The sequence below is a fragment of the Cherax quadricarinatus genome, chromosome 4 (assembly GCF_038502225.1).
Source record: "Cherax quadricarinatus isolate ZL_2023a chromosome 4, ASM3850222v1, whole genome shotgun sequence".
Lineage (NCBI taxonomy): Eukaryota > Metazoa > Arthropoda > Malacostraca > Decapoda > Parastacidae > Cherax > Cherax quadricarinatus.
In genome coordinates, this window is record NC_091295.1 from 27,464,071 (window position 1) to 27,718,873 (window position 254,803).

The 254,803-nt window shown below is 39.9% G+C and overlaps 1 protein-coding gene across 7 annotated transcripts; it reads left to right on the plus strand.

The window, feature by feature from the left end:
• Positions 1–25,333: 25,333 nt before the first annotated feature.
• Positions 25,334–240,090, plus strand: LOC128684148 (coronin-1A). 7 transcript variants are annotated; one of them, XM_070095434.1, is made up of 13 exons: positions 25,334–25,387; positions 32,917–32,976; positions 44,565–44,762; positions 45,116–45,382; positions 45,497–45,661; positions 78,063–78,287; positions 78,811–78,897; positions 94,656–94,778; positions 115,335–115,452; positions 132,888–133,018; positions 137,555–137,659; positions 145,178–145,363; positions 229,916–240,090. In XM_070095434.1, the coding sequence occupies exons 2-13, from the start codon at positions 32,947–32,949 to the stop codon at positions 230,039–230,041; spliced, it is 1,761 nt and encodes a 586-aa protein (XP_069951535.1). In that variant the 5' UTR covers positions 25,334–25,387; positions 32,917–32,946; the 3' UTR covers positions 230,042–240,090. The 7 variants fall into 7 exon arrangements, with proteins under 7 accessions (XP_069951535.1, XP_053626235.2, XP_069951526.1 ...); XM_053770260.2 differs by lacking the exon at positions 32,917–32,976 and adding an exon at positions 179,859–179,898 and having other exon boundaries at positions 25,340–25,387; positions 229,916–230,049; XM_070095435.1 differs by having other exon boundaries at positions 25,352–25,387; positions 132,888–133,012.
• The last annotated feature ends 14,713 nt before the right edge of the window (positions 240,091–254,803 follow it).

The following is a 254,803-nucleotide window of genomic DNA, read 5'->3' on the forward strand; positions in this document are numbered from 1 at the left end:
TTCTTTTAAAAATTTTAAAAAATTCTGAATTTTAATAGGTGTTGTAGTTGAAGTTTTGGCGATAGAGACTGAGTCTTTGTGTTGGTATACAAGCCTCCGGATGCAACTTCCCAGCAATTCCAGGAGCAGCTTGTGAAAATTGACCACTGTCTGGAAAATCTCCCAACTCCTGCCCCAAACATCTTACTACTAGGAGATTTCAACCTGAGACACCTAAAATGGAGGAGTATAGCAAACAATGTTTTAGCAGAGATAAGATAAGATAAGATAAGATTTCGTTCGGATTTTTAACCCCGGAGGGTTAGCCACCCAGGATAACCCAAGAAAGTCAGTGCGTCATCGAGGACTGTCTAACTTATTTCCATTGGGGTCCTTAATCTTGTCCCCCAGGATGCGACCCACACCAGTCGACTAACACCCAGGTACCTATTTGCTGCTAGGTGAACAGGACAATAGGTGTAAGGAAACGTGTCGGAATTTCCACCCGCCGGGAATCGAACCCGGGCCCTCCGTGTGTGAAGCGGGAGCTTTAGCCACCAGACCACCGGGCCCAGGAGGCAGCTCAGATGAAAATTCACACACACACACAAACTATTAAATCTCTGCAACAAATTCGCCTTAAACCAGCAAATAGTAGAGCCTAAAAGACTATAAAATACGCTGGACCTCATCTTCACTAACAAAGACGATCTGGTGTGTAATATAACCGTATCAAAGACAGTACACTCAGATCTCAACATAATAGAGGTACAAACATGTATGTACAGGGCGCCTGACCAACAAAATGTGAGCAGTTATGAAGGTCTCTTCACGAAAGTCAATTTCTATAACAAAAACATACAATGGGATCAAGAAAACCATGTCCTAAATGAAACAAGCTGGGAAGATATCCTAAACAACACGGACCCGAACATTTGCCTCGAAAAAATGAATTCTGTGGTTCTTGAGATCTGCTCAAGACACATTCCACTAAGAAAAAGAGAGAGATGTAAAATAGAAAGAGAGAGACGCTCCCTATACAGAAGAAGGCAAAGAGTCACAGAGCTGCTGAGTGGGGCCAATATATCTGAAATACAAAGGGAGGCACTGGTCAATGAAATTGCAAATATCGAACTTAAGTTGAAGGAATCTTACAGGAGACAAGAATAACAGGAAGAACTAAAATCCATACCTGGAGAGAGTTCCTGGAGTTTACCTGGAGAGAGTTCCGGGGGTCAACGCCCCCGCGGCCCGGTCTGTGACCAGGCCTCCTGGTGGATCAGAGCCTGATCAACCAGGCTGTTGCTGCTGGCTGCACGCAAACCAACGTACGAGCCACAGCCCGGCTGATCAGGAACTGACTTTAGGTGCTTGTCCAGTGCCAGCTTGAAGACTGCCAGGGGTCTGTTGGTAATCCTCCTTATGTGTGCTGGGAGGCAGCTGAACAGTCTCGGGCCCATGACACTTATTGTATGGTCTCTTAACGTGCTAGTGACACCCCTGCTTTTCATTGGGGGGATGGTGCATCGTCTGCCAAGTCTTTTGCTTTCGTAGTGAGTGATTTTCGTGTGCAAGTTCGGTACTAGTCCCTCTAGGATTTTCCAGGTGTATATAATCATGTATCTCTCCCTCCTGCGTTCCAGGGAACACAGGTTTAGGAACCTCAAGCGCTCCCAATAATTGAGGTGTTTTATCTCCGTTATGCGCGCCGTGAAAGTTCTCTGTACATTTTCTAGGTCGGCAATTTCACCTGCCTTGAAAGGTGCTGTTAGTGTGCAGCAATATTCCAGCCTAGATAGAACAAGTGACCTGAAGAGTGTCATCATGGGCTTGGCCTCCCTAGTTTTGAAGGTTCTCATTATCCATCCTGTCATTTTTCTAGCAGATGCGATTGATACAATGTTATGGTCCTTGAAGGTGAGATCCTCCGACATGATCACTCCCAGGTCTTTGACGTTGGTGTTTCGCTCTATTTTGTGGCCAGAATTTGTTTTGTACTCTGATGAAGATTTAATTTCCTCATGTTTACCATATCTGAGTAATTGAAATTTCTCATCGTTGAACTTCATATTGTTTTCTGCAGCCCACTGAAAGATTTGGTTGATGTCCGCCTGGAGCTTTGCAGTGTCTGCAATGGAAGACACTGTCATGCAGATTCGGGTATCATCTGCAAAGGAAGACACGGTGCTGTGGCTGACATCCTTGTCTATGTCGGATATGAGGATGAGGAACAAGATGGGAGCGAGTACTGTGCCTTGTGGAACAGAGCTTTTCACCGTAGCTGCCTCGGACTTTACTCTGTTGACGACTACTCTCTGTGTTCTGTTAGTGAGGAAATTATAGATCCATCGACCGACTTTTCCTGTTATTCCTTTAGCACGCATTTTGTGCGCTATTACGCCATGGTCACACTTGTCGAAGGCTTTTGCAAAGTCTGTATATATTACATCTGCATTCTTTTTGTCTTCTAGTGCATTTAGGACCTTGTCGTAGTGATCCAATAGTTGAGACAGACAGGAGCGACCTGTTCTAAACCCATGTTGCCCTGGGTTGTGTAACTGATGGGTTTCTAGATGGGTGGTGATCTTGCTTCTTAGGACCCTTTCAAAGATTTTTATGATATGGGATGTTAGTGCTATTGGTCTGTAGTTCTTTGCTGTTGCTTTACTGCCCCCTTTGTGGAGTGGGGCTATGTCTGTTGTTTTTAGTAACTGTGGGACGACCCCCGTGTCCATGCTCCCTCTCCATAGGATGGAAAAGGCTCGTGATAGGGGCTTCTTGCAGTTCTTGGTGAACACAGAGTTCCATGAGTCTGGCCCTGGGGCAGAGTGCATGGGCATGTCATTTATCGCCTGTTCGAAGTCATTTGGCGTCAGGATAACATCGGATAGGCTTGTGTTAATCAAATTTTGTGGCTCTCTCATAAAAAATTCATTTTGATCTTCGACTCTCAGTCTGGTTAGCGGCTTGCTAAAAACTGAGTCATATTGGGACTTGAGTAGCTCACTCATTTCCTTGCTGTCATCTGTGTAGGACCCATCTTGTTTAAGTAGGGGCCCAATACTGGACGTTGTTCTCGATTTTGATTTGGCATAGGAGAAGAAATACTTTGGGTTTCTTTCGATTTCATTTATGGCTTTTAGTTCTTCCCGCGATTCCTGACTCCTAAAGGATTCTTTTAGCTTAAGTTCGATGCTTGCTATTTCTCTGACCAGTGTCTCCCTACGCATTTCAGATATATTGACCTCTTTTAGCCGCTCTGTTATTCTTTTCCGTTGCCTGTAAAGGGAGCGCCTGTCTCTTTCTGTTTTACATCTACTCCTCCTTTTTCTTAGAGGAATAAGCCTTGTGCATACATCGAGTGCCACCGAGTTAATCTGTTCTAGGCATAAGTTGGGGTCTGTGTTGCTTAGTATATCTTCCCAGCTTATATCGGTTAGGACTTGGTTTACTTGGTCCCACTTTATGTTTTTGTTATTGAAGTTGAATTTGGTGAATGCTCCCTTGTGACTAATCTCATTATGTCAGTCTGGGGCTCCGCGCATACATGACTGAACCTCAATTATGTTGTGATCTGAGTATATTGTTTTTGATATGGTGACATTTCTTATCAGATCATCATTGTTAGTGAAGATGAGGTCTAGTGTATTCTCCAGTCTAGTAGGCTCTATTATTTGCTGGTTTAAATTGAATTTTGTGCAGAGATTTAAAAGCTCGCGTGAGTGAGCTTTTAAATCTCTGCACAAAATTGAAAAAACAAACGAAATACTTCTTCTCTTATGCCAAATCTAAGGGAAAAAACAACATCCGGTATGGGGCCCCTGCTTAGGCGGGATGGGACATACACAGATGACAGCCAAGAAATGAGTGAGATACTAAAGTTCCAATATGACTGTGTTCAGTGAGCCGCTGCCCACTCGAAGGGTCGACAATCCAAATGAATTCTTTATGAACGAAACCCAAAATTTGGTCATTTCAAAAATCTCGGACATTATCCTAACTCCACAAGACATTGAAGAGGCAATAAATGACATGCCCATGCACTCTGCCGCAGGCCCAGACTCGTGGAACTCCGTGTTCATCAAGAATTGCAAGAAGTCCTTATCGCGTGCGTTCAGCATTTTATGGAGAGGGAGCATGGACACAGGGGTCATCCCACACACACTAAAAACAACAGACGTAGCCCCACTCCACAACGGTGGCAGTAAGGCAATTGCAAAGAACTACAGACCGATAATGACAGACCATAATGACCAACAACAGCTATCTGACTCTGTTGTAGTTAATAGTGTTACGACTTAATCTTCACCGTAACAATAGGGGCACAAATAACTCCATTTTTTTGTTAGTTTTATTTTATTACCAATCATTTAGCTTCATTGGTATTTGGTTAGTGAATTAAAATAACCACAAGCAATTATAAATGAAACACTATACAGCAAGAAACCCAATCTTACGTTCAAATTCCCATTAACAGAGTATGATACAATAATTTCAATTAATAATCTACTAATCTCACCATTTAACTCTTTTAGAAAGGTCTAGGGTAACGAAATAGTTATCTTTCATAAGTGACATGAATTACCAGACTAATGGCAAAGGCAAGACAATAGACGTGGTATCAAGTTTTAGTTTAAGCTAGGAGCTTTGGGTTGAAGACCCGTACCGAGTCAGAGCTAGGAGCTGACTGATTCACTCAACTACTTCATAGTATGACTTCAGCTCGGCCAGAAGGCGACGCGTGGCGTCAATTCTAGAACCACCAATTGGTCACTACAGTAGTGGTTACACATTCGTAATACCTAACCTAATAATAATATAATATAATATTATAGTTATAATAATCATGGGGAAAGATATAATATAATACAATATAATACAAAGAGAGTACTTTTGATGATTCATACTGTACCCGATAATAATATATAGTCGAACCTGCTTTATCTAGCTAGTAATAAAGTGGTTCGCGATATATTATTACAGAACTTATTTTAACCAGGCCTTTTATTTTTGTATATAATGGAGTGAAGTAGGGGCGCGTAACAATAGCAAACATCTTCCACGTACAGTCACCCAGGAGACATGCATGGGGGCCACCCTACACCTTATCAAGGACCACCTTCGCCTAAACATATGTAGTGTTTAACTAAAAGATTGCAAACTGATGGGCTACCATGCGGGTAAAAAAAAAGTGTTATTAAAATTAAAAACCAGCCTACAAAGAAATAACGTCAGTGAGTGCCTTACCAAAACAAGACAAAACATTTCTTTATCGACTAAGAAAATTACGCCATACCCAAAAAATCCATCAGTGCTTTGTGAGGGGCGGAAAAATCGCAGTTAGGAAACAGTCCACTGGGAAGAGATACTTCATCTCTAAGGAATACGACCTAAAAACATTCCTGAGTGAGGCTGGGTTAACAGTATCAGAATAAAGTGCAGATTATACCCACCGTCCACGATTAGTGTTATGAATCGCCCTGTAACAGTTATATACTACCATAAAATTTGTTCCCTAAAACTCTAATACCCCAATTACTTTCGAATGTCACTTTTGTATTCAATTACCATTCTACCTCATAGTCTTAATTGTGTTTAATATCTACAGAATCTATCTCTCTCTTTATTATTATTTTTATTTTATTACTTCTATTTTATCAAATATTTGCAACTTACCACGTCATTGCTCTATTTTATTTTAATTGTAACTTACCATAGCATTGTCCTATTTAACTATTACTACCCTATTTTATTTTATACTTTATTGCCCAATTTTATTTTATACTTTTCTTAACCTATTGTTGCCAAATATCCAAGTTTGTATATTCAACTCCGACTTTTTTATTATCTTGTGTACCATCTTACTATTATATTACAACCATATCAGTGCCATTTTTTTATTTTATACTTTTTTGTAACACTGTATTATATTTTTTTTATATATAAAAACCAGTTTGCAAATATTCCAACTTTCAAATTATCGATATAAGTTGTTTACCATTATACAACCATATCATTGCTAAACTACACTTAATCTTTAATTTAAAACTGTGCACATTTTATCCTACTATTGTAAACATTGGCCTTAGTGCAATTACAAGTGATAGTCTGGTGCTACTTTAATTTGTAATTTTTTCTTATTAGTTTATACCTAGTTGTACTTTAGTTCATTCTAGCTCAATACATAGTCAACACCAAATTCATTATGTTTATTAGTTACTACACTCTATTTGATCAATGTACATTAGCTATATACTTGTCCAAACATCCCACTACTACAGATATCAGTACTAGAACTCACCACACTATACGTGATATGAATGATCACGTTGACTCTGATTTAAACCTACATAATCTAACACCCAATCAAAATTTATTGGAAAGTAACTGCCTTTATTACACAGCATGACAAGCCAGCATTGTCCTAAATACTGGTAAATGTCTAACAGTTCTTAACTACAACATCAGGTCCTTAAGCAAACATTATGATCACCTCCTGGCACTCCTTGATTCCCTAAAGACAACCTTCTCCTGTATTATTCTTAGTGAAACGTGGCTTAAGGAGGGCACAATAGATATCTACCCTCTACCAGGATACACAACAATCCACAACTGTAGACCATACCAAGTTGGGGGTGGTATTGCAATCTATTACTCTTATCAACTACCTTGTATTAGCACCACTTGCTATAATGATGAATATGGAGAATATATTTTTGCTAATTTTACTGTAAAAAACCTTAAGACTCCTATAACAGTCGGTGCCATTTACCGGATACCTGACACAAACATCCCAAATTTCAGTGAGAAATTAAAGATCATCTCGCCTTCAAAGACCACAACAGTGTATCTACCTCATCTGCTAGGAAAATGATAGGATGGATAATGAGAACCGTCAAAACTAGGGACACCAAACCCATGATGATTCTCTTCAAATCGCTTGTGCTCTCTAGGCTGGAATACTGCCTCCCAGCATACATAAGGTGGATTACCAATAGACCCCTGGCTGTCTTCAAGCAGGCACTGGACAAGCACCTAAGGTCGGTACCTGACCAGCCGGGCTGTGGCTCGTACGTTGGATTGCGTGCAGCCAGCGGTAACAGCCTAGTTGATCAGGCTCTGATCCACCATGAGGGCTGGTCACAGACCAGGCCGCGGGGGCGTTGACCCCTGGAACTCTCTTCAAGTAAACTCCAGGTAACGGCCCCCTTCAAGGCTGGCGATATTGCAAACCTGGAGAGTGTACAAAGAACTTTCACGGCACACATAAGTGCGATAAGGCACCTAAACTACTGGGAACGGTTGAAGGTCCTTGATCTGTATTCCCTCGAACGCAGGCGAGAGAGATACATGATAATATACACTTGGAAGGTCCTGGAGGGATTGGTACCAAACCTGCACACGAAAATCACTCCCTATGAAAGCAAAAGACTCGGCAGGAGATGCAAATACACTGAGAGACAACACAATAAGTGTCCGGGGCCCAAGACTGTTCAACGGCCTCCCAGCATACATAAAGGGGATTACCAATAGACCCCTGGCTGTCTTCAAGAAGGCACTGGACAGGCACCTAAAGTCAGTACCTCACCAACCGGGCTGTGGTTCGTACGTCAGCTTGCGTGCGGCCAGCAGTAACAGCCTGGTTGGTCAGACCCTGATCCACCATGAGGCCTGGTCTCAGACCGGGCCGCGGGGGCGTTGACCCCCGAAACCCTCCCCAGGTAAACTACAGGTAGCTACTGACCTTTGACACAGACTTCCTCTTGGACTTTTTGTCAGCAACAGCTTTATTACAGCTTTATTCGGGGGTCAGCGCCCCCGCGGCTCGGTCTGTGATCAGGACTCATGGTGGATCAGGGCCTGAACAACCAGGCTGCTAGTGTTGGCCGCACACAACCCGACGTACGAACCACAGCCCGGCTGGTCAGGTACAAACTTTTGGTGCCTGTCCAGCGCCTTTTTGAAGACAGCCAGGAGTCTATTGGTAATCCCCTTTATGTAAGCTGGGAGGCAGTTGAACAGTCTTGGGCCCCTGACACTTATTGTCTTGTCTCTCATCGTGCTAGTGACACCCCTGCTTTTCATTGGGGGGATGTTGCATCGTCTGCCGAGTCTTGCTTTCACAGTGAGTGATTTTCGTGTACTAGTTTGGTACTAATCCCTTTAGGATTTTCCAAGTGTATATAATCATGTATCTCTCTCACCTGCGTTCTAGGGAGTGCACGTTGAGAAACTTAAAGCGCTCCCAGTAATTGAGGTGTTTTATCGCAGTTATGTGTGCCGTGAAGGTTCTCTGTACATTTTCTAGGTCAGCAATTTCACCTGCCTTGAAAGGTGCTGTTAGTGTGCAGCAATATTCTAGCCTAGATAGAACAAGTGACTTGAAGAGTGTCATCATGGGCTTGGCATCCCTAGTTTTGAAGGTTCTCATTATCCATCCTGTCATTTTTCTAGCAGATGCGATTGATACACTGTTATGGTCTTTGAAGGTGAGATTCTCCGACATTATCACTCCCACGGTAAGAGACAAGACAATAAGTATCCGGGGCCCAAGACTGTTCAACTGCCTCCCAGCATACATAAGGGGGATTACCAATAGACTCCTGGCTGTCTTCAATAAGGCGCTGGACAGGCACTTCAAGTTAGTACCTGACCAGTCGGGCTGTGGTTCATACGTCAGGTTGTGTGCGGCCAACAGTAACAGCCTGGTTGATCAGGCCCTGATCCATCATGAATCCTGGTCACAGACGGGGCCGCGGGGGCGTTGACCCCCGGAACCCTCTCAAGGTATACTTCAGGTATCATGTGGGCCACTACAACACAATTATTAGCATTATTATAATTATTATTAGTAGTAGTATTATTATTATACAAATAGTAGTGGTGGTATAAAAAATGCTAAACCCGTATGGGTTATTCAATGCTCTCACAAATAAATAGCGAACAATGTATTTTTTAACTGATTTGTACCCACTACCCGGGGTGCATGTATGTGGGCCATGTCATGGTTATGTCGTTGAATTTCAGGTTTGTTCCACGTATATTTGGCATCACTTCTGTTCATAAGTGTATTGTATGAGCAACGGTAAAGGAATGTTATTCAGAAGAAGCTTCATGTTTGCTATGTAAATTTATTCAAGGCTGGGGACATCGGGACTGTGAAGTGTTCATATCACGACTCTTGTATCATCTTATATCATGAAGAACAGTCTTTTACTGGGACTACATTTCATTCAGGGTTCAGCTTAATCATATCATGATTTTATAAAGCTATACACAGAGTGAAACATACTCATAATAAAAGACTGTTCTACATTATACGCATCTCTACGCAGTCACTTAAAGCAACGATGGTCATGGACTGTCTAGGAGAGGGTTGTCTTAGAAAAGGTGAAAAAAGCACCGAGAGACTTCATCTCTGTACATATTGATAGTTAATGTGTTGAAAAAATATGAGGTAATGGTGGCCTGTGGCTTGGTTGATAGTGTGCTCAGCTCACACACCTGTGTCTGTGGTTCGATCCCTGGCACAGGTGGAACGTTAGTTTAGTTTAATATCTTCATTATGCACCCCATACCCATCCTGTGGGCGGTAGTCAAAAGATTACAGAGGTACATGATGCGTCTAGGGACGTTAAGCATGTTTACACTTCCTCTCCCTGTTCACCTAGCAATAAGTAGGCACCTGGGTTTAGTCGACTGTTGTGGGTAGCATCCTGGAGGAAGATTAAAGGACCCTAATGGAAATAATAGTCCTCGATGACGCACTGATTTTATTGGGTTATCATGGGTGGTTAACCCACTAGGTTGAAAATCCAAACAAACTCTTGTCTCACGCATCGATTACACACGCTAACCTGAACCTACCTGGTGGTCTACCGGGAGTCAGTTTCTGGGGTCACCGCCCCCTTGGTCCGGTCCCACATCGTCTGAATCTGGCATGAACGACCAAGTTGGTGCCAGCCGCGTGCAGCCCAGTATATGAACAGGAATTGACCTGCGAAACTTAAAAAGTTACCATTTGAAGACAGTTTAGTTTAATATTTTCATTATGCACCCCATACCCATCCTGTGGGCGGTAGTCAATAGATTACAGAGGTACATAATGGGTCTAGGGACTGGACTCCAAAGTTATGATAGCTGAGCAAGTTACAAAGGTAATGAACTCCAGGTAGATCTGGTCACAATCATGACAAGTTACACAGGTCATGAACTCCAGGTAGATCTGGTCACAATCATGACAAGTTGCACAGGTAATGAACTCCAGGTAGATCTGGTCACAATCATGACAAGTAACAAAGGTATTTACAAATTACAGAGGTACATAAAGCGTCCAGGGAATGGGCCCCAAAGTTTTCATAGCTGAATAAGGTACAAAGGTAATGAGTCATGTAAGTAAATTTACCTACTTACGTTTATACCTGGCTACAATCATGAACAAATTATAAAGTAATAAACAATTCACACTTCCACACCCGGTCACAACTGTAATGAGTTATTGGTGCAAATATTCAATGTTGGGTCACACAGTTTCAGAGATGTGACACAGCAACAAGGGGTCACAACCGGAAGTTGAAAACTCACATGAGTCACAAAGATGTTAGGAATTACTTCTTCAATTATAGAGTTGTCAGGAAGTGGAACAATCTTGAAAGTGATGTAGTGGAGACAGGATCCATACATAGCTTTAGGTATGATAAAACTCATGGAGCAAGGAGAGTGGATCTAGTAGTGACCAGTGAAGAGGCGGGGCCAGGAGCTATGAATCGACCCATGCAACCAAAACTAGGTGAGTACACACATAAATACATACATACACACACACACACACACACACACACACACACACACACACACACACACACACACACGCACACACACAGAGGTAAGATAAAGCTCACGGTTCAGGGAGAGTGACCTAGTAGCGACCAGTGAAGAAGCGGGGCCAGGAGCTTGGAATCGACCCCTGCAACCTCAACTAGGTGAGTACAACTGAGTACACACACACACACACACTACAGACCTGTGTCACTAACGTGTATAGTATGCAAAGTCATGGAGAAGATCATCAGGAGGAGAGTGGTGGATCACCTGGAAAGAAACAAGTGTATAATCGACAACCAGCACGGTTTCAGAGAAGGAAAATCCTGTGTCACAAACCTACTGGAGTTTTATGACAAGGTGACAGAAGTAAGACAAGAGAGAGAGGGGTGGATCGACTGTATTTTCTTGGACTGCAAGAGGGCCCTCGACACAGTTCCTCATAAGAGGTTACTGCAAAAGCTAGAGAATCAGGCACACATAACAGGAAAGGCACTGCAATGGATCAGAGAATACCTGACAGGGAGGCAACAACGAGTCATGGTACGTGACGAGGTGTCAGAGTGGGCGCCTGTGACAAGCGGGGTTCCACAGGGGTCAGTCCTAGGACCTGTGCTGTTTTTGGTATATGTGAATGACATAACGGAAGGGATAGACTCAGAAGTGTCCTTGTTTGCAGATGATGTGAAGTTAACGAGAAGAATCAAATCGGTCGAGGATCAGGAAGGACTACAAAGACACCTGGACAGGCTACAAGCCTGGTCCAGCAACTGGCTCCTTGAGTTTAACCCCGCCAAATGCAAAGTCATGAAGATTGGGGAAGGGCAAAGAAGACCGCAGACACAGTATAGTCTAGATGGTCAAAGACTGCAAACCTCACTCAAGGAAAAAGATCTGGGGGTGAGTATAACACCGAGCACATCTCCTGAGGCGCGCATCAATCAGATAACTGCTGCAGCATACGGGCGTCTGGCAAACCTAAGGATAGCGTTCCGATACCTCAGTAAGGAATCGTTCAAAACTCTGTACACCATTTACGTTAGGCCCATACTGGAGTATGCAGCACCAGTTTGGAATCCACACCTGGTCAAGCACGTCAAGAAATTAGAGAAAGTGCAAAGGTTTGCAACAAGACTAGTTCCAGAGCTAAGGAGATTGTCCTACGAAGAAAGGTTGAGGGAAATCGGCCTGACGATACTGGAGGACAGGAGGGTCAGGGGAGACATGATAACGACATATAAAATACTGCGCAGAATAAACAAGGTGGACAAAGACGGGATATTCCAGGGATGGGACACAGAAACAAGAGGTCACAATTGGAAGTTGAAGACTCAGATGAACCAAAGGGATGTTAGGAAGTATTTCTTCAGTCATAGAGTAGTCAGGCAGTGGAATAACCTAGAAAGTGACGTAGTGAAGGCGGGAACCATACATAGTTTTAAGACGAGGTTTAATAGAGCTCATGGAGCAGGGAGAGAGAAGACCTAGTAGGAATCAGTGAAAAGGCGGGGCCAGGAGCTATGACTCGACCCCTGCAACCACAAATATATGAGTACAAATAGGTGAATACACACACACACACACACACACACACACACACACACACACACACACGGAAATCGACCTGACGACACTGGAAGACAGGAGAGATAGGAGGGATATGAAAACGACATATAAAATACTGAGAGATATAGACAAGGTGGACAGAGACAGGATGTTCCAGAAATGGGACAGAGCAACAAGGGGTCACAGTTGGAAGTTGAAGACTCAGATTTACCACAGGAATGTTAGGAAGTATTTCTTCAATCACAGAGTTGTCAGGAAGTGCAATAGCCTGGGTAGTGATGTAATGGAGGCAGGATCCATACATAGCTTTAAGAAGAGGTATGATAAAGCTCACGGAGCGGGAAGAGTGACTGAGTAGCGGCCAGTTGAAGAGGTGGGGCCAGGAGCTGTGACTCGACCCCCGCAACCACAGCTGAGTACATACACACACACCAATAGGTGAATACACACACATACACACACAAATAGGTGACTACACACACACGAGCATACATACACACACGAGCATACATACACACACGAGCACACGCACTCACACATATACGAGTACACAAATATACACCTGACCAGCCGGGCTGTGGCTCCTACCTTGGTTTGCGTGCAGCCAGCAGTAACAGCCTGGTTGATCAGGCTCTGATCCACCAGGAGGCCTGGTCACAGACCGGGCCGCGGGGGCGTTGACCCCCGGAACTCTCTCCAGGTCCAGATAAACACACACACACACACACACACACACACAGTCTCCAGAATTTCTCGGGTGTAAATTATGATGTATCTTTCTTGCCTACCTCCCAAGGAGTATAGTACCAAGGACATCAAGCATTCCCAGTAGTTCACATATTGATTGAATATATACGGGCAGTGAAGGTTCTTTACGAATTCTAGTTTTGCATTTTCTCCTGCCTTGAATGGAGCCGCTAGTATACAGCTATATTCCAGCCTGGGAAGAACAAGTGACTTAAAGAGCATCAACACTGGCTCGGCATCTCTTATTATGAATCTTCTGGTTATCCTGTATGCCACATTCTTTGCAGTTGAGTTAATAACTTTGATGGGATCCTTGAATATGAGAGCCTCTTGACATTATCACTATTGAATGATTTGAGTTTCTCTTGTAATCCGTTCTAGTCATAAATTCCTCTTTTTTTTTTAATAGTACAGTAACAAACTTGTCTTCGTTGAACATCATAATGTTGTCGATGACCCAATAGAAGGCTTGGTTTATATCTGCTTGAAGGTGGTTCGTTGTATCCTCGATGGACTTCACTTTTATATAGATTCTATTATCATCTGCAAAGGATACAGTGCTACGATTTATGCCCTTGTCTATGTCGGATATAAATATGGGAAAGAAAAGTGGGACAGCCCCCGATTTCACCCTACTATTATGATACTCTGGATTTTGTGAAAAGCTCTGTTCCACAAGGCACAGCACTCGCCCCCATCCTATTCCTTATCCTCAAATCTGACATAGACAGAGATGTAAGCCACAGCACCGTGTCTTTCTTTGCGAATGACACCCGAATTTGCTGGACAGTGTCATACATCGATGACACTGAAAGACTCCAAGCGGACATCAACCAAATCTTTACATGGGCCGCGGAAAACAGTATGAAGTTCAGTGAAGAGAAATTTCGTTTACTTCGATATGGAAAACTCGAGAAATTAAACATATATCGGAGTATAAAACAAATTCCAATCACACAATAGAGCGAAAAACTAATGTGAAGGACCCGAGAGTGATAATGTCAGAGGATCTCACTTTCAAAGACCACAACAATGTATCTACCACATCTGCTAGGAAAATGATAAGATGGATAATGAGAATCTTCAGAACTAGGGATGCCAAGCACATGATTCTCTTCAAATCGCTTGTTCTCTCTAGGCTGGAATATTGCTGCACACTAACGGCCCCTTTCAAAGCAGGCGAAATTAAAGACTTGGAAGATGTACAGAGAACTTTTACAGCACGTATAAGTACGATAAGATACCTAGATTACTGGGAACTGTTGAAATCCCTTGATTTTTTACTCCCTAGAATGCAGGCGAGAAAGATACATGATAATATACACTTGGAAACTCCTAGAGGGACTAGTCCCAAACCTGCACACGAAAATCGCTCCCTACGAAAGCAAAAGACTGGGAAGGAGATGCAATGTTCCCACAATAAACTTACGCTTAACACTGACAAAATCTACTATATTATGTTTGGTAGCAGAGCAGGAGTTGCGCAAATTAACATTGAGATCGACAACACTCTAATTGCCAGACATAATGAGGGCAAATTCCTAGGCCTATACCTCGACAACAACCTGAATTTCAGCACCCATATCCAACACATAACTAAAAAAGTGTGGCCCAGTGGCCTGGTGGCTAAAGCTCCCGCTTCACACACGGAGGGCCCGGGTTCGATTCCCGGCGGGTGGAAACATTTCGACACGTTTCCTTACACCTGTTGTCCTGTTCACCTAGCAGCAAATAGGTACCTGGGTGTTAGTCGACTGGTGTGGGTCGCATCCTGGGGGACAAGACTAAGGACCCCAATGGAAATAAGTTAGACAGTCCTCGATGACGCACTGACTTTCTTGGGTTATCCTGGGTGGCTAACCCTCCGGGGTTAAAAATCCGAACGAAATCTTAAGTATCCAAAACGGTTGGGATCCTCTCCAAGATACGATACTACGTGCCGCAAAACGCCCCTCTCACACTATGCCACTCACTTATTTATCCATACCTCACCTATGCTATTCGTGCTTGGGGATCAACTGCAGCAACACACCTAAAGCCAATAATAACCCAACGAAAAGCCGCAGTAAGAATAATCACTAAATCCTATCCCTGGCAACACCCCCCCCCACTCTTCATAGATCTAAACTTACTCCCTGTTCAGTACATCCACACTTACTACTGTGCAATCTACATCTACAGGACCTTAAATTCCAATATTAATCTTGACCTAAAACGCTTTCTTGATAGTTGTGACAGAACCCACAGGCATAACACCAGACACAAACATCTCTATGACATTCCCCGTGTCCGACTAAACCTTTACAAAAATTCAATGTATGTCAAAGGCCCTAAAATCTGGAACACCCTACCTGATAACTCTAGAACTACAGACACATTCATCACCTTCAAAACTACCATTAGAAAACATCTTATCTCCCTGATACACCCCGTCAACTAATTACACGAATACCACCTGGTGGTTCACACTTTCACTCACCCATTTGACCATAAACAGAAATATCAATCTCAATCTTAAAATAATGAATCCTAACTAGTCATAAGTTGGCCTGTGATACTCCAATACTGAAACTATGTATTGTGCCAAAACAAAAGCATTCACATTGCTAAACTCACAAACTAGTATTTAGTCACTTAGCCATAATACCAACTTACCTCATAATTTGTAATATTTTAAAGTTAAGAATTAATCTAAGTCTGCCCGAAATGCCTAGCCATGCTAGGTGTTCCAGTGGCCCCCTCTGTAATTAGTATTTTACTACATGTAAACCACACAATAACCAAATTCTTTAAACTCAGCATTGTAATCCTTATAGAGAATAAACTTTGAATTTGAATTGAATTTGAATGAAAAGCAGGGGCGCCACGAGTACACTAAGAGACAACACAAGTGCCAGGGGCCCAAGAGTGTTCAGCTCCCTCCCAGCATACACAAGAGGGATTACAAATAGACCCCTGGCTGTCTTCCTTGAAAGGGGGCAGTTAGTGTACAGCAGTATTCCTGCTTAGAGAGAACAAGCTATTTGAAGAGAATCATCATGGGCTTGGAGTCTCTAGTTTCGAAGGTTCTCATTATCCATCCTATCATTTTTCTAGCAGATGCGATAGATACATTGTTGTGGTCTTTGAAGGAGAGATCCTCTGACATTATCACTCACAGGTCCTTCACATTATTTTTCTCTCTATTGTATGGTTAGAATTTGTTGTATACCCTGATACAGTTTTAATTTCCTCAAGTTTTCCATATCTGAGTAGTTGAAATTTCTCTTCATTGAACTTCATATTGTTTTGAGTGGCCCATTTGAAGATTTAGTCGATGTCCGCTTGATCAGTACCTGACCAGCCGGGTTGTGGTTCGTACGTCGGTTTGAGTGTGGCCAACAGTAGCAGCCTGGTTGATCAGGCTCTGATCTGCCAAGAGGCCTGATCGCAGACCGGGTCGCGGAGGCATTGATCCCCGAAACCCTCTCCAGGTATACTCCAGGTTATTCCTTTTGAACGTATTTTGCACTGTTACACCATGAACACACTTGTCGAAGGTTTTTGCAAAGTCTATGTACGCTATGTCGACATTTTATTTATCTTCTAGTGCATCCGAGATTATATCGAAGGGGTCCAGCAATTGTGAAGATAGAAGAGAAACTTGCTTTAAACTCTTGCTGCGCTGAGTTGTGCAGTTGCTGAGATTCCATGACAAATTGTGTTGGTATGTTCTTCCATGAAAGCAGTGTCCATTCGTTCGAGGTTTTGAAGACTCAGGAAGAAATCTGAATAAACTCCTTTTGGTTATATTATAGATTCCGAAAACTGTAAATTCATTTTAGATAAACAGGTAAAGTATTTTATCCACAATGGTATATTACAGACCATTCTGGAGAAATACCCCGACTTTGCTCCCTGTAAATAAAGCATTACCACGTGTGTGTGTGTGTGTGTGTGTGTGTGTGTGTGTGTGTGTGTGTGTGTGTGTGTGTACTCACCTATTTGTGGTTGCAGGGGTCGATTCACAGCTCCTGTGTGTGTGTGTGTGTGTGTGACTCAACAATCAGTATTTGCACCAATAACTCATTACAGTTGTGACCGGGTGTGGAAGTGTGAATTGCTCATTACTCTATAATTTGTTCATGATTGTAGCCATGTATAAACGTAAGCAACCATTCTTACAGGATTCATTACCTTTGTACCTAGTTCAGCTATCAAAATTTTGGGGGCCCAGTCCCTGGACCCATTACGTACCTCTGTAATCTGTAAATACCTTTGTAACTTGTCATGATTGTGACCAGACCTACCTGGAGTTCATTATCTTTGTAAATTGTGAGTTCATTACCTTTGTAATTGTGGGTTCATTACCTCTGTAACTTGCTCAGCTATCAAAACTTTGGAGTCCAGTCCCTGGACCATTTATATTCCTCTGTAATCTTTTGACTACTGCCCACAGGATGGGTATGGGGTGCATAATAAACATACTAAACTAACTATAAACAGGTTATATATCAAAGAGTGACTGGAATCATATCTTACTGCATCAGTTCCAAATACTACCAAAATGACAGCATAATTTTTTCACCATAAGCCACACCAGTACCATGTACAGTTTAAAGTACTCCATGACAAAATCTTGAGATGGACGAGTTCGTTCGCTCCTTCCTTCCTTCGTTCCCTCCGTCCGTCCGTCTCTCTATCTCTCTCTCTCTCTCTCTCTCTCTCTCTCTCTCTCTCTCTCTCTCTCTCTCTCTCTCTCTCTCTCTCTCTCTCTCTCTCTCTCTCTCTGTCTCCAATTCAAGTTTATTCTCTATAAGGGTTACAATGTGGAGTTTACAGGTTTTGGGTATTGTGTGGTTTACATGTTATAAAATACTAATTACAGAGGGGGCCACTAGACATTTATTAACTTAGGATAAGAAAGAGTAAGTTGCACTGGTGTTAATTAGTAAGCGTGACAGTTGCAGGAGATGAAGATGAGGAAGATGTACCTTGACGGGTCTCTACAAAATCCAATAATCCTATCAGTCTACATTTATCTAGTGTGTGTGAGCTGTATGACCCTAGTAGGTGGCCCGGTGGCCTGGTGGCTAAAGCTCCCGCTTCACACACGGAGGGCCCGGGTTCGATTCCCGGCGGGTGGAAACATTTCGACACGTTTCCTTACACCTATTGTCCTGTTCACCTAGCAGCAAATAGGTACCTGGGTGTTAGTCGACTGGTGTGGGTCGCATCCTGGGGGACAAGATTAAGGACCCCAATGGAAATAAGTTAGACAGTCCTCGATGACGCACTGACTTTCTTGGGTTATCCTGGGTGGCTAACCCTCCGGGGTTAAAAATCCGAACGAAATCTTATCTTATCTTATCTAGCGCATTGTTTTGATAATAATAATCTGGTGTGTGTATCTGTTCTGTTCGCTACATTTAAAGTCTCCTTGAAATGTGCGTAAATATTGACTTCAAAGAATTTTTAGTGGTGTTTGCGTGGCTCGACGCTCAGCTCCTGGCCCCCACCTTTTAACTCATAAGCTGGCCAGCATTTACTGATTCTTGGTCTACTGATTCATTGATTATACCTAGTCATGAAATTGTATACAGTGTTTACCTCTATCATGTACCTCATCCAGTTCATTCCAACTAAGTACCAACTGTACCCTCACCCCTATGTACTTCTCATTCCAGTTTGTACCTGCCTGAACTGTCCAGTCCTCCGAGTATCTTGCACATTGTTATCACATCTCCTTTAGTTCTTCTCTCTTCCGTGGTGTTTATAAGTTTACCCAGTTATAACAAATGCAAAGCAGCCTTATTTATATATTTATAAATACTTTTCGGGGTTTCAGTATTTCTAAAACACTTCCATTATACATGCAAGTTAGAACGTGTTTGGTGTGTAATATAGCAAATACGCTGAAACCTAATGAATTTCGACAGCTTGAAAGAACAGTGACAGACATTCAAGTGATATGTATTTTACCGTAAATAAGGTTACAATCACGAGACGTTGTGACATCGAGTTCTGGACAATTTTTTTTTTCTTCAAGTGAAGGGATCAAGAGGCGCTATATGTATTGAGCTTTCTGGATAGTTTCATCAGTTTGACAGTTGATCTCTTGTGTCAATGTCGTATTATAGAATAGAATTTCGTAGTTAATGGAACTGTAAAACAAATAATTTCCTAGATACAATTTCTACATTCTGGAAGAATGACTGTTTTAAGACTGGAAGTTTGCTGTGAATCATGAAAAGTTTTCTGTTCATTTATGTCTTTAAATATGTCTATATTGTAAATTATTTTACTCGGGGCAGCGGCAGCGGCAGCAACGGTATCCTACCAACTCTTTTCTCAAAAAAACATCGCCCATCAAAACTTGTGATGGCCTAAGTGAAAGTTCAACTACATGAACCCACGTAGACCACAACATGACCCAAGAATACTAAGAATGTAACCCAAATCTTGACAAAATTAGAAGATCTAAGGAAGACAGCCCTGCTAACCCAAACACTGCCTCCGCTGCCAGACAACCACTTAACCCAAGCTCCGAGAAAACAAGCCTTCTCCTCCATTGCTACACAGTATCTACTTCAGTGATACTATGAAAGGATATCGCAGAAGACACAACACCAGTAATAAAAGAATAACAGCAAGGACCCTAGAACTCAACTTGTCTACCCAGCAGGACGCCAGTGTATCATCAACCCCTCTCTCCGCCGCCACCCAAGGAACAACAACAACAACAACAAACATGGCTGACTCCCCCTCCAACTCCACTCCCTTCAAAGGATTCATCCATGATAACTCAGGTACGATTATTCCTGACAATATCAAGGACTACATCGTTGCTCTAGAAAATGAAATCAAAGATATCAAAGCAGCACTCGAGCGACGAGATTCCAAGATAACCAACCTCGAGAATAAGATCCAAAACCTTGAAGAGAAGATTACATCGGGAAGTGTTGATACAGAAAATACTCTAAAAGCAGCTATAGCCAGTCACACTGAACAAATAACAACAATAAATATGAAGGTTGAAGAAGCAATCAAGGACTGGAATCTGAACATGCACACTCGACTAAATGAATACCTTGATTTCCAAGACGACAAAACTGAACAAGATAAGTTGTCTGATGCAGTTATAATAAACAGTCCACACATTCCTAGTGACATAACACAAGCACAGTGCAAAGAAACTGCTATCAGGATAATACAGAACCACGTACAAGTCATCGTGCAAAACAATGAAATCAAAGAAACACGTTTGTTAGGAAAACCAGGAAGTAAACACAGTATAATGATCCGACTTCATTCATACGATAAAAGAAAGGACCTAATTAAATCAGCAATTACAATGAAAAATGGAGTGTACATAAATGAGTGTCTAACAAAAAAACGTCAAAACCTTCTGTTCAGGCTGAGAAAACTTAAACAGGAAAACAAAATACATCAGTGTTTCACGCGAGATGGGAAAATACTAGTAAGGAAAACATCAACAGGACAACAATATACCATCTCAAACGAACATGATTTCTCTACCTTCCTTAGAAAAGCTGACATTTCTGTAACAGATTAAATAAGTGCCCTTAATACATATATACGTGTGGTGCATATAGTGTACGTTACTATCATATTGTACATTATTATTTTTATTATTTTTCATCACTAGCTAATGCCAACTACCTCCAATACTCTATAACTTTCTTACTGCTATTAATTGCTCATAATTTTAAATTAAAAGTCAAATCTTACTCCAAATTAATAATATTCATTTTTTCTTACCTGTCCATTTAATTTTGTTTATCACTACTTGTTTTTTTAGTCACTTTACATTGTATATTCAATTAGTGTATATTCCAATTACTTTTTTGCAAGTACCAAAACTATCTTTTGCTAGCTAGTACCAACTACCTCATTTTTTTTACTTTTATTGTGCAATAAACTGCTCAATTTATCTAATATTACAAATCAGATCTTACTCCTAAACCAATATTATTTCATAGTGACCATCTGTCCATTTAACTTTGTTTACCATTACTTAATTTTAGTCCCTTATATATTTTCTCCTTTATTTTAGCTTTATATAACTACCCTAGCTTATACATTCACAATTGTTAAAATAATCAAGGTGCTATTCTCAGGTGCTAAAGTAGAACAAGTTCACAATTTTGCATTATATTCCAAAGCTCATTTATTTTATAGTACTACCTACTATCATATTCCCAAGCTCCATTATTTGATCATCACTTTATTTGTACTAGTCCCTTTTATATTGTCTCCTTTATTTTAGCTTAAAAAAAAAAAAAAAAAAAAAAAAAAAAAAACTACCTTAGCTCATTATTTTACATTTGTTAAATAATTCAGGTGCTATTTTTTAGCTTAAGACTATTTACTTTGTTTTATACTTAATTCTAACTATAGATTCACTACAAATCTTATGATTACAAGCATTGATCCAGATACCAACCTCTTATTTAATGACTTAAATGAATCAAACAGTTACTGTAATTACTACACTGCAGAACAATCAAAGGCACTTCTCAGTGCCAACAACAACATAACTATCTTTAACTACAATATCAGATCTTTAAGCAAGCATTACGATGACCTCATAGCATTACTAAATTCCTTACATGCCAATATGTCCATCATTACACTAACTGAAACCTGGCTAAAGCCTGATACTACAGATGTCTATACCATTCCTGGTTACACAGCCATACACAACTGTAGGCCAGACCAACAAGGGGGTGGCACAGCCATATACTACTCAGACCAACTAGAATGTATCACTAATACTTGCACAAGAGATGAACATGGGGAATATATAATAGCCAAATTCAAATCCAAATACCTACAAAAACCTCTCACATTGATAAACATCTACAGAGTTCCACAGTCAAACATTAGCCAATTTAGTCAAAACCTAGGAAGTATGATAACTGATGCACGCATGAACAAAGATCACTTACTACTCTCAGGTGACTTCAATATAAATCTCCTGCAAGACCAGGACCCACACGTTACTGAATTCACAAACACAATGAGTAACTGTATGTTGCTACCAACAGTAACAAAACCTACAAGAGTTACAGAGACTAGTGTTTCCCTACTTGACCACATCTGGACCAACACCATATCCCCTTTAAAATCAGGCATAATTACAGATAATACCACAGACCACTACCCTACTTTCCTCATAACAACTCTTGGTAAATTACCCCAAGACACTACTAAAGTCACCTTCAGACTTCACAATGAGGCAGCCATTAATAACTTCACAACAGCATTAGCAAACATTGATTGGCACACTGAGCTAGAAATCAATACAGATATTGACGAATGTATTAATAATTTTCTAAAAAAGACTCAATACCTCTATAACAAGCACTGCCCTAAAAAAACTAAGCAGATGACAGCTAAGAGACTGAACAGTCCCTGGCTAACACCCAGCATTCTCAAATCCATAAATACAAAACACCAATATGAAAAACAGTACAGAATGGGTCACATAACCAGAGACCAAACAAAACGTTACTCGTCAATCCTAACCAGCCTGATAAGAAGGGCAAAAAAATTGTATTATGAGAACAGATTATCCAACTTACGAGGTGATATAAAAAAGACCTGGAAAACCCTATCAGAAATTCTGGGAACAAAAAAGATATCACGAAATAGCGAAATAAAATTAGCAAAATCAGATGAACCCCAACTCCCACCAACAGAAACAGCAAACAGACTCAATGATTTCTTCTCCACTATAGGACAAAACCTTGCCAATAAAATCCCAAGCTCAGATACCCCACCAAATGACTACCTCACCGGCAACTACCCGAACACACTGTTCCTAGCTCCGACTAACCCACACGAAGTCTCCCTTATTATCAACGCACTAAAAAACAAGGCAGGAGATTTAAATACCTTACCACCCTTTATATACAAAAAAGTGTCACAAGTGCTATCACCAATCATTGCAACACTCTTTAACAAATCCATTGAATCCTCCACCTTCCCTACAGTACTCAAAATAGCAAGGGTCACCCCGATCCACAAAGGAGGAGACCAAACAGAGTTGAATAACTATAGGCCAATATCCAACTTACACCCTCTCTCAAAAATCTTCGAAAAATTAATTCATAAACGAATCTACTCCTACCTTATCTCCCAAAACATACTCAACCCCTGCCAATTTGGATTCAGGCCTAATAAAAATACTAATGATGCTATTATACACATGCTAGAACATATATACACTGCAATAGAGAAAAAAGAAGTCCCACTGGGGATCTTCATTGACTTACGTAAAGCTTTTGATACAGTTGACCATGACTTGCTCCACGTAAAATTATCACACTATGGTATAAGAGGGCACTCCCTCAACTACCTCAAGTCATACCTCAGCAACAGAAGCCAATATGTGTATGCAAATGGGGCAAACTCTTCTGCACAACCAATTACAGTTGGTGTCCCACAGGGAAGTGTCCTTGGCCCTCTTCTCTTTCTCCTATACATAAATGACCTACCAAATGCTTCTCAATTACTCAAACCCACACTATTTGCTGATGACACAACATACGTCTTCTCCCACCCGAGCCCAGTCACGCTAGCCAATACTGTAAATACCGAATTACAGAAAATATCTACCTGGATGAGTACTAACAAACTTACACTAAACATTGACAAAACCTACTTCATTCAGTTTGGTAACAGAGCTACAGATGTCCCTCTTAACATAATGATAAACGGATCACCTATCACAAAGCTAACAGAGGGAAAATTCTTAGGAATCCACCTTGATAATAGACTCAAATTTCATACACATATACAACAAATTTCTAAGAAAATTTCCAAGACTGTAGGCATACTATCGAAGATACGGTACTATGCTCCACAGTCAGCCCTCCTGGCCCTATATCACTCTCTTATTTACCCCTATCTCACCTATGGAATTTGTGCATGGGGCTCAACAACAAGTAACCATCTCAGACCACTAATTACCCAACAAAAGGCTGCAGTTAGAATGATAACAAATTCTCACTACAGGCAGCACACTCCACCAATATTCAATACACTCAACCTACTCACCATACAAAACATCCATACTTATTACTGCACCTATTACATACATAGAACACTCAACTCTGATATTAACCCTCCCCTCAAACATCTCCTTGCCAACCTCAACAGAACACATGACCATAACACAAGGCACAGATCACTCTTTGATATTCCTCGTGTCCATCTCACGCTATGCAAAAACTCAATGCACATAAAAGGCCCTAAAATCTGGAATTCATTACCTGTAAATATAAAAGAAACACTACCTGTTTATAAATTCAAGTCTCTTCTCAAAGATCACTTACTCACCCAAAACCAAATAAATACTGAATAACTGAACCTTATAAATTGTATATCTTAAATGTTTCTCACAATTATATCACATAAATGTTAAACCTAAAACCCAATCTAACTTTATTATTTTTAAATTCACTACCTAACAGAATACTCCATTCTACTGAATTTACAACAATGCATGCAACCATATGACCTGTCTTTGTAATACTCACTTGTGCTTTATAGTAATCAGTTTACATTAATGTTTTTCACTGATTTCATCATTGCTTAGTTAATCTTAAGTTAATTTTAAGCCAGCCCGTAATGCTATGCATAGTATAAGTGGCTTTGGCATGCTGCTCTTATCTGTATTTTTTTTTTGTACCTCTGTAAGTGTGCTCAAATTATAAATAAATAAATAAATAAATAAATAAATAAATGTTCCACATTTTATATTCAGCAGTTCAGCAACAGTGGTCACCGCCCTTTCATTGATTGCTCACAGAAAACGGAGTTAATGACAATGTGTGGCAGATGCACGATAATACAGCTGAACATCGCAACAGTTTGATTCTGCGCTATCAGATAAGACTATTATATGTATATATGACATTACCGTGCCTTCTCAGAAAGATACATATAGGGTGTGTTCGATATCTTATGTGTAACTACTACGGTTCATTCCCAGGAATGTTATGTATTAATTATACAGTTCTATTCACTTCTAAATGTCTAGGAGGGTGTTTGTTACATCTGCTGTGTTTAACATAGTCATATCTTCATTTAATTTGTTTCATAAGGACAAGAAAGTCTGGTTTGCATGGTCCCGGTTGATATAATTACTAAACGATAGTTTATGTTAGTTTTGTACGATGTGAGCAGAAACCGAGTGAATGATGACGTCACAGGTAGTGTAAACAAGATGGTGGACACAAGAGCATGTCAGAAGCCTTCCTCCAGGGTTTGTCCTTTAACAGTCTCTTCTTAGACTTGATTTATACTTAAAACTTAAATTAAATAATATTGAACTGTAGAAGATTATTAATATACCCATACATTGCTACGAAGTGCCTGTAAAGAAAGGAAAAGAGCGGCATGAGTATGCGTGGTGTTATGATGTGGAGGAGAGAAGTAAAGGTGATGCTAGTGGCTCACGTATCACTCCTTCTACACTTGTTAGTGACGAACTTTAAACTCTGAGTGGTAATGTAGTCCTCTCATTACCAGTCAAGACTGAAGCTTGTGTGCTCACTCAAGCGGTTTCTGCACAGGATCACCACTGATGAACCTGACTCGTCGAGTGATACTTTCATCTGTACTTGAATATTTTATTCTGACTAATTTAAACTAACCCTGAAGGTTAGTTTAGTAATTCAGAATAACCCAACAAATCCATGTCATTAGACAGACATATTCCTATTGGGGTCCTTCAGTCCTCTTCCCCATATATATATCTTTTATCTACCCCCACTAGTGGGGGTACCCACTTTGGTAGTAGGTGGGCAGGGGCAGCAAGTGTAATGAAACGTCCAATGTTTCCGTTAGTCTGGGAATTAAACCCAGGTCCTTCTGTGTGCGAGTTGAGTTCGCTACCAATCGAGTCATGGTCACCCACAGCCATGGTCACCCACAGCCATGGTCACCCACAGCCATGGTCACCCACAGCCATGGTCACCCACAGCCATGGTCACCCACAGTCATGGTCACCCACAGCCATGGTCACCCACAGCCATGGTCACCCACAGCCATGGTCACCCACAGCCATGGTCACCCACAGCCATGGTCACCCACAGCCATGGTCACCCACAGCCATGGTCACCCACAGTCATGGTCACCCACAGTCATGGTCACCCACAGTCATGGTCACCCACAGTCATGGTCACCCACAGCCATGGTCACCCACAGCCATGGTCACCCACAGCCATGGTCACCCACAGTCATGGTCACCCACAGCCATGGTCACCCACAGTCATGGTCACCCACAGCCATGGTCACCCACAGCCATGGTCACCCACAGCCATGGTCACCCACAGCCATGGTCACCCACAGTCATGGTCACCCACAGCCATGGTCACCCACAGCCATGGTCACCCACAGTCATGGTCACCCACAGCCATGGTCACCCACAGCCATGGTCACTCACAGCAAATGAAGTATTGTATGTAATGTATAAGAAATAAGCTCAAAGGTTATTCTACTGTTCTGGTCTCCATATTGCAGAATGGATATAAATGCATTGGAGAGCATAGAGGATGATAAAATTAAACCAGGGTATATAAAGAATCTTACATACAAAGATTGATTGATCATAGAATTACGGAGGTCTGTAAGTAGAAGACAAGTATAAATAAGATATAAATAATGGCTGAGAGTATCTAACCAATAAAGAACTAAAAACAATGGATTCAAGTGGATAAATTCTTATTTAGAGTTGAAAATGATTGGTGCAAACTACCAGGTAGAGTGATTGAAGCTAGCACCTTGGGTTGCTTCAAAAATGGGATGGACAGATATACAAGGGAGAAGGGTTATGTTCAAGAAAGACCTGCAAAGTATTGGCCATTTGGCTTACTACATTGCTCCTCTAAAATGTTATGACACATCCTTGGTAGGCAGTGCTCTTGCCTCACACACTGAATGTCCATGATTCAATTCCTGGTTGGGTGGAAAAGTTGGGCATGTTTCCTAACACCTGGTGTCCTTGTTCACCTAGCAGTAAGTGGATACCTGGGTATTAGTCAGCTGGTCGTTCAATGTTGTACCCCCTCAAAGGAGGTTCCTTGACACTGGCAAGGGGCTCTCTATCTAGGGAATTGTATCTTTGCTCCGGTTCCCTGAATTGAGCCTGAATGCCTTCCATTCCCCCCCCCCCATCCACATGTGTATAATCCTATGGGTTTAGTGCTCCCCCATGATTATAATTATAAAATTCAGTCTTGTCCCCTCTGGGGAGACAAGGCTGAAGGACCTCAATGGAAATAAGACAGACAGTCCTCAATGATGCACTAAGGGTTATCCTGGGTGGCCAATCCTCTGGGTTAATAATCTGTACAAAGCAAAGCTTATCTTAATGTTCTTTTGATAAACTTTGTTACAAACTTTATAGAATAAATTATGGTAGAAAGAATCTACAAATTATTATCCAAGAGTGTTAGTAACCCAGGATAGCCAAACACAGCCACTTGGTCTGATAACTTCCATTGGAGTCCTTTGATCCTCTTTCCCAGGATGAGACATTTAACAGTCAATTAACACCCAGGTAACTACTTACTGCCAGGTGAACAATGGCACCAAGTGTAAAGAAACAATGTGTACATATACAGTCATGGAGGAAATGTTCTTCAAAGAATCATGATGCGAGTCCATCTTGGTCCAGTTTTCATTATCAACTAGAAAATCTTGTTCCAGTTTCAGGTTGTGGAATGTGAACAGGCCAAACTGACAAGGTTGGCAAGTAACGTTGTGTTGCCGATTTTTACGGAAAATTTTGGTTTAACATAAGCTGTGCAAAATTGCTTTGTTGGTACAGTATGTACTGTGACTTTCCAAGCTGTTTTTATGGCAAATAGGCTGCTGGACCTCATTTATCTCTCCCAGGCATGATTTCAGTGAAGTGTGTAAGGGATACCACTTTGCAAGTTAGGTAACAAAGTTACTTTTCAGTGCTGAGATGGCACTCCACAACACAACAGGATTGACCTCATCATTAGCAAATAAAGAGTCTTGTATAGTAGTTAATTATTCCAGGGAGTGTTGCTGGCCTTTGAGCATCCTCTCCAAGATACGTTACCGTGTACCTCAAACAGCACCACTTAGATTGTGCTGCTCTCTCATCTATCCTTACCTCACCTATGGTATTTGTGATTGGGGATCTACTATGTCAAATTGCCAAAAGCAATAACTCAAAAAGCTACTGTGTGAATGACTACTCACTCCAGTGCCAGACAATACACTCCTCCACTCTTCAAAAGCTTAAACTTACTTAATATACACTCATACTACTGTGCCTACTAAACATATACTACAGTGGAACCCTGGATTTCGGCTGTAATCTGTTCCAGAAGGTCAGCCTAAATCCGAAAAGGCCGAGAACCGAAGTAATATTTCCCATAAAAATTAATGTAAATACAATTAATCCGTTCCAGACACCCAAAATTATTAACAAAAAATAAGTTTTTTAAAGATTAACTATAGTTTTACTTACACAAAACAATGAGAACTAAATAAAATGACTAATGAAATGGATAAATGAACATTTAACATCACATTTACCTTTACTGAAGATTCTTGTTGGCGTCTGGAAGACAGGGAGGAGGAGAGAGGGAGGACTAATTATTGTTTGGAAGGGGAATCCCCCTTCATAAGGACTTCAGGTATCAAGTCCCTATCCAGGGTTACTTCCCTTCTTTGTCTTTTACTGGCACTAGGACCAGCTTGAGAGTCACTGCACCCCTGTCTCACAAAAAAACTGTCCAGAGAGGTCTGTTTCTGGTGTCTCTTTAAAGATTTGCCTGAAGTGGGACAAGGTTTTGTCACTGAACATGTTGCAGATATGGCTTGTTTCAGCTTGGTCAGGGTGATATTTCTCCACAAAACTTTGCATCTCATTCCACTTTGTACATATGTCCTTAATTGCTGAAGAAGACACCTTCTTTCTTCTCTCTTCCTCCACCTCTGAACCAGTTTCCTCAGCTGTGGTCTGTTGCTGTTATTATTATTTTTATTAGCACACTGGCTGATTCCCACCAAGGCAGGGTGCTTTACACTACAGTTTTTAAACTGCAACATTAGCACCCCTCCTTCAGAGTGCAGGCACTGTACTTCCCATCTCCAGGACTCAAGTCCTGGAGATGGGAAGTACAGTGCCTGCTGTTACAGATGAAAATCTTGCAGCTCTTCAGTGGTTAGCTCTTGGGCCCATGGTGGCTTATTTTGCAGTCACACTCAATAAACAACCACAAAAAACAATGGATTATAACGAAATGTTTGGATGAATGCACGGAGTGTTGCTTGCTCACCGAGAGACACAGGCAGACTGACTCACGCACGTGGCGTGGTGGGCAGACGTGCCCAATACGGCCGATTTCCGAGTTGCCGGCCATAATCCAGGATAGAATTAATGCCAGAAAAGCGACCGATATCTGCACCGGCCTATATCTGGGGTTCCATTGTATAGGACAGTAAATTCCAATATATGTATACTCTTCTCTAAACTTTTCCTTGAAAGCTGCAATAGAACACACAGGCATATCACAGGACAAAAACCTCTTTGACATCTTGTGCATCCGACTCAACCTGTGTAAAAACAAAGTGTCATAAGATCTGGAACTTCATGCCTGAAGTATTGAAAGGTCCCCTATCTGCCAATCGATTCAGAGCTCTTGTTGAAAAGCACCTCATCTTAATGTAATCCAAACAACAATATGCTGAGTCAGACAAAACCAGCTTTCATCCAATTCTGTTCCTGTTCTTCTAACCTTTCTTCAACTCCCATACAGATCAAAAGCAAAGAACTCTGCTTGGAGGAATTTGTGGCCAGAAGCAGTGGCTGAAAGGGACTTTGAGGGCTTTGAAACTGTGTCTGTAGTGGAGGATATTGTCTCTCTGGGCATGTCCATGGGTCTGGTTGTGAGTGACAGTGATGAGGAGGAGTTAGTGAAGGGGCACAGGGAAGAACTGACCACTGAGGAGCTGCAAGAACTTGAGGAGGAGGAGCACAAGACTAAGATGGAGGCACTCTCTTCAGGCAGAGGAGGAGATAGAGGAACCCCATACTTCATTAATCAAGGAAATCTTTGCCAAATGGATGGATGTCAAAAACCAGGCAGAAAAGTACCACCCCAACAAAGCCCAAACAAGCCATAATAGCATTGTGTGGAATGACCAGACAATGTCACATTTCCGAAACATCCTGAGGAGAAGGCAGAAGCAAAGTTCTTTGGACAGATTTTTAGTAAAAGTCAAACCTGGTGAGCTTCAACCAGGTTCAAATAGGAAAAGAGACAGAAAAGAGAAGGGGACTCTCCTTCCAAACAATAACATTTCTTCCTCCTCCCTTCTCAGCACTATCCTAGTAGGCACTCGACTCTTTTCAGCAAAGTAAAGTGAGGTTCAATTTGCATTTGTTTCATCTAATTCTTTTGTATTTATGTATGTATTTTAGTATTAAGCACTGTTTAAATTACATAGTATTAATCTGTGTTTAAATTATTTTATACAATCCCATCAATGTATAATATGCAATTAACAATAGGATTTTTTTCATGGGAACGGATTAATCGTCTTCCCCATACAGTGGACCCCCGGTATTCGATATTAATCCGTTCCTGAGAGCTCATCGAATACCGAAAATATCGAAAAGCGAATCAATTTTCCTCATAAGAAATAATGGAAATCAAATTAATCCGTGCAAGACACCCAAAAGTATGAAAAAAAAATTTTTACTACATGAAATATTAAGTTTAATGCAATAGAATAATTACAATAACAATAAAATAATTGACACTTACCTTTAATGAAGATCTGGTGGTGATTGATGGGATGGGAGGAGGAGAGAGGTGTTAGTGTTTAGAAGGGGAATCCCCTTCCATTAGGACTTGAGGTAGCAAGTCCTTTACCAGGGTTACTTCCCTTCTTCTTTTAATGCCACTAGGACCAGCTTGAGAGTCACTGGATTTCTGTCGCACAACATATCTGTCCATAGTGGCCTGTATCTCCCGTTCCTTTAAGATTTGTCTAAAATGGGCCACAACATTGTCATTGTAATAGTCACCAGCACGGCTTGCAATAGCTGTGTTAGGGTGATTTTCATCCATAAAGGTTTGCAGTTCAACCCACTTTGCACACATTTCCTTAATCTTTGAAGTAGGCACAATGGATTCTACAACTGGCATAGGCTTCTCAGGGTTAGTCCCAAACCCTTCAAAATCTTTCTTAATTTCCATACTAATTCTCGCCCTTTTTACCACAGGGTTGGCACTAGAAGCTTTCTTGGGGCCCATGGTGACTTATTTTGCAGGAACAAGCACCAAAAACAGTGATAATATGGATAATATGGAATGTACAGAATGTATCCTTAGATGCGCGCACACTGGCTGGCTTGTAAACACTGGCACACACGGGGCAGTTCAGGCCACACGTGGACACGTCTCGTACGAATCGTATCGAATACTGGGTTTTCGATCGGATACCGAGGCAAAATTTTTGCGATATAATGGACCGAATACCGAATTTATCGAATACCGATGCCATCGAATACCGGGGGTCCACTGTATTTCTTATGAGAAAATTCGTTTGGTATACGTCCTGTTTGGTATAAGTCCAAGGTCTTGGAACGAATTAAGGACGTATACCAAGGTACCACTACTTTCATTACATGCTATATCATATCTTGTATTATGTTTATATCTTGTACTATACAAATAGGTGCAGTAATTATGCTTTGCCATTAACAAACACAGCTTGGACAGCCCAGTCCAAAATATGTACCAGCATATCAGTAAAAAATTTTACCAGCTGTCTAATAAAAGTAGTAACTCAGAAATATAATACAACACTACACTATATGTATGTTCTTATTACCAGGCTGGGGTGGCATCCTGGGGGAGGGGGAGCCAAAATTCCCTGGTCTTTGAGGAATAAAATGGCTACAGTAATCATTTCTTTAAATGCAGAAAATGTCAAGAGGTGCACTTCATAACATCTGTAGTCTATAGACTAGCATAGAATGAATAAGACCTCCAGAATATGATGCCAGGAAAAGTTTTAAGTACAGTACATATTGTGCAAAGTAAACAAATGCCAAAACTGTAGTCTGACATTGATTTGCTTTCTGAAATTGTAAAAAAATGGAAAAAGATGTAGGCAAAATAAATTGTGCTAATGTATAGTAATGTATTGGGAAGTCTGAAGGAGGAAACCAAGAATGAAGTAGTAAAACGGGAACTTTACAGTTTTACAAAATTAGGCATACCTAGATGAGGCATTGTTTGCTAGTGGAACTTTATTGATTTTTTTCATCTACAGTAATGTATAAACAACTTGACAGTACCTTGGATGAATACCTTAAATGATGATGATAGTGAGGGGCTCTTGTTCCAGTGAACTGGACTTATCTTTTCCTTCCTTAGAGTGAACCTGAATTCCTCCCATTCCCCAGGTGTTGTATGACCACTAGAGGTTTAACACTTCTCCTTGATTAAAAAATTAACTAACTGTAGTATACAGTTAACTAAGGACATAATTATTGCTGTTAACTTTGAATAATTATAGTATTTGGAACTGTGAAAGCTAATACAGATGTGAAGACGGGCAGTGTATATGAATGGTCAGCTTGATATACGTACAGTAGACAAAAGAATGTAATTATGAGAGCAACACCTTTTACTTTCTTACCGATCATTTTTGCTGTCTGACACATGCATGTTGTGTAAAAGACTCGTTAGATTGTTCATTTAAGTATACTTTGATTTTTATTATTTCTTTTTGCAGTTCTGAGTGGTCCACTCTTGATCAGTTCCAATGCATATCCAAAAAATGCCTGCACAGTCGGTACGTTAAATGGCTTTTTATTTAAGCCATAGGGGAAGGACAAATAACCATAGCCATAAGTGGATAACCTCATTTAGTTGTGCACTAACTGAAATTTGTTTGGTAAACATTTTAATCAGCTAAAATGTACTAACTACTACTAAAAGGAGTAACTAAAAATTACACTTAAATTATGCAGTATCAATTTTTTTAGGTTGCCACGATAATGAGCTGTGTATAAAAGCAAATGAAAATATGATACATGACAAAACATTTACCACAGTATGTTAGTGACTTATTATTATTTTTTTTTTTTTTGCATGGCCTGTTTGTTTTTCCTTTCCCTCTTATTGGTACATTATGTTAATTTTGTTTCCATTATAATTGTTATGCCTGTACCATAGCTTTTGTAAGATACCCTAATTTTAATTATTTAGTGGAGTTCACCATTTGTTCTCTTAATAACTTGTAATATATTAATACCTTACAGTACTGTATAAATACTATGTCATTTGTAATTTTGCACTTATATTTTCTAAACTACAGTATACATTTGCAATTTGTTTATATTTTCCCTAACAGTTTTAATGATTTGCATTCTGGTATGTAAGTCAAGTACCAGTTGTATAATTTGTAATACTGCATGTAAATTTTGATTATCATGTATTGACTTGTATTTACAATATATTACAGTACTCATTTCATTCTTTTGCGACTCATTTCATCAGTAATGAATTTAAATTTAATTTATTTTTTTTTTCAACACGTCGGCCGTCTCCCACCGAGGCAGGGTGACCCCCAAAAAAAGAAAGAAAATCCCCAAAAAGAAAAACTTTCATCATCATTCAACACTTTCACCACACTCACACATTATCACTGTTTTTGCAGAGGTGCTCAGAATACAACAGTTTAGAAGCATACACATATAAAGATACACAACATATCCCTCCAAACTGCCAATATCCCAAACCCCTCCTTTAAGGTGCAGGCATTGTACTTCCCATTTCCAGGACTCAAGTCCGACTATATGAAAATAACCGGTTTCCCTGAATCCCTTTACTAAATGTTACCCTGCTCACACTCCAACAGATCGTCAGGTCCCAAGTACCATTCGTCTCCATTCACTCCTATCTAACACGCTCACGCACGCTTGCTGGAAGTCCAAGCCCTTTGCCCACAAAACCTCCTTTACCCCCTCTCTCCAACCCTTTCGAGGATAACCCCTACCCCGCCTTCCTTCCCCTATAGATTTATATGCTTTCCATGTCATTCTACTTTGATCCATTCTCTCTAAATTACCAAACCACCTCAACAACCCCTCTTCTGCCCTCTGACTAATACTTTTATTAACTCCACACCTTTTCCTAATTTCCACACTCCGAATTTTCTGCATAATATTTACACCACACATTGCCCTTAAACAGAACATCTCCACTGCCTCCAACCATCTCCTCGCTGCTGCATTTACAACCCAAGCTTCACACCCATATAAGAGTGTTGGTACTACTATACTTTCATACATTCCCTTCTTTGCCTCCATAGATAACGTTTTTTGACTCCACATATACCTCAACGCGCCACTCACCTTTTTTCCCTCATCAATTCTATGATTAACCTCATCCTTCATAAATCCATCCGCCGACACGTCAACTCCCAAGTATCTGAAAACATTCACTTCCATACTCCTCCTCCCCAATTTGATATCCAATTTTTCTTTATCTAAATCATTTGATACCCTCATCACCTTACTCTTTTCTATGTTCACTTTCAACTTTCTACCTTTACACACATTCCCAAACTCATCCACTGACCTTTGCAATTTTTCTTTAGAATCTCCCATAAGCACAGTATCATCAGCAAAAAGTAACTGTGTCAATTCCCATTTTGAATTTGATTCCCCAAAATTTAATCCCACCCCTCTCCCGAACACCCTAGCATTTACTTCCTTTACAACCCCATCTATAAATATATTAAACAACCATGGTGACATTACACATCCCTGTCTAAGACCTACTTTTACCGGGAGTAGTCTCCCTCTCTTCTACACACCCTAACCTGAGCCTCACTATCCTCATAAAAACTCTTTACAGCATTTAATAACTTACCACCTATTCCATATACTTGCAACATCTGCCACATTGCTCCTCTATCCACTTTATCACATGCCTTTTCTAAATCCATAAATGCAATAAAAACTTCCCTACCTTTTCTAAATACTGTTCACATATATGCTTCAATGTAAACACCCTACCCACTCTGAAACCTCCTTGCTCATCCGCACTCCTACATTCTGTCTTACCTCTAATTCTTTCAATTATAACTCTACCGTACACTTTTCCTGGTATACTCAGTAAACTTATTCCTCTATAATTTTTACAGTCTCTTTTGTCCCCTTTCCCTTTATATAAAGGGACTATACATGCTCTCCGCCAATCCCTAGGTACCTTCCCCTCTTTCATACATTTATTAAACAAAAGTACCAACCACTCCAACACTATATCCCCCCCTGCTTTTAACATTTCTGTCATGATCCCATCAGTTCCAGCTGCTTTACCCCCTTTCATTCTACGTAATGCCTCACGTACCTTCCCCGCACTTACATTCTGCTCTTCTTCACTCCTAAAAGATGGTATACCTCCCTGACCAGTGCATGAAATTACTGCCTCTCTTTCTTCCTTAACATTTAAAAGTTCCTCAAAATATTCTCGCCATCTACCTAATACCTCCATCTCCCCGTCTACTAACTCCCCTACTCTGTTTTTAACTGACAAATCCATACTTTCCCTAGGCTTTCTTAACTTGTTTAACTCACTCCAAAATTTTTTCTTATTTTCATTAAAATTTCTTGACAGTTCCTCTCCCACTCTATCATCTGCTCTCCTTTTGCACTCTCTCACCACTCTCTCTACCTTTTTTTTTGCTCTCCATATACTCTGCTCTTCTTATAGCACTTTTGCTTTGTAAAAACCTCTCATAAGCTACCTTTTTCTCTTTTATCACACCCTTAACTTCATCATTCCACCAATCACTCCTCTTTCCTCCTGCCCCCACCCTCCTATAACCACAAACTTCTGCCCCACATTCTAATACTGCATTTTTAAAACTATTCCAACCCTCTTCAACCCCCCCACTACTCATCTTTGCACTAGCCCACCTTTATGCCAATAGTCGCTTATATCTCACCAGAACTTCCTCCTCCCTTAGTTTATACACTTTCACCTCCCTCTTGCTTCTTGTTGCCACCTTCCTCTTTTCCCATCTACCTCTTACTCTAACTGTAGCTACAACTAAATAATGATCCGATATATCAGTTGCCCCTCTATAAACATGTACATCCTGGAGCCTACCCATCAACCTTTTATCCACCAATATATAATCTAATAAACTACTTTCATTACGTGCTACATCATACCTTGTATATTTATTTATCCTCTTTTTCATAAAATATGTATTACTTATTACCAAATATCTTTCTACACATAGCTCAATTAAAGGCTCCCCATTTACATTTACCCCTGGCACCCCAAATTTACCTATTACTCCCTCTATAACATTTTTACCCACTTTAGCATTGAAATCCCCAACCACCATTACTCTCACACTTGATTCAAAACTCCCCACGCATTCACTCAACATTTCCCAAAATCTCTCTCTCTCCTCTACAGGTGCATACACGCTTATTATAACCTACTTTTCACATCCAATCTTTATTTTACTCCACATAATCCTTGAAATAATACATTTATAGTCCCTCTTTTCCTGCCATAGCTTATCCTTCAAATTATTGCTACTCCTTCTTTAGCTCTAACTCTATTTGAAACCCCTGACCTAATCCCATTTATTCCTCTCCATTGAAACTCTCCCACCCCCTTCAGCTTTGTTTCACTTAAAGCCAGGACATCCAGCTTCTTCTCATTCATAACATCCACAATCATCTCTTTCTTATCATTTGCACAACATCCACGCACATTCAGACTTCCCACTTTGACAATTTTCTTCTTATTCTTTTTAGTAATCTTTACAGGAAAAGGGGTTACTAGCCCATTGTTCCCGGCATTTTAGTTGACTTTTACAACACGCATGGCTTACGGAGGAAAGATTCTTATTCCACTTCCCCATGGATATAAAAGGAAAAGTAATAAGACCAAGAACTATTAAGATAAAATCAAAGAAAACTCAGATGAGTGTGTATAAATAAATGTGTACATGTATGTGTAGTGTGACTTAAGTGTAAATAGAAGTAGCAAGGCATACCTGTAATCTTGCATGTTTATGAGACAGACAAAAGACATCAGCAATCCTACCATCATGTAAAACAATTACAGGCTTTCATTTTACACTCACTTGGCAGGACGGTAGTACCTCCCTGGGTGGTTGCTGTCTACCAACCTACTACATACATAAATTTAAATAATTGATCATTTTTTTACTGCATATAATATAGTGATAAGAAAAACATTAAAATCTTTTAAATTCCATCAAAGAGCCTACCACACCATTTTTTTTTTTAGTTATTCTGTATATCTTGTATGTATACAGTACCTGAATAAAATACCTGTATTCATTATTTGTTAAGTTTTTCCTTGCATTATTTATAACTCTGGCTTCATGACCTTAAGGCACACACTTCTTTAGTAATGTAGTACACTGTACTTAGTGTGCACATTACTTGTAGTAATGCTCTACACCAGGGGTCCCCAACCTGTGGCCCTTCTAGGAAATGGGTGTGGCCTTTGCATGGAATTATGAGTTCACTTTTGTGTAGGTTCCACACTGCACAATCTCAACAGTTACAAAATATTGTGGTTATTATTCATAAAGATTACAAACTGTGGCCCTGGCAATATAAACACAAATGCAGTATAATGTGATCCTTTATTGACTACGTTTCGCCCACACAGTGGGCTTTTTCAAGTCACAAACAGAAACTACCTGGGGTGGAAGGAACGCGAGTATTTATAGTCCGGCTGAGGTCAGGTGAAGAATGCTGCATCTGATGATGTACCGAGTTGGGTTGTAGAGTCTAAAAACTTGGGTAGCTTGGAAAGGAGACTGGACAAGTTTGTGAGCAGACCTTCTACAGTGTTCTTATGTGGGATAGCGATGAAGAAGTTTCTTGGCAAGTGGTTCAGCTATGTTATAGAAGCCACTATTCTGGTTGAAGTTGTCGGATATAGAAATAAGTGATGATTCCAGGATTCTTCGGTATTGAGTGTTGTCTTCTGTGGCGATAAGTCTTGAGTTTCTGTAGTTTATCAAGTGGTTGTGTGAATTACGGTGTTGTACGCAGGCATTCCTTGTGTCGTCAGACCTGCTTGCGTATTGGTGTTCTGAAATACGTGTTTGGAGGTCCCTTGATGTTTCGCCCACGTATAACTTGTTGCAGTCATTACAAGGGATTATGTATACCCCTGCAGAGGATGGAGGCTTGTCCTGCCTACTACTGGTGATGTCCTTGATGGTCGTGGTTGTGGAGGTAGATACTTGGAATGATGTTTTGGCAAAGATGTTGGAAACATGTTTGGCAATGGAGTTGGTGGGAAGGACTATGTATCTCTTCTCGGCAGTGTCTTCTCTGGGTGTGTTGAAGATGTTTAGTGCTCGCCGTCTGCAGTCTCTGATGAAGTGACGAGGATAGTGGAGTTTGGAAAATACCTGTTCAATTATAGTGCATTCTTCCTCAAGGAACTCGTTGCTGCAGATTCTGAGTGCACGCAGGAAGAAGCCTATAATTACACCACGTTTGGTTTTGGTGTCGTGGTGAGAGTAGAAGTGGAGAAGATCGTTTTGGTTGGTGGGTTTTCGATAGACTTTAAAACGAAGTTCGTGGTCAGCTTTGCAGAGTAGAACATCAAGGAAAGGAAGAGTGTTGTCGACCTCTTCTTCAAGTGTGAACTGGATTGAAGGCTCGACCTGGTTGAGCTTGTCTTGGAGAGCTTGAACGTTGAAGCGTTTAGGAGTTATGAGGAGAATGTCGTCAACATAACGGAGCCAGGTGACAGACGAAGGAATAATGGTGGAGAAACGTTCGGCTTCTAGATGTTCCATGTATAGGTTCGCTAGGACTGCACTGAGTGGCGAACCCATGGGTAGTCCAAAAGTCTGCTGAAAGAGGTGATTTTCAAAAGAGAAACACGTAAAGCCAACACATAGTTCAACCAGGTCGATGAAGTCGCTGGCTGGAATGGGAAGATCAAGTGAATCGTCAATTTTCTTGCGCAAGAGATCGATGGCTTGTTAAGTAGGTACTTTAGTGAATAGGGAAGTCACGTCAAGGCTGGAAAGTTTCTTGTTCCTGATGTTGATGTTGCGAATGCGATTGAGAAGATCACCTGAGTGTTTGAGATGTGCTGGACTGATAGTGCCCAAGAGTTTCGAGAGGTGTTTGGCGAGAATTCCTGAGAGCTTGTGGGGAGCACTGCCTATTCCCGAGGATATGGGCCTCAGTGGGATACCAGGCTTGTGAGTCTTTGGCAGGCCGTACATTCTGGCAGGTCTGGGGTTGCTGGGCATGGTGTGCAGAAGTTTCTTCCCTTGTTCTGAGCTCCTCAGAATGCGGCGAGTCCTTTGAAGAAAAGTTTTAGTAAGGTTGTCCACTTGGTTAGTTGTGAGAGGTTTGTAGGTATCTGGGTCATTAAGTAGATTGAGCATTTTGTTCCTGTAATCATCAGTGTTCATGATAACAACACCACCTCCTTTATCAGCGGTGGTGACCCTGATGGTCGTGTCTTCTGCTAAACCTTTGAGTGCAAGCAGGTCTGACGACACAAGGAATGCCTGCGTACAACACCGTAATTCACACAACCACTTGATAAACTACAGAAACTCAAGACTTATCGCCACAGAAGACAACACTCAATATCGAAGAATCCTGGAATCATCACTTATTTCTATATCCGACAACTTCAACCAGAATAGTGGCTTCTATAACATAGCTGAACCACTTGCCAAGAAACTTCTTCATCGCTATCCCACATAAGAACACTGTAGAAGGTCTGCTCACAAACTTGTCCAGTCTCCTTTCCAAGCTACCCAAGTTTTTAGACTCTACAACCCAACTCGGTACATCATCAGATGCAGCATTCTTCACCTGACCTCAGCCGGACTATAAATACTCGCGTTCCTTCCACCCCAGGTAGTTCTGTTTGTGACTTGAAAAAGCCCACTGTGTGGGCGAAACGTAGTCAATAAAGGATCACATTATACTGCATTTGTGTTTATATTGCCATTGTGTCGGTATTTTATACCATTTATTTCCAAACTGTGGCCCTCCTTTAAATTTGGCTTATGAAACTGGCCGCTTTCCTACTAAAAGGTTGGGGACTACAGCTCTACACCATGTGTGAAATGGAAAATACGAGTTGACTAAAAAAATTAATACGACTAATGATTTTTTTTTTTCCTGAGGAAGGGTAGGAGCCCCCAACCTTCTCAGTCTGTTTCGAGGGTTTTAGGTATGCTTCAGTTATTGGAATGACCTAAACCATGACTAAGCATTCTTGGTTATATTAGTCATGACAGGAAAAAGCTTTAATTTTTTGTGTGATGATGGATTAAAAATGGAGGGCAAACATATAGGAGAGACTTCAAGACATGATGAATGAGCAGAGGAAGGGTTGCTTTAGTTCCTGGAATGCCTACAGTGTTTATTTTTATGATTGGAATTTGTTGAATTTTGTGTAAAATTGGCTAAATTTTCAACTTCTGTGCACTTTATAGGGTAGTTTTGAAAGTTGAATGAGCAGTTTCTTTGTGCTCATTTGATAGAGAGTAAGGCATATTAGCAAAAGAGCCAAGAATTTGGTTGATTTGAGCAATGGAATTGACTTGAAATATGCCTCAAAGCAGACACAAAGACAAAATTTGCTGTGTAAATTGCACCCAGAGTGCTAACATTGTGCCCGAGTTATTCCATAAGTTTTCCATCCAATTTCCCATTTTTGATGTCTTAACCTTCAGAAAAAGATTCTCACCCATTTTAGAAGATAATTTTTTCTTGAAAAATTGCTAAACTAATAGCACTTTTTAACTTTGGGGTCGCAGCAGTGAAAGAGTTAAGTAAGATATGTTTGAAAAGACAGTGTAGAAATACCTAATCTGGAGTATTATGAAGCTGAGTAAGAGAAAAAGAGTAGAAAGTTAGAAATTAGGTCAGGTTAAACTAACAGCTTGCATGGAGGAAACAGTGCAGAATATACATAGGTATGTTGGACTGGTGTTTTGAAGGATTGAAGTTGTCCTTCCTTCTATTAACCCTTTGACTGTTTTGGTCATATATATACGTCTTACAAGCCAGTGTTTCGGACGTATATATACTCAAAAATTCTAACGGCTTCAAATCAAGCAGGAGAAAGCGGGTAGGTCCATATGTGAGAGAATGGGTCTGTGTGGTCAGTGTGCACTGTATAACAAAAATCCTGCAGCACTCATGAGAAAAAAACTCCGACCGTGTTTTTGGATTAAAACGCCGCCTTTGAGGTGTATTTTCATATAGTATTTATGGTTGTATTCTCATTTTGTTGGTCTCATTTGATAGAATGGAAAACATATTACAGAAATAGGGATGATTTTGATTAGTTTCACGATGAAAACGAACTTAAAATTGAGCTCAAAGTAGCAGAAATGTTTGATTTTACCAATGTTCAAGAGTAAGCAAATCACACCACACTTCCAATACACGTCAACTGGGGAGTCTAATATTCTTTCACTAGTGCACTGATATTATTTATACCATTTTTACAATAATGCAGTAGTCTGCATAACAGTAAATCTTCTATTTTTTGTGTGAATAAAAAATCAAAATAGAAAGCAAGGGTAATATAAGAGGGGCCTGGAGACGTGACTAATGAACAGAGGATGTGTTATTTTAGTGCCAAGAATGTCTGCATTGTTTATTCTGGACCCTATTTTGAAATTGGCATCTTTTTTAATTTGCATGAAACTGGCCAAATTGCCAATTTCTGACCACTTTATTGGGTAGTTGAAATCAGTAAATGGGAGGTTTTTTGTACTCAGTTGGTAGAAAAAATGGAGTTCTAAAGAAATGGCTATGAGTTTGGTCGACTGGAACAATGGAATTGGCTGATAATAGGGCTCAAAGTCGGCGAAATCACCGATGCGTGTATATCTCCGAGATTGCTAACTTACGAGAAGGGGTTACTAACCCCTTCTCCCAGCATTTTAGCTGCCTATGATATGCATGGCTTATGGAAGAAGGATTCTTCTCCATGTCCCCATGTAAATGTAAATGTTTAGTAATTAATTTTCATTGTAAAATGGGGGAAATTGGCTCACCAGTAGGAGGGTTTTTACAAGATTTATCTGACAACCCTGATGGAAATTATTGTGCCACCACATGCTTCTAACAACACATTATACTTGAGATGAGTGTACACTGGTACCTTGAGTTATGAACTTAATTCGTTCCAGAAGGCTGTTTGAGTGCCAATACCGACTAATCTAATTTACATTATTCCCATAAGGAATAATGTAAATTAGATTAGTCTGTTTCAGACCCCCAAAAATACACTTACAAAAGCACTTACAAAAATACACTTACATAATTGAGTTGGGAGCTGTTTGAAACTCGAGGTACCACTGTACTTTCACACTGGCAGGACATCTTCCCTCAACAACAAGCAGTATGATCCCCCAGAGTCCCTAAATGTAGTGACTGTCATTGGAATACTGTGTCTCATTAATTGTAAACTAAGTTTTAAGAATTTAATGGCGAGTGATATATTATGAGAAGACTTAAGAAATGGCACCCATTGCAGACAAGGATGTTTAAAAGGAAATATTGTGTAAATAGCATGTGAGATGGGCATGATAGGCATGTAATAAAAAGAACAAGCTGGCTGTTGATAGATTAAGTTCAAACAGGGGATCAATGTGGTAGATATTAATAGCACATTTAAGGAATAGGTAGTATGTTATTAATGGCAGTAGGGAGCTTTCATGAGAATGAGGCTCAAGTTAGGATATGTAGGGAAAAAGTGACCATTTTCCAGTAAAAGTAGGCCTTGGGTAGGGTTGTGTGATATCACCATGGTTATTTAATATATATAGATGGGGTAGTGAAAGAAGTAAATGTGAAGGTGTTTGGAAGAAGCGTGGGAATTTGCTAATGACAACAATTCTCTTGTAAAATTCTGAAGAGAAGTTGCAAAATTTGGTGGATAAGTTTAGGTGAATGTGTAAAGGAAGGGAATTAAATTAGGAAAGGGTAAAGTAATGAGAGTAACAATATTTAGGTGATGAAAAATTGGATACCAGATGGGGAGGAGAGAGTATGTGTGCATGAAAAGGTGAATCTTAAACTAGGTAGGTGGTTTGATGAGGAATCTGTGGAAAGATGTTTAGCTATGGAGACAGAAAGGGATTGTACCAGAGTATAGCAGTATTAACACTTTTATATGGATGTGAGACATAGGTTTCAAACACTGCAGTGCAGTGGAGGCTGGAGGCAGTGATGATGTCATGTTGGAATGCAGTGTGTGGTGTGAATATTGTGCAGAGAATTTAGAGCAAAGAAATTATGACATGTGGTATTATGAAATGTGTAATTTGGAGGGTGGAGTTGTTGTAATGGTTTGAATATTTAGGAGAATGGAGCACACTAAGATGACCAAAAGGGTGTATAAATTCAGGGTGCAAGGAAAGAGGGGTGGTCATCCCAGAAAAGGTTGAAGGAAGTGTGTGAAAGAGGTTTTTAATCCAATCTAACAGATGTGTTAGATTGGATTAGAGACTAGTGGTTTTTAGGCCTTGAAGTGCTGTCTAAGTTTGAGCAAGTAATGTTTATGGAGGGATTCATGGAAACCAGCTAGCAGGACGTGAGTCATAGAGGTAGGAAGAATGATGCCTGAACATGACTCAGGAAATCGAAATGACACGATTACAAACAAACCATACCATGGGCGGGGATAGAACCCGCGATCAGAGATTTCATGAGTCATGTTAACGGCTTTGAGGGGACTTGAGCTAGAGTTTGTCACGGCCACGCTAGCTGGAGATTCGTCTGTAAAAACTTGCATTTGTGGTCACAGTGGTGCCTATGCTAACCTTCCTATGGTGTAGAAATATACCTAGTTGGATGAATCATATTGTGGCTAGTTGGTCTAGTGGCTAACACGACGGTCTGGAGTTTTGAGACTCTCTGATCGTGGGTTCTATCCCCACCTGTGGTATGGTTTGATGCCTGAACCCTGGAAGAGGGGTGAGAATGTTGCATTTCATAGGATTATGTGAATTGTGATGTCTGTGCAGCTAATGAATGAATGATGGTGAATATTAACTTTTTTTTTTTTTCCACTCTACCTTGGTGGGAGATAGCCTGTAAGGTTAAAAAAATAAAGAGTGCTAGTTGAGAAATGAATGTTATATTTAACTTAAGTATGGTTTTAAGTGTGAGTGTTAATCTTTAGTAGGGCTGATTATTCATGTGGAAGACTTACCAAGATGTATTTAACACTATTTTACTGGAAATAATGCAATATAATTCCATTAGTAATAAATTAGAGCAATAATATACACTGTACTCAAATGCCTGAAGAAAGCTATTCTTACACTTGGGTTAATACTTTTTCCTTATACTGCTACCTAAACAGAACACATTCAGAGGAATACGGTCTTCCAAATTTCGCCATGTTTATGGAAAAGGCACCAGGAAGGAGAGCTGCTACGAGAATGTCCTCATCACACAGAAGGCCCATGATACAGCAGCTTGTGCTGCCAACCCAAAATTTGTTGCCATTGCAGTGGAGGTTGCTGGTGGTGGGGCCTTCATTGTGCTCCCCTTGGACAAGGTTAGGTTTGCTATTTTAACCAATCCTCAGAAAATATACTGTACATATTGAGAATTATTCTAAATAAAATTAGAATTGGAAAGTCGCTTTCTATGCTGCAAGATTTGTTTACTGTCAAATGTTTGAGGATTTCTTTTATGAATTAGCTTAATGATTGCTGTGATGAACTACTGTGTAATCCATTTACAATGTAATTACATATAATGGAAGATTTTATTAATAAGTTTATCTTTGTGCATTATTACCATTGTTTTTTAAAGATTTCTTGCATTGTTGGAAAGTTTTCATGATGCTGAATTGCAATATTTCTTGCCAGGGGTTCGTTAAATTATGCAATACTTTATTCCTGACAGACGGGTCGTATTGACGTGAATACTCCGAAAGTGACTGGCCATGCTGGACCAGTTTTAGATCTCAAGTGGTGCCCCTTCAATGATAACCTTATAGCTTCGGGTGCTGATGACTGCACCATAAAGTTATGGCATATTCCTGATGGGGGACTGAAGGTTAACCTTACTGAACCATTGGCTGATCTACAGGGCCACCAGAGACGTGTGTCTATAGTGGAATGGCATCCAACAGCGGAAAATGTATTGTTTTCAGGTGGCTATGATTACCAGGTAGGTAGCTAATATAAGTTATTAATTTTTTCAGCAGATTTTAAATTTCTGACTTTAAGATATTAAATTTGTTTTTTCTTTAAATGCAGTACATTTGTTTGTGGTTCATTACAGATTCTTGTTTGGGACACTAGACGAGCTGCTCTTATGCAAACGATTGACCTTCACTCAGATGTAATTTATAGTCTCTCCTTAAACCGTGATGGGTCACGACTGGCCACTACTAGCAGAGATAAACGTCTGCGAATTATTGACCCTCGTTCTGGCAAGCTTTTGCAGGTGAGAAAATTATCTTTTCATTCTTCTCTTTTTGGATTCCCTCTGTCATCAGTGACGTGGTTTTTGGTGATTTAACCCGTAAACGGTCCAAACATACATATACGTTCACTACCCCAGTGCCCCGAATAATTTGAAAAATAAAAAAATCTTTTTATTTTTAATGAAAATAAAGAGCACATTCTTCTAAGTGTTATAGGATAAGAAAAAAAATCAGGGTCAGTACTTACAGAGATATGAGGCCAAGAAGTTGACACTGGATGCTCACGTGACAGCAACATCAAGTCCTGCTGCTTGCAGAAATGTTGCCGATATACCTTTTCTTCCATTTTTTATATTATTTTATATAATTTTTATGTTCTGATAATTACAATTTATAGTGGTTCTTGTCATTTCATAACCAATCTTTGTTCTGACACTAGTATTAGGTACTGAAATTGTACTCAAATTGTCACAAACACACTGACAGGTGGACATTTACACCTGCCTTGGCCATTTACTATTGTCTTGGAATACAGTGGACCCCCGGTTAACGATATTTTTTCACTCCAGAAGTATGTTCAGGTGCCAGTACTGACCGAATTTGTTCCCATAAGGAATATTGTGAAGTAGATTAGTCCATTTCAGACCCCCAAACATACACGTACAAACGCACTTACATAAATACACTTACATAATTGGTCGCATTCGGAGGTGATCGTTATGCGGGGTCCACTGTATAGACAAAGTATTTATAGGTCCCAGCAATATTTTGGATGTGTGGAAGTATATAATAATAAAATAATAATAATAATAATCATATAGTCGGACTTGAGTCCTGGAAATGGGAAGTACAGTGCCTGCACTTTAAAGGAGGGGTTTGGGATATTGACAGTTTGGAGGGATATGTTGTGTATCTTTATACGTATATGCTTCTAAGCTGTTGTATTCTGAGCACCTCTGCAAAAACAGTGATAATGTGTGAGTGTGGTGAAAGTGTTGAATGATGATGAAAGTATTTTCTTTTTGGGGATTTTCTTTCTTTTTTGGGTCACCCTGCCTCGGTGGGAGACGGCCGACTTGTTGAAAAAAAAAAATAACAATAATAATACATAATAATAAGTTCCCTTGAAGCATGAAAAACAAGCCTCAGTCGACCCCTGACAGTGACATGATAAGATGAGATAACATTAGATAAGAGCTGACATTTGATGAGCATACACGAGGGTGCGATGATAAGACTTGATAAGAAAAGATTAGGGTGACATTTGATGAGCATTGCCCTGTGTACCTGTTAGACAGAGATAGACAAAGACAGAGAGAGACAAAGACAAAGACAGAGACACAGAAATAGAGACAGAGATAGACAAACGAACGGAGCCAGGCCACCAGCAGCTGGCCAGCCATGCAGCTAGCCAGCCAGCCAGCCAGCCAACTAGCCAATCAGCCAGTCAGCCTGCTGAACAAGTATTAACATTCCAGAATTGTTTCTCTTTACTTAGGGCATAGGTTATAAGACATTCTGAAAGGGTGTTGCACATGGGTTATTACCGAGGTTTTTTGATATTTAGTCAAACACTTATGGCCACATCCACCTCAAAGTCACTAAACTCGGGGTCAACATAACTTTCCTCTTAAAATGGTAGTGTTAATACTACATGAAATTAGTGAATCCCAGGTGTTTACCACAATGTTTGCTCTAGCTGGCGCTCATTTAAACTGGTGCTCCCACAAGGTACTAAGTGGTCCCAGATTTTTTAATACAGTGCACACTGAGTGTTATGACCCATTCTGTGCAGACAAGGCATCTCAGGCCAGTCGTGCCATATTTGAAGGCAGGAAAAGTAAAACGTTTTTATACGTTTGGGGCACTAGGGGTAAGAACATATATATATATATATGTTTGGACTGTTTATGGGTTAATAATCTCCAGTTTAGCACAATACAGTACTGTATATAGTTTTAACAAGTTTTAAAATAACCACAGGTGTTAATTTAGCATCCAGAAGAAATTATTTCTAAGATTTACAATATTCCCAGAGGAACCTTATGTTGTTTCTGGCTGTCCTGGACCACTGGCAAGTCACAACTGAGGTGAGAAATGAGGGGAGGCCAGAAAACAGGTTGGATGAGGGAAAGGGGGTGGGGAGATAGGTTCTACTGCTGCTGTTGTAGTGGTGGCATCATCATTGTTGTTTTTGTGTGAGTTGTAGAATTAGCAACAGTGGTTGTAGTGCCACTACAACTTCTACTACTACATACTTCCTTCTTCCTTTCCCCTTCCTGATCTGTCTTCTGGCCTCATTTATGACTGACAGTGGTCCTGCACAGACCAAAATGTTGTCCAAAGTTCATCTAAGTGCTGGTTATTTGTGAATCATTTCGGCTGTAGAACTGTGTATTTTTATTCATTAAAAAACAAATATTATCTACAACTGTCTTTGATAAGTAATTGCGAAGTAAAGCATTACTAGAGGATACTACTAGCAGTGGCACATTTCTTATATGTTAACTACATACAGCTGGGTGATATGGAGTAATAGGAGAGATTGAGGGAGGTAATTAGAGAGAGTAAAGTAAAGGCAATGTCCCATGATTACAGTGCATTATGAATTTCATAATCTATCTCCAAAAGTAATAGGAAGTAGGTATGGAATATTATTGTCCTGTAATTTGTTTAGTGTATTTTTATGCTTAGCAAATCCTCTGCCTGGCCCCTATCCAGAATGCTAAGAAGAGTTGAATGTTCAAATACATGTAATACAGGTTACAATATTTCTTAATTAAAATTTTAGTGTTTCACAGTTACACTTAATATAGCTGCTTTATTTCATTCCATTTTTAATTTAATCATATCATGGCATTATTATTATAAAAATATAAATTATAAATTTTTTATAATTATTTAAGGTAGGGATGTGCCAAAGTATTAGTATCAGCGAGTGTCTGCTTATTTTAACTGTTAACTGTCCAAAGGTAGATATACGTTTTCACTACCAGCGCTCTGAATGTTTTGATTTTTTTTTAATTAACCCTTTCACTTTTGAGACCCTCTACTCACGAACTTGCTCTCAATGTTGAGGAATTTAAAAAAAAAAAAAATTTTTTCTTATGAAGTGATAGAGAATCTTTTCCCGATGGTAATGACACCAAAAGTACAAAATTTGATGGAAAACTTACTGAATTACGCTCTTGCAGATTTAGCGGTCTCAGCAATATATATGCTTCGGCAATTTCGCCCATTTTGAGCCCTAGTTTTGGTGATTTCCATTGTTCCAGTCTACCAAACTCATAGCTATTTCACTAGAACTCCATTTGTTCCATCAGTTGATTACAAGAAATCACCCATTTACTGATTTCAACTACCCAATAAAGTGGTCAGAAATTGGCAGTTGGGCCAATTTCACACAAATATCAAGAGATGCCAATTTCAAAATAGGCTCCAGAATAAACAGTGCAGACATTCTTGTTCATTAGTCATGTCTCCAGGCCCCTCTTATATTACTCTTGCTTTCCATTTTGAATTTTTATTAACACAAAAAAATAGAAGATTTACTGTTATGCAGACTACTACATTATTGTAATAATTGTATAAATAATGTCAAACCATTTGTGACTGCGTATTAGACTGGAGAGTTAGACATGTATTGGACAGTGACGTCATTTGTTTACTCAAATTCAAATTCAAATATTTATTTCTTTGCAAAGATTACAACGTGTGACTGTCATGCTATAAGTAGTCTATTTCCCTGCCTAATTTACAATGTGTGAAGAGAGTGGTGAGAGAGTGCAAAAGGAGAGCAGATGATAGAGTGGGAGAGGAACTGTCAAGAAATTTTAATGAAAATAAGAAAAAATTTTGGAGTTAAACAAGTTAAGAAAGCCTAGGGAACAAATGAATTTGTCAGTTAAAAACAGAGTAGGGGAGTTAGTAGATGGGGAGATGGAGGTTTTGGGTAGATGGCGAGAATATTTTGAGGAACTTTTAAATGTCGACAAAGAAAGGGAGGCGGTAATTTCATGCACTGGACAGGGAGGTATACCATCTTTTAGGAGTGAAGAACAGGATGTGAGTGTGGGGGAGGTGCGTGAGGCATTACGTAGAATGAAAGGGGGTAAAGCAGCTGGAACTGATATGATCATGACAGAAATGTTAAAAGCAGGGGGGATATAGTGTTGGAGCGGTTGGTATTTTTGTTTAATAAATGTATGAAAGAGGGGAAGGTACCTAGAGATTGGCAGAGAGCATGTATAGTCCCTTTATATAAAGGGAAGGGGGAGTGTGAGCAAAGTAACATTTATGAAGGGATTCAGGGAAACCGGCAGGCCGGACTTGAGTCCTGGAGATGGGAAGTACAGTGCCTGCACTCTGAAGGAGGGGTGTTAATGTTGCAGTTTAAAAACTGTAGTGTAAAGCACCCTTCTGGCAAGACAGTGATGGAATGAATGATGGTGAAAGTTTTTCTTTTTCAGGCCACCCTGCCCTGGTGGGAATTGGCCAGTGTGTTAATAAAAAAAATAATAAGGGGGACAAAAGAGATTGTAATAATTATAGAGGAATAAGTTTACTGAGTATACCAGGAAAAGTGTACGGTAGGGTTATAATTGAAAGAATAGAGGTAAGACAGAATGTAGGATTGCGGATGAGCAAGGAGGTTTTAGAGTGGGTAGGGGATTTGTAGATCAAGTGTTTACATTGAAGCATATATGTGAACAGTATTTAGATAAAGGTAGGGAAGTTTTTATTGCATTTATGGATTTAGAAAAGGCATAAGATTGAGTGGATAGGGGAGCAATGTGGCAGATGTTGCAAGTATATGGAATAGGTGGTAAGTTACTAAATGCTGTAAAGAGTTTTTATGAAGATAGTGAGGCTCAGGTTAGGGTGTGTAGAAGAGAGGGAGACTACTTCCCAGTTAAAGTAGGTCTCAGACAGGGATGTGTAATGTCACCATGGTTGTTTAATATATTTATAGATGGGGTTGTAAAAGAAGTAAATGCTAGGGTGTTCGGTAGAGGGGTGGGATTAAATTATGGGGAATCGAATACAAAATGGGAATTGACACAGTTACTTTTTGCTGATGATACTGTGCTTATGGGAGATTCTAAAGAAAAATTGCAAAGGTTAGTGGACGAGTTTGGGAGTGTGTGTAAAGGTAGAAAGTTGAAAGTGAACATAGAAAAGAGTAAGGTGATGAGAGTATCAAATGATTTAGATAAAGAAAAATTGGGTATCAAATTGGGGAGGAGGAGTATGGAAGAAGTGAATGTTTTCAGATACTTGGGAGTTGACGTGTCGGCAGATGGATTTATGAAAGATGAGGTGAATCATAGAATTGATGAGGAAAAAAAGGTGAGTGGTGCATTGAGGTATATGTGAAGACAAAAAACATTATCTATGGACACAAGGAAGGGAATGTATGAAAGTATAGTAGTACCAACACTCTTATATGGGTGTGAAGCTTGGGTTGTGAATGCAGCAGCGAGGAGGCGGTTCTAGGCAGTGCGATGTCCTGTCTAAGGGCAATGTGTAGTGTAAATATTATGCAGAAAATTCAGTGTGGAAATTAGGAGAAGGTGTGGAGTTAATAAAAGTATTAGTCAGAGGGCTGAAGAGGGGTTGTTGAGGTGGTTTGGTCATTTAGAGAGAATGGATCAAAGTAGAATGACATGGAGAGCATTTAAATCTGTAGGGGAAGGAAGGTGGGGTAGGGGTTGTCCTCGAAAAGGTTGGAAGGAAAGGGCAAGGGAGGTTTTCTGGGCGAGGGGCTTGGACTTCCAGCAGGCATGCGTGAGCGTGTTCGATAGGAGTGAATGGAGACAAATGGTATTTGGGACCTGACGATCTGTTGGAGTGTGAGCAGGGTAATATTTAGTGAAGGGATTCAGGGAAACCGGTTATTTTTATATAGCCGGACCTGAGTCCTGGAAATGGGAAGTACATGTACAATGCCTGCACTCTAAAGGAGGGGTTCGGGATATTGACGGTTTGGAGGGATATGTTGTGTATCTTTATACGTATATGCTTCTAAGCTGTTGTGTTCTGAGCACCTCTGCAAAAACAGTGATAATGTGTGAGTGAGGTGAAAGAGTTGAATGATGAGAGTATTTTCTTTTTGGGGATTTTCTTTCTTTTTGGGTCACCCTGCCTCGGTGGGAGACGGCTTACTTGTTTAAAAAAAAAAAAACATTAATTTGCAAGTACAAAAAAAGTCACTATCATGCTGAGGCATTTTGGGCAGACTAAACCAAATACGTTACAGACTATACTTAATACTAGATATATATGTCATACTTGGTTCGAATTGAACATTGATTTTTTATATATCAGCTGAGGTAGTTACAGTATTATATTTTAGCACATGGCAAACTTAATATTAACTTATGATTAGTTAGGCAATAACAGATAATTATATGGACCTTTTTTGAGTTCTGGTGAGTACAGTAATTGAAGGTTTAAAGTTAGTTTATAAAAATTACATTATTACAAACACTGGTACAGTTTGAGTTATTTTGCAGTGTGGAAATATTACAATGGAACAATTTAAAAATAATTACAATATGAAATTATTACAATTTGGTGCATTTAGAAAAATTGAATTAAGCTTAAATCGAGTATTCTTAAATTATTTAGAAGTTTTTTTGTGTGGCTTTTAAGTAACTCGTAGACATTGAGTATGGTTTGTCTGTTTAATCTTGGGTGATGAGGTGATTTCTAAGTAGAGCCTTAAATTGATTTCCAGGCAGGGGTCCTTTAGTGTGTTCTGGCATTGAATTCCAGATCTTAGGGCCCTTTATGTGCATAGCATTTTTCGTAGGGAGAGATAAACACGAGGGATATCAAAGAGTCATTTGTGTCTTGTTACGGCTGTGTGTTCTGTTATACACCTACCAACCGACTTACGACCTGCTCGACTTAAGACCACTCGACTTACGACCGTGTTTTTTATGCCAAATTTCTGGGAAATAAACAACTATTTGTGTTGTACACAGTGTTTATCCTAAACCTTACAGTATAAAATACAGTACTAACAACATAAAAAGTAAAGTAAAACATGAAATACCAAAATAAAACAATAAAATAGTCATTACAAAAATGTTTTGTTGATATTCAGTAGTAAAGTTCGACTTACGACCATTTCGACTTACGACCAGTTTCTCGGAACCGAACTTGGTCGTAAGTTGGATGGTAGGTGTAGTTATTAACCCTTAAACTGTCCAAACAAATTTACGTAGTGCTCCAAAAGTAGATCTACATTTTTTTACATATTTTCGAATATAACAAAAAAAAAAAAAAGATCAAAGTTTTTTTACACGTTTTCAAATGTAAAAAAAAAAAAAAAGATCTATTTTTTTTACATATTTTCAAATGTTGAAAAAACGTAGATCTACGTTTGGACAGTTTAAGGGTTAAGGAGGAGTTTGAGAGGAGGGTTTATATTTGAGAGTAGTGCTCTGTGTATGTAGTAGGCACAATAATAAGTGTGGATGTTTTATATATAAAGCAAGTTAAGACTCTTGAAAAGCAGTAGAGTATGCTGTCTAGTGCTTTAGTTAGTAATCTATTGGACTGCAGCTTTTTGTTGGGTTATTAAAGGTTTGAAGTGATTTGCTGTGGTTGAGCCCCATACACAAATACCATAGGTAAGGTAAAGGTAAATGAGAGAGGGGTACAGAGCAAGAAGATCTGATTGGGGTACATAGCACCATATCTTTGAAAGGATACCTACTGTTTTGGAGGTTTTCTTGGATATTTGCTGTATGTGTGTCTGGAATTTGAGACCACTGTCTAGGTGGAGACCTAGAAATTTGCCCTCTCTGTATGTAGAAATGGGTGAACCATTTATCATTATGTTTAGCTGTACATTTGAAGCTCTGTTTCCAAATTGCATGAAATAGGTTTTGTCTGTATTGAGAGTAAGTTTGTTGGTAGTCATCCAAGTAGATATTTTTAGTAATTTGGCATTTACAGTGTCTGTTAGTATGGTTGGATTTGGGTGAGAGAAGACATAAGTAGTGTCATCTGCAAATAATATGGGTTTAAGGAGTTTGGATGCATTTGGTAGGCCATTGATTTAAATGAGAAAGAGAAGTGAACATCAGCAAAAGTCGAACATTTCTGCTACCTTGAGCTCAATCTCAAGGTAGTTTTCATCATGAAACCAATCAAAGTCATCTTTATTTCTGTAATATATCTTCCATTCTGTCAGTTGCAACCAAGAAAACGAGAATACAGTGGTCCCTCGTTTTTCGTAATTAATCCGTTCCTGGAGCCGTTACTATAAACGAAATTTACGATTTACGAATCAATTTTCCCCATAAGAAATAATGTAAATACAATTAATCCGTTCCTGATACCCAGAAGTATTAAAACAAAAAAATTTTTTACATGAAATATACATGTAGTACATAAACAATACAATGGGAAATGATGAATGAAACATTAACAGCATAACACTTACCTTTATTGGAGATTCTTCTTAGTGTATGGGAGACTGGAGGAGGAGAGAGAGTGGATTGTTTATAGTTTGGAAGGAGAATCCCCTTCCATCAACACCTCAGGTACCAATTGCTTTTCTGGGGTTGCTTGTCTTCTCTGTTTCTTAATGCCACTAAAATGGCCCAAGACTTTGTCACTGTACATGTTGCCAATATGTCTTGCAACAACCTTGTTAGGGTGATGTTTCTCCATAAATCTTTCCATCTTACCCCACATAGTAAAAATCTCTTTAATTTCTGAAGAAGGCACCTTCTTCCATCTCTCTTCCTCCTCCTCTGCAGCAAGATTCTGAGCTGCGATGTGTTGCTCTTCCTGCTGAAGCTCTTGCAGCTCCTCAGTGGTGAGCTCTTCATTGTGGTCTTCCACCAATTCTTCCACATCCTCCAAACTCACATCCAACCCCATGGAACTCCCCAGTGCCACAATTGATTTTACAACCGACATAGGCTCATCAGGGTCAGTCCCAAACCCTTCAAAATCCCTCTTGTCGACACAATCTGGCCACAATTTTCTCCAGGCAGAGTTCAAAGTCCTGGTAGTCACTCCCTCCCAAGCCATACCTATAAAGGTTATGCAATGGAGGATGCTGAAGTGTTCTCTCCAAAATTCCCCTAGGGTCAAGTGAGTGTCTGTGGTCACAGTCAAGCACCTGTGAAACATTGCTTTTGTGTAGAGTTTTTTAAAGTTTGCAATGACCTGCTGGTCCATGGGCTGGAGGAGAGGAGTGGTATTTGGGGGCAAGAACTTTACTGTGGTGAACTCAAACTCCTCGAAAATTAGGTCATCCAAGTTTGGAGGATGAGAAGGTGGATTGTCCATTACTAGCAGGCACTTGAGATCCAATTTCTTTTCTAGGAGATACTCCTTCACACTAGGGCCAAACACTTCATTGAACCACTCGACAAAAATTTCCCTCATGACCCATGCCTTACTATTAGATTTCCAAAACACACACAATTTACTCTTCATAACATTGTTTTTCCTGAACACTCTGGGATTTTCTGAATGGTACACTAGTAATGGCTTCACTTTGAAATCCCTACTAGCATTAGCACAGAACATTAGCGTCAGCCTGTCTTTCATAGGCTTGTGTCCTGGCATTGCCTTTTCCTCCTGTGTAATGAAGGTCCTCTTTGGCATTTTCTTCCAGAAGAGGCCTGTTTCGTCACAATTGAACACTTGTTCAGGTTTCAGTCCTTCAGCCTCTGTGTACTCCTGGAATTCATGCGCATATTTTTCAGCCGTCTTGTGATCCAAACTGGCAGCCTCACCATGCCTTACCACACTGTGTATGCCAGTACGGTTCTTAAATCTCTCAAACCAGCCTTTGCTGACCTTAAATTCAGTCACATCACCACTATTTGCAGGCAATTTCTTTACCAAATCTTCATGCAACTGCCTAGCCTTTTCACAAATAAACGAAGTCATAAGAGTATCTCCTGCTAATTGTTTCTCATTTATCCACACCAATAATAACTTCTCAACCTCTTCCAGTACTGGTGATCTCATTTTTGTCCCTTATTATCAACGCACTGAAAAACAAGGAAGGAGATTTAAATACCTTACCACCCTTTATATACAAAAAAGCGTCACAAGTACTATCACCAATCATTGCAACACTCTTTAACAAATCCATTGAATTCTCCACCTTCCCTACAGTTCTCAAAATAGCAAGGGTCACCCCGATCCATAAAGGAGGAGACCAAACAGAGTTGAATAACTATAGGCCAATATCCAATTTACACCCTCTCTCAAAAATCTTCGAAAAATTAATTCATAAACGAATCTACTCCTACCTCATCTCCCAAAACATTCTCAACCCCTGCCAATTTGGATTCAGGCCTAATAAAAATACTAATGATGCTGTTATACACATGCTAGAACATATATACACTGCAATAGAGAAAAAAGAAGTCCCACTGGGGATCTTCATTGACTTACGTAAAGCTTTTGATACAGTTGACCATGACTTGCTCCACGTAAAATTGTCACACTATGGTATTAGAGGGCACTCCCTCAACTACCTCAAGTCTTACCTCAGCAACAGAAGCCAATATGTGTACGCAAATGGGGCAAGCTCTTCCACACAACCAATTACAGTTGGTGTCCCACAGGGAAGTGTCCTTGGCCCTCTTCTCTTTCTCCTATACATAAATGACCTACCAAATGCTTCGCAATTACTCAAACCCACACTTTTTGCAGATGACACTACATACGTCTTCTCTCACCCGAGCCCAGTCACGCTAGCCAATTCTGTAAACACCGAATTACAGAAAATATCTACCTGGATGAGGACTAACAAACTTACACTAAACATTGACAAAACCTACTTCATTCAGTTTGGTAACAGAGCTACAGATGTACCTCTTAACATAACAATAAACGGATCACCTATCACAAAGCTAACAGAGGGAAAATTCCTAGGAATCCACCTCGATAATAGACTCAAATTTCATACACATATACAACAAATTTCTAAGAAAATTTTCAAGACTGTAGGCATACTATCGAAGATACGGTACTATGTTCCACAGTCAGCCCTCCTGGCCCTTTATCACTCTCTTATTTACCCCTATCTCACCTATGGAATTTGTGCATGGGGCTCAACAACAATTAACCATCTCAGACCACTAATTACCCAACAAAAGGCTGCAGTTAGAATGATAACAAATTCTCACTACAGGCAACACACTCCACCAATATTCAAAACACTCAACCTACTCACCATACAAAACATCCATACTTATTATTGCACCTATTACATACATAGAACACTTAACTCTGATATTAACCCTCTCCCTCAAACATCTCCTTGCCAACCTCAACAGAACACATGACCATAACACAAGGCACAGATCACTCTTTGATGTTCCTCGTGTCCATCTCACGCTATGCAAAAACTCAATGCACATAAAAGGCCCTAAAATCTGGAATTCATTACCTGTAAATATAAAAGAAACACTACCTGTTTATAAATTCAAGTCTCTTCTCAAAGATCACTTACTCACTCAAAACCAAATAAATACTGAATAACTGAACCTTATAAATTGTATATCCTATATGTTACTCACAATTATATCACACAAATGTTAAACCTAGGACCCAATCTAACTTTATTATTTTTTTAAATACACTACCTAACAGAATACTCCATTCGACTGAATGTACAGCAATGCAAGTAACCATATGACCTGTCTTTGTAATACTCATTTGTGCTTTATAGTTATCTGTTTACAATAATGTTTTATCACTGATTTCATCATTGCTTAGTTAATCTTAAGTTAATTTTAAGCCAGCCCGTAATGCTATGCATATAAGTGGCTTTGGCATGCTGCTCTTACCTGTATTTTTTGTACCTCTGTATGTATGCTTAAATTACTAAATAAATAAATAAAAAATAAATAAATAGTTACTCCCTTTGCAACAACAGCATCCTTGATTTTCTTTTTCTTGGCCACTATGGAACATACGGTTGTGTAGGGTTTCTTATACATCCTGGACAGTTCGGCCACACTTGTACCACTTTCATATTGTTCAGTGATGGTTTTCTTAAATTCAATCGTATTTCTCACCTTCTTTACCACAGGCTTGGCACTAGGAGCTTTCTTTGGAGCCATGGTAGCTTATTTAGTACTTGCAAGCACTAAAATAAATGGAATATTATGAAATATTTCGCTGGAGCACATGAGGGGACCTTCGCTCACTGGTAAACAATGTCAGACTGGCTGCCGCCACGGCTCACGCCGTGGGTACACGTCCCGGACGAACTACGACTCGCAAGTCAACCTATGAAAAGCGAGTCCATGTTTATACGAAAATACCCCTATGATTGGCGAATTCTACGATTGCCGAGAACTACGAAAAGCGAGGGACCACTGTACAACCATAAATACCATATGAAAATACAACTCAAATTCGGTATTTTAAACCAAAAACGCGATTGGAGTTTTTTTTTTTCTCGTGCACTGCTTGCTGTAGGATTTTTTTATACTGCACCAACTGACCATGCAGACCCATTCTCTCACTTGTAGGTCTACCAGCTTTCTCCCTCTAGATTTGAAGCTGCTAGAGTGTCTCTCTGTGTCGCAAAATACACCTACCATCCGACTTGCTTGACATACGACCACTTGACTTATGACCGTGTTTTGTTTGCCAAATTTCTGGGAAATAAACAACAGTTTGTATTGTACACAGTGTTTATCCTAAACCTTACAGTATAAAATACAGTACTAACAGCATAAAAAGTAAAGTAAAAAATGAAATATCAAAATAAAACAATAAAATAAAGTCATTACAAAAATGTGATGTTGATATTCAGTAGTAAGGTTCAACTTACATCCATTTTGACTTACAACCGGTTGGTTGGAACCAAGCTCGGTCATAAGTCAGGTGGTACTTGTATTTGAAAAAAAAAAAATATTTCCAATGGTAATGACACCAAAAGTACGAAATTTGATGGAAAACTTACAGAATCATGCTGTTGCGATGTTAGCGATCTCGGCTATAGTTTCACATCAGCGCTTTCACCCACTTTGAGCCCTATTTTCGGCCAATTCCATTGTTCCAGTTGACCAAACTCATATCTATTTCTTTAGAACTCTATCTGTTCTTTCGATTGAATACAAGAAACCGCCCATTTAACGATTTCAGCTACCCAGTAAAGTGGTCAGAAATTTTCATTTTGGCCAATTTCATGCATATTAAAAAATATGCCAGTTTCAAAATAGGGTCCATAATGAACAATGCAGACATTCCTTGCTCTAAAATAACATTTTCTCTGTTCATCAGTCACATCTCCAGGCCCCTCTTATATTACTCTTGCTTTCTATTTTGAATTTTTATTCACACATAAAATAGAAGATTTACTGTTCTGCAGACTACTGCATTATTGTAATAATTGTATAAATAATATCAACTCATTTGTGACTGAGTATTAGAATGGCTAGTTGGACATTATTGGACAATGATGTCACTTGTTGTTACTCATGAACATTGGCAAAAAATTGAACATTTCCACTGCTTTGAACTCCATTTCAAGGTCCTTTTCATAGTGAAACCAATCAGAATGATCTCTATTTCTATAATAAAGGTCTCCCTCAACATTCGCGTTTTCAACTTTCGCGGGCTTCACACATTTGCGAATTCCCAGCCGCCAAATCATATTTAAGTTTCCCGCCACCTGTGAGTCCCTACTACCCTCCCTCCGACCCCCGCAACTGGCAGCCAGCCCTCCCACCAGTGTGGTAAGTGTTTTGTTTGTTCATTATTTGCTATTAAACTACAGTATGAATAATGTAAACCCATTCATGACTGCATATTGGAATGGCTATTCGGACAGGTATTGGACGGTGACATCATGTGTTTACTCTTGAGCACAGCAAAGAATCAAACATTTCTGCTACTGCTAATAATAACAATAGTAATAATAATAATAAATACGATAGGATTGAAGAAGGAAATTGTACCAAAATACGAGGGAGTGGTTGACACATCGTCAGTGTGGCTTTGTTTATGCTGGAGTGAGCATTAGTCTCCGTGCTCTTCCAAACATTTCACAATAATTCATTGTGTTTGGTGCTTGTAGATTGAGTGCGACTGGAGTGGTAGAGGAAGCAGTTGAGGCAGTGGGTGAGGCAGCGGTAGAGGCAGCGGTTGAGGCAGTGGGCGAGGCAGTGGGTGAGGCAGTGGGTGAGGCGGTGGGTGAGGCAGCGGTTGAGGCAGTGGGTGAGGCAGCGGGTGAGGCAGTGGTAGAGGCAGCGGTAGAGGCAGCGGTAGAGGCAGCGGTTGAGGCAGTGGGTGAAGCAGTGGTTGAGGCAGTGGTTGAGGCAGTGGGTGAGGCAGTGGGTGAGGCAGCGGTAGAGGCAGCGGTAGAGGCAGCGGTAGAGGCAGCAGTAGAGGCAGCGGTAGAGGCAGCGGTAGAGGCAGTGGTAGAGGCAGCGGTAGAGGCAGCGGTTGAGACAGTGGATGAGGCAGTGGTTGAGGCAGCGGTTGAGGCAGCGGTTGAGGCAGTGGATGAGGCAGGGGTTGAGGCAGTGGGTGGGGCAGCAGTTGAGGTAGTGGGTGAGGCAGTGGTTGAGGCAGTGGTATTTAATAACATACATGTTATTAATAATAATAATAATAATAATAATAATAATAATACATATTAATAATATGCATTATTATTATTTATAACATATATATTATTAAATACCACTGCCTCAACTGCTCCCTCTACCATTGCCTCAACCACTGCCTAAACCGCTGCCTCTACCATTGCCTGAACTGCTGCCTCACCCACTGCCTCACCCACTGCCTCAACTGCTGCCTTAACCGCTTCCTCAACCACTGCCTCTACCACTCCAGTCGCACTCAATCTACAAGCACCAAACACAATGAATTATTGTGAAATGTTTGGAAGAGCACGGAGACTAATACTCACTCCAGCATAAACAAAGCCACACTGACTGACGATGCCTCAACCACTCTCTCGTATTTTTGTACAATTTCCTTCTTCACTTTTATCGTATTTATTATTATTATTATTATTATTATTATTATTATTATTATTATTATTATTATTATTATTAGCAGTAGCAGAAATGTTTGATTCTTTGCTGTGTTCAAGAGTAAACATGATGTCACCGTCCAATACCTGTCCGAATAGCCATTCCAATATGCAGTCATGAATATTTATACTGTAGTTTAATAGCAAATAATGAACAAACAAAACACTCACCACACTGGTGGGAGGGCTGGCTGCCAGTTGTGGGGGTCGGAGGGAGGGTAGTACGGACTCGCAGTGGTTGAGGAAGTGGTGGAGGCATTGGTATTTAATAACATACATGCTATTAAACCATGACATGTATGTATTTAGTACAATTTACGATATTTTCATGTATTTTATGATTGTTCATGGTTCAACAAGTTAAGGAAGCAGTATTGTATTATATTTCCCTACAATATATTGGGGCACCAAACATTCGCGAGGCTCTTGATCCCTTAACCCTCATGAATGTTGAGGGAGACCTGTACGTCTTCCATTCTATCAAATGAGACCAAGAAAACGAGAATAAACCATAAATACTATATGAAAATACACCTTAAAGTCGGCATTTTAATAATAAAACATGGTTGGAGTTATTTTTTTCTCATTATGCACTGTGTGCTGCAGGATTTTTTATATACTGCACACACTGACCACACAGACCCATTCTCTCACATGCGAGCCTACCAGCTTTCTCCCACTTGATTTGAAGTGGCTAAAATTTTTGAGTACATATACAAAAAAAACACATTGGCTCATGAGATGTATATATATGACTGAAACAGTCAAAGGGTTAACCCTTTGACTGTTTCCGACGTATAAATATGTCTTACGAGCCAATGTTTCTGACGTATTTATACGCACAAATTCTAGCGGCTTCAAATCGAGCGCCAAAGGCCTGGTAGGCCTACACGGGAGAGAATGGGTCTCAGTGGTCGGTGTGCACCCTGTGAAAAAAAATCTGGGACCTAGCGGTGCATTGTGGGAACGCCATGTTGTCAGTCCATTTTCACCATGCCTCTCTGTAAGAAGTTCCTCACTCCTCGGCGGATTGGAGGTCTTTTGTTCCCAAGTGATAGCTCTAACAGCGATGAAAGTGTCAGTGACAGTGAATTCAAGGGTTTTCAAGTGAGTGTTACCGAAAAAAGTGCCCAGGATAACGTAAATAGTGACGAAAACCCAGATGACCCACAACCTTCGACCTCTGGTGCTGTGCCGGCTTGTTCACGTTCACGTTCGCCTGTACCAGGACGAAAGAGGAAACTATTTGGTCGTGTACAACACCCTGATGATAGCAGTGATAGTGATAGTGATTTCAAGGTCATTGAAAGCAGTTCTAGTGACAGTGAGAGTGAATATTCCCCAGTGAAGCGCCAGTATGTACGACGTAGCATGCGGTCTGGTAGTGTTTCATATGTTGTTCCAAGGGGAAGGAGAAACTCTGGGAGCACATCCCGTGGCCCAACACCACGACCTGATAGTGAAGATGACGATATTGTAACGATGGGTATGAATGGTGACAGTGAGGGAGGAGGCAGTGGTGGTGATAGTGAGGGTGGCACGGCCCATGTGGCACCATCACCGGGCCACGCTACTAGCCACGCGGCTGACTCAGCAGAACAACCAGCCTCACCCTACCCCACACTGCCACAACCTGCACCACCACAACCTGCACAGCCACAACCACGGTACAATATCCAGACCCCACCAGCAGACCGCATCTGGGATTGGCAGGACGGTGACGAGTTTGTTCCCAGTCCCCATGACTTTGATGAAACACAAAGTGGAATAAAGCCATCTTGTCCACTTGGGAACAATGCCAGTGAACTGGACTGCTTTGAGTTATTTTTCGATGAACCCCTGATGGACATCATTGTCAGGGAAACAAATACATACTGTGATTACACCATGGCAAATACAATTCTCTCACCAAAATCACGGCTACACAAGTGGAAGGAGACAACTGTGGCAGAGATGTACCTGTTTTTTGCCACAATAATGCTTATGCCACATGTGTATAAGCACACTGTCACCACATACTGGACAACAGATCGCCTGATTTCAACTCCAGGTTTTAGTGACATTATAGGTGTCAATCGTTTCCTGATACTGTTGCGTATGTTACACTTTTCAGACAAAACCAGGCCTGACAGAAGCGACAGGTTATATAAGATAAGAAATGTGTTTATGTACCTGAAACAAAAGTGCTGCATGTATTTTTATCCCTTCAGGAAGCTTGTTATTGATGAGTCCTTGATTTTATTCAAAGGAAGACTCTCATTCAAGCAATATATACCAAGCAAGAGGAAACGCTTTGGTATAAAGCTATTTGTACTGTGTGATTGCAGAAGTGGTCTTGTTTTAGATATTATTGTGTACACTGGCAGTAATACTTTGAGAGATACCATGAAGTTATTGGGTATCTCTGGTGATGTGGTTCGAACAATGATGGAACCATATCTTGGTAAGGGGCATATGTTATTTACTGATAACTGGTACACAAGCCCCTTACTCAGTGATTTCTTGCGAGTGAACTTGACAGACGTGTGTGGCACAGTGCGTGGTAATCGCAAACATATGCCAAGGTTCGACGCTGGCACTCGCAGAGGTGAGGTGCAAGCCTTTGCTGCCAATGACATCATGGCATTTCGGTGGCATGACAAATGTGATGTCACATTGTTGACATCAGTTCACACAAACGAAATGGTACCCAGTGGCAGGGACAACAGAGAGACCAATGAACCCATTCTAAAGCCTGCAGCTGTCATGGACTACAACCTCAATATGCGCTTAGTGGACAAATGTGACATGCAGATTGGGTTTGCAGACTGTGTACGCAAGAGTTATAAGTGGTATATCAAACTTTTTTTCCATCTTGTTGATATCTCTATGCTAAATGCTTATAACATATACAAGTTGAAGACCAACAAAACACCAAAATATGGTGAATTTTGCCTGTCAGTAATCAGACAAATAATTGCAAAGTACAAAGGAGCAACTCCTGCAATAGACCAGCGCCCACAGACGTCATCTCGTATGAGGCCTGGTGATCACTACCCCATACAACTGCCTCCTACTACTGCCAAGAAAAATGCTCAGAAGAGGTGTTATGTATGTATGCATACCACAAAATGCCCACAAACACGCAGAGACACTCGTTTTATGTGTGAGGAGTGTGAAGTGCCCCTCTGCATATACCCATGTTTCAAAGAGTTCCACAAGCTGCAGCAGTTCTAGGAACGTGGTTAGTGACTGTATATATATTATGGAACAATAGTAATAAACATTGTTTTGTATTGTTTGTTTGTGTAAACAAAGTGTATACACAAACTAATAATGATAAAGTTTGTTCTGTTATTGTGTTGTAAATAATGAGTGTATATTTGAACAATGCACCTTACATTGGTCTCACAGGCCACATAAGTTACCTGGAAAAGAAAAATATTGAAAAATGCAAGAAACCTTTGAATTAGAGTAAATAAAAGAATACCGGGTGGGCGGCAGTCGCCGCTGTTGCCGTACGCACGTCAATTTCTGCAAACTTTGCGGCTCTATATCTCGGTAAGTACTGATGGCAAAAATTTTTTTTTAGGCTTAAAACACTAGTAAAAATATTCCTAACATTTTCATAAGAAAAAATAATTTTTTTTTTTTTCGAATATTTGGCGACATAGAATGACAGTTTCAGAGAGGGCCCTGAAACAGTCAAAGGGTTAATATGGCACCAATGTCAGGGGACAGTAACTGTTAGGTGAATCACTCGCTAACTGTTACGTGATTCACTGCTGCCTTGCTAGCTGTGACATAATGAGTCACCCTTTGAAAGTGTGTCCTCGGGCACTGCCCTCAGTTGTAACCAAGATATAGTAGAGTGAGGTCAAGGCTCTGAGTGCTCTCCCTTATTATCTTAATATATGCTACCAAGACATCCTACATGTGTATTACAGTGGACCCTCAGTTAACGCCTTTAATCCGCTCCCAGTAATTGGAGCGCTTGAGGTTCCTAAACCTGTATTCCCTGGAATGCAGGAGGGAGAGATACATGATTATATACACCTGGAAAATCCTAGAGGGACTAGTACCGAACTTGCACACGAAAATCACTCACTACGAAAGCAAAAGACTTGGCAGACGATGCACCATCCCCCCAATGAAAAGCAGGGGTGTCACTAGCACGTTAAGAGACCATACAATAAGTGTCAGGGGCCCGAGACTGTTCAACTGCCTCCCAGCACACATAAGGGGGATTACCAACAGACCCCTGGCAGTCTTCAAGCTGGCACTGGACAAGCTCCTAAAGTCAGTTCCTGATCAGCCGGGCTGTGGCTCGTACGTTGGTTTGCGTGCAGCCAGCAGCAACAGCCTGGTTGATCAGGCTCTGATCCACCAGGAGGCCTGGTCACAGACCGGGCCGCGGGGGTGTTGACCCCCGGAACTCTCTCCAGGTAAACTCCAGGTAAACAGCGGCCTGAGAGGACCCGGCCACTCACTCCGTGTGCCGACATGTTCGGGACGAAAGCTCCTAACCACGTTTTAAGGTGTTATCCGAGCCAATTTTTTTCATGCCAAAGTGAGGCGTTATCCGATTTTGGCGCTGTTCGATCCAGGCATTAACCGAGGGTCCACTATTACTCCAGATCCATCAACAAACCTCCCATGACACCAACACTGGCTTGTAAGCCATACTAACATGACACCGACAGTGAAAGGGTTAACCCTTTCAGGGTTTCCAATGTACTAGTATGGCTTATGCACCAGAGTTATTGACGTACTAGTATGCCTAAATTCTAGCGCCTTTAAATCTAGTGAGAAAGCTGGTAGGCCTACATATGAAAGAATGGGTCTGTGTGGTCAGTGTGCATAGTATAAAAAAATCCTGCAGCACACAGTGCATAATGAGAAAAAAAAAAACTCTGACCATGTTTTTGGTTTAACCCTTTCAGGGTCCAAAGGCAAAATCTGAAGGGGTGCCCCAGTGTCCAAGAAATTTTGAAAAAAAAAAAAAAAAATTATTTTTTCTTACAGAATTAAAGATTATATTTTTGTGAACGTAATAAAAGAAAAAAAAAATTCTGATCAGTACTTGCCGAGATACAGAGGCGAGAAGTTGACCCAAAATGACCGGGTAGCGGCAACATCAGCGATTTCCACAAACTCGCATTTCTTTATTTTATGTTTTTTATACTTTTTTTTCTTTTCTTTTCTAATTTTTTTCTTTTTCTAGTAACATTTGTGGCCTGTGAGACCAATACTGTATATAATGTATATGTATTCACTCACTGTATTGAACACAATAACCGCACTAAAGTTATTATTATAATATTGTTTACCACTTTTGTTTATTACAGTAAACATGCACAAATCTTGTATAATACTAATGTTGTATTATATATTTACATGTGTACAATCACTGGACATGTTTTTAGAACTGCTGCAGCTTGTGGAACTCCTTGAAACAAGGTATCATGCACAGAGGGACCTTACATTCCTCACACATAAACCAAGTGTCTTTGCGTCTTTGTTGCCGTCATTTTGTTTATGCACAGACAACACATCTCTTCTGAGCAAATTTCTTCTTAGTTGCAGGAAGCTGTATTATGAAGTGATCGCCTTCCCTCCTCAAACACTTGGGTATTTCCTGAGGAGTTCGAGGACGGTTTTGTATAGCAGGTGTTGTTACCTGGTACTTCATTACGAGTTGTCTGACAACAGACAAACAAAATTCTCCATATGGTGGTCTGTTGCCAGTCTTCATATGGTACATATTATATGCATTGAGCATTGAAATGTCCATGAGATGGAAGAAAAGTTTCATGTACCACTTGTAACTCTTACGAACACAGTCAACAAAGCCAATCTGCATGTCACGTTTGTCAACCAAGTGCATGTTTTGTGTGTAATCAATCACTGTCACTGGTTTTTGAATACGTTCATTAGTCACTCTATCAATTTTGGAACTGTCTTGCATTTCGTTATGGTGAATGCTTGTCAACAATGTGACATCTTGTTTGTCATGCCACCATAATGCCATGATGTCATTGGCAGTAAACACCTGCACCTCACCACTACGAGTGCCTGCGTTGAACCTGGGTATATGTTTATGATTAGAATGCACTGTGCCACACACATCTGTCATGTTCGCTCGCAAGAAATCACTGAGTAAAGGGCTTGTGTATCAGTTATCAGTATATAATGTGTGCCCCTTACCAAGATAATGTGCCATCATGCTTCTCACGTCACCTGAGATACCCAATAACATCTTGGTATTTTTCGTTGTTTTACTTCCCGTGTATACAACAATATCCAATACCAGGCCACTGTCACAGTCACAGAGTATAAACAGTTTTATACCAAAGATAAACCTGTTCACTGGGATGATATCACTGAAGGCCGGGGTACAAATTAGCCGATCTGTGGACCAGTATGATTTTATATTATGCTTATAGACATGAGGCGTAAGCATTATTGTTGCAAAAAGCAAATACATTTCTGCAACAGTTGTCTCTTTCCACTGGTGTAGTCTTGACTGTGGTGATATGATCGTATTTGCCATGGTGTACTCAAAATACTTGTTACATTCCCTGACAATAGTTTCCATCAAGGGCTGGTCAAAGAATAGTTCAAAGAATTCCAGCTCATTTGCAGTGTTTCCAAGGGGACAAGCAGGTAGAATTCCACTTTGAGAGTCATCAAACTGGTGGGGCTTGGGAACAAAATTGGGATTTTGCTGCCAATCCCAGATATGGGTTGCTGGTGGATACTGGACATCATAAGCTGGTTGTGCTGGTAGTTGTGGTTGTGGTGAGCTGGTGGCTGATGCTCCGCTTTGTCCTTGAGCTGAGGAGTCAGTGGCATGGGTCCCAGCCTGGGCTGGTGAGTCATGCATGGCCATGGCACTACCATCACCACTCCCACCACCTACTGATGCCTGTGATCTATCCATGCCAAGTGCAGCCACATCATCCTCACTTTCACTGTCTACTCCTGGTGTAGGGCTACAGGATGTACTCTAGGATGTACTCCGTCCCCTGGGCACTGCATAGGGAACACTACCCGAGCGCATGCGGCAGCATATATTCCAACGCTTCACTGGTGAATATGATTCCTCACTATCACTACTCGAATGATCGTCAAGAGCAATAAAATCACAATCCACGTCACTATCATCATCATTACTGAAGTCAGAGGCCTGGCCACGTGAATATATTAGTTTTCTCTTGCGACGAGGTACAACTGAATGTGACTGAGACATGCCCACACCAAAGGTAGAAGGTTGAGGATCGTCAGGATTTTCTGCACTATTATCGATATCCTGGTCATTCCTTTCGGTCACTAACTGATCAGAGCCATAGAATTCTTCTTCATTTCCACTTCCATCAGAGTCAGAACTATCAGATAGGAAGAAGAGAGTCCCAATTCGCCTTTGAGCGAGAGCTGCTTTGTGATGAGGCATGGTGAACAAAGGTAACCGAGCCGGCGTTCCCACAATGCTATGCGGGTGCCTAGAATTTTTCTTCACAGCACACACACACCACGCAGACCCATTCTCTCACATGTAGGCCTACCAGCCTTCTCGCGCTAAATTTGATGCCGCTAGAATTTTGGCATAGATCTACAGTTTTGACCCTCAACGTATAACCGTAGACCTACTGCACGGACCCTCAAGAGGTTAAAACAGTGACTTTGCACTGTATTTCCGTATGCTATTTATGGTTGTGTTCTAGTTTTCCTGGTCTCATTTTATAGAATGGAAGACATATTACAGAAATTGAGATGATTTTGATTGGTTTCATAATGAAAAGTACCTTGAAAATGAGCTCAAAGTAGCAGAAATGTTCGATTTTTACCAAAGTTCAAAGGTAAACAAATCATGCCAAGCGTCCAATACATGTCAACTGGTGAGTCTGATATTCTTTCACAAGTATGTTGATATTATTTATACCATTTCTACACCAATGCAGTAGACTGCATAACAGTAAATCTTCTATTTTTTGTGAGAATAAAAATTCAAAGTGGAAAGCAAAAGAGATGTAAGAGGGGCCTGGGGACATGACTAATGAACAGAGAAAATGTTATTTTAGTGCCAGGAATGTTTGTCTAGTTTATTCTGGACCCTGTTTGGAAATTGTCATCTTCTTAAATTTGTGAAATTGGCAAAATTGCCAATTTCTGACCACTTTATTGGATAGTTGAAATTGGTAAATAGGTGGTTTCTTGTACTCATTCGATAGAAAAAAAATGAAGTCCTAGCGAAATAGATATGATTTTTGTCGACTAGTACACTGGAATTGGCCGAAAATAGGGCTCAAGGTGAGTGAAATCACTGATGCGTAAACATCGTTGAGACCGCTAACTTCGCGAGAGCATAATTCCATGAGTTTTCCATCAAATTTCATACTTTTGGTGTCATTATAATTGGGAAAAGCTACTCTATCATTTCATAAGAATTTTTTTTTTCCCCCCGAAAAATTTCCAACCCTGAGAATGAGTTATGGAGAGGGCCTCTTGACCCTGAAAGGGTTAAAGATGGCAATTTTCTGTGCGTAATAAGACGAAAACAAAAATTTCAGGTTCAGTAGTTACTGAGATATAAGACCACTCAGTTGACACTGGATGCTCACCTGACAGGAACATTGAGTCCTGCCACTTGCAGAAATGTTGCCAATGCACCTTTTTTTCTCTCTTTTTATTTACGTACAGTGGAACCTCGACTTAACCCTTTCAGGGTCCCCAGGCCCTCTCCGAGACTTGTTCTCAGGGTCCCCAAATTTAAAAAAGAAAATTATTTTTTCTTATGAAAAGATAGAGAATCTTTTCTCGATCATAATGACACCAAAAGTATGAAATTTGATGGAAAACTTACGGAATTATGCTCTCGCGAAGTTAGCGGTCTCGACGATGTTTACACATTGGCGATTTTGCCCACTTTGAGCCCTATTTTCGGCCAATTCCAGTGTACTAGTCGACAAATCATAACTATTTCGCTAGAACTCCATTTTTTCTATCGAATGAGTACAAGAAACCACCCATTTACCAATTTCAACTATCCAATAAAGTGGTCAGAATTTAGCAATTTTGCCAATTTCACACAAATTTTAAAAGATGCCAATTTCCGAATAGGGTCCAGAATAAACAAGGAAGACATTCCTGGCACTAAAATGACAAGTTCTCTATTTGTTAGTTACATCCCCAGGCCCCTCTTATATTTCTTTGGCTTTCCACTTTGAATTTTTATTCTTACAAAAAATAGAAGATTTACTGTTATGCAGACTACTGCATTAGTGTAGAAATGGTATAAATAATATCAGTTCACTTGTGAAAGAATATTAGACTCACCAGTTGACGTGTATTGGACGCTTGGCATGATTTGTTTACTTTTGAACTTTGGTAAAAATCGAACATTTCTGTTACTTTGAGCTCAATTTCAAGGTACTTTTCATTGTAAAACCAGTCAAAATCATCTCAATTTCTGTAATATATCTTCCATTCTATAAAATGAGACTAGGAAAACTAGAATACAAAAATAAATACCATATGAAAATACAATGCAAAGTCGCTGTTTTAATCTAAAACCACGGTCAAAGTTTTTTTTTTCTCATTATGCACTGTGTACTGCAGGATTTTTTTTATACTGCGCACACTGACATAGAGACCCATTCTTTCATACGTAGGCCTACCAGCTTTCACTAGATTTGAGGGCGCTAGTATTTAGGCATACTAGTACGTCAAAAACCCTGGGGCATAAGCCGTACTAGTACGGCTGAAACCCTGAAAGGGTTAAAAGTTTAATCCGTTCCATGAGCTAGCTCGTAACCCAATTTACTTGTATATCAAATTAATTTTCCCCATTTAACCCTTTGGGGGTTTCGAACGTACTAGTACTTCTTACAATCCAGAGTTTTTGATGTACAGTGGACCCCCGGTATTCGATATTAATCCGTTCCTGAAAGCTCATTGAATACCGATAATATCGAAAACCGAATCAATTTTCCTCATAAGAAATAATGGAAATCAAATTAATCCATGCAAGACACCCAAAAGTATGAAAAAATGAAAAAAAATTTTTTTTACTACATGAAATATTAAGTTTAATGCAATAGAATAATTACAATAACAAAATAATTGATGCTTAACTTTAATGAAGATCTGGTGATGATTGATGGGATGGGAGGAGGGGAGAGGTGTTAGTGTTTAGAAGGGAAATCCCCTTCCATTAGGACTTGAGGTAGCAAGTCCTTTTCCGGGGTTACTTCCCTTCTTCTTTTAATGCCACTAGGACCAGCTTGAGAGTCACTGGATTTCTGTCGCACAACATATCTGTCCATAGTGGCCTGTACCTCCCGTTCCTTTATGACATTCCTAAAATGTTTCACAGCATTGCTAGTGTAATAGTCACCAGCATGGCTTGCAATACCAGTGTTAGGGTGATTGTCATCAAAAAAGGTTTGCACTTTAAGCCACATTGCACACATTTCCTTAATCTTTGAAGTAAGCAACTTCTTCAATTTCTCTATCCCCTCCTCCGAAGCAGTTTCCTCAAGTGTGGCCTCTTGCTGTTGAAGATGATCTATCAGCTCATCAGTGGTTAGTTCTTCACTGTCCTCCTCCACCAACTCTTCCACATCCTCCCCACTAACCTCCAACCCCAAGGACTTCCCCAATGCCATAATGGATTCCTCAACTGGCATAGGATTCTCAGGGTTAGCCTCAAATCCTTCAAAATCCCTTTTGTCTACACATTCTGGCCATATTTTTTTCCAAGCAGAGTTCAAGGTCCTCTTAGTCAACTCCCTCCCAAGCTGTACCTCTAAGGTTTATACAATTGAGGATATTAAAGTATGATGACCAGGGGCATTGTCTAATACCAGGAGGCACTTAAGGTCTAATTTCTTTTCAGTTAGGCAATTTTTCAGAGTGGGGGCAAATGCTTGGTGTAACCAGTCATAGAAAAAGTCCCTAGTGACCCATGCATTACTGTTTGCCCTCCACAGCACACACAAATTAGCCTTGAGGACATTGTTTTTCCTGAACACTCTGGGAGTTTCAGAGTGATACACCAATAAAGGCTTCACTTTGCAATCACCACTAGCATTGGCACACACGAGAAGAGTAAGCCTGTCTTTCATAGGCTTATGTCCTGGGAGTGCCTTTTCCTCCTGAGTAATGTAGGTCCTGCTTGGCATTTTCTTCCAAAACAGGCCTGTTTCATCGCAATTAAACACTTGTTCAGATTTCAGTCCTTCACTGTCTATGTAATCCTTGAATTCCTTCACATATTTTTCAGCTGCTTTTTGGTCCGAACTGGCAGCCTCACCATGCCTAATCACACTATGTATGCCACTACGATTCTTAAATCTTTCAAACCAACCTTTGCTGGCCTTAAATTCACTCACATCACCACTAGTTGCAGGCAATTTCTTTACCAAATCTTCATGCAACTGCCTAGCCTTTTCACAAATGATCGCTTGAGAGGTGCTATCTCCTGCTATCTGTTTTTCATTTATCCACACCAATAACAATCTCTCAGCATTTTCTAGCACTTGTGGTCGCTGTTTCATAATCACAGTTGCACCTTTTGCAAGAACAGCTTCCTTGATTGCCGTTTTCCTGGTCACTATAGTAGAGATGGTTGATTGGGGTTTATTATACAACCTAACCAGCTCCGACACACTCACTCCACTTTCATACTTTGCAATTATCTCTTTCTTCGTTTCATAAGTCATTAGCGACTTTTTTCTCAAAGGGTTGGCACTAGAAGCTTTCTTGGGGCCCATGGTGACTTATTTTGCAGAAACAAGCACCAAACACAGCGATAATATGGATAATATGGAATGTACCGAATGTATCCTTAGATGCGCACGCACTGGCTGACTTGTAAACACTGGCACACACGGGGCAGTTCAGGCCACACGTGGACACGTCTCGTACGAATCGTATCGAATACCGAGGAAAATTTTTTGCGATATACAGTGGACCCCCGCATAACGATGGCATCGCATAGCGATTTTTCCGCATAACGATTACTTTTATCGCAAAATTTTTGCCCCGCATACCGATTAAAAACCCGCATACCGATTTTCGTCCGAGACGCGTCCAATGTGCCCTCACATGTGCCGGCCGTCCCATTGTTTACCAGCCAGCCTCCGCGGTAACATCCAAGCATACACTCGGAATATTTCGTATTATTACAGTGTTTTCGGTGGTGTTTCTGGAAAATAAGTGACCATGGGCCCCAAGAAAGCTTCTAGTGCCAACCCTGTGGTAAAAAGGGTGAGAATTAGTATGGAAATTAAGAAAGATTTTGAAGGGTTTGGGGCTAACCCTGAGAAGCCTATGCCAGTTGTGGAATCCATTGTGCCTACTTCAAAGATTAAGGAAATGTGTGCAGAGTGGTTTGAACTGCAAACCTTTATAGATGAAAATCACCCTGACACAGCTGTTGCAAGCCGTGCTTGTGACTATTTCAATGACAATGTTATGGCCCATTTTAGGAAAGTCTTGAAGAGAAAGAGCTGGTAGAGGTCCAGTATGTATGTAAGAACCCCAGAAAAGGTCTATGTCCTAATGGTCCCCTTCTAGTAAGTGCGCAGTATGTCATGTAAAAAAAAATCCATGTGGTAAAAAAAATTTTTTTTCATACTTTTGCAGCACACAGTGCATAATGAGCCCTCTTGCACGGAAAAAAAACTGTATTGCATCGAATGCTTTGACCGATGCCATCAAATACCGGGGGTTTTTATGCCTAAATTCTAGATTAAAAAAGCAGCGACTTATGTGGTCACTGTACTACTTTTTTTGGATTAAAACAGCGACTTTGCACTGTACTATTTTCGTATGGTATTTATTGTTGTATTCTAGTTTTCTTGGTCTCCTTTTATAGAATGGAAGACATATTACAGAAATTCAGATGATTTTGACTGGTTTTACAATGAAAAGTACCTTGAAATTGAGCTCAAAGTAGCAGAAATGTTCGATTTTTACCAAAGTTCAAAAGTAAACAAATCATGCCAAGCGTCCAATACACATCAACTGGTGAGTCTAATATTCTTTTACAAGTGCGCTGATATTATTTATACCATTTCTACACTAATGCAGTACTCTGCATAACAGTAAATTTTTTTGTTTTGTAAGAATAAAAATTCAAAGTGGAATGCCAAAGAAATATAAGAGGGGCCTGCGGATGTGACTAACGAACAGAGAACTTGTTATTTTAGTGCCAGGAATGTCTTTCTTGTTTATTCTGGACCCTATTTGGAAATTGGCATCTTTTGAAATTTGTGTGAAATTGGCAAAATTGCTAAATTCTGACCACTTTATTGGATAGTTGAAATTGGTAAATGGGTGGTTTCTTGTACTCATTGATAGAAAAAATGGAATTCTAGCGAAATAGTCATGATTTTTGTCGACTAGTGGAATTGGCCGAAAATAGGGCTCAAAGTGGGCAAAATCACCGATGCGTAAACATGGTTGAGACCGCTAACTTCGCGAGAGCATAATTCAGTAAGTTTTCCATCAAATTTCATACTTTTGGTGTCATTATGATTGGGAAAAGATTCTCCATCTTTTCATAAGAATTTTTTTTTTTTTTTTTTTTGAAATTTGGCCGACGCTGAGAACAAGTCTCTGAGAGGACCTGTCGACCCCCAAAGGGTTAAATTAATTGAAAAGCCATTAATCCATTCCTGCACTCTGAAGAGAAGTGCAGAGAGAGCAAAATAAGAGCAGATGATAGTGGGAGAGGCACTGTCAAGAAATTTTGCTGAAAATAAGAAAAAAATTTGGAGTGAGGTAAACAAGTTAAGAAAGCCTAGGGAATGAATGGATTTGTTAGTTAAAAACAGATTAGGGGGATTAGTTGATGGGGAACTGAAGGTATTGCGTAGATGGCGAGAATATTTTGAGGAACTTTTGAATGTCGAAGAAAGGGAGGCGGTAATTTCATGCACTGGCCAGGGAGGTATAACATCTTTTAGGAGTGAAGAAGAGCAGGGTGTGAGTGTGGGAGAGGTGTATGAGGCATTACGTAGAATAACAGGGTAAAGTAGCTGGAACTGACGGGATCATGACAGAAATGTTAAAAGCAGGGGGGGATATATTTTTGGGAAGGGGACAAAAGAGATTGTAAAAATTATAGGGGAATAAGTTTACTAAGTATACCAGGTAAAGTGTATGGTATCGTTATTATTGAAAGATTTAAAGGTAAGACAGAGTAGGATTGCAAATGAGCAAGGAGGCTTTGGAGTGGGTAGGGGATGTGTAGACCAAGTGTTTACATTGAAGCATATATGTGAACAGTATTTAAATAAAGGTAGGGAAGTTTTCATTGCATTTATGGATTTAGAAATGGCATGTGATAAAGTGGATATGGGAGCAATGTGGCATGTTACTAGTGTATGGAATAGGTAGTAAGTTACTAAATGCTGTAAAGAGTTTGTATGAGGATAAGGAGGCACCGGTTAGGGTGTGTAGGAGAGAGGGAGATTACTTCCCTGTAAAAGTAGGTCTTAGACAGGGATGTTTAATGTCACCATGGTTTAATATATTTATAGATGGGGCTGTAAAAGAAGTAAATGCTAGGGTGTTGGAGAGAGGGGTGGGATTAAATTATGGGGAATCAAATACAAATTGGGAGTTGACACATTTATTCTTTGCTGATGATACTGTGCTTATGGGAGATTCTAAAGAAAAGTTGCAAAGGTTAGTGGACGAGTTTGGGAGTATGTGTAAAGGTAGAAAGTTGAAAGTGAACATACGTAAGAGTAAGGTGATGAGGGTATCAAATAATTTAGATAAAGAAAAATTGAATATCACATTGGAGAGAGGGCGTATGGAAGAAGTAAATGTTTTTTTTAATACTTGACGTGCAGTGTGAGCAAAGTAACATTTATGAAGATGGGAAGTACAGTGCCTGCACTCTGAAGGAGGGGTGTTAATGTTGCATTTGGGAGTTGACTTGTCAGCGGATGGGTTTATGAAGGATGAGGTTAACCATGGAATTGATGAAGGAAAAAACGTGAGTGGTGTGCTGAGGTATCTGTGGAGACAAAAAATGTTATCCATGGAGGCAAAGAAGGGAATGTATGAAAGTATAGTGATACCAACACTCTTATATGAGTTGAAGCTTGAGCTGCAGCGAGGAGGCGGCTGGAGGTAGAGATGTCTTGTTTAAGGGCAATGTATGGTGTAAATTTTATGCAGAGAATTTGGAGTGTGGAAATTAGGAGAAGGTGTGGAGTTAATAAAAGTATTAGTCAGAGGGGTTGTTGAGGTGGTTTGGTCATTTAGAGAGAATGGATCAAAGTAGAATGACTTGGAGAGCATATAAATCTGTAGGGGAAGGAAGGCAGGGTAGGGGTCGTCCTCGAAAAGGTTGGGGGGAGAGGGTAAGGGAGGTTTTGTGGGCGAGGGGCTTGGACTTCCAGCAAGCATGTGTGAGCATGTTAGATAGGATTAAATGGAGATGAATGGTTTTTGGAACCTGATGAGCTGTTGGAGTGTGAGCAGGGTAATATTTTGTGAAGGGATTCAGGGAAAGCAGTTAGACAGACTTGAGTCCTGGAAATGGAAAGTACAATGCCTGCACTTTAAAGGAGGGGTTTGGGATATTGGCAGTTTGGAGGGATTTCTGAACTGTTGTATCTCAGTGTCTCTGCAAATACAGTGGACCCCCGGTTAACGATATTTTTTCACTCCAGAAGTATGTTCAGGTGCCAGTACTGACCGAATTTGTTCCCATAAGAAATATTGTGAAGTAGATTAGTCCATTTCAGACCCCCAAACATACACGTACAAACGCACTTACATAAATACACTTACATAATTGGTCACATTCGGAGGTAATCGTTATGCGGGGGTCCACTGTACAGTGATTATGTATAAGGTGAAAGTGTTGAATGATGATGAAAGTATTTTCTTTTTGGGGATTTTCTTTCTTTTTGGGTCATGCTGTCTCAGTGGGAGATGACCGACGTGTTAAATTTTTTTTTTTTTTTTTTTTTTTTTAAATTTATGAATATTTTTTTAATATTTTTCACAGTCTGTGATTAATATTTCTGCACCGTAAGTTGTTTATTTCTGTCCTTATTTATTGGTTATATAATGTTGCTGAGAACCTGTAAAGACATTGTGCTAGCTCAAGTCAAGGTCATGACATTTTCTAAGCTAAAATATGCTGACAGCCTTAAGTTATTTGTTGCGTATAATTAAGGTTGGGGCCGTGGGGCTGGAATCCTCATTGATTGTTGCTATTCTTAGTGTGTTGCCTTGTGTTTTACTGCTCTCATGCTGAAACTTTGGGGTATCTTAATGCTGGTAAAAGGCTTGTGATCTAAGGCATTAGAGCTGTTATCTTCCTTGGATCAAACCTCTTTGCCTCCCATTCCTCAGACAGTGTATGACCCTTATAGGTTTAGCATTACCCCATGAATACAATCATTTTATACTAATTACAGTCATGGTTTGTACTGCATACTATATGTTACATATCTGCACTTTATTAAAACAAGCCTCTAGAAGAATATTTTTATATGTTTTAGCAGTTTAATCTATATCTTTTCTGGGTAAATTATTCAGTGCACATATCCATTTGCAAGATTTTATCAAGAAGCTACTGTACCTCCAACTTCACAGTACATTAATATTAATCCTTGATGCTAACTCACTTCTTGTCAACTACATTGTAATTTTTTTGGGGGAAAACAGACCTACCAATTCATATAAATCATTGCAATCACCAAACTTTAGTTTTTCACAACTAATTTATTGCTTATAAATTTATTTGCAGTGAATGTGGTAAGTTGGGTGTCTCACTGAACCAGCCATTCAGCACATGCCTCAGACTAAAGGCTTCATTCGTTATTTACTGAGATGTGTTATTTCAGAAAGTACTTTGTTTTTGTATTTTTCATCCAAATTAGTTAATTTATTTTTTAATTTCTAATGTTATTAATTTTTTTTAGCATTTGGATATTCTTCTATACATACAGTATTTTGAATAGTAAGAGATATCACTAATGTTTTATTCATGAGTAGCTTGTTGTCTTTTGTGAATCATGCTTACTCCTAGATAAAATATTGTTCTTCTTTAACATTTGTACTGAGGTTTCTTTTCCTTCTTTTTTTTCCTACTGATATTATGATGCAAATGCTCTCCTGTGTCAAATTTTAATATTCCACTTGTCTGCATCTATTTGAGGTCTACTTGAATGTTGATAGTGCACAACACTTTAAACTCAACCTAGCGGCAAGTCTCTGGAGCTTCCTTCCAAAAAGAGGATATCTAGCTACATTTGACCTTTTTATTAGATTCTTGGTAGATAGGCATCTACAGGTCTGTGGTTTATATCTTGCTTTCCATTTGCTATGATGCAATAAAAAAAAAGCCAATTTTCAATTTTCAGGAAGGTGTGTGTCATGAGGGTTCTAAAGCATGCAAGGCAGTATACTGTGGAGACACTGGTCTAGTGTTCACCACAGGGTTCAGCCGCTTTAGCGACCGACAGTATGGAGTGTGGGATGAAAAAAGTCTAAACACACCTCTTCGACTAGATACCATTGATTCATCTTCAGGCGTCCTCACACCATTTTACGACCATGATACAAGAGTTGTTTTTGTGGCTGGGAAGGTGGGTTATATGTTCATCTTTTGTTTATTAATAATCATCATAATTACTATGTGAGAGATGGTGAGAGTGTTGAACGATGACAGTTTTTTCCTTCTTTTTGGGGTCACCCTGCCTTGGTGGGAGGCGGCCAGTGTGTCAAAAAAAAATTATATTTATCTGGGCACATCTGCAAAGACAGTGATTATGTGTGAATGTTGTTGAATGATAGTAAAAGTGTTTCTTTCTTTTTTGGGTCACCCTGCATTGGTAGGAGACAGCTGATTGTTAACCCTTTATCTTCAGGAGGGATGTCTTGATGTTGGTGAAGGGCTCTTGATCAAAGAAATTGGAGCTAGCCGGCCCTTTCTAGGATCAAACTTGATTAACTCCTATTCTCCCAGGCATTGTATGAGCCTTTATGGATTTAGTGTTTCCCCATGAATGTAAGGTAATAGTCTCCCTGCCCTGGCGAGAAATGGCTGTTGAGTTAAAATAATATTATCAGTGAATGTATTTTTGTTTTAAATTACTGTTTTTGTTTCAGGGTGATGGAAATATTCGCTATTATGAAATCACTGACAGCCCTCCTTACTGCCACTTTCTCAGTCAGTACATATCAGGTGAACCTCAGGTAAGATATCAGAGCTAGATATGGCAACTATTTCTGTCACTTTTCCCTTCTGTAAGGAAAAGGGGAAATGAGAATATAAGAATTACAAAGAGATAAACCTGTAGTGTGTTACAGAATGCAACATCTATTAAGTGAAAATATCTCCAGAGAATAATAGCAGATAAACTTACTGATCCCCCTCTAGCATCTAGCCTGTTTCTGGTTTTATAACAGTTTGTCATAGTATATTCTAGTCCATTTATCCTGTAAATTATGTGGCTTCTCAATAGTGCTTTTTGGATTGAATCTGGATGAATACAAATCAACCAAATAAAAGTTGAGATCTTTAATAACAAAGGTGTCTAGGTGGTAAGAATTAGTTAATTTAACTTGAATAATTAAGGAGATAAGCTCCTACACAAATCTCAGAGTATTACTTATTATATGTATAGACTTAATCTGTACACATAAGCTTATGGTGTTATGGGCACATTTGATAAGATAAAGTACACTATACTGTACTGCTATTATGAATACGTACCATCTGGTACTTTGCTATAATGAGATGTACTCATAAATGCAAGAGTAATATAGGTGTGTGTGTGTGTGCTCAGTATACACTCGGTACGTGCTCAATTGGACCCGACTTAGAATGTGACTGACAGCAACAAGTCCATACATAAGCTAACTTCTGGATCATTGAAGCAATCAAACAGCTAGCTTAAACAGTATGATAACCCATTCATCAAACTGGAGCAGTGGTGAACAACACAGCATTAGGTAAGGAATCAAGGAGGTGAAAATGACCCTAAATGTGGACTTTCAGCAGATCCTCCACAAAAGAATAAATCTCCCTTTGAGCGGCGGTGGGTGAAGAAGTCTCGCGTGTTTAAGCTCAGTCAAAATTGCATTTCTCTGACAGTCCCAGAGGGGCCTTAGTGCGGAAAATAGACGTGTGCAAAACTTAAGGTGCACATACTCTTTTAAACCCACATAAAGGAAATACCAGTGATCACTGAAGAGAAATAATATAGATTATAGTGTCAAATATAGAGTGCCAGGCCTCAGAATAACGACTGTTACGGGAGGGTGCCATGCAGGAAATGTGATTAGCAGTGAGCATAGATCAGTGAGAGAGAACTAAGAAAGATCAGGGATTAGCATAAATTCAAAGAGCAGAAAAGCTAAGAAACGAAAAAGGACTATTGTTAAAACTGCAGGAAAATATAAGATACAGTGGAACCCAGGTTATAGGCCATCACAGAAATCGGCCGATTCAGAAATCGAGCACTTTTAGTGGCAAAATTTTGTCCCGGATATCAGCTATGCTCTTGGAAATAGGCCATATGAGACGCATCACTGCCGACTGGCGACGCTCTTCCTCATGTGTATCACACTCAATCTGCACGTCTCTCTTGTTGGATAAGGAATACTTCGTGGCTTCATCCATTGTTTCTGGTGTTTTTTTGTTGATTGCAACTGTGAAATAAACGATTATGGTGCCAAGAAATTTCAGAGTGCCAGCCCTTTGGTAAAGAAGGTGAGAAACACGATAGAATTCAAGAAAGAACTCGTAAGAAACAGTGGAAATAAGTCACTCTGACTTTTTTGGGTTATCGTAGGTTCTCTACACATATGCTGCTATGTATGATAATCTATGTAGCTATGTAACTGCTATGTATAATGATCTATGTAAAATAATTACTGCTCTGAACATGTCTTCCCATTTTTACCCCGAGGTCCTGGGATAATAGAAAACAGAGTGTTTGTGAGGCTAACTCCACTAGATCACTAGTTTTATACAGGAACACTGAAAAAAAAAAACAATTTCTTCAGTGATTAAAGATGAAGATGTTTGTTTTGACAAATTACATGGTTGTACAGATGAATATAATAGTTGGGTGTACATGCCAAAAGCCCCTTTGTATGCAGAGCATTTCGGTCAAACTTAGAGATTAACTTAAGATTAGTAAGGCAATAAAACATAGTTCATATGGTCATTAGATGAGTTACAGTGAGTACAGTAGAATTGTATATTCTATCAGGTAATGGTACATGGTTTTGACAAGTTTAGTACAGACTTATTACACTATTGAATTAGTTAATGAAGATTACAGTATTACAATGTAACAATTTTAAACAATTTACAATATGAGTTATTACAGTTTAGTTCTATTTAACCCTTTCAGGGTCCAGAGGCCAAATTTCAAAGTGTGCACCAGGGTCCAAGAATTTTCCAAAAAAATTTTTATTTTTTCTTATGAAATGGTAGAGAATCTTTTTCTGAAGGTAATAAAACAAGTACGAAATTTGATGGAAAATTGACGAAATTATGCTCTCACGAATTTTGATGTGTCAGCGATATTTACAAATCGGCGATTTTGCCGACTTTGACTCCCATTTTAGGCCAATTACATTATTCCAGTTGACCAAATTCTTAGCTATTTCACTAGTATTACTTCTATTCTATCGATTGAGCACAATAAATCGCCCAGTCAACTGTTTCAACTACAAAATAAAGTGATCGGAAATTGGTAATTTGGCCAATTTAACACAAAGTTCAAGATATTCCAATTTCAAAATAGGGTTCAGAATAAACAATGCATTCCTGGCACTAAACTAACCTTTCCTCTGTTCATTAGTTACGTTTTGAGGCTTTACAAATTAATTCCATTTTGATTTTTTATTCACAATGAATTTTTATTCAAACCAAAAAATAGAAGATTTACTGTTATGCAATATTGTAATAATTGTATAAATATCACCACGTTTGTGAATGTAACAATGGAATTAGCCGAAAATAGGGCTCAAAGTGGGCGAAATTGTCGATTTGTAAATATTGCCGAGGTTGCTAACTTCTTGAGAGCGTAATTCCATAAGTTTTCCATCAAATTTCGTTCTTTTGGTGTCATTACCATCGGGAAAAGATTCTCTATCATTTCATAAGATTTTTTTTTTTTTTTTTTCAAAAAATTTTTCGACACCAGGAGACACCTCAGGATTTGGGGTTGCGACAGTCAAAGGGTTAATAAGGAATCGTTCAGGACCTTGTACACTGTGTATGTTAGGCCTATACTGGAGTATGCAGCACCAGTTTGGAACCCACACCTAGCCAAGCACGTCAGGAAGCTAGAGAAAGTGTAAAGGTTTGCAACAAGACTAGTCCCGGAGCTATGGGGAATGTCTTATGAGAAGAGGTTAAGGGAAATCGACCTGATGACACTGGAGGACAGGAGAGATATGATAATGACATAGAAAATGCTGAGAGGAATTGACAAGGTGAACAGAGATAGGATGTTCCAGAGATGGGACACAGCAACAAGGGGTCACAGTTGGAAGTTGAAGACTCGGATGAATCACAGGGATGTTAGGAAGTATTTCTTCAGTCACAGAGTTGTCAGGAAGTGGAATAGTCTGGGAAGTGATGTAGTGGAGGCAGGATCCATACATAGCTTTAAGAAGTGGTATGATAAAGCTCATGGAGTGGGAAGAGTGACTTAGTAGCGACCAGTGAAGAGGCTGGGCCAGGAACTGATTCTCAACCCTTGCAACCACAATTAGGTGAGCACACGCATGAGGCACTAAACTATAGACCAGTTTTACTGACATATATAGTGTGCAAAGTCATGGAAAAGATTATCATGAGGAGAGTGGTGGAGCACCTAGAACAGAACAAGCTTATGAATTTTAACCAGCATGGATTCAGGAAAGGCAAATCCTGTGTCACAAACCTACTGGAGTTTTATGACAAGGTAACGGAAGTATGACATGAGAGAGAGGGGTGGGTAGCTTGCATTTTCTTGGACTGCAAGAATGCCTTCGACACAGTTCCTCACAAGAGATTAGTGCAAAAGCTAGAGGATCAGGCATGTATAACAGGAAGGGCACTGCAGTGGATCAGAGAATACCTGACAGGGAGGCAACACTGAGTCATGGTACTTGACAAGGGATCAGAATGGGCGCCTGTGACAAGTGAGGTCCTACAGGTCAATCCTAGGACCAGTGCTATTTGTGTTATATGTGAATGACATGACAGAAGGGATAGACTCAGAAGTGTTCCTGTTTGCAGATGATATGAAGCTAATGAGGAGAATTAAATCAGATGAGGATCAGGCAGGACAACTAAGAGACCTGGATAGGTTGGAAGCTTGGTCCAGCAACTGGCTCCTCGAATTTAACCCCCCCCCCCCAAATGTAAAGCCATGGGAAGGGCAAAGAAGACCACAAACAGAGTATAGGCTAGGTGGCCAAGGACTGCAAACCTCACTCAAGGAAAAGGATCTTGGGGTGAGTATAATACCGAAATCATCTCCTAAGGCTCACATCAACCAGATAACTGCTGTAGCATATGGGTGCCTGGCAAACCTGAGAATAGCATTCTGATACATCAGTAAGGAATTGTTCAAGACTCTGTACACCATGTATGTCAGGCCCATACTGGTGTATGCAGCAGCAGTTTGGAACCCATCCCTGGTCAAGCATGTCAAGAAATTAGAGAAAGTGCAAACTTTTGCAACAAGGCTAGTTCCAGAGCTAAGGGGAATGTCCTACGGAGAAAGGTTAAGGGAAATCGGCCTGATGACATTGGAGGACAGGAGGGTTAGGGGAGATATGATAACTACATACAAAATACTGCATGGAATAGACAAGGTGGACAGACAGGATGTTCCAGAGAGGGGACACAGAAACAAGGGGTCACAATTGAAAGTTAAAGACCCAGATGAGTCAAAGGGATGTTAGGAAGTACATGTATTTCTTCAGTCATAGAGAAGTCAGGAAGTGGAATAGCCCAGCAAGTGAGGTAGTGGAGGTAGGAACGATACATAGCTTCAAGATGAGGTATGATAAAGCTCATGGAGCAGGGAGAGAGAGGACCTAGCAGCACTCAGTGAAGAGGCAGGGCCAGGAGCTGAGTCTCGACTCCTGCAACCACAATTAGGTGAGTACACACACACACAAATAAAGAAAGAATGAGAGAGAGAGAGAGGGGGGGGGGGGCTGGCTGGCCATCCGTCCATCCAGACAAGTTGAGCCCAAGATTGCTGAGATGTGCAGACCAGCTAGCAGCACCTCTAACTCGCATCTTTCAGCACTGCCTTGTACAGTGTAAATGGCCCTCTCTATGGAAAGAGGCAAATGTAGTTAGTCCCTGTTCACAAAAAGAAGAGCAGAGCAGAAATCAGCAGCTACAGACCAGTGTCACACCTGTCAGTCACTGGTAAGATCCTTGAGACAATAATCTCAAGACAAATGACGGAGTTTTTTGACTACCACTCACTACTTCGTGATCGTCAATATGGCTTCAGGAAAGGATACTCTGCTGCTGATCTGTTGTTAAACCTCTCCACTAAGTGGCACCAGTCACTGGATGAATCCAAAGTCAGCTGTGTGGTAGCACTGGACATTGCTGGTGCTTTCGACCGGGTGTGGCACCAGGGCCTCTTAGCAAAACTTCAAGCACTGGGAATTGCAGGCTCTACGCTATGTCTCCTCAGTGATTACCCTCATGGTAGATCTCTAAGTGTAGTTCTCAATGGAACGGAATCAGCAAGACATCCTATTGGGGCAAGTGTTCCACAAGGAAGCGTGCTGGGACCATTGTTATGGAATGTCTACTTCAACGACCTTCTTCATCTCAATCTAGAATCACATGCATATGCAGACGACTGTACACTGACATTCACTTATCCAAGAGAAGAAATGCCAGCTGCTCTAAGCTACATCAATCACCAGCTGAGAGCTATATCAGCTTGGGGAAATAGATGGCAAGTAACATTTGCACCTGAGAAAATGCAAATGATGATCGTCTCTAGGCACCATGATGGTAATGCTGGTGCAGTAATAAGTAAGGATGAATGGGAGGGTGTTGGCACCTGGAGAAGAAGTTGATATCCTTGGGGTGAAATTTGACTCCAAACTATGAAGAACCATGTTGTAAATCTTGCAAACAAGGCAGCCAGGAAGCTTACAGCACTTCACCGTATCTCGCATCTGCTTGACAGTAGGGGTTGCAAGATTCTGTACGAGGCACAAGTACGCTCACACCTTGAGTATGCTCCACTTTCTTGGTTTGCCTGCCCCCCCCCCCCTCTCATCTGCGACTGCTTGACAGAGTAGATGTTACAAAAAACGCGATTCTAAAAGCTTAGAGATCTCCAGTGAACACTAGAAAGGACTGCCCTTCTAGCATCCAGCCTGTTACTGGGTTTTCGTAACAAGTAGTCAGTATCCTTGTCCAATTATCCATTAAAATTCAGTATGGTTCAATAGTGCTTTAGGATTACAACTGGTAGGCTACTAACTAGAGAAATTAAAATTTAATAAATTTATTAAGTAGTAAGTTGTCTAGAGGTATATTATCAAATTAAATTAATTACAGCAATCAAAATAAAATCAATCTCTCGAGTTCAATATTATTGTGCTGAAAGCACATATCACATTTATAATTCTTAAGTACCGTCAGGTACATTAACATTTAATAAGATATTACAAATATGTACAAGTAAGTGTGTATGCGTGTAAGTGCTCTTAAGTAGTTAGCTATGTCTCAAGACTCGAATAAGACTTAAACAAGTGACTGACAAAGTCCTCAAATAAACTAACTTCTTGACCGACTGGCAACCCGAACAGTCTGCTTGAACAACAAAGAATGCTAAGCCCAATAGCAATGCAATATCAAGCGACTGCGACACGGAATCAGGAACAAGGAGATAATATAACGACACTAAGTAGGGACCATCTGCAGATCCTCCACAAAAGTTACAAAACTCCCATAATACTGAATCTAAGTTCAGCATAGGAAACACCCGACTGTGACAATACACAGGAACCAGTACAAAATTAGGTCAGAAGCTATAGCTAAGGACCTGAGATACTCAGAGTGTCTATGTGACACACAACCTCAGTACAACGTCGAAAATCACTAAGTCTTTACAATGTTCTGTGAACAAAGTTCTACAGAACTAACAAGAATGATGAGACAGACAATCTGTCCAACCACCAAGCGAGTCTCCAGCAGACTCAGACAGACAATGTCCAACCAGCAAGCGAGTCTCTAGCAGACTCAGACAGACAAGCTGTCCAACCAGCAAGCGAGTCTCCAGCAGACTGTCAGGGTTGCCAGTCGGTCAAGAAGTTAGTTTATTTGAGGACTTTGTCAGTCACTTGTTTAAGTCTTATTCGAGTCTTGAGACATAGCTAACTACTTATGCATAGGATTATAGTTTCCCATGATCACTCTCTCGTAGTACAATTATTTTCGTGATGTATGCCAAAGTGAAACAGTTAATTGATACTCTGACTTTGTCTGAGTTAAGTACATTAAAACTTCAGACGTGTTGGCGAGTAGCCAAATATCTCGGTGTGACGTATAACAGGAATTACACTGCAGAAACTGTCAGAGCATTAATCAAAGATATATTGTTTCCTGCTCATACAGAGATGTCTGATTATGATTCAGATTCAGAAAGTCTTGTGTCACAATTGGGAAGTATGACTCTATTTGATGAAGATGAAAGAGCAACTAGAGCAGAAGTGAGCCTAGTGTCTGAGCCTAGTGTAGCTCAGTTCTCGCTCACGCCTTCCCTCAGTGACACTATAGTACAGAGTATAGCTGTTAGTATGACACAGCCTAATACTAGTACAGTGTATGATACACCTGTATTTACTTATCCTAGACCAGATCTAGACACTAGAGACGGCTGGACCAAGTGTCCGACCTAAGGACCGTCCAGACCATGTTAATTTCCCTACTCCTCCATTACCCACTGGTCCTATCTCTCAGGAACAGTTTGAGAGGTTTGAACGTTTCCTTATGTTGCAGACTGCACAAATAGAGGTACAGAGGAGATTGAACGAAGAAGATTTCCAAAGAGAAAATGTTCGTCTGTTAAGACAACAGACTGATGTATCACAGGACACATTTAATGTGCAGAAAGCTGCATCTATGGTTCCTAAGTTTTTTGAAAGTGACTTAGACACATATTTTGATGTGTTTGAGAACCAGGCTCGTGCTATGAACTGGCCACGTAAGCACTGGGCAACATTGCTTCATACTGCTTTGACGGGAAGAGCTCAAACTTGTACGGCTGCCTTACCATTTGCTAAGTACATTAGTTATGACGCTGTCAAACAAACTATTCTAGAGACATATAACTTGTTACCTGTAAGTTATCAAAGAGCATTTCGTACGTTACAACGACGACAAGATCAAACTTGTGTAGAGTTTGCTCGTGAGAAAAAAGTTGCATTTGAGAGGTGGTGTAGAGCTGCCAAGTGTAACAGCTACAACAGCCTTGTTCAGTTGTTACTACATGAAGAGTTTAACAACTGTATGTCTGCTGACATACAAGAATATCTGATCGATCATACTACCTCAGATATTCTGGAAACTGCAGCATTAGCCGACAATTACGAGATTTCTCACAAACTTGTACGTACTAAAACACAAAGAAACAAGGTAACTAAAAATTGTCCTAGAAGTTGGCAAACTAAATCAGCTGCTCATTGCCGGCCTGATGTACCTGCTACTGTAACTTCTCGTACCTTTACCAGGAAAACTCACAATCCTGAATCTGTCTCTGTGGCTAGACAGAAATGTGGTATCGAGAAGAAGAAAGTTAAATGTACCTATTGTAACAGAAAAGGACATACTAGAGAGTATTGCTATAAGTTAGAAAGAGATACGAGAAACAGTCGTGCGGCTGGCGCCCCCACTCAAGTCGTATCCTCTTCCGTGCAACAAAGGCACCAAAATCCTAGCAATTCCTCTGATCCTACTGTTTTAGATAATGTTACTCAGGATAGATGACTAGCGTCAGAAAGTGTATCTGACGAAAAGATTCGTTCAGCGATGAGTCCTTACTTTTCGAGAGATAAAGTAGGATTTGACGAATCACATCTAACTGAGATAATTTCTTTCAGAGACACTGGCAGTTATCTCACGTTATTAAGAGAAGATGTACTGCCCATAACTGACGATACCTATTGCAGGATAGATGTATTGTTAGAAGCCTATGGAGGGGCTGTTATAAAAGTGCCTCTGCACAAAGTTTATATTGAAACAAGCTATTATACTGGTTATATTTCAGTGGGTATATCCAGTGGTGTATTTCCCATCAGGTCAGTGGACTTGTTGATAGGGAACGATATCCTTCATGCTGGTATATGTAAAGAACCACTTGTGATTGATAACAACACTAATGATAATTATGCCATTGAAGCTTGTAGAGAAAAACCTATTTTATTTCCTCTCAGCGCAATTACTAGAGCTATGTCAAAGATACAACAAAAATCCTTGTCTCCTGTTGAGTTAGTTGATGACAATGATTTGGGGTTGAATATGTTGTTTAGTGACGCTCTGCGCCCCGGATCATTAACACTAACTCCCCCTGGTCATCAACCTAGTCAGGATACAACTGACATTAAATTTCTAACTCATGATGATTTAATCAAGGATCAGTTTGTTGATCAGTCACTGGAAAGACTGAGAGATATAGCAGTTACTGAGAGTGAAGCCAAGGATCTCGATAATTGTTACTATTATAGTAACGGTGTACTGATGGAGAAAAATACTTGTAAGTTGTCAGCTGATAGTGTTTCCACCACAGTCAAGAATCTAGTAGTGTTACCAGTTACATTTCGTGAACAAGCCATTGATTTTGCTCACAATAGTCCCATAGGAGGACATTTGGGTGTCAAGAAGACACTCGGTAAACTGGCAAAACATTTTACTTGGCCAAAGATGAAGGAAACAGTAGCTGATCATGTGCGACGTTGCCACGTGTGTCAAGTGACAGGCAAGCCAGCGCACACACCTCCACCTGCGCCTCTCATTCCTATCACCGTGCATGGTGAACCATTCTCACGTCTTATTATTGATTGTGTTGGTCCTTTGCCTAGAACCAAACTAGGAAACCAATACTTATTTACTATTATGGACGCTGCAACACGCTATCCCGAAGCTATTCCTATGAGAAAAATTAATGCTCGTGCTATTGTGAGAGCGTTGATGAAATTTTTCTCCCAGGTTGGATTGCCACGAGAGATACAGTCAGATCAGGGATCTAACTTCACTTCTAAGATCTTTCGAGAAGCATTATCCCACCTAGGAATAAAGTCTGTACTTTCAACCAGTTATCATCCACAGTCACAAGGGGCTCTAGAGAGATTTCATCAGACACTGAAGTCCATGATGAGAGCTTATTGTGAACATTTTTCTAGAGACTGGGATGAGGGTATACCTTTTCTTCTGTTCGCTATGAGAGAAAGTGAGCAAGAAAGTCTCGGGTTTAGTCCGTTTGAACTAATATTCGGACACCAAGTGCGTGGTCCTCTCGCAGTGTTAAAAGACGTGTGGACAGGAAAATCAAATCCATCATTGAGTACTTCACCTTCATTAATGCAGCAACATTTGACAGCCGCTAGAGAGCTAGCTTTGAAAAACCTAGTTTCAGCCCAAGCTAGAATGAAGCAGCATTATGACAAGCGTGCTGTCTCTCGTTCTTTTAAAGCAGGAGATAAGGTGATGGCTCGGAAATTAGTACCAGGTCATGCTCTACAAGCCAGGTATGATGGTCCCCTGGAAGTAGTGAAAAAGCTTAGCGACGTAAATTATTTGATACGTATGCCTGGGAAAAAGAAATCTAATCATGTGTACCATGTTAACCAGCTTAAGGCATACTACGCTAGTCCTCTACCTACTACTTCTATTCTTCCTAGGACAGAGGAAGAAAACGTCAGTCTACCTGACATCTCTAGAGGTATAGAGGTGCGTTTAGAAAATTCTGTGACTCTACAGTCACTAGACGATTTTCTTAGTAACCTTGGGATTGTTAAAGCTGGTGATATTAAAAACATGATTTTGAATTTCCCTGAATTATTCGGTGATGTTCCTAAACGTTGTACTCTGGGTGTACATGACGTTGATGTACAGGGAGCATCACCCATTAAGCAATCACCATATAGGATGAGTCCAACAAAGCATAAAGCATTGAGAGAAGAGGTTGATTTTCTGTTATCTCACGGACTTATTGAACGCAGTAAAAGTCCATGGGCATCTCCCTGTATTTTAGTGCCTAAACCTGACGGTAGTTTCAGGATGTGCACTGATTACAGGAAAGTGAACTCTGTCACCTTGCCTGATGGTTATCCTCTACCTCGCATTGACGACCTTATTGACCGTGTGTCAGGAGCCCAGTTTGTCAGCCGTTTAGATCTCTTAAGAGGCTATTATCAAGTCCCGCTTACTGAACGTGCTCAAGAAATATCTGCTTTTACTGTTCAAGATGGATTGTTTAACTACCTCGTCACCCCCTTCGGCCTATGTAACGCAGCTTCTTCATTCCAGTGTATAATGAACGAGTTGACCCACAACTTAGAAGGAGTAGAAGCCTACCTTGACGACTTAGTGGTGTATAGTGACGAGTGGGAACAGCACTTGACGCGTCTCAGAGCATTGTTTGAGAGACTGGCGCACTACAACTTCACTGTTAACTTAGCTAAATGTAGTTTTGGTCAAGCCAAGATTACCTATCTAGGCTTTTGTATCGGCCAAGGTGAGGTTGCTCCTATTGAGGCTAAGGTTCGTGCAATTTCTGAATTTCCAGTGCCACAGGATAGGAAAGGAGTACAGAGATTCCTGGGTATGGCAGGATATTATCGCAGGTTCTGTCCAAACTTTTCTCAGATTGCAGCTCCTCTCACTGAGCTTACTAGTAGCAAAGTTCAGTTCACCTGGACTAGAGATTGTTCAGACTCGTTCAAAAGGTTGAAGCGCTTGCTATCCTCTGCTCCTGTGCTGAAGAGTCCTAATTTCAATCTTCCCTTCTTTTTACATATAGATGCGAGTAGTTATGCAGTGGGTGCTGTGCTGCTCCAACAGTCAACATCCACTGACATTCTCCTTCCTATATGTTACTATTCATCTAAGCTTTTAGAATCGCGTTTTTTGTAACAGTAGAGAACAGAGCAAGACGTCTCATCTCTCACCTGGACCCATCCTGGATAGATCTGTCATTTCAGCAGAGCCTTCAACACAGAAGGGATGTGGGTGGCCTTACTGTTATGTACAAGGCCAATATTGTCAAAGTACCACACTTGGATCCACTTTGAGGACAGCGTGAAACAAGCTTTTATGCCACAAGACGGGGAGAAAGCAGCAACTTCACTCTGGCTGTACCCTTCTCCAGAACATCACTCCATCTGAGATCATATATACCCAGGATGACTCAAGTATGAAACACATTCGTACAGCATAATGATGTCAACGAGGTAGTCAGTTGATCAAATGAAAATGCTGGCCCACAGATGGCTCCAATTTCTTCCTGTTCCCTACTTGTATGTCTGATAACAATAAAAATGCTTTCAAATGAGCTGATGTAGGTAACAGCTCTTAACTTGCCAATTAAGTTAGGAATCCTTAACCTGTAAATAGCTTGTCAATAGAGCTAGGGATCCTTAACCTTGTCAAACCCTGTGTAAAAAAAAAAAAAACAGACAGACACACGCACACACACACAGGCACACACACACAGACACACACACACACACAGACACACACAGACACACACAGACACACACAGACACACACACAGACAGACACACACACACACACACACACACACACACACACACACACACACACACACACACACACACACACGAGACAGGAGAAAGGGTCTACATAGTAGTACACTTCAGTTTGGGGAGCACAAGGTGGTCATTGCAGTGATGTATAATCCACCACAGAACTGCAGGAGGCCAAGAGAGGAATATGAAGAGAGCAACAGAGCAATGGTGGACACACTTGCTGAGGTGGCAAGAAGAGCTCACTCCAGAAGAGCAAAGTTGCTGGTTATAGGGGATTTCAACCACAGGGAGATTGACTGGGAAAACCTGGAGCCACATGGAGAGCCAAGATGTTGGATGTAGTGCTGGAAAACCTCATGCACCAACATGTTAAGGACACTACCAGAGTGAGAGGGGAGGATGAACCAGCAAGATTGGACCTTGTGTTCACCCTGGGCAGTTCAGACATTGAGGACATCACATATGAGAGTCCCCTAGGAGCTAGTGACCACATGGTTCTGTGCTTTGAATACATAGTAGAGTTGCAAGTGGAGAGAGTAACAGGAGTTGAATGGGAAAAGCCCGACTATAAAAGAGGGGACTACATAGGGTTGAGGAACTTCCTGCAGGAGGTTCCGTGGGACAGAGAACTGGCAGGAAAGCCAGTAAATGAAATGATGGAATATGTAACAACAAAATGCAAGGAGGCAGTGGAAAGGTTTATTCTCAAGGGCAACAGAAACAATGGGAAGACCAGAACGAGCCCCTGGTTTACCTGATGGTGTAAGGAGGCAAAAACAAAGTGCAATAGAGAATGGAAAAAGTACAGAAGACAGAGAACACATGAAAATAGGGAGATCAGTCGCAGAGCCAGGAACGAGTATGCACAGGTAAGGAGGGAATCCCAGCGACAGTATGAAAATAACATAGCATCGAAAATCAAGACTGACCCGAAACTGTTGTATAGCCACATCAGGAGGAAGACAACAGTCAAAGACCAGGTGATGAGACTGAGGACAGAAGGTGGAGAACTCACAAGAAATGATCAGGAGGTATGTGAGGAGCTAAGCAGGTGATTTAAGGAAGTTTTTGCAGTAGAGACAGGAAGGGCTCTGGGAAGACAGCACAGAAGGGAACATCAAGAGGGAATACACCAACAAGTGTTGGATGACATACAAACAACTGAGGAGGAGGTGCAGAAGCTGCTAAGTGACCTTGATACCTCAAAACATCTCCCCATGGGTCCTTAGAGAAGGAGCAGAGATGCTGTGCGTGCCCCTAACCACAATCTTCAACACATCCCTTGAAACTGGGCAACTACCTGAGAAATGGAAGACAGCAAATGTAGTCCCCATATTTAAGAAAGGAAACAGAAATGAGGCTCTAAACTACAGACCTGTGTCTCTGACATGTATTGTGTGCAAAGTCATGAAGAAGATTATCAGGAGGAGAGTGGTGGAACACCTGGAACGGAGCAAGATTATAAATGAAAACCAGCATGGGTTCATGGAAGGCAAATCCTGTGTCGCAAACCTTCTGGAGTTTATGACAAGGTAACAGAAGTAAGACACGAGAGAGAGGGGTGGGTTGATTGAGTTTTCCTAGACTGCAGGAAGGCCTTTGACACAGTTCCCCACAAGAGATTAGTGCAGAAGCTGGAGGATCAGACACATATAACAGGGAGGGCACTGCAGTGGATCAGGGAATACCTGACAGGGAGGCAACAACGAGTCATGGTACGTGAAGAGGTATCACAGTGGGTGCCTGTGACGAGCGGGGTCCCACAGGGGTCAGTTCTAGGACCAGTGCTATTTTTGATATATGCGAACGACATGATGGAAGGAATAGACTCTGAAGTGTCCCTATTCGCAGATGATGTGAAGTTGATGAGAAGAATTAAATCGGATGAGGATGAGGCAGGACTGCAAAGAGACCTGGACAGGCTGGACATGTGGTCCAGAAACTGGCTCCTCGAATTCAACCCTGCCAAATGTAAAGTCATGAAGATTGGGGAGGGGCAAAGAAGACCGCAGACAGAGTATAGGCTAGGTGGACAAAGACTACAGACCTCACTCAGGGAGAAAGACCTTGGGGTGACCATAACATCGAACACGTCACCGGAGGCACACATCAACCAAATAACTGCTGCAGCATACGGGCGCCTGGCAAACCTGAGAATAGCGTTCCGATACCTTAATAAGGAATTGTTCAAGACACTGTACACTGTGTATGTTAGGCCCATACTGGAGTATGCAGCACCAGTCTGGAACCCACACCTATTCAAGCACGTCAAGAAGTTAGAGAAAGTACAAAGGTTTGCAACAAGGCTAGTCCCAGAGCTCAGGGGAATGTCGTACGAGGAAAGGTTGAGGGAAATCGGACTGACAACACTGGAGGACAGAAGGGTCAGGGGAGACATGATAATGACATACAAGATACTGCAGGGAATAGACAAGGTGGACAGAGATAGGATGTTCCAGAGAGGGGACACAACCGGAAACTGAAGACTCAGACGAGTGACAGGGACGTTAGGAAGTATTTCTTCAGTCATAGAGCAGTCAGGAAGTGGAATAGCCTAGCAAGTGAAGTAGTGGAGGCAGGAACCATACATAGTTTTAAGAAGAGGTATGACAAAGCTCAGGAAGCAGAGAGGGAGAGGACCTAGTAGCGATCAGTGAAGAGGCGGGGCCAGGAGCTGAGTCTCGACCCCTGCAACCACAATTAGGTGAGTACACACACACACACAGAGAGACAGACAGACAGACAGACAGACACACACACACACACACACACACACACACACACACACACACACACACACACACACACACACACACACACACACACACACACACACAGACAATACAAATATATAGTTTGTGCAATTATTTTGCAATACATTCAGAATAATTCCCAGGATATTGACTTTGATTGATAGCTGTATAACATGATTTTTAGAACTAAAGCTCTGAAAAGCTATTTTTAGGGACTGTTTTTATATTTAAGTGTTGTGTATTGTGCAACTCTTGTAATGTCCCATATATTTTGCAGTAATGACATAGTGAGTTGGTAAGCCCTTCCCTGAATTTTTTAATTTCTTTAGTACTACAGTTCATAGTGCTCTCTTAATTCTTAGACTGATGATTATGTACTAACAAGTGCCAATATATGAAGGGATTGTAATAATCTTTCTTGGATTATATCTATTATAGCGTGGTTTTGGGGTAATGCCCAAGAGGGGCTGCAAAGTGTCACAATGCGAGATATTCCGCTTCTACAAGCTGTATGCCACCAAGGCCATCTGTGAACCTATCTCTATGATTGTACCCAGGAAGGTGTGTATAGTACTGTATAATGTATTTACTCCTATGAAATCTCTGAATATTTAATATAGACCTTAGTAGCAATATCTTTTGTCATCTGCTTTGTGATTTAGAATAAGGAATTATAAGGTAAACAGTAACACAGAAAGTAGATATGAAGAAATGTATAGAATTTGTTGTAAACTTCATATTGTTTATTATCAAACTTAAAATTATTTTGTAGTTGCAGACATTTCAATTGTACAATAGCTATGAAGGCTTTTAGTGGTAGGACCTATAGCATAGAGCAGGCATGTGTGAGTGTGTTAGAGTGGAGACGAATGGTTTTTAGCATTGGATGAGCTGTTGGAGTGTGAGGAAAGTAACATTTATAAAGGGATCTAAGGAAGCTGGTTAGCTGGACTTTAGTCCTGGACGTTGGAAGTACAATAGACCCACGATATAACGAACCAGTGGGGGAGGGGTGTCTGTTAGATCAGTAAACAAGTGCAGTAAAGTTCTCTACTGTATACCTAATATAGTACTGTACACAGTTTATATTAGGGCCACACTTATTCTGCAGGTTAGGTTCCAAGCTACTGCCGGACAGCAGACTTCACTGGAAAGCAGAGCTCCATTTTTTCCATTTATAAATGCATATAAATACCAGATAACAAGTTTACACTAACATATATTAAGTTAGCAATAGAACTAGGCATTAAAAAGTGAAATACACACAGTACACTCATTATTTCCCTGAAAATATTTGTAGTCTTAATGTAAGGTAAAAGGTGAGCAGTATTTACTCTAAGAAGTCAGGTGTGGTAGCCCTCATGGCCACCCCACCCACACATACTATACTACGATGGTTAAAGCTCCCTAGAGCGATAAAATGCATATACAGTACACGTATTACTTACCTTGAAATATTTGTAGTCTTAATGGTCTTAATGCAGGGTGAGAGGTGAAAAGTATTTATTTGTAGAAAGTCGTGTGGGAGGTATGGCATCCTGCCGGGCCACTTATACCTACTACGACATTAAGCTCCCTAGAGCGATAAAAAGCATATATAGTACACTTATTAATTACCTTAAAATATTTGTAGTCTTAATGTAGGGCGGGAGGTGAGTTTTATTTGTATGAAGTCAGGTTGGGAAATATGGGTAGCCATGAAGGGCAGCCCTCACCACCCCACCCACACATAATGTAAACAAACGAGATGAATGCGTCTGGTTTCGTCACTTTACATTGTGTACAAGTTGTCTCCATGTTGATACAGTAGAACAAATAAAGAGAAACACTCCCATTCTCATGTAACACCATTTTTAAAAGAAATGTGACCCTGAGTGAAGGCATACGAAAGGAATAATTATCTAGTTACCCCCAGTAATATTGTAGTGACACATTTTCTCTGATGTTGGACTACAAGTTGCATGGCTACCACAAGTCCTACAAGTTGCCTGGCTACCACAAGTCTTACAAGTCGCCTGGCTACCACATCTCATATTTATGTTAATTTATTCTGCTGTGGGGTGTATTTAGATGGATTAAGCAAAATGTCTATATTAACCCTTTCAGGGTCCGTCCCGTAGATCTACGGCTGGTCGGTGAGTGTCCAAACCGTAGATCTACGCCAAAATTCTAGCGCCGTCAAATTTAGCGCGAAAGCGCTCATAGGCCTACATATGAGAGAACGGGTCTGCGCCGTGGGTGTGCGCTGTAAACAAAAAATCTAGGCGCCTGCATAGCATTGTGGGAACGCCGGCTCAGTCACCCTTGTTCACCATGTCTCGTCGCAAGTCAGCTCTCACTCCCCGGAAAATTGGGACTCTCCTCTTCCTGTCTGATAGTTCTGACACTGATGGAAGTGGAAATGAAGACGAATTCTACGGCTTTGATAAGTTAGTGACCGAAAATAATGACCAGGATATCGATAATAGTGCAGAAAACCCCGATGATCCTCGACCTTCTACCTCTGGTGTGGGCACTCGTGACTCACGGTCGGGTGTTCCTAAACGTAAGAGAAAACTAATATTTTCCCGTGGCCTGGCCTCTGACTTCAGTAATGACGATGATTCTGACGTGGATTGTGATTTTATTGCGCTCGACGATCGTTCGAGTAGTGATAGTGAGGAAACATATTCACCAGTGAAGCGTCGGTATGTTCGCCGCCGCATGCGCTCGGGTAGTGTACCCTATGCTGTGCCCAGGGGACGGAGTACATCCCGTAGTACATCCCGGAGTACATCCCGTGGCCCTACACCCGTTTTAGGTAGTGATAGTGAGGATGATGTGGCTACACTTGGCATGGATGGGCCACAGACATCAGTGGATGGTGTTAGTGGGGCTGGTGGTGGTAGTGGCACCGCCATGCGTGACTCGCTGTGCCACGCGGGAACCCACGCTGCTGACTCGTCAGTTCAAGGACAAAGCGGAGCGTCACCCACCAGCCCGCCACAACCACCCGTACAACCAGCCTATGATGTCCAGTATCCACCAGCAAACCGTATCTGGGATTGGCAGCAAAATCCCAATTTTGTTCCCAGCCCTCACCACTTTGATGACTCACAAAGTGGAATTCTACCTACCTGTCCCCTTGGAACCACGGCCAATGAACTGGAATTCTTTGAATTATTCTTTGACCAGCCATTGATGGAAACTATTGTCAGGGAAAGTAACAAGTATTTTCAGTACACCATGGCAAATACGATCTTATCACCACAGTCAAGACTACACAGGTGGAAAGAGACGACTGTTGCAGAAATGTATTTGCTTTTTGCAACAATAATGCTTATGCCTCACGTCTATAAGCATAATATAAAAGCATACTGGTCCACAGATCGGCTAATTTGTACCCCATCCTTCAGTGAAATAATACCAGTGAACAGGTTTATCTTACTGTTACGTATGTTGCACTTCTCTGACAAAACCAGGCCTGACAGAAGTGACAGGTTATACAAGATTAGAAATGTTTTCATGTATCTCAAACAAAAGTTCAGGATATACTTTTATCCATTCAAGAATCTTGTAATTGACGAGTCTTTGATTTTGTTCAAAGGTAGACTGTCATTCAAGCAGTATATACCGAGCAAGAGGAACCGCTTTGGTATAAAATTGTTTGTACTCTGTGATTGTGACAGTGGCCTGGTGTTGGATATTGTTGTATACACGGGTAGTAAAACATTGAAAGATACCAAGATGTTATTGGGTATATCAGGTGACGTAGTGAGAAACATGATGGCACCTTATCTTGGTAAGGGCCATACATTATATACCGATAACTGGTACACAAGCCCATTACTCAGTGATTTCATGCGAGTGAACAAGACAGATGTATGTGGCACAGTGCGTTCTAATCGTAAACATATGCCCAGGCTCAACGCAGGTGTTCGTGGTGATGACGTGCAGGTGTTTACTGCCAATGACATCATGGCATTACGGTGGCATGACAAACGAGATGTCACATTGTTGACAACCATTCACCGTAATGAAATGCAAGACAGTGGCAAAGTTGATCGAGTGACTAATGAACCTATTCGAAAACCAGTGACAGTGATTGATTATACACAAAACATGCGCTTGGTTGACAAGTGTGACATGCAGATTGGTTTTGTTGACTGTGTTCGTAAGAGTTACAAGTGGTACATGAAACTTTTCTTCCATCTCATGGACATTTCAATGCTGAATGCATATAATATGTACCAAATAAAGACTGGTAACAGACCACCGTATGGTGAATTTTGTTTGTCTGTTGTCAGACAACTCATAATGAAGTACCAGGTAACAACACCTGCAATACAACATGGTCCTCGAATTCATCACAATATACCCAAGCGTTTGAGAAGAGAAGGTGATCATTTCATAATACAGCTTCCTTCAACTCAAAAGAAATTTGCTCAGAAGAGATGCATTGTCTGTGCACAAACAAAACGACGGCAACAAAGACGCAAAGACACTCGGTTTATGTGTGTGAGGAATGTAAGGTGCCTCTGTGCATGGTGCCTTGTTTCAAGGAGTTCCACAAGCTCCAGCAGTTCTAAAACCATGTCCAGTGATTGTAAATATGTAAATATATGATAGAACATTAGTATTATACAATATTTGTGCATGTTTATTGTAATAAACAACAGTGGTAAACAATAATATGATAATAACTTTAGTGCGGTTATTGTGTTCAATACAGTGAGTTTATATATATAAATTATATACAGTATTGGTCTCTCAGGCCCCAAATGTTAGTAGGAATAGAAAAAAATTGGAAAAGAAAAGAAAAAACAACTAAAACAACAAAATAATATAATACGCGTATGTGGAATTCGTCGATGTTGCCGCCACCACATCATTTTCTACAAACTTCTTGGCACTGTATCTCGGTAAGTACTGATCAGATTCTAATTTTTTTTGTTTTATTACCTTCACAAAAATATGCTCTTTAATTCTGTAAGAAAAAATAATTTTTTTTTTTTCAAAATTTCTTGGACACTGGTGCGTGACTTCAGATTTTGGCCTTGGACCCTGAAAGGGTTAAAGCAAAAATCTCCTTGTACTTGGCTTGGCAAACTGATGAATACGAGAACCAGTTATATGTTTCTCGAATCATGAAGTCCAAGTTTCTAGGTAGATACGGGGTTGCAGCATGAGATACAGCAAATTGAAGGGAATGACACACATGTCTAACTAATATCGGATGAGGAATTTCAGATTTTAATTTTGCATACACTCTATTGTTCACACTGGTCATAACAAAAGCATTATCAGTGCCTAGAAAAATTAGTTATTGTAATATTGTTGACACCGGGCATAACAGAAACATTATCAGTGCCTAGAGAAATAAGTTATTGTAGTATTGTTGACACTACATAACAGAAGCATTATCAGTGCCTAGAGCGGTAAGTTTTTGTAACTCAGATCCATTACTTTTCAAGTATTCCTTTAAAGCCTTGTATATTGCCTCAGCATAGCAGTTGCATAGTTCAGCTAGGTCTAAATAAGTAACTACAATTTGTTTCTTTCTCTCAGAATAATACCTAATAGCTATACCTAATAGTTTAGCTAGATCTTTCGTCTATTAATAAGCTGAATTTAGTATTTCCAATATAAGATTTCAAGTCATCATTAAAATATACCTAATAGCTATACAGTAGGGCCCCACTTATACGGCAGGTTAGGTTCCAGGCTACTGCCGTAAAGCGGAAACCGCCGTAAAGTGGAACACCCTTTTTTTTTCCTTGTAAATGCATACAAACACTAGATAACAAGTTTACACTAACATATATTAAGTTAGCAATAGAACCAGGCATCAAAAAACAATAAAAAAGTACAATACACACATAGTGCACTCATTACTTACCTTAAAATATTTATAGTCTTAATCTAGGGTGAGACAAGTAGTATTTATTTTAAGAAATCAAGTGTGGTATGTATGGTAGTCAACCAGGCTACCATACCAGGCCACCCCACCCACACATACTATTCTATGATATTTAAGCATCCCAGAGCGATAAAATGTATATACAGTTCACTCATTACTTACCTTAAAATATAGGGTGAGATGAACCATACCCCCGGCCGGGATTGAACCCGCGGTCGGGGGTATGGTTTATTTGCAATCGTGTCATTACGATTTCTTAAGTCATAGGGTGAGATGAGTAGTATTTATTGTAAAAAATCAAGTGTGGTATGTATGGTAGTCAGCCGGGCTACCATACCAGGCCAACCCACCCACACATACTATTCTATGATATTTAAGCATCCCAGAGTGATAAAATGTATATACAGTCCACTCATTACTTACCTTAAAATATTTGTAGTCTTAATGTAGGGCCAGGAGTAAGTAAATGAGATAAAACGAATAAATGAGAGAGAGAAAGAATGAGTACATGAGAGAGGACAGGCACAGAGTTATGTAAACAAACCAGGGAAGGTAAGTTTTGTAAACAGACAAAGTGTACACGTCTGGTTTGTGTACAAGTTACATTGTGTACAGGTTGTCTCTACATTGATACGGTAGAATAAATAAAGAAGAACACTCCCATTCTCATGTAGCATCATTTTGAGAAGAAATGATGCTCTGAGTGAAGGCAATGGAAATAAGTCACTCTGACTTTTTTGGGTTATTCCAGGTTCTCTACACATGTGTTGTTATGTATGATAATCTATGTAACTGTATTTGTGTATACCTGAATAAACTTACTTACATACATACGAAAGGAATAATTTTCTACAGTTACCCCCAGTAACACATTTTCTCTTATGTTAGATTAGAGAAAATGTAATTCTTGCCGTCACTTGTACAAGTTATCTGGCTACCACATCTCATATTTATGTTTATTTATTCTATTGTGGGGCGTATTTATCATCTTTTTATGTTATGTATCGTGTTTGTTATATAATTTTGAAAAAAATATCATGGATGGATTAATGAAAATGTGTATATTAACGTAATATACGACATTTAATGAGACTCAGTGATTATTATCATTTCTAATATGGCGTCACTTGTGCAAGTCGTCTGCTACCACATCTCACATTTATGTTTATTTATTCTACTGTGGGGTGTATTTATCTTATTTATATGTTATGCATTGTGTTTATTATATAAATTTGAAAAAATATCATAGATGGATTAATGAAAATGTGTATATTAACGTAATATACGACATTTAAATGAGACTCGATGATTATTATTATCATGACTAATATGATGTCTGGAGACAAGACACTCTTACTGATTTTAATGTGTACCTGCATGCCAGCACAGTGTGTAAGTTTATTTAGGTACAGGTATACATAAGTATAATTATCAGAGTATATATAAATATGAAATAACTTTTAAAAACACTTGAAATTTTGGAGTTTCCAGATAAAATGGAGAGACTTAGTGCTTATTGAGCTCACAGAGAATGTAAACATACAGGGTGGGGCACGGTGACCGTATTAGAAAGTCAGGTGGGGGGAGCCATATAGCGAGTTTTGGTCATAATTTGGAATGACCGTATTAGCGGAACGCTGTAAAGTGAAACACCGTAAAGCGGGGCCCTACTGTACCTAATAGTTTAGCTAGATCTTTCGTCAATTAACCCTTTGAGGGTCAACAGGCCCTCTCTGAAACTCGTTCTCAGGGTCGGCCAAATTCCAAAAAAAAAAAAAAAAATCTTATGAAAAAATAGTTTTTTTTTTTCTAAATATTATATTCTAAACAAAAAAATTTTTACTGTCAATACTTACCGAGATATGGAGGCGTGAAGTTTGCCAAAATTGAACAACATCTGGTAACATCTCCGACTGCCGTCACCTGGTATTTTTTTATTTACCTTTTTATGTACTATTTTCAATTATTTTTCAATTTTTCTTTTTCTGAGTAACTTTTATGGCCTCTGAGGCCAACATGATCAGTATTTTGTAAGTTATTTCTTTTTCAATACTACACAATAAGGGCGTAAACACTGTTGTCATTATTTTGTTTATAGAAAATATTTACACAAACAAACGATATGAAATGTTGCTTATTACTATTTTTCTATATTTTATATACACATATACAGTCACAGGGAATGTTTCTAGAAGTTCTGCAGCCTGTGGAAGTCTTTGAAACATGGTGTCATGCACAGTGGTGTTTTACATTCCTCACACATAAAACGAGTGTCTCTGCGTTGTTGTGGGCGTTTTTTTGTATGTGCACAGACATAACACCTCTTCTGAGCCTTTTTCTTGAAAGCAGTAGCAGGCAGTTTTACCAGGAAGTGATCACCATGCTTCAGACGAGCAGGTAGTTGTTGATAATTTGGTGGGCAGTCAACTGCAGGTGCTGTTCCTTGGTACTTGAATACTATTTGTCTGATGACAGACAAACAGAATTCGCCATACTGTGGTTTGTTTCTGGTCCTCATCTTATACATATTATAAGCTTTGAGCATGGAAATGTCCAGAAGATGGAAAAACAGTTTGATGTACCACTTATAACTCTTGCGAACACAATCAGCAAACCCAATCTGCATGTCACATTTGTCCACTGAACGCATGTTGAAGGTGTAATCAATCACAGCTGCAGGTTTTAGAATGGGTTCATTGCTCTCTCTATGCTGCCTGCCACTGTCTGCCATTTCATTAGGGTGAACTGATGACAACAGTGTGACATCTCGTTTGTCATGCCACCGAAATGCCATGATGTCATTGGCAGCAAACGCCTGCACCTCACCTCTACGAGTGCCAGCGTCAAACCTGGGCATATGTTTCCAATTTGCATGCACTGTGCCACACACATCTGTCATGTTCACTCGCAAAAAATCACTGAGTGAGGGGCTTGTGTACCAGTTATCTGTATATAATATATGCCCCTTACCAAGGTATGGTTCTATCATTGTTCTAACCACATCACCTGAGATGCCCAATAACTTCCTGGTATTTTGCAATGTATAACTTCCAGTGTACACAATAATATCCAATACCAGACCACTGTAACAATCACAAAGCACAAACAACTTTATACCAAAGCGTTTCCTCTTGCTTGGTATGTACTGCTTGAAAGAGAGTCTTCCTTTGAACAGAATCAAAGACTCGTCAATTACAAGCTTCCTGAAGGGATAAAAATGTATACTGAATTTCTCTTTCAGATACACAAACACATTCCTAATCTTATATAACCTGTCAGTTCTGTCAGGCCTGGTTTTGTCTGAGAAGTGAAGCATACGTAACATTAGCACAAATCGATTCACTGGCATTATATCACTGAAACCTGGGCTTGCAATCAGGCGGTCTGTTGACCAGTATGATTTCACTTTGTGCTTATACACATGTGGCATAAGCATTATTGTGGCAAAGAAAAGATACATCTCAGCCACAGTTGCCTCCTTCCACTGGTGTAGACGTGATTTTGGTGAAAGTAATGTTTATAGAGGGGCCACAGATATATCAGATCACTTTCTAGTTGTAGCTACACTGAGAGTAAAAGGTAGATGGGATACAAGGAGAATAGAAGCATCAGGGAAGAGAGAGGTGAAGGTTTATAAACTAAAAGAGGAGGCAGTTAGGGTAAGATATAAACAGCTATTGGAGGATAGATGGGCTAATGAGAGCATAGGCAATGGGGTCAAAGAGGTATGGGGTAGGTTTAAAAATGTAGTGTTAGAGTGTTCAGCAGAAGTTTGTGGTTACAGGAAAGTGGGTGCAGGAGGGAAGAGGAGCGATTGGTGGAATGATGATGTAAAGAGGGTAGTAAGGGAGAAAAAGTTAGCATATGAGAAGTTTTTACAAAGTAGAAGTGATGCAAGGAGGGAAGAGTATATGGAGAAAAAGAGAGAGGTTAAGAGAGTGGTGAAGCAATGTAAAAAGAGAGCAAATGAGAGTGGGTGAGATGTTATCAACAAATTTTGTTGAAAATAAGAAAAAGTTTTGGAGTGAGATTAACAAGTTAAGAAAGCCTAGAGAACAAATGGATTTGTCAGTTAAAAATAGGAGAGGAGAGTTATTAAATGGAGAGTTAGAGGTATTGGGAAGATGGAGGGAAAATTTTGAGGAATTGTTAAATGTTGATGAAGATAGGGAAGCTGTGATTTCGTGTATAGGGCAAGGAGGAATAACATCTTGTAGGAGTGAGGAAGAGCCAGTTGTGAGTGTGGGGGAAGTTCGTGAGGCAGTAGGTAAAATGAAAGGGGGTAAGGCAGCTGGGATTGATGGGATAAAGATAGAAATGTTAAAAGCAGGTGGGGATATAGTTTTGGAGTGGTTGGTGCAATTATTTAATAAATGTATGGAAGAGGGTAAGGTACCTAGGGATTGGCAGAGAGCATGCATAGTTCCTTTGTATAAAGGCAAAGGGGATAAAAGAGAGTGCAAAAATTATAGGGGGATAAGTCTGTTGAGTATACCTGGTAAAGTGTATGGTAGAGTTATAATTGAAAGAATTAAGAGTAAGACGGAAAATAGGATAGCAGATGAACAAGGAGGCTTTAGGAAAGGTAGGGGGTGTGTGGACCAGGTGTTTACAGTGAAACATATAAGTGAACAGTATTTAGATAAGGCTAAAGAGGTCTTTGTGGCATTTATGGATTTGGAAAAGGCGTATGACAGGGTGGATAGGGGGGCAATGTGGCAGATGTTGCAAGTGTATGGTGTAGGAGGTAGGTTACTGAAAGCAGTGAAGAGTTTTTACGAGGATAGTGAGGCTCAAGTTAGAGTATGTAGGAAAGAGGGAAATTTTTTCCCAGTAAAAGTAGGCCTTAGACAAGGATGTGTGATGTCACCGTGGTTGTTTAATATATTTATAGATGGGGTTGTAAGAGAAGTAAATGCGAGGGTCTTGGCAAGAGGCGTGGAGTTAAAAGATAAAGAATCACACACAAAGTGGGAGTTGTCACAGCTGCTCTTTGCTGATGACACTGTGCTCTTGGGAGATTCTGAAGAGAAGTTGCAGAGATTGGTGGATGAATTTGGTAGGGTGTGCAAAAGAAGAAAATTAAAGGTGAATACAGAAAAGAGTAAGGTTATGAGGATAACAAAAAGATTAGGTGATGAAAGATTGAATATCAGATTGGAGGGAGAGAGTATGGAGGAGGTGAACGTATTCAGATATTTGGGAGTGGACGTGTCAGCAGATGGGTTTATGAAAGATGAGGTGAATCATAGAATTGATGAGGGAAAAAGAGTGAGTGGTGCACTTAGGAGTCTGTGGAGACAAAGAACTTTGTCCTTGGAGGCAAAGAAGGGAATGTATGAGAGTATAGTTTTACCAACGCTCTTATATGGGTGTGAAGCATGGGTGATGAATGTTGCAGCGAGGAGAAGGCTGGAGGCAGTGGAGATGTCATGTCTGAGGGCAATGTGTGGTGTGAATATAATGCAGAGAATTCGTAGTTTGGAAGTTAGGAGGAGGTGCGGGATTACCAAAACTGTTGTCCACAGGGCTGAGGAAGGGTTGTTGAGGTGGTTCGGACATGTAGAGAGAATGGAGCGAAACAGAATGACTTCAAGAGTGTATCAGTCTGTAGTGGAAGGAAGGCGGGGTAGGGGTCGGCCTAGGAAAGGTTGGAGGGAGGGGGTAAAGGAGGTTTTGTGTGCGAGGGGCTTGGACTTCCAGCAGGCATGCGTGAGCGTGTTTGATAGGAGTGAATGGAGACAAATGGTTTTTAATACTTGATGTGCTGTTGGAGTGTGAGCAAAGTAACATTTATGAAGGGATTCAGGGAAACCGGCAGGCCGGACTTGAGTCCTGGAGATGGGAAGTACAGTGCCTGCACTCTGAAGGAGGGGTGTTAATATTGCAGTTTAAAAACTGTAGTGTAAAGCACCCTTCTGGCAAGACAGTGATGGAGTGAATGATGGTGAAGTTTTTCTTTTTCGGGCCACCCTGCCTTGGTGGGAATCGGCCAGTGTGATAATAAAAAAAAATAATAATGTGTTTGCCATGGTGTACTCGTAGTATGTGTTGCTTTCCATGACAATACTTTCCACCAGTGGTTCGTCAAAGAATAACTCGAAACATTGCAGTTCAGTGGCATTGTTCCCAAGTGTACAAGATGGCCGTATTCCACTTTGGCTGTCATCAAACTGGTGGGCATTTGGAACAAAATTGACAGCTTCCTGCCAATCCCAGGTGCGGTCTGCTGGTGAGTACTGGACAATGACAGGTGGTTGTGGTTGTGGAGGTTGTGGTTGTGGAGGCTGGTGTGGTGGGTGGGTGGGGGATGGTGGCCTTTGTTGTAGATCAGCTGAGGCAGCGGCGTGGGTGGCAGCATAGCCCACTGCTGGTGCCTCACCGCCGGCACCACTACCACCACGCACATTTTCCATCCCAATTGCAACAGTATCATCGTCATTTTCACTCTCTGTTCCTGTTGTACAGCCACGGAATGTACTCCTAGATGCACTCCTTCCCCTTGGAATAGCATATGGCACACTACCAGAGCGCATATATCGTCGTATATACTGACGCTTCACTGGGGAATATTGCACTTCACTATCACTACTGGAACTAGTTTGAAGAGCTTGTAGTTCATATTCACTATCACTATCATCACCCATGCTCTCATCTGAGTCTGGGATTTGGGAAAATAGAAGTTTCCTCTTGGATTCTGGTACAACTGAACGTGAACAAGACGGTCCAGCACCAGAGGTGGAAGGCTGAGGGTCGTCTGGGTTTTCCTCACTATTACTGATATTATGGTCATTAGTTTCGGTCAAAACCTCACCAAAACCTTGAAACTCATCTTCACTGGCACTTCCATCTGTATTAGAACTGTCACTGGGGAACAAAAGTGTCCCAATTCGCCGAGGAGTGAGGAGCTTCTTACCGCAAGGCATGGTGGATATTGTTTACTAAGATGGCGTTCCCACAATGCACCACTGGGTCCCAGATTTTTTTTCTACCGTGCACACCGACCACACAGACCCATTGTCTTACATGTAGGCGTACCAGCCTTTTCCCGCGAGATTTGACGGTGCTAGAATTTGTGCGTACTAGTACGTCAAAAAACCCTGCGCGTAAGACGTACTAGTACGTCCGAAACCATCAAAGGGTTAATAAGCTGAATTTATTATTTACAATATCAGATTTCAAGTCATCATTAAAATATGGTACAAGTACATTGTAAACAACTGCACTACATTTTGTCCTCCTGGGCTTAAGGTTCTTACATCCAGAACTGTCGGCAATATACAGTGGACCCCCGCATAGCGACTTTAATCCGTGCAAGAGGGCTCATTGTTATGCGAAATGATCGGTATGCGAATGAATTTTCCCCATAAGAAATAATGGAAATCAAATTAATCCGTGCAAGACACCCAAAAGTATGAAAAAAATTTTTTTACCACATGAAATATACATTTTCCTACACACAAAGAGAAGGATACATGCACAATAGTAGAGTAGTACATGCACAATATATATTGTGCATGTACTACTCTACTAAATGAAGAATAAATGACACTTACCTTTATTGAAGATGCAGCAATGACTGATGAGACACTGTGTCCTGGGAGTGCCTTTTCCTCCTGAGTACTGTAGGTCCTGTTTGGCATTTTCTTCCAGAACAGGCCTTATCACACTGTGTATGCCACTACGATTCTTAAATCTCTCAAACCAACCTTTGCTGGCTTTAAATTCACCAATATGAGCACTAGTTCCAGGCATTTTTCCCTGTTCACCTGGGTGTTAGTCGACTGGTGTGGGTTGCATCCTGGGAGACAAGATTAAGGACCCCAATGGAAATAAGTTAGACAGTCTTCGATGACACTCACTTTTTTGGGTTATCCTGGGTGGCAAATCCTCTGGGGTTAATTGTTTCTTGGTATTCTCAATAAGCCACACCAACAACGGTGCTACAGCAGCAGCTGACAGTGCTACAGCAGCAGCAGACGGTACTACAGCAGCAGCAGACGGTGGTACAGCAGCAGCAGCAGCTGACAGTGCTACAGCAGCAGCAGACGATGCTACAGCAGCAGCAGACGGTACTACAGCAGCAGCAGATGGTGGTACAGCAGCAGCAGCAGCTGACAGTGCTACAGCAGCAGCAGACGATGCTACAGCAGCAGCAGACGGTACTACAGCAGCAGCAGACGGTGGTACAGCAGCAGCAGCAGCTGACAGTGCTACAGCAGCAGCAGACGATGCTACAGCAGCAGCAGACGGTACTACAGCAGCAGCAGATGGTGGTACAGCAGCAGCAGCAGCTGACAGTGCTACAGCAGCAGCAGACGATGCTACAGCAGCAGCAGACGGTACTACAGCAGCAGCAGACGGTACTACAGCAGCAGCAGACGGTACTACAGCAGCAGCAGCAGCAGCTGATGGTGGTACAACAGCAGCAGCAGCTGACAGAGCAGCAGCAGCAGCAGCAGCAGCTGACAGAGCAGCAGCAGCAGCTGACGGTGGTACAGCAGCAGCAGCAGCTGTACCACCAATAGTAGCGATGGTTGATTGGGGTTTATTATACAACCTGGCCAGCTCGGAGACACGCACTCCACTTTCATACTTATCAATGATCTTTTTCTTCATCTCTATAGTAATTCTCACCCTTATTGCTGTAGGGTTGGCACTAGAAGCTTTCTTGGGGCCCATGGTCACTTATTTTGCAGATAAAATCACCAAAAACACTGTAATAATACGAAATGTTCCGATTGTATGCTTGGATGTTACCGCGGAGGCTGGCTGGTAAATAATGCCACCGGCGGCACATGTGAGGCTGGCTAAGGGCGCACATTGGACGCGTCTCAGACGAAGAGCGGTGAGCGGGTTTTTGAGCGGTATGCGAGGTAAAATTTTTGCGATAAAAGCGAGCGGTATGCGGATTGTACGTTATGTGATGGCGACGGTATGCGGGGATCCACTGTATTCTTCGCAGAGTTCACTTGAATGATCAGGTACTTGTAATGAACAACGTTCAGCAATGAACAATGACATTCATATATTTCCCTCTGTTCTTCTTGCATCATCGCTTAGTTTTTCAAATTAAAGCACTGTTTGTCTTTGTGTATTGAATGGTTCTTCAGTTTTCATGTGCTTGGCAGTATTTTTGTGCCTTTCAATATCATTTAATTTAGCTGTAAATTGGGAATTTGCAGTACAGTAGACCGTTGTATTACACGGTAGTTATGTTCCTGAAATGCGCCATGTTAGATAAATCCATGTCAGATAAACTGAAGAACTTATGAGAAAAATAGAATTATGTTCCTGGGAGCCCCCCAAAAAAGCCAAACAACTTTTCTTTAGACCTCCTGATCTTACAAAACTAAAAGTGAATATGTAATTGTAGTTCATTGTCATGTTGTATTATGTTGTTTTTACTGCTTAAGACTACAAATGCAACAGAAATACTAGTACAGTAGTCCCTCAATAATCGTCCAGTTCGATAGTCATCCTTTTCGGAAATTGTCGCGTTATTTTCGTCCAAACATTGGCTCGCAAATGGTCGGTTGACTCGCTAATCTTCCTTCGTCCGGAACATGCCCTCCCTTCCCAGCCAGTGTGCCATTGTTTACCAGTGAGCGACGGTACCCTCACTTGTTCATATGAAATATTTCATAATATTCCATTCATTTTAGTCCTTGCAAGTGCTAAATAAGCTACCATGGCTCCTAAGAAAGCTAGTGCCAAGCCTTTGGTAAAGAAGATGAGAAATACGATTGAATTTAAGAAAAACATCATTGAACAATATGAAAGTGGTGTACGTGTGGCCGAACTGGCCAGGATGTATAACAAATCCCATACAACCATATCTTCCATCGTGGCCAAGAAAAAGGAAATCAAGGAAGCTGTTGTTGCAAAGGGGGTAAATATGCTGACAAAAATGAGATCACCAGTGCTTGAAGATGTTGAGAAGTTATTATTGGTGTGGATAAATGAGAAACAATTAGCAGGAGATAGTCTTATGACGCCGATTATTTGTGAAATGGCTAGGCAGTTGCATGATGATCTGGTAAAGAAATTGCTTGATAATTGTGAATTTAAGGCCAGCAAAGGTTGGTTTGAGAGATTTAAGATGTGTAGTGGCATACACTGTGTGATAAGGCATGGTGAAATGTGGGGTAGGATGGAAAGATTTATGGAGAAACATCACCCTGAGAAGGATGTTGCAAGCCATTTGGGCAACTTGTACAGTGACAGAGTCTTGGCCCATTTTAGGGAAGTTTTAAAGAGGCACCAGAAACAGAGCTCTCTGGACACTTTTTTTTTGTGAGACAAGACTCCAGTGACTCTCAAGCTGGTCCTAGTGGCATTAAGAAACAGAGAAGAGAAGTAACCCTAGAAAAGGACTTGGTACCTGAGGTGTTGATGGAAGGGGATTCCCCTTCCAAACAGTAACTAATCCAATCTCTCCTCCTCCAGTCTTCCATACACTAAGAAGAATCGCCAATAAAGGTAAGTGTTATGCTGTTAATATTTCATTCATCATGTCCCATTGTATTGTTTATGTACTACATCTATATTTCACGTAAAAAAAAATTTTGTTTTAATACTTCTGGGTGTCAGGAATGGATTAATTGTATTTACATTATTTCTTATGGGGAAAATTGATTTGAAAATCTTCTTTTTTGATAATCATCACACTTCCAGGAATGGATTAGCGACGATAAAATGAGGGACCACTGTATTTCTTACCTTAAAGTGTGGGTGCTGGTGTTTGTGGATGATTGTGAAGAGAGTGGAGAGTTATGCTGTGGCCCTACTGGGCTGAGGTGGATGGTAGAGGCTCTGGTACTGAAGCTGATGGCTGTACTGGAGTGTGAATAAATTCTGTAATGGATTTCTGTTCTATTTTATCCCACAGTACATTATACAACTGACGGTAAGGCATCAGCTGCTCTAGACACCGTTTCAGGGTCCTCTACAGTGAAAAAGTCTAACTTTAAGTCAATCAGTCAGTAAATCTGTTAAGACAGTAAGTCAGTCAGTCAGATCACTAAGTCAGTCAGTAAAGTACGTTAGTCAAGTAAGTCAGTCAGTCAAATAAATCAGTCAGTCATCACACAAACTCATATATTTACCTCATTCTTTTTAATTGCACAAAGTGATAGGATGTCTCTTGTCTAATATCTCTGTTTTCTTCGTTAACTCTAAGACTTACACGCTTATTCCTTTTATTTGCCACTTTCAGCAACACTGGTATGCCTACTGGGTACCATGATTGCTTGGCAGATACAAGATTAAAAGATCAAAACACAAATCACAAACACAACTAGCTCCTAGGCCAGAATGAAACTGGGCACGTATTCATGAAGGCTGGGATGGTGGTGGCGGGAGTGTTGGGGGGTGGCAGGGGAAGTCTTCCCCACTGACCCACAACAAAGCAGCAACTTGAGCTGGGGGAATTTTTTCTGTGCCTGCAGACGGAACTGTGTAAAGTTAATTTTACGAATTGTATAAAATTGTGCCACAGTTTTTCAGTAGTGCAATAATCAAAACGTGGCAAATACAGTGGACCCTCGACCAACGATATTAATCCTTTCCAGAGAGCTTGTCCTTAGCTGAATTTTTTGTTAGCTGAATTAATTTTCCCCATAAGAAATAAGAGAAATCCAATTAATCTATTCCAGACAGCCAAAAGTATTAAAAAAAATCTTTTTCATGAAATATACATTTCCCTACAAAGAAAACAATGAGACATACACAATAACTACATAAATAAATGCTAAAGTGACTCTTAGCTTTATTGAAGAGTATTGATGAGTGATGAGACACTGTTTTTCTTGAACACTCTGGGATTTTCAGAGTGATACATGAGTAAAGGCTTCACTTTGCAATCCCCACTAGCATTACAACAAAACATGAGAAATAGCCTGTCTTTCATAGGCTTGTATCCTGGGAGTGCCTTTTCCTCCTGAGTAATGTAGGTCCTGTTTGGCATTTTCTTCCAGAACAGGCCTGTTTCGTCACAATTGAACACTTGTTGGGGTTGGAATCTTTCAGCTTCGCCATGCCTTATTGCACTGTGTATGCCACTACAATTCTTAAATCTCTCATACCAACGTTTGCTGGTCTTAAATTCACCAGTGTGAGCATTAGTTCCAGGCATTTTTTCCTGTTCACCTGGGTGTTAGTCGACTGGTGTGGGTCGCATCCTGGGGGACAAGATTAACCCTTTCAGGGTCCGTCCCGTAGATCTACGGCTTTATGTTCAGGGTCCAAACCGTAGATCTACGCCATGAGCTCAGCTCACTCTGATAAACTGTGAGTGGTACATTTGGGCCTAGATATGAGAGAATACATCTATGTGGTATGTGTGCACCACATAAAACAGATCCTGCAGCACACTGTGTATAATGAGAGAAAAAAAATGAAATCATGATTTTTCGATTAAAACAGCAACTTTGCAGTGTTTTTTCGTATGTTTTTTATAGTTGTATTTGCGATTTCTTGGTCTCATTTGATAGAATGGAAGACATATTACAGAAATAGAGATGATTTTGATTGGTTTTAGCATTGGAAATGGCTTGAAACTGAGCTCAAAATAGCGGAAATGTTAAATTTTTGCCGATATTCAAGAGTAAACAAGCGACCTCACACGTCTAATACACGTCAGCTGGTGGGTCTAATATACATTCACAAATATGGTGATGATATTTATACAATTATTACAGTATTGCATAACAGTAAATCTTCTATTTTTTGGTGTGAATAAAAATTCATTATGTGAATAAAAAATCAAAATGGAATTTATTTGTAAAGCCTCAAAACATAACTAATGAACAGAGGAAATGTTAGTTTAGTGCCAGGAATGCCTACATTGTTCATTCTGGACCCTATTTTGAAATTGGAATATTTTGAACTTTGTGTTAAATTGGCCAAATTAACAATTTCCGATCACTTTATTTTGTAGTTGAAACAGTTGACTTGGCGATTTCTTGTGCTCAATCGATAGAATAGAAGTAATACTAGTGAAATAGCTAAGAATTTGGTTGATTGGAATAATGTAATTGGCCTAAAATGGGAGTCAAAGTTGGCAAAATCGCCGATTCGTAAATATCGCTGACACATCAAAATTAGCTAGAGCATAATTTCGTCAATTTTCCACCAAATTTCGTACTTTTTGTTTTATTACCTTCACAAAAAGATTCTCTACGATTTCATAAGAAAAAATAATTTTTTTTTTTTTAAATTCTTGGACACTGGTGCGTGACTCCAGATTTGGGCTTTGGACCCTGAAAAGGTTAAGGACCCCAATGGAAATAAGTTAGACAGTCCTTGATGATGCACTGACTTTCTTGGGTTATCCTGGGTGGCTAACCCTCTGGGGTTAATTGTTTCTCAGTAATTGTTTCTCGTTAAGCCACACCAACAACACTTTCTCCACATCTTCGAGTAGTACAGCTGACGGTGGTACAGCAGCAGCTGACAGTGGCACAGCAGCAGCTGACGGTGGTACAGCAGCAGCTGACCGTGGTACAGCAGCTGCTGACGGTGGTACAGCAGCAGCTGACGGTGGTACAGCAACAGCTGACCATGGTACAATAGTATTTCGATAGTATTTCTCACCCTTTTTACCACAGGGTTGGCACTAGAAGCTTTCTTTGGGCCCATGGTGGCTTATTTAGCAGTTACTAAAAACAATGGAATAATACAAAATATATCGCATGTATGTGTGAAACCGTCCTCCCTGGCTTGTAAACAATGGCACACTAGCTGAAGGCAGGGTAGCTGAGGCGCTCAGGCTGGATGGTGGAAGGCGCACGTGTTCAGGACGAGTGTTCTTAACCTGAGTTTTTCACCATTGGTTGAGCCAATATTTTTACGCAGAAATGCATCGTTGGGTGATTTTATCGTTAGACGATGCCAGAAAGATTGAATATCAGATTGGAGGGAGAGAGTATGGAGGAGGTGAACGTATTCAGATATTTGGGAGTGGACGTGTCAGCGGATGGGTCTATGAAAGATGAGGTGAATCATAGAATTGATGAGGGAAAAAGAGTGAGTGGTGCACTTAGGAGTCTGTGGAGACAAAGAACTTTGTCCTTGGAGGCAAAGAGGGGAATGTATGAGAGTATAGTTTTACCAACGCTCTTATATGGGTGTGAAGCGTGGGTGATGAATGTTGCAGCGAGGAGAAGGCTGGAGGCAGTGGAGATGTCATGTCTGAGGGCAATGTGTGGTGTAAATATAATGCAGAGAATTCGTAGTTTGGAAGTTAGGAGGAGGTGCGGGATTACCAAAACTGTTGTCCAGAGGGCTGAGGAAGGGTTGTTGAGGTGGTTCGGACATGTAGAGAGAATGGAGCGAAACAGAATGACTTCAAGAGTGTATCAGTCTGTAGTGGAAGGAAGGCGGGGTAGGGGTCGGCATTGGTCAAGGGTCCACTGTAAATCTGTAATACTGAATAACAGTTTACTGTACTTACAAAAACATTTTGTGTCATCTCCTACTTTCCTTATTAACCATTTTTGGTATCTCAAGTCACTGGACTCTGAAATGCTGAGTATATTTCTTGCTCATGAAGAATAGTCAGAGCAAATAGTTCAACAATAATAGTAAGGGTAATGGATACACAAGTGAGGGTAGAAACAAAAGCAGAACTGGTGTGATGGATATTTTACACAGTTTGTTACAGGCTCATAGCCCAGGACACTATCACTCATGCGAGTCACATTCAGTACATGATTTAGACCTGTCTAACCAGAACTTCGGAAGGCTGCCTTGTGAATTTCATTATTAAGCTTAGTTTTTATTGTTTCTCTCTACTTTTATTTAGGTTCTTGTTTATTACATATATACTTAGCTTGGTTTTGAAAAGTATTATATTGCAGAAATGCACTAGATTTTGCACTGAATCAACTCATAAAATGCTAAAAAGTGCATCCTCACAATTTCATAAAACTGCACGTTAGATAAATTTGAGAAACTAAATCTAACGTGGAAAGCTCTTAGTTGGCAGTCCTGAGTGGAATGAGTTGAGCAATAACACTGTGAAGGCAGACGTTATAAAGGAGCTCACAAACAGAACAATGCTAAGTTGTAGTCATAAGCAGTTGATAATTATAATAGGAATTACTTAACCCCCCTCCCTAAAACAAACACACACACACACACACACAAAAAAAAAAAAAAAAAAAAAAAAGTCAGTCAGAATTATTTTCTTGTATCTTGCTTGATTTTTTTTCCAGAGCGATCAGTTTCAGCCAGACTTGTTTCCTGACACGGCTTCCCCAACACCAGCACTAACTGCTGAAGAATGGTTTGCAGGCACTACAAAAGGGCCAGTTTTAATGTCCATGAAAACAGGTAAGTTAAGGGTAGATTAACCATTTCAGGGTTGGTGCTGTACTAGTACGGCTTGCACGCCAGGTTTGGTGCCGTACTAGTACGCATAAATTCTAGTGCCTTCAAATGTAGCGAGAGAAAGCTGGTAGGCCTACATATGAAAGAATGGGTCTATGTGGTCAGTGTGCGCAGTATAAAAAAATTCCTGCGGCACACTGTGCATAATGAGAAAAAAAGCTCCAACCGTGTTTTTGGTTTAAAACAGTGACTTTGCAGTGTATTTTTGTACGCTATTTATGGTTGTATTCTAGTTTTCCTGGTCTCATTTAATAGAATGGAAGATGTATTACAGAAATTGAGATGATTTCGATTGGTTTCACAATGAATAGTACCTTGAAATTGAGCTCAAAATAGCAGAAATGTTCAATTTTTGCCAAAGTTCATAAGCAAACAAATCATGCCATGTATCCAATACACAACTGGTGAGTCTAATATTCTTTCACAAGTGTGCTGATATTATTTATACCATTTCTACACCATTTCAGCACTAATGCAGTAGTCTGCATAACAGTAAATCTTATATTTTTTGTGAGAATAAAACTTCAAAGTGGAAAGCGAAAGATATGTAACAGAGGCTTGGGATGTGATTAATAAAGAGAGGAAATGTTATTTTAGTGCCAGGAATGTCTGTCTTGTTTATTCTGCACCCTGATACAATTCTGGACCCTATTTGGAAATTTGTGTGAAATTGGCAAAATTGCCAATTTTGGACCACTTTATTGGATAGCTGAAATTGGTATATGGGTGGTTTCTTGTATTCATTCGATAGAAAAAATGGAGTTCTAGTGAAATAGTTATGATTTTTGTCGATTGATACATTGGAATTGGACAAAAATAGGGCTCAAATCGGGCGAAATCGCCGATGCGTAAACATCGTTGAGACTGCTAGCTTCGCAAGAGCATAATTCTGTAAGTTTTCCATCAGATTTCATACTTATGGTGTCATTATGATCAAGAAAAGATTCTCTTATCATTTCATAAGAAAAAATTTTTTTTTTTTTTTTTTAAATTTTTGACCCTGAGAACAAATTTAGGAGAGGGCCTGCCAACCCTGAAAGGGTTACTACTTCATGCAGTAATAGTTAACAGTCCACTTTTTCCCAGTGATATGAACCAAACAAACAGTAAAGAAATTACTCTGCAGATCATAAAGGACCAAACAAGTGTTATTGTACCAGAGTCTGAAATAAAAGAAGCCAGGTTACTAGGATCCCATGGTAGAAAAAGTGTTATGCTTAGATTCCACTCACATGACAGGAAAAAAGACTTAATTATTGCATCTATTAAAGTAAAGAAAGAGGTATACATAAACGAGTGTCTTACCAAAAAACGTCAGAACCTCCTGTATAGAGTCAGAAAACTTAAGCGGGAGAATAATGACACAATACACCAATGCTTCACACGGGATGGGAAAATTCTTGTTAGGAAAACAAATGTAGGTCAACTGTACACAATCACGAACGAGAATGATCTATCACGATTTCTCAGGGATACTAATCTTACAGAGAATAACTAAACAATGTCCAACTTAAAAGCCTACGTAGTGTAGTGTATGTTTTGCTCCATTATTGTTCAAATTTCATTGTGCAATCTCTTAGTAATTAAATAATCAACTACCTCATTTTGTGATTTTACTAGTAAGCATAAGTCACCTTATGTGATTTTGTTATTTACTATTGTTCGCTTAAACATTAGCTGAATTGATACTTTCTCTGTCCATATTACTACCTCATATTTTTTTAAATACTATCAATTGATATTACTTACTAAAATTAATAATTATCATTTTTACTAAAATTTCAATTTACTGTTAACATTTTTGACATTTAATAACCATTACTTGTCTAATTACCTTTACCTGTTTTAATACCACATTTACTATCTGTCTACCATCTTACAACCAAGACATTACCATTGTTATTTTTTTACTATTATTCTTTTGGTACTTTAATTGTGAATTTTATTTTGTCAATTTAAATCTAGTTATAATCTTGATCTTGTCAACAACCTATACCAGACTCTAGTGCAATTGCAAGTACCATTTCAAATTGTATTTTTATAAGTTTATATTATAATTCCTACCATCTGTCCATTTAACTTTGTTTACCATTACTTAATTTTAGTCCCTTATATATTTTCTCCTTTATTTTAGCTTTATATAACTACCCTAGTTTATATATTCACAATTGTTAAAATAATCAAGGTGCTATTCTCAGGTGCTAAAGTAGAATAAGTTCACAATTTTGCCATTATATTCCAAAGCTCATTTATTTGATTACCACTTTATTGTTCACCACAACCTATATTAGTCCCTTTTATATTATAATTTTATACTATAATTCTAACTTTAAAAAATTACCTTTATAGTACTACCTACTATCATATTCCCAAGCTCCATTATTTGATCATCACTTTATTTGTATTAGTCCCTTTTATATAGTCTCCATTATTTTAGCTTAAAAAAAAAAAAAACTACCTTAGCTCATTATTTTACATTTGTTAAATAATTCAGGTGCTATTTTTTAGCTTAAGACTATTTACTTTGTTTTATACTTAATTCTAACTATAGATTCACTACAAATCTTATGATTACAAGCATTGATCCTGATACCAACCTCTTATTTAATGACTTAAATGAATCAAAAAGTTACTGTAATTACTACACTGCAGAACAATCAAAGGCACTTCTCAGTGCCAACAACAACATAACTATCTTTAACTACAATATCAGATCTTTAAGCAAGCATTACGATGACCTCATAGCATTACTAAATTCCTTACATGCCAATATGTCCATTATTACACTAACTGAAACCCGGCTAAAGCCTGATAGTACAGATGTCTATGCCATTCCTGGTTACACAGCCATACACAACTGTAGGCCAGACCAACAAGGGGGTGGCACAGCCATATACTACTCAGACCAACTAGAATGTATCACTAATACTTGCACAAGGGATGAACATGGGGAATATATAATAGCTAAATTCAAATCCAAATACCTACAAAAACCTCTCACATTGATAAACATCTACAGAGTTCCACAGTCAAACATTAGCCAATTTAGTCAAAACCTAGGAAGTATGATAACTGATGCATGCATGAACAAAGATCACTTACTACTCTCAGGTGACTTCAATATAAATCTCCTGCAAGACCAGGACCCACACGTTACTGAATTCACAAACACAATGAGTAACTGTATGCTACTACCAACAGTAACAAAACCTACAAGAGTTACAGAGAATAGTGTTTCCCTACTTGACCACATCTGGACCAACACCATATCCCCTTTAAAATGAGGCATAATTACAGATAATACCACAGACCACTACCCTACTTTCCTCATAACAACTCTTGGTAAACTACCCCAAGACACTACTAAAGTCACCTTCAGACTTCACAATGAGGCAGCCATTAATAACTTCACAACAGCAGTAGCAAACATTGATTGGCACACTGAGCTAGAAATCTATACAGATATTGACGAATGTATTAATAATTTTCTAAAAAAGACCCAATACCTCTATAACAAGCACTGCCCTAAAAAAACTAAACAGATGACAGCTAAGAGACTGAACAGTCCCTGGCTAACACCCAGCATTCTCAAATCCATAAATACAAAACACCAATATGAAAAACAGTACAGAATGGGTCACATAACCAGAGACCAAACAAAACATTACTCGTCAATCCTAACCAGCCTGATAAGAAGGGCAAAAAAATTGTATTATGAGAACAGATTATCCAACTTACAAGGTGATATAAAAAAGACCTGGAAAACCCTATCAGAAATTCTGGGAACAAAAAAGATATCGCGAAATAGCGAAATAAAATTAGCAAAATCAGATGAACCCCAACTCCCACCAACAGAAACAGCAAACAGACTCAATGATTTCTTCTCCACTATAGGACAAAACCTTGCCAATAAAACTCCAAGCTCAGATACCCCACCAAATGACTACCTCACCGGCAACTACCCGAACACACTGTTCCTAGCTCCGACTAACCCATACGAAGTCTCCCTTATTATCAACACACTAAAAAACAAGGCAGGAGATTTAAATACCTTACCACCCTTTATATACAAAAAAGTGTCACAAGTGCTATCACCAATCATTGCAACACTCTTTAACAAATCCATTGAATCCTCCACCTTCCCTACAGTACTCAAAATAGCAAGGGTCACCCTGATCCACAAAGGAGGAGACCAAACAGAGTTGAATAACTATAGGCCAATATCCAACTTACACCCTCTCTCAAAAATCTTCGAAAAATTAATTCATAAACGAATCTACTCCTACCTTATCTCCCAAAACATACTCAACCCCTGCCAATTTGGATTCAGGCCTAATAAAAATACTAATGATGCTATTATACACATGCTAGAACATATATACACTGTAATAGAGAAAAAAGAAGTCCCACTGGGGATCTTCATTGACTTACGTAAAGCTTTTGATACAGTTGACCATGACTTGCTCCACGTAAAATTGTCACACTATGGTATAAGAGGGCACTCCCTCAACTACCTCAAGTCATACCTCAGCAACAGAAGCCAATATGTGTACGCAAATGGGGCAAACTCTTCTGCGCAACCAATTACAGTTGGTGTCCCACAGGGAAGTGTCCTTGGCCCTCTTCTCTTTCTCCTATACATAAATGACCTTCCAAATGCTTCGCAATTACTCAAACCCACACTATTTGCAGATGACACTACATACATCTTCTCTCACCCGAGCCCAGTCACGCTAGCCAATACTGTAAATACCGAATTACAGAAAATATCTACCTGGATGAGGACTAACAAACTTACACTAAACATTGACAAAACCTACTTCATTCAGTTTGGTAACAGAGCTACAGATGTCCCTCTTAACATAATGATAAACGGATCACCTATCACAAAGCTAACAGAGGGAAAATTCTTAGGAATCCACCTTGATAATAGACTCAAATTTCATACACATATACAACAAATTTCTAAGAAAATTTCCAAGACTGTAGGCATACTGTCGAAGATACGGTACTATGTTCCACAGTCAGCCCTCCTGGCCCTATATCACTCTCTTATTTACCCCTATCTCACCTATGGAATTTGTGCATGGGGCTCAACAACAATTAACCATCTCAGACCACTAATTACCCAACAAAAGGCTGCAGTTAGAATGATAACAAATTCTCACTACAGGCAGCACACTCCACCAATATTCAATACACTAAACCTACTCACCATACAAAACATCCATACTTATTACTGCACCTATTACATACATAGAACACTTAACTCTGATATTAACCCTCCCCTCAAACATCTCCTTGCCAACCTCAACAGAACACATGACCATAACACAAGGCACAGATCACTCTTTGATGTTCCTCGTGTCCATCTCACACTATGCAAAAACTCAATGCACATAAAAGGCCCTAAAATCTGGAATTCATTACCTGTAAATATAAAAGAAACACTACCTGTTTATAAATTCAAGTCTCTTCTCAAAGATCACTTACTCACCCAAAACCAAATAAATACTGAATAACTGAACCTTATAAATTGTACATCTTAAATGTTTCTCACAATTATATCACATAAATGTTAAACCTAAAACCCAATCTAACTTTATTATTTTTTAAATACACTCCCTAACAGAATACTCCATACGACTGAATGTACAACAATGCATGCAACCATATGACCTGTCTTTGTAATACTCATTTGTGCTTTATAGTTATCTGTTTACAATAATGTATTATCACTGATTTCATCATTGCTTAGTTAATTTTAAGCCAGCCCGTAATGCTATGCATAGTATAAGTGGCTTTGGCATGCTGCTCTTATCTGTATTTTTTTGTACCTCTTTATGTATGCTCAAATTGTAAATAAAAATAAAAAAAAAAATATAAAATACTGTTGTATAATTATAATTTATCTTATCATTAAATACTAACCACCGTTCATGCAATGTTGAAATTTTTCAGTAAAATTTTACCGAACTGGTTAGAAGTAGAATTACATGTTTCTAAAAAAGTGATTATATCTTAGTGATGAATTTCTGTTTGGTACAATTTGGTAAGTAAATGTGATTTTTATTGTCACTGGGACATTAACTCCTGAAAGTGACTTTAACCCTTTCAGGGTCGGCAGGCCCTCTCCTAAACTTGTTCTCAGGGTCAGAAATTTAAAAAAAAAAAAAAATTATTTTTTCTTGTGAAATGATAGAGAATCTTTTCCCAATCATAATGACACCAAAAGTATGAAATTTGATGGAAAACTTACGGAATTATGCTCTTGCGAAGTTAGTGGTCTCGAGAATGTTTACGCATCGGCGAATTCACCCACTTTGACCCCTATTTTCAGCCAATTCCAATGTACCAGTCGACAAAAATCATAACTATTTCATTAGAAGTCCATTTTTTCTATTGAATGAGTACAAGAAACCACCCATTTACCGATTTCACTATCCAATAAAGTGGTCAGAATTTAGCAATTTTGCCAATTTCACACAAAAATCAAAAGATGCCAGTTTCAAAATAGGGTTCAGAATAAACAAGACAGACATTCCTGGCACTAAAATAACATTTTCTCTGTTCATTAGTCATGTCCCCAGGCCCCTCTTACTTTGAATTTTTATTCTCACAAAAAGTAGAAGATTTACTGCTATGCAGACTACTGCATTAGTGTAGAAATGGTATAAGTTATATCAGCGCACTTGTGAAAGAATATTAGACTCGCATGGCACGATTTATTTACTTTTGAACTTTGGCAAAAATCGAATATTTCTGCTACTTTGAGCTCAATTTCAAGGTACTTTTCATTGTGAAACCAATCAAAGTAATCTCAGTTTCTGTAATATGTCTTCCATTCTATAAAATGAGACCAGGAAAACTAGAATACAACCATAAATACCATACGAAAATACAGTGCAAAGTCGCTGTTTTAAACCAAAAACATGGTCAAAGATTTTTTTTTCTCATTATGCACTATGTGCTGCAGGATTTTTTTTATACTGTGCACACTGACCACATGGACCCATTCTTTCATATGTAGGCCTACCAGCTTTCTCTCGCTAGATTTGAAGGTGCTAGAATTTATGCGTACTAGTATGTCAATAACCCTGGTGCGTAAGACGTACTAGTACGTCGGAAACCTTGAAAGGGTTAAATAGGAGCTAGGTTATTGAAAGCAGTGAAGAGTTTTTATGAAGAAAGTGAGGCTCAGGTTAGAGTATGGAGGAGAGAGGGAGATCATTTCCCAGTAAAAGTAGGCCTTAGACAGGAATGTGTGATGTCACCATGGTTATACCGTATATTTATACATGGGGTTGTAATAGAAGTGAATGCTTGGGTGTTGGCAAGAGGTGTGGGATTAAAAGATAAAGCATCTAACACAAAGTGGGAGTTGTCACAGTTGCTTTTTGCTAAGGACACTGTCCTTTTGGGAGGTTCTGAAAAGTTATAGAAGTTGGTGGAGGAATTTGGTAGGGTATGTAAAAGAAGGAAATTAAAAGTGACATCAACCAAATCTTCAAATGGGTCACTCAGAATCATATGAAGTTCAATGAAGAGAAATTTCAACTTCTCAGATATGGAAAACTTGAGGAAATTAAAACTGTATCAGGGTATACAACAAATTCTAACCATACAATAGAGCGAAAAAGTAATGTGAAGGACCTGGGAGTGATAATGTCAGAGGATCTCGCCTTCCAAGACCACAACAATGCATCTATCACATTTGCAAGGAAAATGATCGTGTGGTTAATGAGAACCTTTAAAACTAGGGATGCCAAGCCCATGATGATTCTCTTCAAATTGCTTGTTCTCTCTAGGCTGGAATACTGCTGTACACTAATGGCCCCCTTCAAGGCAGGCGAAATTGCTAACCTGGAGAGTCTACAAAGAACTTTCACGGCACACATAAGTATGATAAGGCACCTAAATTACTGGGAATGGTTGAAGTCCCTTCCTTGATTTGTATTCCCTGGAATGCAGGCGAGAGAGATTATAATATACACTTGTCAAATTCAAGAGTAATTAGTACCAAACTTGCACATGAAAATCACTCCCTATGAAAGCGACTCAGCAGGAGATGCAACATTCCCCCAATGAAAAGCAAGGGCGCCACGATTACACTGAGAGACAACACAGCAAGTGTCCGGGGCCCAAGACTGTTCAACTGCCTCCCAGCATACATAAGGGGGATTACCAATAGACTCCTGGTTGTCTTTGAGAAGGCATTAGACAGGCACCTAAAGTTAGTACCTGACCAGTCGGGCTGTGGTTTGTATGTCGGTTTGCGTGTGGCCAGCAGTAACAGCCTGATTGATCAGACCCTAATCCACCATGAGGCCTGGTCTCAGACTGAGCCACAGGGGTTTTGACCCCCAAAACCCTCTCCAGGTATAGGAAAGAGTAAGATGATGAGGATAACAAAAAACTTAGGTAATGAAAGATTGGATATCAGATAGGAGGGAGGGAGTATGGAGGAAGTGGAACCTTGAGTTATGAGTTTAATCTGTTTCATGACCTAGCTCGTAACTCAATTTGCTCATATATCGAATCTATTTTCCTCATTTAAATTAATTGAAATGCTATTAATCCTCTCCAGTGGAATTCCTGCTCTTGGGAGGCAGGAAAAAATACTTCAGTATGATGCTGATATCAGCTCTACAGCTTATTTATCTATCACAATTCATCCAGTATGACATACTAAACAATATAAATAACATAGAAACATGATATATACTCTAGAATGAATAAAATATGTCATTATGTGATGAGTGGTGGTGGCAGCCATTGCTGCTTCCGCACTGACTATATCTTCCCATTTTTTCCCTTCTGAAAACAGTGTATTTGTAGGCTAACTACACTACATCACTAGTTTCAAAAGGAAAACACTGAAACAGTGTATTTATAAATAAGAAATATTGTATAAAAACATAATAAAACATAAGAGTGAATATAAAGAAATAAACTGGTTTTATAAATTGTATGTAAATATTTACCTGGGAGAAGAGATGGAGGGTGGAAGATAGACAGAGCGATGTATGCTGTCAGTGGCCCTCAACTCACAACCCGCACACCTCCACCTCGTTTGTGTTTATCTATGATTTCATGCTTTAATTCAATGGACACCATCTTTTTCTTCTCAGCACTGTTCTTTGCACTTACTGTACTTTTACTTTTTTAAGACCCATGGTTAGAAAAAAGAAATTTGGCAAAATAGCTGTACAAAATGCAAGCAAAGCATGAGAGAAATGCTTCCACTGCTCACCGGATGTTTTGGAATTGTTTTCGGAATTGGATCTATGCTCCATTTCCCTAAATTAATAATAATAATAATTATTATTATTATTATTATAAAAAAATAATGAGCGAGCTTCGGTTTCCTAAATTAATAATAATAATGATAATAATATTAGTAATAACAATAATAGTATAGTGGTACCAACACTTTTATATGGGTGTGAAGCTTGGGTTGTAAATGCTGCAGCGAGGAGATGGTTGGAGGCAGTGGAGATGACTTGTCTAAGGGCAATGTGTGGTGTAAATATTAAGCAGAAAACTCGGAGTGTGGAAATTAGGCAGAGGTGTGGAGCTAATAAAAGTATTAGTCAGAGAGCTGAAGAGGGGTTGTTGAGGTGGTTTGGTCATTTAGAGAGAATGGATCAAAGTAGAATGACATGGAGAGCATATAAATCTGTAGGGGAAGGAAGGCGGGGTAGGGGTCGTCCTCGAAATGGTTGGAGGGAGGGGGTAAAGGAGGTTTTGTGGGCGAGGGGCTTGGACTTCCAGCAAGCTTGCATGAGCGTGTTAGATAGGAGTGAATGGAGATGAATGGTATTTGGGACCTGACGAGCTGTTGAAGTGTGAGCAGGGCAATATTTAGCGAAGGGATTCAGGGAAACCTGCTATTTTTATATAGCTGGACTTGAGTCCTGGATATGAGAAGTACAATGCCTGCACTTTAACCCTTTCAGGGTTTCAGACTTACTAGTACGGCTTATGCACCAGGGTTTTTGACGAACTAGTATACCTAAATTCTAGCGCCCTCAAATCTAGTGAGAGAAAACTGGTAGGCCTACATATGAAATAATGGGTCTATGTGGTCAGTGTGTGCAGTATAAAAAAAAATCCTGCAGCATACAGTACATAATGAGGAAAAAAAAAAAACTTTGACCGTGTTTTTGGATTAAAACAGCGACTTTGCACTGCATTTTTGTATGACATTTATTGTTGTATTCTACTTTTCCTGGTCTCATTCTATAGAATGGAAGACATATTACAGAAATTGAGATGATTTTGACTGGTTTTACAAAGAAAAGTACCTTGAAATTGAGCTCAAAGTAGCAGAAATGTTTGATTTTTACCAAAGTTCAAAAGTTAACAAATCATGCTTTGTGTCCAATACACGTCAACTGGTGAGTCGAATATTCTTTCACAAGTGCACCGATATTATTTATACCATTTCTACACTAATGCAGTAGTCTGCATAACAGTAAATTTTTTGTGAGAATAAAAATTCAAAGTGGAAAGCAAAAGAATGTAAGAGGGGCGTGGGGACGTGACTAATGAACAGAGGAAATGTTATTTTAGTGCCAGGAATGTCTTTCTTGTTTATTCTGGACCCTATTCGAAAATTGGCATCTTTTGAAATTTGTGTGAAATTGGCAAAATTCCCTAATTCTGACCACTGTATTGGATAGCTGAAATCAGTAAATGAGTGGTTTCTTGTACTCATTTGATAGAAAAAATGGAGTTCTAGCGAAATAGTTATAATTTTTGTCGACTAGTGGAATTGGCTGAAAATAGGGCTCAAAGTGGGCAAAATGGCCGATATGTAAACATCGTCGAGACCGCTAACTTCGCAAGAACATAATTTCCTAAGTTTTCCATCAAATTTCATACTTTTGGTGTCATTATGATCGGGAAAAAAATATCTTTTCATAAGAAAAAAATAATTTTTTTTTTTTTGAAATTTGGGCGACCCTGAGAACAACCCTGAAAGGGTTAAAGGAGGGGTTTGGGATATTGGCAGTTTGGAGGGATATGTTGTGTATCTTTATATGTATATGCTTCTAAGCTGTTGTGTTCTGAGCACCTCTGCAAAAACAGTGATTATGTGTGAGTGAGGCAAGTGTTGAATGATGATGAAAGTATTTTCTTTTTGGGGATTTTCTTTCTTTTTGGGTCACCCTGCCTCGGTGGGAGACGGCCAACTTGTTAAAAAAAAAAAAATAATAACGAGCTTCAGAACTAAATGGCCCAGCGAATGCAAAACATCCGCTGAGCACTGGAAGCATTTCTCTCATGCTTTCCTTGAATTTTGTACAGTTATTTTGCCAAATTTCTTTTCTCTAATCATGGTCCTAAGAAAATAAGTGCAAAGGACAGTGCTGAGAAGAAAAATAAGATAATGTCCATGAAATTAAAGCATGAACTCATAGATAAACACAAGCGAGGTGGAGGTGTGCGGGTTGTGGGTTGAGAGGGAAGCTCGCTCGTAACTCGGATTTTGGCTCATAACTCAGAGCAAAAAATTGGCCAAGCGACAGCTCGTATCTTGAAAAACTCATATGCTGGGGCACTCCTAAGTCAAGGTTCCACTGTATTTGGAAGAGGACTTGCCAGTGGATGGGTCTATGAAAGACGAGGTGGAATCGGAGAATTGACCAGGGGAGAAAAGTTGAGTGATGCAATGATGAGTCCGTGGAGACGAAGAACATTATCCATGGAAGCATAGAGGGGGAATGTATTAGAGTATAGTTATACCAATGCTCTTATATGGGTGTGAAGCATGGGTAATGAATGTTGCAACAAGCAGAAGGTTGGAGGCAGTTGACATGTCATGTCTGAGGGCAACATGTGGTGCAAATATGATGCAGAGAATCTGTAGTTAGGAAATTAGGAGGAGGTGTGGGGTTACTAAAATTTTGTATTATCCAGAGGACTGAGGAGGGGTTGTTGAGGTGGTTCAGACATTTAGAGAGGATGGAATGAAATAGAATGACTTGGAGAGCGGATAAAACTGTAGTGGAACGAAGGAAGGGTAGGGGTCAACCTAGGAAAGGTTGGAGGGAGGGGTAAAGGAGGTTTTGTGTGGAAGAGACCTGGACTTCCAGCAGGCATGCACGAGCATGTTAGATAGGAGCGATTGGAGGCAAATGGTTTTTGGCTTGACGCGCTGTTGGAATGTGAGCAATGGAACTGAACTTCTCCAGGCCGAGGGACTGACAACCTCAAATTCTACGACTTTAAGGGTGATGGACTGATTACATCGTCTTCACATCTCTACTGTTCCTGCCTACTTTCTGTATTCGACTGAAGAAGCCTACTGTGTAGGCGAAACGTTTCGGAATAAAGTTGTCTAACTGTTGCATATGTGTCTTACCTAACAACCTGTCGGTATTGTATACCATTTTGATGGGATTCAGGGAAATTGGCAAGCCGGACTTGAGTCCTGGAGGTGGGAAGTACAATGCCTGCACTCTGAAGGAGGGGTGTTGATGTTGCAGATTTTTAACTCTAGTGTAGGCACGCTTCTGACAAAAGATTGAGTGAATGATAATGAAAGTGTTTCTTCTTTCTCGGGTCACTTTGCCTTGGTGGGAAATGGCCGATGTTAATAAAAAGAAAGTATGGTAGGACCCCCATATCCACAGAGGATACATTCCAAGAACCTGCTATGGATACAGAAACCATGGATAGTAGCAAACCCTACATGTAAGTCCTATACATAACCTATTATAAAGTTTAATTGATAAATTATGCACAACAAGTGGAGAATTATCACTTTTTCACTGATGGGAAACACTTCATGGCTTCTCTTAGGTTTTGAAGAACTGCCAGCTTTTCTACTTTTGCACTTTGGGGCCATTACTATGCAAAATTAAGAGGTATTTTTGGGTCACAGTAAACCGTGGATACTGAAACCACATACACCGAATCAGTGGATATGGGGGGTTCTACTGCAATAATATATTTTTACATACAATGGATGTTTGAGGCTCCCCTTCATCTGGGGAGGCTGGGGTAACTGCCTGTTTTGCCCTTATATGTTAATCCACCCATACCTGAAGCCCCCACTTTAACCCTTTCAGGGTCGGTGTCGTACTAGTACGGCTTGCACACCAGGGTTGGTGCCGTATTAGTACACGTAAATTCTAGCACCTTCAAATCTAGCAAAAGAAAGCTGGTAGGCCTATATATGAAAAAATGGGTCTGCATGGTCAGTGTGCACAGTATAAAAAAAATCCTGCAACACATAGTACATAATGAGAAAAAAAAAATTCTGACCGTGGTTTTTGTTTAACCCTTAAATGGTCCAAATGTATATATACGTTCACTCGCGTAGCGCCCCCAAAAAAGATTTTTTTTAATAGGAAAAAAGAGCATATGGTACCCAGACATCCCCAATTATTTTAATATGGTGCACAGTGAGTGCGCACACCCATTCTCTCATGTCTAGGTGACTCAGGCTTATCGTGGCAATGTTGAATGAATGACAAAGAAAACGTATTTATACGTTTGGGGCGCTACGCGCATGATATACGTTTGGACCGTTTAAGGGTTAAAACAGTGATTTTGCAGTGTATTTTCGTATGTACAGTGGACCCCCGCATAACGATTTTAATCCGTGCAAGAGGGGTAATTGTTATGCGAAATAATCGGTATGTGAATGAATTTTCCCCATAAGAAATAATGGAAATAAAATTAATCCGTGCAAGACACCCAAAAGTATGAAAAAAAAAATTTTTTACCACATGAAATGTTAATTTTAATACACACAAACTGAAAAAGGCATGCACACTTACATGACACTTACTTTTATTGAAGATCTGGTGATGATTGATGGGATGGGAGGAGGGGAGAGAGAGTGTTAGTGTTTAGAAGGGGAATCCCCTTCCATTAAGACTTGAGGTGTCGAGTCCTTTTCTGGGGTTACTTCCCTTCTTCTTTTAATGCCACTAGGACCAGCTTCAGAGTCACTGGACTTCTTTCGCACAACATATCTGTCCATAGTGGCCTGTACCTCTCGTTCCTTTATGACATCCCTAAAGTGTTTCACAACATTGTCAGTGTACAGGTTGCCAACACGGCTTGCAATAGCTGTGTGAGGGTGATTTTCATCCATGAAGGTTTGCACTTCAAGCCACTTTGCACAGATTTCTTTAATCTTTGTAGTAGGCAACTTCTTCAATTTCTCTCTCCCCTCCTCTGAACCAGTTTCCTCAGGTCTGGCCTCTTGCTCTTGAAGTTGATCTATCAGCTCATCAGTGGTTAGTTCTTCATTGTCCTCCTCCACCAACTCTTCCACATCCTCCCCACTAACCTCCAACCCCAAGGACTTTCCCAATGCCACAATGGATTCCTCAAGTGGCATAATCCTCTCAGGGTTAGCCTCAAACCCTTCAAAATCCCTTTTGTCTACACATTCTGGCCACAGTTTCTTCCAAGCAGAGTTCAAGGTCTTCTTAGTCACTCCCTCCCAAGCCTTACCTATAAGGTTTACACAATTGAGGATATTAAAGTGCTCTCTCCAAAACTCTCTTAGAGTCAGTTGAGTTTCTGAGGTCACTACAAAGCACCTTTCAAACAGAGCTTTTGTGTACAGTTTTTTGAAGTTTGCAATAACCTGCTGGTCCATGGGCTGCAGGAGAGGAGTGGTATTAGGAGGCAAAAACTTCACCTTAATGAAGCTCATGTCCCCATAAAGTCGCTCTGCCACGTCTGTAGGATGACCATGGGCATTGTCTAACACCAGGAGGCACTTAAGTTCTAATTTCTTTTCAGTTAGGTAATCTTTCACATTGGGGGCAAATGCATGGTGTAACCAGTTATAGAAAAAGTCCCTAGTGACCCATGCCTTACTGTTTGCCCTCCACAGCACACACAAATTATCCTTGAGGACATTCTTTTGCCTGAACGCTCTGGGAGTTTCAGAGTGATACACTAATAAAGGCTTAACTTTGCAATCACCACTAGCATTGGCACACATCAACAAAGTAAGCCTGTCTTTCATAGGCTTATGTCCTGGGAGTGCCTTTTCCTCCTGAGTAATGTAGGTCCTGCTTGGCATTTTCTTCCAAAACAGGCATGTTTCATCACAATTAATCACTTGTTCAGGTTTCAGTCCTTCACTGTCTATGTACTCCTTGAATTCATGCACATATTTTTCAGCCGCTTTGTGGTCCGAACTGGCAGCCTCACCATGCCTTATCACACTATGAATGCCACTACGCTTCTTAAATCTCTCAAACCAACCTTTGCTGGCCTTAAATTCACTCACATCATCACTAGTTGCAGGCATTTTTTTAATTAAATCCTCATGCAACTTCCTAGCCTTTTCACATATGATCGCTTGAGAGACGCTATCTCCTGCTAGCTGTTTTTCATTTATCCACACCAATAAGAGTCTCTCAACATCTTCCATCACTTGCGATCTTTGTTTCGAAAACACAGTTAAACCTTTGGCAAGAACAGCTTCCTTGATTGCCTTTCTGGTGCCCACAATAGTAGCGATGGTTGATTGGGGTTTCTTGTACAACCTGACCAGGTCGGCGATACGCACTCCACTTTCATACTTATCAATGATCTCTTTCTTCATTTCTATTGGAATTCTCACCCTTATTGGTGTACGGTTGGCACTAGAAGCTTTCTTGGGGCCCATGGTCACTTATTTTCCAGAAACAGCACCGAAAACACTGTAATAATACGAAATATTCCGATTGTATGCTTGGATGTTACCGCGGAGGCTGGCTGGTAAACAATGGCACGGGTGGCACATGTGAGGCTGGCTGAGGGCGCACATTGGACGCGTCTCGGACGAAAATCGGTGAGCGGGTTTTTAATCGGTATGCGCGGCAAAATTTTTGCGATTAAAGCAAGCGGTATGCGGATTAATCGCTATGTGATGCCATCGTTATGCGGGGGTCCACTGTAATTGTGGTTGTATTCTCATTTTCTTGGTGTCATTTTATAGAATGAAGACATATTACAGAAACTGAGGTGATTTTGATTGGTTTCAAAATGAAAAATACGTGGAAATTGAGCTCAAATTAGCAGAAATGTTTGATTTTTGCCAAAGTTCAAAAGTAAACAAATCATGCCTGGCATCCAATACACATCACCTGGCGAGTCTAATATTCTTTCACAAGTGCGATGATATTATTTATACCATTTTTACACTAATGCAGTAGTCTGCATAACAGTAAATCTTCTATTTTTTTGTGAGAATAAAAGGTCAAAGTGGAAAGCAAAAGAAGTGTAAGAGGGGCTTGGGGACGTGACTAATGAACAGAGAAAATGTCATTTTAGTGCCAGGAATGTCTGTCTTATTTATTCTGGACCCTATTTTGAAATTGGCATCTTTTGAAATTTGTGTGAAATTGGCAAAATTGCCAATTTCTGACCACTTTATTGGATAGTTGAAATCGGTAATTGGCTGGTTTCTTGTACTCATTTGATAGACCAAATGGAGTTCTAATGAAATAGCTATGATTTTTTGTCGACTGGTGCATTGGAATTGGCTGAAAATAGGGCTCAAAGTGGGTGAAATCACCGATGTGTAAACATCATTGAGACTGCTAACTTCACAAGAGCATAATTCCGTAAGTTTTCCATCAAATTTCATACTTTTGGTGTCATTATGACTGGGAAAAGATTCTCTATCTTTTCATGAGAAAAAGTAATTTTTTTTTTTTTCGAAAAATTTTCGATCCTGAGAACAAGTTTAGGAGAGGTCCTCTTGATCCTGGAAGGGTTAAAAATTGGCTAAAAAATTTGTTTGCAATGTCATATGGAAGACTTGCTTGGGAACTGACATTAAAATGTATGCCACTAGCTTCTGAATTTTGAACATGTTCTCGACAAATAATATTTTAAGCACATTAGCAACCATTAATATCAAGTGCACTAACCTAATATAATAAATATTACCAGTTCCAATACATTTTGTTCATACTAAAGGAGTGCTCTTTCCAGTGTTCTCCATGTGCCCCTCAAGGGGTTTATCTTGATGTTGAAAGGCTCTTGATCAAAGGAAATAGAGCTACCCTCTCCTTTCTTGGCTCAAATTTGATTCCCCTCCCCCTTTCTCAGGCACTGTATGACTCATTAGGGGGTTTAGGACTGCCCCCATGAATCTAATAATCTTCATCTGCATAATCATTTTCCGATACGATTAACAAACTAACTGTCTATTCCTGCATCATGTTAAAAATCTGGCTAGAAGTCATTTTCTACAAAATCACATATCTACTCATTGAGAGGGATTTCCTTATCTATTCATTGTCTTTTATCAGTTTTCCATAATTTTGTAGAATAAGGATGACTCTTAAAGTTACATGTGGATTATTGTATTTTTAGTATACTGTATGTTGTATTCTGTGTTTTTGTAGGTATGACAATTAAGACACATCGCCCTCTTCCTCTGCGGCCAACTGAGTCATCCTCTGATAAAAATGCAGACAAGAAATATGCTTTTCTCTCTATGGAGACACGTGCTGACTACCGACCTTTGGAGGTGGGTGTAAGTAGCCACTATTTTAAGCATTTAAGGTTACAAAAGTGGAGGTATACATATATAATTGAATTCTGGAATTTGCTTACTTCATAAACTGTGTGATTTGATTATGCAATACTTTTACTGAAGGACATTTTGCAGATAGCTTCTATCATTCTTAAACATGAATTACCTAGTTATATTATTATTATCGTAATAAAGTTGGTAGAATTACCGACAATATGTAAAGTAAAAGGACACAAGTGCAACTAATGTGACATTTTATTGTGGCAACGTTTCGCTCTCCAGGAGCTTTATCAAGCCATTACAAACAATACATGGACACAGAGGGTATATATAGGCCCAGAGTGAGGTGCAACACTAGTGGTAGTAGTAGTAGTAATACAATATGGTAGAGCAATTAGTTCGTACATGAGTAAAAGGATACAAAAGCTATTACTTGGGTAACATAAAAATAGGTTGGACAAATATAGACTGGATAGAGGCAGCCTGTTTCAGTGTTCACTCTCTGTAATGTGCTTTGTGTAGTATAACAGGAGAGACTATGTGATGGCAGGGTTTACTGTTTTCAGGAGGATTCTTGCTAAGACTTCAGAGATGATGAAGCTACCGTTGTTTTGTTTAATTGTATTCGAAACGGCAATCAATGCTGATTCGAGGCACTTGCGTCTGCGGAAATTAGTTTCTTTGATCACTAATTGGGCGTCTCTGAATTTCATGAGATGATTGGTGGAATTTCGGTGTTGTACACAGGCGTTGTTCAAGTTATTGTTCCTACATGCGTAAATGTGTTCATTGAGGCGGGTGTCGAGGTTTCTTGCTGTTTCACCTACGTAAATCTTGTCACAGCCTCCACAGGATATAGTGTAAACTCCTGCATTGACTGGTTCGTGGTGCTTTGATTTTGTCCTGGTTAGACGCCCAATTAGTGATCAAAGAAACTAATTTCCGCAAACGCAAGTGCCTCGAATCAGCACTGATCGCTGTTTCGAATACAATTAAACAAAACAACGGCAGCTTCATTATCTCTGAAGTCTTAACAAGAATCCTCCTGAAAACAGTAAACCCTGCCATCACAGTCTCTCCTGTTATACTACACAAAGCACATTACAGAGAGTGAACACTGAAACAGGCTGCCTCTATCCAGTCTATATTTGTCCAACCTATTTTTATGATTCCCAAGTAATAGCTTTTATATCCTTTTACTCATGTACGAATTAATTGCTCTACCATATTGTATTACTACTACTACTTCAACTTTTGTCACTACTACTACTACCACTAGTGCTGCACCTCACTCAGAGCCTATATATACCCTCTGTGTCCATGTATTGTTTGTAATGGCTTGATAAAGCTCCTGGAGAGCGAAACGTTGCCACAATAAAATGTCACATTAGTTGCACTTGTGCCCTTTTACTTTACATTATTATTATTATCATTATTCTTGGATCATACAGTAATATATTGCAGCCATTAAATATATTGTTATGATGTTAAGTAGACCACCTTTCGCATCTCCAGGTACAGTCTTTCTGTCTGTTTGCAATTCATTGTTTGTATCTGTTACCACCTTTTGCTCCGATGATCGCCGGCTTTTGTGGTGGTTCTACCCATTTCCATCTTGTACTCCAACATGGCCAGTCTTCACCACCGCACAGGCAGGCCAGTTTCTCTCCAACGCATCTCGGGCCTCTTTCATTTGCTGCTGTGCGCTAATTCAATAGGTGCCTAAATGCTGACCCATGCTTATTTATTGTTCAAAGAATCCCTGTGCCTTAAAATAAAAAAAAACAAAACCACTTTGCCTGTTATTTGGCAGTCAAACCAGTCAACATGGATGACAGAGGAATTATTTGTCGACTGGTTCAGGCGTTGTTTTATTCCTGGAATCGTGTTTTATCTGCACTGCAAGACCCTAGCATTAAAGTTGATACTGTCTCTTCATGTATGTGTAAGTCTTCATTTTGTATACAGTAGGGCCCCGCTTTATGGCGTTCCATTAATACAGCGATGTCAAATTATGACCAAAATTTGCTATACGGCAAGCGGTCTTTCAAATACGGTGAGCCCCACCCAGTTTCTTTACATTCTCCGTGACCACATCTATTATGTCAGGAAACTTTCCAAAATTTCAAGTGTTTTAAAGTTACTGCATATTTTATGTGTACCTGTACCTAAATATACTTACACACTGTGCTGGTACACATTAAAATCGCTAAGAGTCCCTCTACTCATGACGCCAATACTATGTAATAATAATCACTCTTGGGAACACTGTCTTATTTTACATTAATATAGGCATTTTCATTAATCCATCTATGATATTTTCCTCAAAATTATATATGAAACCCATTACATAGCATATAAACATGATACATACACTCACAGAATAAAAATTGACTTAAATATGAGATTTGTTTATGAAGCAGCTGTGGGGGTAGTGTCGGAAGAATTACGTTTTCTCTAGTCAAACTGGGGGATAACTGTAGAAAAATATTCTTTTCGTATGCCTTCACTCTATATATAGTAATTCATGACCCTTGTGGGTTTAGTGCTTTTTATTATGATAATATTAATAGTAATAATATCTTCATTCACTCTAAAAATGGTGTGTTGCTGTTTGTTTATTCTGTACTAACTTGTACACAATGTAAGAGTATTTGTATTGTGAGGTAATTATTATAATAAAAAAATATTGAGGTAAATGTGTTACAAACGTACGTGAATGAACTAAAAGTACACACATATTAAAACGCATTTATTTTGCCTGACCAAGTGATCACCCACTACCTGTTCAGTTTGTATTCTTACATTGTCTCAACTCTGTATCTCATTCTCTCTCCCGTTAACTAGTTGGCTCTCATTGACGATGGCGTCTAAGCTTAGCTGTGATAAAAAGAGGAGTCATAAGACTTGCTTTAAGTGCCAGGTTAGAGGATGATGGTGTGCCATTCTGATTTTATTCAATAAACACCCTGCCACTTTCCTCTCACACATTAATATTAATATTTTAAGGTAAGTAATAAGTGTACTCTATGTGTAGCTTACCTTTTATTGTGTTTTTAATGCCTATTTCTATTGCTAACTTAATAGAAGTTAGTGTAAACTTGTTGTCTGGCATTTATTGCATATTTTATATGTGCTCTGATAATACTTGTGGTCCTGTGTGGTAGCCGTGCAGAGGGACAACATTACATTTTCTCTGCTCAGCCATCAGAGAAAACATGTATGAATCTGCATTTGGCCCAGCCACTCCGCTTTTGTTTACAATTTTCGGCATGAATTATTCATTACTTCTCCCTTCGTTTATGATGGCATCTAAAGGTAGTTGTTAGAAATGATTAAATTCAGTGAACAAGGTATGTCGATGTTAATATGGCTCTGGGCCACAGTGTAGGTAGCTGGTAGGTGTAGCCCAGGCAGGCTACACCTACCGGCTACCTACACTGACTTCCTACAAATAAATACTACTCACCTCTCTTCCTATATTAAGACTACACATATTTTAAGGTAAATAATTTGTGTACTGTATGTGTATTTTAACTCTGGGATGTTTTAAATATCGAATATTAAGTATGAGACGGGGAGGCAGGGCTACCTACACCTGGGCTACCTGCACCTGACTTCCTGTAAGTACTGCTCACCTCTCTCCCTACATTAAGCTTACAAACACTTTAAGATAAGCAATGAATATACTGTGAACGTATTTTACCTTGTGTGTTTTTAATGCCTAGTTCTATTACTAACTTAATATAATTTAGTGTAAACTTGTTGTCTGGCATTTATAAATGGAAAAAAAATGGCGTTCTGTTTTCCGGCGACAGCCTGGAACCTAACCCGTCGTATAAGTGGGGCCCTACTGTACTTGTGTTCCCTGGTGTTACCCCAAGCATCTAAGTCTCTCCCACATGGAGTTGTTGCACCCCCATGTGGGAAGGTATAGATACCAGTGTTACTTTCTTTGTGGGGGTTTTCTTGGTAATTAAATTCCTGATTGTGTTGGATGGAATGTTGGCCCACAAATCATGACCTATTACACTTGCTGTTACACCATGATGCAAGGACAGAGGAAGGTGTCACCATAAGATTCTCTTAAGGTCATATATATAGGATCTCGAGCACTGTCTTCCTTGAAGATGAATACATCTACACACACCTTAATACCAAACACACTAAAGTAGTCAGAAAATCTGTAGCTATGATGGTGTGCTTCCTTGGAGGAACTCTCAATTCTTCAAGAGGTGATCACACATAGAATCTAACCACAGTATCTCTTATACCTTAAAGCACGCACAAAATTATTTAAGGAGCATCTGAAATATTTTTCAAAAAAATTCCTCGTTATGTTTTAGCAAATGTACAAGTGAAGAAGCTGCTGCTGCTAGCTTGCACTGAGTTAGAGAGTGAAAAAAAGAATGATGACTGTACTTGGTAGGTATGTGTAAATGAGAAAGTAGAAGTACTGTACATGTTTTGTTTTTGGTATAAAATCCAGTAAGCAAGTTTGTCCTGAGGTTGTATAAAAAAAAATTTGTGTTACAGGTGAAGACTTCCAGTAGCACTGACAAAGACCTCAAGACATCTACAAACTTGGACACCAAATTTCAGGCACTTCAGAAACTCTGGGGTTGTAATGTGAAGAATTTGGTGAGAAATGACTTCTGCTTATTATTGTCAAATACACACACATTTTTCTTTTTTGTTTCACAGTGCCTTAGTGAGAAATTACTAATGAAAGAAAAATTATAGTAAAAATGGAATTTTATCCACGTTTTTGCTTATTTTTGTACCTTAAGGAAAGTTTTCAATCACTGTGATCAGTATGCGTTTGGTAAATGCAGCATAACTTTATTTATTTTATTATAAAGTAAGGCTAGCCTGTCTCAACATACTTTCTGAAAGTACAGCACTCCAGTCCTGTCACAACCTTATATGGCTTGTCCTTCCTTTTTCAATTCTAGATTCTTGCTTTTCCAGCATCCTATTTCTTTAGCTTCATTATTATACTATTTCCTGTTTATAGTAAAATCTCTTTACACAATCAGAGTACCTTTTTAGTAAAGGTAGTCTGATTTTCAACTTGTCAGTCATTTCCCACTAAGGCAGAGTGACGAAGCAGAAAAAGTCGTTTCCTTCTTTGACTTCTTTTGATTAATTACAAGGGTAGAAGTAAACAGGTTTTTTTTTGTTTGTTTATTTCCTAATGTTCCCATGACTCGTCTGGATGTTCATCTTTCATCTATGCCCTTTTGACCTACAATCTGTCCTTGAATATCTTGTTTCATGATCATCCTTTCCCCATCCTACACGTTCAGTAGCTATGAGGTTCAGTTCCATTGGATTTTCCTCACAGCTTGTATCCCTCAGTTCCAGAACCGGTCTGGTGGCACACCTCTGAACTTGCTAAAGCTCTCTGTGCTAGTCTAGGTTCAGGCTCCATGCTGGTGTGGGATACTTTGTGAACAGTATCTTGAAAGATTTTCTTCGTGTTTATTAACCCTTTCAGGGTCCGTCCCGTAGATCTACGGCTTCACGTTGAGTGTCCAAACCGTAGATCTACACCAAAATTCTAGCGCCGTCAAATTTAGCACGAAAGCGCTCATAGGCCTACATGTGAGAGAACAGGTCTGCGTGGTGGGTGTGCGCCATGAACAAAAAAATCTAGGCGCCCGCATAGCATTGTGGGAACGCCGGCTCAGTTACCCTTGTTCACCATGCCTCGTCGCAAGTCAGCTCTCACTCCCCGGAAAATTGGGACTCTCCTCTTCCTGATAGTTCTGACACTGATGGAAGTGGAAATGAAGACAAATTCTATGGCTTTGATCAGTTAGTGACCGAAAGGAATGGCCAGGATATCGATAATAGTGCAGAAAACCCTGACGATCCTCAACCTTCTACCTCTGGTGTGGGCACTCGTGACTCACGGTCGGTTGTGCCTCAACGCAAGAGAAAACTAATATTTTTGCGTGGCCAGGCCTCTGACTTCAGTAATGATGATGATAGTGACGTGGATTGTGATTTTATTGCGCTTGACGATCATTCGATTAGTGATAGTGAGGAATCATATTCACCAGTGAAGCGTCGGTATGTTCGCTGCTGCATGCGCTCGGGTAGTGTACCCTATGTGTGCCCAGGGTATGGAGTACATCCCGTGGCCCTACACCAGGTTTAGATAGTGATAGTGAGGATGATGTGGCTACACTCAGCATGGATAGACCACAGGCATCAGTAGATGGTGGTAGTGGTGATGGTAGTGGCACCGCCATGCGTGACCCACCAGCCCAGGCTGGGACCCACGCTGCTGACTCGTCAGTTCAAGGACAAAGCGGAGCGTCAGCCACCAGCCCACCACAACCACCCTATGATGTCCAGTATCCACCAGCAAACCGTATCTGGGATTGGCAGCAAAATCCCAATTTTGTTCCCAAGCCCCACCACTTTGACGACTCTCAAAGTGGAATTCTACCTACTTGTCCCCTTGGAACCACGGCCAATGAACTGGAATTCTTTGACCAGCCATTGATGGAAACTAATAAGTATTTTGAGTACACCATGGCAAATACGATCTTATCACCACAGTCAAGACTACACAGGTGGAAAGAGACGACTGTTGCAGAAATGTATTTGCTTTTTGCAACAATAACGCTTATGCCTCATGTCTATAAGCATAATATAAAAGCATACTGGTCCACAGATCGGCTAATTTCTACCCCGGTCTTCAGTGAAATCATCCCATTGAACAGGTTTATCCTACTGTTACTTATGTTGCACTTCTCTGACAAAACCAGGCCTGACAGAAATGACAGGTTATACAAGATTAGAAATGTTTTCATGTATCTCAAACAAAAGTTCATCATGTACTTTTATCCATTCAAGAATCTTGTAATTGACGAGTCTTTGATTTTGTTCAAAGGTAGACTGTCATTCAAGCAGTATATACCGAGCAAGAGGAAACGCTTTGGTATAAAACTGTACTCTGTGACTGTGACAGTGGCCTGGTGTTGGATATTGTTGTATACACGGGAAGTAAAACATTGAAAGATACCAAGATGTTATTGGGTATCTCAGGTGACGTAGTGAGAAACATGATGACACCTTATCTTCGAAGGGGCATACATTATATATCGATAACTGGTACACAAGCCCATTACTCAGTGATTTCATGCGAGTGAACAAGACAGATGTGTGTGGCACAGTGCGTTCTAATCGTAAACATATGCCCAGGCTCAACGCAGGTGCTCGTGGTGATGACGTGCAGGTGTTGACTGCCAATGACATCATGGCATTACGGTGGCATGACAAACGAGATGTCACATTGTTGACAACCATTCACCGTAATGAAATGCAAGACAGTGGCAAAGTTGATCGAGTGACTAATGAACCTATTCGAAAACCAGTGACAGTGATTGATTATACACAAAACATGCGCTTGGTTGACAAATGTGACATGCAGATTGGTTTTGTTGATTGTGTTCGTAAGAGTTACAAGTGGTACATGAAACTTTTCTTCCATCTCATGGACATTTCAATGCTCAATGCATATAATATGTACCAAATAAAGACTGGCAACAGACCACCATATGGTGAATTTTGTTTGTCTGTTGTCAGACAACTCATAATGAAGTACCAGGTAAGAACACCTGCTATACAACAAGGTCCTCGAATTACTCAGGATATACCCAAGCGTTTGAGGAGGGAAGGTGATCATTTCATAATACAACTTCCTTCAACTCGGAAGAGATGCATCGTCTGTGCACAAACAAAACAACGGCAACAAAGACACTCGGTTTATGTGTGAGGAATGTAAGGTGCCTCTGTGCATGGTGCCTTGTTTCAAGGAGTTCCACAAGCTCCAGCAGTTCTAAAACCATGTCCGGTGATTGTAAATATGTAAATATATGATAGAACATTAGTATTATACAAGATTTGTGCATGTTTATTGTAATAAACAACAGTGGTAAACAATAATATGATAATAACTTTAGTGCGGTTATTGTGTTCAATACAGTGAGTTAATATATATACATTATATACAGTATTGGTCTCTCAGGCCCCAAATGTTAGTAGGAAAAGAAAAAAATTGGAAAAGAAAAGAAAAAACAATAAAAACCGCTAAATAAAGTAATGTGCGTATGTGGAATTCGTCGATGTTGCCGCCACCACATCATTTTGGACAAACTTCTTGGCACTGTATCTCGGTAAGTACTGATCAGAAATTTTTTTTTGTCTTATTACCTTCACAAAAATATGCTCTTTAGTTCTGTTCGAGTTTTTTTTTTTTTTTTTTTTTTTTTTTTTTTTTTTTTTTTTCAAAATTTCTTGGACACTGGAGCACCACTTCAGATTTTGGCCTTGGACCCTGAAGGGGTTAAAAGCAGTGCTTGCACTTGCAAATTATGTGCAAGCCAAGAATGTTGTCCAATTTGTGCATTCACCTCAGGAGAGTGGTTAGGTGTGACATTCACATTCATGTTCTTTTCTTTGGCTGATATCTCGAATTGCCATACTTCTAGTAATATACTGTTTCTCCTAACTTCTTTTGTTTTTTTTCCAACAAGTCGGCCGTCTCCCACCAAGGCAGGGTGACCCAAAAAGAAAATACTTTCATCACTCAACACTTTCACCTCACTCACACATAATCACTGTTTTTGCAGAGGTGCTCAGAATACAACAGTTTAGAAGTATATACGTATAAAAATAGACAATATATCCCTCCAAACTGGCAATATCCCAAACCCTTCCTTTAGAGTGCAGGCATTGTACTTCCCATTTCCAGGACTCAAATCTGGTTATATAAAATAACCGGTTTCCCTGAATCCCTTCACTAAATATTACCCTGCTCACACTCCAACACTCCTAACTTCTTATTTTTATTTATTCTCATGCTTCATCTCTTACCATGGCTGTTCAATCAACATATTTTAGATGCTCTTAAAACCAATGAAACACTTTCCTGTCATCCCAGTTTATATCTTTAGTTTGTGGATCAGTCTCATGTGAGGCACAGTATCAAAATCCTAACAGTCTGAATAAGAATATGCAGTCTGCCTGATTTCTAGCTTTCTTGGAATTATAATTCATTTATGGGGTGTGCATCATAATTTTCAGTTGACTATGTAAAAAAAAAAAACTTTTTTTTTTTAACATGTCGGCCATGTACCACTGAGGGTGACCCAAAAAGAAAAATACTTTCATCATCATTCAACACCTTCACCATCACTCATACATAATCACTGTCTTTGCAGAGGCACTCAGATACAACAGTTTAGAAGTCCTTCAAACTGCCAATATCCCAAACCCCTCCTTTAAAGTGCAGGCATTGTACTTCCCATTTCCATTACTCAAGTCCGGCTAACCGGTTTCCCTGAATCCCTTCACAAAATATTACCCTGTTCACACTCCAACAGCTCGTCAGGTCCCAAATACCATTCGTCTCCATTCACTCCTATCTAACACACTCACGCCTGCTTGCTGAAAGCCCAAGCCCCTAGCCCACAAAACATTTACCCCCCTCCCTCCAACTTTTTTGAGGACGACCCCTACCCCCGCCGTCCTTCCTTTACAGATTTACAAGCTCTCCAAGTCATTCTACTTTGTTCCATTGTCTCTCAATGATCAGACCACCTCAACAACCCCTCTGACTAATACTTTTAGTAACTCCACACCTCTTAATTTCCACACTATGAATTCTCTGCATAATATTTACACCACACATTGCCCTTAGACAGGACATCTCCACTGCCTCCTCGCTGCAGCATTTACAACCCAAGCTTTACACTTATATAAGAGTGTTGGTACCACTACACTTTCGTACATTCCCTCCTTTGCCTCCATTGATAACGTTCTTTGTCTCCACAGATACCTCAATGCACCACTCACCTTTTTTCTTTCATCAATTCTACGGTTAATCTCATCATCCATAAACCCATCCACTGACAAGTCAACTCCCAAATATCAGAAAACATTCACTTCTTCCATACTCCCTCTCTCCAATGTGATATCTAATTTTTCTTTATCTAAATCATTTGATACCCTTATTGCCTTACTCTTATCAATGTTCATTTTCAACTTTCTACCTTTACACACACACACTCAGACTCGTCCACTAACCTTTGCAACTTTTCTTTAGAATCTCCCATAAGCACAGTATCATCAGCAAAAAGTAACTGTGTCAATTCCCATTCTGTATTTGATTCCCCATAATTTAATCCCACCCCTCTCCCCAACACCCTAGCATTTACTTCTTTTATAACCCCATCTATAAATATATTAAACAACCATGGTGACATTACACATCCCTGTCTAAGACCCACCTTTAACGGGAAGTAGTATCCCTCTCTTCTACACACCCTAACCTGAGCCTCACTATCCTCATAAAAACTCTTTACAGCGTTTAGTAACTTACTACTTATTCCATATACTTGCAACATCTGCCACGTTGCTCTCCTATCCACTCTATCATGTGCCTTTCCTAAATCCATAAATGCAATGAAAACTTCCCTACCTTTATCTAAATACTGTTCACTGATCTACACATCCCCTACCCACTCTAAAACTTCCTTGCTCATCCGCAATCCTACATTCTGTCTTGCCTCTAATTCATTCAATAACCCTACCATACACTTTTCCTGGTATACTCAGTAACCTCATTGTAATAATGTTGGTAGAATTACCGACCAGTAAAAGTGTCCTTTTACTTTACAGTAAACTTATTCCTCTATAATTTTTACAATCTCTTTTGTCCCCCTTCCCTTTATATAAAGGAATTATACATGCTCTCTGCCAATCCCTAGGTACCTTCCCCTCTTTCATACATTTATTAAACAAAAATGCCAACCACTCCAACACTATATCCCCCTGCTTTTAACATTTCTGTCATGATCCTGTCAGTTCCAGCTGCTTTACCCCCTTTCATTCTACGTAATGCCTCACGCACCTTCCCCACACTCACATCCTGTCCTTCTTCACTCCTAAAAGATGGTATTCCTTCCTGGCCAGTGCATGAAATTACTGCCTCCCTTTCTTCTTCGACATTTAAAAGTTCCTCAAAATATTCCCACCATCTACCCAGTACCTCCATCTCCCCATCTACTAACTCCCCTACTCTGATTTTAAGTGACAAATGCATTTGTTCCCTAGGCTTTCTTAACTTGTTTATCTCACTCCAAATTTTTTTTCTTATTTTCATCCAAATTTCTTGACAGTGCCTCTCCCACTCTATCATCTTCTCTCCTTTTACACTCTCTCACCACTCTCTTCACCTTTCTTTTACTCTCAGTATACTCTGCTCTTACAACACTTCTGCTTTGTAAAAACCTCTCATAAGCTACCTTTTTCTCTTTTATCGCACCCTTTACATCACTGCACCAATCTCTCCTCCTGCACCCACCCTCGTATAGCCATGAACTTTTGCTCCACATTATAATACTGCATTTTTAAAACTATCCCAACCCTCTTCAACCCCCCCCCCCCCCCAACTACTCATACTTGCACTAGCCCAGCTTTCTGCCAATAGTTGCTTATATTTCACCCGAACTTCTTCCTCCCTTAGTTTATACACTTTCACCTCTCTCTTACTTGTTGTTGCAGTCTTCCTTTTGTCTCATCTGCCTCTTACTCTAACTGTAGCTACAACTAAATAATGATCCGATACATCAGTTGCCCCTCTATAAACATATATAAGCATATGTTCTTTCAACACACTGGCCGTATCCCACCGAGGCATGGTGGCCCAAAAGGAGAAATGAAAGTTTCTCCTTGTACATTTAGTAATATATACAGGAGAAGGGGTTACTAGCCCCTTATAAGCATATGTATTTCTTGTATTTAAGAATGTTAAATATACTGTACACAGTACCAGAATTTGAATATACAGTGGATCCCCGGTTTACGATCAACTCCCAATGCGACCAATTATGTAAGTGTATTTATGTATGTGCATTTGTGTGTGTATGTTTGGGGGTCTGAAATGGACTAATCTAATTCACAATATTCCTTATGGGAACAAATTCGGTCAGTACTGGCACCTGAACATACTTCTGGAATGAAATAATATCGTAAACCGGGGGTCCACTGTAATTTATTTTTAACACTCAGCATGGGAAACAATACTTCATAAATGATTTTTGGATGGAAGCTCTTATTAATAATGTCCTTAAATATTAGGGTGACAACAAGGAACAGTGTTCCACCAGCAGCAGTGGAATAGAATGTGAGAAAATTTCCACAAAAAATACAATAAATAAAATGAATATCAAGACTGGAGACTCGCCCAATAAATTGGCAAGTTTGTGCATGCAAGAAAAGGAAATTCAGATATTGGATAAGCCTTCTCCAAAAACAGAATCTGAGGTATGACAACAGACAATATTTTCTAAATGTAGTTGATTTTGTGATAGGCTTAGAAATATTTGGGCTGAGATGCACTTCGATATAGATGGAAATGATTTTTTCATTAAGATCCTCAGCAACGTCCTTCAGAATTAGAAGTTTAGAAGGCAACATGCAGCTCCTTAATTCTAAGTCTCTTACAGTGATATACCTATAATGACTTCTTTGGGTTTAGTCACCAAAAAGTACCATTTATAAATTTTGGATAACATTTATTAACCCATGTTATTACGTGTACAACTAATGTTTTACAGTTATTTATTTGGAACAGTAACATTTTCCACTTACCCAACTACCCAGAGTTATCATGCTTGTAATTACTATTTGTTTGCCTTTTGAGTCATTTTTGCATGTGCTGCTTGGTTTGATTATTAAGTAGCAACTTGGCATTGATTATGGTGAATGGCTTCTTTGAGATTTTGAATTTAAATAGGCAGCACTTTTGAGTTTAGGTTAGAACCTGTATAATGTATGTGAACATCAGTAAGTTGAACATGGCCTCTACTGTGGCTTCTTAAGTTTAAATACTGAGGTTCCACTATGGGTTATATATTGCAAAAACAAACTATGGTATTAATTTTGATATACACCTAGAAATATTTCTGAAATTTATATTTTCTGTTGTAATATAATTTTTGCAGTTATATTTTACACCATAACATTACACTTTGTAAATGCAAGCATAAATATTATTTTGTAAATGTCCCCCTGCCCTTTTTTTTTTTTTTTTTTTTTTTTGCATGGTTGCAAATTTCTTAAGTTTTTTTAAGATTCGATGCACAAAATGTATTTTTTTACATACAGTACTTGTTTGTATGGTATGTTAATTACTTAGTTTGATTTTTAATGATAATTTAATATACATAATAATATTAATTTTATTTCATATAATTGACTAGATATTTGATGAACCATAAGTGATGTTCCATGTAGTAGTATATTTTTTATGTAACGAGATAATTTTTTTAAGAAGTGCATATTGATAGAAAGTGGGCACAGATTAGTCCAGTATCACATTCAGTGTCCAAATTTCAAATTTTATCAGTACTTGCAGTAGGCCAGAAGTGTATTGATATGTTTAAAGTATGAATAGAGAACTCAAGTGACAATAATTTGTATACATAGTTTTGATATCTTATCAGCAGTTGAGTCGCATCATTTGAACATGTTTCTTAATAACGACTAACTAGTAACAAAATATCATGTATTCATTATTCCATTTGATATTTTATAGTTATTTAAGCTTAGAAGCAGTATTTTGCATCACAAAATTTTTACGATCATGAAGGCTTTAAAGGCTAATAGCTATGGCTCACAGTGTATTTTTTATAGTAAAAATTACTTTATTTACTTATTAAAAAACATCCTTAAAGACAAGACACATTTTCTGAGTAAAAAAATAAAAAAAAAAAATGGCAAACACAGTGAAAGATGCATTCGATTGGATGTGATTGAATAAGTGACAGTGAAAGGTGGGTCACCCTACCTTAGTGGGAGATGCTCCAAGTTTAAAAATTGGATTATAGATGGTGATTATAATGTGGAACACATTGAGCACGACTATGGATATTACTATATATACCAAAGTATAACCCGACTCCGCGTATAGAATAGAGCACTGTAGTAGGCCTATGTTTTGTAAACATACTGAGGGAGGAGGCCAGCATGAATTACTGTTTATTTAACCCTTTAATTGTCAAACTGTTGATCTACATTTTACTGCTAGCACTCCAAAGATTTTGAGTTTTTTTTTTTTTTTATAACAGAGGGCAATTTTTTGTGATAGGACCCCCAAAAAAAAAAATTCAGGGCCAGTATTTATCGAGATAAAAGGCAGCGAGGTTGGTACTAGATGCTCATGTGATTGCAAAATGGAGTCCTGCTATTTGCAGAAATGTTGCTGACACACACAGGCAGACAGAAAGACATATGTTCATGTGTAACAGTGAAAACAAATAAAGCCAGGGTTCCTTGGAACAATGCACATTCATCAAGTGTCACTCCACTGCTGCACCGTCAGCAGTTTAGTGACACTCGTCTTTACACCATGCTTCAAGGAGTTTCATATATAATCCAGCATGTCTAAAACATTGCTGAGACCTATAAATACTTTGTCATTTACTATTGTCTAGAAATATATACAAAGGCAGGAGAAAATGTTCACCTGTTAGAGTATGTGTTTGTGACTGAGCACTATTTCAGTACCTAATATTAGTGTCAAAACAAAGATTGGCTATGAAATCACAAGAACTATTATAAATTGTAATTATCAGAACATAAAAATTATGTAAATTAAAATAAAAACAAGAAAAAAGGTATATCGGCAACACTTCTACAAGCGGCAGGGCTCTATGTTGCCGTCAAGTGAGCATCCAGCGCTAATTTTGCAGTAAGTACTGGTCCTAAAAACTTTTTTTTTTTTTGTCTTATTACACTCAAAAAATTGCTCTCTTTAGGAAAATTTTTTTTTTTCAAAATATTTGGAACTCTGGCAGTGAAAACGTAGATCTACGTTTGGACAGTTTAACCCCTTCAGGGTCCAAGGCCCAAATCTGAAGTGGTGCCCCAGTGTCCAAGAATTAAAAAAAAAAAAAAAATTGTTATTTTTTCTTACGAAATGGTAGAGTATCTTTTTGTGAAGGTAATAAAACAAAAAGTACGAAATTTGATGGAAAATTGACGAAATTATGCTCTCGCGAATTTTGATGTGTCAGCGATATTTACGAATCGGCGATTTTGCCGACTTTGACTCCCGTTTTAGGCCAATTACATTATTCCAGTCAAGCAAATTCTTAGCTATTTCACTAGTATTACTTCTATTCTATCGATAGAGCACAAGAAATCAGCAAGTCAACTGTTTCAACTACAAATTAAAGTGATCGGAAATTGTTAATTTGGCCAATTTAACACAAAGTTCAAAATATTCCAATTTCAAAATAGGGTCCAGAATAAACAATGTAGGTATTCCTGGAACTAAACTAACATTTCCTCTGTTCATTAGTTACGTTTTGAGGCTTTACAAATAAATTCCATTTTGATTTTTTATTCACATAATGAATTTTTATTCACACCAAAAAATAGAAGATTTACTGTTATGCAATACTGTAATAATTGTATAAATATCATCACCATATTTGTGAATGCATATTAGACCCACCAGCTGGCGTGTATTAGATGTGTGAGGTCGTTTGTTTACTCTTGAATATCGGCAAAAATTTAACATTTCTGCTACTTTGAGCTCAGTTTCAAGCCATTTCCAGTGCTAAAACCAATCAAAATCATCTCTATTTCTGTAATATGTCTTCCATTCTATCAATTGAGACCAAGAAATCGCAAATACAACTATAAAAAACATACGAAAAAACACTGCAAAGTCGCTGTTTTAATCGAAAAATCATGATTTCAGTTTTTTTTCTCTCATTATACACAGTGTGCTGCAGGATCTGTTTTATGTGGTGCACACATACCACATAGATGTATTCTCTCATATCTAGGCCCAAATGTACCACTCACAGTATCAGAGTGAGCTGAGCTCATGACGTAGATCTACGGTTTGGACCCTGAACGTAAAGCCGTAGATCTACGGGACGGACCCTGAAAGGGTTAAGGGTTAAATGCTAATGTAACATACTTAGATAAAGGTTTGGATTTATTTTGGGCTGTGTAGGTGCCAGTCTGCTAATTATGCTCAAGAAATGGAGAAAATTTGTTAATGTCTTATTCAGTCTGCTTCAAGCTTTCAACCCTGATAATTTGATCAAGCCTTCAGTCCTGATGAAGTCTTCAACCCTGATGAAGTCTTCAACCCTGATAACTTGAAAAAGTAACTTCCAAACAGCTTTAAACTTAGTGGTGTATTTTGGGATAATGGTTTCTGTGAGATAACTAGAGAATGCTTCTTCTGCAGTCAGAACTTTAGAAGCTGGTGTATCCTTAGTGGAAGGTTTGAATTGGCTTTCGCCTGTGCCGGAGCCAGTTTACTGTTTTTGAAGAAATTGGGATATTAGTTTTCAAGCATTATGTTATGACTGCCTCTTCTGATTGGCTTCAAATCTTTAATACTGATATGTTACTGCATTAGAAATTTATGCCTCATTATGCACCATTTTGTTTTGTGTGCAGTGAGGTAGAGGATCTAAGCTTACGGGATATGAGGACACCTTTCTTGTCTCTCACAGCAACAGAAACACACCTACAAGTAGTTATAAATATTTTATAAAATAAATTCCATGCATTGCTTGATCATTAACAATTCGAAAATTACCGCACTGTAGTGGTAGAAGCCGGAAGCATGGTTAAAGAAGTGCTGAGGTCAGTTGTAGCAAAGGAGTTGAGCGGAACCTCGGTACCTGGAGTGGGTGACAAAACGGGACCAGCAGGAGGTACATGGGCATGAGAAATGTCTGAACAGTGGTCAGATAATGAGGTAGGGTCAGAACAAGGTGCAGTAGCAGAAAGGGGCTTGGGGGGAAGGGGGGGGGGGGCTGTTTTGTGGACTTGGGACTCGATGGTTGTCGCTTCTTTCTTTTTGCTTTTTAGAATGAAAAAAGGGGGGAACATTGAGGGATAGCTCTTAGGAGGAATGAAAGGGCCATCAATCCCCCTCTGTGCCCAAGAGGACCCCAGCACCACAAGTAGTGCAGATGCAGCATGAAACCTGTGCCATACCCTATCCTTCATGCCAGTAAACCAGCAGTCTGGAATAACAACCTCTCATATACTGAGCCACCTTGGTGGACAGAAGAGAGGGTGGCCGGATACCCTCCACAAAGCATACCTCCTTTGGCCACCACCCCCCGGAATTCAAAAGGCAGCTTCCAGAGATACACCCGTCACCCGAAAGACACCCAAAGTCACACCCCCCCCCCAGGAGACCGGAAAGGGAGTGGGACATCCCCAGGTGATCCAGATTCCACAGCACACTACACCACCACCACGGACCTCAACAGAATGGGATGGACCATGGTGCCCGTCCCCCTACCCTGTGGAAAAGAATCCCAAAGGCAGAAAACAGGAAGGTGATAGGGAAGGGATGGGGAAAGGAGGAGGGAAAGAAAAAGGGGGATGGGATAGGGAAGAGGGGATTGGGTGGTAATTAGGTTCAGTCTGAGGAAGGAGACCAAAAGGTCTAATTCCTCAGACCAAGAGCCTCTTCACCGTGCCAAGAAGCCCCCCTTGAAGAGGAGGAAATTATAATAAATCACAAAGTCATTACACATGGAATCCAGAGCCTCAAGACTGATTCCTAGGCTAGATGAGACATACTGTAGGGCCCCACTTATACGGAAGGTTAGGTTCCAAGTTACTGCCGGAAAGCAGACATCGCCGGAAAGCACAATGCCATTGTTTTCCACTTAAAAATGCATATAAATACCAGATAACAAATTTACACTAACATATATTAAGTTAGCAATAGAACTAGGCATTAAAAAAAAAATACACACACAGTACACTCATTATTTACCTCAAAATATTTGTAGCCTTAATGTAAGGCAAAAGCCGAGTAATATTTACTGTAAGAAGTCAGGTGTGGGTAGCCCTCCTGGCCACCCCACCCACACATAATATACTACGACACTTGAAGCACCCTAGAGAGATAAAATGCATATACGTACAGTACACTCATTACTTACCTTAAAATATTTGTGGTCTTAATGTAGGGTGAGAAGTGAAAAGTATTTATTTGTAGAAAATCATGTGGGAGGTAGGGTATTGCATCCCGCCTAGCCACCACCACCTACTACGACATTTCCTCTTCAAGGGGGGCTCCTTGGCATGGTGAAGAGGCTCTTGGTCTGAGGAATTAGACCTGTCGGTCTACTTCCTCAGACCGAACCTAATTACCCCCCAATCCCCCGTTCCCTATCCCATCCTCCCCTTTTTCCTTTCCTCCTCCTCCTCCTCCTCCCCATCCTCCCCTTTTTCCTTTCCTTTTTGGCCTTTGGTTTTTTTTTTTTTCCCCACAGGCACGCTAGTTCCTAGGTAGGGGAAAGGGTACCGGGGTCCATCCCATTCCGTTGAGGTTCTTGGCGGTGCCGTAGTTTGCCGTGGACTCTGGATTGCCTGGGGATGTCCTGATCCCTCTCCGGTATCCCGGAGGGTGGCTTTGGGTGTCTCTCGGGCGACGGGTGTAACTCTGGAAGCCACCTTTCGGATTCCGGGGGTGGTGGCCGAAGGAGGTATGCTTTGTGGCGGATTTCCGGCCGCCCTCTCTTTTGTCCACCGAGGTAGCTCGGCAGATGTGAGGTTGTTATCCCGGATTGCCGGTTTACTGGCATGATGGGTAGGGTATGGCATGGGTTCCATGCTGCATCTGCGCTACTTGCGGTGCTGAGGTCCTCTTGGGCACGGAGGGAGATTTCTGGCCCTTTCATTCCTCCTAGGAACTATCCCTCCCCGGTCCCCCCTTTTTTTTTATTCTTTTTTTATTTTTATTTTCTTTTCTTCTTTCTTTTTTTTTCGTAAAAACAAAAAGAAAGAAGTAACCTAACCATGGCAGCCCTAGTCCATGAACCTGCTACCCCCGGGCCCCTTCTTGATACCGCACCCCGTTCTGACCCCGCCTCGTCTTTGGACCACTCTTCAGACACTCCTCATGCCTCTGTACCTCTTGCCGGTGCTGTTTCCTCACCCGCTTCAGGTACTGAGGCCTCGACTGACTCCTTCGATTTATCTGACCTTCGCTCTCCTCTGACTATGCTTCCGGCCTTTCCCTCTACGGTGCGGCAATTTTCAAATCGCCGGCCCGTTCCACGTCGGACCAACTCTGGTCCCACTCCTAAACGACAACGACAATTACCTGCTGATGATACTTCTCATTCTTCTCAGAAAAGATCGACACGTCCTTCACTACCTTTCCACGCTCAGTTTCAGACTGCACAATGGACTAAATTCTTCACTTTACGACCGACTTCCTCTACTGCCTATCTTTCTGACCACAGTATTGGCAAGGCACTCCTACGCCATGTTGGTAAAGATATTTCTTTTCATGCTCTTAAGAGCGGTACGCGCATCGTCACCGTACAGAATGCTACCCAGGCTCATGAGCTTTCTTGTCTTTCCCATATCAATACTGTTCCTGTAACTATTGAAAAGCATCATTCCCTCAATTCTTGTAGTGGTACCGTCATTCTGCCCCATACCATAGTTCAACAAAATTTCCAGACATGTGGCACTGACATTCTTGAACAGCTGGAACTCCAAGATCTCCCAATCCTCAAGGTAGACACTTACGTTCTTCCTGCCCACAGGCGGAGACGATACCCTAGCAATGTGGCTCGTTTAACTTTTGACAGCCGTGAACTCCCATCCTCAGTTTATGTAGCAGGACATCGGTTACAAGTTCGAAAGGTGATCCCTACACCGCAACAGTGTAGAAATTGCTGGCGATTTGGCCATCCAGCGAAATATTGCAGATCTATCGCCGAATGCCCAGTCTGTGGTGCCGATGACCATTCTAATACTTCTTGCAATCGACCTCCCTCTTGCCTTAATTGTCATGAGGCTCACCCTTCGTACTCTCGCCGTTGTCAAGTCTACTTAAACGAGCGGGAAATCCGTTACCTCAAAGAGGCAGAAGGTCTCCCTTATGCCATGGCAGTTTCTCATCTCCGCCTCCAAGGGAGACTACCTCGTGTTTCTTATTCCCGTGTTTCAAAACGTCCCCCCACTTCTGGTATCCCATCTTCTGCACCCACCTCTGTGTTACCTCTCCCATAGTCACTCCTGTAGCTAATTCTTTTGCTGTCCTCGGCTCAGACGTCCCTACTTCAACGTCTCAGTCTGATCTTGCTTCTTCGTGTTCTCTCTCACAAGCCTCAGTAGCGACGAGATCTCGTATGACACCTCCTCCCAATCGTCCCTCTACTTCTCAAAAGTCAACAAAAAGGTCCGTTAACACCTCCTACCCATCTTCCACCTCCTCATTTTCCCTTCCCTGTCTCTGTACCTGGTTCTCCCCCTCTCACTGGCTCTGTTACAAGTGTAGAGGTTCACCCTCCTCCTCGTACTGTACCTTCCTCCCCTGTTCCCTCCCAAGTTTCTTCCTCTTCTGCCACCTCCCAGGTTTCTGCCTCTTCTGTCCCCTTCCACGCTTCTCCAGTTCCCTCCACCCTTCCGTCCCCCCCTACCTTGGTACAGTCCATTACAGTTCCAATCTTTACTCATCCTCCCCCTACCATTTCCAATATTGTCTCCCATACGACGTCTCTGAATTCTGAAACACTTGAAGCAATCTCTGATTATATTGCAGAGACCAAACCATCAATGGACACTGATCCACCCTCCGCTCCTTCTCTCTCCTCTACTCCATCTGCGCAACTCCTTTCTTCACAGCGCACCGTTCCTTCGCTGCTTGAACGTTTTCCACTGCCTCCGCATGTGGACTTTTCTAACCCCTCTAGTCCGTAGGAACCCTTACCTGCAGATTTCAGGTATCTTTATCATGGCCTATTTACAGTGGAATATACGCGGCCTCAGGGGTAATCGGGGCGAGCTTCAGATGTTATTCTCCCGGTTTTCCCCTGTTGGTGTTTGCTTACAGGAACCAAAATTACACTCTGCTGTTATCTCTCCCATCTCAGGCTATAATTTATTGTATTCTTCAGATCCTTTTCCTGATGGGACCTTTAATGAAAGTGCCCTTCTTCTACGCACTGATATTCCGTACCATCAGCTATTTGTTCGTACTTCGCTGCATTACACAGCAGCCCGTATCCACTTACATAGGTGGTATACGCTCTGTTCTTTATATCTCTCTCCTTCTTGGGCATTATCTATTCCGGATATTGCCTTTCTTGTTTCGTCATTACCACCACCGATTCTGTTACTTGGTGATTTTAATGCCCACCATTTCCTCGGGGGGGGGGGGGGGGGGTCTCACTGTGATTCCCGTGGCATTCAGTTAGAGGCTTTTCTTGCCACCCACCCCCTCCATGTTTTAAATACAGGTACTCACACCCATTTTGATCCTCGGACTCACACTCTCTCTTGCATCGATCTCTCAGTCTGCTCTTCCTCCGCCGCATTAGACTTCACTTGGTCTGTTCTTCCGGACTTACATGACAGCGATCATTTCCCAATCATTCTTACTTCCCCTTCATATTCACCACCTCTTCGCATCCCACGCTGGCAATTTGATCAGGCAAATTGGAACCTTTACTCACACCTAACTGTTTTTAGAGAGGTTCCTTCTTCGTCCTCCATTGATGAGCTTTTACACCTCTTCTCGTCCTCCGTTTTAACAGCAGCTTCTCATTCTATACCCCAAACTTCGGGCAGGCATTCTCAGAATGCGTGCCTTGGTGGTCTCCTGCTTGTGCTTGTGCAGTACGTTTGAAACGCACTGCATGGGGCAGGTACCGGTACAATAGAACCACAGAGAGACTTCTTGAATTTAAGCAGAAGCGTGCGATCGCTCGCCGTGTCATCCGTGACGCTAAACGCACTTGCTGGCGAGATTATGTCTCCACCATCACCTCAGCTTCCTCTATGAGTGCAGTCTGGAAAAAAGTACGAAAACTGAGTGGTAAATATTCTCCTGACCCGGCTCCTGTTCTGCGGGTTGCCGGTGTTGATATAGCAAACCCACTAGATGTTGCCAATGAAATTGGCAATCATCTGGTCTGTATTTCTCAGGGACTCCATCTATGCCCCTCATTTCTTTCCTCAAGGTCTGCCAGAGAGTTAGCACCCTTGGACTTTTCTTCTCTCAGAGAAGAACAGTATAATGTGCCTTTTACACTTCACGAACTGGAGGCAACACTCTCAGCTTGCCGATCATCAGCAGCTGGGCCAGACGACATTCATATTCGTATGCTACAACATTTACATCAGTCAGCCCTTGCATTCCTATTATGCCTTTACAATCTTATTTGGTCACAAGGATTTCTTCCACAGCTGTGGAAATCCGCCATTGTTCTCCCTTTCCGCAAACCAGGCACTACGGGACATGAAACCTCCCACTATCGTCCCATTGCTCTTACCAGTGCAGTTTGCAAAGTGATGGAACGCCTAGTAAATAGACGTTTAGTGTGGTATTTAGAGACACACAACAGTCTCTCCACTCGTCAATATGGCTTTCGTAAGGGACGTTCTACCATAGACCCCTTACTACGCTTGGATACGTATGTTTGTAATGCCTTTGCGAATAACCACTCAGTTATTGCCATATTTTTTGACCTTGAGAAGGCATATGACAACTTGGAGGTATAATATTTTAGCCCAAGCCCACTCCTTAGGCCTTCGAGGCAATCTACCATCCTTCCTTAAGAACTTTTTAACTGACAGGCATTTCCGTGTTCGGGTTAATAATGTGCTCTCCCCGGACTTTATCCAAGCTGAAGGTGTCCCCCAGGGATGTGTTCTGAGCACAACACTTTTTCTCCTTGCTATTAATGATTTGGCCTCTAGTCTTCCATCAAATATTTGGTCATCACTCTGACTGTCACCTTATTACAGTTTCTCTCCAGCATGCAGTCGACCGTGTTTCCAATTGGGCTACCACACGTGGGTTTAAATTTTCCAGCACTAAAACCCACCAAATTACTTTCACTAGATGCTCTGTCATCTCCGATCATCCTTTGTACCTCTATGGCTCCCGTATCCCTGAATGTGATACAGTCAAGTTTCTGGGCCTCCTCTTTGATCCTGGAAACCTCACATTACCTCTCTGAAGGCAACTTGCCACAGCCGGCTGAACCTTCTTAAAACCCTTGCTCATCTTTCATGGGGAGCTGATCGTCGAACCCTCCTTCGCCTACATTCCACCCTTATCTTATCAAAACTTGATTGTGGTGACCAGATCTATTCAGCGGCATCTCCTGCTACTCTCTCTAGCCTTAACCCCATTCATCACCAAGGATTACGTTTATGCCTTGGTGCTTTTCGCTTTTCCCCTGTCGAGAGCCTCTATGCAGAAGCGAACGTTCCATCCTTATCCGATCGCCATGATGCCCATTGCCTTCGCTACTATGTACGCTCTCATGATCTCCGCAATCCTTCCATTTATAGAATGGTCACTGATATTAGTAGACATTCTTTATTTGTTCACCGCCCCTGTTTACTCCGTCCCTTCTCTCTTCGCCTTCATTCGCTCTTGTCTTCTCTTCAATTACCACCTTTCTATGTACATGTAGCATCTCACTTTTCCCTACCCCCCTGGGAAGTTCCAGCTGTTCGAGTCTGTTCTTTCTCCCTCCCTTGCTCGAAAGCCCAACTGTCTACGGTCGCTTCCCGCTCTCTTTTTCTTGACCACTTTCACTCTCATTCTCATGCCATTGCTGTGTACACAGATGGCTCTAAGTCTTCTGACACCGTAGGATTCGCAGCAATGTTTCCGGACAGCGTCGTACAAGGGCATTTACTATCTTCGGCTAGTATTTTTACTGCTGAATTGTATGCCATCCTTACAGCACTTATCCGTATTGCATCTATGCCTGTGTCATCATTTGTGGTTGTCTCAGACTCCCTTAGTGCTTTACAGGCTATACAGAAATTTGATACACCTCACCCCTTAGTCCTCCGTATCCAACTTTGGCTACGCCGCATCTTTACCAAGCATAAAGGTATTGTTTTTCGTTGGGTCCCTGGTCATGTTGATGTACAGGGCAATGAACAGGCAGACACTGCTGTGCGGTCAGCAGTACATGACCTACCAGTTTCATGTAGAGGTATTCCATTTACGGACTATTTTGCTGCAATATCTTCCCAACTTCACACCCGTTGGCAACAACGTTGGTCTACTATGCTCGGCAACAAACTTCAATCTATTAAACCGAGTATAGGCTATTGGCCGTCTTCTTATCACCAGTGTCGAGGTTGGGAGACTACTCTCTCCCGTCTTCGCATTGGCCATACTCGTCTTAGTCATGGATATCTCATGGAGAGGCGCCCTGCTCCTCTCTGTGAGAATTGCCAAGTTCCATTATCAGTCAGCCACATTCTGTTGGACTGCCCACTTTATCAACGAGCACGCAGAATTTACCTCTGTCATCGTCTTCGCTCTGCTGCTCTCTCTACCTTCCCTTCTCGCTGATGGACCCACCTTTCATCCAGACTCTCTCATTGACTTTTTGACAACAACTGACTTACTTCACAAATTCTGATACCTTCAGCCCTTTCTACTTCAATCTCTTGCTACCCTCTACCCCTGTACTATCCCCTGCCCCGCTGTTTTCTGTAACCTACTGATCATCCCTCCTCCCTTCTGCCATCCAATACCCTCGCTTTCTTCCCTACCCTGCAGCGTTGTATAGCCCTTGTGGCTTAGCGCTTCTTTTTGATTATAATAATAATAATACTACGACATTTAAAGTGCCCTAGAACGATAAAATGCACATACAGTACACTTCTTACTTACCTTAAAATATTTGTAGTCTTAATGTAAACGAGAGAGAGAACGAGTAAGATGGCAGAGCTGCAGAGTGAGTACTTATGTAAACAAACCGTCTGGTTATGGTTGATACATGTTCATACAAACACCTTTCATTGTGTACAAGTTGTCTCTGCAGTGGTGCAGTAGAATAAATAAAGACCAACACTTCCATTCTCATGTAATTTTTAGAAGGAATGATGCTCTGACAAATTATTATTACAAGTTATTATTACAAATTATTATTACAAATTATTATAATCATAATAAAAAAGAAGTGCTAAACCCACAAGGGTCGTGAATAGCTATAGATACAGTGAAGGCATACAAAAGGAATAAATTTCTAGTTAAGTTACTGGTGTTTGACTAGAGAAAAGGCAATTCTTCCGACCCTCCCTCCAACCACTTCGTAAACAAATATACATGTCAATTTTTATACTGTGTGTGTATGTATTGTGTTTATATATTATGTAGCATGTTTATTATATAATTTTGAAAAAAAATATCATAATAGATTAATGGAAATGTCTATATTAATGTAATATACAGTAGGGCCCCACTTACACGGCAGGTTAGGTTCCAGGCTACTGCCGTAAAGCAGAAATCGCCGTAAAGTGGAACACCCTTTTTTTTCCCTTATAAATGCATACAAATACTAGATAACAAGTTTACACTAACATATATCAAGTTAGCAATAGAACCAGGCATCAAAAAAACAATAAAAAAGTAAAATACATAATGCACTCATTACTTACCTTAAAATAGGGTGAGGCAAGACGTATTTATTGTAAGAAATGAAGTGTGGTGTGTATGGTAGTCAGCCGGGCTACCATACCAGGCCACATAATATTCTATTACATTTAAGCATCCCAGAGCGATAAAATGCATATACAGTTCGCTCATTACTTACCTTAAAATATTTGTAGTCTTAATCTAGGGTGAGATGAGTAGTATTTATTGTAAGAAATCAAGTGTGGTGTGTATGGTAGCCAGCCAGGCTACCATACCAGGCCACCCCACCCACACATAATATTCTATGATATTTAAGCATACCAGAGTGATAAAATGCACATTCAGTTCACTCATTACTTACCTTAACCCTTTGAGGGTCGACAGGCCCTCTCCGAAACTCGTTCTCAGGGTCGGCCAAATTTAAAAAAAAAAAAAAATTATTTTCTCTTATGAAAAGATAGAGAATCTTTTCCCGATCATAAAGACACCAAAAGTTTGAAATTTGATAGAAAACTTACGGAATTATGCTCTCGCAAAGTTAGCGGTCTCGGCGATGTTTACGCATCGGCGATTTTGCCCACTTTGAGCCCCATTTTCGGCCAATTTCACTGTACTAGTCGACAAAAAACATGAATATTTCGATAGAACTCCATTTTTTCTATCGAATGGGTGCAAGAAACCACTCATTTATGAAATTCTACTATCCAGTACAGTGGTCAGAATTTAGCAATTTTGCCAATTTCACACAAATTTCAAAAGATGCCAATTTCCGAATAGGGTCCAGAATAAACAAGAAAGACATTCCTGGCACTAAAATGACATTTCCTCTAGTCATTAGTCATGTCTCAAGGCCCCTCTTATATTCTTTTGCTTTCCACTTTGAATTTTTATTTTCACAAAAAATATAAGATTTACTGTTATGCAGACTACTGCATTAGTGTAAAAAATGGTATAAATATTATTGGTGCACTTGTGAAAGAATATTAGACTCACCAGTTGACGTGTATTGCACGCTTGGCACGATTTGTTTACTTTTGAAGTTTGGTAAAAATCGAACATTTCTGCTACTTTGAGCTCAATTTCAAGGCACCTTTCTTTGTAAAACCAGTCAAAATCATCTCAATTTCTGTAATATGTCTTCCATTCTATAAAATGAGACCAAGAAAACTAGAATACAACAATAAATACCATACGAAAATACACTGCAAAGTCGCTGATTTATTAAAAAAAAATGGTCAAAGTTTTTTTTTTCTCATTATGCACTGTGTGCTGCAGGATTTTTTTTAGACTGTGCACACTGACCACATAGACCCATTCTTTCATATGAAGGCCTACCAGCTTTCTCCCACTAGATTTGAGGCCGCTAGAATTTATGAGTACTAGTACGTCAAAAACCCCTACGCGTAAGACGTACTAGTACGACGAAAACCCTCAAAGGGTTAAAATATCTGTAGTCTTACTGTAGGGTCATCATTCAATACTTTCACCTCACTCGCACATAATCACTGTTTTTGCAGAGGTGCTCAGAACACAACAGTTTAGAAGCATATACATATGAAGATACACAACATATCCCTCCAAACTGCTAATATCCTGAAACCCCTCCTTTAGAGTGCAGGCATTGTACTTCCCATTTCCAGGACTCAAGTCCGGCTATATAAGAATAACTGGTTTCCCTGAATCCCTTCACTAAATATTACCCTGCTCACACTCCAACAGATCATCAGGTCCCAAATACCATTTGTCTCCATTCACTCCTAACGAACATGCTCATGCATGCCTGCTGATACGGTAGAATAAATAAAGAACACTCCCATTCTCATGTAACACCATTTTTAGAAGAAATGATGCTCTGAGTGAAGACAATGGAAATAAGTCTCACTGACTTTTTTGGGTTATCCTAGGTTCTCTACACATATGCTGTTATGTATGATAATCTATGTAACTGTATTTGTGTATACCTGAATAAACTTACATACAAAAGGAATAATTTTTTACAGTTACCCCCAGTAACGCATTTTCTCTGATGTTGGATTAGAGAAAATGTTAATTCTTGCTGTCACTCATAAAAGTCTGGCTCCCACATCTCATATTTATGTTTATTTATTCTATTGTGGGGTGTATTTATCATCTTTATATATTATATATCATGTTTATTATATAATTTTGAAAAAAAGTCATGGATGGATTAATGAAGATGTGTGTATTAACGTAATATACGACATTTAATGAGACTCGGTGATTATTATTATCATTACTAATGTGACATCTCAAGACATAAGACACTCTTACTGATTTTAATATGTACCTACATGCCAGCACAGTGTGTAGTTTATTTAGGTACAGGTATACTTAAGTATAATTATCAGAGTATTTATAAAATATAAAATAACTTTTAAAAACACTTGAAATTTTGGAGTTTACAGATACGTATAATGGAGAGACTTAGTGCTTACGGATCTCACAGAGAATGTAAACAAACCGGGTGGGGCATGGTGACCATATTAGGTCAGGTGGGGGGAGCCGTAGAGAGAGTTTTGGTCATAATTTGAAATGACCGTATTAGCGGAACGTTGTAAAGAGAAGTGCCATAAAGTGGGGCCCTACTGTACGACATTTAATGCACCCAAAAGATTATATGGCATCAAGAGTAGAGAGACTCTTAGTGCTTTTAATGTGTACCTGCCCGCGAGCACAGTAAGTATATTTAGGTACAGGTACACATATGTATAATTTTCAGAGTACAGTATATATAAAATACCTACTTACCTACTGAAAGCAGTGAAGAGTTTTTACGAGGATAGTGAGGCTCAGGTTATAGTATGTAAGAAAGAGGGAGATTTTTTCCTAGTAAAAGTAGGCCTTAAACAAGGATGTGTGATGTCAACGTGCTTGTTCAATATATTTATAGATGGGGTTGTAAGAGAAGTGAATGTGAGGGTCTTGGCAAGAGGTGTGGAGTTATAAGATAAAGAATCAAACACAAAGTGGGAGTTGTCACAGTTGCTTTTTTCTGATGACTGCTTTTGGGAGATTCTGAAGAGAAGTTGCAGAGGTTAGTGGATAAATTTGGTAGGGTATGTAAAAGAAGAAAATTAAAAGTGAATATAGAAAAGAGTAAGGTTATGAGGATAACAAAAAGATTAGGTGATGAAAGATTGGATATCAGATTGCAGGGAGAGAGTATGGAGGAGGTGAATGTATTCAGATATTTGGGAGTGGACGTGTCAGCGGATGGGTCTGTGAAAGATGAGGTGAATCGTAGAATTGATTAGGGGAAAAGGGTGAGCGGTGCACTTTAGGAGTCTGTGGAGACAAAGAACTTTGTCCTTGGAAGCAAAGAGGGGAATGTATGAGAGTATAGTTTTACCAATGCTCTTATATGGGTGTGAAGCATGGGTGATGAATGTTGCAGCAAGGAGAAGGCTGGAGGCAGTGGAGATGTTATGTCTGAGGGCAATGTGTGGTGTGAATATAAAGCAGAGAATTCGTAGTTTGTAAGTTAGGAGGAGGTAAGGGATTGCCAAAACTGATGTCCAGAGGGATGAGGAAGGGTTGTTGAGGTGGTTTGGACATGTAGAAAGAATGGAACAAAATGGAATGTCTTCAAGTGTATAAATCTGTAGTGGAGGGAAAGTAGGGTAGGGGTCAGCCTAGAAAAGGTTGTAGGGAGGGAGTAAAGGAGGTTTTGTGTGCTAGGGGCTTGGACTTCCAGCAACTATGCATGAGTGTATTTGATATGAGTGAATGGAGATGAATGGAGTGTGAGCAAAGTAACATTTATGAAGGGATTCAGGGAAACCGGCAGGCCGGACTTGAGTCCTGGAGATGGGAAGTACAGTGTCTGCATTCTGAAGGAGGGGTGTTAATGTTGCAGTTTTATAAACTGTAGTGTAAAGCACCCCTCTGGCAAGACAGTGATGGAGTGAATGATGATGAAAGTTTTTCTCTTTCGGGCCACCCTGCCTTGGTGGGAATCAGCCGATGTGTTAATAAAATAAAAAATATAACATACACAATAATTTTAAAACACTTGAAATTTTGGAAAATGTCCAGACATAATAGAGATGTGCTCATGGAGAGTGTAAACAAACCGGGTGGGGTGCACCATTTTTGAAAGACTACTCGCCTTATAGCAGATTTTGGTCATAATTTGAAATTGCTGTATTAGCGGAATGCCGTAAGGTGAAATGCCGTAAAGCGGGGCCCTACTGTACTGGCAAGTGTCTCTACACTTGCTGCCTCTATTTTCCAGGCAGTAAAGTAATAGCCTGTTGCAAGTCATATCCTGGGGATGTGGCAATACGCCATAGACAGGTTACATAGGATACCAGCTGTAAATTTATCTTTGTATATACAGTGCAGTTGATATACAGCCTCTCCTCACTTAATGATGGGGTTCTGTTCCTATGAATAGGTCAGTAAGTGAATTGGTCATTAAGTGAGGAATGTACAGTGGAACCTCAGTACTCTAACAGCTCCATACTCGAACAATTCAACATTTGAACCCTTTGTTCGATAAACAAATTGCTCAGTAGTCAACAGTTTGCTTGGCACTCGACCAAACAAACACGACTTGCCAGAACTTGGCTGTAAACTATTTTGTGTTTGTTAGGTAAAAGAACACAAGTGCAACTAATGTGACATTTTGTTGTGGTAACATTTCACTCTCCAGGAACTTTATCAAGCCATTACAAACAATATATGGGGTCAGGGGGTATATATATAGGCTTAGAGTGATGTAATACCAGTGGTGGTAGTAGTAGTAGTAGTAGTAATATTAATTGTAGTAGTAGTAATACAATATGGTAAAACAATCAACATGCACATGAGTAAAAAAGTCACAAAAGCTACTTGCTCATGTGCAACTTGATTGTTCTGCCATATTGTATTGCTGCTACTACTACTACAACTAATAATACTACCACCATTAGTATTACCTCACTCTAAGCCTATATATACCCTCTGTGTCCATGTATTGTTTGTAATGGCTTGATAAAGCTCCTGGAGAGCAAAACATTGCCACAATATGTCACATTAGGTGCACTTGCATCCTTTTACCTAACATATTGTCGGTAATTCTACCAACATTAATACAATATTTCATGTTTTTTCATATTTTTTTTTTTATATTGTATAAATAAGTCACAATGGGACCTAAGAGGGTTAGTGATAACAGCCTACCAAAAAGAAAATTGGTTGGGAAAATTTTTTTTCATAGTCAAACAGCCTTCTGGAACCAATTTAATGTCACCTTTGTACCATTTATAACATTTCTGGTATACAGTAGGGCCCCACTTATATGGCAGGTAGGTTCCAGGCTACCGCCTGAAAGTGGACATCGCTGGAAAGAAGAATGCCATTTTTTCTACTTATAAATGCATATAAATGTCAGCTAACAAGTTTACACTAACATATATTAAGTTAGCAATAGAACTAGGCATTAAAAAGCAATAAAAAATAATATACACACACAGTACATGCATTACTTACCTCAAAATATTTGTAGTCCTAATGTAGAGTGAGAGGTGAGTAGTATTTATTGCAAAAAGTCAGGTGTGGGAGGTATGGTAGTCCTCCTGGCCAATCCACTCCACACGTAATATACAGTGGACCCCTACCTTACGATATTAATCCGTTCCTGAGAGCTCATCGTATGCCGAAATTATCGTAAGGTGAATTAATTTTCCCCATAAGAAATACATACATGTAATGGAAATCAAATTAATCCGTTCCTGACACCCCAAAGTATGAAAAAAAAAAAATTTTACCACATGAAATATTAATTTTAATACACACAAACTGGCACTTACCTTTATTGAAGATCTGGTGATGATTGATGGGATGGGAGGAGAGGAGTGTGTGGAAGTTGTTAACCCTTTCAGGGTTGACAGGCCCTCTCAGAGACTTGTTCTCAGGGTCACCCAAATTTCAAAAAAAAAAAAATTGTTAGCAATTTTGCCAATTTCACACAAATTTCAAAACATGCCAATTTCCAAATAGGGTCCAAAATAAACAAGAAAGACATTCCTGGCACTAAAATGACATTTCCTCTGTTCATTAGTCGTGTCCTAATGCCCCTCTTACATTCTTTTGCTTTCCACTTTGAATTTTTATTCTCACAAAAAATAGAAGATTTACTGTTATGCAGACTACTGCATTAGTGTAAAAAATGGTATAAATAATATCGGTGCACTTGCGAGAGAATATTAGACTCACCAGTTGATGTGTAATGGATGCTTAGCATGATTTGTTTACTTTTGAACTTTGGTAAAAATCGAACATTTCTGCTACTTTGAGCTCAATTTCAAGGTACTTTTCATTGTACTTTTCATTGTAATATGTCTTCCATTCTATAGAATGAGACCAGAAAAACTAGAATACAACAATAAATACCATATAAAAATACAGTGCAAAGTCGCTGTTTTAATCCAAAAACACGGTCAAAGTTTTTTTTTTCTCATTACGCACTGTGTGCTGCAGGATTTTTTTTATACTGCGCACACTGACCACATAGACCCATTCTTTCATATGTAGGCCTACCAGCTTTCTCTCGCTAGATTTGAGGGCACTAGAAGTTAGGCGTACTAGTACGTCAAAAACCCTGGTGTGTAAGCTGTACTAGTACGGCCGAAACCCTGAAAGGGTTAATGCCACTAGGACTAGCTTGAGAGTCACTGGACCTCTGTCGCACAACATATCTGTCCATAGAGGCCTGTACCTCCCGTTCCTTTATGATTTGTCTAAAGTGGTTCACAACATTGTCATTGTAATATAGTCACCAGCACGGCTTGCAATAGCTGTGTGAGGGTGATTTTCATCCATAAAGGTTTGCACTTCAAGCCACTTTGCACACATTTCCTTAATCTTTGAAATAGGCAACTTCTTCAATTTCTCTCTCCCCTCCTCCGAAGCACTTTCCTCAGGTCTGGCCTTTTGCTGTTGAAGATGATCTTGCAGCTCATCAGTGGTTAGTTCTTCATTGTCCTCCTCCACCAACTCGTCCACATCCTCCCCACTAACCTCCAGCCCCAAGGACTTTCCCAATGCCACAATTGATTCCATAGCTGATATACGCTCTCAGGGTTAGCCTCAAATCCTTCAAAATCCCTTTTGTCTACACATTCTAGCCACAGTTTCTTCCAAGCAGAGTTCAAGGTCCTCTTAGTCACTCCCTCCCAAGCCTTACCTATAAGGTTTACACAACTGAGGATACTAAAGTGATCTTTCCAAAACTCTCTTAGAGTCAGTCAAGTGTCTGAGGTCACTACAAAGCACTTTTGAAACATAGCTTTTGTGTAGAGTTTTTTGAAGTTTGAAATGACCTGCTGGTCCATGGGCTGCAGGAGAGGAATGGTATTAGGAGGCAAAAACTTGACAATGAAGCTCATGTCCCCAGAAAGTCAGTTTCCCAAGTCTGAAGGGTGACCAGGAGCATTGTCTAATACCAGGAGGCACTTAAGGTCCAATTTATTTTCCAGGAGGTAATTTTTCACAGTGGGGGCAAATGGATGGTGTAACCAGTCATAGAAAAAGTCCCTAGTGACCCATGCCTTAGTGTTTGCCCTCCACAGCACACACAAATTACCCTTGAGGACATTGTTTCTCCTGAACACTCTGGGAGTTTCAGAGTGATACACCAATAAAGGCTTCACTTTGTAATCACCACTAGCATTGCCACACATCAAGAGAGTAAGCCTGTCTTTCATAGGCTTATGTCCTGGGAGTGCCTTTTCCTCCTGAGTAATGTAGGTCCTGTTTGGCATTTTCTTCCAAAACAGGCCTGTTTCGTCACAATTAAACACTTGTTCAGGTTTCAGTCCTTCTCTGTCTATGTACTCCTTGAATTCCTTCACATATTTTTCAGCCGCTTTTTGGTCCGAACTGGCAGCCTCACCATGCCTTATCACACTATGTATGCCACTGCGATTCTTAAATCTCTCAAACCAACCTTTGCTGGCCTTAAATTCACTCACATCACCACTAGTTGCAGGCATTTTTCTAATTAAATCCTCATGCAACTTCCTAGCCTTTTCACTTATGATCGCTTGAGAGATGCTATCTCCTGCTATCTGTTTTTCGTTTATCCACACCAATAACAGTCTCTCAACATCTTCGAGTACTTGTGATCTCTTATTCGAAAACAAAGTTGCACCTTTTACAAGGACAGCTTCCTTGATTGCCGTTTTGTTGGCCACGATAGTAGCGATTGGGGTTTGGTATACAACCTGGTCAGCTCCGAGACATGCATTCCACTTTCGTACTTAGCAATTATCTCTTTCTTCATTTCCATAGTAATTTTCACCGTTTTTACCACACGGTTGGCACTAGAAGCTTTCTTGGGGCCCATGGTGACTTATTTTGCAGGTACGATCACTAAAAACGCTGTGATAATATGAAATGTTCCGATTGTATGCGTGGATGCAACCGCACTGTCTGGCTTGTAAACACTGGCACCAATGGGGCAGCTGAGGCGCGCTCAGGCCACACGTGGGACGTGTCTCGGACAAATCGCGTGAGGTGAATTTTTTAGCGTGAGGCGAGGCAAGATTTTTGTGTTAAAATGTATCGTATGGTGGATTTAACGTAACGTGATGCCATCGTAAGGTGGGGGTCCACTGTACTATGACATTTAAAGTACCCTAGAGGAATAAAATGCATATACAGTATACTCATTACTTAAAATATTTGTAGTCTTCATGGTCTTATGTAGGGTAAGAGGTGAATAGTATTTGTAGAAAGTCAGGGGTGGGAGGTATGGTAGCCCGCCTAGCCGCCCCACCTACTACGACATTTGAAGCTCCCTAGAACGGTAAAATGCATATACAGTACGCTCATTACTTACCTTAAAATATTTATAAAAATGAGATGACAGAGCCGCAGAGTATGTAAACAAACAGATGAGCGTGTCTGGTTTTGGTAGATACATGTTCATTCCCCTGTGTGAATCTTATACCATAATACTACAAACACCTTACATTGTGTACAAGTTATCTCCATGTTGGTAAAGTAGAACAAAACAAGAACAACACTCCCATTCTCATGTAAAACACCATTTTTAGAAGGAATAACACTGAACGAAGGCATACGAAAGGAATAATTTTCTACAGTAACATTATTGTGTACACATTTTCTTTTGTGTTGTATTAGAGAAAACGTTATTCTTTCTGGCAAGACGACTGGCAAAAACTTCTCATATTTATATTAATTCTACTGTGGGTATATTTATCATGTTTATATGTTACGTAGCATGTTTATTATATAATTTTGAATAAAATATCATACATGGATTAATCAAAATGTCTATATTAACATTATTAACATAATGGGCTAGTAACTGCTTTTCCTGTAATAATTACTAAAAAGAATAAGAAGAAGAAAATTGTCAAAGTGGGATGTCTGAATGTGCATGGATGTTGCGCAAATGATAAGAAAGAGATGATTGTGGATGTTATGAATGAGAAGAAGCTGGATGTCCTGGCTTTAAGTGAAACAAAGCTGAAGGGGATGGGAGAGTTTCAGTGGAGAGGAATAAATGGGATTAGGTCAGGGGTTTCAAATAGAGTTAAAGCTAAAGAAGGAGTAGCAATAATGTTGAAGGTTAAGTTATGGCAGGAGAAGAAGGACTATAAATGTATTAATTCAAGGATTTTGTGGAGTAAAATAAAGGTTGGATGTGAAAAGTGAGTTATAGTAAACGTATATGCACCTGGACAATAGAGAAGTGTAGAGGAAAGAGAGATTTTGGGAAATGTTGAGTGAATGCGTGGAGAGTTTTGAACCAAGTGTGAGAGTACTTGTGGTTGGGGATTTCAATGCTAAAGTGGGCAAAAATGTTGTGGAGGGAGTAGTAGGTAAATTTGGGGTGCCAGGGGAAAATGAAAATGGGGAGCCTTTAATTGAGCTATGTGTAGAAAGAGGTGTGGTAATAAGTAATACATATTTTATGAAAAAGAGGATAAATAAATATACAAGGTATGATATAGCACGTAATGAAAGTAGTTTATTAGATTATGTATTGGTGGATAAAAGGTTGATGGGTAGGCTCCAGGATGTACACGTTTATAGAGGGGCAACTGATATATCGGATCGTTATTTAGTTGTAGCTACAGTTAGAGTAAGAGGTAGATGGGACAAGAGGAAAATGACAACAAGTAAGAGGGAGGTGAAAGTGTTTAAACTAAGGGAGTAGGAAGTTCGGGTGAGATATAAGAAACTGTTGGCAGAAAGGTGGGCAGGTGCAAGTATGAGTAGTGGGGGGTTGAAGAGGGTTGGAATAGTTTTAAAATGCAGTATTAGAATGTGGGGCAGAAGTTTGTGGTTATAGGAGGGTGGGTGCAGGAGGAAAGAGGAGTGATTGGTGGAATGATGAAGTAAAGGGTGTGATAAAAGAGAAAAAGGTACCTTATGAGAAGTTTTTACAAAGCAGAAGTGTTATATGGAGAGTAAAAGAAAGGTGAAGAGAGTGGTGAGAGAGTGCAAAAGGAGAGCAGATGATGGAGTGGGAGAGGAACTGTCAAGAAATTTTACTGAAAATAAGAAGAAATTTTGGAGCGAGTTAAACAAGTTAAGAAAGCCTAGGGAACAAATGGATATGTCAGTTAAAAACAGAGTAGGGGAGTAAGTAGATGGGAGATGGAGGTATTGGGTAGATGGCGAGAATATTTTGAGGAACTTTTAAATGTTGACGAAGAAAGGGAGGCGGTAATTTCATGCACTGGCCAGGGAGGTATACCATCTTTTAGGAGTGAAGAAGAGCAGGATGCGAGTGTGGGGGAGGTGCATGAAACATTACGTAGAATGAAAGGGGGTAAAGCAGCTGGAATTGACGGAATCATGACAGAAATGTTAAAAGCAGGGGGGATATAGTGTTGGAGTGGTTTGTATTTTTCTTTAATAAATGTATGAAAGAGGGGAAGGTACCTAGGGATTGGCAGAGAGCATGTATAGTCCCTTTATATAAAGGGAAGTGGGATAAAAGAGATTGTAAAAATTATAGAGGAATAAGTTTACTGAGTATACCAGGAAAAGTGTACGGTAGGGTTATAATTGAAAGAATTAGAGGTAAGACAGAATGTAGGATTGCGGATGAGCAAGGAGGTTTTAGAGTGGGTAGGGGATGTGTAGATTAGTGTTACATTGAAGCATATATGTGAACAGTATTTAGATAAAGGTAAGGAAGTTTTTATTGCATTTATGGATTTAGAAAAGGCATATGATAGAGTGGATAGGGGAGCAGTGTGACAGATGTTGCAAGTATATGGAATAGGTGGTAAGTTACTAAATGCTGTGAAGAGTTTTTATGAGGATAGTGAGGCTCAGGTTAGGGTGTGTAGAAGAGAGGGAGACTACTTCCCGGTAAAAGTAGGTCTTAGACAGGGATGTGTAATGTCACCATGGTTATTTATTTATAGATGGGGTTGTAAAAAAAGTAAATGCTAGGGTGTTTGGGAGAGGGGTGGGATTAAATTATGGGAAATCAAATACAAAATGGGAATTGACACAGTTACTTTTTGCTGATGATTCTGTGCTTAAGGGAAATTCTAAAGAAAAACTGCAAAGGTTAGTGGACGAGTTTGGTAGTGTGTGTAAGGTAGAAAGTTGAAAGTGAATATAGAAAAGAGTAAGGTGATGAGGGTATCAAATGATTTAGATAAAGAAAAATTGGATATCAAATTGGAGAGGAGTAGTATGGAAGAAGTGAATCTTTTCAGATACAGTGGACCCCCAGTTCCCAATGCTATCAGTATCCGATAAATCCGGTAGCCGATGCATTTGATCAAAAAAAATTTGCCTCGCTTCCCAATACAAAGCCCGGTATGCGATACGATTCGTATGAGACGTGTCCAGTGTTTACAAGCCAGCCAGTGTGCGTGCATCTAAGGATACATTCGGTACATTCTATATTATCCATATTATCACTGTTTTTGGTGCTTGTTTCTGCAAAATAAGTCACCATGGGCCCCAAGAAAGCTTCTAGTGCCAACCCTTCGAGACCAAGGGTGCTAATGACTATTGAAATGAAGAAAGAGATAATTGCAAAGTATGAAAGTGGAGTGCGTGTATTGGAGCTGGTTAGGTTGTATAGTAAACCCCAATCAACCATCTCTACTATAGTGAGCAAGAAAGCGGCAATCAAGGAAGCTGTTCTTGCAAAAGGTGCAGCTGTGATTACGAAACAGCGACCACAAGTGTTAGAAAATGTTGAGAGACTGTTATTGGTGTGGATAAATGAAAAACAGATGGGAGGAGATAGCATCTCTCAAGCGATCATTTGTGAAAAGGCTAGGCAGTCGCATGACGATTTGGTAAAGAAATTGCCTGCAACTAGTGGTGATGTGAGTGAATTTAAGGCCAGCAAAGGTTGGTTTGAAAGATTTAAGAATCGTAGTGGCATACATAGTGTGATTTAGGCATGGTGAGGCTGCCAGTTCAGACCACAAAGCGGCTGAAAAATACAGTGTATGTGCATGAATTCAAGGAGTACATAGAGGCTGAAGGATTGAAACCTGAACAAGTGTTTGATTGTGACAAAACAGGCCTGTTTTGGAAGAAATTGTCAAGCAGGATCTACATTACTCAGGAGGAAAAGCTACCTTAAGTCCTAATGGAGGGGGATTCCCCTTCTAAACAATAGGTTCAACATACTTCCCTCCTCCCATCCCATCAATCATCACCAGATCTTCATTAAAGGTAAGTGTCAATTATTATATTGTTATTGTTGTCATTGCAATTATTCTATTGCATTAAACTTAATATTTCATGTGGTAAAAGTTTTTTTTTTTCATACTTTTGGGTGTCTTGCACGGATTAATTTGATTTCCATTATTTCTTATGGGGAAAATTGATTCGCTTTCCGATAATTATGGTTTACGATGAGCTCTCAGGAACGAATTAATATCGCGAACCGAGGGTCCACTGTATTTGGGAGTTGACGTGTTAGCAGATGGATTTATGAAGGATGAGGTTACTCATAGAATTGATGTAGGAAAAAAGGCGAGTGGTGCATTGAGGTATATGTGGAGACAAAAAATGTTGTCTGTGGAGGCAAAAAAGGGAATGTATGAATGTATAGTAGTACCAACACTCTTATATGGGTGTGAAGCTTCGGTTGTAAATGCTGCAGCGAGGAGGCAGTTGGAGGCATTGGAGATGTCCTGTCTAAGAGCAATGTGTGGTGTGAATATTATGCAGAAAATTGGAGTTTGGAAAATAGGAGAAGGTGTGGAGTTAATAAAAGTATTAGTCAGAGAGCTGAAGAGGGGTTCTTGAGTTGGTTTGGTCATCTAGAGAGAATGGATCAAAGTAGAATGACACGGAGAGCGTATAAATCTGTAGGGGAAGGAAGGCGAGGTTGGGGTCATCCTCGAAAAGGTTGGAGGGAGGGGCTAAAGGAGGTTTTGTGGGCGAGGGGCTTGGACTTCCAGCAAGCGTGCGTGAGCATGTTAGGAGTGAATGGAAACGAATGGTATTTGGGTCCTGATGAGCTGTTGGAGTGTGAGCAGGGAAATATTTAGTGAAGGGATTCAGGGAAACCAGTTATTTTTATATAGCTGGACTTGAGTCCTGGAAATGGGAAGTATGATGCCTGCACTTCAAAGGAGGGGTTTGGGATATTGGCAGTTTGGAGGGATGTGTTGTATATCTTTATACGTATATGCTTCTAAACTGTTGTATTCTGAGCACCTCTGCAAAAACAGTGATGATGTGTGGGTGAAGTGAAAGTGTTGAATGATGATGAAAGTATTTTCTTTTTGGGGATTTTCTTTCTTTTTTTGGGTCACCCTGCCTCGGTGGGAGATGGCCGACTTGTTAAAAAAAAAAAAATATGATATTTAATGTGCCTCAAAGTGATTATTTTTGTTTTGGTGGGGGGAAATAAATGGGATTAAATCTGGAGTATCTGAGAGAGTTAGAGCAAAGGAAGGGGTAGCAGTATGTTGAAGGATCAGTTATTGAAGGAGAAAAGAGAATATGAATGTGTAAATTCAAGAATTATGTGGATTAAAGTAAAGGTTGGATGCAAAAAGTGGGTCATAATAAGGGTGTATGCACCTGGAGAAGAGAGGAATGTAGAGGAGAGAGAGAGAGATTTTGGGAGATGTTAAGTGAATGTATAGGAGCCTTTGAACCAAGTGAGAGAGTAATTGTGGTAGGGGACCTGAAAGCTAAAGTAGGAGAAACTTTTAGAGAGGGTGTGGTAGGTAAGTTTGGGGTGCCAGGTGTAAATGAAAATGGGAGCCCTTTGATTGAACTTTGTATAAAAGGGTTTTAGTTATAGGTAATACATATTTTAAGAAAAAGAGGATAAATAAGTATACAAGATATGATGTAGGGCGAAATGACAGTAGTTTGTTGGATTATGTATTGGTAGATAAAAGACTGTTGAGTAGACTTCAGGATGTACATGTTTATAGAGGGGCCACAGATATATTAGATCACTTTCTAGTTGTAGCTACACTGAGAGTAAAAGGTAGATGGGATACAAAGAGAATAGAAGCATCAGGGAAGAGAGAGGTGAAGGTTTATAAACTAAAAGAGGAGGCAGTTAGGGTAAGATATAAACAGCTATTGGAGGATAGATGGGCTAATGAGAGCATAGGCAATGGGGTCGAAGAGGTATGGGGTAGGTTTAAAAATGTAGTGCTGGAGTGTTCAGCAGAAGTTTGTGGTTACAGGAAGGTGGGTGCGGGAGGGAAGAGGAGCGATTGGTGGAATGATGATGTAAAGAGAGTAGTAAGGGAGAAAAAGTTAGCATATGAGAAGTTTTTACAAAGTAGAAGTGATGGGAAGAGTATATGGAGAAAGAGAGAGGTTAAGAGAGTGGTGAAGCAATGTAAAAAGAGAGCAAATGAGAGAGTGGGTGAGATGTTATCAACAAATTTTGTTGAAAATAAGAAAAAGTTTTGGAGTGAGATTAACAAGTTAAGGAAGCCTAGAGAACAAATGGATTTGTCAGTTAAAAATAGGAGAGGAGAGTTAGAGGTATTGGGAAGATGGAGGGAATATTTCGAGGCATTGTTAAATGTTGATGAAGATAGGGAAGCTGTGATTTCATGTATAGGGCAAGGAGGAATAACATCTTGTAGGAGTGAGGAAGAGCCAGTTGTGAGTGTGGGGGAAGTTCGTGAGGCAGTAGGTAAAATGAAAGGGGGTAAGGCAGCCGGGATTGATGGGATAAAGATAGAAATGTTAAAAGCAGGTGGGGATATAGTTTTGGAGTGGTTGGTGCAATTATTTAATAAATGTATGGAAGAAGGTAAGGTACCTAGGGATTGGCAGAGAGCATGCATAGTTCCTTTGTATAAAGGCAAAGGGGACAAAAGAGAGTGCAAAAATTATAGGGGGATAAGTTTGTTGAGTATACCTGGTAAAGTGTATGGTAGAGTTATTATTGAAAGAATTAAGAGTAAGATGGAGAATAGGATAGCAGATGAACAAGGAGGCTTTAAGAAAGGTAGGGGGTGTGTGGACCAGGTGTTTACAGTGAAACACAAGTGAACAGTATTTAGATAAGGCTAAAGAGGTCTTTGTGGCATTTATGGATTTGGAAAAGGCGTATGACAGGGTGGATAGGGGGGCAATGTGGCAGATGTTGCAGGTGTATGGTGTAGCAGGCAGGTTACTGAAAGCAGTGAAGAGTTTTTACGAGGATAGTGAGGCTCAAGTTAGAGTATATAGGAAAGAGGGAAATTATTTCCCAGTAAAAGTAGGCCTTAGACAAGGATGTGTGATGTCACCGTGGTTGTTTAATATATTTATAGATGGGGTTGTAAGAGAAGTAAATGTGAGGGTCTTGGCAAGAGGCGTGGAGTTAAAAGATAAAGAATCACACATAAAGTGGGAGTTCTCACAGTTGCTGTTTGCTGATGACACTGTGCTCTTGGGAGATTCTGAAGAGAAGTTGCAGAGATTGGTGGATGAATTTGGTAGGGTATGCAAAAGAAGAAAATTAAAAGTGAATACAGGAAAGAGTAAGGTTATGAGGATAACAAAAAGATTAGGTGATGAAAGATTGGATATCAGATTGGAGGGAGAGAGTATGGAGGATGTGAATGTATTCAGATATTTGGGAGTGGACGTGTCAGCGGATGGTTCTATGAATGATGAGGTGAGTCATAGAATTGATGAGGGGAAAAGGGTGAGTGGTGCACTTAAGAGTCTGTGGAGACAAAGAGGGGAATGTATGAGAGTATAGTTTTACCAACGCTCTTATATGGGTGTGAAGCATGGGTGATGAATGTTGCAGCGAGGAGAAGGCTTGAGGCAGTGGAGATGTCATGTCTGAGGGCAATGTGTGGTGTGAATATAATGCAGAGAATTCGTAGTTTGGAAGTTAGGAGGAGGTGCGGGATTACCAAAACTGTTGTCCAGAGTGCTGAGGAAGGGTTGTTGAGGTGATTCGGTCATGTAGAGAGAATGGAGCGAAACAGAATGACTTCAAGAGTGTATCAGTCTGTAGTGGAAGGAAGGCAGGGTAGGGGTCGGCCGAGGGAGGGGGTAAAGGAGGTTTTGTGTGCGAGGGGCTTGGACTTACAGCAGGCATGCGTGAGCGTGTTTGATAGGAGTGAATGGAGACAAATGGTTTTTAATACTTGACGTGCTGTTGGAGTGTGAGCAAAGTAACATTTATGAAGGGATTCAGGGAAACCGGCAGGCCGGACTTGAGTCCTGGAGATGGGAAGTACAGTGCCTGCACTCTGAAGGAGGGGTGTTAATGTTGCAGTTTAAAAACTGTAGTGTAAAGCACCCTTCTGGCAAGACAGTGATGGAGTGAATGATGTTGAAAGTTTTTCTTTTTCTGGCCACCCTGCCCTGGTGGGAATCGGCCAGTGTGATAATAAAAAAAAATAATTATTATCATTATTAATATGGCATCTTCAAGACTAATAAGACTCTTAGTGATTTCAACATTTACCTGCATGCCAGCACAGTGTGTAAATTTATTTAGGTACAGGTATACTTAAGTATAATTATCAGAGTATATGTAAAATATGAAATAACTTTAAAACAATTGAAATTTTGGAAAGTTTCCAGACATAATGGAGAGTTGCGTTGCTCACAGAGAGTGTCCACAAACCAGGTGGGGCATGGTGACCATATTAGACAGACAGGTGAGGGGAGCTGTATAAAGAGTTTTGGTCATAATTTGAAATGTCAGTATTAGGAGAATGCCATATGGTGAAATGCCATAAAGCAGGGCCCTACTCTAATTTTAAATGTTATTACACTTAGTGTACTGTGTACTGTAATAAACAGAATAGAGAAAATCAGCTCTAATATAATAATATTTAGGCTTGCACACTGGTTGGAGAGCTGGTCATAAGTTCGAGTGGTCGGTAAATGAGTACATCACTAAGTCAAGAGAGGCTGTATAACTTTTGGGTATAAATCAGAAGGAACTGGAAGAGTTACACAATTACATGTAGTGAAAGTATTTATAAAACATAACGAGATATAAATTTATTAGATAACTGATGATTTGTGACTAGCTAGAGGTGAAGTGAATTATTTGCTGATATGGTTGGTCTTGAAGTACAGTATTTTAACACTATGTAATTATTGGTGCTACTACTGACAGTAGTTAGCTAAATAGACAGCCTAATTACACATTTGTTAAAGTTTAATAAATGTGCCATTAAGGTAGATGTAGCCATTTACCTATGGAAATACTGTAAATTATGCCAGGGTTCTGAATGACAGATTGGAGCAGTATAACCAGTGTTAATACTTTATAATAGAATTGGTTTGCTTGTATTTTGCTTAACATGGGTAAATATTTGTATTTCAAACATACTACTTATTTTATTTCTATTATGTAAGAACAGAACCTGAATAAGCACAGCTATGAATGAGAGGTACAGTAGGGCCCCGCTTTTCAGCGTTCCGCTAATAAGGCGATTTCAAATTATGACCAAAACTTTCTATACGGCAAGTGGTCTTTCAAATATTGCGCGGGCCACTCGGTTTGTTTACATTCACCACGAGCACATCTCTCTATTATGTAATAATAATCACTCTTGGGCACATTAAATGTGTAATTTTATGTCAATATAGACATTTTCATTAATCTATCTATGATATTTTCTTCGAAATTATATAAGAAACAAGTTACATAGTATATAAACATGCTGTTTATATGCTATGGAGGTGTGGTTGCCAGGTGGTGGGAAAACATTACATAATACGTACTAATAATAATCACTTTTGAGCACATTAAATGTCTTATTTTACATTAATATAGACATTTTCATTAACCCATCTATTATATTTCTTCAAAATTATATAAGAAACACATTACATAACATAAAAACATTTTATGTTTATATACTAAGGAGGTATGGTAGCCGGGCGGAGGGAAAACATTACGTCACTCCCTTTAATACATAATGCTTTTGTTTACAATTCTCAGCATGAATTATTCATAACTTATCCCTTTGTTTATGATGACATCTAAAGGTAGTTGTTATAAACGATTAAACTCAGTGAACATGGTCTGTCATTGGTATTAATATGGCTCTGGGCCACATTAAATATCGTGTAGCTATGTAGGTAGGTGTAGGTATGTAGGCCAGGTGGACTACATACCTACATACCTAATTATATGTATGTGTACCTGTGCCTAAGTAAACTTACTTTGCTGGCATGTTGGTACACATTAAAATCACTAAGAGTGTCTTATTAGTCTTGAAGATGCCATATTAATAATAATTAGAATAATTATGGTAATAACACAATAATAATCGCTGAGGAGCATTAAATATCGTATAAAAAGTTATTATAGACATTTTGCTTAATCCATCTAAATACACCCCACAGTAGAATAAATTAACATAAATATGAAATGTGGTAGCCAGGTGACTTGTGGTAGCCAGGCGACTTGTAGTCCAAGATCAGAGAAAATGTGTCACTATAATATTTCTGGGGGTAACTAGAAAATTATTCCTTTCGTATGCCTTCACTCAGGGTGTCATTTCTTCTAAAAATGGTGTTACATGAGAATGGGAGTGTTTCTCTTTATTTATTCTGCTGTATCAATGTGGAGACAACTTGTACACAATGTAAAGTGACAAAAACCAGACGCATTCATATAGTTTGTTTACATTATGTGTGGGTGGGGTGGTGAGGGCTGCCCTTCATGGCTACCCATACTTCCCAACCTGACTTCATACAAATAAAACTCACCTCTCACCCTACATTAAGACTACAAATATTTTAAGGTAATTAATGAGTGTACTATATATGCATTTTATCGCTCTAGGGAGATTAATGTCGTAGTAGGTATAAGTGCCAATGGCCAGGCAGGATGCCTGGATGCCATTAACCTTTTCAGGGTCCCCAGGCCCTCTTGAGACTTGTTCTCAGGGTCTGCAAATTTAAAAAAAAAAAATTATTTTTTTATGAAAAGATAGAGAATGTTTTCCCTATCATAATGACACCAAAAGTATGAAATTTGATGGAAAAATTACGGAATTATGCTCTCGCAAAGTTAGCAGTCTCAACAATGTTTACGCATCGGCGATTTTGCCCACTTTGAGCCCTATTTTCAGCCAATTCCAGTGCACTAGTTGACAAAAATCATAACTATTTCGCTAGAACATTTTTTTCTATTGAATGAGTACAAGAAACCACCCATTTACCGATTTCAACTATCCAATAAAGTGGTCAGAATTTAGCAATTTTGCCAATTTCACACAAATTTCAAAAGATGCCAATTTCCGAGTAGGGTCCAGAATAAACAAGACAGACATTCCTGGCACTAAAATAACAAGTTCTCTACTTGTTAGCCACGTCCCCAGACCCCTCTTATATTTCTTTGGCTTTCCACTTTGAATTTTTATTCTTACAAATTATTATTATTATAATCAAAAAGAAGCGCTAAGCCACAAGGGCTATACAGCGCTTATTCTTACAAAAAATAGAAGATTTACTGTTATGCAGACTACTGCATTAGTGTAGAAATGGTATAAATAATATCAGTGCACTTGTGAAAGAATATTAGACTCACCAGTTAACGTGTATTGGACGCTTGGCATGATTTGTTTAATTTTGAGCTTTGGTAAAAATCGAACATTTCTGCTACTTTGAGCTCAATTTCAAGGTACTTTTCATTGTAAAACCAGTCAAAATCATCTCAATTTCTGTAACACGTCTGCTATTCTATAAAATGAGACCAGGAAAACTAGAATACAAAAATAAATACCATATGAAAATACAGTGCAAAGTTGCTGTTTTAATCCAAAAACAAAGTTTTTTTTCTCATTACGCATTGTGTGCTGCAGGATTTTTTTTTATATTGCGCACACTGACCACATAGACCAATTCGTTCATATGTAGGCCTACCAGCTTTCTCTCACTAGATTTCAAATATTTTAAGGTAAGTAGCCCTTGTGGCTTAGCGCTTCTTTTTGATTATAATAATAATTTAAGGCAAGTAATGCGTCTACTGTATATGCATTTTATCGCTCTATGGAGCTTTAAGCATCGTAGTATAGTATGTGTGGGTGGGGTGCCCAGGAGGGCTACCACACCTGACTTCCTAGAGTAAATACTACTCACCTTTTGCCCTACATTAAGACTACAAATATTTTGAGGTAAATAATGAATATACTGTGTGTGTATTTTACTTTTTAATGCCTAGTTCTATTGCTAGCTTAATATACTTAGTGTAAACTTGTTATCTGGCATTTATATGCATTTATAAATGAAAAAAATGGAGTTCTGCTTTCCGGCAGTAGCCTTGAACTTAACCTACTGAATAATTGGGGCCCTACTGTATATTGTACATTACAAATAAGGGTTTGAAATCACCCTTTTGAAATATATTAATATATATATCTGATAGTTAAAATGTACAGATATTCGAGCATTTATTATTAGATGTTAAGTTTTTGAAATAATGCAAAAAGTTAAGTAATTATATTTTTTTTTTTTTGATATATAAAAGGTTATTATCTTTATTTACTAATTTATGTAACTGATGTGGGCTATAGTTATTTGCTTTCTCACTTCTGCAAGGAAAACTTAATTGAAGATGTATTTAATTGCATATAATAGCTTACAAATACATCCCTCTAGTATGAGACATATGAAAGGGTTAGGATTGTCTGACGTGCTATTCAAATTATCAAGATATAAAAATTTAATTATATTTTGCCACTTGACTTTCAGTAAGTAATGGTAAGGCACTGCATTATTACTTTTTTTAATTATGTATTTACTGTTGAACTCTTTTGAAGTATGATGTAATTGTAATCACCTTGATGAATGTATTTTTCATCATGTGGTGAGCAACAGTATTAATACTTATTAATACCAAAACTCAATCGGTTTCTGTTGCTTTCTAAACGGCAGTCCAACCCCAATGAATCACAGGAACCAGCTGCAGAAGAAGGTGATCTGTAGGCTAAGGTTGTCCCAAGGTCTTGCTGCATGGATAGAAATGTTTTCTGTTCAGTTTTTCTTTGCTTGATCATCAGAAGAGTATATTGTAATGTATTTTCATTGTTTTTTATAGGGAAGTCATCAAAAGATTTTTTTTTCAGGGATAGCTATAAATTTAACATTTTCAAAAATAGCACTTATTCTACTAAGATATAACAAAAGTTTTTTTGTATGAGAATCCACCAATTATTTCATTATTACTGTAGTTAATATCTAATAATTTGTATTGTTTTGGTGTGTTAAAAAATACAGTAATTGCCAGTTATTAAAACTGAAATAAATTATTTCTTTTATATTGGTTTTATACAGATTCTATAAACAAAATGGCTTTTCTTCCCATAAAAAATAAACAAATATTTAAAAATCAAGTGTCCATAATGATGCATGTTAGTATGGAGCTTGTGTACAGTAATATTTGTGTAGGAATATGCAAACTGGTACACCACTTTGACAGTGATATTTATTACAGGTTAAGAGAAATTGTGTATATTTTGTCAGGTACTGTCTTCAGCTGATGTCCTGTCAGTGTTTTATCACTTTGTATTAATCACACTTAAACAAACTGATAATATATCCAATCAAGGATAAATTTCTTTGCCAGAAGAAATACTTTTGGCTTTAAAGCTTTACCATTTATTTATTAAACTGTTATTCATCTAACTTTCTTTTTCACTATGATGAGCATTGATAATAAAAAATCTTTTGAGTGTGAGATGATGTCTGAAAGCACCTTACTTTTATAAATTTACCTTGATAAAAGAGTAGATGTGCACAAATGTTTGTCACAAATTTATACTAAACTCTTCTGATGTGCAACAACTATGCAACTTTGAATTATGCATGATCATTTCTAATATATTTTTATTGCATATTTGCTATATAATTGTATATCTTTTTGTTGGTGTTTACAAATATTTAGAATAATTAAAATCCCCTTTATATTTGTTATTCTTTCCAAAAATTATGGAAAACATTGATAGATTAAAAGTGAATGAAACATTTTTAGTAAATCAGCTGAAAGTTTTTCTTGTGCTTCTTAAAACTTTCAGATCCTTGAATGGTCATTTAAGGAATCTTCTTCAAAAGTTAACTATAATGTGTATGAAATTGCAGATGTGACCAAACCCAGTTGCCATTACATTAATAGGTGTAGAGTTAATATTTCTCTGATGCAGCCAAAAATAGCTATTAAAATTTAGTTGCTGTTTCTTAGGAGATAGAATAATCAATAAAAAAACTAAGCATTTAAGTCAATGAAGTCGTATTTTTATGTTAGGAGTTATTACTACAGCATGGCAAATCACTATTCAACAACTGGTCTTACACTACTGTTAACTTCAATAACACTTGTATGTGAACAGTATAAAACTGTGTGAAAGTGCTCACCCATTTTTTTTTTTTTAAGAAATCGGCCATTTCCAACAAGGCAGGGTGACCCAAAAAGAAAAAAAAAAAAAAAAAATTCTATCATTCAAAACTTTCACCATCACTCATACATAATCACTGTCTTTGCAGAGGTGCCCAAATACGACAGTTCAGATGCCCTTCCAAACTGCCAGTATCCCAAACCCCTTAACTGTCCAAACGTAGATCTATGTTCTTACCACTAGCGTTCCAAACGTAGATCAACGTTTTATTTTTCCTTCCTCCAAATTTGGCACGATTGGTCTAAGATGCATGGTCAACATAGAATGGGTCTTAACCCTCAGTTTGCACTGTATTAAAAAAATTTGGGATCATTTAGTACCTTGTGGGAGCACCAGCTAGAGCAAACAGTGCAGCAAACACCAAGGATTCACTGATGTCATATCATATTAACACTTCCCTTTTAAGAGGAAAGTGTCATCTTGCCAGAATGTCCTATAACCTATGCCCTAAGTAAAAAGAAACAAGTCTGGATCTGTAATTTTGGCAGGCTGGCTGATTGACTGTCTCTATCTCACGGGAACACACACGTAAATACAATTCTACATAGTGTAAATTACCTAGGATAACCCAAAAAATCCAGACAAAGTGCTATACTGTGCATGTAGATAGTGATCGTGTTTATGTGTAAGAGTGAAAAATAAAGCGAAGGCTCATCAAATGTCACCACTGTCATCAGCGGAGAGATAAGATTAGATAAGACGATGCTCATCATTGTCAGCAGTGGAGAGAAGAGATAAGACAAGTGACACACACTGGCTTCAAGGGAACTTATTATTATCATCATCATAATTATTATTACTTCTTTCTTTCAACTTACCAGCCGTATCCCACCAAGGTGGGGTGGCCCAAAAGGAAAAATTAAAGTTTCTCCTTTCAAATTTAGTAATATATATAGGAGAAGGGGTTACTAGCCCCTTGCTTCCAGCATTTTAGTCGCCTCCTACAACCCGCATGGCTTACGGAGGAAGAATTCTGTTCCACTTCCCCATGGAGATAAGAGGAATTAAACAATAAAGAGGTTTTGTGTGCGAGGGGCTTGGACTTCCAGCAGGCATGCGTGAGCGTGTTTGATAGGAGTGAATGGAGACAAATGGATTTTAATACTTGACGTGCTGTTGGAGTGTGAGCAAAGTAACATTTATGAAGGGGTTCAGGGAAACCGGCAGGCCGGACTTGAGTCCTGGAGATGGGAAGTACAGTGCCTGCATTCTGAAGGAGGGGTGTTAATGTTGCAGTTTAAAAACTGTAGTGTAAAGCACCCTTCTGGCAAGACAGTGATGGAGTGAATGATGGTGAAAGTTTTTCTTTTTCGGGCCACCCTGCCTCGGTGGGAATCGGCCAGTGTGATGATAATAAAATAATAAAAAAAACAAGAACTAGAAAGAAAATAGAAGAAAACCCAGAGGGGTATGTACGTATATCCTTGTACATGTATGTGTAGTGTGACCTAAGTGTAAGTAGAAGTAGCAAGATGTACCTGAAATCTTGCATGTTTAAGAGACAGAAAAAAGGACACCAGCAATCCTACCATCATGTAAAACAATTACAGGCTTTCGTTTTACACTCACTTGGCAGGACGGTAGTACCTCCCTGGGCGGTTGCTGTCTACCAACCTACTACCTAAATATTATTATTACTTATAATTATTATTATATGCACCAGTGTATCCAAAACATTGCTGGGACCTATAAATACTGTGTATATGTATTGACAAAAGTAGGTAAAAATGTTCACCTGTCACTGTGTGTCTGTCTATTTGAGCACTATTTCAGCACCTAATATTAGGACCAGAACAAAGATTAACTTTGAAATCACAAGAACTACTACAAATTGTCATTATCAGAACATAAAAATTACACAAATTAAAAAAAATATGAGGTAAAAAGGTATATCGGCAACACATCTGCAAGTGGCAGCACTTCATGTTGCCGTCAGATGAGTGACAAGTGCCGACTTTGTGGCCTTATATCTCTGTAAATACTGACTAGATATTTTTTGTTTTACATTACTTTATGTAAAAAAAATGTCCTCTTCATTTAAAAAAAAAAAATTATTTTTTTATTTTTCAAAATATTCGGAGCACTGGGCAAGAAAATGTAGATCTACATTTGGACAGTTAAGGGGTTAAAATGCAAGCACGTACTGCTCATTTCCAGGACTCAAGTCCGGCTAACCAATTTCCCTGACTCCCTTCACAAAATATTACCCTGCTCACACTCCAACAGCTCATCAGGTCCCAAAATCCATTCGTCTCCGTTTACCCCTATCTAACAAGCTCACGTACGCTTGCTGGAAGTCCAAGCCCCTCGCCTACAAAACCTCCTTTACCCTCTCCCTCCAACCTTTTCGGGGCCGACCCGTACCCCGCCTTCCTTCAGCTACAGATTTATACACTCTCCAAGTCAATCTACTTCGTTCCATTCTCTCTAAATGAACAACCATCTCAACAGCCCCTCTTCAGCCCTCTGACTAATACTTTTAATAACTCCACACCTCCTAATTTCCACACTACGAATTCTCTGCATAATATTTACACCACACATTGCCCTTAGACAGGACATCACTGCCTCCAGCCGCCTCCTTGCTGCAGCATTTACAACCCATGTTTCACACCCGTATAAGAGTGTTGGCACAACTATACTCACATACATTCCCTTCTTTGCCTCCATGGATAACATTTTTTTTTGTCTCCACAGATACCTCATTGCACCACTCACGTTTTTTCCTTCATCAATTCTATGGTTAACCTCATCCTTCATAAACCCATCTGCTGACAAGTCAACTCCCAAACATGTGAAAACATTCACTTCTTCCATACTCCCTCCCTCCAATGTGATATCCAATTTTTCTTCATCTAAATCATTTGATACCCTCATTACCTCATTCTTATCTATGTTCATATTCAACTTTCTACCTTTACACACCCTCCCAAACTCGTCCATTAACCTTTGCAACTTTTTTTTTTAGAAACCCCCAAAAGCACAGTATCATCAGTAAAAAGCAACTATGTCAACTCCCATTTTGTATTTGATTACCCACCGGGTAATCAAATCTTCTCTCCTACACACCCTAACCTAAGCCTCCCTATTGTCATAAAAGCTTTACAGACTTTTGTAACTTACTACCTATTCCATATACAGTGGAACCTCGGCTTAGGAATTTAATCCATTCTGTGACCTGTTCGTATCCTGATTTGTTTGTATGCTGAGTCAATTTTTCTCATTTAAATTAATTTAAATGCAATTAATCCGTTCCAGCCTCTCAGGAGGCATGACAAAATAATGCTAATATCAACTCTACAGCTTAGTTATCTATCACAATTTATCTAATATTACATAGTAAACAATATTAATAACATAGAAACATGATATTTACGTACTCTAGAATGAATAAAACAGGCCATAATATGGCAAGTGATGCCGACGCCGGCAGCAGCAGAAAGCATCCGCCATTTACTCTCCCACTCTAGTATCTTCCCAGTCCATAGCCCCACACCTAGCTTGTGTTTATCTATGATTAGTGGTGAGGTTGTCACATATGTAACCACAAGTGTGGTCAAGACAGATGTATATATAGGTGAAGACATGATCACTGTGCCCAGTGGTGGTGGTGGTGGCGGCCAGCTGCCCTACTCTATGCTGTTGCCTTCTTTTTCTCCAGCTTTTTTCATAGTTTCTAATCGCTTCCTGAGCTTCTTGCTGATTGTATGCAAATACAACCTGATTGAAATGACTTAGTTTCAATATATCATGGAATTACCCAGATAACTGCAATCAAATCTCTGTCTCGGATTTTTGTCATGGGACAAAAATTACCTGGGTGGGCTAAATTGGGATGTCCTGACTATGGGTCAGGTAGGTAATCTTGGTTGCCAATATGATGTTTTTCAGAGCATAGTTCTAGCTGCCCAGACAACTTTTGTTCTGAGTAGGGAAATTAGATCTAACAAAAATGATCCCAAATGGATGAACAATAGATTAAAACACCTCATTGGTCAAAAGAGAGGCATATATAGTCATATCAAAAGAGGGGATGGGCAGTTAAGAAATCAGTATATTCAATTAAAGAAAGAAATAAAGAAAGGAATAAGAAAAGCAAAAAGGGATTATGAAGCTAAGGTCACAAGGGATTCAAAGACTAACCCTAAAGGGTTCTTTCAGGTATACAAAAGTAAGATTAGGGACAAGATAGGACCACTTAAGAGTAACTCTGGTCAGATCACAGACAGTGATAGGAATATGTGCGAAATTCTCAATACCTACTTCCTCTCAGTTTTCACCCAGGAAAATACTAGCGATATTCCTGAAATAATAGATTATGTAGAACAGGACGATAATAAACTATGCACAATTGCGGTAACTAGTGACATGGTCCTCAGACAAATAGAGAAACTAAAACCTAACAAATCCCCAGGTCCTGATGAACTGTTTGCAAGGGTGTTAAAGGAATGTAAAGAGGAACTTAGCATACCTTTGGCTAATCTTTTTAACATATCACTACAAACTGGCATAGTGCCTGATAAGTGGAAAATGGCAAATGTAATACCTATTTATAAGGCAGATGACAGGTCCTTGGCTTCGAACTATAGACCAATAAGTCTTACCTCTATAGTGGGAAAATTTATGGAATCAATTATTACCGAAGCAATTCGTAGCCATCTTGATAGGCACAGACTGATTAATGAATCTCAACATGGTTTTACAAAGGGGCATTCCTGTCTTACGAATTTACTAACTTTTTTCACTAAGGTGTTTGAGGAGGTAGACCATGGTAATGAATATGATACTGTGTATATGGACTTCAGTAAGGCTTTCGATAGAGTTCCACATCAGAGGCTGTTGAGAAAACTTAAGGCACATGGAATAGGAGAAATTTTTTCCTGGGTAGAGGCATGGCTGACAAACAGGCAGCAGAAAGTTTGCATAAATGGGGAGAAATCAGAATGGGGGCACATCACAAGCGGTATTCTACAGGGGTCAGTGTTGGGCCCGTTGTTGTTCACAATTTACATAAACGACATAGATGAGGGAATAAATAGTGACATAAGCAATTTTGCCAATGACACCAAAATAAGCCTTCCAATTCATTCTAATGAGGACACTAGAGCACTCCAGGATGATTTGAATAGACTGATGCAATGGTCGGAGAAGTGGCAGATGCAGTTTAATATAGACAAATGCAAAGTTCTAAATGTTGGACAGGAAAATAACCATGCGACATATAAACTAAATAATGTAGATCTTAATACTACTGATTGCGAAAAGGATTTAGGAGTTCTGGTTAGCAGTAATCTAAAAGCAAGACAACAGTGTATTAGTGTTTGCAATAAGGCTAATAGAATTCTTGGCTTCATATCTAGAAGTATAAATAATAGAAGTCCTCAGGTTGTTCTTCAACTCTATATATCCTTGGTTAGGCCTCATTTAGACTATGCTGCTCAGTTCTGGTCACCGTATTACAGAATGGATATAAATGCTCTGGAAAACGTACAGAAGAGGATGACAAAGATAATTCCACGTATCAGAAATCTTCCCTATGAGGATAGACTGAGGGCCCTGAATCTGCACTCTCTCGAAAGGCACAGAATTAGGGGGGGATGTGATCGAGGTGTATAAATGGAAAACAGGAGATGTAAATAGCGTGCTGAAAATTTCCAGCCAAGACAGGACTCGCAGCAATGGTTTCAAGTTGGAAAAATTCAGATTCAGGAAGGATATAGGAAAGCACTGGTTTGGTAAAAGAGTTGTGGATGAGTGGAACAAACTCCCGAGTACCGTTATTGAGGCTAAAACGTTGTGTAGTTTTAAAAATAGGTTAGATAAATACATGAGTGGGTGTGGGTGGGTGCGAGTTGGACCTGACTAGCTTGTGCTACTAGGTCTGATGCCGTGCTCCTTCCTTAAGTGGAAGTGGCCTGACTAGGTGGGTCATTGGGCTAATCAGGGGGGGGGCATGGACCTGCTTTGCGTAGGTCAGTGGGCCTGCTGCAGTGTTCCTTCTTTCCTACGTTGTTATGGTCTTATGAGTGGGTGTGGGTGGATGTGAAATGGACCTGATTAGCTAATAGGTCAGACACAGTGCTAATCCCTTAAGTGACCTTTCTGACCTCACTAGGTCAAGGTATTGGCTTAAGCCGGTGAGGAGAATTGGAGCTGCCTCGCATAGACCTATAGACCTGTTGCAGTGTTTCTTATGTTCTTATGAGGGCAAATATTCTATTAGTGGGATGGATCTGTGAAAGACCTGCCTAGTATGGGCCAACAGGTCTCCTGCAGTGTTCCTCCTCATGTTTTTTTTTTTTCTCTCAACAAGTCGGCCATCTCCCACTGAGGCAGGCAGGGTGACCCAAAAAAGAAAGAAAATCCCCAAATAGAAAATACTTTCATCATCATTCAACACTTTCAACACACTCACACATTATCACTGTTTTTGCAGAGGTGCTCAGAATACAACAGTTTAGAAGCATATACATATAAAGATACACAACATATCCCTCCAAACTGCCAATATCCCAAACCCCTCCTTTAAAGTGCAGGCATTATACTTCCCATTTCCAGGACTCAAGTCCGACTATATGAAAATAACCGGTTTCCCTGAATTTTTTTTTTTTTTTTTTTTTTTTTCAACAAGTCGGTCGTCTCCCACCGAGGCAGGGTGACCCAAAAAAAAGAAAGAAAATCCCCAAAAAGAAAATACTTTCATCATCATTCAACACTTTCACCACACACACACATTATCACTGCTTTTGCAGAGGTGCTCAGAATACAACAGTTTAGAAGCATATACGTATAGAGATACACAACATATCCCTCCAAACTGCCAATATCCCAAACCCCTCCTTTAAAGTGCAGGCATTGTACTTCCCATTTCCAGGACTCAAGTCCGACTATATGAAAATAACCGGTTTCCCTGAATCCCTTCACTAAATATTACCCTGCTCACACTCCAACAGATCGTCAGGTCCCAAGTACCATTCGTCTCCATTCACTCCTATCTAACACGCTCATGCACGCTTGCTGGAAGTCCAAGCCCCTCGCCCACAAAACCTCCTTTACCCCCTCTCTCCAACCCTTTCGAGGACGACCCCTACCCCACCTTCCTTCCCCTATAGATTTATATGCTCTCCATGTCATTCTACTTTGATCCATTCTCTCTAAATGACCAAACCACCTCAACAACCCCTCTTCTGCCCTCTGACTAATACTTTTATTAACTCCACACCTTTTCCTAATTTCCACACTCCGAATTTTCTGCATAATATTTACACCACACATTGCCCTTAAACAGGACATCTCCACTGCCTCCAACCGTCTCCTCGCTGCTGCATTTACCGCCCAAGCTTCACACCCATATAAGAGTGTTGGTACTACTATACTTTCATACATTCCCTTCTTTGCCTCCATAGATAACGTTTTTTGACTCCACATATACCTCAACGCACCACTCACCTTTTTTCCCTCATCACTTCTATGATTAACCTCATCCTTCATAAATCCATCCGCCGACACGTCAACTCCCAAGTATCTGAAAACATTCACTTCTTCCATACTCCTCCCCAATTTGATATCCAATTTTTCTTTATCTAAATCATTTGATACCCTCATCACCTTACTCTTTTCTATGTTCACTTTCAACTTTCTTCCATACTCCTCCCCAATTTGATATCCAATTTTTCTTTATCTAAATCATTTGATACCCTCATCACCTTACTCTTTTCTATGTTCACTTTCAACTTTCTACCTTTACACACACATTCCCAAACTCATCCACTAACCTTTGCAATTTTTCTTTAGAATCTCCCAGAAGCACAGTATCATCAGCAAAAAGTAACTGTGTCAATTCCCATTTTGAATTTGACTCCCCCAAATTTAATCCCACCCCTCTCCCAAACATCCTAGCATTTACTTCTTTTACAACCCCATCTATAAATATATTAAACAACCATGGTGACATTACACATCCCTGTCTAAGACCTACTTTTACCGGGAAGTAGTCTCCCTCTCTTCTACACACCCTAACCTGAGCGTCACTATCCTCATAAAAACTCTTTACAGCATTTAATAACTTACCACATATTCCATATACTTGCAACATCTTCCACATTCCTCCTCTATCCACTCTATCATATGCCTTTTCTAAATCCATAAATGCAATAAAAACTTCCCTAACTTTATCTAAATACTGTTCACATATATGCTTCAATGTAAACACTTGATCTACACATCCCCTACCCACTCTGAAACCTCCTTGCACATCCGCAATCCTACATTCTGTCTTACCTCTAATTCTTTCAATTATAACCCAACCGTACACTTTTCCTGGTATACTCAGTAAACTTATTCCTCTATAATTTTTACAATCTCTCTTGTCCCCTTTCCCTTTATATAAAGGGACTATACATGCTCTCCGCCAATCCCTAGGTACCTTCCCCTCTTTCATACATTTATTAAACAAAGGTACCAACCACTCAACACTATATCCCCCCCTGTTTTTAACATTTCTGTCATGATCCCATCAGTTCCAGCTGCTTTACCCCCTTTCATTCTACGTAATGCCTCACGTACCTCCCCCACACTTACATTCTGCTCTTCTTCACTCCTAAAAGATGGTATACCTCCCTGACCAGTGCATGAAATTACCGCCTCTCTTTCTTCCTTAACATTTAAAGTTTCTCAAAATATTCTCGCCATCTACCTAATACCTCCATCTCCCCATCTACTAACTCCCCTACTCTGTTTTTAACTGACAAATCCATACTTTCCCTTGGCTTTCTTAACTTGTTTAACTCACTCCAAAATTTTCTCTTATTTTCATTAAAATTTCTTGACAGTGCCTCTCCCACTCTATCATCTGCTCTCCTTTTGCACTCTCTCTTCACCTTTCTTTTACTCTCCATATACTCTGCTCTTCTTATAACACTTCTGCTTTGTAAAAACCTCTCATAAGCTACCTTTTTCTCTTTTATCACACCCTTTACTTCATCATTCCACCAATCACTCCTCTTTCCTCCTGCCCCCACCCTACTATAACCACAAACTTCTGCCCCACATTCTAATACTGCATTTTTAAAACTATTCCAACCCTCTTCAACCCCCCCACTACTCATCTTTGCACTAGCCCACCTTTCTGCCAATAGTCGCTTATATCTCACCCGAACTTCCTCCTCCCATAGTTTATACACTTTCACCCCCCTCTTACTTGTTGTTGCCACCTTCCTCTTTTCCCATCTCTTACTCTAACTGTAGCTACAACTAAATAATGATCCGAAAAATCAGTTGCCCCTCTATAAACATGTACATCCTGGAGCCTACCCATCAACCTTTTATCCACCAATACATAATCTAACAAACTACTTTCATTATGTGCTATATCATACCTTGTATATTTATTTATCCTCTTTTTCATAAAATATGTATTACTTATTACCAAACCTCTTTCTACACATGTATTACTTATTACCAAACCTCTTTCTACACATAGCTCAATTAAAGGCTCCCCATTTTCATTTACCCCTGGCACCCCAGAGTTACCTACTACTCCCTCTACAACATTTTTGCCCACTTTGGCATTGAAATCCCCAACCACCATTAATCTCACACTTGGTTCAAAACTCCCCACGTATTCACTCAACATTTCCCAAAATCTCTCCTCTACACTTCTCTCTTCTCCAGTTGCATATACGATTACTATAACCCACTTTCCACATCCAACCTTTATTTTACTCCACATAATCCTTGAATTAATACATTTGTAGTCCCTCTTTTCCTGCCATAACTTATCCTTCAACATTATTGCTACTCCTCCTTTAGCTGTAACTCTGTTTGAAACCCCTGACCTAATCCCATTTACTCCTCTCCACTGAAACTCTCCTACCCCCTACAGCTTTGTTTCACTTAAAGCCACTACATCCAGCTTCTTCTCATTCATAACATCCACAATCGTCTCTTTCTTATCATTTGCACAACATCCACGCACATTCAGACTTCCCACTTTGACAATTTTCTTCTTATTGTTTTTAGTAATCTTTACAGGAAAAGGGGTTACTAGCCCATTGTTCCCGGCATTTTAGTTGACTTTTACAACACGCATGGCTTACGGAGGAAAGATTCTTATTCCACTTCCCCATGGATATAAAAGGAAAAGTAATAAGACCAAGAACTATTAAGATAAAATCAAAGAAAACTCACTGCAGCAGACCTGTTGGCCCATACTAGGCAGGTCCTTCACAAACCATCCCACTAACAATATTTGCCCAACCCAATTTTCAATGCTCCCCAAGCAATAAGTTTTGATAATTCTATTCACTCATGCACAAGTCCCACTCAAACCAAATCATGTATGTGGGGAAGTACCCTGGCTGGTATGTGTGGGGAAGTACCCTGTCTGGTGTGTGGGGAAGTACCTGGGCTGGTGTGTGTGAGGAAGTACCCTGGCTGGTGTGTGTGGAGAAGTACCCTGGCTGGTTTGTGTGGAGAAGTACCCTAGCTGGTTTGTGTGGGGAAGTTACCTGGCAGGTGTGTTCTTACTTGAATTCTTTCATGTATCTCACCTTTACCAAAGGGCTGGCACTAGGAGCTTTCTTTTGGCCCATGGTGGCTTATGTAGCAGTTGCAAGCAAAAAAAACAATGAATTGTTATGAAATTTATCATATGAACACTTGGGGTGATGGTCACTCACCGAGAAACAATGCCACACTGACTCTGAATGGTGTGTGTAGGAGCCTTTGTGTGCGTGCTGCTGCTGGGAGGCCGCTCGGACGTGTTCCGTACGACCACTGAATTTTGAGGCAAATCACGAAATGCAAGGCTATATTTATATGAAAAAAGTTGCCGAAATTTGAAATTCACGAAGCGTGGGGCTCATGAAACTCAGGGGTCCATTGTATATCTAAAATAATGTGCATAAAATGTACAGTTATATTGCAATAAACACTGAAATTGAAGGAATTAAAAGTACAATTTTTACAATATTGTCCTTTAAGTCATTTATATAGAGGTCTTTTATATCAAGAGTTTTCTATAAGTGCTAATTTCCTTTTGACTCTAGCAATTATTCATGACCAGTATGGCACATACGTACATCTTTTGCTAGCATGACTACCAAACTACTCTATTAACCCTTTGACTGTTTTGGTCGTATATATACGTCTTATGAGCCACCGTGTTTGACATATATACATGTATACTCATAAATTCTAGCGGCTTCAAATCAAGCAGGAGAAAGCTGGCAGCCCCACATGTGAGAGAATGGGTCTGTGTGCACCATATAAAAGAAATCCTGCAGCACGCAGTGCATGAGGACATAAACTCCGACCTTTTTTTTAAATTAAAATGCCGACTTTGTGGTCTATTGTTGTATAGTATTTATGGTTGTATTCTCGTTTTCTTGATCTCATTTGATAGAATGGAAAACATATAGAAATAGAGGTGATTTTGATTGGTTTTCCTAGGAAAAGAACCTTGAAATGGAGCTCAAAGTAGGGGGAATGTTTGATTTTTGCCGATGTTCAAAAGTAAACAAATGATGTCATTTTCCAATAAATGTCCAAGTAGCCATTCTGATATGCAGTTATGAGTGGGTTGACATAATTTATACAATTATTACAATATTGCAGTAGTCTGTATAACAGTAAATCTTTTTTTTTTTTTTTTTTTAATAAAAATTCAAAATAGAAAGCAAGAGTAATATCAGAGGGGCCTGGAGACTTGACTGATGAACAAAGAAAATGTTATTTTAGAGCCAGGAATGTCTGCATTGTTCATTCTGGACCCTATTTTGAAATTGTCATATTTTTTAATTTTCATGAAATTGGCCAAATTGCAAATTTCTGACCACGTTATTTGGTAGTTGAAATCGGTAAATATGCAGTTTCTTGTAATTCCGTCAGTTTTCCATCAAATTTTATTCTTTTGGTGTCATTACAATCGGGAAAAGATTCTGTATCATTTCATAAGAATTTTTTTTTTTTTTTGGAAATTTTGCAACACCAGGAGACACCTCAGGATTTGGGGTTGTGACAGTCCAGGGGTTAATGGGAGGGGTAATTGGCTGTCTTATTTAATTGGTAGTAATGCACATGGTGAGAGTTGCTGATTTGGTAATTTACTTTAAGCTGAAAAACTGTCCATATACATGTGCCTAGAGGCTTTTCAGTCATGGCTTGCCATGTTTTCAGGCCATCCATGTGATGAAGTGTCACACATAATGGATAGCTGGAATTGTAATTCACTACCTAGGGACAGGGATATGTAACCTCTTTGTAGATCAATTTTCTTCACACCTGCTCTTTTGTAGTATAAACAGTAAAGAGTATTCTGTCCTAAAATAATGTTTTGGTATTTTTACACTGAACTTTTATTTCTCAGTTTTCTTGTAAGAGCTTTAAATGCCATAGAGGCTTTTCTATGAAAATGAGTGAGGTTGTTGCTCATGCACCTAGGTTATCCTCCTCTTAGTGTGGGCAGTATCTTTCTTTAACCCGTTGACTGTCACAACTCCCAAATTTTGAGGTGTCTCCTGGTGTCACAAAATATTTAAAAAAAAAAAAAAATTCTTATGGAATGATAGAGAATCTTTTCCAGATGGTAATGACACCAAAAGTACGAAATTGATGGAAAATTTACGGAATTACGCTCTCGCAAAGTTAGTGACCTCGGCAATATTTGTGAATCGGCGATTTCGCCCAATTTGAGCCCTATTTTCAGCTAATTCCATTGTTCCGGTTGACCAAACTCATAGCTATTTCTTTAGAACTCCATTTGTTCTATCGATTGAATACAAGAAACTGCCCATTTACCAATTTCAACTACCCAATAAAGTGATCAGAAATTTGTAATTTGGCCAATTTCATGCAAATTAAAAAATATGACAATTTCAAAATAGGGTCCAGAATGAACACTGCAGACATTTCTGGCTCTAAAATAACATTTTCTTTGTTCATCAGTCACGTCTTCAGGCCCCCTTGATATTACTCATACTTTCTATTTTGAATTTTTATTCAAACAAAAAATAGAAGATTTACTGTTATGCAGACTACTGCAATATTGTAATAATTGTATAAATAATGTCAACCCATTCATGACTACATATTAGAATGGCTACTTGGACATTTATTGGACAATGACATCATTTGTTTACTCTTGAACATCAGCAAAAATCAAACCTTTCCCCTACTTTGAGCTCCATTTCAAGATCCTTTTCATAGTAAAACCAATCAAAAACACCTCCATTTCTATAATGTTTTCCATTCTATGAAATGGGACTACGAAAATGAGAATATAACCATAATAACTATACAAAAATACACCTCAAAGTCTGTGTTTTAATCCAAAAACACGGTCGGAGTTTTTTATTTTCTCATTATGCACTGCTTGTGGCAGGATTTTTTTTTACACTGACCACACAGACCCATTCTCTCATATGTAGGCCTACCAGCTTTCTCCCGCTTGATTTGAAGCCGCTAGAATTTTTGAGTATATATACACACGTATACGTCAAACACACTGGCTCGTGAGACGTATATATACAACAGAAACAGTCACAGGGTTAATTCCACTTGAAGCTTGCATATAATTACATACCCCATAAAGCTTGTTTCCCTTAAGTTTATTTTCGCTCTGCATAATATAGTACAATATTGTAATAACAGTTTCACAAAATATTGTATACTTGTATACTCTATATTTGTATGTTGCTTAAAATTATATTTGGAATGATTGGGAGAATGAAAAATTGCTAAGGTTGATTGATAAACTTAGGAAGATATGTAAAGAAAGAAAATCAAAAGTGAACACAGGTAAGAGCAAGGTGATGAGAGTTAAAAGTAAAATTTGGGTAATGAAAGAGTGGACATCAGGTTGGAGGGGAGTGGGAGGAAGTAAACAGATTCAGATTTTTGAGAGTGGACTTGTCAGCAAATACAGTGGAACCTCAAATATCGAACTGCTCTCAACTCAACCAATTATGTAAGTGTATTTTTTAAGTGCTTTTGTAAGTGTATTTTTGAGGGTCTGAAATGAACTAATCTAATTTACATTATTCCTGATGGGAATAAATTCGTTCGGTAACAGCACTCGAACAGCCATCTGGAATGAAGAAAGTTTGATATTTGAGGTTCCACTGTATGTCAAAGAAAGATGAGGCAAGCCATAGAATAAACGAAGAGAAAAAAGGTGAGAGGTGCATTGAAGCATCTATGGAGACAAAATTTTTATCCATGGAGGCAAGAAGGAGCAATGTACCAGAGTACAGTGGTACCAACATTGTTATATAGATGTGAAGTGCTCACAAAACTGCATGGAAATTAGAGATCAGTGTGTGGGGTTACCATTAGTATAATTTAGAGGGCTGAGGAGGGGATTGGTGATGTAGTCTGGTCATTTAGAAAGGACAAAACAAAACTGGATGGGGTGGAGGGAAGAAGGGGTAGGGGTCATCCCAACAAACTCATTAAATGGATGATAAAAGCAGTAAGGTGTGGCAAAGGTAAGCAGCAACACTTGTAGTATATGAGTCACGGTATTTTTAGTCAAAATTTTGGTAAAAATAGTTCATATCGAGTCGAATCAATCTAGAAAGTGATATCAAGGAAAAAATAATGAATCGGTACTTAAGTAAATAATAATGAACCAGTAACCAAGGTAAATAACATAATGAGCCAGTAATTGAAGTAAATTGAGTAAGTAAGTTAATGAAGCAGTTAAATACCATACAAAATATACTAAGGAAAATGTAACAAAAAAGTAAGGAATAAAAGGCTGATAAATCAGATGACAAACTCTAAGAAGAGGTAGAATCATACAAAGCAAAAACAAGGTAGAATCATACAAAGCAAAACAGAGGTAGACTCATGCAAAGCAAAACCGAGGTAGAATTATACAAAGCAAAATAGAGGTAGACCCCTGCAAAGCAAAACCGAGGTAGAATCATACAAAGCAACACAGAGGTAGACTCGTGCAAAGCAAAACCAAGGTAGAATCATACAAAGCAAGGAAGAGGCAGACTTGTACAAAGCAAAGATGAACGTGTCTCCGAAGAAAAGGATGCCTTTACGCTGGTGAAAGACTCTTGATCCATGGAATTAAAGCTACTCTTCCCTAGGATCAAACCTGATGACCTCCCCTTCTCCCTCTTCCAGCACTACATGAGTCAGAGGTTTAGCTCTCCATGATTGTTTATATATTATATTTATGCGAGTGTATATATATCAAGCCATTATGGCTTGACAAAGCTCCTGGGGAGCAAAACGTCGCCACAATAAAATGTCACGTTAGTTGCACCTGTGTCCTTTTACCTAATAAGTGTAGCATACATAGCAACAAGATAAATCTACTGACAGGGATGAGATCACTGAACACCGGGGTACCTATTAGGCATTCTGTCTAACACGTGTGGCATAAACATGGTTGTGGCAACACAAAGAAGTGATGCATCTTATCCAGTTGTGTCTTTCCATTTGTGAAGTCACAACAGTGATGAAACAAATATGTTTGCCATTGTATGCTGGTAGTATCTGTTGCTTTGCATCACCATCATCATCATTAGGGGTTCATCAAAATAAAGTTTAAAGAAATCAAGTTCATCTGAATCATCCTTTAGGATACAATTCAGCACAATATTACTGTGTTGACAAATCGATGGGGATTCGACATCAAATGTCCATCCTCCTGCCAATCCTAGATGTGGTTTGCCGATAGTTGTGGGATACTTGCAACTGGTTGCTGTGGTGGTGGTAGTAGTTGTGTGTGTGTGGTGGATGCAGCTAGGTGGTGCTTGGAGTATTGGGTGTGGGACCTGACTTCCTCCCAGGGCTGGCACTGGTGCCACATGCTTCTTCGTCCCAGCACCCAGTGCTACATGCATTGTCAGCATTGCCCACAGTCCACTACCTATACCAATGGCATCACCACCACCATCACTAACTGGTATTGGGTCTCGTGATCAAATATATCCCTAGGGAATACCCCTAGAAATACCACCAGACAGCATGTAGCACCATACAAATCAACACTTTACTGGTGAATAATCATCTTCACTATCACTTGTCTGATCATCAGTTACTAGGAAATCAACGTCATCATTATTCACGTGTATATGTGCAAACCATGGGAGAGTATTAGCTTTTGCTTGATGGTTGGGGATCGTAGGGGTTTACAGTATTATTTATTTTTTATTTATTAACACATTGGCCATTTCCCACCAAGACAGGGTGGCCTGAAAAAGAAAAACTTTCATCATCATTCACTCCGTCACTGTCTTGCCAGAGGCATGCCTACATTACAGTTATAAAACTGCAGCATTAACACCCCTCCTTCAGAGTGCAGGCACTGTATGTACTTCCCATCTCCAGGACTCAACTCTGGCCTGCTGGTTTCCCTGAATCCCTTCATAAATGTTACCTTGCTCACACTCCAGCAGCATGTCAAGTCCTAAAAATCATTTGTCTCCATGTGCTCCTGTCTAACACTCATGCATGCTTGCTGGAAGTCCAAGCCCCTTGCATGCAAAACCTCCTTTACCCCCTCCCTCCAACCCTTCCTAGGTCAACCCCTACCCTGCCTTCCCTCCTCTACAGATTTACACACTTGAAGTCATTCTATTTCGTTCAATTCTCTCTACATGTCCGAACCACCTCAATAACCCCTCCTCAGCCCTCTGGTAATCCTGCACCTCCTCCTGATCTCCAAACTATGGATTCTCTGCATTATATTCACACCACACATTGTCCTCAGACATGACATCTCCACTATCTCCAGCCTTCTCCTTGTTGCAACATTCACCACCCATGCTTCACACCCATATAAGAGCATTGGTATAACTATACTCTCATACATTATTCTCAGCATTTCCCTGTCACCTTCAGTCACTTGTCCTCAAAAACCCTAAAAAGTCATTTCCAGAATTTATATCCATTGTCGGAACTGTCACTGGCAAGTAGTAACTGCTTTATTTGCCTCGGAGTGAGAGCATCGTGGTGGCATGCCATGAACTAAAATGGCACTCCCATGATGCATTGCTGCAGCCCCTATTATTTGTATACTGCGCACACTGACCACGTAGACCTGTTCTCTCATACCTAGGACTCTCAGGCCTATCATGCCAAATTTGAAGCTGCTACAATTAACATGTACGTACATACAGCCTCTCCTCACTTAGTGACGTACTCGTTTACCAATGACTCAGACTTAAGATGGGCTCTCTGACCAGTGTGTATACCTAAAAAATGTATATTACAGCTGATTTCCTCTATTCTGTTAAATACAATATACAGTACACTACTGTGTAAACATTTAAAAATATACCAGAAATGTTATAAATGGTGCAAAGGTGATATTAAAATAATATCAAAGATGGTTTACACAAACCCACTACCATTATAGTATGCTCCTCACTTAGCGATGAATTCGTTTACCGACGTGGTCTTAGGAACGGAACTCTATTGTTAAGTGAGGAGAGGCTGTATACCTAAGCACCACTGGCCTCAATAAGGTGACAGTGAAAGGGTTAAATAATTGCTTGCTTTTATGAACATTTTTTGTGGCAGGTTTGATCTACAGTACTATAATAGTCTAGTACAGCTAGCAGTGTCATTAAGTATTCATTTCAAATTTTTGGGATTGTTATGAAGTGAATAATTTATCTATTTTAATAATTTGAGATGAAGTTATTCAAGTTTGGTACCGAAAGAGAGACAATAGGTCCTAAATGTAAAGATTAATGTCACGTATGTTAAATTTATGTAAGTATTTATTGTTTTTGGCTTGCTTGGTACTTATACTGTATGTTACTTAAATTCAAACTTGTGTATGTGATTCATTTACTCAACTTTTGTATTATTACAATATATTTTTCATAAAATTTTTTGCATTCTTTTTTATTTATATGGTAACTAATCTCATTTCAATTGATAACTCTCACAGCTATTTGTGGATGACAGTGCAGCTGGTAAATTTAAATGAAAAATTGCAAATCTTGGTACATAAGTTTGGAAATATGTTTAAAAACTGAAAATGAATGCAGAAAAGAGCATGATGATGAGAATATGCAGAAATTTAGGGAATGTGAAGGAAATCAAAGTACAGTATTCTGATACTGAAGAGGTGGGCTGGTGTATAAAGTGACAAAAATTACAGAATAGATAAAGGAAAGAAATCTGAAGCATCTGCAGCATGAAATTTGTAAGCTGCTGATAAAATTGGATTGTATTAGAGAAGTGATGGTGACACATTTGTTCTTTGTGAAGTGTATTGTTGTAAATGAGGAGAAAACTGCAAGCAGTAGAAATGTATTGTTGGAGATCAATGTGTGGCATCAATATTATGCAGAGAATACAAAATAAATTAGGAGATGGTACATTGTGTTACAAAACTTTTAATTATGAGTGAAATATGAGTTGTTGAGATGCTTTGGTTATGAAGAATGCCTAGCAAGATAAGCTTATAAAGATGGTCTCTAAATTTGGAATGAATGTGGTGGAATGTGGGTACAAGGAAGGTTTGGAAGTTAGATGTTATCGAGAGGTAAAGGTCTAAACATTCGGCAGGCATGTGTGAGCTTCTTAGATTTAATCCATTAACTGTCCAACCATAGATCTACGTTCTCTTGCCCACCACTCTGAATATTTTGAAAAAAAATGTAATAATATAAAAAAAATTAGGGTCAATACTTACCAAGATATGAGGCCACGAAGTTGGCACTTGATGCTCACCTGATGGCAACAAGGAGTGCTACTGCTTGCAGAAATGGTACATATAATTTTTTTTTTTCAATTTTTTTTAATTTTCTCAGTTTTTATGGTATGATAATTATGTTTTATAATGGATCTTTTGATTTCATAGCTGATTGTTTAGACACAAATATTATGTACAAAATTATTAACCTGTAAATGGTCCAAACATATATATACGTTCTTACCGTTAGCGCCCCAAACGTAAATATACGTTTTATTTTTCCTGCCTCCAAATTTGGCACAATTGGCCTGAGATGCCTGGTCAACATAGAATGGGTCTTAACACTCGTGTGCACCATATTAAAAAAATCTGGGACCACTTAGTACCTTGTGGGAGTGCCAGTTATATTGAGTGCCAGCTAGAGCAAACAGTGCAGCAAACATCAAGGATTCACTAATGTAATGTCATATTAACACTCCCCTTTTAAGAAGAAAGTGATGTTAACCCCAAGTTTTGGGTCTATCTGTCTCTGCCTATTTCTGTCTGTATATCTCTATCTGTCTCTCTGTCTGTCTCTGTTTATCTGTCTCACAGGTACACACAAATACAATTAGTGTAAATTACCTAGGATAACCTAAAAAATTTGAAGTGCTATACTGTGCTTGTAGATATAATGCATAAGAATACCTGTTGGTTCACAGAAGCTCTCTCTGAGATATACAGAGAGGCAAGCAGAGAGACGGAAAGAGACAAGCAGACAGAGAAATAAGACAGAGAGACAGATAATCAGAGATACGAGCTCATCAAATGTCATCCCTTATCTCTGCACCTTCGCTGGTGCCCATCATATGTCATCTCATATCTGATCTTATCACTGCCCTCCCGGATGCTTGTTACTGAACACTTGTCTTACACATTGCCTCAAGTGAATTTCTTCCTTCTTCCTTCTTAAATAACAAAAAAAGGCATAATACCATGACTGGAACGATACACAAATAACCCACACATAAAAGAGAGAAGCTTACGACGACATTTCGGTCCAACTTGGACCATTTACAAAGTCACACTAACCAGAAGTGGAGCAGGACGGCTATACATAGGCAGGAAGAGGTGGTGGTGGTGGTAGTAGTAGTAGTAGTAGTAGTAGTAGTAGTAGTAGTAGTAGTAGTACAAGAATGGTATATAATACCGACAAGATGAAATTAAGACACATGCGCAACACCCGGGCACCCCTATCGTAGATGTTTCACCATCCAGCCAGCCACTGGATGGCGAAACGTCCACAACAAAGATGCCCAGACGCCGCACATGTGTCTCAATTTCATCAGTAGAAGTAGTAGTAGTAGTAGAAGAGGTAGTAGTAGTGGTAGTGGTAGTAGTGGGGAATAAGGACGAGCCAGTCAAATACAAAGGAAGGGGAGCACTGCAAGGGAGCTAGGTGCCCACAGAGGGAGAGCGTGCGCACAGAGGTGCGTGAAAGAGGAAGTGGTGAAGTAAATGAAGAAGGAACAGAAACACGAGACAGAAGAGAGAAAGACAACCCAGAGGAGAAAAAGGAAAGAGGAAAGGGGAAGAGGGAGAAGAAGAAAAAGAAAAAGAAAAAAATGAGGAGTCAGGTTAAGTCACGGGTGTTCTGAAGTTTGGAGCATTTTACAATGTAGTGGGAGAGGAAGGCATCTACAGAGACGAAGTCAGGGCTAAGATTCATACAAAGAAAGTTTTGTATAGAGAGGGTTCAACTAGACAGCGACTGTTCGAGTTGGAAGTAGGGAAGACAGTTTTAGCAGAAGACCAGTCAATAGGATGGCTATGATCTCTGACGTGACAGAAAAGAGCATTGTTAGTGTCGGCAAGCCTAACACTATTTTTGTGCTCCCCAAGTCTGTCAGAAAGAGATCAACCAGTTTCTCCGAAGTATTGAAGAGGACAGGAGGAGCAAGAAATAGAGTAGACACAAGGAACATCTGTAGAGGGAGGAGAGGTATGAACGAGATTAGTGCGAAGGTAAGCTTGATGTCTAAGGGACGGAGAGAAATGTTGAGATTAGAAAGACCGGAAATTTAGGGAAGGCAGAGGATAGAAGAGTTCCCAGGAGTAGAGAGTTTGGGAGAGAAGAAATTACGTTTAGCACGTGAGAGGGCAGAGTCTATGAAATGGGAAGGGTAGCCAAGACGGGAAAACGAATTATGAAGAGTGGAAATTTCTGCTGGAAGGAACTGAGGATCACAGATACGGAGGGCATGGAGAAAGAGGGAGATAACACTTTTCTTGACAGGGGAAGCATGATAGGAAAAGTAGTGAATGTACATGCCACTGTGCAGCGTCTGGGTGTTTTTGTTGTGGACGTTTTGCCATCCAGTGGCTGGCTGGATGGAGAAACGTCTACGATAGGGGTGCCCGGGTGTTGCGCATGTGTCTTAATTTCATATTGTCGGTATTATATACCATTCTTGTACTACTACTACTACTACCACCACCTCTTCCTGCCTATATACGTATATCCGTCCTGCTCCACTTCTGGTTAGTGTGACTTTGTAAATGGTCCAAGTCGGACCGAAACGTCGTCGTAAGCTTCTCTCTTTTATGTGCGGGTTATTTGTGTATTCTTCCTTCTTCCTTCTTCTTCTTCTTCTATACTTCCATGTATCCAAAACATTGCTAGGACCTATGAATACTTTGTATATATTCCTAGACAATAGTAAATGACCAAGGCAGGTGTAAATGTCCACCTGTCAATGTGCTTGTGACAATTTGAGTACAATTTCAGCACCTAATATTAGTATCAGAACAAAGATTGGTTATGAAATGAGAAGAACTACAAAAAATTGTAATTATCAGAACATAAAAATTATATAAAATACAGGTCTCCCTCAACATTCGCGAGGGTTAGGGGATCAAGAGCCTCGCGAATGTTGAAAAACCGTGAATGTTTGGTGCTCCAATATATTGTAGGGAAATATATTACAATACTGCTTCCTTAACTTGTTGAACCATGAATAATCATAAAATACATGAAAACGTCGTAAATTGTACTAAATATATACATGTTATGCTTTAATAACGTATGTTATTTAATAACATGTATGTTAATAACATGTATGTTATTAAATACCACAGACTCCACCAATGCCTCCACCACTGCGAGTCCCTACTACCCTCCCTCCGACCCCCACTCACCACTCAGTGTGGTGAGTGTTTTGTTTGTTCATTATTTGCTATTAAACTACAGAATAAATAATGTAAACCCATTCATGACTGCATATTGGAATGGCTATTCGGACAGGTATTAGACGGTGACATCATGTGTTTACTCTTGAACACTGCAAAGAATCGAACATTTCTGCTATTGCTAATAATAATAATAATAATAATAATAATAATAAATACGATATAATTGAAGAAGGAAATTGTACAAAAATACGAGGAAGTGGTTGACACATCGTCAGTGTGATTTGTTTATGCTGGAGTGAACATTAGTCTCCCTGCTCTTCCAAACATTTCACAATAATTCAGCGGTTGAGGCAGTGGTATTTAATAACATGTATGTTATAAATAATAATAGTACATATTATTAATAACATGTATTATTAATAACATGTATTATTATTAACATGTATGTTATTAAATACCATTGCCTCAATCACTGCCTCTACCACTCCAGTCACACTCAATCTACAAGCACCAAACACAATGAATTATTGTGAAATGTTTGGAAGAGCAGGGAGACTAATGTTCACTCCAGCATAAACAAAGTCACACTGACGATGTGTCAACCACTCCCTCGTATTTTTGTACAATTTCCTTCTTCAATTATATCATATTTATTATTATTATTATTATTATTATTATTATTATTATTATTATTATTATTACTATTGGTATTATTAGCTGTAGCAGAAATGTTTAATTCTTTGCAGCGTTCAAGAGTAAACACATGATGTCACCGTCTAATACCTGTCCGAATAGCCATTCCAATATGCAGTCATGAATGTGTTTACATTATTTATACTGTAGTTTAATAGAAAATAATGAACAAACAAAACACTCACCACACTGAGTGGTGGGAGGGCTGGCTGCCAGTTGCGGGGATCGGAGGGAGGGTAGTAGGGACTCGCAGGTGGCGGGAAACTTAAATATGATTTGGCGGCTGGGAATTTGGTGGCTGGGAATTTGGCGGTTGGGAATTCGAGAATGTGTGAAGCCCGTTAAAGTTGAAAACGTGAATGTTGAGGGAGACCTGTAATATAAAAATGAGAAAAAATGGTATATCGTAAACACTTCTACAAGTGGCAGGACTCGATGTTGCCGTCAGGTGAGCATTAAGTGCCAACTTTGCAGCCTCATATCTCAGTAAATACTGACCCTAATTTTTTTATTTTAATCCTATAATACTTAGAAAAATGTGCTCTTTAATTTCATAAAAAAAATTATTTTTTTATTTTTCAAAATATTAGGGGCACTGGGGTAGTGAACGTATATATACATTTAGACTGTTTACGGGTTAATCATACTGTCACAAACACACATGTACATATATACTGATAGGCGATTTTGTACACCTGACTGAATCACATTCTATTACCTACAACTATATACAACTACTACAGTGGATTATCATTATTATTATTATAATAAAAAAGAAGCGCTAAACCACAAGGGCTATACAGCACTGCAGGGCAGGAAGGAAATCATCCTCTTTTTCTTATCAGCACTGTCCTTTACACTTACTTTCTTAGGACCCATGGTTAGAAAAGCGAAATTTGGCCAAATGATTGTAAAAATGTAAGCAAATCAGGAGAGAACTGCTCCCACAGCTAGGTAAACAGTGCACTGAGTTGGCTTCATTCTGAAGCTCTTGTTATAATAATGTATTATTATTATTATTAATTTAGGGAACTGAAGCTCTATTATTGTAATAATAATTATTATTATTATAACTATTATTATTGATAATTTAGGGAACTGAAGCCCCTCACCAGCGTCAAGGTTCCTTGACGCTGGTGACGGGCTCTTACTCTAGGGAATTGGATATGTGCTCTAGTTTCCTAAATTAATAATAATAACAATAAAAATGGAAATCATCATCTTTTGCTTCTCAGCACTGTCCTTTACACTTACTTTCTTAGGACCCATGGTTATAAAAGCAAAATTTGGCCAAATGATTGTCAAAAATGTAAGCAAAGCAAGAGAGAACTACTCCCACAGCTAGGTAAACAGTGCACGTCAAAAATGTAAGCAAAGCAAGAGAGAACTACTCCCACAGCTAGGTAAACAGTGCACTGAGTTGACTTTGTTCTGAAGCTCTCATTGTTATAATAATGTATTATTATTATTAATTTAGGGAACTGAAGCTTTATTGTTATTGTAATAATTATTATTATTGATAATTTAGAGAACTGAAGCTCTGTCATTATTATAATTATTTTTATTATTATTAATTATTATTATTATTAATTTAGAGAACTTGAGCACATATCCAATTCCCTAGATTAACCCTTAAACAGTCCAAACGTATATATACGTTCATGTGCGTAGCGCCCCAAACGTATATATACGTTTTCTTTGTCATTCATTCAACATTGCCACGATAATCTTGAGTCACCTAGACATGAGAGAATGGGTGTGTACACTCACTGTGTGCCATATTAAAATAATTGGGGACACCTGGGTACCATATGCTCTTTTTTCCTATTAAAAAAAAAAACTTTTTCTCAAAAAATTTGGGGCGCTACGCGAGTGAACGTATATATACGTTTGGACCGTTTAGGGGTTAAGAGCCCCTCACCAGTGTCAAGGTTCCTTGACTCTGGTGAGGGTCTCTTGATCTAGGGAATTGGATATGTGCTCTAGTTCCCTAAATTAATAATAATAATAATAATAAAAATAATTATTATAATGATAGAGCTTCAATCCCCTAAATTATCAATAATAATAATAATAACAACGATAGAGCTTCAGTTCACTAAATTAATAATAAAATAATAATGTACATAATACGTATGTAATAATAATTCAGAATGCTGCTGCTAGTTGGCAGTACACATGTTTACATAGTGTTGAAGCAGTTCTCTCTTGCTTTGCTTATGGTTTTGACAGTCATTTGGCCAAATTTCGCTTTTCTAACCATGGGTCCTAAGAAAATAAGCGCAAAGGACAGTGTTGAGGACAGTGTTAGGATTAAATGAAGAACTTAACCCTGGATGACTACGGAGATATTAGATAATATGAAATTTAGGGACCAGCTGCTAAAAAGATTTAAAGCAAACAGACAGGATATTGCAGCACTAAATGAATTCCAAAGGGTGAGGAACAGAGTGCAAAGACTTATAAAAGGTGCAAAGGCAAAGCACTATTGCTCAAAAATTGAAGAGTATATGCATAACCCCAAAAAGCTCTGGCAACAACTAAAACAGTTGGGGTATAGCCATAAACCAGTAGATAGGTCTAACATAGTACTCACTACTGATAACGAGGTATGCCACAAAACATCTGAGGTGGCCTCTTCAAGGGGGGCTCCTTGGCGTGGTGAAGAGGCTCTTGGTCTGAGGAATTAGACCTGTCGGTCTCCTTCCTCAGACCGAACCTAATTACCCCCTAATCCCCCCTTCCCTATCCCATCCTCCCCTTTTTCCTTTCCTCCTCCTCCTCCCCACCCCTCCCTTTTGCCCTTCCTCTTTTTGACCTTTGGGATTTTTCCCACAGGCACAATAGTTCATAGGTAGGGGGAAGGGTACCGGGGTCCATCCCATTCCGTTGAGGTTCTTGGCGGTGGCGTAGTTTGCCGTGGGATCTGGATCGCCTGGGGATGTCCCGATCCCTCTCTGCTATCCCGGAGGGTGGCTTTGGGTGTCTTTCGGGCGACAGGTGTATCTCTGGAAGCCACCTTTCGGATTCCGGGGGTGGTGGCCGAAGGAGGTATGCTTTGTGGCGGATATCCGGCCACCCTCTCTTTTGTCCACCGAGGTAGCTCGGCAGATGTGAGGTTGCTATCCCGGATTGCTGGTTTACTTGCACGAAGGGTAGGGTATGGCACGGATTCCATGCTGCATCTGCGCTACTTGCGGTGCTGAGGTCCTCATGGGCGCGGAGGGAGATTTCTGGCCCTTTCATTCCTCCTAGGAACTATCCCTTCCCGGTCCCCCCTTTTTTTATTCTTTTTTTTTATTTTCTTTTCTTCTTTCTTTTTTTTCTTAAAAACAAAAAGAAAGAAGCAACCTAACCATGGAGTCCCAAATCCATGACCCTGCTACCCCCGGGCCCCTTGTTGTTACCACACCCTGTTCTGACCTCGCCTCATCTTTTGGCCACTCTTTAGACACTCCTAAGGCCCCTGTACCTCTTGCTGGTGCTGTTTCCTCACCCGCTTCAGGTACCGGGGCTTTCACTGACTCCTTCGATTTGTCTGGCCTCTGCTCTCCTTTGACTATACTTCCGGCCTCTCCGTCTATGGTGCGACGATTTTCGAATTGCCAGCCCGTCTCACGTCGGACCGACTCTGGTCCCACTTCTAAATGCCAACGACAATCTCCTGACGATGTTACTTCGTTACCTTCCCATTCTACTCAGAAAAGACCGACACGTCATGCACTCCCTTTTCCACACTCAGTTTCGGACCACACAATGAACTAAATTCTTTACTTTACGACCGACTTCATCTACTGCCTATCTTTCTGACCATAGTATTGGCAAAGTGCTCCTATGCCACGTTGGTAGAGATATATCTTTTCATGCTCTTAAGAGTGGTACGCACATCATCACAGTCCAGAATTCTACCCAAGCTCATGATCTTTCTCTTCTTTCACATATCGATACTATTCCTATCACTATCGAAAAACATCATTCCCTCAATTCTTGTAGTGGTACTGTTATTCTGCCCCATACCATAGTCCAACAGAATTTTCAGACATGTGGCAATGACATTCTCGAACAGCTGGAACTCCAAGATCTCCCAATTCTCAAGGTAGATACTTATGTTCTTCCCGCCCGCGGGTGAAGACAATACCCTTGCAATGTGGCTCGATTAACTTTTGACAGCCGTGAACTCCCATCCTCTGTTTATGTAGCAGGACATCAGTTACAAGTTCGGAAGGTGATCCCTACACCGCAACAGTGTAGGAATTGCTGGCGATTTGGCCACCCAGCAAAATATTGCAGATCTATAGCCAAATGCCCAGTCTGTGGTGCCGATGACCATTCTAATACATCTTGCAGTCGACCTCCCTCTTGCCTTAATTGTCATGAGGCTCACCCTTCGTACTCTCGCCATTGCCAGGTCTACTTAAGTGAGCGGGAAATTCGTTGCCTCAAGGAGGCAGAAGGTCTCCCTTATGCTATGGCAGTTTCTCATCTCCGCCTCCAAGGAAGACTACCCCATGTTTCTAATTCTTGTGTTTCAAAACGTCCCCCCACTTCTGGGGTCCCATTTTCTGCAGCCTCCTCTGCGGTTGCCAGTCCCATAGTCACTCCTGTATCTAATTCTTTTGCTGTCCTGGGCTCAGACGTCCCTACTTCAACACCTCAGTCTGTCCTCACTTCTTCGTGTTCTCCCTCACAAACCCCGGTATCGACAAGACCTCGTACGACACCCCCTCCCAATCGTCCCTCTACTTCTCAGAGGTCCAACAAATCTCCTTTAACCCCTCCTTCCCTTCATCCACCTCCACATTTTACCTTCCCGGTCTCTGTACCTAGGTCTTCCCCTTTCACTGGCTCCGTTACAAGTGTGGAGGTTCATCCTCCTCCTCGTACTGTGCCTTCCTTCCCTGTCCCCTCCCAAGTTTCTTCCTTTTCTGCCTCTTCTGTCCCCTCCCACACTTCTCCAGTTCCCTCCACCCTTTCGCCGCCCCCCCCTACCTTGGTACAGTCCATTACAGCTCCGATCTTTACTCAAATTCCTCCTCCTTCCATCTCCAATATTGTCTTCCATACGACGTCTTTGAACTCCGAAACACATGAAGCAATCTCTGAATATATTGCAGAGATCAAACCATCAATGGACACTGATCCATCCTCTGTTCCTTCTCTTTCCTCTTCTCCATCTGCGCAACTCCTTTCTTCACAATGCACCGTTCCTTCGCTACTTGAACGTTTTCCTTTGCCACCGCATGTGGACTTTTCTAACCTTCTAGTCTGTAGGTACCCTTACCTGCAGATTTCAGGTATCTTTATCTTTGCCAATCATGGCCTATTTACAGTGGAATATTCGCGGCGTCAGGGTTAATCACGGTGAGCTTCAGATGTTGCTCTCCCAGTTTTGCCCTGTTGGTGTTTGCTTACAGGAACCAAAATTACACTCTGACGTTATCTATCCCATCTCAGGCTATAATTTATTGTATTCTTCAGATCCTTTTCCTGATGGGACCTTTAATGAAAGTGCCCTTCTTCTACGCACTGATACTTATTCTGTACCATCAGCTATTTGTTCGTACTTCACTGCATTACACAGCAGCCCGTATCCACTTGCATAGGTGGTATACACTCTGTTCTTTGTATCTCCTCCTCAGGTATTATCTATCCCAGATATTGCCTTTCTTGTTTCGTCATTACCGCCACCACTTCTGTTACTTGGCGATTTTAATGCCCATCATTTCCTCTGGGGGGGGGTCTCACTGTGATTCCCGTGGCATTCAGTTAGAGGCTTTTCTTGCTACCCACCACTTCCATGTTTTAAATACAGGTACTCACACCCATTTTGATCCTCAGACTCATACTCTCTCTTGCATCGATCTCTCTGTCTGCTCTTCCTCCGCCGCATTAGACTTCACCCGGTCTGTTCTCCCGGATTTACATGACAGCGATCATTTCCCAATCATTCTTACTTCCCCTTCATATTCACCACCTCTTCGTATGCCACGCTGGCAATTTGATCAGGCAAATTGGAACCTTTACTCACAACTAACTGTTTTTAGTGAGGTTCCTTCTTCGTCCTCCATTAATGAGCTTTTACACCTCTTCTCGTCCTCCGATTCTATACCCCAAACTTCGGGCAGGGATTCTCAGAAATGCGTGCCTTGGTGGTCTCCTGTTTGTGCTCGTGCAGCACGTTTGAAACGCGCTGCGTGGGGCAGGTACCGGTACAATAGAACCACGGAGAGACTTCTTGATTTTAAGCAGAAGCGTGCGATCGCTCGCTGTGTCATCCGTGATGCTAAACGCACTTGCTGGCGAGATTATGTCTCCACCATCACCTCTGCTTCCTCTATGAGTGCAGTCTGGAAAAAAGTACGAAAACTGAGTGGTAAATATTCTCCTGACCTGGCTCCTGTTCTGTGGGTTGCTGGTGTTGATATAGCAAACCCACTAGATGTTGCCAATGAAATTGGCAATCATCTGGTCCGTATTTCTCAGGGGCTCCATCTATGCCCCTCGTTTCTTTCCTCAAAGTCTGCCAGAGAGTTAGCACCCTTGGACTTTTCTTCTCTCAGAGAAGAACAGTATAATGTGCCTTTTACACTTCAGGAACTGGAGGCAACACTCTCACGATCGGGCCCAGCTGTCGATGATCGGCAGCTGGGCCCGATGACATTCATATTCGCATGCTACAACATTTACATCAGTCAGCCCTTGCAGTCCTATTACACCTTTTCAATCTTATTTCGTAAGTAAGTAAGTTTATTCAGGTATACACAAATACAGTTATATAGAATTATCATACATAGCAGCATATGTGTAGAGAACCTAGGATAACCCAAAAAAGTCAGACAGAGTGACTTATTTCCATTGGGGTCCTTTTACCTTATTATTATAATATAAAGGTTATAATATTTTCTTATTATTCTACAATGAAGATAACATCTTATTATCATACTAAAAAGACTATCTACTACACGAGGGTCATTAAGATTATCTACAATACGAGGGTCATTACTAGGAATAAAGTAAAATTTACACGTATGTTAGCTAAAAAATAGAAAATCATTCCCCTCCCTTTCTGTAGCTACATTCATAAGACACCTTTTGGCACTCTCCTTGAACTGGTTCATGCTATGACTGGCTTTGACATGTGCGGGTAGTCTGTTCCATTCCTTTATTGCTGTACAATAAAAGGTGTTTGACGCCTGGCCAATGACTGTGGGTACTACAAAGTTGTGCTCTCTCCCCCTAGTACTATGATTGCTTTGGTTCCCAACCTTGACAAAATTGACAGCAAGATATTCTGGACACTGTTTGTGAGCAATATTATAAACATGATTTAGCTTCAGTTGTTTTACTCTGTCTTCAACATTCAGCATATCCAACTGCTGTAGTTCATCCTGGCCTACATGTTCTCTTGGTCCCAGCCCCAGGATGAATCTTACAATTTTGTTCTGGGTGATTTGCAGTCTATCTTTCAGTTTTTTTGTCAAGGCAGAGTACCATGAAGAGCAAGCGTAATCCATATGGCATTGTATAAGGGCTAGACATAGGGTCCTGCGAGCCTCAGTAGGTAGACACTGTGCTTGTCTATAGAGGAACTTCAGTCTGGCATTCGCTTTCTTTACTATACTGTTCCCTATCAATTCTCCTGACATGCATGGGTCAAAGGGGATTCCCAGATATTTTACTGATGAAACCAAAGTGATGGGCTCCCCATTACACTGAACATTAAAATTATTTACCCTTCTCAGTTTATGTTTCATGCCAAAGAGAATGGCTTCAGTTTTCCCTAGGTGTAATGATAGTTTGTTGTCTACTAACCATTTGCTGCAGGACTCCAGTTCCAGTGTTAAAACATTAGCAATATCTTGTGGGTCTTTACCTGTCACTAACAGAGCACTGTCATCTGCATACAGCAGAAGTTTGCACTTGACACTGATAGGCATATCATTGACATAACATAAGAATAATAAGGGACCCAGAATGTTACCTTGGGGAACTCCACATGTTATCAGCAGGGGTTCTGATTCCGTTTTGTTGATTTTGACAATTTGTCTCCTGTTGCTAAGGTAGGACTTAAACCAGTCTACAGAACCTATACCGATAGCTTGAAGTTTCTTACATAATATATTGTGGTTGACAGTATCGAAGGCCTTTTGCAGGTCTAAGGTTACCATACCTATGAGGTTCCCCTTTGACATTTCAGTTCTCAGGTAATCCATCAGATTAATAAGGGAGGTGTCGGTTGAGTAGGATCTTCTAAAGCCCGATTGATAGCTATGGAGAATGCTGTTGTCATTAAGGTACTTAACTACTTGAGAATACACCGCCCTCTCCAGAATTTTAGATATTATACTGAGTATACTAACAGCCCTATAGTTGCTTACATCAGACCTATTATTTTTCTTGAAGATAGGAGTAACTCTGGCCTCCTTGAACCCCTCCGGTACGGTATTAGTGGTGATTGATAGATTTATTATATGAGCAATAGAGATTGACAGTTCAGAAGCACCATCTTTTAGAAACTTAGACGGGATGTTATCAGGGCCTGTGCTCTTAGTTGGGTTTAACCTGCTTAGTTCTTTTTGAATGAAGTCATGAGATACACTTACTAGTTGACAACTGTTTGGGGTTACCCCTTTATTGGTATAGTATGTTTGAAACTTATCAGAGTCTGTGTTAAAGGTATTTGATGCAGCTGGTAGTTTACTTACTAGTGTTGATGCAACAGATGTGTAGTAGGAATTAAAGCAATTTGCCACCTCAGATGTTTCGTGGCATACCTCATTATGGATAGTGAGTACTACGTTAGACCTATCTACTGGCTTATGGCTATACCCCAACTGTTTTAGTTGTTGCCAGAGCTTTCTGGGGTTATGCTTATACTCTTCAATTTTTGAGCAATAGTGCTTTGCCTTTGCCCCTTTTATAAGTCTCTGTACTCTGTTCCTCACCCTTTGGAATTCATTTAGTGCTGCAATATCCTGTCCGTTTGCTTTAAATCTTTTTAGCAGCTGGTCTCTGAATTTCATATTATCTAATATCTCAGTATTCATCCAGGGTTCAGTTCTTCGTTTAATCCTAACCTCTTTAACTGGTGCAATATCATCAAGGATGGTAGTGAACATTGTTTTGAATTTTTCCCAGGCATCGTTTATGTCCGTGCAACTTGTTATCTCTGTCCAGTCACAATTGTGTAGCCTATTTACCAGTGTTTCTTTACTGTAGTTTCTAGTTGACCTCATTTTTAATGTCCTGTGTAGGCCTATCCTATCCCTAGTGATTTTCCTGGTGCAGTAAATGATGAAATGATCACTAAGACCTGTGGTAATGACGCCTGACTGACTAATGTTCTCAGGGCGGTTACAAAGTATGTGGTCAATTAGGGTGGCTGAGAACTGTGTGATCCGGGTTGGTGTATTAATTAGTTGAGTGTAGCTATTTAATCCTAGAATTTGCTTATACCTTTTGCATAGCCCGTTATTTTGCTGCTGAAAACAAATATTGAAGTCGCCCAGTATTGTCTCGCAATTGTTTTCAACTCCGGACAAGACTCTGGAAAAGTCTTCTAAGAACTGGTCCTGGGTAGGAGGATGGTAACTAGTTCCTACTAAGATGGGTTTGGTCTTGGGAAGCAGCACTTCAAACCATAGAATTTCCAGTTTATTGTTATTTAAATCAGGTCTTGGGTTGTAAGCCAAGTCATTTCTAATGTAGGCACATACTCCACCACCCTTTCTGTTCCTATCTAAGCGTTTTATATTGTAACCTTCTATTTTGAACTCGTCGTCAGTCACCGTATCATCCAACCAAGATTCAGAGATGGTTATAACTGCCGCCCTAATTTTGTTAGCTAGAATCTTAATCTCTGCCAATTTAGGAAGAAGTGATCTTGCATTGACATGAATAAAGTGAAGGCCTGTTTTCATAAAACAATCATAATCATCAATATATGGCAATGGGTCATTTGTATTAAAATTAGATAAATCAATGTCATCACTGCTAAAGGGTAATTGTGCCAAAGTGCATTTGTTACACACAAAATGAATTCTGGCACCATTGCTATAATTGTACATACATCCATCATGCACCCACCCCTTACACATTTTACGTAAGGTGCCTTTTTTGTTTTTCATGTGTACTTTAGTACAGTGTATGCACCTGTTTGGTAGTGTTTGAAATAATAATGGCTGTATTGTCTCACATTGACCTATGTATGCATTACATATGGAGTTAAGGTTATCATCCCTAGCTACTAGACCGTCATTATCGCCGTCATTTATCTGTCTATTTTGCCTCTGCACAATAGTTTGAGGTCCTGGATTAATTTCGATATCACCACTTAAGAGCGCTACAATAAGAGCTGTGTGCCACTGTTTTTGTTTGGGTATGCGGTGTTGCCATACCTTGCGGCGATAGTGAGATTTACTTTTCTGGCAGGATGGCAACTGTTGGGCTTTTACTGTCCAGGGCGCTGTTACTCCATTCACCTTTTCCAGCCCCCATGACTGATTTCTTTCTTCATGGAATTGAAGAAGAAAGATAAATATAATTATGGCAGCCTGTACCCCCCTAATGCCTGCCATTTTCACTCTTTGCTCTTTTACTCATATACAATAATATTTATTTCTCATTTCAAGTCCCTAGTTTTTACACTTAGTATCTGCTTTAGCAATCACCACTGAATTACTAGTAAAATTTCCTCTTCAAAACCCTCTTCACTGCTCACTTTTCCCTTAACTTCACAAACCCCTTACAGTTAACCCCTTATTACCCACTCCCCTTCCCATCTCACTTCACAGTCTGGCTTCACCAATTAACTTCTAACTCCTTTCCATTCTGGTAGACCAGAAAGGTTTAATCAATGGTTTTATCCTTCCAAATCACCCTCAATTCCATTTATCGGGGGTTGGGTCGTGTTGTTGTCTCCTGACCTGTTCTGCTGACTCGGCCATTTTTAAAACGCTGAGGGGAGTAACGCCACCTACAACCTGACTTTCCTTGAGCTTATAGATATATTTGGCTTTTTCTGCTATGATTATCTCACTGTACACTAGTTAGCTGAATATAGGTCAGCTACTAAAACATTAACCTTGACTATTTAACTATTCACTTCTTTCCCATGACTGGCACTGAGGAATAACCGTCCTATAACCTTGGAGTTTTGTACTGTTGATTTGACGATGTCTCCTGTGTTTCTCTCTCGTTAGCACTGGTACAAGTGATATGATGGTGGTACAGATATGATGCTACTGTCAACAGATGAACGTCAGTAAAGATGAGAATTTCACTTCGCTAGTTGTACGTCTGGCAGTAGCTGCTGTTTGGATGCCGGTCAGCCATGTTTAAAGGCTCAATTCTTTCCCTCGTTTGGCACTGAAGAAAAAAGTCCTACAGACCTGTCATTTCCTTGGAGATTTAGTTGATCAGGTTTTCTGCCATGTTGTCTTCTTGTTGAACACTGGTGCAGTTGATATGGAGGTCAGTTATTTCATGGTAGTGGAAAACGTCTCATGTCTGGTTCATGTCTGGCAGCAGGTCTGGTACTTGAGTGCCCTCACGTCTGGCAGCAGGAATTCTTCCACAGCTGTGGAAATCTGCCATTGTTCTCCCTTTCCGCAAACCGGGTACTACGGGACATGAAGCCTCCCACTATCGTCCCATTGCCCTTACCAGTGCAGTTTGCAAAGTGATGGAATGCCTGGTAAATAGACGTTTAGTGTGGTATTTAGAGACACACAACAGTCTCTCCACTCGTCAATATGGCTTTCGTAAGGGCCATTCTACCATAGACCCCTTACTACGCTTGGATACGTATGTTCGTAATGCCTTTGCGAATAACCAGTTATTGCCATATTTTTTGACCTTGAGAAGGCATATGACACAACTTGGAGGTATAATATTTTGGCCCAAGCCCACTCCTTAGGCCTTCGAGGCAATCGACCATCCTTCCTTAAGAACTTTTTAACTGACAGACATTTCCGTGTTCGGGTTAATAATGTGCTCTCCCCGGACTTTATCCAAGCTGAAGGTGTCCCCCAGGGATGTGTTCTGAGCACAACACTTTTTCTCCTTGCTATAAATGATTTGGCCTCTAGTCTTCCATCAAATATTTGGTCATCACTATGTTGATGACTTCGCTATTGCCTGTGCAGGCGCTGACTGTCACCTCATTACAGTTTCTCTCCAGCATGCGGTCGACCGTGTTTCCAATTGGGCCACCACACATGGGTTTAAATTTTCCAGTACCAAAACTCACCAAATTACTTTCACTAGATGCTCTGTCATCTCCGATCATCCTTTATACCTCTATGGCACCCGTATCCCTGAATGTAATACAGTCAGGTTTCTAGGCCTCCTCTTTGACCGTAGGTTATCCTGGAAACCTCACATTACCTCTCTGAAGACAACTTGTCACAGCCGGCTGAACCTTCTTAAAACCCTTGCTCATCTTTCATGGGGAGCTGATCGACGAACTCTCCTTCGCCTACATTCCACCCTCATTTTATCGAAACTTGACTATGGTGACCAGATCTATTCAGCTGCCTCTCCTGCTACTCTGTGTAGCCTCAACCCTATTCATCACCAAGGATTACGTTTATGCCTTGGTGCTTTTCGCTCTTTCCCTGTTGAGAGCCTCTATGCAGTAGCGAACGTTCCACCCTTATCCGATCGCCATGATGCCCATTGCCTTTGCTACTATGTACGCTCTCATGATCTCCGCAATCCTTCCATTTATAGAATGGTCACCGATATTAGTAGACATTCTTTATTTGTTCGCCGCCCCTGTTTGCTCCGTCCCTTCTCTCTTCGCCTACATTCGCTCTTGTCTTCTCTTCAGTTTCCACCTTTCTATGTTCATGTAGCATCTCACTTTTCCCTACCCCCCTGGGAAGTTCCAGCTGTTCGAGTCTGTTCTTTCTCACTCCCTTGCTCGAAAGCCCAACTGTCTACGGTAGCTTCCCGCTCTCTTTTTCTTGACCACTTCCACTCTCATTCTCATGCCATTGCAATGTACACAGATGGCTCTAAGTCTTCTGATGGCGTAGGATTCGCAGCAGTGTTTCATATAGAGGTGTTCCATTTACGGGCTATTTTGCTGCAATAGCTACCCACCTTCACACCCGTTGGCAACAACGTTGGTCTGCTCTACTCGGTAACAAACTTCAATCTATTAAACCGAGTATAGGTTACTGGCCGTCTTCTTGTCACCAGTGCCGATGTTGGGAGACTACTCTCTCCCATCTCCGCATTGGCCATACTCGTCTTACTCATGGATATCTCAAGAGGCGCCCTGCTCCTCTCTGTGAGAATTGTCAGGTTCCATTATCAGTCAGCCACATTCTGTTAGACTGCCCACTTTATCAACGAGCACGCAGAATATACTTCCAACGTCGTCTTCGCTCCCCTGCTCTCTCTTTACCTTCCCTTCTCGCTGATGGACCCACCTTTCATCCGGACTCTCTCATTGACTTTTTGACAACAACTGACTTACTTCACAAACTCTGATGATACCTTCAGCCCTTTCTACCTCGATCTCTTGCTACCCTCTAACCTGCACTATCCCCTGCCCCGCTGTTTTCTGTAACCTACTGATCGCCCCTCCCCCCTTCTGCCACCCAATACCCTCGCTTCCTTTCCTACCCTGCAGCGCTGTATAGCCCTTGTGGCTTAGCGCTTCTTTTTGATTATAATAACAATCTAAGGTGGCAAATTGTTTTAATTCGTACTACACATCTGTTGCATCAACACTAGTAAGTAAACTACCAGCTGCATCAAATACCTTTAACACAGACTCTGATAAGTTTCAAACATACTATACCAATAAAGGGGTAACCCCAAACAGTTGTCAACTAGTAAGTGTATCTCATAACTTTATTCAAAAAGAACTAAGCAGGTTAAACCCAACTAAGCGCACTGGCCCGGATAACAGCCCATCTAAGTTCCTAAAAGATGGTGCTTCTGAATTGTCAATCCCTATTGCTCACATAATAAATCTGTCAATCACCACTAATACTGTACTGGAGTGGTTCAAGGAGGCCAGAGTTACTCCTATCTTCAAGAAAAATTGTAGGTCTGATGTAAGCAACTATAGGCCTGTTAGTATACTCATTATAGTATCCAAAATTCTAGAGAGGGTGGTGTACTGTCAAGGAGTTAAGTACCTTAATGACAACAACATTCTCCATAGCTATCAATCGGGCTTTAGATTACCTGAGAACTGAAATGTCAATGGGGAACCTCATAGGTATGGTAACCTTAGACCTGCAAAAGGCCTTCGATACTGTCAACCACAATATACATGTATTTTGTAAGAAACTTCAAGCTATCGGTATAGGTTCTGTAGACTGGTTCAAGTCCTACCTTAGCAACAGGAGACAAATTGTCAAAATCAACAAAACGGAATCAGAACCCCTGCCGATAGCATGTGGAGTTCCCCAGGGTAGTATTCTGGGTCCCTTATTATTCTTATGTTATGTCAATGACATGCCTATCAGTGTCAAGTGCAAACTCCTACTGTATGCAGATGACAGTGCTCTGTTAGTGTTAGGTAAAGACCCACAAGATATATCTAATGTATTAACACTGGAACTGGAGTCCTGCAGCAAATGGTTAGTAGACAACAAACTATCATTACACCTTGGGAAAACTGAAGCCATTCTCTTTGGCACGAAACATAAACTGAGAAGGGTAAATAATTTTAATGTCCAGTGTAATGGGGAGCCCATCACTTTGGTTTCATCAGTAAAATATCTGGGAGTCCCCTTTGACCCATGCATGTCAGGAGAATTGATAGGGAACAGTGTAGTAAAGAAAGTGAATGCCAGACTGAAGTTCCTCTATAGACAAGCACAGCGTCTACCTACTGAGGCTCGCAGGACCCTATGTCTAGCCCTTATACAGTGTCATCTGGATTACGCTTGCTCTTCATGGTACTCTGCCTTGACAAAAAAACTGAAAGATAGACTGCCTGCAAATCACCCAGAACAAAATTGTAAGATTCATCCTGGGCCTGGGTCCAAGAGAGCATGTAGGCCAGAATGAATTACAGCAGTTGGATATGCTGAATGTTGAAGACAGAGTAAAACAACTGAAGCTAAATCAGGTTTATAAAATTGCTCACAAACAGTGTCCAGAATATCTTGCTGTCAATTTTGTGAAGGTTGGGAACCAAAGCAATCATAATACTAGGGGAAGAGAGCACAACTTTGTAGTACCCAGTCAGTGGCAAGGCTTCAAACACCTTTTATTGTACAGCAATAAAGGAATGGAACCAACTGCCTGCACATGTCAAAGCCAGTCATAGCATGAACCAGTTCAAGAAGAGTGCCAAAAAGGTATCTGATGAATGTAGGTACAGAAAGGGAGGGGAATGATTTTTTATTTTTTAGCTAACACACGTGTAATTTTACCATATTCCTAGTAATGACCCTCGTATTGTAGATAGTCTTAATGACCCTCATGTAGTAGAGAGTCTTTTTAGTATGATAATAAGATGTTATCTGCATTATAGAATAATAAGAAAATATTATAACCTTTATATTATAATAATAAGGTAAAAGGACCCCAATGGAAATAAGTCACTCTGACTTTTTGGGGTTATCCTAGGTTCTCTACACATATGCTGCTATGTATGATAATCTATGTAACTGTATTTGTGTATACCTGAATAAACTTACTGAGAAGAAAAAGACAATGATTTCTATGGAATTAATGCATGAAATTATAGATAAACATGAGCAAGGTGCACGAGTTGTGGATTTATTTAGACAATACCAGTGCAGTACATCTACTAAACATACGATACTAAAGCAGCAGGAGTCGATAAAGGCTATAGCGCCAGACAAGGGCATTACAATAACATCTAAGCTGCGGACCTCTGTCCATGAAAAGATGGAGAAGCTGCTGCTGACGTGATTGAGAGAGAAGCAGCTCACAGGAGATACCATATCACTTATGTTCAGTGATTAAACAAAACAAATTGTATCACTTATGTTCAGTGTGTAAGTACATGTACATATATACTTTATATAAACAGTTTATTATTTCTTTACATTCTGTAGTTTATTATGATTTATTATGTGTTTATATAGGATATTTTCAGTGTTTTCCTTAGAATACTAGTGATTTACTGTAGTTAGCCTCAAAAATACTCCCATTTTCTCTTACAATAAGAGCATGGGATATTCTCAGTATATACACAGGAAACGGCCGATGCTTCCGCCTTTGCCTCTGCCACCATATTATGGCCTATTTTATTCATTCTAAAGTATATATCATGTTTCTGTGTTAATTGTATTGTTTATTATGTCATAGATGAATTGTGATAGATAAATAAGCCGTACAGTTGATAATAGCGTCATATTCAAGTATTTTTTCTCGTCTCTCCAGAGTGCAGGAATGAATTAATGGCTTTTCAATTAATTTAAATGAGGAAAATTAATTTGATAGACGAGTAAATTGAGTTACGAGCTAGCTCCTGGAACAGATTAAACTCATAAGTCAAGGTTCCACTGTATTTACATGTCCCAGTTATGTTTCTAGAACTCCAGGACTATGATACTTCATCAAGCATGGATTCATACAGAGTGCCACCCCACATTGCTGACACAAATCATGTGTCCTTCCACTTTTGGGGTTTTGTGGTGTTAGCACACACACACACAACACACTTTTTCTGAGAATACATCTTTTTTAGGGTAGACGGTATCAGTATCAGGTAGTGACAGTTAGTGAGGATTCGGTCTGGCACTTCCCCCACTGGTTGCGGATGAGGGACAGGTCGCTGTTGAGGGCCAGGTAGAGGTATGGTACTATACTTTTTTACCATCTGCTTTATGGCATTCAGATGCATAATGAAATCATTTTCCAGTCCTTATTTCATACATATTGAAGGCAGTGAGCATTGCAATGTCTACAAGGTGGAAAAACACTTTCATGCGACTTTTATGCACACAGTCAACAAACCCTATCATCATGTCACACTTGACTAGTCGTATATTGTTCGTCTAGTCGATGACAGCAGCTAGCTTTACAATGTATTCATTGGTGTCCCTGTTCACTTTGTTTGTACCATCTCATTTCTGTGGATGGTTGACAGCAACATCACATCCCGTTTGTCATGCCACATCAGTACCATGATGTCATTGGCATGAAACGCTTGCACTGCACCTTCAGCAATGCTTCCAGTGAACCTTGGCATGTGTTTTCTGTTTCTTCTCACTGTTACGCATATATCAGTATTGTTCACACGGAGGAAATCAGCGTGCATAGGACTAGTATACCAGTTGTCTGTGTACATTGTATGACCCTTGCCAAGGTATGGCCCCATCATCTTGTGAACATCACCAGATATGCCCAACATCTGCCTGTAATCATCGAGTGTGTTTCTCCCAGTGTAGACATTGACATCCAACACTATGCCACTCTCACAGTCATACATAACAAAAGTTTTATACCAAAGTGATTATGTTTGCTTGGTATATATTGTTTGAATGACAGTTGTCCCTTGAACAGAATCAAGGACTCATCGACAACAATGTTCTTGAAGGGATAAAAGTAGGCACTGAATTTCTGCTTCGTATCCACAAACACTTCCTGAATTTTGTATAGAAGGTCATTTCTGTTGGGCTTATTCCTGTCTGAGAAGTGCAATATTTATCATTTTTATCAACACACCGGCCGATTCCTACCAAGGCAGGGCGGCCCGAAAAAAGAAAAACTTTCACCATCATTCACTCCATCACTGTCTTGCTAGAAGGGTGCTTTACACTACAGTTTTTAAACTGCAACATTAACACCCCTCCTTCAGAGTGCAGGCACTGTACTTCCCATCTCCAGGACTCAAGTCCGGCCTGCCAGTTTCCCTGAATCCCTTCATAAATGTTACTTTGCTCACACTCCAACAGCACGTCAAGTATTAAAAACCATTTGTCTCCATTCACTCCTATCAAACATGCTCACGCATGCCTGCTGGAAGTCCAAGCCCCTCGCACACAAAACCTCCTTTACCCCCTCCCTCCAACCTTTCCTAGGCCGACCCCTACCCCGCCTTCCTTCCACTACAGACTGATACACTCTTGAAATCATTCTGTTTCGCTCCATTCTTTCTACATGTCCAGCCTTCTCCTTGCTGCAACATTCATCGCCCATGCTTCATACCCATATAAGAGCGTTGGTAAAACTATACTCTCATACATTCCCCTCTTTGCCTCCAAGGACAAAGTTCTTTGTCTCCACAGACTCACCCTTTTCCCCTCATCAATTCTATGATTCACCTCATCTTTCATAGACCCATCCGCTGACACGTCCACTCCCAAATATCTGAATACATTCACCTCCTCCATACTCTCTCCCTCCAATCTGATATCCAATCTTTCATCACCTAATCTTTTTGTTATCCTCATAACCTTACTCTTTCCTGTATTCACTTTTAATTTTCTTCTTTTGCATACCCTACTAAATTCATCCACCAACCTCTGCAACTTCTCTTCAGAATCTCCCAAGAGCACAGTGTCATCAGCAAAGAGCAACTGTGACAACTCCCACATAATGTGTGATTCTTTATCTTTTAACTCCACGCCTCTTGCCAAGACCCTCGCATTTACTTCTCTTACAACCCCATCTATAAATATATTAAGTGCAATATTTGTAGCAGGGAATTGTTCCAGGGAATAAGGTCACAGAAGACAGGAGTACTGACGAAGTAGTCTGTGGACCAGTACTGTGCTTATACATATGAGGCATAAGCATGACAGTGCCAAGGAATAAATACATTTCGGCCACAGTTGTATCTTTCCACCTGCGCAGCCGTGACAATTCTGTAACGTCTATGTTGTCCATTACAGTAGGGTCCCGCTTCATGGCATTTTGCCTTACAGCATTCTGCTAATACGGCGATGTCAAATTATGACCAAAATTTGGTATACGGCAAGCGGTCTTTCAAATACAGCACGACCCACCCGGTTTGTTCACATTCTCCGTGACCACATCTATTATGTCTGGAAACTTTCAAAAATTTCAAGTGTTTTACAGTTATTGCATATTTTATATGTACTCTGATAATTATACTTATGTGTACCTGGACCTAAATATATTTACACACTGTGTTGGTGTGTAAGTATGCCAATATTACGTAATAATCATCACTCTTGGGCATATTAAATGTCTTATTTTACATTAACCCTTTCAGGGTCCGTCCCGTAGATCAACAGCTTTACGTTGAGTGTCCAAACCGTAGATCTACGCCAAAATTCTAGCGCCGTCAAATTTAGCGCGAAAACGCTCATAGGCCTACATGTGAGAGAACGGGTCTGCGTGGTGGGTGTGCGCCATAAACAAAAAATCTAGGCGCCCGCATAGCATTGTGGGAACGCCGGCTCAGTTACCCTTGTTCACCATGCCTCGTCGCAAGTCAGCTCTCACTCCCCGGAAAATTGGGACTCTCCCCTTCCTATCTGATAGTTCTGACACTGATGAAAGTGGAAATGAAGACGAATTCTACGGCTTTGATCAGTTAGTGACCGAAAAGAATGACCAGGATATCGATAATAGTGCAGAAAACCCTGACGATCCTCAACCTTCTACCTCTCGTGTGGGCACTAGTGACTCACGGTCGGTTGTTCCTCATCGCAAGAGAAAACTAATATTTTCGCGTGGCCAGGCCTCTGACTTCAGTAATGATGATGATAGTGACGTGGACTGTGATTTTATTGCGCTCGACGATCAATCGAGTAGTGATAGTGAGGAATCATATTCACCAGTGAAGCGTCGGTATGTTCGCCGCCGCATGCGCTCGGGTAGTGTACCCTATGCTGTGCCCAGGGGACGGAGTACATCCCGGAGTACATCCCGTGGCCCAACACCAGTTTTAGGTAGTGATAGTGAGGATGATGTGGCTAAACTTGGCATGGATAGACCACAGGCATCAGTGGATGGTGTTAGTGGCACCGCCATGCGTGACTCACCAGGCCACGCTGGGACCCACGCTGCTGACTCGTCAGTTCAAGGACAAAGCGGAGCGCCAGCCACCAGCCCACCACAACCACAACCACCCTCACAACCAGCCTATGATGTCCAGTATCCACCAGCAAACCGTATGTGGGATTGGCAGCAAAATCCCAATTTTGTTCCCAAGCCTCACCACTTTGATGATTCTCAAAGTGGAATTCTACCTACTTGTCCCCTTGGAACCACGGCCAATGAACTGGAATTCTTTGAATTATTCTTTGACCAGCCATTGATGGAAATTATTGTCAGGGAAAGTAATAAGTATTTTGAGTACACCATGGCAAATTCAATCTTATCACCACAGTCAAGACTACACAGGTGGAAAGAGACGACTGTTGCAGAAATGTATTTGCTTTTTGCAACAATAATGCTTATGCCTCATGTCTATAAGCATAATATAAAAGCATACTGGTCCACAGATCGGCTAATTTCTATCCCGGTCTTCAGTGAAATCATACCAGTGAACAGGTTTATCCTACTCTTACGTATGTTGCACTTCTCTGACAAAACCAGGCCTGACAGAAGTGACAGGTTATACAAGATTAGAAATGTTTTCATGTACATATCTCAAACAAAAATTCAGCATATACTTTCATCCATTCAAGAATCTTGTAATTGACGAGTCTTTGATTTTGTTCAAAGGTAGACTGTCATTCAAGCAGTATATACCGAGCAAGAGGAAACGCTTTGGTATAAAACTGTTTGTACTCTGTGATTGTGACAGTGGCCTGGTGTTGGATATTGTTGTATACACGGGTAGTAAAACATTGAAAGATACCAAGATGTTATTGGGTATTTCAGGTGACGTAGTGAGAAACATGATGGCACCTTATCTTGGTAAGGGGCATACATTATATACCGATAACTGGTACACAAGCCCATTACTCAGTGATTTCATGCGAGTGAACAAGACAGATGTGTGTGGCACAGTGCGTTCTAATCGTAAACATATGCCCAGGCTCAACGCAGGTGCTCGTGGTGATGACGTGCAGGTGTTTACTGCCAATGACATCATGGCATTACGGTGGCATGACAAATGAGATGTCACATTGTTGACAACCATTCACCGTAATGAAATGCAAGACAGTGGCAAAGTTGATCGAGTGACTAATGAACGTATTCGAAAACCAGTGACAGTGATTGATTATACACAAAACATGCGCTTGGTTGACAAATGTGACATGCAGATTGGTTTTGTTGACTGTGTTCGTAAGAGTTACAAGTGGTACATGAAACTTTTCTTCCATCTCATGGACATTTCAATGCTCAATGCATATAATATGTACCAAATAAAGACTGGCAACAGACCACCGTATGGTGAATTTTGTTTGTCTGTTGTCAGACAACTCATAATGAAGTACCAGGTAACAACACCTGCTATACAACACGGTCCTCGAATTCCTCAGGATATACCCAAGCGTTTGAGGAGGGAAGGTGATCATTTCATAATACAACTTCCTTCAACTCAGAAGAAATTTGCTCAGAAGAGATGCATCGTCTGTGCACAAACAAAAAGACGGCAACAAAGACGCAAAGACACTCGGTTTATGTGTGAGGAAAGTAAGGTGCCTCTGTGCATGGTGCCTTGTTTCAAGGAGTTCCACAAGCTCCAGCAGTTCTAAAACCATGTCCAGTGATTGTAAATATATAAATATATGATAGAACATTAGTATTATACAAGATTTGTGCATGTTTATTGTAATAAACAACAGTGGTAAACAATAATATGATAATAACTTTAGTGCGGTTATTGTGTTCAATACAGTGAGTTTATATATATACATTATATACAGTATTGGTCTCTCAGGCCCCAAATGTTAGTAGGAATAGAAAAAAATTGGAAAAGAAAAGAAAAAACAACAAAAACCGCAAAATAATGTAATGCGCGTATGTGGAATTCATCTATGTTGTCGCCACCACATCATTTTCGACAAACTTCTTGGCACTGTATCTCGGTAAGTACTGATCAGAATTTTTTTTTTGTCTTATTACCTTCACAAAAATATGTTCTTTAATTCTGTAAGAAAAAAATAATTTTTTTTTTTTTTTTTTTCAAAATTTCTTGGACACTGGAGCACCACTTCAGATTTTGGCCTTGGACCCTGAAGGGGTTAATATAGACATTTTCATTAATCCATCTATTATATTTTCCTCAAAATTATATAAGAAATACGTTACATAGCATATAAACATGATACATGCACTCGCAGAATAAAAATTGACGTAAATATGAGATTTGTTTACAAAGTGGCTGTGTAGGTAGTGTCGGAAGAATTACGTTTTCTCTGGCCAAACACTGGGGGATACCTGTAGAAAAATATTCCTTTCGTATGCCTTCACTCTATATATAACAATTCACGACCCTTGTAGGTTTAGCGCTTTTTTATTATGATGATGATAATAATATCATCTTCATTCACTCTAAAAATGGTGTGTTGCATGAGAATGGGAGTGTTGCTGTTTGTTTATTCTGTACTAGCTTGTACACAATGTGAGAGTATTTGTATTGTGAGGTAATTATTATAATAAAAAAAATATTGTGGGGTAAAAGTTTTACAAACTCTTACAAACATACGTGAATGAACTAAAAGCAGACACATAATAATACGCATTTATTTCGCCTGACAAAGTGATCACCCACTACCTGTTCAGTTTGTGTTCTTACATTGTCTGAACTCTATATCTCATTCTCTCTCTCGTTTACTCTTTCGTTAACTAGTAGGCTCTCATTGATGATGGCGTCTAAGCTTAGCTGTCATAAAAAGAGGAGTAAGCCTCTTGCTTTAACCCTTAAACTGTCCAAGCATAGATATACGTTGACGTGCGGCAGGCTCCAAATGTAGATCTACTTTTTTTTTTTTACATGCTTTCAAATGGGGAAAATCAAGGTTGGAGCACTACGCACGTGAACATAGATCTATGTTTGGACATTTTAAAGGTTAAGTGCCAAGTTAGAGGACGATGGTGTGCCATTCTTATTTTATTCAGTAAACACCCTGCCACTTACCTCACGCATTAATATTAATATTTTAAGGTAAGTGATGAGTGTAATCTGTGTGTATCTTACCTTTTTTTTTTTTTCCTATTTCTATTGCTAACCGAATATAAGTTAGTGTAAACTTGTTGTCTGGCAGTTATTGCATATTTTATATGTGCTCCGATAATAATACTTGTGGGCCTGTGTGGTAGCCGGGCAGAGGGATAACATTACGTTTTCTCTGGTCATGCACCAGAGAAAACGTGTATGAATCTGCGTTTGGCCCAGCCACTCCCCACTCCGCTTTTGTTTATAATTTTTGGCATGAATTATTCATTACTTCTCCCTTCGTTTATGATGGCATCTAAAGGTAGTTGTTATAAACGATTGAATTCAGTGAACAAGGTACATCGATGCTAATAATATGACTTTGGGCCACAGTGTAGGTAGCCGGTAGGTATAGCCCAGGCGGGCTTTGCCTTTGCCCCCACCGCGCCATGCGGCCCAGGCACCATGCCAACCACTACCATCACAACCTCTTCTTCCATCCCCGCATATTCTCCTTCATGATTGGTATCATTGTCAGTGGCCGGGGTTTTTTGATCGTGACCTCCCATGGCCCTTGGGGACTGCATGTGGTACACTGCCTGAATGTAGGCAACAATGCCTAAAGGTACACTTCACTGGGGAATAATGTACAGTATATCACTGTCACTCAAAGAATCCTCTAAGGGCATAAAATTAATCTTATCACTTATATCACTTTCACTGTCGTCATCACCAAAACTGTGAGGAAATGATAGTTTCTGCTTGCATAGTTGCCTTTGAGTAGTAACACTGGCCACCCCAGAGATGCCTGGCCAAGGGTCTGGTGTGGCCACACTGGCCACTCCAGAGATGCTTGGCTGAGGGTCTAGTGTGGCCACATTGGCCACCCCAGAGGTGATGAGTTGAGGGTCATCTGGGTTATCATCAATATTTACACTAATTCCTCGATCATTAGTGGCCACCTAGGTCTCAGATCCACTAAACTCATGTTCTGTATCACTTTCCTCAAACAAGAGTGTTAATACAACAAGGCGTGAGTGAATCACGGGGGTTTGCCATGAAGTTGACCCAAGCTGGTGCTGAAACTAACTGGTGCTACCATGCGGTACTGCAGGGTCCCTGATTTTTTCATACTGTGTGTACTGAGTGCAAAGACTCATTCTCTCATGTCTAAGCTGCTCAGGCCTATCGCGCCAAATTTGAAGGCAGGAAAAATAAAACGTTGATCTATGGTTGTAGCGCTAGCAGTAAGAGCATAGATCTACGTTTGGACAGTTAAGGGGTTGAAGAAGTGGAGAGGGTTCCTGGGGATTTAATTCACTACTGTAATATTAGGAAGTATCGATGAATTTATTCATGGAATTGGTCAGTTAGACTTATAAAGCTGGGAAATTTAGACTTGAACTCCAAGTGAGGTGGAGATACTGCAGTTTTGTAACCCATCCTTGGTGGGAGCAGCAATCAAGTTAAAACAAAAAACAATATGACATGACTGGAATTCACATTGTTCAAATAAAAAGAAAATAATTTCATCTCTGAGTACACTTCACATCCAGTAAACTCTTGATGTAACAGACCTCTATATATGTGACTTTAAAAACATGGAACAATATCTGCTGAGTCAATTCAGAAACATTGGACAAAGTCCAGTACTCTTCATTATTATGATCATGGCAAAGTAATCTCTTCTCTATTTAAAAAACCTGCTGTTACTGATCATCCACTCCCATCTCTATTTGTCCATTATATTGAAGGTTTACTGTATTAGACTTATTTGTGAATGTATCTAATCTGAATTTCTATTTATGCAGGAGGGCTATATATTGAAACGAAATTGTGAAAAAAAAAAAATATTGCCCTACTGATATGCAAGTTAGATTATGTTCTTACTGTAGATTTTCATTATACCCATTACAATTAAGTTTAAAAAAAATTAGTACTAATGTTTATATACTAATGATTGTTTTGACTCTTTAACCAAGATTAACTTTCTTTTAATAAAAACATTAGATTTTAGTTTAGACTCAGTCAAAAATTTAGGAGATATTTTGTTTTGATACATTAGTTTAGAGTAATGCATCATTTAGTTTTAACCAGAACTGTAATTACTTTTCTGAATACAGCACATTTAAAAGCATTATTATTACACCTACTATGAATTAACTAATATACTACAGACATGCAGTTAAATAAGTAAAATAGTTATACTAGTAGATATTTTTGTACACTTCTGGAGGTTGGCATTAAAAAGACTGCATTTAGTTCTCATGTGAATACAGTATTTAGTAATAAGAGTAGGCTTCTAGTGTACATATATTTTTTATTCTTTTTTTTTCCAGTACTGATTTTGACTATTTTAATACAAGAAATGGTAAATTGTGTGTTTTATGTATTAAATCCAAAATCTTTATTATTTTCTTCATTTAAAATAACCTGGCAAATTTCCTTCTCTATAGTACAGTATTAAATATCATTGTATACTTTTTTACAGTATTTGTTTTGGGTAGTAGTTTCTGTTCTTAAATAGCATGCATTATGAATGTAGATATTTATTTTGCTTTGAAAGTATTAGTACAGTATATGCTTTGAAATTTGATGTAATCATGTATCAGTTTTAATTCATTTTATTTTTGGTTATTGTATAAAGCTAATATACAGTAAGTGTATATTTTTTTTTTATTTCTGTATATGGCCATAAAAATTTGTTTTACTTTACACAATACTGTAGTGTAATACCTTGATAATGTTATTAATAGCCTTTATTCATTCATAATTCATTTATTTATTTACACAAGTGTTTATTGATATTTTATATAAATAACATACAGTAATCTAAATTTACCTCTGTATGTATATTATGCATATTGTCAAATTTTTATTGTCAAGTATGTCTCCTTATATTAGAAAAATTATATATATATCTTTGTTTTGCAGAAGTATGTATAGTATAGTTTATCCCTAATTTATTTTTTATTTTCAGCTTCGTAGAGCATATACTGCCCAGTGTGAAGAACTCAAACTTCTTAGACGGCAACTTATCATCAAAGATCGACGAATTCATGAGCTTGAAGACCAGCTTAACAAATTGAAAGTCCCTCACAAATAGGTCTTATGCAATTAGGAAAACTGTTGGGCTCAAAGATCATTTCTTTATCTACATATGCTTGAGAGTCTTCTTTAATGTAAGAGCTTGAATATTGACAAATATGGGTGCTTAGCAGTAGATGTTACACTTCATGAAGATTTAAATAATCTCGGTATCACACAATTGCCATTCATAACAGTAGTACACATATGAATGTCTTAATAGATTTTATTATAGAAAATGTGAAAATCTATTTTCTTTAATCTTCAAATGGATTAGTAAAACTAAGAAACACTTAGACATAGCTTTTGAGAAAGGTAAGACACTTCAGCCAAAGGTAATTTTCTCAAATGTACTGTACTAGTAACATTAGATCTCTTAGTTCAATGGTAATATGGCTATTTATGTTGAAAATAGAAGATTTTTGTTGTATATATAGTACCAAATATCATGGCAAATATGATTAGTTAAAATCACTTTCTGGAGAGGAGTAAAAAAAATCTTATTTCAATATCTTTAATTCCAGAACTTAAAGAGAAAACAAGAACCTTATTATGTATTCTATTAGGTCTTGCTGACACTTATTAGTTTATGCATTTGTTGTAGCTCTGGTATCAACTGAGTTTTCTTAGATTATTAAATGTATGTGTTATTCTTACATACACAATCACACACACACATACATACAATATCACACAAGCACATCAAGAAATTAGAGAAAGTGCAAAGGTTTGCAACAAGGCTAGTTCCAGAGCTAAGGGAAATATCATACGAAGAAAGGTTAAGGGAAATAGACCTGATGACACTGGAGGACAGGTGGGTTAGGGGAGACATGATAACAACATACAAAATATTGTGAGGAATAGATAAGGTGGACAGAGACAAGATGGTCCAGAGATGGGACACAGAAACAAGGGGTCACAACTGGAAGTTGAAGACTCAGATGAGTCAAAGGGATGTTAGGAAGTATTTCTTCAGTCACAGAGTTGTCAGGAAGTGGAATAATCTGGAAAGTGAGGTAGTGGAGGCAGGAACCATACATAGTTTTAAGACTAGGTATGATAAAGCTCATGGAGCAGGGAGAGAGGACCTAGTAGCGGTCAGTGAAGAGGCGGGGCCAGGAGCTGAGTCTTGACCCCTGCAACCACAAATAGGTGAGTACACACACACACAGCCTCACACACAGCCTCACACACACACACACACACACACACACACACACACACACACACACACACACACACACACACACACACACACACACACACACACACACTGCATATATAATGTACAGTGGACCCCCGGTTAATGATATTTTTTCACTCCAGAAGTATGTTCAGGTGCCAGTACTGACCGAATTTGTTCCCATAAGAAATATTGTGAAGTAGATTAGTCCATTTCAGACCCCCAAACATACACGTACAAACGCACTTACATAAATACACTTACATAATTGGTCACATTCGGAGGTAATCGTTATGCGGGGGTCCACTGTACTGAACTTATATATGTCATACTTTTTAAGTCAAACCTTCAGACTTATTTGGCAAACATCATTTTGTCTAAGAAGCTGACCACAAACTCATTGTTGTAATAACACAGCAAAAATGCACATAGCCATATGTTTTAGATTCATCGAGTCTTTTAAAAATGTTAGCCCCCTACAAATTAGATGGTATTGTATAGTCTGATCCTACACAGTCTATCTGGAGTCTGTCCCATTTTAGTTAGTATTATTATATGTCAAGGAAGTTAATTTTGTGATGTTCCGACAGATTTTTGGCAAGTTACAGCAAATATTGATACTGTACTGTTTATGTGCTACTCATTTAACAAAATGTTTGATGCTGAATAAGCTAAGTTATTAGGTTCACCTTAAAAAGCAAAACACACACACACACACACAAACATACATAAATTAATTTGGCTAAATTAATCACATAGTTATCATGGCACGATCAGAAAGATTTACGAGTTTAAACAAGTTAGTATAAATTTTTAATGCAGTATGGTACAGTAATAGTAGTAGTAACAATACAGTGTTGTGATAGGATAACTTGGCCAACTGTTGAAAACTACTGCCTTCACATCTCTCAAGGAACCCATGGAGTGCTTTAAATTTAATTATCGCACTGTTACAATAATTATTGATCAGCGAATCGCATTCCAAATTATGAAAAACTCGTGTAAAAAAAGTTTGCTTGAATTTAGGATTTTTATAGCTTGTGGTGTCAATTTTTGCATTCCACTGGGATTAGATTATGCATCTTTCTTCTTTAATGCCTTGCTGTTCCATTTTTCAGATATTCTATGCACATTAAAATGGGACTTGTTCATGCTTGGTGGTGTGTGTGTGTCTATGTTACCTTTCATGGGATAATGAATGAAAAAAAATATTTTGAATTATGGCAAACATTTGATATTTAAATTACAACTGTATCTTTGTGTATATCATGGCATTTAATAGCCGTTTCTTTATTGAGGTATTTGTAGTGATTCATAATGTTTAAAAGTAAAACATTAAAAGTTAAATTTGCACCAACATTTTATTTTTTTTAAATGCACATTGGGGAAATGTTAGAAATAATATTAGTAAATCATGAGGATGGTGTCTTAAAGTACCAGTAATAAAACTAGCCTTAGTAAATTTTTTGTTATTTGCTACAATATCAGACTGCACCATCTGGCACAGATTTAAGTTATTATATGGTACTTCACCAGGAAGAGGGAAGGAATCTAGTAATATTGCTCTCAAATTGTTAACTGGAAATCTGTTTTTTCAGTAGAATGTTTGATCATGTGCCTCATTTTTAATGCTATTTTATATTCAAGACTTTACAATGCTAATAAGTTTTGTATCTTGTAAAACAATAAATACAGAACAGTAGGCGACCAGTTTTATGTGCAGTCAGGAGTTTTATATGCATTTTGGCTTTCAAAGTTGATCTCCATTTCAGAACTTCATCTGAGCCTAACTTTCACACACAAAAAAGCCCTTGTGATAAAAGGAAGAATGTCTTTGTATTATTTTAAGTATATTAGTATTAAACTATATAAAGCAAAACTATTTTACATATAAAGTAAATTTACTATTTAAAAAATTCAGCTAAGAATTTAACCCTTTCAGGGTTGGTGCCGTACTAGTACGGCTTGCACGCCAGGGTTCGTGCCGTACTAGTACGCATAAATTCCAGCGCCTTCGCATCTAGTGAGAGAAAGCTGGTAGGCCTACATATGAAAGAATGGGTCTATGTGGTCAGTGTGCACAGTATAAAAAAAAATCCTGCAGCACACTGTGCATAATGAGAAAAAAAAAAAAACTGACCATGTTTTTGGTTTAAAACAGCAACTTTGCACTGTATTTTCATATGCTATTTATGGTTGTATTCTAGTTTTCCTGGTCTCATTTTATAGAATGGAAGACATATTATGGAAATTGAGATGACTCTTATTGGTTTCACAATGAAAAGTACCTTGGAATTGAGCTCAAAGTAGCAAAAATGCTCGATTTTTGCCAAAGTTCAAAAGTAAATAAATCAAGCCACACGTCCAATACACATCAACTGGTGAGTGTAATATTCTTTCACAAGTGCACTGATATTATTTATACCATTTCTACACTAATGCAGTAGTCTGCATAACAGTAAATCTTCTATTTTTTGTGAGAATAAAAATTCAGTGGAAAGCAAAAGAAATGTAATAGAGGCCTGGGGACGTGACTAATGAACAGAGGAAATGTTATTTTAGTGCCAGGAATGTCTGTCTTGTTTATTCTGGACCCTATTTAGAAATTGGCATCTTTTGAAATTTGTGTGAAATTGGCAAAATTGCCAATTTCAGACCACTTTATTGGATAGTTGAAATCGGTAAATGGGTGGTTTCTTGTACTCATTTGATAGAAAAAATGGAGTTCTAGTGAAATAGTTATGATTTTTGTCGACTGGTACATAGGAATTGGCCGAAAATAGGGCTCAAAGTGGGCGAAATTGCCAATGAGTAAACATCATTGAGATAGCTAACTTTGCGAGAGCATAATTCTGTAAGTTTTCCATCAAATTTCATACTTTTGGTGTCTTGATGATCGGGAAAAGATTCTCTGTCATGTCATAAGAAAAATATTTTTTTTTTTTTTTTTCCAAAAAATTTCCGACCCTGAGAACAAGTTTAGGAGAGGGCCTCCGGACCCTGAAAGGGTTAAAACCTGCGAGATCAGAAATGTACCCTCGTACAGAATTGGTCGTCTTACATATTTACATACTATACATATTTCCTGTAATTGTAAAGCCATAATCATGTACTATTAAATTTATGTGGGTCCACTAAGCCTATAAGGGACATACAATGATTGGGAAGTGGAAGGGGATGGGGGTATTCAGGTTTGATCCAAGAAAAAGGAGTATCAACACTTATTTGGATCAAGATCACTAGCATTAAGGTACCTTCCCAACCTTGAAGGGGTAATCACCTATTATCAGGATGAGTTTGGTCCCAATAAAAACATTGCCCACCATGAATGTATATTTCTTGAGGTAAATATTTATACTTGAGGCTGGAACATTCCTTTTGATTGTCTTTTTCATCTCTGCTTAATGTTTTTTAACATAAGAATTTTCCTCTTATTGAGTAGATATGCTTAATTTATTGACAGTCAATCCAGCACTCATAATTCACATATGAATATAGTGAAAAATGTTAACTTTCACCATCAGCACATGAAGATTGGTTACTTATATTTATTAAAGATTTTGCAATAACTTATAGTAGGGAGAAAAACAAAACCAATGTGATAATACCTCCCATTTTTGTAGTTTTTAGAGGTTGGAGGGTCCTTGATAATAAGCTGGACTTAGAGATTAAGCACAGAAGAGTGTGCATAATGTATGCTATAGCCATTGTTGCTATTATTAGAATCAATCTACTTGGTGAGCATATAGTGAGTAGATAAGAGTTCTTGCATGTCATGTAACACAGTATTGCAATATAATGGTTTCTGAAACTAGGCAATATTAATGCAGTATAGGTAAACTCCACTGACTGCTGCCACTTAAAGCTTTGCCCGGTTTCATTTTTGGTAATGTAAATGCCTGTTTCATAGGTAACAAGTGCTATTTCACATTAATTAATTATTATTATAGGTTGAGCATCCCTTATCCAAAATGCTTGGGGCCAGAAGGATATCAGATTTCTTTATTTTTTGGATTTTGGAATATTTGCATATTCCTACATATGAGATTAGACTTGGGGTACCATTCCCAAGGTAACAGCTAACACAAAATGTACTTATATTTCATGTACAGTATATACACAGTCTGAATGTAGCTTAACACAATATTTTTAATAATTTTGTGCACAAAACATAGTTTGTGTTCACTTAACCATCAGAAAGCTAAGCCATCACTTCGTTGGCTGCCCTATAAAATGCTTTACACTTACACTGCTGTCCAGTTTCTCCAACAGATTGATTTTTTGTTACCCATAAGGGTATTTGCAGGCCTTTTTGACATTTTCAGCAATACATTCGCACCACAGAGTAGAGTATGAGCACAAAATACTCTGTAATCATAGCGAACAATGCACATAGGTTTGGTTGTGATAACTGTTAACAAAATGGCACCAACAGAGCATCATAGCCCTACCCTTTGGCACATGTCACAACTGTCTGGGTATGCAGGGACCTGTGCAACATCTGGGAACCTCTCCACAGCCAACTGGAATTTTCCATTTGTGGCATAATGTCAGTGCTCTAAAAAGTTTCAGATTTTGGAGCTTTTCAAATTTCAGATAAAGGATACTCAACCTGTACTATTAAACTTACAAAAAAAAAAAAAACTAAACCCAAAAGGATCATTCAGAGCTGCTTTATACCCATATTTTTTTTTTTTTTTTAAATGGCAAATAGGCAGTTCTACTCAAGCTTTCATTCTTGTGGCTCACTCTTGGGTGCAAACACATCGACATATCTTATCCACTATTTGTAGATAATTGAGAAAAGTTGCTACATTGCAGCAAATGTTTAATATACACTAAATTGGAGAAACCAGACTGCTTTGCTTTCAAATTGTAGAAAAAACTTTTTAAAGAACTGAAAAGTTGGAGAAACCATCTCTAGCAATAATAGCAAGCTTATTAAAACATACAGCAATCCATTTTACTAGAAATCATTGGTTATTGCTCTCTCAGTTCCAAGTGTTCAGTGTGACTAGCCTTTTCGTATTGGAAGAAAAATATGGATTTTAGCAACAGACTAGCAGCACTGGTGAACATTCCAAATTTCTCCTCGCAGCATTATCTTTTCCTGGAATAATGTATAAGTGATAAATACACACCATAAGTGTTCGCTGTAGATGAAACTGGGTTGTTTCCTTTAGTTTTAGAGTTGAATGACCACCATCACTTGCTGTTGACACTTGCTACTAAGCAAATTCCCAGTCGCATTTCCTCAAGTTACAACATGCATGTTTGGACAGTTACTTGTAGTGGTGAATGGCTTTACTTTAGATTTGAATATTGTTCTTCCAGAAACAGGTTTTTCCCATTAAGCTAAATATTTTGTTGAATGCTGCTCTTGTAATGTTCTCCTACCTAGGAATTGATCCTGATCATTCAGTGGGTTTTTCTGTATTCAGATTTGCAACACTTGTAAACTATTCTTAATCCATTCAATTCCTGTGATCGTTGGCCATGTCAGAATATTAAATAATGCAGTATTAACTTCATATTTGCTTTTGTTTTTATAAATATTTTTTTCTTGACCTGGAACTCTTTATAAATTCATAATTCCAGTGTACATTCCAGTTTCTTTCTTTTGCATTTGGAGGTTTAATGTGCCAGTGACTAATTTTGTTTTCACTGCCAAAAATGTTTTGTATGTGATAAGAATCATCACCAAAGAAGTAAAATTTCCTAACTTTCCTACTGATCTTGTGTAATACAATAGGAAAAGGAACTTGACACTGTTGCAATGCATTCCTCGAGCTTATTTTTCACTTATTACATTAAAAAAGAAGCGCTAAACCCATGTGGATTTTGCAGTTATAAAAAAGTTAGCTTTATTAGAATGCTCCATAAAGTTAAACAGGCCTGATTGAGTCCTTTGTTCTCTAATAATATACAGTGGTACCTTGACTTACAAGTTCAATTCGCTTCGTGACCGAGCTCATAACTCAATTGCTCGTACAGTGGAACCTCGGTATGCAACCTTAATTCATTCCAGAGGGCTGTTCGAGTGCCGCTCCATTCGAGTATCGAGGAAGTTCTTCTCAACCAATTTTCTGTTTGATTGGCTATCACTAAGCGTCGTAGGCCCCATGGTGACTTATACAAATAATACACAAAAACACTAAAAAAAGAAATTGCGAATGAACACGTAGCAGTTTACAGCAAAGTTCTGGCAGGTCGTATTTGTTTGTTCGAGTAGGGAGCAGGTCGTAAACCAAGGTTTCACTGTACTATATCAAATCAATTTTCCCAGATGAAATTAATTGAAATGCCATTAGTCTGTTCCAGCCCTGAAAAAACCACCCCAATTTTTTTGTTACGGGGTTTTAAATAAGAAAAATGTATTTATAAATAAGAAATGATTTTTGCCTTTTTTTGCCAGGTCCCAGGAATGTTTTAGAAATGCTGGAGTATATATGAAACTCCTTGAAGCATGGTGTAAGATGAATGTCACTCTACTGCTGACAGTGCAGCAGTGGAGTGACATTTGATGATCGTGCACTGCCTTGGCTATATTTTTCACTGTTACACAAACATGTCTATCTGCTTGTTACTGTTTCTATCTGTATTTGTCTGTCTATCTCTGTCTCTGCTTATCTGTCATCCTGTCTCTCTACTTATCTCTCTGTCTCAGAGAAAGAGCCACTCATGAACCAACAGGTGTTACACATGATGCAGAGTCATCACGTCTGATTCCTGAACAAGTGAAAATGTGTATTACTTGCCAGTCATGCTTATTATGCCTTATATCTACAAGCATAGTATAGCACTTTGTCTGGATTTTTTGGGTTATCCTAGGTAATTTACACTATGTATAACTGTGTATTTATGTGTACCTGTGAGATAAAGACACAGTTAGACAGACAGAGAGATAGATACAGACAGACAGAAGGAGACAGACACAGCCAAAGCAAATCAGCCAGCCAGCCAGTCAATTGGCCACCCAACCAGCCAGCCTGTCGAACATGTATTACACGTTCCAAAATTGTTTCTCTTTACTTAGGGCATACATTATAGAACATTCTGGCAGGATGACATTACCAGTGGTATCAAAATTGAAAGGATGTTACACATTGGTTATTATCGAGGTTTTTGATATTTCCTCGGTATCTCCTGCGAGTGGCAAAGTATCTGAAGCTCGCTCACAAGTCGGATTTTGGCTCACAACTCAAAGCCAAAAATTGACTGAGCGATGGCTCGTAACTCAGAAAACTCGTAAGTTGGGGCACTCATAAGTCAAAGTACCACTGTATATAGCAAATAACAGCGTCACTTTTATTTGTAGTACAGGTATCCCTCAAGCAATGTATTTTTACTTGATAGTAAATGTTAATCTAAACATGAAAGGTGTTGTAAACTATTGTTTTCTTTGTATTTTTTTTTATGCTTGTTCATAATCATATGTAGATATAATCATGACTTAATCATACACAAGTTATATATTGGGTTCTCTTGCTGTTTGGATACTTGTAAGATTTTTTGTATACATTTATTATAATTTTGATTTTTACAATCTTAGGTTTTTGTTTTTGTGAAACCTTTGCAAGTTTTGTCAGTTCTTATTCTTGGAGGATGCTTGATGTTCCTTATGGGAATATCCAAGGTAGGTAGAGGTTTATGTTTAAAGTTCCTTCTTTTCTTGAGTGATATTTATTTGCCAGTAAACTATCCTCGAAGTCATGTTCAAGTTGACAACCTATGGATTTGGGATCAAGAGTGCAGATTATGCATTAGTTTCAATTATTTGACCCAGATACCCTCTTAGGTCTAACAAAGAGCAAATTAGGCAAGTTGCTCTGTGAGGCTACTGTGTACATGAAGGTATTGAAAGTAATTCTCTGTCTTTGTTAATCCTGATGTAATGCTTCCATCTATAATTAAAACAGTATTGTTCCTGTTTTTCATTAATTTATTACTACATTATATCAGGTTTCATTACTTATTTGAACATGTTTGAATGCTAGAGGACCATGGAAAAAATGTCTAAATAGGTAAAGCTTAAGATTTCAGAGTTTTAAATTGTCTTAAATGCATGTGTGCATTGTTAAGATGCTATTATTGTCAGAATTTAAGCTTTATTATTGAGACACATCTGGTGTTTATAGACATGTCAGCTAGATCATTTTTCACCTAAAACTTTTTCATTAGAAATATAAGTGTTGGAATTCATTAATTTTTATTGGTATATTATTAATAGTTTCACATAAAAAATATTTCAAGATTTTCAGATGGTGTTTTCTGGTTATAGACCCTTCAGTTAAAAATGTATTTGTAATTAAATGTAAACCCGAGCATTCTGAAGTTCTTTAATATTTTATTTTATTGTTCACAGAATTGCCAGCTCCTAATACCTAGTGTTAACAGGAAATAGCAATAGTAATTTTATTTTTATATGTTGTTAATGTATTTTCTTTTGTACAATAATTCTTTACCAAAAATGTAAGAAATGTGATATACAGTATGCAAGAATAATTGCAATGCTTATTTAAAGTGATAAAGTTCATGTTTGAGTTCTGTGTATTAACTGTTTTACATAAAATAATTGATCACATAATGAATGTCATTGTACTGCATCTAATATTTCCAAGTCAGCTTCTATGTTGTCAGGGTCATGTTTAAAAAAAAAAAAAATTATGTAACATCTGAATTGATCTCTAAACATTCAGTATAGCACTTGAGCTTTATAGAGTATTCCCAAAGATGGTTTGAAATAATAGTTATTCTATTAAAAATTTAGAAAATATGGCCCAGAGATAGACATGTTTCATTTATTACATTCATGACTGATAGTACTATTATAAACTTTTGTTAAATTGCCCTTATGTGCAACAGAAATAAATGGTTGTAATGCAGTTTTCTTTTCTATTCCTTTATAACCTCTGAACATTAATATTTATAATGTGTGTGAATCTTTTACAGAAAAGAGATGGGATAAATACTGAAAGCAGGTGGTATATTGTGCTGGAATGTTTGTCACTCCAACTGAAGGAAATTGAATCATCTTGAGGAGTGTTAGGTGACCTTTGATGGAACACTGGGTGACCATCCAGTGGGCTGTACAAGTCGTTTAAAAAAGTTATCCAGAAATTCTACTCCCCACTTCTCATCATCCTTCATTTCCAACTTCGGTTATACAGTGGACCCCCGGTTTACGATATTATTTCATTCCAGAAGTATGTTCAGGTGCCAGTACTGACCGAATTTGTTCCCATAAGGAATATTGTGAATTAGATTAGTCCATTTCAGACCCCCAAACATACACATACAAACGCACTTACATAAATACACTTACATAATTGGTCGCATTGGGAGCTGATCGTAAACCGGGGGCCCACTGTATTGCATTTCTAGTAAACTCAAAAAGGTCATTTTTTGCTAGGTCTCTGGACATGCAGATGATCAGAATGCTGAACAAGCAGAATCAGCCATTCTGTTAGCTATTAATGACACTATTTTTCAGTACTCTCAACAACTCTGCAATCACTGGCAATAACAATGGTTTAAGTTGGACTAAAACAATTTTTTTTTTATCTGCATTTAGATTGCTGGCCATCTTCCTTTTGTTGAAGGGTGTGGGACACTGCAGTCTCACTCTTATGTATGGGACACATGCAGCTCACTCATAGATTCCACATGAAGAAATGGCTGGCACTCAGCGAGGACTGTCAAGCCACACCGTCAGTCCACCATGTCTTAATAGATTGTTCTATCAGTGGACACACAGGATTCACTTTCAAAGTCTTCACCGTCTAACACACTTAAATGACCTCGCCAAAAGTATCATCTTTGACAGACTCGCTCTCTCTGACTTCTTTAATGGAAACTAATATTAATTTTTATTTTATTTTATTAACACACTGGCCGATTCCCACCAAAGCAGGGTGGCCCGAAAAAGAAAAACTTTCACCATCATTCACTCCATCACTGTCTTGCCAGAAGGGTGCTTTACACTACAGTTTTTAAACTGCAACATTAACACCCCTCCTTCAGTGTGCAGGCACTGTACTTCCCATCTCAAGGACTCAAGTCCAGCCTGCCGGTTTCCCTGAATCCCTTCATAAATGTTACTTTGCTCACACTCCAACAGCACGTCAAGTATTAAAAACCATTTGTCTCCATTCACTCCTATCAAACACGCTCATGCATGCCTGCTGGAAGTCCAAGCCCTTCGCACACAAAACCTCCTTTACCCCCTCCCTCCAACCTTTCCTAGGCTGACCCCTACCCCACCTTCCTTCCACTACAGACTGATACACTCGTGAAGTCATTCTGTTTCGCTCCATTCTCTCTACATGTCCGAACCACCTCAACAACCCTTCCTCAGCCCTCTGGACAACAGTTTTGGTAATCCCGCACCTCCTCCTAACTTCCAAACTACGAATTCTCTGCATTATATTCACACCACATATTGCCCTCAGACATGACATCTCCACTGCCTCCAGCCTTCTCCTCGCTGCAACATTCATCACTCATGCTTCACACCCATATAAGAGCGTTGGTAAAACTATACGCTCATACATTCCCCTCTTTGCCTCCAAGGACAAAGTTCTTTGTCTCCACAGACTCCTAAGTGCACCGCTCACCCTTTTCCCCTCATCAATTCTATGATTCACCTCATCTTTCATAGACCCATCCGCTGACACGTCCACTCCCAAATATCTGAATACATTCACCTCCTCCATACTCTCTCCCTCCAATCTGATATCCAATCTTTCATTACCTAATCTTTTTGTTATCCTCATAACCTTACCTCATAACCAAGATCATACCTCTCAACCTTGCCACTTGGAACGTCCGTATGCTTCTCGACAGGGGCGACTCAGACAGACCTCAGAGACGTACAGCACTCATCGCAAACTTGCCAGATACAGCATTGACATCACTGCCATAAGTGAGACTAGACTTGCTAGCGAGGGCGAACTCTGCGAAAGAGGAGCAGGCTAAACCTTCTTTTGGTCCGGACGAGGAGCCGAGGTGAGACGGGAGGCAGGAGTTGGCTTTGTAGTGAAGTCATCCCTCATTGGTAAGCTGGCTGGCCCACCAAAAGGAGTGAACGATCGCCTTATGACGATGAGAAGCCCCCTGTCCTGCGGACAGAAGTTTGCCACTATTGTCAGCGCCTATGCCCCCACCATGACCAACCCAGACGAGGTTAAGGACAAGTTTTATGAAGACCTGAACGCCGTCATCACCACTGTCCCCAGCGCATGATAAGCTCATTATCCTTGGTGACTTCAATGCGAGAGTCTGTCGTGACAGCACCGCCTGGGAAGGCGTGATCGGAAAGCATGGGGTGGGCAGCTGCAATAGCAACGGCCTGCTGCTCCTTCAGACCTGCGCCGAACACGACCTTCTGATCACTAACACCATCTTCAGCCTCCCTACCCACAACAGGACATCATGGATGCACCCGTGTTCCAAACACTGGCATCTCATTGATTATGTCATTGTCAGGAAGAGGGACAGGCAAGATGTACGAGTCATGAAGGCCATGTGTGGCGCGGAATGCTGGACAGACCATTGCCTCATCGTCTCGAAACTCAAGCTCCGTATCCAGCCCAGGAGACGCCCTCAGGGCGCGAAACCACCAAAACGCCTGAACATCGGCGAGCTGAAGGCCCACAACTTCAAGCAGTCCTTTGCATAAATCCTGGAAACCCGCTTGGAGTCCGTCGTGCTGGACATTCAAAACGTCGAAGCAGCATGGACCACACTCCGTGATACAGTGTACAGCACAGCCATGGAGTGTCTAGGACCCGTCACCAGGAAGCACAAGGACTGGTTCGACGAACACTGCACAGAAATCCAACAGCTGCTGGAAGAGAAACGAAAGGCCTACATGACCCACATCAACGACCCAAAGTCCACAGCGAAGCAAGATGCACTGAGAAACATACGCAGCAATACCCAGCGAAAAATGCGTGAAATGCAAGACTCTTGGCTAAGCAACAAAGCCGATGAGATTCAGGGCTTTGCAGACAGAAATGACATGAAGAACTTCTATGACGGCCTGAAAGAAATCTACGGCCCTACCACCTCTGGCACATCACCACTCCTCAGTGCAGATGGGTCAACGCTTCTCACAGACAAGGAGAAAATTCTAGAGAGATGGGCAGAACATTTTGACAGCGTGCTGAACCGTCCATCCACCATCAACGATGAAGCCATCGAACGTCTACCTCAGATTCCGACCAACGAGACACTGAATGCCATCCCCACTTTGGAGGAGACTCAGCAAGCAATACGTCAACTGTCCAGTGGCAAAGCTCCTGGGTCTGACGCCATCCCAGCTGAAGTCTACAAAGAAGGCGGAATGGCACTGGTAGAGAAACTTCACCAACTCTTCCAGCCTGTATGGCAGCACGAGACAGTTCCTCAGGACTTTAAAGATGCTTCCATCGTGCATCTCTACAAATGAAAAGGAAACCGCCAGGCATGCGACAACCATCGTGGTATCTCCCTGCTCTCCATCACAGGCAAAACCCTGGCTAGAGTTCTACTCAATCGGCTCAACAAACATCTAGAGCAAGGACTCCTACCTGAAAGCCAGTGCGGCTTCCGGAAAGATCGCGAGACTATCGACATGGTGTTCGCTGCTAGACAGCTACAGGAGAAATGTCAGGAACAGAACGCCGACTTGTACTCCACCTACGTCGATCTGACCAAGGCCTTCGACACCGTTAGTAGAGAGGGCCTTTGGAGAATCATGGCGAAGTACGGCTGCCCAAAGACATTCATCGCCATCGTACGCCAACTTCACGATGGAATGCTGGCCAGAGTCCAAGACAACGGAGAGACGTCTAAACCATTCCCAGTCTCAAATGGAGTGAAACAAGGCTGCGTGCTTGCTCCCACCCTGTTCAGCCTGATGTTCTCGGCCATGCTTACAGACGCATTCAGGGACACAAATGCAGGAATTGACATCAGGTACCGTACAGATGGGTCTGTCTTCAACCTCAGGAGGCTTCAAGCAAAAACCAAGGCTGCAACTGACACCATCAATGACCTGCTATTTGCTGATGACTGCGCCCTCAACACTGCTTCAGAAGCCGCCATGCAGCACAGTGTTGACAAGTTCTCTGACGCCTGCAACAACTTCGGGCTGACAATCAGTACAACAAAGACTGAAGTGATGCACCAGCCTGCTCCGGGAAAGACCTATGTTGAGCCAAACATCACCATCAACGGGCAGCGACTGAACGCCGTAGACAAATTCACCTACCTCGGCAGTACCCTTTCCAGAAGCGTTGTCATCGATGATGAGGTGAATGCCAGACTTGCCAAAGCCAGTGCCACCTTCGGCAGGCTCCACAAGAATGTATGGAACCGAAGAGGCATCACCACAAGCACCAAGATCAAGGTGTACAGAGCCATAGTCCTCACCACACTTCTCTATGGCTGCGAAACCTGGACTGTCTACAAACGTCACGCCAGAAAGTTGAACCACTTTCGCACCACACGGCTCAGGGCTCAGAAGAATTCTCGGCATCAAATGGCAATATAAGATCCCAGACACAGAAGTGCTGACTACAGCTGGCCTGCCTAGCATCTACACCATCCTAATGCAGACACAGCTTCGCTGGGCAGGTCACGTTGCTCGCATGCCAGACCACCGGCTGCCAAAGAAACTCTTGTTTGGCGAACTGCAGCATGGAAAGCGCTCTCAAGGAGGCCAAAAGAAGCGCTACAAGGACACCCTTAAGACTGCTCTGAAAGCTTTCAACATCACCCACACCATGTGGGAGCTGATAGCTCAGGACAGGAATGACTGGCGAGCAGTTGTCCAGAAAGGGGCAACATCCTGCGAGGCAAGCAGAATCTCACTAGCTGAGCAGCGCAGGCAGGCAAGGAAGACCAGAGCCATCAGACCCCTCAATGCCTCCACCCTTCCCTGTCCACACTGCCAGAGAACGTTTCGTGCGCGTATTGGCCTGACAAGTCATCTGCGTACCCACCAACTTCGACCCCAGGATGACTAGATGGTCCTCGTCGAATCGACGGACAAATAACAACAACTCTTTCCTGTATTTACTTTTAATTTTCATCTTTTGCATACCCTGGAGTTTATCTGGAGAGAGTTCCGGGGGTCAACGCCCCCGCGGCCCGGTCTGTGACCAGGCCTCCTTAGGTCAGTGTCCCAGGATGCGACCCACACCAGTCGACTAACACCCAGGTACCCATTTTACTGATGGGGAACATAGACAACAGGTGGAAAGAAACACGTCCAATGTTTCTACTCTGGCTGGGAATCGAACCCAGGCCCTCGTCGTGTGAAGCGAGAGCGTTAACCACCAGGCCACCAGAGTCCTGTACCAAATTCATCCACCAATTTCTGCAACTTCTCTTCAGAATCTCCCAAGAGCACAGTGTCATCAGCAAAGAGCAACTGTGACAACTCCCACTTTATGTGTGATTCTTTATCTTTTAACTCCACGCCTCTTGCCAAGACCCTCACATTTACTTCTCTTACAACCCCATCTATAAATATATTAACCCTGAAATGGTCCAAACAAATCGACGTTCAAATTCATAGTGCTACAAAAGTAGATCTACTTTTTTTTACATATTTTCAAATATAACAAAAAATAATGTAGATAAAAGTTTTTTTTACAGGTTTTCAAATGTAAAACAAAAAAAAGATCTACATTTTTTACATACTTTAAGATGTTGAAAAAACGTATATATACGTTTGGACCATTTAAGGGTTAAACAACCACGGTGACATCACACATTCTTGTCTAAGGCCTACTTTTACTGGGAAATAATCTCCCTCTTTCCTACATACTCTAACTTGAGCCTCACTATCCTCGTAAAAACTCTTCACTGCTTTCAGTAACCTACCTCCTACACCATACACCTGCAACATCTGCCACATTGCCCCCCTATCCACCCTGTCATACGCCTTTTCTAAATCCATAAATGCTACAAAAACCACTTATATGTTTCGCTGTAAACACCTGGTCCACACACCCCCTACCTTTCCTAAAGCCTCCTTGTTCATCTGCTATCCTATTCTCCATCTTACTCTTAATTCTTTCAATAATAACTCTACCATACACTTTACCAGGTATACTCAACAGACTTAACCCCCTATAATTTTTGCACTCTCTTTTGTCCCCTTTGCCTTTATACAAAGGAACTATGAAGTTTGGAGCATTTTACAATGTAGTGGGAGAGGAAGACATCTACAGAGACGAAGCCAGGGCTAAGATTCATACAAGGAAATTTGTGTATTAGAGAGGATTCAACTAGACAGCGACTGTTCGAGTTGGAAGTAGGGAAGACAGTTTTAGCAGAAGACCAGTCAATAGGATGGCTATGATCTCTGACGTGACAGAAAAGAGCATTGTTAGTGTCGGCAAGCCTAACACTATTTTTGTGTTCCCTAATCTGTCAGAAAGAGATCAACCAGTTTCTCCGAAGTATTGAAGAGGGCAGGAGGAGCAAGAAATAGAGTAGACACCAGGAACATCTGTAGAGGGAGGAGAGGTATGAATGAGATTAGTGCGTAGAGTGTTAGTCTGGCGGAAGGTAAGCTTGATGTCTAAGGGACGGAGAGAATTGTTGAGATTAGAAAGACCGGAAATGTAGGGAAGGAAGAGGATAGAAGAGTTCCCAGAAGTAGAGAGTTTGGGAGAGAAAAAATTACGTTTAGCACGTGAGAGGGCAGAGTCTATGAAATGGGAAGGGTAGCCAAGACGGGGAAAACGAATTATGAAGAGTGGAAATTTCTGCTGGAAGGAACTGAGGATCACAGATGCGGAAGGCACGGAGAAAGAGGGAGATAAGAACACTTTTCTTGACAGGGAAAGCATGATAGAAAAAGTAGTTAATGTACATGCCACTGTGCATAGCTTTTCGGTAAACGGAAAAGGAAAAACCTGTATCTGAGCGGTGGACATGGACATCGAGGAAAGGAAGCAAGGAATTAGATTCCCATTCAGCTTTAAACTTAATGGAAGGGGCAAGATTATTACTACTACTACCACCACCTCTTCCTGCCTATATATAGCCGTCCTGCTCCACTTCTGGTTAGTGTGACTTTGTAAATGGTCCAAGTTGGACCGAAACTCCTCTCCATGTCGTCTTTGAGTAAGAGAAAACGGTGTTTTGAAGAGGATAACTGCATTAGAACATCAGTTTACTAAGAAATACACCGAAATAAACGCGATTTTCGCGCTTTTTTTTTTTTTTTTTTTTTTTTTTTTTTTTTTTTTTTTTTTTTTTTTTTTTTTGAGACGGCGGGCCGGCCGGCGCTCCAGGCCAATATCTCGGAAGTAACTTATTCACTTATTTCGCTTTACTACGCCTTTATTACTTAATTAAGTGAAATAATATTCTCAGAAATTGTAAAATAATGATTTCTCTAATTATTAAAGGTAGATTTTTTGGAAATATTTCAATTATTTTGGGATTTATGTGGGAGTAAAGGGCAGATATTTTGCAACATTCCAAGAACTAACAAACTTTATTTTTTTGTGAAATAAAGATAAGACATTTAGAGGACATTATACCTTTAGAAATTCGTATTAGCATTGTTCTCTTGGCACCACGTGTCCAAACAACTTTACGTCGTCCCATATAGGAGAAGTGACCTGCCAAAGGGCATTTTCAGTCCTTTCTCAGTTGTTGTTTGAGGTATCTCATTGATAAATATTTTCAGGAAAGAGAGAAAACACTTCGTCTTGTGTACCAAAATTGGAGGAAATCGGACGGAAAACAAAACAAAAAAAATCAATTAGTCACAGGCTCCTTGAAATATATTTGTGCACCAGTGTGAGGAGTATACAGGCACCACGTGGTTTTGTATTTCCTTAACTTTATTTATGTCAATTTATGAAACTTGATTAATAAGTAATTATAGTCATGCAAACAGCTAAACACACGTCATCATTAAAAACTGTTTAAGTCGCTAGTCATGTACATTATATTCATGGAGAAATTAAATCAGTAAGGCTTTTACAGCGCCTAAGGAATGGAAGGCAGTCAGGTTTCATCCGAGGAAGGGGAGGGGTAACTCCAATTGTTTGGATGAATTATATATATATTATAATCATAGGGGAGCACTAAACCCGTAGGATTATACAGCGCATGTGGGGGAGGGATGGAAGGTATTCAGGCTCAATTCAGGGAACCGGAGCACAGATCCCATTCTCTAGATCAAGAGCCCCTCACCAGCATCAAGGAACCTCCCTTGAGGGGTACAGCATCAAAGCACCCATTGAGGGGTTAAGTTCAACAGACACAGCTAACACCTTTTAGTATTTCCAGACCAACATATTCTATAATGATTCTAACACACTAACAATTACAAAAAAAAAAAAAAAATCGGCTTTTCGCCATTACAACGTTTTTGAGTTAAATGGCGACACACTTCATTCTGGGAACAGCCACAACTGCCTCGTTTGCTTTCCAGATAATTACTGAAAATTGCTAGGTCTACTGTTAAACCAGTCTAACACTTACCATTGGCGCTGTGGTAGCCTCTTGCTGCTTTGATCAACATTGACCACATGAAACAATTTTCACATTATCCGCTAATGATTGCATGAGTGTCCTCCATGAATAATTCATGTTGGTTTTCGAGTTTAGTCATTTCCTATACAAGACTGAGCAGCACACATCGTCAACACAGTCACCAGGTGATCACTGAATAATTCCTGCTTCTTCCGCCACCTCTGCCACGCCAATTCTATTCACTCTAATTATTGTCTTCTAGCTTTATTACAAAAAATAAATTAAGCCAATAAATTAAAAATGACACTTCTGAGTTGATAGCTTGTAGTTTAGTTACATAATTTCTAATTCTTTTTTTTTTATTTCTGAACGACAAATTTGGCATTCGTAAAGTTTTAATACTATTTACTATCGTAAATTTTAAGAGTATATCCCGCTTAATGTGAGAGTATCTGGAGCAGCAGTGTATAAACAAAGAAGTATATATTTGAGCATATAAAGACTTAGCGCTTACTCTAATCACTCTCCTTGGATTTTTTTATATTTTATTTAAAACAGTATGTGGAAAATTAAATTTACCTGGATGAATCTCATTAGATACATACAAGTAAATGGTAACAAATTATTATTATTATTATAATCAAAAAAGAAGCGCTAAGCCACAAGGACTATACAGCAAATGGTAACAAAGATAATTATTATTTATCAAAGTTACAGAGACAAATAGGAATTTTTAGGACAACTAGGTCGCAAAAAATGTCCCCCTTCGATACCTACCATCTATCTCTCCACAAATTGCTCTAGACCTATATTAATTGCAAATGAAATGTACATCACCAGGAATTCTGGTAAAATTTAATATAAATTTGCGGACTGTATATTAAAATTAATAAATGATTACATATACACATTTATATAACAGAAGGAGAATTTATATTCATAACACTCACCAATTAGTCTGGAGGTTACTGTGTGTCGTGTACAGAACCCCCCTCTAACTAAATTTATGATAATACTGGCCAGAATTACAAACATAATTTAGATAGCTTATGAGGTTCCTGGAACTGTCCTGTACAACTGTTTAATGCTCAAGTTATGCAGGAATGCACATCCAACAATTTCGGCTCCTGTTTGAGAGGTTTTAAGCCCAATATAACCCCTAGAACGACGAAAATTAAGCACATTACATTAGAGTGCCTGTAACACATTCAAACAAACAATGGTGACTCCCCCTGCTCGTCAGCGCAGGTGCAGAGCTTCCCTGTCGGTTCACTTCTTCAAAATACACTTTTAATCAGGTTTATTTACACAGAACAACTTTGGGAAATTATTTTCCACACAGTATATACAAGATACATGTTTAGTTAGTTTAATATGTTTATTATGCACCCCATACCCATCCTGTGGGCGGTAGCCAAAAGATTACAGAGGTACATAATTGGTCCAGGGACTGGACTCCAAAGTTTTGATAGCTGAGCAAGTTACAGAGGTAATGAATTCACAATTTACAAAGGTAATGAACTCACAATTTACAAAGGCAATGAACTCCAGGTAGGTCTGTATGGAAAATTTTCTAGGGGTGATTACCTGTATGTACCTCAACATTATATACATACAAGTAAACTCATTGGGAGACAACCATATTGTTTACCGTAGTCACCCCGTGTAGACATGTGAGAAAACTTAACCACCCCTGGCCACGGCAGGTGGTCCCTTCGACCTCACATTCTTATCCATATCTATCCGAGACCAGTATGGATTGGATAGCACCCACAAGTACGGTGCTACTAATTAATTGTGGACTGTATAGATTATATTAGTGTAACTGAATGAAGGGGGGGGTAGGCTACACATGGATATATCCATCAAGGAAAAACACTTGTACATAATCTCTCCACTTACCAGATATTCTCTGGTGGTCACTTGATGTAGCTGGATCACTCATAACCTATCCAATTACAACATACCTAACTGGCCAGTATCAGTCTGCTATAACTAGAAGGGTTACTTAACTGTGGGTGATTGATACTCCTTATTCCCTCCATTCACCATCTCATTTCGATGTCCTGCTACACCGACACGGTTCTTATTCCAGCAGGACGAGGTATCCGTCGGTTTGTCCCGGTTTAGAAGTCGTGATTCGAAAAAGCTTCACTATCCTCGGTACGAGAATCACGCATTCACTCGGAGCAGGGCGATCTATTTCACATCCCGCATTTTCTTAACTCAATGTTATTATCACTGATTACATTACCACTCACAAGACGATTTAACGTCTCATAATTATTATACACATTAGAAGTCACTCCATTAAGATCTGAGGCCGATGAGTGAGGATTAACACACGGGTATTTCCCCTGGACGCACACCATGGCCGCGCACCAGTCACACCCGGTCGAACCATTATTCACTAATTTTACCACCTTTTTACGGTGGTCCCGTAAATCACGTTCCCTCACTCTCCACCAGGAACAGTTACGACACTTCCTATTATGAAATGAGGCCTATATTAATCCTTAGGCCACCGTGAACGCCAATTTCCTGGTTCCATGCTTTCCCAGCCTCCTCACTATATTCAAAACACTCCCGCCTCCTCCATGGCCCGAGTCGACCTCTCCCCTCGCACATCCGCGCATGCGCAATGGGAACTCTTGGTTCTATCCCATTGTCAAATATATTTTTGACTCAAATGGACACATTAAACACCTATTAGGCACTATAGTTTCGGAAAATTAAAAATTTTCCACACTGCGGCCGGGCGGAGGTCGTTGCTAGACGACTTACATAATGTGGAGTACAATTTTCCCATCTTCACTGGCCACCTGGCTTGGGAACTCCAACATTGGTATTTACATAATCACCCATTAATTCTTTCCACCTGTTAACTCCTCAGGTAGAGCTCCATCCAAAGCACACTCAAGCCTCCATGCTTCTGGTATTAACAATTTCCCTCTTATTGTAAGGTGTGACACTAAGTCTATGCTCTCGGGGTTAATTTGTTGGGCATACTGGAATTATGAGACTTTAACAATAACAAGTCTCTCTCAGTATCCCAAGTCAGCCCCAGCACATTACTGCATATAGGCACTTCAACTCCATGGCCATCCATATTTATTGATCCCTCAAAATGGACTAATTACTGTTCCATTCTCTCAGGGGCATAAGCCTATGCTCCCTGGATTAATTTATTGGGCATACTGGAATTATGAGACTTTAACAATAACAAGTCTCTCTCAGTATCCCAAGTCAGCCCCAGCACATTACTGCATTATTTCATTAACCCCTTCACATATCCTCATTAGTTCCTCTTCAGTTGACGTCACACCCGGAAATTGTCCACATAAGATTATTTACCCAATTACTTCGCTCAGTGGACCACCTGTGCACTTAAGGTGTGCATTTATCGTCGCCTGAAGTAAGAACAATTTATTATTTAACTGTTTATTAATTATATCATTATAAGCAGTCAACAATTTTGGTGTCTTGCTCAGTTCGCAGAGCTGGGCCCTTTAACTGTCCATACGGGGGAGTTTACCAGGAGAGAGTTCGGGGGTCAACGCCCCCGCGGCCCGGTCTGTGACCAGGCCTCCTGGTGGATCAGCGCCTGATCAACCAGGCTGTTGCTGCTGGCTGCACGCAAACCAACGTACGAGCCACAGCCCGGCTGATCAGGAACTGACTTTAGTTGCTTGTCCAGTGCCAGCTTGAAGACTGCCAGGGGTCTGTTGGTAATCCCCCTTATGTGTGCTGGGAGGCAGTTGAACAGTCTCGGGCCCCTGACACTTATTGTATGGTCTCTTAACGTGCTAGTGACACCCCTGCTTTTCATTGGGGGGATGGTGCATCGTCTGCCAAGTCTTTTGCTTTCGTAGTGAGTGATTTTCGTGTGCAAGTTTGGTACTAGTCCCTCTAGGATTTTCCAGGTGTATATAATCATGTATCTCTCCCTCCTGCGTTCCAGGGAATACAGGTTTAGAAACCTCAAGCGCTCCCAGTAATTGAGGTGTTTTATCTCCGTTATGCGCGCCGTGAAAGTTCTCTGTACATTTTCTAGGTCGGCAATTTCACCTGCCTTGAAAGGTGCTGTTAGAGTGCAGCAATATTCCAGCCTAGATAGAACAAGTGACCTGAAGAGTGTCATCATGGGCTTGGCCTCCCTAGTTTTGAAGGTTCTCATTATCCATCCTGTCATTTTTCTAGCAGATGCGATTGATACAATGTTATGGTCCTTGAAGGTGAGATCCTCCGACATAATCACTCCTAGGTCTTTGACGTTGGTGTTTCGCTCTATTTTGTGGCCAGAATTTGTTTTGTACTCTGATGAAGATTTAATTTCCTCATGTTTACCATATCTGAGTAATTGAAATTTCTCATCGTTGAACTTCATATTGTTTTCTGCAGCCCACTGAAAGATTTGGTTGATGTCCGCCTGGAGCCTTGCAGTGTCTGCAATGGAAGACACTGTCATGCAGATTCGGGTGTCATCTGCAAAGGAAGACACGGTGCTGTGGCTGACATCCTTGTCTATGTCGGATATGAGGATGAGGAACAAGATGGGAGCTAGTACTGTGCCTTGTGGGACAGAGCTTTTCACCGTAGCTGCCTCGGACTTTACTCTGTTGACGACTACTCTCTGTGTTCTGTTAGTGAGGAAATTATAGATCCATCGACCGACTTTTCCTGTTATTCCTTTAGCGCGCATTTTGTGCGCTATTACGCCATGGTCACACTTGTCGAAGGCTTTTGCAAAGTCTGTATATATTACATCTGCATTCTTTTTGTCTTCTAGTGCATTTAGGACCTTGTCGTAGTGATCCAGTAGTTGAGACAGACAGGAGCGACCTGTTCTAAACCCATGTTGCCCTGGGTTGTGTAACTGATGGGTTTCTAGATGGGTGGTGATCTTGCTTCTTAGGACCCTTTCAAAGATTTTTATGATATGGGATGTTAGTGCTATTGGTCTGTAGTTCTTTGCTGTTGCTTTACTGCCCCCTTTGTGGAGTGGGGCTATGTCTGTTGTTTTTAGTAACTGAGGGACGACCCCCGTGTCCATGCTCCCTCTCCATAGGATGGAAAAGGCTCGTGATAGGGGCTTCTTGCAGTTCTTGATGAACACAGAGTTCCATGAGTCTGGCCCTGGGGCAGAGTGCATGGGCATGTCATTTATCGCCTGTTCGAAGTCATTTGGCGTCAGGATAACATCGGATAGGCTTGTGTTAGTCAAATTTTGTGGCTCTCTCATAAAAAATTCATTTTGGTCTTCGACTCTCAGTCTGGTTAGCGGCTTGCTAAAAACTGAGTCATATTGGGACTTGAGTAGCTCACTCATTTCCTTGCTGTCATCTGTGTAGGACCCATCTTGTTTAAGTAGGGGCCCAATACTGGACGTGCACTTAAGGTGTGCATTTATCGTCGCCTGAAGTAAGAACAATTTATTATTTAACTGTTTATTAATTATATCATTATAAGCAGTCAACAATTTTGGTGTCTTGCTCAGTTCGCAGAGCTGGGCCCTTTAACTGTCCATACGCCATCCTATAATTAGTAGGTAATTCTGGACGGTCGAGCTTCCACGGAAGTCGCACCCAGTAATGTCCAGATTCAAATTTAACATCCTTCAGGTATTGTTCCTGAGTAAAGGAATCATTTGGACTTTCCTCATTTATATTAATCCCTATGCTGTCCAGCTCCCACAAATTAGACTGGTTCAACATCTTTCTCGATAGAAGAATACTTGTACTGGGTTGACCTTTTATGAGCAAGACACCGTGACTGTATTCACTACTTCCTCTAGTCATTATTACTAGGCGGTAGTCTGCCATATATTACATGGCCCGTACCAGTGTTGAGGAGAGTGACGCCGCATGCTTTTGGATTTATGCCCTTTATCCTGAATTATTACATCCAACGCCGGCAAGGCTACCTCAGCTAGGCCATCATTATTGCCATTAGCTGCAACCTTTACATCAGTCACTGTAGTGTCAGGGTTATTAACATTATCATTATTGTCACCATTATTATAAGAATCACATACAACCCTGCACATAACTGTATGGTGCTTTCCCTTGTTGCATTGATAGCAACTGTTCAATTTGGTATGACAATCCT

What these genes read in the sequence shown, in the direction of transcription:
- LOC128684148 (XM_070095425.1), top strand. Translation starts at nt 25,349, where the DNA reads ATGGTGGACACAAGAGCATGTCAGAAGCCTTCCTCCAGG. An exon ending in GTCAGAAGCCTTCCTCCAGG is followed by an intron (nt 25,388 to 44,564) that starts GTTTGTCCTTTA and finishes CTACCTAAACAG; the next exon opens with AACACATTCAGAGGAATACG. An exon ending in GTTGTAATGTGAAGAATTTG is followed by an intron (nt 137,660 to 145,177) that starts GTGAGAAATGAC and finishes CTTAAATATTAG; the next exon opens with GGTGACAACAAGGAACAGTG.